Source organism: Phlebotomus papatasi, chromosome 3, assembly GCF_024763615.1.
Source record: "Phlebotomus papatasi isolate M1 chromosome 3, Ppap_2.1, whole genome shotgun sequence".
Classification (NCBI taxonomy): domain Eukaryota; kingdom Metazoa; phylum Arthropoda; class Insecta; order Diptera; family Psychodidae; genus Phlebotomus; species Phlebotomus papatasi.
In genome coordinates, this window is record NC_077224.1 from 77021194 (window position 1) to 77232149 (window position 210956).

General features: G+C 33.2%; 13 protein-coding genes and 1 long non-coding RNA gene across 18 annotated transcripts; 5 read left to right on the forward strand and 9 right to left on the reverse strand.

Moving 5' to 3' along the window:
- The first annotated feature begins 54 nt into the window (after positions 1-54).
- On the forward strand, positions 55-45839 carry LOC129805846 (integrator complex subunit 3 homolog). The gene is made up of 9 exons (XM_055854063.1): positions 55-303; positions 526-1349; positions 12401-13226; positions 24621-25424; positions 35946-36103; positions 36305-36449; positions 36520-36651; positions 38707-38898; positions 44896-45839. Exons 1-9 carry the CDS (start codon positions 229-231, stop codon positions 44956-44958), a joined length of 3219 nt encoding a protein of 1072 aa, XP_055710038.1. The 5' UTR covers positions 55-228; the 3' UTR covers positions 44959-45839.
- Positions 45840-51896: 6057 nt separating this feature from the next.
- On the reverse strand, positions 51897-52351 carry LOC129805856 (small integral membrane protein 4). Its single transcript, XM_055854076.1, has 2 exons — positions 52106-52351; positions 51897-52040 (listed from the first exon to the last, which is right to left on the reverse strand). Exons 1-2 carry the CDS (start codon positions 52257-52259, stop codon positions 51967-51969), a joined length of 228 nt encoding a protein of 75 aa, XP_055710051.1. The 5' UTR covers positions 52260-52351; the 3' UTR covers positions 51897-51966.
- A 280-nt stretch (positions 52352-52631) lies between these two features.
- LOC129805853 (N-acetylneuraminate lyase-like) lies at positions 52632-58714 on the forward strand. Its single transcript, XM_055854072.1, has 4 exons — positions 52632-52818; positions 57710-58101; positions 58163-58471; positions 58536-58714. Exons 1-4 carry the CDS (start codon positions 52745-52747, stop codon positions 58616-58618), a joined length of 858 nt encoding a protein of 285 aa, XP_055710047.1. The 5' UTR covers positions 52632-52744; the 3' UTR covers positions 58619-58714.
- A 10-nt stretch (positions 58715-58724) lies between these two features.
- LOC129805849 (carnitine O-acetyltransferase) lies at positions 58725-66262 on the reverse strand. The gene is made up of 8 exons (XM_055854066.1): positions 65896-66262; positions 65176-65826; positions 64948-65122; positions 63597-63769; positions 59793-59893; positions 59483-59728; positions 59225-59420; positions 58725-59155 (listed from the first exon to the last, which is right to left on the reverse strand). Exons 1-8 carry the CDS (start codon positions 65938-65940, stop codon positions 58793-58795), a joined length of 1950 nt encoding a protein of 649 aa, XP_055710041.1. The 5' UTR covers positions 65941-66262; the 3' UTR covers positions 58725-58792.
- A 41-nt stretch (positions 66263-66303) lies between these two features.
- Positions 66304-77834, forward strand: LOC129805854 (peroxiredoxin-6). Of its 2 annotated transcripts, XM_055854074.1 has the most exons (6): positions 66304-66488; positions 66550-66612; positions 74250-74362; positions 74423-74618; positions 74682-74754; positions 77626-77834. In XM_055854074.1, exons 1-6 carry the CDS (start codon positions 66406-66408, stop codon positions 77761-77763), a joined length of 666 nt encoding a protein of 221 aa, XP_055710049.1. In that variant the 5' UTR covers positions 66304-66405; the 3' UTR covers positions 77764-77834. The 2 variants fall into 2 exon arrangements, with proteins under 2 accessions (XP_055710049.1, XP_055710048.1); XM_055854073.1 differs by having other exon boundaries at positions 66329-66488; positions 74250-74618.
- Positions 77756-99940, reverse strand: LOC129805847 (blastoderm-specific protein 25D). 2 transcript variants are annotated; one of them, XM_055854065.1, is made up of 9 exons: positions 99824-99940; positions 99339-99599; positions 99033-99247; positions 94448-94598; positions 89320-89696; positions 83223-84757; positions 79445-79610; positions 79236-79347; positions 77756-79157 (listed from the first exon to the last, which is right to left on the reverse strand). In XM_055854065.1, the coding sequence occupies exons 2-9, from the start codon at positions 99595-99597 to the stop codon at positions 78928-78930; spliced, it is 3045 nt and encodes a 1014-aa protein (XP_055710040.1). In that variant the 5' UTR covers positions 99598-99599; positions 99824-99940; the 3' UTR covers positions 77756-78927. The 2 variants fall into 2 exon arrangements, with proteins under 2 accessions (XP_055710040.1, XP_055710039.1); XM_055854064.1 differs by having other exon boundaries at positions 99339-99940.
- A 148-nt stretch (positions 99941-100088) lies between these two features.
- LOC129805857 (ubiquitin-like modifier-activating enzyme 5) lies at positions 100089-102625 on the reverse strand. The gene is made up of 2 exons (XM_055854078.1): positions 101229-102625; positions 100089-101173 (listed from the first exon to the last, which is right to left on the reverse strand). The coding sequence occupies exons 1-2, from the start codon at positions 101360-101362 to the stop codon at positions 100135-100137; spliced, it is 1173 nt and encodes a 390-aa protein (XP_055710053.1). The 5' UTR covers positions 101363-102625; the 3' UTR covers positions 100089-100134.
- Positions 102626-106876: 4251 nt separating this feature from the next.
- LOC129805858 (mannose-1-phosphate guanyltransferase alpha-A) lies at positions 106877-111714 on the reverse strand. Its single transcript, XM_055854079.1, has 2 exons — positions 111003-111714; positions 106877-107591 (listed from the first exon to the last, which is right to left on the reverse strand). Exons 1-2 carry the CDS (start codon positions 111623-111625, stop codon positions 106931-106933), a joined length of 1284 nt encoding a protein of 427 aa, XP_055710054.1. The 5' UTR covers positions 111626-111714; the 3' UTR covers positions 106877-106930.
- A 1080-nt stretch (positions 111715-112794) lies between these two features.
- Positions 112795-125290, reverse strand: LOC129805859 (uncharacterized). The gene is made up of 6 exons (XM_055854080.1): positions 124563-125290; positions 124305-124461; positions 116183-116845; positions 115190-116125; positions 114083-114376; positions 112795-113223 (listed from the first exon to the last, which is right to left on the reverse strand). Exons 1-6 carry the CDS (start codon positions 124694-124696, stop codon positions 112966-112968), a joined length of 2442 nt encoding a protein of 813 aa, XP_055710055.1. The 5' UTR covers positions 124697-125290; the 3' UTR covers positions 112795-112965.
- A 9079-nt stretch (positions 125291-134369) lies between these two features.
- On the forward strand, positions 134370-135394 carry LOC129805867 (uncharacterized). Its single transcript, XR_008752133.1, has 2 exons — positions 134370-134868; positions 134942-135394. It is a non-coding gene; the product is annotated as an uncharacterized LOC129805867 (long non-coding RNA).
- Positions 135395-135445: 51 nt separating this feature from the next.
- LOC129805866 (protein YIPF6) lies at positions 135446-136620 on the reverse strand. The gene is made up of 5 exons (XM_055854089.1): positions 136498-136620; positions 136286-136423; positions 135980-136224; positions 135685-135845; positions 135446-135609 (listed from the first exon to the last, which is right to left on the reverse strand). Exons 1-5 carry the CDS (start codon positions 136513-136515, stop codon positions 135491-135493), a joined length of 681 nt encoding a protein of 226 aa, XP_055710064.1. The 5' UTR covers positions 136516-136620; the 3' UTR covers positions 135446-135490.
- Positions 136621-140316: 3696 nt separating this feature from the next.
- Positions 140317-145940, reverse strand: LOC129805864 (uncharacterized). 2 transcript variants are annotated; one of them, XM_055854087.1, is made up of 4 exons: positions 145631-145939; positions 141552-141582; positions 141183-141490; positions 140317-141048 (listed from the first exon to the last, which is right to left on the reverse strand). In XM_055854087.1, the coding sequence occupies exons 2-4, from the start codon at positions 141568-141570 to the stop codon at positions 140491-140493; spliced, it is 885 nt and encodes a 294-aa protein (XP_055710062.1). In that variant the 5' UTR covers positions 141571-141582; positions 145631-145939; the 3' UTR covers positions 140317-140490. The 2 variants fall into 2 exon arrangements, with proteins under 2 accessions (XP_055710062.1, XP_055710061.1); XM_055854086.1 differs by lacking the exon at positions 141552-141582 and having other exon boundaries at positions 145186-145940.
- Positions 145941-149559: 3619 nt separating this feature from the next.
- Positions 149560-174828, forward strand: LOC129805861 (ras-related and estrogen-regulated growth inhibitor-like protein). Of its 2 annotated transcripts, XM_055854084.1 has the most exons (5): positions 149560-149677; positions 149796-150919; positions 168499-168635; positions 171839-172021; positions 173978-174828. In XM_055854084.1, exons 2-5 carry the CDS (start codon positions 150811-150813, stop codon positions 174584-174586), a joined length of 1038 nt encoding a protein of 345 aa, XP_055710059.1. In that variant the 5' UTR covers positions 149560-149677; positions 149796-150810; the 3' UTR covers positions 174587-174828. The 2 variants fall into 2 exon arrangements, with proteins under 2 accessions (XP_055710059.1, XP_055710058.1); XM_055854083.1 differs by having other exon boundaries at positions 149560-150919.
- Positions 174829-177537: 2709 nt separating this feature from the next.
- Positions 177538-185114, reverse strand: LOC129805860 (armadillo repeat-containing protein gudu). Its single transcript, XM_055854082.1, has 2 exons — positions 184132-185114; positions 177538-179127 (listed from the first exon to the last, which is right to left on the reverse strand). The coding sequence occupies exons 1-2, from the start codon at positions 184987-184989 to the stop codon at positions 177961-177963; spliced, it is 2025 nt and encodes a 674-aa protein (XP_055710057.1). The 5' UTR covers positions 184990-185114; the 3' UTR covers positions 177538-177960.
- Between the last annotated feature and the right edge of the window lie 25842 nt (positions 185115-210956).

Here is a 210956-nt window from a genome sequence, read left to right on the forward strand (position 1 = left end):
CAAGTGTGCCAAAGCCGTCGAAGCATTTTTTATTGGGTTTGTTCTGTGTAACGTTTTTCTGCAGAAACTGCTGAATCTGCAGACATGTAGTGGGGAAACGTGAGTGATTTATCGCTAAATTGGTGACCCCTCGACGCTGGTACCACTGATCGTGACGACTTTTTCGTCGATATGCTGTCTCTCCGTATGTGGACGCAGAAAATCGCCTCAAAACTCAAGTAAATCAAAATGGAAACGTGTAAAATACCATCATCAAAGCTGTTTGCATTGTCTGCGGTCGATTTGCGGGACGATTTTGAAGAGGTAGGCTGTGAAAAATGCATCTGAAATCTGTGGTGTGGCCCTAATCTGGCAGTAGCCATTTTTGTTTTTTTATGTTATTCTTTTTTTCACTGTGTGCGTTTGACAAACGCGCTGTGTTGTCAGATTCCGGCCTTTTAAAAATCTCTGCAGGGACTCCCGGACTTGGTTTATTTTTGCCTTTTTTTTAATTGGCTCTTTTTTGCTGGCTGTTTTTTTTTGCAGCGTTTCGAACGAGCTCATCAGAATTTTGTGCCCATGACCGCAGGATTGAACGACAAGGAGCTACATGATCTCCTGGCCACGACAATGGCCAAGGATAAGCAGCACGAGGATGTTTCACTGGGAATGATTTATACCATCCTGACGGATCCATCACAGGCTGCCAAGACTTATAGAGACCTCACATTGCTCACGAGGGATGGTCTGACCTTTGCCACGACCAATGTGTCCATGCTGGTGGCCGATAAATATCCCAAAATCACAGATAACGCCCGGAAGCAGCTTCTGTGGCTGGTGCGGGAATTTGTGAAGAATGCTGTGCTCAATGTGGACCAGATAATCTGGAATATGCTACGACAGGCTAGTGGTGGGGATGTTTCACAGAGAAATCTGCTTCTGGTCGAGGGACTCCTGGACATCTTCATTGACCATCGTCAGTGGCTCGAGAAGACACCCTTTCTCGTGGGCACAGTCGTTTATACCTACGTCCGTCTCATTGAGGACCACACGAGTCCCCTCCTGAACACATTGCGAGCTAAAGAAGTGAAATTTGTCGTGTCGCTCATTCGCGATAGATTCACAGACATCATCCCACTGGGCAGGGATTTCATCCGTCTCCTCCAGAATGTAGCAAGAATCCCAGAATTTGATCAGCTGTGGAAGGATATCTTCCTCAATCCAAAGTCCCTATGCACTTCCTTCACGGGTGTCTGGCAGATCCTTCAGACACGCACCAGCCGGCGTTTTCTGCAGTCACGGCTGACGCCGGAAATCGAGAGGAAGCTGCATTTTCTCACAAGCAGCGTCAAATTTGGAAATCACAAAAGGTGAGTGGAATTCCTAAATTGCAGCTAAACCGCTAAATATTTTTCCACGGTACTCTCTGCAACAATGCATTGCTGTGCTGAGTTTGTTTTGGCACTAGGCCAATAGCTCTATTTCAAAAATCACTTCCGTTGATTGATGGCAATAAAAAGAATAGAAAATGGGTTGGAGAGCATTTCTTTGACCTTCCAGGTGCAAAGAGAAATTTTTTTGGGTGATTAAAAGCGTCAGTAATCTTAATAAATTAATTCAAAAATATTCATTCTAAAATGCTATATCGATTAGCTGGGCTAATTCAATTAGTTCAATAAAGGTGGAAGTGGCGGAGATGAATCTTGTTCAGGGGAAGAGATTTCCTCTTGGAAGAGATTTACAAAACATTTAAAAAGCTTTAGGCATTGCAAAGTAATGAAGTTTTTGGCTGTTATGGCCAACACACAAGGCAAAATCTTTTTAGTCAGTAAAAAAAAATCAAATTGGTCAGTAAAACATAAAATATGGTCAGTAAAAAATTAAAAATGGTCAGTCAAAAACTTTAAAAAATCAGTAAAAAATTAAATTTTGTCGGTAAAAATTAAATTTGGTCAGTCGGGCATACCTTTTAGATCAAGAAAATTTCATGAAGTCGAATTTCGAATCCATTTCTTTCTCACATGTTTTGCATATGTCTATCTCATTCTCTCGTACTCTTCTTCTTCTCTTAAACATCAATCCAAATTCAATTTAGCTCAATCGAATTTGGTATGTGAAAGAATGAGATAGTCATATGCAAAATATGTGAGAAAGGAAGGGTTTCGAATTTCGACTTCATGAAATTTTCCTGATCTAAAAGGTGTGCCGGAGCCAAAAATCAAATACGGTCAATAAAAAACTAAATATGGTCAATAAAAAACTTTAAAAAAAATCGGAAAAAATTAAATTTGGTCAGTAATGCTTCCGCCACACCTTTTAGATCAGGAAAATTTCATAATGTCGAAATTCAGATCACCTTCTTTCTCACATGTTTTGCATATGTCTATCTCATTCTCTCGCACTCTTCTTCTCTTAAACATCACTCCAAATTCAATTTAGCTCAATCGAATTTGGTATGCGAAAGAATGAGATAGTCATATGCAAAACATGTGAGAAAGAAGGGGATCCGAATTTCGACTTTATGAAATTTTCCTAATATAAAAGGTGTGCCGGAGCCATTAAAGTCAAATTTGGTCAGTAAATGTTTTTTTTTTAATCAGTAAAATGTGAAATTTAATCAGTGGAAAATTAAATATGATCAGTGAATAATAATTTAGTCAACAAAAAACTAAAAGGAAATCAATAAAAGTTAAAACTTTGCATATCCAGATGAAAAGTATTGCACATTTCGTATTGCGGAAACTTCGTATTTTAGTACATTTCGTATTTTACCATTTCGTATTTCATATTTTGTCTTTCCTAATTTTTTTTACAAAAATTAAATAGGTGCTACTGATAACTTTCCAAAGCACAGAAAATTTCCCTTTGGCTCAACAGGCGGTACAAATTACTTCCCAAAACACGAAAAATTTCCCTTTGTCTCAACAGACGATACAGATAACTTCCCGAAGCACAGAAAATTTGATTTTTTACTTTATTTTTTACTGACCATTTTTTATATTTTACCGATCAAATTTCATTTTTTACTGATCAATTTTGATTTTTCACTGATCAAATTTGATTTTTTACTGACCAAATTTGATTTTTTACCGACCAAATTTGACTTTTCTCCGACCCAATTTGATTTTTTACTGACCAAATTTTATTTTTTACTGACCAAATTTAATTTTTTACTGATCATATTTCATTTTTTACTGACCAAAAAGTCGCAGCCAACACACAATAACTTTTGTTTTGGAAACATGTTTTTAACGTTTCAATGACAGTGAATGGAAACTAGATCTAAATAGTCATCTTTGTCTCTCTCATAAAAATTTTGAAAACATGTTTAGAAACAAAATTTATTGTTCGTTCGGCATAAATTTTGCAGGTTTCTTCCAATATTTTTTTTTATTTTGACGCATGAAATCCAGTTGCTATCCTTTTAATTTTTTTTTTAGAGAACATTACAGTAAAAGGGATCTCTTTGGCGTTCTGTAAACGTTTTATTTTTTATGACTTATTCTCAGATTCAAAGTTTTTTTTTTAAATTTTGGACTAAAAATATTTATTTGAGGGGTTATTTGAGAATTTTAGGATATAAAGGTTATGTATGTCATAACCTCAAAAAATGTCAGCTCTTAATAGAAAATTCCCAAGTTCAATTAAACATGTTATTTCTCCCGTACAAAAAAAAATCTCCAATATTTTTACTTTAGAATTTAACAAACAGCAAAGAAACGCTTTGGATTTTTAGGTTTTGTTGAATTTTTGAGGTTAGAATTTGAAATATTCAAAATTGAAAATAAAAACTTAGGGTAGGTGTGCCAAATTCCAACCAGCTTGCAATTTCGGCCACAGTTTTTGTTCATCGAATTTCCATAAATTTTTAGTTTTTGCGTACTCTAGAGGTTATATAATGCAAAAAATAACAAAAAATGTCGCTTCAACGAACAAGATGATCTGAAAAAGACATTGGAAGAATTCCGGAAGGGCAAGAAACTATGAGAATTAAGGTGGCCGGAATAGGCCACCAATGCTATCTCTACATTTTCATTCATTTTAAAATGGATTAAGGATGAATTTAGAGAAAATAAAGACGATAGACTGTCTACAAAGTTCCAAGCAACACTCCTTATAAAAAATAACAAAAAAAAATTCAATTTGTATTAAAAATATTATATTTCAAACTTCAGACTTTGGCGCTTGCATGCAACTATGCCGAAATTTGGCACATTTACCCTACATCAGTTCTTGTATTGTGGCAGGACAATTGAATAAAAAATTACACTATAGGTTACAAATTAAGAAATTCTGCCATATAAAATATGTCACACATTTTTGGGGTTAGGTGTAACACAACCTGAAATATTTTATATATAAAATATTGGGTATTTGATGGGCTTGATGGGATATGTTGTAGAAGTCAATTCTTCTAAGTTGTTCTAAGATTACAATGGTCATAACAGGAAAATTGTAAGTCACCTACCGTCTCTAGAACAATTTCGTAACAGGATGTTCGTGGGCTAGGGAGACTGAAATACTCTAGTTACTTAAGAGTCCAACCCGTCAATATTACATTGAGTTTCATTCCCTCATTTGATTAATAGGCTCTTAATAGGCTAATTCGAGATTTTTTTTTAGGTTATATTTAGTCTAACCTCAAAAAATCACGGCATAATGCTTTGCAACACATTTTTTTTTAATATCCAGCATAGTGGAATTTTTCATATACAGCCATGATACAGAAAGGAAACTGATCCAAAAAATCTTTAAATTTTTTAATTTCTAACCTAAAAATACAACAATTGACCATCTAAAATATTTTGGACTATTTGTTAAATTCCAAAACAAAATTGATTAGTATAGTAATAAATCATTGAGGAAATTTTACTTCACTTACGCAGAACTACTGAATTTCATATTATCAGATTACTTTCTAACGGTACGGTCTTTTTAGGTTATGTCGAGCATAACCTCAATTATAGAATAAATTTATTTGTACCAAAGAGAAGAGTAACTTCTATTATTCAACAAAAGTCACAATGTGATGTTAAATCTTACATATCTTGAATAAATCTTTAAAAGGTGACTAAACAAATCATTTACAGTAGACTCTCTCTCAATCGGGAATATAGGGCAAAATGTCATATGGTTTAGCGATAGAATTGAGCGTCAAAACCTTTGTAAATTCCACAAAAAGCGCTCAATTGTAAAGAATCACGAAAAAATAGGAAGAACTACAGCGAATTTGATCGAATTAGCTTCATACTTAAACGTGAAAATTGTCAACAAAATTTGTCGCCCGATTGAGAAAGAGCCGATTGAGCGAGAGTCTACTGTATTCGTTTTTTTAAGAAAATTATTTATTTAACTATAAGGACGATAAGGACCTAAAAATGAAATTTATCCTACGGCCGTCTAAAGTTGTGTTTTGTTCTAAAATGTAATGGCGTCTACACATTAGTATAGAAATTTTTTTTAAAAAAATGCCTTTTTTAAGAAAATTTCCCCTATCTTTGTAGGCAGAAACGTCAGAATTTTTTAAAAAAGGCAATTTTTGACGAATTATTTAAAAAATGATTTTTTATGACCACCAATTTTTGACCCTCTTGTCTTAAAGAGTTAAAAAATTAAGAATTAGGTGTCTTGGCCAAACTTGAGCTTTAATTAAAGCGAAGTTTAGTGTGCAAAAAAGGGGGAAGATTTTTCAAAAAAAAAGCTTTTCTAAATTGAAAAGCAGTTTTTCTAATTTTAATTCTAATTTAAATAAATCGCATTATTTCCTCAAAAATGAACTCTTCAAATATGAACAACTGCAAAATTTGAGGTTAGTGAAGAAAGTTTTCCGTGGAGTCTGAATTAGAACCATTTTTCTCAGGTTTATTTAATTTTCTTCGTCAAATTAAACTTACTTAACAACAAATTACAATGATAAAATATCTAAATTTATTTTTCTTGATATATATAGGGTTAGTGCATTTCATATGTATTCCGCCGTTACATTTTTGAAAATATTGTTCACATTTTAGGAGTGAGAAACGTGAGAAACTATACTGTATGTTATACTGTATAAATATTTGATTTTAATTCAGAACCTTTTAAATCTATGTTTAGGTTAAGCTCAATGTAACCTCGCATTCTAAAATAATTTACAATGGAAAATAAAAATGTGATGGTTCCATATTGTCATACTTTCCGTAGGTGTACTTTAAATTGATTTTACTGTCTTTAAAAAATAAAAAAATAATATAAATATTCCAATTTCAGTTAGGATTGAGGTTATGTTATTGAAAACGGTTTACCTTATACAATTCCGGTTTTATAATGTACAGGAAATCTATTGATTTTTTCTTATATTTCTTTTTTTCAATACATTTTTATTTATCTCTGCTAAGACTGCAAAATTGTTAAATTTGATCCAATTGAATAATGAAAATTTGGAGAAAAATGAGGTTACATTTTTTTTGTCATCGTCAAAACTATTCGCTATATTTTTTTTATCTACGTATTTTTCATTAAATTTGTAGGCAAATAGGAAATTATTGAGCTTGTCTATTATTCTAAGATATTGAGACTCATTCCTGTCTTTCAACGAATGATTAGAATTTTGAGGTTATGTTAAACATAACCTTGAAAGTATATAAAAAATTTTGTGTTACATTTTTTTAGAACCTGTACATGAATGGTACTTAGTACTTTATCCTTAAAAGAATAATTTCTAATTTGAATAGTTTCCAGGATAACGATTTGTTAAATATTTGTAGTTAGAATTACATTTTATTTTTTGTGGAATTTGTTATGCTTTTTATGGTTCTAAATTAATAAAACCAGAACCGATAGTCCTTTCTCAAATGTGCCAGAATAATTTAGTAAAATCGCATTTAGACTTTAAATCTTTGGGGTACGTTTTAATTTCACGAACTCCTAGAACGTCTGAGAAGTTTCTAATCGGCATAATTCTTATAGGAAATATACTCCTTTATCTAATTTTTTTTAAAGAAGATATTGTTCTATTTAAAAGGGAAATGCATAAGTATTTGAGGTATTTGAGGTAAATGTTGATTTCGTAGGACTTCTTAAAAATTAAATCATTTTTATTTTTTTTAGATAACTGGATAATTTCTTTAAAAAATCTTTTTTTTTTTAAAGAATAACCTAATTTAAATTAATTACTCATGACATAAACAATTTATTATTATTAAAAAATATATATTAAAATTCTTGATTTGGGACTATACTGGCTAGTAAGAAGACTTTATCGTTTTTGCTATAGGGGGATGTAGGGTTACATTGAGCTGGGACTGCATTGAAAACGCATTTTTTTCGAAAATTTCTAAAGGAAGTTGTACCTAGCCATAATTTAATTTAGAAACTTAGCGGGAAGTATTGCACATTTGAACGGCGGCACCTTTGAAATTGGGCGGTTTTCTCCTCTTTTTTTAAATAGAACTGAGCCTTACCGCGTTATAATTTAGCTTCTCAAACCATTTTTCATTTATCAACTTAATCTATCATCATTTTTTGTCTATCTAAATTTTATATTATGTGAAAGCCCTGCTTCCTTTAGAAATATCCGGAAAAATAATGTATTCAATATAGCCCTAGCTCAATATAGCCCCACTTCCCCCTAACGTTGACAAAGTATAAATTTAATTAGGGGGAATAATTTCATTATGACTAGATGAGGAATTATACGTTTCATCAACTTAATACAGAAACTAGAATTTTTATAGTCAAATCCATTTGCACGAAGATCTTATATAGAAGCATAATTACTCCATTAAATGCACATTCCAGAATTTTTTAATAGTTAAAGGGTTAATCGAGTTGATACTAAAAAAAATAAAATCACTTTACTCCTATAACTTCCTGCTCAAATAAACTAATCTTAATTATTCCATCATTGTTTCCTACCACAATTCACGTGTTCTAAAAAGTATTAGGTTCTCATTGACCTTATTATTTCCGTCACAGAAGATTAAAGAAGTGGGTTAGTTTGTAAAAACAAGTAATTTGCAATTTAGCTTCACACGCTTCATTACAGTAATTAAAAAATGTGATAGACAAGTATTTTTGCTGCAATTTAAAACTTTTTTCCAGTAAAAGTTTAGAAGTTTTGGTAAGTTTATAGAAGGTGGATTCCTTGACTTCTTTCCAAACTTTTGATTCACTCTAAATAGAGAAATATTGTTTTGGCATAATAGGAAAATGATGAAGCCATATTATGCCAACATATTAAACAAATTAGAAAATTAATAAGTTCAAGTTAAATAACCTTTAAAAATATGTATAATATATATATTCTATCTATAACCATTTTTAATAAATGCGTAGCAGTTTCCAAAAGGGCAACATCAAAGGTTGATTGATGAAGCCTAAATTTAATAAAAAAAACTGTGCAAGCGATATTGATAACCTTTTTTTCAAATGCTTCTGCCATGCCGGGCGCTAAATTTCTCTTAAATTCTATTTAGATTGTTGGGCAAAAAGTGATATTGGTTGGAATAAAGAGACCAAATAAAAATTACGTATGAATTAGTCTAAATTTATGACTGTAATGAAATTTGAACCACGTGAATTTAATACTTTACAATCAGTTGTTTGTCTTAATCGTAAAACGTAATTGAGAATCCATTGTACATTTATAGCATTTATATTCTCTTAAAAAAATGACCTAAAAGACTCTTTGATATACATTATACCATTTCTATCTTATCTCACATGCTAAAAACAGTAATCCTAATCAAAGCCTAATCCTTATAAGTTGGCTCTATTGTGGCAACAAATATTTATTACAATGCCTATCAGGAAATTATGCAAAATGTATGCGATAACACTTCTTACTTCTCTCAATAGTGATTTATAGACATTGTTTTAATTTGAAACACTCAATTAAGGGATTATGGAAATACAGAAAGTCCTATCTTTATTACAAGTTTATATAGAAATTGATTGAACAAGAGGAATTTCTTATAGGATTTATCTGAGATTTGTTGAAATTTTAGGGCATGTCGTTCAATTACCTTTTTGTAGGATTAGTTGGGCTTTTTTTTACAATCACAGCTATTGTGTTGGTGTTGTTTGGTCAACCAACCCTGATCGATCTCATACTTACAGGGTTTGTATTTTAGGTAACCCACAGATTGAGATAATGACTGGTCGACAAAATTGGCCTAATCTCTAATCGGCCGTGCCAGTCGTAGACCGCTAAGATTTCATTTCTTTTATTTAATTTTATTTAAAAAATGACATGTCCATAACATTTTTTCTTTGATTTATTCTAATCTTGGAGAAATATCCCAGAAGGGACACCTTAATAAAAAAAAGTTTTTTTTTGTGTTTTTAGTATAAAATGTCATTTGTTCTTTGGGTGGTGAGAAGTGTTCTCAAACTCCTATAAAAAATGGCACAGGAAAATTCAAAGAAATCTCATAGGGTAAATGTCCTAATTCAAAACCATTTCCAAACGCTTTAACTTTAACAGAAGATTCAACACATTAAGTTCAATTTTTTTTTCTGAAGAGAATTACATAAATTTGCTCCTTGACTCTTCTAGAATATTACTGTTTAGTGAAAATTCTTTAGATATAATTTGAAAACTTCTTAAATACAAGAAAAATCCGCAAGCGTAAAATGCTTCTATTGGAAACAATCTAAATGGAGACAAGGGAAGTTTCTAATTGGAGACAAACAGTGTAAGTGAAACCGCGACGACAGACTTCCAAAATCTTGTTGAGTTGCTCCTGAGTGCAGGATTTGTTTTTATTCCTGGTCTTTTCTCCTTTCCCATCTAAAACAATAAGAAAACCTCTCCAAAAATATCATATTTCCGGGGTTTCCTGTTGAAGGCTTCCAGACTTCCAGGCATTTGCAGACACTTCAGAAAAACCCTTTTTGTTCACGAAATAGATAATTATTTCATTTGAAAACTTCACGTACCGCTAGCAATAAATAATTGTTTTTCATTGGAAAACATGGCAAATCGATGAAAAATTCGATGGTGAAAATTTACACTTTTAATTTTCCTGAGAAATTAACAAATTAAAATTTGTGAATATGAATGGATTTTCGCTTTATTTGGAGCAAAATTAACTAAATAATGAAACTGTGGTATAGAAAATATATAAGAATAATAATTTAGTACTGTATTTATCATGAAAACAATGACGTTTCCATTTGGAATAGCGAAAAATTTCCATTTGGAGCAGGTTTTGAATTAGCTTAATTTACCCTAGAATTTTCCACGTCTCCTTATCGACAATTTCAGCTCTTAGTCGTAACGAATTTCCAAAAAGAGCAAGTAGGAAAAGGGAACTTCCGCGTCACGTTTATATTTCAGAGAAATTTACTGTCCTCTGACCGGAATTTTTTAATTGATATCCGCGGGGGTAAACATGGTTATACTTCCCAATGAAATCCCCGTGAAAGCCTATGTAGTTATCATTGTCTTAGAAAGGAAATTTGCTCAGGGTATTCAAGGGAAATTTAGGAGAAAATTCGGGAAAAAACTAGAGGATTTTATGGAAAATTTATGGAAATTTCATATATTTGACTTGAATTCGTTATAGTGATTCCCAGAGAAATCTCTTTAGAAAATATGATTTTTTCACTTTTTAATTTTTTTAATTGTCTTCTTTTTTTCTGTTTTCCTCCAAACTTGATTTCCAATCCCAATGCGATGAGATACTTTTATATGGCACGTGTGTCCGCTAGTATTTTAATATACCTGAAGAAATTAATTTCGACTGAAGTGTATCCTTAAGTGTAAAAGAAAAATCCTAGGAAATTCCTTGGGAAATACCATTAAATTTTTCCAGCCACGAGTGAGTAGAACTCGTACATGAACAAAAGATTATTTGAAAAGATTTAAATTTCAAATTCTGGAAGAATTTTATGCAAAAGAGTACAATTTTCGGCGTATATTGCACCACGTTTTGTCTTATAAAATAAGTCGTGATCAAGCATAAACGCCATCCCTTCATTCAAGTACTAAATGAGTCGATTGAAGTAAGAGTGGACTATTTTAAAAGGGAAATGCATATACGATAAGTCCCTTTTGTTCTGGGCATGCCAAATAGTCCTGTCTAGAAGGAGTGTACAAAATTTTAATTAAATGAGTGCATTTGTTTTTCAAAAATCATGACTATCGATTTCAAAAGGGGAACCCAAGAAGCAAAATAGCTGCCTTATAGAACCAAGTATTTGACAAGTCTTTTAGTGCACTTTTAAAAGACTTAAAGTGTGCACTTTTAAAAGACTTAAAGTAAGAATTTCTTGTTGAAATTCTTATAAAGCTCTTAAGATCCTCAAGAGTGCGTCACTTTATCTCAGTGATGGAACCAAGAGCGTTGTAAGCAAATTAAAAAGATTTTTGGATATATAATGCCTTACTTAGGGAATTCTACAAGACTATATTAAGAAAAAATTGCTTCTTGGATAAGAAAGCGTTCCATGCTTTGTGAAATGCTCGAATTCATGACTTAGATGTTATACCTCAACCAACAGTACTTTCGCATAATTGACCGTTTAACCGTTTAAGGATGATACACTGAGAAAAGAAAGAGGGTGCGATTAACTTTTTTTAACTCATAAACTAACACTTTTTAGGTGTAAAAATATATCAACATTTTTCAATGTTAATTTTACACCTTTTTAAGGGTAAATTTAATATGGAAAATGGTAACTTTAACCCATAATATACTCATAATGGGTGATATTTACACCGATTTCGGATTAATACTGCAGGGTGAGATTAACTTTTAAGGAATGTTATTTTGACTTTTTCGGATTTCTCTCAGTGAACGAGTAGAAAAGATTTTTTTTGCAGATTGAGATAATTATTTACATAAAATTGAATCTTTGATAACTTGGCCCGGGGTAATTTCTAAGGAGTGGTTATGTACGTCAAAAATAAAAAAGTTATTAGAGATGTTCTTCAGTACGAAATCACAGATTTGGCAGTTCATTCATAAAAGAAAATTAGTATTTTTTTCTATTCACTTACTCTATGATACGAGTGTCCAGTGTTTGAATTCTCCATAGATGTGGGAGTAATTTATTTCTAGTTCGAAATTCCAATAGAAGAATCACAATTCTCGTAAAATGAAATAGTCTTGTCATTAGCTTTTTTTCTTCAATTATCCATATCTTATTGGGAAATAAATCTGCTAATACATTCTGATAAGATTACAACTCGGCTATTGTTTGTTGTATTCAGTGATTAATCGTAAGATGCATTGCAAAGTTTTTTTCACTCGTTGATAAGGGGAGTTCTTCATTGACCAAAAAAAAACGGGAGAATAAGAGAAAGGGAGATATAAAAATTTATATGAATATTTTCCTAACACCGAAAAAAGTCGCATGATTTTTTTTGTGTGGGAGAAAGAGTGATAATGGGTTTATGTTTTTCTTTTTTTTCTTGTTGGTGTACTTTTCGCAGATACCAAGACTGGTTTCAAGATAAATACTTCACAACACCAGAATCTCACAGTTTGCGCTCAGACTTAATAAGATTCATCATAAATGCAATTCATCCGACAAATGATATGCTCTGTTCGGATATTATTCCACGATGGGCCATTATTGGTTGGCTTCTTACCTCATGCACAAATCCCACAGCTCTGGCTAATGCTAAATTGGCATTATTTTATGATTGGCTATTCTTTGATCCCATGAAGGATAACATAATGAATGTGGAGCCTGGTATATTAGTTATGTATCATTCCATACGGAATCATCCGTTGGTCAGCAGTACACTGTTGGACTTTCTGTGTCGTATCATGAAGAATTTTTATCCGAAAAATGAAGATAAAATTCGAATGGGTGTTTACAATTCACTGAGAAAAATCCTGGAGAAACAGGTGATTCCGAATCTCTATCCACTTTTTGAATCACCAAAATTGGATAGAGAATTGAAGCAGATGATCAGGGAGAATTTCCGTGAGTTCTGCAGTGGACCAAATCCAAATGATGCCAATAGTCAGATGGCCAGTGATGATCGTACAAATCTCTATATCATCGATGAACGCATTGGGGGTCCGGGGATACACAATAACTTCAACAGTGATGATAAAGTATTCAATCGGACAGTCAGTGATCAACTTCGGTCGCACAATCCACAGGGCGTGACAAATGCAACAACGTCAGGCAATGAGCAGGATGGGGAATCGGGGGAGAATGAGGTGGAGTTCAGTGATGATGAGGAGGAAACACCGGTGAAAACTGAAGATTTGACTGATGATGATGACGATTTACCACTTTCCAAGGTAAGTTTATTAACTTTTCTACTCTAAATCCATTTTTTTTTTTAACTTTTAATGGACCTTATATCCCTTTTCTTGTGAGGAAACATTCAATAGAAAAAAATTAAATGACTATTTTAAACATTTTTAACACATTCATTTTTTTAAACGTTCAGTATTTTTGAGGAAGTAATTACATTATGGTGCTATTCCAATGAAAAAAGGGGAAATTTTTTTAGTACAGTTTTAGTAGATTTTTTTAGTACCTTTTTTTAGTACATTCTTTTTAGTACATTTTTCTAGCGGTCCCAAACAGTACTGATAGGAACTAACACAAAGAAAAGTCGATTTCCAGCTATTACAGTTACCTAAAAAAAAACAGGGTTTTCAGTATATTTTTGCTGAGTCGCTCAGCAAAAATTTGCTAACCAGTCAGCAGTTCTCGAACAAAAAGTGCTAACCAAATATATGGAAAGGTAGTGCCTCGTGAATGTCGCTTTGAGATTAGCAGAATTCAGCTGCAAATACGTATGCTTTCAGTTGAATTGAAATCAATTACCATTTGGTGCTCGCTGGGTTATGCAGAAACATAGGGGAAAGTACTCTCCTTTCGAACGTTCATGCTTTCGAATAATGTGAATTTTATTTAAGTTTTCCTAAGAGACTTAAACATTTCTATTAAATATTTGTAATGAATTATTCAGGGGCCTCTCGACATTTCATTTTTCCATACGTTTTTGCATAGAAGCACTGAAGACTGTTGGCAAGTTTTTTCCTAAAGACAGTTGACTTATTAGTCTGATATATTTTGAAATCGTGCATTAAAAGCTATCCAAAAATACATATTTCATAATGTTCGCCGAAATAATACAATAACTACAAGTAAATTTGTTTAAGTCGCGGTGCAATATCTGCAAAATTTTTACAAGGAAAAGTGAAAAATAGCTTCACTTTTTATTAGGCTTGATATGGGCCCCTAGAATTATTGAATAAATTATGCTGAAAACGCTGCTTTTTTTCAACTAAATATTGTCGCTGGAAATCAACTTTTGTTTGTGTTACTTCCTATCACTACTGTTTGGGACCGCTAGAAAAATGTACTAAAAAAATGTACTAAAAAATGTAATTGTAATTTGTTTGTAATGAATTATTGATAATTATGTAAAAAATATGTGGAAATCTCTTATGAAAAGTAAAAGAAATTCATATTATTCGAAGGCATGAACTTTCGAAGGGAGAGTACTTTCCCCTATGAGAGCAGTCATGTACTAAAAAAAAGTTTCCTTTTTCATTTTTTATTGGATTAGCGCCTTTAATCATTAAAATTTTAAAACAATTCACGTTAAACGAGATAAAGTTATATTTCACTTTTGAAAAATATTGCTAGAAAATTGCAATTTTTCGTTAATATTTTGACACTTGTAAAATTTTTTCTTCTGTCAGTCTGAAACAAAAATGACAAATTATTATTTTTTCTTTTCATTTGGATAATTTTATGTTTGCAATTTTGATTCTTTCTTTAAAAAAAAAATATTTTCACATTAAAAAGTATTTCGTCATTTACATCGACGGTTGTCGTATTTGCACCTTTTACAATATTCGTGTTTTAGTTGTTTTTGAAATTTTATTAAAATATTCTCTACTTAGTCTGGTCTCAAAAATATAATTGAGAATGTGAATTATTTGAAAATCGTGAAAATTGCTGATGCGACAATTGTCGATGAAAACGACAATTTATATCGCACAAATGACAAACAATTTCATTTAAATAATATTTTGAGCATAATTTGCATAAAAAGAATAGTGGAGTATATGAAAACTTTCACTCTTCAGTCTGCAAAACTTTTTGTTTAGAAGAGATAAAAAGTTTTTGTTATTCGTAAAAATTCAGAAAACATTCCTTTTGCAAAAATTTTGAATATGAAAGTTTTACTGGTTAATAATAGTTTATTAGAAATTTATAGAACATTAAAAATAATCTAAAAAAGTTCACAATTTCTTTCTCATGAATAATATTGACTCAGAGAAAAAAAATATGGCTAATTTTCAAGAATTTTAAGAATTTTCATAATGGGGATTTGAATTATTGAATAAGAATTTTGAAGTTTTTTTTTCATTATTTCAGATGGGTAAAAGAAAAAGACCACGAAGAACAGTTCTCTTCGTAGTCTCCTTTTTGTCCCAGTCCATCTCAATCAATGAAAAAATTTCAAAATATAAAATTTGACTCTGATGTTCAAAACTTATTATATTGTATACCTACAATGGAAAGAAATTATCAAGATTTTGCAACAATTCTTAAATTATATACATAAATTGTGAAGCAGGACGAATGAGGTAAAACTTGCCACTTCGAAATTTCTAAATTAAATATTTCCCAAAATAAAATTAGGCGGCCTGGACTAGCTATATAAAACATATCCGAAAGTCATTGCAAAAGCTTTGGCCAATTTTGAGAAAAACCGAAAACAACATGGTTTTTAGGTAATGTTAATAGGGGATGTAAAATTATTCAAAAATCGTTACATAACGGGTTCATTACCGTAAATTTAACCAAATCAGTTGAAAAATGAGCCTTCCAAATTAGTTGACCTTTGACCTTAAATAATTCAAAGTGGCGAAATTTCCCGTCAGGTATGTTTGGGCGAAATGTTCGCCTGGACTACCTCTAAAACGTATCCGAAAAAACATTGAAGAAACAGAGGTTTCAAATTTTTACCATAAAAATAGCCTTCACGAACGTTCTCAATGGCCTCTACGTGCTAGAGAAATTTATGTCCATATGAAGAGATTTTCCTACACAAGCGTAGGGAAATTGCTTCAATATTGACATAAATTTCTCTTGTGTGTGGATGCCATAAGGAGGGAGCAAAATTTACAAAGCCAAAAAATTGATTTAATATTTATTGCTTTTATTTTTTTTATTATGAAACGCGTTTGTTTGCCCTACTTCTTGTCGGAAAGAATTGCAAAAAACTTATTGACCGATTGAAATGATAAAGGCTTATTCTCATAAGAATGAAATACTCTTCTAGTTTAAATTTTTTATTTTTTTCTAATTCTTACAGCATATTAAGGACAATATTTAATCCCAAAATATGCGTAAAAAAATACTAAAGAAATTCCGGTTTGATGATTATTCTCTGGTTTCTCTTGGTTGAACTATTAAATCCCGTTACCAAAATTGATTTTTATTAGATTATTTCTTTTCGAAAATAATTATTAAGCACTTTAAGGAGGAAGTCTGAATTAGTAGGTCAAAACTTAGCTGTTTTTCGCGATTTTCTTTGAAGGAGAAGGAAAAGATCAAGAATTTTTAAAATTAAATTTTAAAATATTTTTTTTTTCGAAAAAAAAAAAATAGAAAAAGGCGGACTAATGAAGTAGAGTTAACTAGAGCGTATTTGTAGCGCTCCATATATAAAATTTCGTAAATTCAGATTTTCGTCTATCTGAGATAGTAGGCCTTGGCAGATGATTTCACCGGAAAATTTTTGGAGAAATTTTCAAAATTGAATGGTTGAGAAACGGTATGATCACACCCTCATTTTTTCCGTTGTCACGTTTTCTTCTAGCAGCTTCATCTTAACCCTTTAATGGGTAAGACCGCCTCCAGGCGGTCTTCACAAAAATTAAATTTACAGCGACAATAAAAGTTTTATTTATTTAAAAGTGCTATAGTGTCGTCGGTAATAGTCTTAATAACATCTTTTAAAAGTTTAAACTCATTTTGACTCTTCGTTTTGTTGCTATTCCCAGTTTTATGTGACAGGTCAGAGAAAAAGCAACAAAAAATATTTGTGCAAAAAAACTAATTTCCAATTTCAAGAAAAATACCGATTTAAAGTTATCTGACTAAAATAAATTTATTTTTTACTGAAAGATATGTCATTCTACTTTGTATATTTTATTTAAAAAATTTGAAAAAAGTAAAAATGTGAATTTTAAAATCAAAGATAGATTTAAAAAAAAATTATATTTTCTCACCTGGCGCCTAAACTAAAAAAGATAATGAAGAATGGATGGTTTTTTCGACTTTATTGGATCATAATTATCCTGGAAAACATTGTTTTAGAACTCTTTTCGCATATTAAAGAAAACACTGTTAGAGGGTTAAAAAAATTCATATTGGGAAACGAAATATTGACTTTAACACGCTGTAAGAGATACTAAAAATTATTTTGTCAAATTTTGCGCCAATCTTCCTTAATGGTTATTTTTATTATTATTTGTAAATATTGTCTGAAAACTAATGCCCAACGCACAATAACTTTTGTTTTGTAAACATGTTTTTGACATTTCAATGAGAGTGAATGAAACTGAGATTTAGTCATCTCGCTCTCTCTGATATGAAATTTTGTAAACATGTTTGCAAACAAAATTTATTGTGCGTTGGGCATAATGCCCAGCGCACAATAACTTTTGTTTGTAAACATGTTCTTAAAATTTCTTATAAGAATGAGCGAGATGACTAGATCTAGATCTCACTCACTCTCATTGAAATGTCAAAAACATGTTTACAAAACAAAATTTATTGTGCGTTGAGCATAAAGCCCAGCGCTCAATAACTTTTGTTTGTAAATATGTTTTCAAAATTTTCTATAAGTGTGAGCGAGATAATTAGATCTAGAGCTCACTCACTCTTATTGAAATGTCAAAAACATATTTACAAAACAAAAGCTGAGCATAACGCACAATGACTTGAGCCTGAGCGAGATGACTAGATCTAGAAAACCACAGGAAACTCCGAAAACATGTTTACAAACAAATCTTATTGTACGCTGGGCATATGTTTGTGCACTTTGTATTTTTGCCGGTATTGAATTAAATTGAAAGGAATTAATTTTAGATATTCATACATGAATCTTTTGGAGATAGTTTTGCAGTAAAATCATTTCTTGAGAAGCTTGGGATCGTACGAAACAAGAACACTTTCCCTTAATCCATAACAAATATTTAATGCCATAAGATGTTATAATGTTTTCGTTTGGGTGATTGGCTAGAATCTTTTGAATACTGTCAAAGTTTCAGTCAATTAGAGAGTGCGAAGAACCTGGAAAAAAATAAAGGATTAAATATCTACTTTGGCGAAAGTGCCCATGCTTTGTACGACCCCAAGCTTCGTAACGATTAATATTTTTCCTATGTTTCTCAGTAAATGTGACTCGTTGTACCTATATTTTAAAAACTATAGGGGAAATTGTTTTTAGAAAAAAATATTGTGGAGTCATATTTATTCAGGAACACAGGAAAAATTTAATTATTATGAAGCTTGATATCGTGTGAAGCATAGGCACTTTCCCCTACATGTGGGTATGTTTTAGATTTAGAATGAAAGGATATTATTGAATGTTAATTTCTAAACATTCCAGTGACTTTAATGTTTACTAAAGTCATTTGCGTGATTTTTCCTTAAGAAGCCATAAAGTGTTAAGAACTTCTATCTTTCCCTACATCAAACATTCCTTGTCGTTCAACTTCACCCCTCCCTCTCTGTTTTTTCCCCCTGTCAATGTTTCCCAAGTAAGGAATTCCCATCAGGTTTTTCCTAATATTCTCATTCCTCAAACGCCGTAACATACTCGTAAATCGCAGAATAGTTTCTTGATTGTTTCACGAGAAAATTATTCTTCAACTAAATGGCATCATCCATTACCCAGCGACTCTTTTCAGATCAATAACAACCATTGTGTGCACATATTCTCTAAAGTAAAAAGGTTTATTTTTTAATGCTCTTTCTTACTCTAGAGACGAAGTATTTGGGACACAAACATAGGAGAAGAAAAAAAAGTATAAAGTCGTCAGTTTTCACGTAACATCTGATTATACAGCGGTATAATTTGTTATTATTAGCGAGTAATAGTGAAAAGTGGTATTTGCACAATGCTAGATGTCAGAGAATTTCAGTCTTTTTTTTTCATATGCACACGTTCGAGGTTTTTTGGAGGAAAAATTCTGTGGTTTTCCTTCTATGTTTTTTTTTTTGTTTTTTTGAAAAAAATGCATGACGATGAAACTATCATTGGATAGCATCTGGATGAAGAGACACGTTTCATGAAATAGCAGTAAAACAGGTTATAAAAGTCCCTAGAAAATTTATATTGATCCAAAGTGTTGAGCTCTTATCGGATTAAATAAGAATGCTGTAAAAAAAAACATTATAATGTCTTCATGTCGTTCAAACTTCTTGTTACTTTAAAGAAGTTGCTTTAAGGGTGCTACTGGGAGTTGCTAAAGATTTTTACTACGGCATTGCTTTATTCATTTATGTTCAAGTATTTTCTATCAAAAACTTGTTGTTTTAATTTCTTTTAACCACATTTCATGATTTAATTAAAGTTTACTTGCATAATCTAATATAAAGGAAAACAATTTAAATAATTACTTACCAGTTTATGAAGCTCGAATTCTACAAACTTTAAACTTTTTGCAGGAAAGTTTTGGAAGTCTGTGATATTTTTTTTAAATACAATATTTTACTATTGGACAGTTAAAAATAACTATTTATTTTAAAAAGTTTTTTGTGGTAGGAATATACTTATTTTCCTGAAATAAGACCTTTCAAACGCTCTAGCTAGATATTTTTATCGTCCAGATTTTTTTTGTAATAACCAGGAAATTCATATTTATTATATACAACTATGTCGCACTCCACCGATTTGAGTGGCTTTTTGAGAATTTGTCGAATTTTCGATTATTATAAAATGAGATATTACAGAATTATTTCAGAATCGGGTTTTATCTCTAAAAAAAATGTAGGGGCAAGTGCCCAGTTTTTAAAATATATTGCAAAATCACATTTATTCAGAAACATAGGAAAAATTTAGTCATTACGAAGTTTGGAATGGTACGAAGCATTAGAAGTTTCCCCTTACTGAAGATTTTCCGTAATTTCAGATTTTCCAAGTTCTGTATTGCTATATAAATAACCTTTCAAAATTTTCTTAAAAACAGCAGTTTTTTTTATTTTTAATTTAATTTTTGCATAGTATACGCTGCATACAACTGAGATAATGATATTAAGATGGTAAAGAGACACCAAATTTAATTTGTTCTAATAAAAATTTATTAAAAAGTGTTCAGGGTTTTTCACTATATTTTTAATAAGCAACTCTGATATGTGATTACATCCAAACAATGATAAAATGAGTTTGGTGAGTAATATAGTAAGGTTGGGTAACTGGATTATTTTCTGTAGAGTGCTACTTAAACGCTGAATTTTGGACTGATGAAATTTTTTTTATTTCTTCTAAATCCATAGAATTATTCACTGTTTCATTCAGAAACATAATATAAAAAAAATTATCAAAAATATTAAAGAAAATTTGTAAAATAATGATAATACTGAAATAAGTCAGCATGCACTAACTGGGTCGTCTTTTCGCTAATTCACTTTTAATCAAATCTTTGGATTTAAAATACTTCTTTTCACAAGAAAAAAACAATAAATGTTTCCAATCAACCAGCTGTCATTAGCGAAAATATTACTGCTAGAAAATTTTTAGTGTAGAACCCAGCTGGCCCAAGACTGAAGTGAGTCGATTACACTCACTTATTTAATGGATAAAAATAATATTTTTGCTTTTTCTCATACTTGAATAGTTATATTATGTTACTGTAGTGACTATATTACGGAAATAGAAGTAAAAATATTATTTTAAGTGAATTAGTCATAAACGATCCAGATAGCGAAGCGCCCGGATTAGCACACTTGACTGTATACAATGTAGTCTATTTCAGTTTTATAATTATATAGAATAAAATTTATATTTGATTGTGAAAACAACATGGGGCAGGGTAGTATAAATATATTTAGAAAATGGCATTTCTATATTTCAACGTGTGACTGAAATTAAGTGCAATAGTGAAACATTAGAAATAAAATAGTCATCATCATTTTCAACCGTTTATCCCTATTGGGGTCGCGGGCTCATGACATCCAAATTAGCAGCTCACGCTTGCCGATTCTCCGCCACTTCAGGAAGATGATCGGGTTCGATCCCAAGGCAAGATTCTGAATTTGATTCAGCCACCTTGTCCTAGGTCTGCCTCGAGGTCGACGCCTTCTCACAATGGCTTGCATAGCTTTTCTGGGGAATCTTTTTAGAAATAAAATAATAATAATAATTTAATATTTATGGGCATTTATCTCAAAATACTTAAATGCTAAAAGTGCCACTAAAATCATGGAAGTGCGATATTATATATGAATTTATTATGATTTAATTGAAGAATTTCTGTTGGCGTTGAACGTTTGAAAGTTACAGAAAATTTTATTTTATTTATTTTTTTTTAATTTTTGAAAATACATTATAAAAGTTTTCTGAAAATATAGAAATTAGTTTAAAAAAATAATTACATAGTGGATTATATAGTACAGTAGCTTTACAATGCAGGGTGTCCCGGATTCTAAATTATTTTCAGTTAAACATTTTTGGCATTAAATATTTTATAATCACTTAATTCCATATGTTTTTTTTGCATAAATGTTTTATTTATGTTATAAAGTTCTATTATTAAGTTTATATAGTCATTATATTAAAAGGAAGTATATTTCGCAGTAAAAGAAAATGGGTAATTCAACATAGCAGAATTGCTTTTATGAGATTTTCTTTTTGGCTTTTTTGTTTTATTTTGCATTAATGTTATAAATTAACTTGAATGAATCGTAGCAAACAACGATTCATGATGCGTCATTAGCAAAAAATGCTGATATAAATTAATTGCACTTAGGACAGTTTCATTTTGAGGAGACGATATGCTGTTATAAAAACATTACTTTTTTTTCGTTTGTTAGACCTCATTACCTGTCTTTTATGTTGGTTTCAATGAAGAAAACGCCCCTTAGTTCTTTATTCATGAGAGTGTTCCAATTTTTAATTTGGAGTTCTTGTATCCAGGCAATCCCTTGACCTAGGAAGGATTATGTTTATGTTCTGAAAAGGCCTTGACATCAGCTAAAACATACTAAATTTTCAGTTAAATCGATTGCGATTTTTGTTTTGACATTTATTCAAAATGGTGTACAGAAATGTCAAATCAAGATGGCGATCATGCCATCAACAACAGAGTGCAAAGTTACCGCAATGACGGTAGTCAAAAGACTGAATCTATGGCTAAAAATTTAGGCAGAATTAATGAAATTTGGGGCATCTCGCATATTGGTAATGATAATGTCAAAAACATGTTAAGCTTCTCCAGTAATCATTTATAACTAAGTACAAATCAAAAGTCCAAAATACATATAATCTGAAGATATTTTACTGCTCGAACTCAAAGAGAGAGCAGTTGTGGTAAATTAAGCTAATTCAAACCCTGCTTCAAATGGAAATTTTTCGCTATTCCAAATGGAAACGTAATTGTTTTCATGATAAATACAGTACTAAATTATTATATTTATATATTTTCTATACCACAGTTTCATTATTTAGTTAATTTTGCTTCAAATAAAGCGAAAATCCATTCATATTCACAAATTTTAAATTGTTAATTTCTCATAAAAATTAAAAGTGTACCTTTTCACGATTGAATTTTTCATAGATCGACCATGCTTTCCAATGAAAAACACAATGAGGTGACTGTTGTTTATTCGTTTTGTTTAACATTTCATGTCACATTTCTGGCTAATTTTAGTTAAATTAAGTGTTAATCTTTATTGTTAACGGTACGTGAAGTTTTCAAATGAAATAATTACCTATTTCGTGAACAAAAAGGGTTTTTCTGAAGTGTCTGCAAAGGCTTCAATAGGAAACCCCCGGAAATATGATTTCTTTTTGAAAGATTTTCTTATTGTTTTATATGGGAAAAGAGAAAAGACCAGGAATAAGAACAAATCCTGCACTCAGGAGCAACTCAACAAGATTTTGGGAGCATTTCGTCGCGGTTTCACTTACACTGTTTGTCTCCAATAAGAAACTTTCCCTTGTCTCCATTTGGATTAATTTGTTTCCAATAGAAGCATTTTACACTCGCGTATTTTTCTTGTACCGTCGTTTTGGGTGACTTTGCACTCGGGGGGTGACTTTGCACTCTGCTGTATTGCGTATTTTTCTTGTATTTAAGAAGTTTTCAAATTATATCTAAAGAATTTTCACTAAACAGTAACATTCTAGAAGAGTTAAGGAGCAAATTTATGTAATTCTCTTCAGAAAAAATATGAACTTAATGTGTTGAATCTTGTGTCAAAGTTAAAGCGTTTGGAAATGTTTTGAATTAGGACATTTACCCTATGTGGATAATCGACTTTTTTCAATTTCTCAGCGTCCTGGAGGTTAAATGGTAAAAGATAGCGACTTCCGATCTTCAGTGACCCCCAATAAAAAAAAACAATATCTCCAATTTTTTTTCTTCCTCCACCGCATCTTTTCCAAAATCATGTTTTCAAAAATACAAAAGGTTTTCAAATTAATGAAATTAGGGTAAGTGTGCCTAATTCCGGCCAGCTTGCAATTTCGGCCACCTTTTTTGTTCCTCGAATTTCCATGAACTTTTAGATTTTACGTACTCTAGAGATTATACAATGCAAAAGAATAACAAAAAATGTAGCTACGACAAACGAGATGACGTGAAAAAGATATTGGAAGAATTCCCGAAAGAACTATGAGAATGAAGGTGGCCGAAATAGGCTACCAAAGCTGTGTCTATATTTTTATTTATTTTAAAATGTATTAAGAATGATTTTAGAGTAAATAAAGACAGTAAACTCTTTACAAGGTTCTAAGCAACACTCTTTCAGAAGAAAGAATAAAAAAAATCAATTTGTATTTAAAATATTACATTTCAAACTTGAGACTTTGACGCTTGCATGCAACTATGCCGAAATTTGGCACACTTACCCTATATATTTCGCTTTTACATTTTCCTGGAATACGGCTGTTTCCGACTTATCATAACTGATTTCATTGGGAAAATGAAAGAAAACCCGATTTGTGTATGTTTTGTGAAGTTCTAAATTATTTTCCAATTTATTTATTTCTTATAAAATTTTCAGTCTACTTTGTAAAAATAACTAAGAAAAACTTGACGATTTAATATTCAGTTTAGTATGTTATAATGAAGAACTTGAAAATAAATATTTGCTTGATTTTCACTGAAGAAGACTGAGTCAAAATTATATTGCAAATTTACATATTATTATGAAGAACTTACTAAGTAGATTGTCAAGTTTAATCTTATTCATAGAAGACGCAATGTATGTTTACAAATGTTATGAAAGTTTTGAATTTGACAAAAAAACCTAACGTTGCTAGAAGGAAAATTTTCTTCACAGATTCTTGACTTAAAAAAATATATATATCCCTCATATAATTTACTCAAGAGCACATTAGTTTCACATTTCTCTACATTATATTCATTTGTCATGCTTCAAGCTGTTACTGCATCGATTTACACAATATATGTATAATTCTTATTTTACAGGTGCGCTTAAAAGAGAAACCAGCACCTGATAAAGTTGACCTTCCATCGTCAATAGCGAGTTCATTTGATGCATTTATGGCATCAAAATCAAGTGATGATTTTGAAAGTTTCCTCTTGGACTTTCGAACTTGCACATCATTAGATAGTGAACAAGAGACATATGTTGCAAATAATATTGTGACCATTCTCAAAAGTACACTATCAAAGCCAAATATCTTTCCTGATTCGAAGCACGATGAGAAATTGCAGGAGAGTATGGAACATCCAATATTCTCATTGTGGAAAATATTTTATCAGTATGAGGAAAAGTGTCGAAAGTGCATAACAAATTTATTGGCAACAGTGTACAATCGAATACCATGTGCGGGCTATTTAGTTCTCTATTTCCTCAAAGTGCATACAAAATTGCAATCGCGCAAGAATCCTAATGTTGTATTTAAAACAAATGTATATAGAATTTTGTGTGAATCTGTGGATCAAAGTGTTGAAAGTTGTTTGGCACGCGATTTGACAATGCTGGAAAAGGATAGTCCACAATTTTTCCTGTGGCTTCTACCAGATATTTATCGTGAATTCAAAAATAGCATGATTAATAATTGTGATGTACTGAGAACACTTGTGGGGTGTATTGATGCCAAGAACCTGAGAGATCTTATTTACTGTGTGACACAAGGGAAATTGGTGATATTCAAGAATGATGGTGTTCTCGACTGTGTACGAGATAGTCTCAATTATGAGACTTTTGAGCAATTTTGCCTATGGCAATTGTTGCAAGCACATGACGTTCCCATTGAATTTCTTCAGGTGAGTTTATTCTTTCACTATTAGTTTATTGACTCTTTACAGGTTATTGTTATCATTCATTAAAAAAAACATTGTTTGCACAGAGAAAAAAATTTATAATACATTTTTTATAATTAGTTTTTGTTGGATGTTTGTTATCTTTACAAAACATTACAAATATTTTTGTAAATTTAACCGATTTTAGAGTATTTGATATGGAATGATATCTGCAGCCTTTTTCGCAAAGGAAATCAAAAATTAATAAAAAAATAAAAATGGGGTCATTAAAACTACTATCCCAGTAGCAAAATCTAGTATTAGATACTTGGGTTTGCAGACTGGAAAAAACGGTTTGTAGACTATAATTTAGTCCCTTTCCAGAAAGTTTCAATATCCTAAATAACATGCAATTTATCCGGAGTGCTTACCTTTAATACTCAATCCTAAATCAAAATTTTCCGAGAAATCTTGACTGATATGAATTTGGGAAAGTTGAGCCGAATGGCTAAGCCCTAGGTCTGGAGTTCGTATAATGCCGGCTTCAGACTGGACGTTTAGCCTAGTTCCCGAAGGTCTAAAAACGCTAAATAACAATATTTATTTTTTAAAATCTAATGAGTCATTTGCCCTTATATGCCCAATGCATAATAACTTTTGTTTGTAAACATGTTTTCAAAATTTTCTATGAGAGAGAGTGAGATGACTAGATCTAGATCTCACTCACTCTCATTGAAATTTCAAAAGCATGTTTACAAAACAAAAGTTATTGTGAGTTGGGCATAATCCAATACTAAACAACAATATTCTAAAAAAATGTGCCTGATAAGGAATTAGAGGGCACTCAATGGGTCAAGTGCTAGAGCACTCGCTCTATGATGCAAGTGTCCTGGGTTCGAATCCCCTTTAGGTCACCAGAAATTATTCTGGCGTTAAAGGTCTTCGGATTGCATCCAGTGCGTTTCACTGCACTTGATACCACGGGCATGGGACTGACAACCTCATCCCGTATAAGAAAAAAAAATAATGCATGTCTAGAAATCCCCTTCCGGGAAGGCCTTGTTCCTTCATGGAATGTTGTGCCAGCATTATTATTATTATTAAGGAATTAGAGGAGTTAAGCCAGATGGCTAATGTCCTAGACACACTTACGACTAAAGTCCAGAAACGACTAAGCTAGTTTATAGCCAAGTCAGTTCCTGACACATTACAAATGAGGATTAGCGTTCACTGGTATCAACAAAACATAACTTTCATGGGTTTTTATGCAGATACTGAAATGCACTAATACTCCTCTGAAAATGATACTATGTAAATTCATGTCTCAGTACAAGTGCAATAATTATTGTTAATTACAATTATTTGTGAGATGGAAGCTAACTCGCGACTTAAGCCAATTTAGGCGATTCTAGTGAATAATTCTTGTTGTTATACGTGAATCGTAAAGTAAATTTACAAGTGGTTTAATTTTCAAAGGATTACTAGTGCATTTCAGTAGAAATATCTGCATAAAAACCCATGAAAGCTATGTTTTGTTGATACCAGTGAACGCTAATCCTCGTTTGTAATGTGTCAGGAACTGACTTGGCTATGAACTAGCTTAGTCGTCTCTGGACTTTAGTCGTAAGTGTGTCCAGGACATAAGTCTTAGATCTGAAGCCCGTATAACGTAAATTTTAGTAAGTCTTACATATTAGATAGATGGTCTCAAAATAAATCCAAAAATGAATCCAAGTGTCAGGTACATGTGCCCGTTTTTGGCCAAGCTGGCACTAACCCCTCAATATGTTTACTCCTGTTGTCCTTTCCTCACGCAACGACAGCCTTTTTAACTGACTAAAATTGTAATTCATAAAATTGTAAATCTGTATAATTCTTGGCATATACATATACGATCTCTGTGATTCAGGGTTTTAGCCGTTTACCTGATAAGATCGGTCGTGGTAAGTCGGCAACGGACGCAACCAAGCATTAATTGAGGAGAAATACATGAATGGAAATTGAATTTGAATACCTTGACTTAATTAGGGGAAGGCTTTCAGGCGTCGCACACACTCTGGCTTTGAACACTTGATATTTTTCCCATATTCCTTTAATAAATCTGACCTGAAGAAATATGTGACTTAATACTAGCTATTAAAATATATTGCCATAGATAAGTCGGATTCATTAAAAGTATATGGAAAAAATGAAATGTTTGAAACCACAGTGTGTTTGAAGCCTCAAAGCCACCCCCTATATGTTTGTTTTTTATATTATTTTAGTAACAAACCATTCTTAAAATGACTTGGACTTAGTAATGCCTGGTTTCCGGACTACAAGAAATGATAAAAAAAAATACTCCTACTCTTAAAATTGTAACGTAGATGCGGGAGACTTTGTCCTCCGTATGTGACTTTGACTCACTACTGTTCATAATAATTCTGTCAGAATCATTCTTACACGATAGAATTAAAGAAAAGTTTACAAACAAACAATAGGGGGTCAAAGTCACCCACATCTACGGTATATCCAAATTAGTCGAAAGTTGTATCATCATGCACGAAAAGAATTGCCTAGTTCAATCATCATGGTTTTTGGATTCGTTATGCAAAAAGAAAGGTCTTAAGATTTTTTTCATGCATCCTGCATTCCTTTAAGCTTATGAGTTTTTTTGCATATGGAATTCAGAAGCTTACCATGGTCAAAAAAAACTTCCTGAATCGGTAAATTCTTTTGGCGCATAATAGTACAATATTCGAGATTTAGACGGCATCAAGCATTCACCCCATAGGGTATCAGACTTCTGCTTATTAGGGTTTTGGTCATCCCTTTTTTTCACTTATAGGGCTGAGAAAAAGGCTCGCCTGATCAGGGAGTTCAACTCTTGTGTCCGTTGCTTTATGTCTTTGGGCTTCGCAAGTTTGATCACATTTCTCCTTGAGTTAATTCTTATTCTTGCACAAGTGAATTTGACACTAAGTCAGCACAGCACTCCGACTCGAAAGATTTAAACAAGCTTCCGAACCGCAATATTTTTTTTAAAAGAAATTATTTCTGTATTAATCCGGTATAAAAGTGCCTAATTTTCATACAATTCCTATTGGAATTTTCGTTTATTATATGATATGATCTGCTGGAGGAGACTTTTCCTCCTCCTAATTTTCATTACAATATTGTTTAGAATACATGCTATTTATAGTTTCCTCGTTGTGCAAAACCGTAAATCACCAAATATTATTCAAAAGGACTTGCAGAGTGAATTTGAATTTAATTGTAGTAAATTTTAATGGAAAAAAATCGAACACATTTTAGTGTTAAAAAAATATGACGGATGATCTACAAAGAATCCAAGCTCGATGTACTTGTAATTCAGAGCGAGCGCCCTACATCTTAACCAGGGTAGAACAGCCTGGTTAATGGTAACTGGTTAATATTATTTATTTTAGAATCATTAACGTTGGTTGTAGAAAATAATAATTAAAAAAAGAAGAATATTTCTAAAGTCTAATCTAAAAAAATATTAATTTAATTTATAATAAATATTTATATTCAAATAATACATCAAATTTTTTAATTTTATAAAATCGGATAATGACCAGCGCACAATAACTTTTGTTTGTAAAAATTTCCCATGAGAATGAGCGAGATGACTAGATCTGGATCTCACTCACTCTCATTGAAATGTCAAAAACATGTTTACTAAACAAAAGTTATTGTGCGCTGGGCATTAGGTTTGAAAACTGTATTATTTACAAACTGTAATACAAAACAAAAATTAAAAAAATAATATTTCTATTAATGTTGTAAAGTCAACATATTTTAATGTTTTTGGTTAAAAAATTTAGAATTTGTATTATATTTTTTTCTCTGTGCAACATATAAATATAACAATTTAAAACTGATATGTGATGCCTAAATAATTGAGATACACCTCATTTAGGGATTAAGTACGTACATATTTGCCATTACAAATTGTTCATAAACTTATTTTTCTCTGTCGTTGAAAACTTTTTGCGCTCTTGTTTATAAAAAAATCCCCTGAATCAAAGTTTATCCTCGTGTACTTCCTTCTAATTTTTTTTCAGCACTTGACTTATTCCTTTAAGCACATGTTAAATTATTTAACCTACCCTCACCCCATCTCTTCAATTTTCCCCAAAGGGATATGGTAGAAGCCACAATATTTTGGGTTAAGAGAGACATTTATGGAAAAAAAGACACAACCATGATTTTTTTTATATAAACAAACAAGTTAAAATTAATACAAAGGATGAATATCATATATCATACATCATAAATGAATTTAAAACATGAAACTCGTTTCCTCACCACAGAAGGACAAAATAAAAAAAAAGAATATATAAATTACAACATAAAATATGCCAGGCACATTTTTCCCACAAAATTTAATACATTTCTCCCTTTTTTTTTTTGTTTGCGAAAAAAGGTTCTATAAAGGGAAATTGTTTGCATACCCGGCCGGAACAAATGTTATACAATAATATATAAATATTATATACAAATAGGGAGAGTAGGGCTACTATAGTCGGGATAGTAGGCCGATTTTAGGCCTACCCTTCATATAAAACACTGTGTCGTTTTACTAGTGGAAGAGACTTTTTGGGAGAATTAGTATTAGTGTGACTGCCGTGTACGTGTGAATCACAAATATTAATTTTTTCACATTATGAGGCAAGTTTCTTACAGGAAACGCAATTCTTATGCTTCCTTGGCTACTTTTATACCTATTTTCATACAAATCTTTGCAAAATAGTAAAAAATTTGCGCTTTTAGTTTCGATGTTAATGTGACAGTGGAACACATCAAAGACACTGTAAAATGAGTGGAACTTATCTTGAACAATTACAGGATACGAATATCATATATTTATAAATGAAAAATACAATAAAAATCTGACTCAGATTTTTGTCAGACTAATATCATGGAAATATGTTATAGCTCCGATTTTGTTCCGGCCGGGTAGGGTGGTAAATATTTGCTTGTAAATCAATCGCTTATTGAAGGCAATTTAGCGCGGCATGATGATTAACAGAACATGCTTGTTGAATTATGCGCAGTGTTGTGGAAAATCATTGGGAATTTTCAGCAAAATTCTATTTTTAGAGATTATAATCATTAATCTTGGGTTTCTTTGTAAAAGTCGATTTTAATTGACTTTCATTCGAAATTATTATTTATCAACTTTAAAGTAGTTTCAGAAAATTGTTCACAAATCTTCGTGTTTGTTGATTATAAATTATTATAATAATTTTTAATTTTTGGGAAAATATTGTTTTCTTCATTTTTGCTACGCAAAAGACTGTTATGACCAGCGCACAATAACTTTTGTTTTGTAAACATATTTTTGACATTTCAATGAGAGTGAGTGAGATCTACATCTAGTCATCTCGCTCACTCTTATAGGAAATTTTGAAAACATGTTTATAAATAAAAGTTATTGTGCGCTGGGCATTATTCTTGAAAATTTATTGTTTGTATTTCAGAGTAGTTTATTGGATGTTACGTTGCTAGTTTGAGGAGTTTTAAAGAATGTTATCTTATTAAAAACGTTCATTCGTGATATAAAGTGACCAATACCTGAACAGAGTGAAATTTAATTTAGGTTACATTTACGTAAAGGTCGCCTTTTTTGTCGTTTTGCTACGATAAGACTGCTTACAGAAAAAAAATGTAAGAATCTCACCTAAAATGGTATTTGATAAATATGTAAAGAATTTAAATTATCTATTAAAAATACATCACCTAGGTATTTATTTCATTTATAATAATCCGTAAAAAAACTGTCACAAATTACCCCAACCCTGCCAATATTTACTTCAGAATTTCTGAGAGTTTCCACCAAATCATCTTTAAGAAATCGATTCAAAAAAAAAACACTTTCAATTTAAATTCAATTCAATTTGTTCATAAAACCAACAACTAAATAGAGTTTAACCTTCTTACAAGTGTGTAGCTACAAGAAAACTAAAAAAGGAAAAAGGGAAAGAAACATTTTCATTCGAGATGAACAAATGGTTTTTAGCAAAGTTATAGAACTATAAAATTCCTATAAGAATGCATTCATTGAAGCCATGTGAAAGCTCTGGAAAATAATATTATCTGTACTTCTTATTTATTTTTTTTATTGATTCTCATCAAATTAACATTTCACTACACTGAGAGAAGGTTGAGTGTTACCAGGACACGAAATGAGTGTTGTCACAACTAAAATCCTACACTCGAATCAACCAACCCTCATATGAGGCTTGGTATTACGCTTGAGGCTTCTTCCAACACTCATGAATGAGAAATTCAAGCCTCATCGAGTGTGAGAACTTTCCAGTGGCTTCCAATTAGTGTTGCTCTTTCACTCACTCAGAATTGTCAAATTTCATACAGAATATTAATTCACAGTGCAATTATTTTGCGAAGTGGTGATGGTTTTCGCGTGTTTTTCAATAATTTACAATAGTGGAAATTGGGAGGAAAAGCTCCTCCGGTAGAGAGTTGTGTTGTGGTTCGGAAAAAGACAGTGCCGACAGAATTAAGTTGAAAATTAAGTAGTATTTTTAATGAATTTACACAAATAATATTTTTGGAAAAATGAGTTTTGTGGTTCAGAGGACTTGCTTAAGTCTCTGGAGTGCTTTGTGATAAATATTTTGTCTCAAAAAGACCTCAATAGTGAAATTTTTGAAAGATTTGTTTGCGATATTGCATCCTAGTAAAAAAGTTTTTAACATGTCGGATGTTTCACTTAACAATAGTCGGACGGCTAAAATTCTTGCAAAAGTGTGTCTTGAATTCAATAAAAATCGACAAAATTTGGTAAGAAATTATATTATAATAGCAAATGAAAAGTATTTATTGTAAAAAATGTGTGTACGATGGTAGTTCCATTAAAATTATTAAGTGCAATTGACTTATTTATTGAGTGTTCGAGTACGTCGATTTTGTATCTATACGGCAGATGAGTGTTCAACCTCACGAGTGTTCATGGAACACTCGATATACACTTATTTTTAGCGTTGGCGTTAGTCTCATCATAGAAATATGAGGCTTGTACCAACACTCAAATGCCCGAGTGTGATGGAAGTTTACCCAAGCCTTAGTGCGGTTTGTTACGACACTCATTTAAAAAAATGACCATTGATTTAACACTCAATGTAGGGAATATGTGTATTATCAAATCTCATTTCGCGCGGAGTTTTCCCAACACTCATTTCAACACTTATTTATTTGAAGACCTTCTCTCAGTGTACAGTTCTTTTTTATACGTACGTAATATTTCATTTATCATCATATTAACAATTCTAAATAAACTCAGACTATCAAAGAATACGATAACGAAAGACATTAAAACAGCAAAATGTTACCAATTTAGTGAACAATATGATAGAAATGCCAATGAACGCTTAAAAATATCTCATAATTGAATGCACCACGCTTGACACTTACTTAGAAAAAGGTAATTTATAACTTTTTATTTGATATTAAAATTTTTATTACGCATAAAACGTAATAAACTCGTTTTTTATAGCAAAATTTCAGAAGAGTGCTTTAAAATGTAATTGGATCCTATATTCAGGATAATATTCTTTTTTATCAAGTGCAAAATATCACTAAAAGTGACATTTTACTCCAATTTTAAGTTTAGTTTAGAGCTTTATAGCACTTGTATTAAATTTTATGCTAAAGTGATAACACGAATTCATAGAGAATTTGATTAGCTTTCTTTTTGTGAAAAAATAGTAGTTGATAACTTTTCTGTAAATTGAAAAATAGGCCAAAAACAAAAAAAAATGGGCGTAGAATATAAAATTTGCGTAAAATGCAACCGTTTTTTATAAGGAGGTTAACACTGGATAATATAACCAAAAAAGTGTTATCATTTGGGACGAGTTTGATACCAATTCTCACTTAAACATTAAGTACCAATAATTGCAAAAATTTCGAGAAAATTTAGAAACCTTTATTAGTAATTTAATTTGAAGAGTCTTAGAACTGCTGTAGAAGTCTTGCGAAATGAAAAAAAAGTTTAGTATGTTGATGAGAATATCTCCACCTGACTCTGGCATATTATACCACTTAGGTATTCTACGTGATTTGTTGCCTCGAAATTTAAATTGTTTACGCATTAGGAACTATCACAATTTGGATAATTTATCTCTACGCAATTTAGGGTAACTGTGCCAAATTTCGACATAGTTGCATATAAGTACCCAAGTCCTAAGTTTGAAATACAATATTTTTAATTCATATTGATATTCCTTATTCCTTCCTTTTCAGGAGGGTTGTGTGGAACCTTGAAAACTAGTTTATCATCTTTGTTTTCTTTAAATCACTTCCTAAAATATTGAAAAATTAATAATAATAAGGACATTGCTTTGGGTAGTATTCCGGCCACTTTGAGTGAAATACCGGCCACCTTTTTTCTGATCACCTTTTGTGACGCAACGGATAGAAAATTTCAAAACGTCAAATGGAACGAGTTTAATATTTAGTTTAATACGTTTATATGACCCACAAGCCCTGAGATCTTCCGTGCAATTTGTCCTGAAGACTTGAAGAGTAGCATCTTAATTTAACGCGCAGATTTCCGTAGCAATTTGCCCTTCCTGAACTCTTCCAATGCCTTTTCCACATCATCTTTTTCATAGAAGCGATGGTGTTTTTCTGTGGACATTGTAGAACTCAGAAATTGAAAAAATAACATAAAATGAATAAGAAATTTAGGAAAGCGAAAGATGTTGCCGGAATAGGCAACACTACCTCACAGGAGAGACGCTCACAAAGTATATACTTTTTTACGCGAAATACAGGATTCAGCTGGGAAATTTCACCCGAAATTTAAAAAATTAATTCACTATAAACAGAAACAACTTTAATAAAAACTAATCAATTTTTATAAAAAACACCAAATGAAAACTTTCTGCACTTCACCACAAATCGTAAGACTGCTAGAAACACAATCGATCTGTCACATTTTTTGTAAGACTCTTTCCACACTGAGTTTTTACAACGCAATTTAAATTCAAATTATACCTGAAATTTAACGGTCTTTGTGTTAATACATCCTAAAATGAATTCATTCACTATTCGAAGATTACATACATAATTTTAATTAATTTATTTTCATGGCCGAAATTACACTCAAAGTGGCCGAAATTAGAAGCTGGCCGAAATTTGGCACACTTCCTCTATGTCCGAATTTCTTAAGAGAAAGTTGTTTTTTACTCAATGGCCTCTACACACTAGAGGAACTTATGTCCATATTGAAGAAAATTGCCTATGCTTCTGTATAGGAAAAATTTTAAATATGGACATAAAATTCTCTAATGTGGAAGGAGAGGCCATTAGTTAGTTTAGCGACAGAAGTAGAAATACATTTTATTGCCTCCTTTTTTCGCTTTGTGGGAAGTTATGAATAGTTTATGTATACAAAGTTATGCATGGAAAGTTTGACATCGCGTCGATTTTGATAATAATTTCCTATATTCTTTTTCCTGTTTTGAATTCTGGGTGATAAATTATTTTCTTAGTTAGTTACACTATATAAATAAATGGTGTTTGTAATGAAGTAATGTTAAAAAAATCAATTTCTTGAATGTTATTTCGCGTGTTTTTTTAAGTATATGACCAGCGCACAATAACTTTTATTTGTGAACATATTTTCATAATTTCCTATGAGAGTGAGCGAGATGGCTAGATCTAGATCTCACTCACTCTCATTGAAATATCAAAAACATGTTTACAAATAAAAGTTATTGTGTGCTAGGCATTATCCAGTTCTCATTTTATACACAAATTTACTTTTCATAATAATCATCTATTAATTTCAAATTATTTCGAAAATTTTACATTCTTTTCGCTGAACCCGACTTTGATAAGGAAATCGAACTTAGGGTCTTTGCATGATAAAACCATTGGCTTATCTACTTATACGAGCTTCAGACCAATAGCGAAGATTTTTGATTAAAAATTGACTTAGGATTGTATATTAAAAAAACAATTGGTCTATTGGATTTCGAAAAATATCTGCAATTAATTCTTGTTTAAAAAATCAAGATCATCGGGAACTAGACAAATCGCCTAGTCTGGAGACCACTTTAATTATAAGGTCATCCAATAAATACACAAATCTGAATGCTTTAAATCTTATTTATTGAAGCAGTCCTGAAAATTTATTATTTCATATTGAAATAAAAATCATAGATTACGAATTACTATTATTAATGTACAATCCAATAGGGCAATAATTGCGAGATTACGATCTTTAACAACCTTTTTTTGTGGTTTTAAAATTACATTCAGCCCCCATTTTGGCGAGAGTGTTCTGTTACGAAAACAAATGATAGAGCAAATAATGGTGGTTCTTGAAGTACTTGAGCATTAAAGTATGCTTGACAGAGGAGGTGTAAACAATTCAATGCAATTTGATATAACAAGGCAATTTAACCATTTAATGTTACCATACAAATGTCGAATGAATGAGTAAATAATTGGGTTTAAATCTAATTTTTGTATAAATTTTCAATTTGCAAAATGATATTTGATTTCTAGGATATTCTTCCTGAATTGGAATCATCGAATCATGCTGAAGCATTGACGTATATGCTGATGCTGCTGAAGAGTGAGAAACCAAATGCGGAACTTGTTCGATTGCTTTTGAGTCGAGAAACGAAAAATCGTGGTGATCCATTTGTCACGTCAGCTTTAAGGTATGCGCTGTTTTCTTTTGTCTTCTATTTAAAAAAAAAAAAAAGAAAAAAAGGGAAAAAAAATAATAAGGGAGTGCTGGAAAATTTTCATCTACTGCTCCAAATGGACTTAAAAAGCGAGAGATATTGGAGTCCTCTATTTGTATAGTGGTTTTCATGAATAACCGTGTGTGGTTTCCTTTTCATTGCTGAACAAACCAGGTACTGGTGTCAGGAGTTTGAGGAGAAACTGTCTGAGATAATCGCTGGTTTGTTGACATCAAAGTACCCCAACAGTTCACCAAATAAACGGAAACGTCCCCTTAAGAATAATTCAGTTCAAACAACATCACCGTCATCTGAGCAGGTACATGGCAAAAGGCTATTTTTAATTAGTTATAAAAGGGACTCATTTTAATTAATATTTGGCCTTTTAGCTACTCAATCACTTGGAACACTTTCGGAGAAGCTGTCGACATGGAAATGGCACAGGGACTGGACTGTATGTTCAGGACGCAATGCAACGTGCCCTCCAACAAGCTTTTTCACACAGTAGTGACAGCACAAAGGTAATTATTATTATTTTTAACGTCAATTATTTTTTAGTGAAATGAAAGTTACGGATTGAATAGTCCTTTATGCAACATATTAGAATTATGGGAAATATCCGTTAAATAGTGCACAACTATTTGACTAAATATTTGAGAAATGAAAATTAAGAACAGTTTACAGCGCCACTAGTGAGAGAAAACAGTGTCCTCTCGCGGAGGAAAAAATTTTCTCAAGAGTCAGTGAATTCTCGGAAATTTGTTTGTTTTAGTGATCAAAATATTTTTCCATGAAAATAAAGCCATTAATGTCTTTTCTCTTGTTCGAAATAATAAAAAATATTGAAAAAATTCTAGCGATAGAAAACAGTGCCCTCTCGTGGAGGAAAGGATTAACAGATTCAACAAATTCTCGGCAATTTGTTCCTTTTCTTTTAGCGTTCAAAATATTTTTCCTTGATAATGAAGCCATTGATCTCATTTCTCATGGTAGAAATAATCAAAAATATTTGAAAAAATGGTTACATCGAAGATGATGTATGAAGATTTCTCCGTTAACCTTCTCCGATTATTCACAGAATAAAATTAAGAAAAGGTCAAATGTCATCGAGATATTTGAATTTAATTTAAAAGTAAACTTTGTGTAAGCTTTTCAAAATTCAAAAAATGTGAATTTATTTTGTCTGTTCATGAAAAAAGACGTTTAGGGTAAACTGCACCAAATTTCGGCCAGCTTGCAATTTCGGCCACTTCTTCCATTCCTCAAATTTCTATGAAATTTTAGTTTTTGCATATTCTCGAGATTATACATTGCAAAAAAAAACAAACAAACAAAAATCACTTCGACGGCCGAGATGATGTTAAAAAAGCTTTGAAACAATTCCGGAACAGTAAGAAACTACAGTGCCCGCTTCGTAATCCGGATGATTGGGAGACAATATGACAGATGTCCGCTTCGTAATCCGGATGAATTTTTCGAATTTGTTCAACGTCTCGAAAATATAATACAAGTTTTTTTTGTTGAATTAGAATAAAACTTTTAAAGAAGATTAAAAAGACATAATTGGAGAAGTCTATTCTATTATACTTCATTTATTAAACAAAAACATCACAGGATAATTCATTTTCATTGCTGAATACTCGTGCATACATAACTTCAAAATGATTTTAAATGTAACCGTCGATAACTCGTCCGGATTACGGCGTCCAAAAATTTCCAATTGGAGCAAGTTTTGAATTAGCTTAATTTACCCTACAATACGTTTATTTTGCCTGACATTTTAACCATTACAGTATTACTCCTATTTTTATTAAAAAGTTTTGAAGGGCTTAGGTTTTGTTTAGGTAGATTTTTAGACCCCGCCCAAAAATATTGTTACCGGATATTGAAGATTAAAATTAAAGTAATATCGTGGAAATTGGCTTTCAAGCTTCATCTGATCCAAAGATAAGATATTACTAAATCAATAAAAAAAGCTTCATTGATAGGGATTACTTCTGGAAGGTTTTTCAGGTTTTTTTTTACCGATTTGTTCACATAATTGAAAACGATTTTCCTATTTAGACTTAAAACAAAACCTTTATCTTTCTCGTAATACTTAATAAATCTATGCAAACATTTTAAACTCTTATTGAGTTTGGGTTTTCATTCTATTTTTATATTGCTTGTTTCCAATGCAACTTCTTCATAATTTTTCGTGTAATTTGCATTTGCGCCCGTTGATCCATATTGAACCGTTTTTGATGTTTTTTGGTACATAGACTCCTCTCGCACCGATTCTTCAGAACTGATTTAATTTTTCATAAAAGAAGAGTTGTTCATCTTAAAATTACTAATAATTCTTTAGCACTTACGAAGTTTGCAAAATTCACACTAGAGGCGCTAAAGTCTCAAATTTGTCAAAAAACGCATTTATATCAGAAAAAATTCACTTTATTCAAATATTAAAGGAATATAACTCGAAAACTAAAATTTTTCCATTTGATAGAGATTATTATTAACGTATTATATAAACTAAAAATTAACTCACTGACACCAGTTTATTAAGTTTTTAATTGAAATTTCTTTGAAAACAGAAACAATACTGTGATTTATTCGCGTTGGCGGCTGAGGATGAGACGAGTGGTGTTGGACGAAGGGGTGCAAGTGGGCGAGGGAGAAAGCAGCCACCGAGCAAAAAGGAATCGAGTAGCACATCAAATGCATCCAACAAGAAGAATATCGAACCTCTTTCTAGTTTTATCTCAAGTGATGAAGAGTCGAGTGAGGTAAGTGAGCTCTTTTCTTCATTTTGAAACATTAATTTTCTGCTTTATTTGTTTACAACTTATACCTTTATTTACAATCATCTTAAGAAAAGCGAGAGAGAGAGAGAGAGAGAGAGAGAGAGAGAGAGAAAGAGATATATTGAATAATGACCATTTCTAATTGATCTTTTCAAATTTAAATTGGCACCGCATACGATAGGGCTTCGATTTTTATGGCTCTTTCGTCCCGAAGGGAAAATACATATTCATGTCAGATTTGATTTATTATTGCAATGTTCAACTCGTGAATATATCACATATACTATGTGCATAGAGATATTTTTAAGATGCATATTTTTCATCTTATATTTGTCTCATGTGAATAAACTGAAAAGTTTTTACATAAGAGAAATTCTCTGTAGTAGAAGATGCTTATAGAAATGGTAGGAAATTGCATTTGATCCACTGAAAGAGGTACTTACGGATGGAGGAGAAACTGAAACGATTTAATTGTTTTTTTCAGATTTATTGTAATATTTTGCAAAATAAATTTGAGAAAAAAACCAAGAATAACAGAAACATCTAATATTTTGCTAGATATAAATAAAAATCTTACACAAGGTGTGTTCAAAAAGTTAAGGGGACTTTCCACATTTCTCGCGCGACACGCATTCGATTCTTTATTTCTCTTTTTTGATATCTTGGTGGACATGTCCTCAATGTTGGCAAGATCATCCCTCTTCCACTTTTAGTTGGTCTTTTATGGATATAAATGTTACGGCGTTATCACACTTGCACATTAAAATTTTAATGTGATTCACATTAATTGTCGCTTGTGAACGTCCAAATATGTTATTTGTATCTTTGAGTCACTTAATATTTGGGGTTTTTCTATTTATTGATAAAGAAGTGGACTTGTCCTGCAAAAATAAGTTTAAATTTACCTAAAGCATAAATATTTTTCACATTAAAAAATTAAAGAGAAAATTGCATTAATTTTTCGCATTAATGCTATAAATCAATTTATATCAAATTTTGCGGGCCAAGTCTAAATACCTTTTTATCAACAAATAGATCAAATTTTGAATATAAAATGATTCAAACACACAGATTACACATTTGGACTCTCACCAGCGACAATTAATGTGAATCATATTAAAATTTTAATGTGCAAGTGTGATAACACAGTTAGATCTGGGGGGGAATTCTGTAACCCTGTGAAGTGATCACCTGTCAAAATTGGTGAACGCTTCACTAAAGTGATCGTAAAAGAGATTCTGTAACTTGCGATAGCTTCACGTGAAGGGATCACTTTTAGGTTATGTTTTTCACTTGTCAATTTTTCAGTGAAGATGATGTTATCACTCGGTGAAGCCACTGAAATTTTTTTTTCATAATCACCTTGAAAAACAGCACTACATCATTTCTAATACTCAATTCTAGTGTTTTCCATTGTTATTTAGTTCAAATATTGATGAAAATCTTAAATTTAATAAAATTTCAACACATTTCCCCTCTCTGCTTCACGCAAAGTTACAGAATAACTTTTCTAGCAGTCGTGAAGAGAAGCCCGTGAACCTTTCACTAGTGAATCTTTCACTAGTGAAGCGTTCATCGAGTTACAGAATTCCCTCCCTGGTAAGATGTGCTTGGCGATTTTTTGACATTGAAAAAAGAAAAAGAAAAATAAAACGTTTGAAGATATTGTTTTTTATTATTGGGGGTCACCGAAGATCGGAAGTTGTTATCTTTTACCGTTTAAGCTCTAGGACGGTGCCAAGTTGAAAAAAAAATCGATTAGGGTAAAGTGGTACAAGTTGGACAATAATGGTACAATTTGGACAGGGTTTTTTGTCTTGATAAATTTAGTACTTCATTTTTATTTGTATATTTTTAATGCTTTAGTTTTATAATTTGGTTTCTTGTGGTTAAAAACAAATTTTGTAATGTATTTATCAAGAAAAAAAATCCATATCCAACTTGTACCGGCGAATTGTCCAACTTATAACACTAATTCCAAATTATATCACTTTACCCTATAACTAATTTTTTTATGAAAAAATAAAATTAAACGTTGCGTTCCAACGTACTTGAATGTTAATTATAGTCTATATTAAATTAAAAAAAAATTATGTGGCACAGGCTCTTCACAAAAGGCCTACAACCAGTTAACCCTCTAACGGGTAAGACCGCCTCCAGGCGGTCTTCACAAAGTCGCATTTGCAGCGACAATAAAGGTTTTATTTATTTAAAAGTGCTATAGTACTACATCTCTTAAAAGTTTGAACTCATTTTGACTCTTCGTTTTGTTGCTATTCCCAGTTTTATGTGACAGGTCAGAGAAAAAGCAACAAAAAATATTTGTGCAAAAAAACTCATTTCCAATTTCCATAAAAATACCGATTTAAAGTTATCTGACTAAAATAAATTTATTTTAAAAAATTGAAAAAACTAAAAATGTGAATTTTAGAAGCAAAAAGAGTTTCAAAAAAAATTATATTTTCTCACCTAGCGCCTAAACTAAAAGAGATAATGAAGAATGGATGGTTTTTTCGACTTTATTGGATCATAATTATCCTAGAAAACATTGTTTTAGAACTTTTTTTCGCATATTAAAGAAAACACCGTTAGAGGGTTAATGATGATACTCGTTCTGGACATCAAAATCAGTGATAAGCTTATGGTAGCTAAGTACTAAATTATTTCAGTTATCGAAATAGCTCCTCCACAAATAAGGAGACATGTCATCTCCAATAAAGAAATGTTTAAGGGTTTTACGGAGCCAAGGTATTTTCTGTAAGGTGAATTTTTCTAGACGCTTCCGGGACATCACACCTCATGATACTCGCTTGCTCCTAGCCCGAGCACTGTTGCTTCCTTTTTTTTTAATTATGGGACAGAGCTCTTCTTTCTGTCGGATAGTAACACAATTCGCCGGCTTTCAGTTGCCTTTAAAATTGTGTGAGATACATTTGCAGGCTGCGGCCTCGTGATCACATCTCATTCCATAGAAATGTTTTTGTAGGATGTGATCTCCCATCGCTACTTCAAATGCGCTCCTTCATCTTTCTTAATAGGCTGATTGCGTAGGGATGTCCTGGGTACTTAACTTCTCTCTTGACTCCTGGCGGGTTAGCTAGAGTCGGTGGATTGATTCTCCCTAAATCACATCATGAGTCCTTCCAGCAGGGGTCTATCGACATTTCATTTTTCCCTTTTGCATAGAGGCATTGAAGACTAATGGCAAGTTTTTTTCTAAAGAGAATTAACTTATCAGTCTGATATATTTCGAAATCGTGCATTAAAAGCCATCTAAAAATACATTATTTCATAATGTTCGATGAAAATACAAGAATTACGAGCAAATTTCTTTAAGTCGCGGTGCAATATCTGAAACATTTTTACAAGTAAAAGTGAAAAATAGCTTCACTTTTTATTAGGTTTGATGGGCCCCTGCCTTCCATAATGGACCTAATTAATTTCTCTTTTCACCTTTTTTAAATCAAATTCTTGATTTCTTTTTATTAACTGTATTTTGCTTCATTTTCCTTTTCTTATTACATTTTATGCCACAAATTTGTAAGAGGGAATTACCCTATGTTTTGTGAGTCAATAAATGAATTGAATTGAATGAAAATGCGTAAATTAGGGAAAAACGGCGAGGCTTTGAGTGTGACGGTGAGCATTGGACTTTCAATGTGATTCTGCTCTAACTTTTAATACTTCGACTCGATTACTTAATAGAGCCTTTTGAAGTTTTGACCTTGAAAAACCATTATTAGGAATTATTTAATGAAATTTTCGTACATGGACGTAACGTCCGTCTGGATAATTCCTAAAACATATTCAAAAATGAAAAAAAAAATTGCACAACGAATTTTCGAGCAATCCCAAAAAACATGGCTTTGAATGGAAAGGAGAGAGCTGGAGGAAAATTGAGAGGTATGTTTGCAATTTATGGGCCGACTTCTGGGGGGATCCCCCGAAAGTCCTAAGTCTCTATCTCTAACCGTTTGGCTTCTAGAACTGACGATAGCCGGACGGACAAACGAGCAATCAGATTTCCACAATCAAGGGAGTCAAATATAGGGAGGCATTATATACTGCTCTCTCTGCGGGGTTCAAGCAGTAAAAGCAATTTTTGACGCAAATTGCTTCCAATGGCTCCGTTCAGTAATAACCTTTCGAAGAGATCAAGCCACTCCAAAACCAAGCCAAAACTATTCGAAAACCTACCGGAAGCCTAAAGTCCAAGTTCACATACTCGCCGCTTTAGCGCTGATTGTTCTGCCATTTCGAATTTCGGTATTGACACTTCAATCGTCAGCAATGTCAATAACAAATGCGTAAAAGTAGTTTTGTGGAAATTCAGGATAGCAGAACGTTTGAAATGCAATGTCATCAAAATAAATGTCCTTTTCATGAACTTGCTCACTTTTGTGTAACTCGTCGGTTTAAACTTTCGAACTTCCAACGGGGTTTTAGGTAATTTCTCTCTGATACCTTCGAATCGGTACAGAAAAAACCTCAACCGGAAAGAACTCTCAAATCGGGAAGAGTTGAATGAGAGGAATGTGTTATAAGTGTTATAATGATCATATTATTTATATTATATCGTGCAGCTAAATTTCAGATCTTGGGGTTCATTGGGGTTTAAGTTACCGTATTCATAAAAGAGAAAGAATTCATTATAAAATGAACAAATTTTTTATATAAATCATGAAAAGTTTAAGATTTTTAAAAATTATTTACATATTTGGAGAAATTATATATAATGTTTTTCGGATTTTTTGGAGTTGAACTTGATTCTGATCTGTATGCATGAATTTTTTTAATATTTAAATTTTAGTACTTGATGTACTTACTATTTATTTGCAAATTAAAATATCAAAATAAACCAAAATTTTATGTTATCGAATTAAAATAAATTAGTGATATAATTCTGCTATAAAATGTACCGAATGAATAAAATTAATAATAATAATTAAATATGTATTTCGAGAGTTTATAAGCGGTGTGTTATCATGCATAGAATACATAGAATTAATAAAAATTACATAGAATTTCCCGTACGGAGAAAAGACCTTTGAAAATCGATTTGGAATGCCAATGAAAAGTCATTATTACATTTTGTTTTATCCGCGTGGTGACTGAAGTATTTCCTGTTTAAATTTCGATTTTGCGACTGTCAATAAGTGTTTGCTTTTAATTTATTTGTGGAGAAATTAAATTATTATTGATTAAATCTCTTTATAACTTAGTGAAAGACTGAATTGACAGTTTCTTTCCGTACAGAAGTAGATCTTGAAAAATTCGAAAATCTATTTGAAGATCCAAAAACGAGACTTTCTTACTTCTTAATACTTTCGCAAGGTGGCGGAAGTTACATCCTGTTCGAATTTCGAAGTGCTTAAGTGTCAAAATGTGACGGTCTTCACATTGTTGTGAGGAAGAAACTGAACAACGACGTTTACTGTTCTTGTCCCAGTATTTAATCACTCCATAATCACTGAGTAACTCTTTTGCCAGCTTTTTAGTGTAATATTTGATAAATTTTCCCCACCTTGTTCGAAAATTTAGTATGAAAATTCGAAATTGAATTTGAATTCTTCGAACTTCAACGACTTTTTGTGCAAATAGAGTTCCATTTACCTTTCATCCAAGACACTATTGGAGAATCAAAATCTACTTGTGATCGGGCTCACTTGTTTTTCAGTAATTCCTAGTATTTCTAGAATGAAAATTCGAAATTTTATTTGATTTTTTCGAACATCAACGATATTTTGTGTAAATAAATTTTGTGTTGATTTCTGATTTAGCCGAGACACTTTTTGAGAATCAAAACTTCTGCCTTTGAGCACTCAGAATAGTAATTTAAATATCAAAATAATAAATAGATTATCCATATTAATTTACTTTCCATTACTTTTTAGTAAATTAAAAATTTTGCTTACTAATTGTCCTTTTGGACAAAATTTAATGTTAGTGTTTTTTTTTTCTTCTCTAATGAACTTTCAGGACGAATGGTCGAAGCCAAAAGCAGCAAAGAGGCGAAAAAAGGCTATAAGTGATTCAGATTGACGCATGTGAATGGATCAAGAAGCAACACTTATTTATTTCAATGAGACAATTCTCTAGAGAGTAAGAAACAAAACTACCAGCACGTAAAATATCAGCAAAAAAGGATGTGAGAGAAGCGCGAGATAAAGTGAAAAAGGAATGATGAGTTGTTGTCCCCAAAATGCATCCCCGTTGTACTTTTAAGTTTCCCTGCCCCCCCAATTGTAAATATAACTTGCGATAAATAAAATAATTGTAGTACAATTAAATTCTGTTGCTAGCAATTGTAATCTTCATTTTTTTCGATCGTTTTAGCAATTATTTTTATTAGTAATGAAATAACTAAATTCACAATGAAATCTTGTACATAAAACTACTTGTAGTTGTTTTTTTTAATTAGATGTATTCACACCTTTCTTTTCCTGTTTTAGTTTTTTTTTCTTTCCATTTGAGGAAATGCCAAGTAAGAAAAGTGGTGAATAACGTAATGAGGAGTTGAAGGATATTTTTTACTGGACACTCTTGATATTTTAAAATCACGCAATGCAGCATTAGAAAGGAATTGGGAAAAAGTGAAGAGATGACATTTGAAAAATTGTTTTCCAAGAGTCAAGGGAAATTGATTTAGTGTTCTTTCTCTTTTGAAAGCAAAAAATAAAAGAAAAACAAAATAATGGAAAAAAATATACCAATTGCCCAAAAAGCAATTCACATTTTTCTAATCCGAAAAATATTTTATCAATTGAACAACGTGATTTTTAAAATAATAGGCTGCCAGCATTTATATACAATTAAATTGAAGAGAAGAAGAAAAAAAGGAAGAAAAATATGAAAAAATTGAAACATTGTAACGTTTAGTGAACCTAAGAAAATGTTATTAAATAAAGAAGGATTAATTAACAGCAATGAGTTTGAACATTATTTTATAGGCGTCTTGAAAACAAAATGAAATAAAATAGTTTTTACATAAAATAACAAAAAAAAAGTAAATTCAAAAAAAGCAGTAAATTAATTGTATTATAATGAAAAAAATTGTGTAGGTAAAATTAGATACAGAATTGTATACGTAATGTGATATATAAAAAAAATCTTTTGTAATACATGTTTTCTAGTTAAATTTCTACACATTTTTTGCATTATTTGGTGTGTGCTGAATTTTTACATACAAAGATCAAAATACTATCTTTGATGGCGAGATAAGCTGCGATTTCTGCCTTGTAATAACTTTAGTTTTTTTTTTTTAACTTTATTTTGCTGTTGAATTTCTTTCAATTTGCAGTCTGTTCTGACATTTAGCAAAATAATAAGCGAAAAACGCCAATAGAATGCAACAAATGTCAGCCATATTGAAAATACTAATTTTCTATTGGTCAAAAAATTATTTTGCTAAATGTGAATGGGACTTTAAGTAGATTTGTTGTCTCCGTGGAAAAGAAACAATCTCACAAGACGATTGCAGATGAGCATTCTTTCCACTCTTTTTCAGAATTTAGATTTCTCGTAGTTTTCCTGTATTAGTTACTTTATTTAATTTTACACACAATCTCCTATGTGGTTCTGTATATAAGTAGTTGAATTATTTGTCTTCAAAATTTATGCATTTATGTCTAATTTATATAATTTTCAGTCTAAAAAATTCTCAAAATATTGACGTCTTTTATGGTATCTACACACTAGAAGCAATTTTTGTCAGAAATTGCTTTTCTAAAACTGTTTTTCACGGGAAATTTTCTTAAAAACAATTTTTTTTTTAAATTGCTCCTATAGTGTGAAGTGAAGAGGCCCTTTAAGGATTAGTGTCAAAAAAGTTGAACCTCTGCTCAGCATCTACAGAAATACCGAAGCAACTGGGTAAGGAACTACGAAAAAAAAGTGTCCAAAGGTAAAGTACAGCCAATCCCTGGCTATGGTTTCCGGATTTTTGTTTTTTTTTCATTTTGTTTTTTACACTTTTTTCCAGTTTGTCTTTGGAATCTTTACTTTCGGTAATATTTGTTTTTTTTTTTTGGAAACTTTGTCTTTGGAAATCTTGTCTTTCATATATTTTAAAAAGTATATTTTATTAAATAAAATAATGAAATTACAACGGTATTTTTTAAAGTTTTTAGTTTTACAGTGCTGTCTCGCTATATGCACAGTTTGGGTACTTTTTTTGACAGTTCTCTCTCTGAATATGCACAACTTTTTTTGAAATTCCCAACGGTTTTTTTCTTTCTTTTAAAACATTATTATTTTTTTATTGTTCTAGAATTCCCCGTGTTATTTTAACTATAATATGAGACAGAAAAAATAAAATTAAGATAATTAAAAACGAGAAAAATTAGTTACCAAGAAAATAATTTTCTTTATTACTTTGTCAAAATGTAAACAAATTGATTTTGAATGCAACCGACACAAAAGCTGTGCATATAGAGAGTGTGCATATAAAGAGACAGAACTGTATTCTTTAGGGCAAGGGGAAATTTTCTGTGTTTTTGGGAAGTTTTTAGTTTCGTCCTTTGGGGCAAAGGGAAATTTTTGGAAAGTTATAAAATATACTTCTACAAAATGTATGAGAGACAAAATTTTCGATAATTGTGCAACAAGTATGAAAAAACAAGATTTCCAAGGACAAAGTTTCTAAAAACAAAAATTACCGAAGACAAAGATTCAAAAGACAAAAAACTGGGAAAACACATTTAGAAAATTGGTTAAGAAGTATGCAGGTTAGAAGGTTATTGACATTAGTAACATGCCTACACACAAATAAAAAGGTAAAACAGACAAAAATGAATTAATTATGATTACTTAACCAAGTCATTACCGATGAAGACCTTTGCAACCTGTTTCAAAATTTCAAAACCTTTCCAAAAAATCCAACTTTAACCCTTTAAGGACGACTGGGTCACCCGTGACCCATAGAGAAAATAATTTTTCCTGACTACCTGAAGTTATTTCTTTGTAATGTTTTTACCAAATCACGAAGTAGAAAGATGTAGGAATCTAAGATATTTTTTGCAAATCTCTAGCTATTTGCTATATAAAAAATATTTGTGCTCAAAAATAACGAATTTTCGGAATTTTCAAATTTCTACGTTGGTACTTGAATTTTAATATTTTTAATATATTTCTAATTTTTTTTAAGCAAAAACCTCTTATGACAAGAAACTATAATAACTATACATAATATTTCTCAACAAAGTAAAAATTATAGTCTATTGGTATTTTCAGGAAAGCTTAATAATTTTCATGGGTCATATACGACCCAATCGTCCCTAAAGGTAAAAAACACCGAATTTATCTCTAGTGGATTTTCGAAGATTTGAAGTTAGTCTGTTTCATGTTTTTGTGTATGTGTGCGCAAAATAGTTAATTATTCGTGTAATATTGTGTGATATATCAATTAGCTGAGATTTCCCAGTGCAATACTGACTGAAGAAGGTAATATTTTGATAATTTATAACACTTCTGCGTATATGTTGTAAATTCATAACTTTTTACTCTTGTACATGACTTGAAAAATGGAGAAAAAAAATTTCATGATCAATGAATCCGAAATCATCCACATATTATGCCCGGAAGATAGCGATGATGCCGACAATCTTGTCCTGAACGTCCTGAACGAAAGCGGCATAATATATTTGGAACAAGACGTGGATGAAGTGGACTTTGAAATCTTCATCGAAAACGCATCAACTCCGGAAGAACTCCCAGATCCACAGCAATGTGCAACTGTACGTCTTAAATTCCCAGAGACAAACAACATTGCACCTACCCATTGCCATCAAACATGTTTCGAAGAAAACTGAGGTGCACATGGTGCTATCAGAAAAGAGGATTATAAGACCAATTGTATTTGTGAGGCATGCGACATTTATCTCTGTGTTACCTTACCAGTATGCGAAATTTGTTTCGATGAATATCATAAAAATTAAAAATGAAGTAAACAATAATACATTTTTTCATAAAAATTATTGTTTTTGTGTACAAGTCTTCAAGATTCTTTGAGACCAAAAATTGAATGAGATTTTTTAAAATTAATTTTTGATCGATTTAATTTTTACTCGTACTCTAAATATATTTTTTTATTATTACAAATATATTCAAGTTATTTATCCTTCAAAAATAACAGAGCAAACGAGTAAACTAGTCGTCTGGAAAATTTTGTGCTTTTTTACCTTTAAGGACGATTGGGTCATATATGACCCATAGTTTTCCAGGACTCCTAGGGATGGGAAAATTTCTTTTTAACCATAAATCTCTTATTTAGGCTAAAATATCGAGGGAAACTTGATTTCGTTGAATTTCGCTCAGCGGAAAGCTTCTCGTCCTTAAAGGGTTAAACAAATCGGTTGATAAATGAACCATCCAGAGTGAATGACCTTCAATAATTCAAAATCAAGATTTTTTCGATCATTGTTGGGACGAAATGTTCATCTGGACTACTTCTAAAACATACCCGATCATTAAAAATCACCAAATTTGGGAAAAACCGAAAGAACATGCAGGGTAGTGGGAGGAAAAGTAATAAAAAACGTCTGGGGTTCACTGAAGACCGCAAGTTGATATCTTTTACCGTTTAAGCTTCACGACAGTGACATGTTGAGAAACATCGGGTTATATACAGTGGCGACAAGATAAATAGCATAGTTTCGGACACTACATTGCAAAGATTTATTGACATAAATGTTTCAATATTGAAGAAAATTGTCCAGTGTGTAAGCAAATATTGAAATATTTGTTACAATGGGTCCCGGTCAAAATCCCGAACGCCAAAATCTCGAAAGCCAAAATCCCGAATGGGTCAAAATCCCGAAAGCCAAAATCCCGAATTCTTAAAAGTGTCATAGCTACTCCCACGATTGCACCCGCGCTTGCTGGAGGCAAAGGGAAATCTTCTGTGTCTTGGAAAATTATTCTAAACATTTTCCTCCATACAATTTCATCCCTTTCAGGATTTGAGAAATTCGGGATTTTGGCTTTCGGGATTTTGGCTTTCGGGATTCTGGCCTTTTCGGGATTTTGGCGTTCGGGATTTTGGCTTTCGGGATTTTGGCTTTCGGGATTATGGCTGCCACCGGTTACAATATGGAACATTTTATTCAATAATTTTATTTCATTATTTTGAATGGCTACAAACTAGGCCGAATTATGTCAATAAAAAATTTCAAAGTCACATTGAAATAAAATTTCAAAGAAATTCTAAATATCAAATTGATTTGATATTTCCTTCAATATTTTTAATGGTCAGGAATCTTCTTCCTTGAGAACATCACAGAACTGCCGGATTTTCCTTGTTCATGTATGAAAACACATCCAAGATCAAAATCCAAGTCAAGACACATCTCTCCCGCTTCCTCCAGAAAATCACAGATTCTTGGAATTTGGTTATATATTTTGTTCAATCTCCTCAAGAACCCAACTTGGTCAGCACTAATCACCTGCTTTCTCCAGAAAATCTCAGAACTTCTGGGATTTTCTTGAATATTACGCCCAAAACACTTCATATAAGTATAATTTTATGATACGAATTGGAATCCTATAGAGGGAACGAAGGCTTGTGGTTGTGGCCATCCAGTCCTTTTACTCGCGATGGTAAACTCTCCTACGGTATGATACGAAGCATGATCCTGAAAGTCTGTGAGAATTCAAGTTATTAATTCTATTTGGATTTTGTTTCCCATCTGAAGTGTTTTTGACATAATATACAAGAAAATCCCAGAAGACTGGGATTTCCTGGAGGAAGCTCCAGGAATCCTCTGACCACAGAAAGTATCTGAAGTCCTTTGGGCATAATGAACAAGAAAATCCCAGAAGATCTGGGATTTCTGGAGAAAGCTCGAGAAATCTTCTGACCAATTTGGTTACTTTTGGGTGTTCTTGACAAATTACGGAAGAAAATCCCAAAAGATCTGTGAATCCCTGACTAGACTGGTGTTTTTAATATTGAAGTTTTAATATTGAAGTCAATTTGTTCAGTGTGTGGGCAATTATTGAAATATTGGTTTCAATATTCGCTTCAATATTGAAGTTTCTTTTCAATGTCACTTTGAAATGATATTTCAATAATTTGTCTAAAGCTGTCTACACATTAGACAAATTTTGAAATGATAGCATTTCAAAGTGACTTTGAAATGTTGGTTTCAATATTGAAGCGAATATTGAAACCAACATTTCAATAATTGCCTCCACACTGAACAAATTGACTTCAATATTAAAATTTCAATATTAAAAACACCAGTTTAGTCAGGGATTCACAGATCTTCTGGGATTTTCTTCCGTATTTTGTCAAGAACACCCAAAAATAACCAAGTTGCTCAGAAGATTTCTCCAGCTTCCTCCAAGAAATCCCAGATCTTATGGGATTTTCTTGTTCATCATGCCCAAAGCACTTCAGACACATTTTCTGGTCAGAGGATTCCTGGAGCTTCCTCCTGGAAATCCCAGATATTCTGGGATTTTCTTGTATATTATGCCCAAAACCCTTCAGATACCTTCTGTGGTCAGAAGATTTCTGGAGCTTCCTCTTGGAAATCCCAGATCTTCTGGGATTTTCTTGTATATTATGCCCAAAACCCTTCAGATACCTTCTGTGGTCAGATGATTCCTGGAGCTTCCTCTTGGAAATCCCAGATCTTCTGGGATTTTCTTGTATATTATGCCCAAAACACTTCAGATACCTTCTGTGGTCAGAAGGTTTATTATAGCCAGCTTAATGTGTAGACACCAGCTTTACTCATCGAAATATTACAACGACAAATTTTCTATTACCTCAAACTCCCAAATTTTATTTGAAAATCCTAATTTATTAAATTAAGATTATATGAATCAGACATTAGATTTTTTTAAATTACTTTTAACTATGTTTTTCTTTTGAGGATTTTACATGTTCTAGCTCCTTTGAAATGTACATATCAAGATCCCTCATTGGTTTATAGTACATATGAACTGTTTGGGATCCAGCAGCCATGGAGAGCATAGCAGCAATAAAGAATCTTATGTACTGCCCCCAAGAAGTACCGGCTGGCATTTTCCCTGTCCCAATTCTCTTCAGTTTCCACTCTCAGTCAGGCGCAATTTTTCCTCTGCGATAATTTTAGCCTGTCGCTTTTTGTAGGTGTTATCTAGAATCAAACAGATCATCAGGAATCTTTTCCAGAACTGGGTTTACTTTTAAGGGAACACTCACAGAAATTTGTCTCCCCGACAGTCCAATTAATCATTGAGAACTCCAATGCAGCTCCCAAAAGGAAAAATGCTGGCAAAAATCTATAGATTCCGAATAGTTTCTTACCAGGCCAGTGGTCCAGCAATCGACGAAGTGTTTCACTTTGGTAGGACATCAAATCACAATTTTTTAGCCAAATTTTTCATCCCAAAAAATTGCGTAAAAATTTCAGTGATTGTTTTTGATAGGTTTTAGGGTTATGTTGACAATTTTCTGCATATGGGCAGGAAAATCTGCAGATTTTGTCTACAGATTTTAGAGACTATTTTTGAAAATTTGTCCGTTGCTTTATCAGTGTACGTAAATTTACTTAGTTTTTCCGCTTTCAGCAATTTTCGCACAATATGAAAAATAATTGATTATATTTTATCTCTGCAAAACATAATCGTTTGATTCTGCTATTTTCTTCTTTTATCTTGCTAACCACCAAAAAAAAAAAACATTTATTACATTTCTTAATCAACCACTCGAAGCGCACAGACTCTCTCTTCGGCTGTTTTAGTCACAGTGTCGTCTTCTTGTTGATAAGAAGTGTTCAGTGGATTTTCATACGATATTTTCCTTTTTATTTTTGGAATTATTTTCCATTTTCCAGTTAAAATGAGTTTGGCACGCACAGCATTTAAATTTCGTGGTCCTATGGCTCCAGTTTTCACAGCATTTAAGGATGATCCGTAAGTTTTTGATTGATATCTTACAGAGGTTTGCTGCCGAAAATTTTTACCAGAGAAAGTTGCTTTGGAGCTACTTATATTCTCGTTTAACACGAATGACAGTCCTCGTCTGTCCAATAAATTATTCTGAGATTGTTATCTCAAGAGGAGACGATGTGGTATGTCTTCAAATAATAAATATGATAACAGAAGTGGAAAGTGTTCAGGGATCTAACTGTTATTTTCTTTAAGTTGAGAACATTTCAAAGATGATTTGGAGAAATTAGAATTAAAGCTTTTGACCTTGAGCTTGAATATTTGAGTATTTTATTAAACCATTGCAAGCTACATTTTTTATTTATTTAATTATATAATCTGTTTGAAATGATTATACCATCCAATACAAAAAATGGTCATTTCTTTATTTTATTTGACTAATTTTTAATTCAGTATCCTGTGTATTAAGAGTTTCTTCCATTAATTTTGAAATAAAGAAATCTTTAAGATTTAGGAATTGGTCACACATCATATTCTGATTGGCTAATCTTCAAAATAATTCGAAGCAGTTAAACATTTCTAGCCAATCAGATAATGTGATAGGATTAAAATCTTTTATGGATTCAAATATTTAATTGCAAGATTAAGGACATTTTCGGGTATTAAATACTTATGCACCTAATACCGCTTAACCTTTTAACCCTCTAACGGTGTTTTCTTTAATATGCGGAATAAAGTTCTAAAACAATGTTTTCTAGGATAATTATGGTCCAATAAAGTCGAAAAAACCATACATTCTTCATTATCTCTTTTAGTTTAGGCGCTAGGTGAGAAGATATAAAATTTTTTTGAAACTTTTTGCTTCTAAAATTCACATTTTTAGTTTTTTCAATTTTTTTTAAATACAATATACCAAGTAGAATGACATATCTTTCAGTAAAAAATAAATTTATTTTTCTCAGATAACTTTAAATCGGTTTTTTTTTATGAAAATTGGAAATGAGTTTTTTTGCACAAATATTTTTTGTTGCTTTTTCTCTGACCTGTCACACAAAACTGGGAATAGCAACAAAACGAAGAGTCAAAATGAGTTCAAACTTTCAAGAGATGTTTATAAGACTATTACCGAGGACACTATATCACTTTTAAATAAATAAAACCTTTATTGTCGCTGTAAATGTGATTTTTGTGAAGACCGCCTGGAGGCGGTCTTACCTGTTAGGGGTTAAGGACGATTGGAACACCGGTGTCCCGTAAAGAAAATAATTTTTCCCAACTACCCAAAGTTATTTTTTCCTATGTCTGTACATAATTGTAAAGTAGAAGATTGAAGGAATCTAGAATAAATATTTAGAATTAAATATAATAATAATAATCTAGAAGTAAATATTTATGCTCAAAAATGGCGAATTTTTAAATTCTCATATTGAAAATCGATTTCAATTATTTTTTATACTTCCAGTTTTTTTTTTAACAAAACCCTTTTTGCAATAAAAACTACAATACTCATACGTAATATTTTTCATTAAAGCGAAAAATATTATTCATTGGTATTTTCAGAAAAATTACTTAAATTTTGGCCTATTTTTGTCCCTATCGTTCATAGAAGCACAAAAATACACCGAATCAGACTCTGTTGGACTTTCCAAGGTTATGTGTACGACTTATCATTGATTATGTTTCTCAGTTTAATTTTTATTGTTGATTTTCAGTCCATAAAAAGTGTCTCGTCCTTAAAGGGTTAAGTATTAAAATGCTTAATATACTCCCTTTGCCTTAAAAAATCGTACGTTTGTGGAAATTTTTAGGACATGAAATTTTATCATTGAGAATTATAGATCTTTTAAGAAAAATATTTAATGTTCTGCAAATGTCTCATGTTTAAAGACGTTCAATACCTTTAGCAAAACAAGAAGGATTCTTAAAAATTGTTTCTTATACCAAAAACGTTTCATAACCGTATACATCCTTGTATACAACTTTTTTGGGACTGATAGACTTACTACAAGTTACGACTGAAGAATCCTGAAGGGGTATTCTGTAACAGTATGACAATGTCATATGACAAAATTTTGTGGTAAAATTTGATATTTCTGGTAAAAGTCCAGTGATTTATCGAATAGCCATTGCATGGTGCTCTGTGAAGCTTTTAGTAACTGATATAAATCAGATTTACGATTAGTTTTTCCGAATTTACCGTATAAACAATTTTAAATTTGTCATATGACAATGTCATACTATTACAAAATTGCCATACTGGACGAATCAACTTTTAAAGACTGAATGCTTAAACATTACCTGTTCGGCTTTTTAAATGCTAAAAAAATTGCTGTAAGATTACAATGAAGCATCATTGGCTTCCAACTTCCAACCTTAAACAAGAATACACTTCATTTAAATTTTAAATATTAAATATTTTTCATTCCGTTTGTTGTCGACTTACTATTCAATATTAAATTTTAGTTAAATTTTCAGGCTTTTTAATTACAAATTTATAGTTAATTTATTTGAATTGCTGGGAGCATAAAATTCAAATATAAGCATAAAACAACAATATAGAATTCAGGCTTTAATGCTGATACGTATTCAGTATTACAGGTTACTCTTATACACAAAAAACGACGAGTATAAATTTCTTATTGGATTCCAGCTACATAGAAGAAATATTTCGTAAAATTTGTTCGTATATGTTTGTGAATTCGTAATGGGTACTTATACAAAATGCTCGTAAAGCGTATATAACCTACAAAAAAGTTCGTAAAAGTTTGTATACTTTTTCACAAACCTTGTTCGTAACATTATCGCTTGACGAGGAGTTTTGTTCTTTTTACACATTTGTTCGTACATTTTTGTTTATCTGGCAAAACATTACGAACAATTGACAAACTTTTACGAACTTTTTTGTGGGTTATACGATTTTCGAGCATTTCGTAAGTCCTCAATAGGAATTCACAAACATTTACGAACTATTATACGAAATAGTTTTTCTGTGTAGTTTTATATTTCGTATATTTCGAACTCGTTTGAAAATTTAACCTTCAGCAAAAAATTAATCAATGAAGAAATGAAGTGTAACATTTTTAAGTAACATTAGGTTGAAAAAAATGAACGAATGGAAAAACTGAATGTGTATTATAAATTTTTTAATGGTATTGAAAAATCCATCACATCTATTACTATGACCCAGAAGGTTGAACAATTAATTTTCAGTGATCCCACTAGTTCATTTCCGACTCAAATTGAGTTTTACAACGATTATCAATTAGGATTTTAGCCAATTTGAATTTACAACGATTTTCAAATGAAATTACAACTAAAGATTAATTTATATACAACAATTTTATGGATTGAAAGTTCAACTATTAAGTTAAGTTGAAATTGCAACGTTTATCGATTGAATTTTGAACTAAAGCTAAATTTTACAACGATCCTAAATTGAAATTTCAGCCCAAATTGAATGACCAACGATAATGATTATTAAATTAAATCTTAATTATAGGTTGTTTTAAAACGCTTATTGATTGAAACTTCTACAAAGGTTGAATTTGCAATTGTTAATTGGTTAAAACTTCAACGTAAAATTAAACTTACAATGGTTATCTATGTGTGTGTCGCTCTATGTGTTGTCCACAGACTAGGCACATTTTACAGATAATAATGTAGGTTGAAAAACAGCTTGAGACCCAGGACCATACCCAAGAAGCAATTTTTTCTTAATATAGTCTTGTGGAATTCTCTAAGTAAGGCATTATAGAACCAAAAATCTTTTTATTTGATTATAACGCTATTAGTTTCATCACTGAGATTTACTTATAGCATTTACTTATGGCGCACTATTAAGGATCTTAATAGCTTCTATAGGAATTTCAACAGAAAATTCTCACTTTAAGTCTTTTAAAAGTGCACTAAAATACTTCACATTGCCCTTTGCGACATTTATCAATTCAAATTTCAACTAAAATTTAATTTACAAAAATTATTCATTGAAATTTCGATAAATAAACGTTTTCAAAAATTATGCATGCTCGAAACAAACCCACCCTCTCTTAAATAAAATTGTATAATAAAATGTTAGATATTCTAAAAATGGGTCCCGGTCAAAATCCTGAAAGTTAAAATCCTGAAAGCCAAAATCCCGAATTCTTAATTGTCATAGGTTTCCATGATTGTACCCGCGCTTGCTAGAGGCAAAGGGAAATCTTGTGTGTCTTGGGAAATTATTCTAAACATTTTCCTCCATAATTTTATCCTTTTCAGGATTTTAAACATTCGGGATTTTGGCTTTCGGGATTTTGGGTTCCACCGCCTAAAAATATATCAGGAAAACGTGCAAAAGAATCTTTGAAAATAAATGTGCTATTCTTATCTATAGCTCAAATTTGTTAGAATTTCAAGGATTTTTCAAAAACAAAAAAGAAATATTATAAAATTGGTTTTAAATACACCTTAATGCTGTTTAACATTTCACCTGAAATATTCGAATAAGGAAGCATTTGAGGTAGGGAAACATGGAAATGTATGAATTAAACCGAAATTATTAATATTAAAAATTTGATAAAACTAAGAAGAAAATTAAAAAAGAAAACGAAAATATAATCACAAGTCCGCTCGCGTTCCTCTCCAAATGATAAACGGGCTTCGGACCCAAAGTTTTGCCGTGTGGCTTCACTTTTTTCAAGTTTTCTTTAGTCAAGATATTATGAAAAAAATTGATGGATTGTATTGAATGATCTATAGATTTTAAAAATCCAATAAAATTGGTTTCTATTTAGTACTTTGATAACTTTGGAAAGGAACTGCTTTACAATAGAAGACATGAGAATATTATTAAGAGAAGGAATATACTATTTTTTAATAAAAAAAGGAATTATTTTAAAATAAAAATCTGGTATTTCGTAATGTTTTTTTTTCTTAGAGCTCAAACCGTTAATTACGAAGTAATTGATTCCTACGCTAAGTGGCTCAAGGAAAGAGGAGTAGACGCTGTTTTGGTAAATGGAACAACCGGCGAGGGAATGTCTTTGAGCGTCGCTGAACGTAAAGCCACTGCTGAAGAATGGTTCAAGGCTTGCAAAAAATACCAAATGACTCAAATGGTTCAAGTAGGAGGAGCTCCTTTTGTTGATGTTGCAGAACTGGCTAGGCATGCTGAAAATTTGGGTGTTGATGCAATCCTTTGCCTCCCGGAGCTCTACTTCAAGCCCAAAACCGAGCAAGATCTCGTGAAGTACTTAGCCAATGTGGCTAAAAATTGTCCCAAAACTCCTCTGCTTTACTATCATATCCCCAAGAATACTCTTGTTGACCGTAAGGATTGGATCTTTGGAGTTTTTAGTGTGAAAGTGAAATAAGTTTTGTTTCTTTGCAGTGTCAATGCCGAAATTTATTGATTTGGCCGAGAAGGAAATTAGCAATTTCATCGGGATTAAATACACTTCCAATGATCTTGCTATGGGATGTTCTTGTCTCAAGGAAAACCGATTTATTTTCTTGGGCGGTGATGCCATTCTCTGCGGTGCTCTGGCTCAGGGATTCGACTCAACTATCTTGACCACTCTCAACATCTATCCTGAGTACACTTTTGAGATCTTCAAGTCAATGAAGAATGGAGATTTCGCTCAAGCAAGGAAGAAGCAGAAGGAGTTATTGGCCATTATTGATAGAATTTTGCAAGAAGGTATACAATTGAGAAGGGAAATATTTTTAGATTGGTAAGAAATAATTTGGAATTAAATTTTCAGGAGATTGGGTTCAGGCGATGAAGATGGAGTTCAATCGAGTTTTTCACACCAATATTGGGAAGACCAGGACACCTCTCTTTTGATTGAGTGAGAAAATTATGTAAAAAGGCAATTTTTTGCTTGAAAAAAAATATCTATTGATTTGTGCCATCACCTACAATAAAATCCTTATAAAATAATAGTCTTTCGTCACTGCTATAAAGCATATAATCTCAAAAAATATTTGGGTAAAAAATAGGGCAAGATCAGCAAATTTTCTAAAGCTTGCTCTTGATGCCTTTTCCCGTTGCTGCGAGGATTTTGTACATGTCCATCAGGGATTCCTTGAGCGTTACGCTGAATTTCTTAGCTGAGGTTTCTGGGCAAGAATTGAAGGCTGATATGCCAAAGAGCATGTCATCTTCTCGAGGATTGTAGCAGCATCCGTAGCCATTGTCCACAAGAGGCCCATAGCACATGTAAGCTTCATACTTGGACGCAACCTGACTCGTTGAGAGTCTCATGTGAGAACTCTTTACATACCCAACATCACTGAAGAGTTCTGGAACCTTCATATTATTCTCCTGGGCAGTTAATTTGAGACCCAAAAGATGCCTATCAACTCCTTTTCCTTGCATCGCCTTAAAATTCATCATACCAAAAAATGTTTCATAAATCCTTACAAGGCACAAAGTCTTTTATACTCTTACCAACATCGTGTAATCTTTGTGAGCCTTAATAGCAGCCAAAAGTTTCTCAACCCTATCCTCATTCGTTCCACTTTCCATCATAGACTTCGCAAATGCCACAGAATCATTGGAACACGACCTTATCGTTTCCGTTCTTCCATGTACAAACAACCTCGTATGGGCAGATTCATAGTGAGCTCCAGGAACCCCATGCAACCTAAATTCCAACGGAATCAATTCAATTTCCCCACAAAAATCATCACAAAAAGATTTTCAAACCTCAAAAAGGTGTACTGAAGAGCAATCTGGATAAAACTATCAGGACTGATTTTGTGTGTTTTAATAAAACCCTTTCCGAACTCCTTAAAATGGAGATAGTCCATGTCCAGATTTCCGGACAATGCATCGATATTTCTCGAAGCTTCGTCAATGCAATTTTTCACATCTTGGCTAAGATTGAAGGTCAGTAGTTTCGGTTTCTCAACATTTCCACTTCGACTTTGACTTTGAGGCTCTTTTGAATCTCTGAAAATTCAAAAAATACTTCCTAAAGCAGGATTTTGTGGGACCTGGCTTGGGTAAAGCTTACGCATATTTGAGGATTTGATCAGTGAGAACAGCTATTGGACCACCTTCAGCTGGTGTATGTTCGTAAGTTAAACCATTCAGTCCATCTTCTCCCACAATAAACTGAAAGATTAAGAAGTGATAACAACTAATCAGATGCGGCAATAAAGCGATAAGGAAAGTTAAAGCCTTTTAATAAGTATTACATTTTTCAATGCTTAAAATCTAATTAAATCATTAAAAAATAATATTAATTTATTTAAATTTAAAAAGATACACCAGCAAAACGCAGACAATAGGTAAGCAAATTATGTAAAACATTAAGCTAAATATTAAAAAAAAAGGTGGCAATGCATCTCAGGCTTTGCGCAGTACTCGAACTCGTTAAACCTCAAGAGGACTTTTGCATCATTTACCGTTTACCGGTTCTCAACCGATTTGAACGAATTTATAAATCACTCAAAAGATTTCTCAAAATAGTTTTAAAAGTAAATAGAATTGATTTTCGGATAAAATTTAATTATCGGTTATAAATCGGTTCATTGAAATCGGTGCCAAGACCTTTCCAACGAGCCCAAACATGATAGCATTCGGTTAAGAAATACGTTTTCTAGAGCCTTTTTAACTTTTGACCTTGAAAAACCATTATTAGGAATGATTCAATGCTACTTTCGTATATGGACGAAATAGGTGGCAGCCAAAATCCCGAAAGCCAAAATCCCGAACACCAAAATCCCGAAAAGGCCAAAATCCCGAAAGCCAAAATCCTGAAAGGGATGAAATTATATGGAGGAAAAAGTTTAGAATAATTTCCTAAGGCACAGAAGATTTCCCTTTGCCTCCAGAAAGCGCGGGTACAATCGTGGGAGTAGCTATGATACTTTTAAGAATTCGGGATTTTGGCCCTTTCTGGATTTTGGCGTTCGGGATTTTGGCTTTCGGGATTTTGGCGTTCGAGATTTTGACCGGGACCCGGACTAAATGTCCGCCTAGGTAATCTCTAACATAAGACATATCCAAAAATCCAAAACCAAAAACTTGGGAAAGAAATGAGCGGCATAGGGCTGACTTAGGGTTTACTGACTTATGGTTATGATCCGAAGGTCCCAAATCTCTATTTCTAACCATTTGGGCGGTCTGGGATCAAAGCGTAGTAACGGCCGGACAGATAGACGTACAGACGCACAGAAGGACAAACAGCGTGATATCATTTCTCTTAAATCGTTTGAAACGCGAAGATTTGTCGAAAAAACCTTCCGTCGCAGAAGGTGGAAATTTTGTTGGGGTGAAACCAGTAATAAACCCAATAAGCTTATGGTAGCTGAGATTCTTTACAGGCGACCTCGAAATGCGTGCAAACTCGGGGTACTTGCAATTCGGAATGCGTGAAAATTCGATTTTGAGTTGAATTTTGGGGATAAAGAATCGCATCGAGCAAACTGTTCTCGGCGGTCGAAACGCATAAAATTGGATGGACGCGATTCTTTACCTCTCTTTTAAAGAATCTTAGCTAACATAAGCTTATCTGGGCTTATCACTGGTCATTTTCTATTTTAAATAGTCTGAGTGGAGAAGGCCAACAAAAGAAAAAAAGGTTCATTGAAATCGATTTATAAAGATTAAGGATAGAGTCCGGTCCATTTGGATGTAGTAAGGGTCGTGGTACATTGGGTTGCAGTGGGAACACATGGGATTTACCATTGGAAAGGTCTCGATCTCTGACACAATACATTAAAATTTCATCGAAATCGCTTTAATAAACACCGAAAATTCAGTCTGGTCGACATTTTTGATTACAGCTCAGGTCAGGGAACATCGAGGGAGGAGTGCGACCCACCGTTGGAAAGGTCTTGACCTCAGCTACAACATACTATAATTTAAAGAAAAAGCATTGTTTAGTTTTTGAAATATTCGAAATCGAATTTTCGAAAATCGATTTCTCGATTAATCTGACCTTCAATTAAATCAGACGAAATTGGGGTGTCATAGGGTTGTAGTCTAGTCCCTAGCGAATGGCCTTCAAAGCTGAAGCCAATTTCTAACTTTCACGTACAAACCCGTATGGAACGGGTTTGTACGATATTATGTCAAAATTAAGGTGTTGGAGGTGTTCCTTCACTGAGAGAAATCCGAAAAAGCTGAAATAAAATTCCGGAAATGTTTATTTTACCCTGCATTATTGGTCCGAAATCGGTGTAAATATTATGCTTTTTTGGTGTATTATGGGTTAAAGTTACCCTTTTTCATGTTAATTTTACCCTTACAAAGTTGTAAAATTAACTCAGACTTAACTTAGACTTAGACTAAAATTAACTTGAGAAAAAAATGGGGGTGCGATTAACTTTTTTTCCACCTAACTTTGACACTTTTCAGGTGTAAAAATATATCAACATTTTTTAATGTTAATTTTACACATTTTAAGGGTAAAATTAACATGAAAGAAGGGTAAATTTACCGCATAATACACCTAAAAAGCATAATATTTACACCGATTTCAGATCAATACTGAAGGGTAAAATAAACATTTCCGGAATGTTATTTTAACTTTTCCGGATTTACTCGGAACTCAGTGTAAAACCTCTTGTCGATATCTCTCCGTTCTCTCTTCAGAAGTGGTTATAGGACGGACGGACGGGACGTCCACGAAAATCGATTGTAAATCTGTAAATCCAAAAAAATTGGGCCCGATATGACGAGGTCGGATTTCACCTAGGACCACAAAAGCTGAGATTGTAAAGAATCTCAGCTAAAAATGCAGATCATATAATTGCTCTGTCTTTGAGTACGAGTAATATTAGAGTTCTATGTTTAAACAAGTAAAATAATCCATTTGAAATATTTTACTTTAAAAAATTGAAGTGGTTCATTAGATTTCTCTCATGAGGGGCTCATCTATGAGACGATTGCCCCGAAAGGTTATGTACTTTTAATAAAAATCTTTTTAAAAATAACTTTCCAAGTCTTTCAAAGTCGTAGAAAAAATTCTATATGGAAAACTAAGTAAATCCGCTATTTATCAAAATTATTCTATAAATTAATCATCATCAATCCTTTCATTCTAATTTTTAATTTGTTATAGAAAAAGAATGATAAATTATCAGAAATCTGAGAAAACATTTCTATTTTGTAATATCATGGTTATTTTTAATCCTTTTGCATGTTTCTGCGTTTATGATTTTATCCTTTGTATACCACATTTTGTAATATTTATTTAATTATAGGATTTATAATAAACATTTTTTTTAATGGGAGAAGAAAGCTGTATTTCGAAGGTGCCCCTATTCAAATAAGATTATGTTGAGATGGAAAATACCTGTTTTCAATCATTTAGGGTAAGTAAGTATGCCAAATTTCGGCATAGTTGCGTGCAAGCGTCAAAGTCTTAAGTTTGTAATGTAATATTTTAAATTCAAATTGATTTTTTTATTCATTCTTCTGAAAGAGTGTTGCTTGGAACTTTGTAAAGAGTTTACCGTGTTTATTTACTCTAAAATCATTCTTAATACATTTTAAAATGAATAAAAATTTAGACATAGAATTGGTGCCCAATTTCGGCCACCTTCATTCTCATAGTTCCTTGCCCTTCGGGAATTCTTCCAATATCTTTTTCACGTCATCTCGTTTGTCGAAGCTACATTTTTTGTTATTCTTTTGCATTGTATAATCTCTAGAGTATGTTAAATCTAAAAGTTCATGGAAATTCGAGGAATAAAAAAGGTGGCCGAAATTGCAAGCTGGCCGGAATTTGGCACACTTACCCTAAGTGCTTTTAACTTTAATAATAATTGTTTAGTTATGGAAAATATAAGAAAATCTGGCTACTAACCTGTACTGTCTTGTCGTACCATCGATTGCCTGCATTTTGCTTCGATCCTCCTCCGTGGATAACCTGATGACTCGTCACTGTCTTGTAAGACGATGGCCTGGGAACAGCATCATCCAGACTTAAAACGAAGAGGGCCTTCTGAGTCTCAGCAAGGGATGCTCTGTTGACGGGATCTTTAAATAATTCAAATTACTGCATTTTTCTGTTGAAAATGCTCTTTTAGGGCCTAAATGGACTCAGGCTGATCCTTGAGAATATTTAGCCTGAAAAATTTGGCACTAAAGGATTAGGTAAAGGAAATTTATGAAGAGGACTTCTAATTGATGATCCTAAACCTTCAGTGCATGAAACTTTGGGATAAATCAATAGGTACTGCTAAATTTTGCAGGGTAAAACTTCTCGAGGGTAAACCTGAGTCTATTTGGGCCTTAAGGATTGTTATGCCCTACACTGAGAAAAAAAGAGGGTGCGATTAACATTTTTTCCTCAGAACTTGAACACTTTTTAGGTGTAAAAATATATCAACATTTTTTAATGTTAATTTTACACCTTTTTAAGGGTAAAACTAACATGAAAAAGGGTTATTTTAACCCCTAATACACCTAAAAAGGGTAATATTTACACCGATTTCGGATCAATATTGCAGGGTAAAATTAAATTTCCGGAATGTTATTTTAACTTTTTCGGATTTCTCTCAGTGTAGACACACTTACGACTTAAGCCTTTAACGACGAGACACTTTACGGACTGAAAATCAACAATAAAAATTAAACTGACAAACATAATCAATGATAAGTCTTACATCTAACCTTGGAAATTCCAACAGAATCTGATTCGGTGTATTTTGTGCCTCTATGAATGATAGGGACAAATATAGCCCAAAAATTTAAGTAATTTTTCTGACAATACCAATGAATAATATTTTTCGCTTTAATGAAAAATATTACGTATCTGTATTGTAGTTTTTATTGCCAAAAGGGTTTTGTTTATAAAAAATTGGAAGTATAAAAAATAAATAAAACAAATTATGAATTTGAGATTTTAAAAATTCGCCATTTTTGAGCTTAAATATTTACTATATAGCCAATAGCTAGAGACTGGCAAAAAATATCCTAGATTTGTTCAACCTTCTGCTTTGCAATTACGTACAAACATAAGGAAAAACTAATTTTAGGTAGTCAGGAAAAATTATTTTCTTTATGGGACACCGGTGTTCCAATCGTCCTTAAAGGGTTAAGCCGAGAGACGCCTTAGTAGAAAATGATGGAAATGTAGTTTAACCATTATTTCTATTATAATTACGCTAAGCCGTCTCTCGGCTAATCCTCAGGTCTGTCAAGAAGGCCCTTACCTGTCAGTAAAAGTTCATGGGCTTTTCCCCAGTTGTTGCGATTGTCTGAAGTGAGAATTCCTACTGGATAGGGATTTTTGGTACCTTTGACGCACTCCTGCAGCTGCTCAATCAATTCTTCTTCATTGAGCAGTTGGTCCTGCCCTGATCCTCCGTAAACGGGTACTTTGTAGATCTGGAGGGAAATTCTGATTATTTTATTAACTAATTTAATTTCCACCAACTTACATTTCCCCGATGAAGCACGACAATATGCTTGGATTTTGGATTGAATTCAATTGTGTCAATTTCTCTGCCTGGAATTCTGCAAGTTCCAAAGATTTTTCTGTACTGCTGCATATCCAGTTCATTTTTCCCGAATTTTTCAACGGGTATTCTGTCATTGTCAATCTCAGCCTTAAATTTCAAGGATGCTGTTATAATTTTGGCCGCAAAGGACAAACGATCTCTCTCGGAGGAGAAGGTTCTCTCGGGGAAGACAATTCCTGGACTAGACCAGACCACAACGGGATCTCTGTAGCCCAAATAGGCAGTTTTGAGCCACCATTCAGCTAGCCAATTGCTCTTTAGGCCAGCTCTGGCTTCCAGGAGTTTCTGAAGAGTCTCTCCATCATTACCTGGTTGACTGAACTTGTCCACAATGCTCCTGGTGCGTCGGAATTCCTCCTCATTGAGATGGGGCTGTACAGTGGTGAGGAATCTCGTGAGGGTTTCTTTGAGTGAAGGAACTGGGAGAGGAGGAAGATTCTGGGGATTCTCTAGGGATTTCCCGCCATGGCTGGAGGAATTCCTATGCTGAACAGCTGCCTGGAGCATGCCCTGGACAGGACGGTCAAAAGATGAGAGATTCCTCGAATTGGCAGCCAAATATCTCGAGCTCTGTGGGGAATTTGATTGCAGAGATAGTGGATGATTGCTCAGCAAATAAAACGATCAGACGCAACTCACTGGATTGGAGAGGACCGTAATGGACTTTTGGGCTATCCAATTCATTTTGATACTGATCTAATTAATTGAACAATCGGACTTTGAACTAAGACGAATTTTTTTGGCAGCACTTCCTCAAAATTTTCACAGAAAAACTGTCGTGGCAACTTAAGAACTCGTTTTTGCGCTCAAGAGAAAGTACACGACCTCTAGCTCACAGTCTTTACCGGATTTTGCTTCAATACGAAAATCCAGAATAAATAATTCAAAGGCCAAAATGCCAATTCGAACTGAAGCACCAAAGATAGAACCCGACTGAACTAACTCATGAATGAACGTACTCAAATAGTACAACCGTAGTAAAATCTGCAGACTTCTGCAGCCCTGCAAAAAATTCTTCAATGAAATCCGCAGACTTTCCTCTAAAAACAGCTGACTCGCCTCCAGAGCGGCTAATTCATTCAGTAACACTCAGAAAACACGCGTGAGTTTGTTTGGAAAGTTCTGTCTCTCTTTTTTATTTGCCTAAAAATGAACATTGGTGATACATTCCCGAATTTCTCAGCAAATACAACAATTGGGCAGATAGATTTCTACAATTGGCTGGAATCATCGTGAGTTTATTTGATGAGGAAGCATTTAATTGAACACAATTTAATCCGGCTTGTGTTTCAGTTGGGGAGTTTTATTCTCGCATCCGGCCGATTTTACACCTGTCTGCACCACAGAACTTTCCAGGTGAGCATTTTCATAAAATCTTAGAAGAAAAATTGCCATTTCATGCCTCATAATTTATGTAGTAATTTCTTTATTGAGGTGAAGGGAATTTTTGTAATTAATTGGTAATCGATGGTTGCATCAACAATTGTCGTAGGGAATATCACTTTTGATAGGAGTAAGTTGGCCACGTTTGAATTGGGCTAGCTTTAAAATTGTCTTTTTTCTTCAATTTTTAACCCTTTAACGACGAGACACTTTTTACGGACTGAAAATCAACAATAAAAATTAAACTGGAAAACATAATTAATGATAAGTCTTACATCTAACCTTGGAAAGTCCAACAGAGTCTGACTCGGTGTATTTTGTGCTTCTATGAACAATAGGGACAAAAATAGCCAAAAAAATTAAGTAATTTTTCTGACAATACAAATGAATAATATTTTTCGCTTTAATGAAAATATTACGTATGAGTATTGTAGTTTTTATTGCCAAAAGGGGTATGCTTAAAAAAAATGGAAGTATAAAAAATAAATAAAATTAATTATGAATTTAAGAATTTAAAAATTCGCAATTTCTGAGCATAAATATTTATTACATATCAAATAGCTGGAAACTTGCAAAAAATATTGTAGATTCCTTCAACCTTCTACTTTACAATTATGTACAAACATAAGAAAAAAAATAACTTTGGGTAGTCAGGAAAAATTATTTTCTTTATGGGACACCGGTGTTCCAATCGTCCTTAAAGGGTTAAATGAAACTGAACCTTTTTGTGATATAATTCACTTCAACAAACCAATTGGGAAGCTAAATTACATCATGTTAAGACTCAAATCCATTTAAAAAGGGACAGATAATCCTAACCGGCTTATGTAGGTGAGATTCTTAACGTTAGCTAACTCGGAGTGCATGCAAATTCGATTTAGAGCTGAAATTGTGAGTCGCCATTCAGTTACCTTGAATCAAATTTGTGAAATTATACAAATTTTGTATTTAAATCAAAATATCAAGGATTTGGATGAACTGGCACAAAAGTGATATATGGGTGAAATGTAGACCAGAATGTACTCTATAATTTTCCTATAGAACATGATCTCATCGATTACTCAGAAGCCAAGATAAGCGAGGTTTTTTGTTTCTTAACTTGTTTTTTCATCCAGAGTGCCCCAAGTGTTCATTTGTTGAACTTCAACTATATGAAAGAATTGTTGTATTTTGTGGGACTTTCCATTTAAAACCCTATTTTAAGTGTCTTGGTGGAGTAGAGGCAGTCAAATTGGCATCTGAGTGATTTCAAAGCGTTATTATGGGAAAAATCAATTTTTTCACACTTAAACGGCAAAATCGGAGTGATAGCGTAGTCTGAGTGGAAAATGATGTATGGACGAAATGTAGAGACAAATGTCCTCTACAATTATGTCGAAGTAATCATCAAAATCGGTTCAGCGACAGTCGAGATAATTGAGGTTATGTGATATTAAAATTGGTTTTTCGACTGTGGCGCCCCTGGTGTTGGTCCCACAAAGTTCAAATATTCTAGAAAGTTGTAGCATTTGGTGAGATCTTTCGTTTAAACCCTCATTCATCAAAATCGGTTACATAGAACCGAAGATATGATTTTTCGAATTTCGTGAACTTTGACCCCTCATATCTCCGGTTCTATTGAAACCACAGCTCACTTACGCACCATTTTGGAAACATCCTAGACTGGGCTACAACATACTAAAATTTCATTAGCTTGCACAAAGGAATTTTTGAGAAAAATGATTTTGAATTTCGATGAATTTTGACGCTATCGCAACGCCACTTATGGGGACTTTTTGAACTTCCATCTGAAAGTGCTCATCGATACGAAACCAAAAAGGTAAAATTTAGGTCGCTATGTTAATTAGAACTGGAGATAGAGGCCGGTCAATATTCGAACTTTGACCCCTTATAGCTCGGGTCAGGGGTTATGGATCGACTTAAGGTTTTTTTTGTTTGATAGGTATAATCAACGGCTACAACATACTAAAATTTCAGCCCGATTGCATAAGGAATTTTTGAGTTATTTAACTTTTAAGATTTAAAAATTTTCTTTTTAATAATAGCGTCCCTAGCGGTAGTTTTACGAACTTGCGATCTTAGAAGGGGAAGTGGAATTTCACGAGAGCTTTCCAAAAAGCCCCCATTTTTTAAATTCTGACAATTAGAACCGGAGTTATGGCCATTTTAGGAATTTTTTTTTGGACCCTTATAGCTCGGGTCAGGGGGGTCGGGGGACCTTAAGTTTGGTATTTATGGAAAGCCCTAAGGCCCAGCTATAACATTCTAAAATTTGAGCCCGATCGATGCCATAGGGGCGGAGCCATTAAGAAAACAAAAAAGGGGGGTCTTCGAAATGGCGGAAGGAGTGGTGGGGGGTGGGGGGTCAATGCACCAAGTTGCAATTTTCATACGATATATAACCTTTGCCGAAAACCGCAAGTCGATATCTCTTTTAGTTTAGGAGCTATTAAGCTCCAAACTAAAGGCCGGACGGACGGACGGACGGACGGACGGGAACGGTTTTTAGCCATCCATATATTCGTGATCAGGAAGTGTCAAAACACATTCTGGCAAAGTTTGGACGCGATCAGAGGACATGAGATTTTGTTAGGATTATAGTAGGTGAGATTGTTAAGAATCTCACCTAATATGAGAAAAAAGCCTAATCTTAAAGCTTCCCCTATTCAAAGGTGCCCCACTTCCCTCAATAACATCTTTTTTAGATAATACCTATTTACTCCAAATAGGGGAAGGCTTTCAGGCTTCGTACAGAGTATAGACTATGGCTTCGAACACTCCATATTTTTTCCATATTGTTTTAGTTAATCCGACCTATCTAGGGAATATTTTAATAGCTAGTCTTGAGTCGCACATTTCCCGAAAAAATAAGGTCACATTCTTTAAATGGGAAAATGAGAAGTGTTCGAAGCCTGAAAAACCTCCCATATAGCTTTTTAAAAACAACTTATTTTACTTTATTTTTTAAAAGGTAGGGGAAAGTGCCCTCCCTTCGAACGTACATGTCTTCGAATAATGTGAATTTCTTTTGTTTTTCGTAAAAGATTTATGCTAAATAATCACGGGATTATAAACAATTGATGATAAGCCAAATAATATTTAATAGAAATGTGTAAGTCTCTTAGGAAAAATAAAAGAAAAATCACATTATTCGAAGGCATGAACGTTCGAAGGGAGAGTACTTTCCCCTATATTATTGTAAGAAAATCGACATTTATTTAAAAAAAAACTATTCAATTATGATCATTATTTTTTTCATGATTTTTAGAGAAAAAAAAATCAAACGTTTTGTATCTACATCTCACTCTTTCGCACTCAAAATTAGACTGAACTAAATTAAATTTTGTTGTGATGTTCAAAAGCAGAAGAAGAAGAGTACAGAATGTGAATCTTGATTTTATGAAATTTTTCTAATCTAAAAGATGTGTCAGAAGCATAAATCCTTTTAAACCAAACCGAAATTACAAAATAAATTTGAGAAATTCATTATTTTTTAATTGTCTCTACGTTAAGAATATTTCACTATTTTTGGACATCTATAATTTATGATTTTCGTTATACAAGGTGACATAATTTTATTTTTTACTAAACATTTTACTAAAATACTTGTTATTATGCTGTTTTTTTAAGAGGTCAAAATGAATAATGTCCCGTTTTACAAAATATTTTTCAATTACATTTATTGTAAAAACTTTATGGAATTCGGACGATAAGTTGATGCAAATACAGAAAGCACAGAATTTCGACCTATGTTTCTTCTCCTTCTTTATTTAATTGGCCAGAGAATAAAGGAGGAGATGAACTAGGTCGAAATTTCGTGTTTTCTCTAATTGAATTTTTGTAAAAATACCAAGATAATAAATCTCAACTTTGGTTTTTCGGGGAATATTCCTTTGAATTTGAGCAATAATGCCCACAACAAATTCAATTTAGTTCAATTCAATTTGAGTACCAAATAATAAGAGGGATGGACATATAAAATGTTTCAGTAAAATACGATGGAAATTTCGATTAAACATTTTCTAAATGTATAAGGTGCGCCAGAGATATAAAATATGCAATCAGTAAGAAAACTTAAAAATTGCAACAATATAAATTTCAAAAACGGTAAAACTTTAGTTTCTAGCTCAAGACTAATTAATCATCTATTTTATAGAAAAAAACTTCGTATACTATTTGTTTATTTACTACTAAATCGTTTTTGACAAACTACTAGCAAACTATTTAACGCTGATCACTCAACAAAAATTCAATTCAAAATTGGTTTGGATAAAATTCTTCTCTTCACATAAGTTTTTTACAAATAATAAATAAGTTACAAAATGTAAAATAAAAATTGAATCGTGCAAAAATATTTGAAACAGAATTGAAGTCAGGATAAAAGATCTAAAATAAAAAATTGTATCTACAATTATATTTGAGAACAATTCATATTAGTGAATTTATTCTAATATGACTTCAAACACGCAAGTTTTGGCTTGTAAATCATGTAAAGCTTTAATATGAAAGAAAAGCCAAATTTGGTCCATAAAAATTGGTTTTAGTAGAATTAAATAGCATAAGATGTGGCAAAGCGTCCTAGGCTTTGCAAACTAAGGTAAGGTACTCTCTAGTCGGCCGTTTAACAAGTCGGCCACTATGTGTTCTTCAAGTCGGCCGGTGGAATTATTTATTCATATTATATAATTTTGCAATAATATTCCAGGAGTTTTATAACATCATAAGGTCAATAATTGTATAAATAACACAAATGACCGAGAATACAAATGAAATTAGACACAAAACATTTAAAAAAATTATTAAAAGTCAGAGGATTCAAATTTACCTTAAGCAATATTGGTCATTTTTCAGCATATTTTGATGTTCTTTATAATATTCACGACATTTTTTCACAAAGAGTTATTCGATTTATTACCTGTACAGATTACTTTAGCAGTCAAATTTTGAGTCAAACCGCAAGTTAAAAACTTTAACTAACTCACTCTGCAATAAATTTATTTTCATTATTGATAAAAATATTAATTTTCTGTCTTAAATGTGAAGGTGTGAAATTTTAAAGTCATGTTCCTCAATTCGGCCGGCTAAATAAAAGAATAAAAAGAATTTTTCCCTTACAATTTTTTGTTTTCTTAAAATTACTATTCTTTAAAGGTTTTCTTTCTTTCTTTCTCAATATCCTTTTCTAGTCCGTAAAAACGTTACGGGCTTTTAAAATTTGAAAAATAGGTGGCCGACTAGAGGAACCCCAGGTGGCCGAGTAGAGAAACGCTTATATTGAAGTGGCCGAATTGAGGAACACTCTACATTTTTAAAACATTTTAATTTTTTAATAATCTAAAATTATTTTATCTCCAAATAAAGTGTACAATCAGATGGACAAAGATCTATACTACAAATTAGGGTGAAAATTTGATCAAAACAGGCAAATTAAATGTCCTTTTACATAAGTTTTTCATAAAACCCATCCTTAAGTGGCCGACATACAGCCCCTTACCTTACTCGAACTCGTGACTAAGATGCTATACATTAAAAAAAGCATAACACTTTTGCATTATTTACCGTTTACCGGTTTTCAAATTTGAAGCGATTTATAAATCATTTAAAGATCCCCCAAAATAGTTTCAAAAGTAAAAGATTTAATTTTCTAAAAAAATTAGTTATCGGTTATAAATCGGTGCATTATCGATTCATAACCGATTGGAATCAGTTCAGTTTTATCAGAAACTTTTCCAACCAGCCCAAACATGATACCATTCGGTTGGGAAATATGCTCCTAGAGCCTTTTTAACCTTTTACCCTGAAAAAACCGTTTGGTCCTTAAAAAACTTAGGACTTAAGCCGAGAGACGGCTTAGTGGAAAATGATAGAAATATGGTTTAATCCAGGGGAGTGACATTAGGTCTATAAAATGCGACCTGTTTTAGTGTACATTTTTTCCTGTTTTCGTACACATTTCACAAGATATCTCCAAAACTACGTAGGTTGCAAATTTGGGGTTTTTGGTTGCCTATTCTATATTAAATTGACTTTTATTTTATATTTGTATTATTTTCTAAATCATTCTACAAGAACAGAAAACAGCCAATAAACTCAAAAGTTTTTTCGGCACGCTAGAAACACATGGGAAACATAGGAAATGTCATACCCTTGGTTTAATCATTATTTCGAATATAATTACGCTAAGCCGTCTATCGGCTAATCTTCAAGTCTGTCAAGGCCCTTATTAGGAATGATTTAATGGGATTTCCGTATTAGGACAAAATGTTCGCCTGGGTATTCTATAAAACATATTCAAAAATGAAAAAAAAAAACGCGTGACGAGTTTTCGAACATTCACAAAAACATGGTTTTGATGGGGAACAGGGGATGAGAGACGTGTTAATGGTTCCAAGGTCGACTTATGGGGATGGGTCTTCCGGAGATCCCAAGTCTCTATCTCTTACCGTTCCGCCTCTAGAGCTAGCGACAGCCAGACGTAGAGATGTGACCCGGGGGGTGCTGTCTCTGTCGAGTTAGAGAAGTAATATTATGGCTCCTCAAGAATTCATTCTCATTGTTTTGCTTGATTGCAATAAGAGATGGTAAAATTTCAGAAATTTCACAGCAGTCGCCACCTACTTTAGGCGGAAATTCATGAAATTTCTGGAAATTTAGCAACTCTAATTGCAATATAAAATAGTGATTTTGTCCCTGAGTTTTCATGTTTTTTTTTATACTTCTGAGATCTAATAAATTAGGAAAATTCTTATAAATTTGGTTTCATTTGTTATTACACCTGAGATTTAGGCAAACCCGTTTTTATCGTTTTTTGGAGCTTAGGAGATTATATATTTCCGATTTTATTGAATTGACTTCGTTCTTTATTAAGAGAAACTTGAAAATATTTAAGATCTTTAATTTTTTCTCTATGATTATCACTTGGAAGATTTTCTAGAAATAAAGAAACTCGGGAAATTAACATCAGAGGCGCCGTAACCTTATGCAAATCATTATTATAAAATATTCTATTTAATATTCTGTAATTATTATTATAGAAAATTTGTATTTTTTACCTGCTTTTACTAAAGATTTCTCGAAAACCAAACCCTTCTTTAAATCTGTTTTGTGGGTTTGATGGAGAATTTTATTAGCTACATTTCGATCATAAACAACTTTTTTGTCAAATTATTTCTTAACTCCGTAATTGTGGTAACTCACACAAAAAGAGAAAACACTTATCCACAGTGTGATATAGTTTAAGCAGATACTCCTTATCACTTCATAGCCTATCAGAAATTTTTCATCCTTGTACACATTCCCCAATTGCTCGCGGTTTTTTGCATCCGCTGTATTGTTCAAAAGCAAACCGCAATTATGGAAAATCAACTGTGTTACTTCTGAATACTTAATTATTGACTAAGGAAACCCTTAACGGATGTGCTTTTCCAGTTTCCTCAGTGGATAAGATTATTTTTCAATCCAAAGAATGATACTACTTTAAGCACCAATTTATTTAGGGTATAAATATTTCATGGAAATATTTATTGTAATACATCTTTTATTGCTTCACCTGGTACTTTTATTTACTTTTCTTAATCATTATTTACATTTCGTCAACTATTTCACTCCAGACTCGTGGAATTGATTCCTGAATTCGAGAAGCGTAATGTGAAGATAATTGCACTATCTTGCGATAGTGTTTCTTCCCATGAGAAATGGATCGACGATATCAAGCACTTTGGAGGTGATAACTACTTTAAGAAAAATTACCTGGATTTTTGTCTCAAGATCTTGCTAATTTTAGGCTATTCTGGACCATTCCCCTATCCAATAATCGATGATGAGAAGAGAGAATTGGCTGTGAAGCTCAATATGCTGGACAAGGATGAAATTGGAAAAGCAGGATTGCCTCTTACTTGCCGAGCTGTCTTTGTTATCGATAGTCAGAAGAAATTCAGGCTTTCGATTCTCTACCCAGCTACAACTGGCAGGAATTTCACGTGAGAGATTTTTTTGAGAGAACAATCAAGTTTTGAACGTAATTGTTGGTTCTTTTTTTCCAGTGAGATCTTAAGAGTCATCGATTCCATGCAACTTACAGACAAATACAAAGTTGCAACCCCTGCAGATTGGCGGGTAAGTATTATCTTAGAAAATCGCTAATTTTATGGAATGAGATAAGCAAGCATTTTGGTAGAAGTAGTCAGTAACTTTTCGGCAAATAAAAGAAAATAGGCAGTATAATAATATAATTGATCTTTACAAAAATGATTATATAGGGAAAATGCAACTTAAGGGCTAAAATGTTATAAGATATTTTATTGTTTTTAAAACAAAATTGTATTCTTGGCTCCGGCACACTTTTTAGATCAGGAAAATTTCATGAAGTTGAAATTCGAATCCCTTTCTTTCTCACATGCTTTACATATGTCTATCTCATTCTCTCGCACTCTTCTTCTTCTTCTTTTAAACATCACAATAAATTCAATTTAGCTCAATCGAATTTGGTATGCGATAGAATGAGATAGTCATACGCAAAACATGTGAGAAAGAAAGGAATCCAAAATTCGACTTCATGAAATTTTCCTGATCTAAAAGGTGTGCCGGCGGAGCCATTGCTGCCCTAATTCCATTTTTGTACCGACCTAAATTGATTTCTCTTTGTTCCGTTGGCACATCCTTTAAATTAAGAAAATTTCATGAAATAGAAATTCACATCTTTTTCCTCCTCAAATTGTTTGGATAAGTCTATTCTACTCTTTCGCACTGTTCTTATTTTGAACATCACGCCAAATTCAATTTAGTTCAATCTAATTTTTAGTGGGAAATTATGAGATAGACGTATACAAAATGTTTTATAGAGCAAAGGATATGAATTTTAATTTCACGAAATTTTCCTGTTCTAAAAGGTGTGCAGGAGCCATTAACTAACCAAATTCGATTTCTTATTAACAAATATCGATTTATTTACTGGTCAAATTTGAATCTTTTACTGTCTAACTATAAAATTCGTTTACTGTTACTGTCGCACACCTTTTGATCAGTAAAATTTCGTGAAATTAAAATTCACATCTCTTTTTTCTCAAACATTTTTTAACCATTTCGCACTCGAAATTGTATTAAACTAAATTAATTTATTGTGACATTGAAAAGAATAAAAGGAGAGAAAGAGTGAGATATAGACAAAACTGTTGAGGAAGAATGAGATGTGAATGTCGATTTCATGAAATTTTTCTCACCTAAATGGCGTGCCAGAGCTATTACACTAAAGTTTATTTCTCTTTACTATGCAAATTTATTTATTTTTAACTGGCAATATTCCATCTTAATACTGACCAAATTCTAATTCTTATTAAGCAATATTGATTAATTTTCTGTCTAGATTTATTTCTTGATAAAATTAGATTTTGATACTGAAGAAATTCAATTTCACTACTAATCAAAATTATTCATTTTTTAAATATTCAAATTCGATTTTTGTTACTGACTAAAAAGGATTTCTCTTTAATGAGCAACACTGATCCTTTTTGCTGACAAAATTTGATCTTTGTACTGACCAAATTGGTCTCTCTTAATTGATCATATTCGTTTTTAACTAAGAAAAATTGGTTTCTTTTTACTGACCAAATTCGATTTTTATACTGAACAAAGTTGGCTTCTTTATGCCTTTGGCACATGTTTTAGCTCGGTATAATTTCATGAAATCGAAAATCGCATCCTTTTCTGTCTCAAAGATTTGCATCAGTTCATCACTCTTTCGGTCTCGAAATTTGACTGAACTAAATTTAATTTGGTGTGATGTTCAAAAGAAGAAGAAGAGTGCGAGGAAGTAGGATGGACATATGCAAAGCTTTTAAGAAGGAAAGGGATGTGAATTTTTTCATTACTGACCATATTCATTTTTATTAGCAAGTAAAATTGTTTTCTATTTATTGACCGAGCTCGATTTTCGAATTTGATTTTAGCACTGTCCAAGTTCGATTTCACTATTTAAAAAACTGATTTCATTTTACTGATTAAATTCAATTTTCATACTGAATAATATTAATATTTTGATATCGCCGACATTCGATTTTCATACAGACCAAAATTGTATTTTTTTTAAATTATTAGGCCCAACGCACAATAAATTTTCTTTAGTAAACATGTTTTTGACATTTAAATGAGAGTGAGTGAGATCCAGATCTAGTTTTCTCTTTCATTCTCATAGGAAAATTTGAAAACATGTTTACAAACAAAAATTATTGTGCGCTGGGCATTAACTCTTTCGCGTCCATAGGGTAATGTCATGACTCGGGGAAAAGTTTTTTTTGGGTATTTACATTAATTGAAATCTATCTGTTCGTGCACGACATCATAATAGAAGGATGTAAGATTCTTGGCTCATTTTCTCAAGACTCCAGTTAGATTTCAATTAATGTAAATAGCCAAAAAGAAACTTTTTTCCCCGGGTCATATATGACCCTATGGACGCGAAAGAGTTAAACTCGATTTTTGTTAATATCCGATATCGATTAATTGAGTAAATTTGATTTGTTTACTGCCACAGTTTGATGCTATGGCTCTGGCACAATTTTTAGATCAGGAAAATTTTATGAAGTCGAAATTCGCATCCCTTTAATTTCTCAAACCTATTGCATTTGTCAATCTTACTTTTTCGCACTCTTCTTCTTTTTTTTTAACATCACAACAAATTCAATTCAGCTTAATCGAATTTGAAGTGCGAAAGAATGAAATAGACATTGCAAAGCTTTTGAATTTTGACTTTTTGAGATCTGAATTTTGACTTCATGAAATTTTCTTGATCTAAAAGGTGTGCCGTAGCGGCCGTAGCCATTAGTACTGACCAAATTAGATTTTTGTATTCATCAAAATCGTTTTATTTACTGGTCAAATTTCATTGTCAAAAATCTATCAAAATTCCAATTTTTACTGACCATTTCTATCAAAATACTGCCCATTCTAAAGAAAATTTTATTTGATTAATTTATTTAAATAAATTTTCAGCAAGGAGGCGATTGTATGGTTTTACCAACACTATCCGCAGACGAAGCAAACAATCTCTTTCCAGCAGGATTCTCAACTGTTTCTGTTCCGTCGGGAAAAGATTACATTCGCAAGACAAAATGCCCAAATGTTGATTAAAATATCAGTTAAATTGCATTTCAAATAAAAGATTACAGAAATAAATTATGAAATTAATATAAGTTACATTATTTCTCAAATATTTTTTTTGTGTTTAATACAGAAGAATTTTCACACGATATTATCAACTGTCTTTTGTCGTCCTATTCTTCAACATTTTCACTCATTATTATTATTTTTTTCTAAGTTCTGTAAGGTCTTAGTAAAAGTTAGATTAGGGAAATATTTCAAAGGGAAAAGAACAAAAAGAAAAAAAATGAGTTGAAAATTGATTAATTCTAAAAATAAATTTCTATAAAAAAGTTTATCTACAAACTATTACGCAATATCACTCAAAACTAATTTCATTTACTCTGTTACTAAAACGGAAGAAAAAAAAAGATAAACAACTGGTACAAGTAATTATGGTAAGTGTGCCAAATTTCGGCATAGTTGCATGCAAGTGGCAAAGTCTCAAGTTTGAAATGTAATATTATTAATACAAATTGATTTTTTTATTCCTTTTTCTTAAAGCGTGTTGCTTGAAACCTTGTAGACAATTAATCGTTTTTATTTACTCTAAAATCATTCTTAATACATTTTTAAATGAATAAAAATGTAGACATAGCTTTCGTGCCCTATTTCAGCCACCTTCATTCTCATAGTTCCTTGCCCTTCGGGAATTTTTCCAATGTTTTTTTCGCGTCATCTCGTTTGTCGAAGCTACATTTTTTGTTATTCTTTTGCATTGTATAATCTTTAGAGTAAGTAAAAACTTGAAATTCATGGAAATTAGAGGAACAAAAAAGGTGGCCGGAATTGCAAACTGGCCGGTATTGCAAACTGGCCGGAATTGCAAACTGGCCGGAATTTGGCACACTTACCCTAAATAAAGGAGATTTTCACTTGAAAAAAAAAAACTCGGAAAATTTGTAAAGAAAATCTCTAAAAGAGAAAATAGTTAGAAAATTGAGATGTGTTACTTTTTAAAGCTCTGTCTTTTACAAAAGTTTCTGTGCTCTTTCTAAACACTTTCTGCCTCAACGTTTTCACTCTTTTCATTTTTCATAAAACTTTTAAAAGCTACTTGTCTTTTCCTTTGTCTACGTCTCAAAAAGAAAAAAAAACACGAAGCAAACACGAATCAAGGCGGATTTTCAAAGAGGGAATTGCAATTGCTTTTTTTTACGGCAATTTAGAACCTGGAGCTGAGTACTGAAAGAGATATGCATTTCTACTATTTTGTTGCTCAAGACGCTGCATATTTGATGTTAGATGAGAATTTTCAATATAGAGATCCTTCACCAGAATATCTGCATTTGCCAATCTCTGAGCCTGTTCAGTTATTATAATGGACTGAGCCTCAAGACGATTTCTCAATTCACTAATTTCCGATCTCTGTTGCTGCCAAGTTTCTGCACGATAGACACCAAAAAACAAAGAATATTAAATATAAAAAAACTTACCAATCGGAAGAAAAAGCTTCAACTCACGATGCATTATTGTTTCAGCATAGTGTTGCTGTTGCTTCAGAACTGCCTGCAATTGGCGATTTTTCTGCTCTAAATGCTGAATACGTGTTGTTAAATTCACATTTGCCATTTTCTACAAATCCATAGAAAACGAAAAATAAAAAACAATCAAATTGAGAAAAATGCAAGTTGCAATCAGAGAAAAAGAAAAGAAAAGAAAATTAACTCACAGCAGCTTCCGTGCGTGTTGGTTTCACATAAGAAAGCTGTTGAACTTCCATCAGAAGACAATCTCTCTTGTATGTAATTTCTTTAATTTCATCCTCCAAGTGATTCTTAATTGTTGCTAATTCCTGTATTTCATTCTTAAATCCATCCGGACTCGCATTAGTGCGTCTGGAAATACCGAATTTATGCAAAATTATCAAAGAATTGTTTACAAAAAATAAAATCAATGCTTAAACCGGTATCAAAAACAAAAATCAAAACACTTTTATGCCCAACGCATAATTCCCAGCGCACAATAAGTTTTGTTTAGTAAACATGTTTTTGACATTTAAATGAGAGTGAGTGAGATCTAGATCTAGTTATCTCTCTCACTCTTATAGAAAATTATGAAAACACGTTTACAAACAAAAGTTATTGTGCGATAGGCATAATAACTTTTGTTTTGTAAACATGTTTTTGACATTTCAAAGAGAGTGAACGAAATGTAATATATAGTCATCTCGCTCACTCTCATAGGACATTTTGAAAACATGTTCACAAACAAAAGTTATTGTGCACTTGTCATTACTCTAATCTTCGTAAGGACTTGCCAATAAAAGTAATAAGCTAAATAATTATGATGCTGTAAATCTTCTTAGTATTTTCTTTTTTCTAAGTATTTTTTAATGGTTTTGTAAGCCAAATCATTCATTGAAAAACAGTTCGGCATTAAAATGTAAAGGTATTGATTTTTTTTGACTATAAAAAATTTTAGGTCACGTCTTTTGCCTTATCTGGCACATCCTGATGTAATGGTTCCCCTGATTAGGAATCCAAAAACGAGCTACACTAGATCCCGGCATTATGCACATTTTCGGTACCGAAAAAAAACGCGCGAAATGGCATTAAACATTTAGAAAATTTGCATACCCTCAGGGGCTTACTTTTGAATAAATCTGCCGTAGAACGAATTTTGCGCGGAGTAAAAGTAGCTCAAACAAAAAGATTCAACTGTTTAATAGAAATTCATTAACAAACAGTACTTTTTGGCCAGAGTTCTTCAATAAATGGTCAGAATATTTAAAAAATTTACCTTAATAAAAGAAATTAAAGTTTTATTTTGAAAAAGTAGCAAAATGTTTTTAAATTTCCCGCATCGCAAAATAGTATAAATTCAGGCGTATTTCAAAAATCATTTCATAAATTGTCTCCCATGGGTAGGCAAAGTTGCATAGTTGTATGTGCATAATTCCGTCAGGTGCATAATCCCGAACGACTTAATGCCGGGACTGAGTGTAAAAGCGATCAATCTTGAAATTTTTGACGTTTAGAGGAACTGTATGAAATTTCGGCCAGCTTGCAATTCCGGCCACTTCTTTTATTACTCAATTTTTTCAGCTTTTCCAAACTCTAGAGAGATTATACAATGCAAGAATAGCACAAACATATCTTCTACGAAAGGGATGATGTAAAAAAAAGACTGGAAGAATTCCAGAAGGGCAAGGAACTATGAGAATCAAGATAACCGAAATATTACCCAAAAGCTATGTCTATATTTTTATCAATCTTAGAATGCATTAAGAATGATTTTGGAGAAAACAAAGACGATGAACTATCTACAAGGTTCAAAGCAACACTTCTTAAAAAGAAGTAACAAAAAAATCAATTTGTATTAAAAAAAATTACATTTCAAACTTAAAACTTTGGCGCTTGCATGCAACTATGCTGTAATTTGGTACAGTTATTATATACACGTTTAAAGTGTTATAGTATTTTTTTTATAGAATATTATACACTGCAATTTTGTAAATGTTTTTTTTTTTAATAAAAAATACATTATTTATAAAACTAAAACAGAACTTTATTTTGAAGAGAATAAAGCTTTATTCTCTTCATTCGGTCCACAAGTTTTCTTTCATAATCTTTCCAGCCAATGCGAAGGAATTATCAAAATGAGAAGTGGAGAAAACGCTGTCCAAATTTTTGGATGTTCGCCCTAATGCCTGCGAATCTGCTCGGCGCTCCTTTGCTTTCGTCTGTGTATCTTCGGATATACTTAGGATTGGCTTTTGAAATTTTTACGGTATATTCTAATTCTAAGATAGTTCATCTATCGATTGAAACTATATTTAAAAAAAAATATAGACCTCTTTTAACCTTGTAATTTAGGCTTACCCATAATAAGCTACCGTACACAATAAAAACGAGTTCAAATTTCCTTAATAAAATTCTCAAAAATAAAAAGGTGATCGTAGTAATCTTTCACTGTATAACAAATAATAAATACGAATATATATGAAATACGAAATATGAATACGATTATTATAGTAAAATTACCATCGTTTTGGTTGAATATTAAAACGATTACACTGTGCAACAATTTTAAACTTTTTTTTTTGTCCCTGGGTTCTCATGCCATTTTTTCTATTACTAGGGTCAAATGATTTACGAAAATACTATTTATTAATGGAATTTAATAAATTCCAAGTAATAAAATAAAATCTAAGTAATTAAAAGAGCATACAAAAATCACCATTATTATCGATATTCAAGCATTAAATACTATAATAAGGGCTTGTGTTGTCTAATCGGTAGGAAAAAAATATTAACACCCGAAATTGTGAAGGGTTTCTCTATTTGGCTAAGTGCTCGATTTTCGTTTGAAACTCAACTTCGAGTTTAAAAAACAATCTGACTGAAAAGTTGCACATGGATGAAAATGTAGCTAATAAAATTCTCTATCAAACCCATAAAACAAGTTGTTAGGGACAGTCGTAGTTTTCGAGATATTTTTGATTAAAGTTGCTAAAACGTTCGATTTTTCCGTGTTTTCTGACATATATGAGATTACAGCGCCCCTGGTGTCAGTTTCACGAACTCCATCTGTCCAAAGGATTATCGGACATGCAAAGGAGAACAAATGTTCCCATATTAAGAAATAAATTGGTTCAGCAGAATCGGAGATATTGGCACCCAAGTATCAAAAAACGGCAAAAACGGGTTTGCCTAGATTCCAGGCGCAAAATCCAAATGAAATCAAAATGATAAGTATTTTCGTAAATCATTTGACCGTAGCAATAGAAAAAAATAGCATGAGAACCCAGGGACAAAATCACCGTTGCACAGTGAATCGAATAAAATTTAGTGTGCAATTTATACAAAAAAAATTTTTAGAGTAAGGGCAGAATCACATTGATAATAAAATGCTCGCCGTAGCCTTACCGTATTTCGTTAATTTACGCATTTTCATTAAAATTATTACGCAAATTTTCCATTACCGTATTACCTTATCTCATACTCTGTGGCACTAGGTAAAAATAATACAAGAAAATTGAAGAAATAAAACGAAAATGCGATAAACTGTGAGCAAAAAAAAACACTACGATTAATTTCTCTTACAGTTTTTTTTGCTCACTGTTTATCGAATTTTCGTTCTATTTCTTCCATTTTCTTATATATTTTCACCTAGTGCCACCGAGTATGACATAAGGTAATACGGTAATCGAGAATTTGCGTAAGAATTGCAATGGAAATACGTAAATTAACGAAATACGGTGAGCATTTTACTGTCAATGTACATAATTCTACCCTAATTCGACAAAATCGTAATTTGATGAAATAGTTTTCTTTATAATTCTTTCCGCTTTTTTTAGCTCCAGTTAAAAAAAATCTTGTTATCGTTTTTAAATATTATTTCGGGACTGTTAAAAGGATTTAAATATTAAGTTCGTCATTTGTTGGTGCAACCGTCCTTTGGAAAAACATTTTTTTTTCAAAAAAAAAAAATGAAATATTACTTACATGTTGTATGTTGAAGCTCCGCTGTGGGAGGACCCTCCTCCACTTTTGACCGAAACATTTGCTTCATCGGCAACATCTGGCTTCCGGGAAGCATCGTCGGAGTCCGTCTGTCTCTTAGGCTTCTGGATAGGCGAAATGGCAGGCACTCTCTCGGGCGAGAAGGCCCAAGTGGACGTTTCAGTTGTGGTCAAGCATTCAATACCCTGTGGCGGTGACTTTTTCCTCTCTGCCTCCTGCTGCCAATTGGGATTGTGATAGTCCCTGGCTGGTGCATGAATTGTACTCTGATTCCAGAGGTAATTCATGGGTGAACTGGCTGAACTTCCATCATCATGCCCATCAAATTGAGCTGATGAATTCCATGCAGATTGATTGTGACTGGCCTCCATTAAAGTCTTTATTTGATTCTTCAACTCTGTGATTTCTTCCGTTTTCTCCGCCAACAGGGACGAATTCTTATTTTTGAGCTCATTAATTTCCGTTTCTAATTCAGCATATTGCTGTTCTAGATTATCCTTCTCCTCAATTGGAGTCAAACGTCCTCCGGAGGATTTCTCTGTCTTGAATTGTTCCTCATATTCCATCATTTTTTGCAGCAATTCCGAAAGTTTTTCATCACATTGAGTCTGTTCCTCCTCAAACATTCGCCTCTCTGTGTTTAGCTTCGATTGCCAGTAGTCTTCACAGTCATCAAATTCCTTCCTCATCAGCTCCAGGCTGGCTTCCAATTCACCTACACGCTCCCTCAATTTCTCAATCTCTTCAGAATCTGAAGCTTTTTGTGCTCTATCTTCTGTTTGTATTTGAATTTCTGGGATATCTTTTGACATTGAAGGTTCTTCGGTTTTCTTCTCTGCCTGCTCCAATTCCATATTCAGTGCACCCCATTCAGCTGGATTATCCGACATCTCAGCCGAATCATCACTGTACTTCCGGAACTTTCCCAAACGAGGACTTTCCTCATTGATTCTCTTACTGGGTGAATCTCCTCGTCTCTTAATAGCCAAGGTATTAGCCACATTGAGTTCAACATCATCCCCATTGTCCCCAGATGCCCCCTCATCCCCATACTCTGAATTTGTCGGACTCTTTGATACCCCCTTAATTGCACGCATCTTCTTCAATTCCATGGAAACACTCTCAATTTCCGCACAAAGCTCATCATTTTTATCCCTCAAATCGACATTTTCCTTCTGCACCAGACTCACCTTCTGCATCAACATCTGAATCTCCTCACTCTCAACCTCACTCTGATCCTGTCGACTACCCAATTCGGCAATTTCAGCATTTAACTTGTGATTTGTCTCCGTCAATTCCGCTATAATTCCCTGAAATTTTGTCTGTTCACTCTCAAAGGCACTATTTTCACTCCTGAGCACCGCATTGTCATTCTTGAGGCGTGTCTGTTCTGATTCTAAGTACTTTATCCTCTCTTCAAGTTTCCCATTGAGTGCTGCCAATTGTTCTCGATCTTTAGTCATCTGTAGTGTGAGCTCACGAATTGTTTCCGCATGACGTTGCTCCAAGGCACGAATCTATTGCAAACAAATGAAAAAAAATGCATAGACAAATATTTACAGGAAGAATTTTTAATAAAAGTACGCACACGACAATTGCTAATTCAAGCAACTATTTTTACCTGTCACTTTCTTCACTAGATATTTGTAATTAATGTATTTTTGATGTATTTTATGTCCTATTGCAGATTTATATCAACAATATCCCCAGTATATACACGGTAAAAACTTTTGGACACTGACCAAAATATTGGAACAAGTTTTCCTTGGAACAAATTTTTTGGAATCAATTTGTACCTAGAGAAGATATTTATTTGTTCCAAAAAGTTTTCTTTACAGTTTTGTTACGAAATATAGTTAAAATTTTGTTACAGTTTTCTTTTGGAACCATTTTGATACGGTGGAATGTCTACAAATTTGAGTTGATTTAGTTTTATACAAATTTGTTCCTGAAAGTTGGAATAGAATTTGTTGCACTCGGCTGTTTTGTTCCCACTGTCAGGAACAAATTGATACACTTTTTTATAACAATATTATTTCTACATCTCTAACATATTTGTTCCAAAAATTTTCGATGTCCGTGTAATTTTTGGAACGAAATTGTTACTCATATGGGGAATCTTTTTGTTCCCATAGTCGGGAACAAATTCGTGTAAGTGATTTAGTCTTACAGTTAAGGCCTATACTTCAATCGAGATGGATTTCGGTGGCGAAAGTTCATAAGGAACATCAAATAAAAATCAACATAAGAGTGTTTTATACAGACGCGTGCATGACGAAATCATATGCGACTACTGGCAGCAGGAGAAACAGGGAATCTCGAATTAAAAAAGTGAAACCATGTAGTACGAAAATTGCCTTAAATTTGGCATCCTCCTCGCTTCGTTGGTGACTTAGTATGAGAAGAGGGATACGATTTTATACTAAACGAGCTATTTTTTGTAACAAATGCGTCACTAATATTGGGTATCTTTTTGTTTCTCCTAGAAGATACAAATTTATTCTAAAAATTTTCGGTGTCCGTGGACGTGCTACTTTTTGGAACAAATTCGTTACTCATATTGATTATCTTTTTAAATCTCGTAAAATGAACAAGATTGTGCCGAAAAATTATAGTGTCCGTGGACGAGCTAATTTTTGGAACAAATATGTGCCGAAATTTTTTACCGTGTATATTGATCTTCGGTGTTCCTAAAAGTCACATTCTCATTAAAAAAAACTTGGCCACGCCTCCTTAACTCTTTCACGTCATTAGGGTCATATATGACCCGGGGAAAAAACAATTTTTTTGACTATTTACAATAATTGAAATCTATCGGTTTGTGCACGACATCATAATGGAAGGATGTAAGATTCTTGGTTAATTTTCTCAAGACTCCAGATATTCAGGAAAAGAAAATATTTGAGATCAAAAATCACTCATTTCGAATTTTGTGAAATGACTTTTCTTTTTCAAAATTTTTTATATTAATTTATTTTTTTCAGCAAAAAAGTTCTTTAGAAACACAAAATAGAATATCCGAAGATTGTATATTGCATATTTTGATATAATAAACTACTCTCCATTATCCAGAAAAGCGTGTAGAATTTTCCGGGTCATATATGACCCTATTATCCCCAAGGGTAACAGTGTTTTCGTCCCAAACCTATAGCGAAATGTAGTTGGGACATTATTTTTCTTTGTGAAATGCAGGTGGGACATCTTGCTCCTGGACATTTCATCTTATATCTGATGAATTATAACATATTTTGCAATATTTTAGAGTATTCTGCAAGCGTCTCATATTGTGCAATTGCATGTGTGTGAATAAATATGTGGATAAGTATATTTTTGCCAAATACCACTCAAAATAGTGTGACAGTGACTGTTCAAGGGATTACCAGGAAGATTCCTTGAACTGGTGTTCATCAAGACAGTGTTCATCAAGACAATCCAGTTTGCCATGATTTTGGCCAAATTAATAACTTCAAGCAAAAAAAATTCTTAAAAAGCCCGTGATTATAGATTTTGAAAATGGTATGTACACTTCCCTTGAGGACAACAGGGTCATATATGACCCGGGGTTTTTCCGAGTTTTCACGCAATAGAAATTTTTTTTCCTCACTGAACTATTATATTTGATCAGAAAGCATTAGGAAAAGCTCAATTTTACATGAATTCATCTGCTGAATAAAAGTATGACGCGAAAGAGTTAAGGGGCAAGCCTAAATTAGAAGGCCAAAACTGTTTTTCGCGATTTTCCTTGAAGGAGAAGGAAATGACCTAGCTTCAAGAAATATTTTTATTAGAGAAGATAAAACATTTAGGGGAAACTGGGGCACCACCAAACACGGGGTAGCACCAAACATTACGATTTCTTAATCAGATATTCGACTTCAGAGGACAAGACTTATAGAAATTTATAGGCATTATAGGGATTCTTGTCCACTGAAGAAATGGTCGATATAGTCCAAATAGTTTTGAACTAAAAATTAGTGTTTGGTGGTACACCGTGTTTTGTGGTGCCCCAGTTTCCCCTAACTTGACACCTTGTTCCAAGCCTCCCCGTTTTGGGGTAGTGTGGGACGCATAAGGGGATGTTTGGGACGCATTTTTTCTCGCATAATTTGCATTATTTGAACATGTTAATTAATTTTAAATTAAAAATTAAAAATATTTTAACAGAAATCAAAATGTTTAGGGTAAGTGTGCCAAATTTCGGCCACTTTGAGTGTAATTTCAGCCAAGCAAATAAATTAATTAAAATTATGTATGTAATCTTTGAATAGTCAATGAATTCATTTTGCTTTTAAATATTTGAATTTAAATTGTGTTGTAAAACTCAGTGTGGAAACAGTCTTACAAAAAATGTGACAGATCGATTGTGTTTCTAGCAGTCTTACGATTTGTGGTGAAATGTAGAGGGTTTTCCTTCGGTGTTTTTCATGAAAATTGATAAGTCTTCATTAAAGATTGTTTCTGTTTATGTTAATAGTGAATCAATCTTTAAATTTCGGGTGAAATTTCCCAACTGGATCCTGTATTTCGCGTAAAAAAGTATATACTTTGTGAGCGTCTCTCCGGTGAGGTAGTGTTGCCTATTCCGGCAACATCTTTTGCTTTCCTAAATTTCTTATTCATTTTGTGTTTATTTTTCAATTTCTGAGTTCTACAATGTCCAGAGAAAAAAAAACCATCGCTTCTATGAAAAAGATGATGTGGAAAAGGCCTTGGAAGAGTTCAGGAAGGGCAAATTGCTACGGGAATCTGCGCGTTAATTTGAGATGCTACTCTTGAGGTCTTCAGGACAAATTACACGGAAGATCTCAGGGCTTGTGGGTCATATAAACGTATTAAACTAAATACCAAACTCGTTCCGTTTGACGTTTTGAAATTTTCTATCCGTTGCGTCACAAAAGGTGGTCAGAAAAAAGGTGGCCGGTATTTCACTCAGTGTCCGGAATACTACCCAAAGCAATATTCATATTATTATTAATTTTTCAATATTTTAGGAAGTGATTTAAAGAAAAAGATGATAAACTAGTTTTCAAGGTTCCAAACAACCCTCCCGAAAAGGAAGTAACAAGAAATATCAATATGAATTAAAAATATTGCATTTAAAACTTAGGACTTCAGTGCTTATTTGCAACTATGCCGAAATTTGGCACATTTACATACCCTAATATTTTTTATTTAAAAAAAAACTTGTGAAACAAAGAGGATGTGGACTAATTTTCTGGATAAAATAATTAATTACAAATATCGTCAGAAAAAAAAACTCTGTGGAGTTCAATTTGTACGTGTGGTATGAATATTAAAGGAGTTTAATCCTATTCACTCCTATTCAAAAAACATAATAAAATTTTAAAAAATCAAAATTTTAACCTAATAAAGTGCAAAATACAAACCGAGATAATAGACGTCTTTTATATTTTTAACTTATTTAAAAATAAAATCACCTGAGTAAAAAAACGCTTAATTATTAAAACAATAAACTCTCTGAATTATTACCTTTGAAATTGATTTTAATAGTTAAGAAATGGGAAAAATCAACTTTGAAAAGAAAAAAGTCAACAAAATAGGAGCTTTCATTATATTGCAAGAATGATATTTTATAGTAAGGGGTTACATGGGTCTCGTGGACTAAAAAGCAGATTATTTCCTTGAATTCTTTTTTCGAGATAATAAAAAAAATACTTAATGCGAGCTCTTAAGCACACATAGTAAAAGTATACATAATTTAAATTTAGATGAATATACTCTGAATGAGAAATTTTATCCAGCGTCAAGTAATTTTTCAAAAAAGGTCTTCGAAAATCAGGTCTCAACGGCTGCGTTTTTACAAAATGCAAAAAAAAATAAAAAAAAAATAATTTTAATATTGTAACTTTTAAATGCTTAAGGACTTAAATTATTTTTTTTATTATTTTGAAAAAAAAATAAAGATGTTTTTGTTTACTTTTCAAGAACCAGGTAACCCCTTAACTTCGAGGAATAAAAAAATCTCCACAACATTATTTGTAAGTGTTTACTAAGAAAAATAATTAATGTTTAAATTTTGTTTTTACCATAAACGAAAGAAAAAATGTTCCTTGCTTACCTCAGAACGAGTTGAATTTTCAATATTGGCGTGTCTCTCGTCAATTTCCTGTGCCAGCAGCACGGCACGTTGATTAGCACTCTGGTTATCCGAATGAAGCTTCTGATTCTCCGATGCCAGTTGACGCAGAGCCACTTGAAGTCCATTAACTTCCGCCTTGTGCAGCACCAGGGAAGCCCTCAGTAGAGGAATTGCTGCTGCATTTTCCCGCATCACTTGCAATTCGTGATCAATTGATGCTGACAACTCACTAATGTTGATCTGTCGCCCACTAAAGCCAAGATTCCCGAGAAGATTTGATGCCTGGAGAACACCAGCGTTCTCCAACATGTCCACAATCACATCGAATGGCACAACATCTGACTCGGGCGAAAAATCTATAAACATCAAGAGATAGAAAGAGTGACCAAAAACTCTTTAAAATGGCAAACATTTTCTGCCTGGAGGAGTTTTTCAATTGAATATTATTTTAAGACATTTTACGCATTTAATTCTTCCACCTCCAACAGAGTCAGTTATACTTCTGCATAATGTAACACCGGTGATCAGATGGTTTTGTAACAATGGTTTATTTATAGCGCTTTATAAATGTTATGCAAGGAGTCGCGCGATGATACTGTAATCGAATCGGAAATTGAATTGTTGTGATCCGTGATAGCTTTAATTGAGAAATACCCTGGAGGCTTTTATAATCACGAGGCATTACTTTGAATGTTTTAATGGCCGGATTCAAGTAAGGTATGGGATTTAAAATCTTGATTACCTGGAAACCATAATGCTTTTTTTCATAATGAATACCTATTTTTCTGAGATGATCTTTGTCAATTTGGGGTAAAGGCTCATAATTTGGTCCAGTCTGCTTATAAGCATCGATGTTCCAAGTTTGAAGTGCGATATTTTCGATACTAATTGACTTTTTTTTGTGTTACTCTCTTTTCAGAAGGGTTCTTTAGAAATTTGGCAAGGGTTTATTGTTCTAGTTTTTACTAAAATAAGTCTTAATACGTTTAAAAATGAATTGATATGTAGAGGAGAAGTTGACTCTTATTTTGGACAACTTGGTTGTATATTTGGACAGCTAATTCGCCTCAAAAGGATGCCCATTGTTCATCATTTCATGAACCAATCTTACCAAGTCCTCTTTCTGTTCATGTAAGGGAATCGTAGGATGCCACAAGAAGCCCGGAAACTTTCCATATCATTCATTAAAGTGAGTTGACTTCGGTAATCCAAATATTCGCGGATTCGCGCATTTGCTGGGCTTTCCGGGAGCCTTTCAAGGCATTTCTCGCTACATCTCTTTCGTAGAGATGATACTCCTTTGTTTCTCCAGGCATTTGTCCAACCTAGTCATCACAAAAACTAAAAGTTCACGAAATTTCGTGAGAAAAACACCTGTCCAAAATAAGGATTATCACCTCATTGGTGAATCTCTTAGAGAATTTCCCATTTTTCACACATTTTTTTTTTAGATAGAATTAGTTGTTCATCAAATATTGCAATAAAAATCCATAATTTTAATCAATTTATTTTTGGTATCCAATTTTATCCACAAAGTGTCCAAATTTAGAAACTGGACAAAATTATGAGCCTTTCCCCTAACTTTTATTAATAAGAAGATTTAACCCTCTAACGGTGTTTTCTTTAATATGAGAAAAAAGTTCTAAAACAATGTTTTCTAGGATAATTATGATCCAATGAAGTAGAAAAAAACCATCCATTCTTCATTATCTTTTTTAGTTTAGGCGCTAGGTGAGAAAATAAAAAAAAAATGAAACTCGTTTTGCTTCTAAGATTCACATTTTTACTTTTTTCAAATTTTTTAAATAAAATATACAAAGTAGAATGACATATCTTTCAGTAAAAAATAAATTTATTTTAGTCAGATAACTTTAAATCGGTATTTTTATGGAAATTGGAAATGAGTTTTTTTTGCACAAATATTTTTTGTTGCTTTTTCTCTGACCTGTCACATAAAACTGGGAATAGCAACAAAACGAAGAGTCAAAATGAGTTCAAACTTTCAAGAGATGTTTATAAGACTATTACCGAGGACACTATAGCACTTTTAAAGAAATAAAACCTTTATTGTCGCTGTAAATGTGATTTTTGTGAAGACCGCCTGGAGGCGGTCTTACCCGTTAGAGGGTTAAGTAAAACTTATTACAATATTGTTCCCTAAAACTCCTATTGTACCTATTTGCTAAAATATTTATGTTATAACTGGATGGAATTTATAACAATTCTAATTTGTTTTACACTGCATTTAAAAAAAATAATTGTATCACACATTTAAAGTTGAGTGAGAGAAATCCGAAAAAGTTAAAATAACATTCTGGAAATGTTAATTTTACCCTGCATTATTGATCCGAAATCGGTGTAAATATTATGCTTTTTAGGTGTATTATGGGTTAAAGTTACCCTTTTTCATGTTAATTTTATCCTTAAAAAGGTGTAAAATTAACATTAAAAAAATGTTGATATATTTTTACACCTAAAAGTGTTAAAATTATGAGGAAAAAAGTTAATCGCGCCCTCTTTTTTTCTCAGTGTGATAACAAACGACAATGAAGATCTTCAGATCTAAGGGTAAGATGCACGAGATCTACAAGATGACGTGGTCGCCATCTTGATTTGACGATTCTGTCCGCCATTTTGAATAATTGTCAAAATTTAAAGCTTGTCCTATTGGGCTGAAATTTTAGTATGTTGTAGCTGATGTCAAGACCTTCTCAGAATGTATCTATCTTCTAGTCTAAATCAAGCCCCTACATAGATACAGAGGCTCAAAGTTTAAAATGTTGTAATACTCATATTTTGGCGGTCTTTATTTTTTAATTCTTCAATATTTGAAACCTAACCGAAATACATCAGTTACCATTAAAAATGGTTAAAGCTTTTATTTTATATATTTATTTACTCTTACATAATTCAAAAAATAAACGAAAAGTGCATTAATTTATTTTTTTTAATTTTTTCATCTTTGCAAAAACAGTTTCTCTGATTCTCAAATAATATGCTGTTATAAACAAAAACATTACTTTTCTCTTTGTTTGTTTGTTAAATCTCATCGGCTAATGTTAGCGCTGTATTTTTTTCTGATGGTTTCGATAAAAAACTCGCCCCGTAGTTCTGTATTCATGAAAATGTCAAAATTTTAAACTTGGAGCTCCAGTATCCAGACAATCGCTTGACCTACGTCGTATTTTATATATGTTCTGGAAAGGCCTTGACATCAGCTAGAACATACTAAAATTTCAGCTCAATCGGATGAGATTTTTGTTTTGACAGTTATTCAAAATGGCGAACAGAAATGTCAAATTAAGATGGCGACCATACCATTTTGTAGATCTCGGTCATTTTATCTTAGGTTCCCAAGAAATTGGATAATTTTTAGCCAAATACTTCTGTAATAAAGCTTTAGAAAGACCATTATATGCAATTTTATAACACAAATCATGCGTTCTTAGGAAGATAATAGTGAAAAAAAGTATTTTAATAAAAATAATGAACACAATCGAAGTGGATTATTCTAGTTTGATTTGTGGCAGTTAGATTTGGGCAATTTACTACTCTGAAGTATCTATCCACTCTTTAGATGGAATCCATTCCTTTTTTATGACTTTAAAACATTTAAGTTAAATGTGTGATAAATCGATTGATCGGAACTTGTATTACCTTATTTTAATTAATATCCTAATTAATAAATACATTTAACGTTTGAATAAAGTAATTTTTATCTCTTTTCCTGATTTTAAGACAACATTCAATGAAAATTTCACTTTTTGAATACATATTGGCACAATATTTTATGCACTGATCTGTATTATATTAAATAATAAATGAACGAAACAGAAAATTTTCAGACGCTTCAGAAATTACAAAATTACTTCATTTAAGAATTATCGAGCTATACAGTAAATTACTCAGTAAACTTTTCTGACATTTTCTTTTCTTGAAACAATAAATCACAGAAATTAGTCATAAAACAATTATACTTATTATCAAAAAGTTCGTCACGATTTTACTGCATAGCCTAGTGATTTTTAATGAGGCACAAAATGCAATTGGAATGGAATGTTTCAGCTGAAGAATATTGTCTGTTAAATAGCTTCTTAAATGCACTTTCAAAAAACACCTCATATAATTCATTTTCCAATCATTTGGCTTTATATTTTTTCTATTTATTTTTTTTTAGGTGAAATAAATTGGATTGTTTAACACCTCTTATCACATCGCTTTTTTTAACTATCTCTATACACGAGAGAATAAATGTCATGTGATTTTAATTTGTATGAGAATAGAATACAAATAATTTTAGCCCAAAAAAAAACTGTAAACTTCTTTTGTAGAGTTCAAGGTAAAATGCAAATTAATTAGAAAAGCAATTTTTGGGATTTCTCTTTTGGAAAATCACACTTTTTTCAAGGTGATTTTTTTGTATTTGGCACTTGAGGCTTTTTTCCTTATACTTTGCATGGGAAAAATTTAATGAGATAGATAACTTCTTGAACGGTTAAATTGTTATGTATCTCCGACACGAATGGTTTTAAGAGTGGGAGGAAGAATTCACAAATTAAAATGCTAAAAGAAAACACTGAAGTTTTATTAAATTTCTTGCATGATTCTTACTCGTTTTTTCGATGGCAAATTCACTTAAAAATCACACTAAAACGGTTATTTCACTCGGAAATTTATTCTTTAATAGTAATTAAAATGCATTTTGTGAGGAAGTTTTTTTTTAAAGTTTCTTTTACACGAAAATTCACTGTCCACAAATTCTTTTTCAGGTCGAAAAACTAAGTTATTGTTGTGGTATTTTCTTACTTAGAGGTATCCAAGTGAACTGAGAGTGAAAACCTCGAGAGTTTTTCCCTCCTGAAATCGATACAATTATTGTATGTTTACACTGATATTCCTCGACTATATGACTCTCTTGAAAATACCACCAGCAACTATTGGTTTTCTTGACCAACTTTCTACAATGAAAGTCGATTAATCATTCGCACAGTAAATTTATGTGTATAATAATATTATTATTAATTCAATGACGAGCCGGCAATAAAGCGTGGAAATGCTGCAAAGTGAGGGCTGTTTTATTTTTTGAGACAGAGAGAGTGAGACTTACCAACAGATTGAACAACTTCCAGCTGCGTCTGGAGGGATTTGGTGTGCTCATGGCGATTCCGCTGGGCCGGCAGGGAGGCACAACGTTTCAACTTTGACCCAATCACCCTTTTGTACCCATGAACATCATTCTGAGAGGCGGATTTCTGTACCTGCACAAAATAGTTGAGTGGAATTTTACGATGGGATCAGTGAGAGTTTTACAAATTTATTTATTTGCAATAACACTGAGAAATAAATTTTTCTTTTCTACAAATTTTATTTTACAAACATTTGTGAAACATTGATAAAACATTTGTGAAACATTGATGAAATATTTTGGATAAAACATCGCACATTTAATATTAGAGCGGCGGGCGTATGTCGAATTTCAGTATTTATCAGGAGACGGTTTAACTCTTTCGTCTCTTTTGGGATTCTGAGTACCCAAAGCAGCATATGAATATTCAGTGAAAAACAGTGTTTTTTAATTATTCAGAACTAAGAAAAATTCAATTCTTTTGGATGATTACAAACTATAAGGATGTCCAAATGTAAGATATTTTTTGTAGGACCTCAATTAATTCCTGAGTTTAGATATTTTTGATTAAAAAATTGTGAAATTAGCTCGCAGCATATGCTGCGGTCCGGAAAGAGTTAAAAAACTAGAATTTATTGTTTTCTTTTTCTTTCGTTTATATCGACGGTTCTTTATATCCATGTTGTCAGAATGACAACATTTCAGGAAACCTGGAAGCCATTTAAAGTTGGCGATTTCCCCGATTTCCCAAAAGATATGATTTTGCCAGGAGTCAGTTCTCCACTTCGGATTACGGTACATCCACAGAATGGGCCCCTTATACAGGCTTCAAACCTAGGGCTAAGCTATCTGGCTTAACTCCTCTAATTCCCCATCAAACATGATTTTTTTAGGAAATTGTTGTTTAAGATTAAATATTAAGAGCAAATGATTCATTATATTTTAGCATTTTTATATTTCATTTGCCACGTAACCCCTTAACTATTTTGAGAATGCGTAAATGAGAAAAGGAAATATATTGAGTTTTTTACGTAAGAAATGTAAGAATTTTTATGCTCAGAACCATTGAAAAACATTATTCCATTTAATTAATCAATTAATCATCAAATAATTGTAATTTCAACTCATTAACCCTTTAAGGACGAGAAGGTCAAAAATTGGAGGGTCAGAAAAAATCACTTTTTCTGACTTTTTAGTGCAAAACATTAACATAATTTTAGAAGATCGTAGGAAAAGTTTCATTTTTGGGTCACCGGTGACCCAATCGTCCTTAAAGGGTTAATAACAATGCCAAATTGATGGATAAATATTCTATTTTATTTTTTTTTAAGATGTTTATGAAAATATTTAAATTTTTCACAGAATTATCGTTTGACGCGTTTGACTTTCCATACGATTTTAACCAATTGCATTAAGCACTTCAATCGATAACTCTATTAGATTAGATGTATCAGGCCATTTAATAGGAGATTAATTTCTTCTCAACCATATCATACTACGAACAGTTTACTTAGAACATTATCTTAGTTTCTGGTTTTTAAGGTAGGGCATTGCCCCTCAATGCCCTCAGCGCTACGGCCCTACTAGACTTACAAGTGATTCTATTAAAAATACTCCATTTTGACAGAAATTTCTCACAACTGTGGAATCCTTAGAGCAAAAAAAGGTACATGAAATGTAATAAATTGTACATAACATTGTGACAATTTAAATTGTCAAAATGATTTCAATTCGATGAAATACCAGCATTTAACACAACCTCTTAAAATTTTGAGATCAGCTTGTAAAACACGACGTCTCATTTATCTAAAAAACTTGAAGTTCTTGCTTTTGTGAGGTTTGAATTTAACTTGAGTTCTTAGTAATCTTCAATCTAATTAAAAAAAAATAAGTAAAGAAAAATCTTAAGTTGAAACTATACAATCTTAATGAAGAATGTGGTCAAGCGAGTGAAGCTGACAAGTAGAAAAAAATTAATCAAGACAGTCAAGGAAGTATTTAGGTTTCCATAAACTTTTCAAATAAACTTAAAAACATTTTTTTTAATTTAATTTAAAGTTTTTTTTTAATTAACAAAAGAGATGTCCTAAAATTTACGTAGATATCCTAGGTACTACTTTTAATTTAGCTTCGGATGCTCAAATTAGGTGTTTCGGAGTTTTAAGATTCTTAAGCCTCCGGCACACCATTTAGATCAGGAAATTTCATGAAACCGAAATTAACATCGCTTTCTCCCTCAAACTTTTTGTATACATATAAGTCTGTTCCCTACTCTTCTTCTTTTTCTTTTAAACATCACACAAAATTCAATGTAAATTCTAATATTCAGTATACGAAAGAGTATAATAGACAGACAAAACGTCAGAGAATGAATAGTGAATTTTGTGTTTATGACATCTTCTTGATCTAAAAAAATGTGTCAACTTCTTGAAGCTTATCCCTCTCAAAACTCCTTCAAATTCGTACACTAAGAAAAAACCTAAAAAACCTAAACTCTATGGCAGAGTTGTATTAACTCTACGAATGTCGATGTAATTGTTACTCTTTTTCATTGTAAATTGTAGTAAATAGAGTTGAAACAACTCTTCGTGCGAGTTGAATTAATTCGTCGGATATCAATGTAATTATTACTCTTTTTCGATGTAAAATTTCATCTCTTTTGAAGTATATGGATAAGTGTTTTCATGTTAAGAATATAATTCAGTCAAGAAGATTTTCGTGTGACAAAGTTCATAAAAAACATCAATTAGAAATATGCCTAACAGTGTTTCATAAAGACATGTATTTGCATCACACGTGATATTTCGCTCGGAAAATAGGGAACTTGAGGTCAAGAAAATATTAATAAAGAAAATGATAAAATAAAAAAAAAACATAAAATTGCAAAACATTTATTCTGGGATTGAAAAGAGTTATTTTAATTAAAAAAAAAAGATTTCGTTTTTAATTCTTGAAACGAGTTATTTTAACTCTTAAAACGAGTTATTTTCAGTCTTTTGTCATGTAAATTTTAGGAAAAAAAGTTAAAAGAACTCTTCCAAATATTACACCTAAATAGAAGTAAAATCAACTCTAAAATATAGTTATTCGAAAATCACAACGAAAAAGAGTTAATTCAATATCGATTCGAGTAATTTTTACTCGAATATTTTTCTGAGTGTAGCTTTGGATTTTTATTAGTTTGCATTAGAATTTTAAGCTCTCAAAAAAACATTTCTGAAACTCTTTTATTAAGCATTATCCTTGTAATAAAAATATTAAAATCAATAAAATGTTTTAGTGTCAAAGCTCAAAAACATCACTTAGGTTAGGTATTTAGCCAATTAGAAATATTTTTATCAGAAGTTTAAACAAATGTAAGAAATGAGTTTCCGAAATATAACTTTATGTTGCATTATCCTCAAGTTAATAATTATTATTAATTTTCTGATTGATAATTTTCTGACTAAAATATTTTAGATTACGATTATACTGATTAAAATTCGTAAACTCAACTAGGGTGGAATCACCACTTCTCGCCAGTGCCCCACTTCTCGCCACGTATATTGAAATCGCTATTTTTCACGATTTATGAAATAAATGAGCCGTTAAGTTACTTGTATTTTTATTACTGCTACGTATAGAGTCGAAAAACACTAATTTTATGTTTTGAATTTAAATGTTTGAGCATTTTTTAGAGGAATATTTTAAGCAAGTGCATCGAATCCAATATTTCTTACCAAATATAGTAAGTTACATGAAACTTTTATCGAACAAAATTTAATTTTTGAATAAGTAATTTGCCTATTGAACATTTAATTACATTCGGCGAATACATAAAATTTGTATTTAGTTAGTTAATATTTCATTTTATATAATTTTTATGTAAAAATGAGTCGTGGCGGAAAGTGGTAATATTCTAAAATTGATTCACCACCTGTCGCCATAGCTTTTCAACAGGCGACACTAACTTCACTTCATAGATTCTCAGTTGTCAAATCTACCTTGTTTACTTTCTGCAATAATCTAATAATTTGAATTCTCAAATAAAAGTGAAGAAAAATCATTTAATGAGTAGTAATAAGGTGATCATGAGGAAAAAGAAATGCTGAATGTATTCTTTGCATATTATTGCTCAAAATAATCGAGTTTAAACTTTTCCAAGTGGGTGGCGAGAAGTGTTTATAGAACTGGCGAAAAGTGGTAAAAAGTGGCGACGAAGTGGTTATTTTTGCATTGTTAATAAAAACCAGTGTTTTAGGTACTCCCGCGTTAAATTGTAGGACAATTGTTTTGACGAATCTAGAGTCAATATATCTAAGTAACTTTGTGTCAAATTTGAGTTATCTGATAATAAGGGGTCAAAAGTTATAATACAATTAATTTCACTTTTTCCTAAGAGTTCAATTAGTTTTTCAAATCTGCAAAAAACTTTTGTGTTTCAAGTGACAAAAAAACATTTGAAGGATTTCGTTAAAAATTTGTAAAAATTACTAAATATTTTTCGCAGTGTTTTTGAAATAATTTGATAATTTTTCAAAGGTAAATGGGTGGCATGAATGGGACTATCGTGTGAATTTTCACGTACCTCTTTGACCTTTGACCCAGAAGTCTTTTCAGTCTCGGGATTGGGCTCATTGTCTGACTCGGAGAGTGATGACGAAGACAGGTTGGCGCTCGTTGGTCGGGAGCGTCTGCCGTACTTTTTGGTTCCGACGATGCATTTGGGTGAGACTTCTCTGCCTGGTGATAAGGGAATACTGCTGCTGGAGGTTTCGACTTCATGTGAATCATTTGTTGTCTCTAGCATTGGCCAGAGAAAATGCCATAAAAGTAAAAAAAGAGTTTATCAAAAGGGGCCAAGATAGGGTGAAAGAGATGGGCAATATCTTACCAGATTCATAGGAATTTGCTGGTGGCATTTCGTTGCCCAGAAATTTCAGGAGGGCCTCTTTGAATTCCCCATATGATACCCTCTTGTCCCCCTTTGGGGTGCTGGCAAACAGATCGGCAATCAGTGAAGCACCAGCATCCCTGAGTTCTAGCGATATGCAGAGTTTTGTGAGCTCCTCCTTGTTCAGTGTATTCCTTTCTTCGCTATCGTAGCTACTGAACATCTGATAAAGCTTCTGCTCATATTTATCACTTTCCATTCCTGCCAATAAATCAAGCACCGGGTTAATTCCATTCACGACAATTTCTATGCATTTTCCCATTCCGCAGCACAATTAATTTATGCATATTTTCGAGATGGAAGTATCTTGACAAAATGATCCATTTTTTGCCCCCATCGAACTTGTCTCACTTTTTCACACCTTTTCAAGCACTTTCTCGTTGTATTTTTATGCTTTCTTCACTAAATTCAGTGCACTAACTCACCTCATAACAGAAATTGCAGAATACAACGAGAAATTACATCAATTTTCCGTGATTTTTCAACAAATTCCGTCTAAATAAAATTCTCCGTGTTTGACAAAATTTTCTGACATTCACTCAGGCAACACGGAAATTCCTCAAAGTGGTGTTGCCATGTGCGAGTCTTTTTGGCGCCAAAAATGTCATCCGGAAACGAAAGCACGAAGAGCACGCAGATCACAAGACTTCCTGTCCAATTACTTCAATGAAATAAATAAAACAATGACTCGCAGCATACTGTTTATATTTAATAATTTTTTTTAGTAATAAAAAGCTTAAATAGTCTTCATTTGAGCCATCAATTCCTCCAGACTGACGTCATCCTGGACAGTCTGGCTTTGAGGGCTCTGTGGAGTCCCCTCGGAATGCTTTTCTCCACTCTCATAAGCCAATCTGAGACCCTGACTGCTCTTCACGGGAGATTTCTCCTCTACAGACTCATTCACCACCTCAATGCCAAATTCATTGTCCTCATGGACAGGTTCATTGTTGACTTCCGCTTCAGCTGGAGCCTCGGGTTTGGGCTTCAGGTCAAACTCCTGCTGACGCTGGACACAGAACCGATCGTCGCAGCTTCTATTGGGCCGTAGAGTGATTTTAGGGAAGAAATCATTGAGAGCACTGTAGCCGAGGTAGTCAGACACCTCGCCAAATCCCAGAAGGTACTTCAGGGTGTTCTGCACTAGCATTCCCGCCACAATTCCCATTGTCGTCGGCAAACTAGCTGCACAGACCCCATCTCGCTTCAGTGTCTTCTCATCGATGTTCTCAGCCACAATTAGTGGAGGAGCACAGGCAAAGCAGGCTGTCTCACCTGGTTTGATGAATTGAATGTGTCCGGAAACAGCATTCTCAGACACTCCAGATTCATACCAGTTGAGATTGAGCTCATTGCAGGCTGTATTGATGGCCATTCGAGCTTCAAAATTATCCACACAACTCAGCACCAAGTCCACCGGGGACTTTCCGTCCATACCGCCCGTATTGATGGTCTCCATGAACCTATCGAAGGATTCCACGAGAGTTATGTTGTAGTTATTGGTCAAGATCTCAACGTCCGGATTAATGAAACTCAGTGTCCTAGCAGCTGCCTCAACCTTACTCAATCCCGCCTGATCGGGCGTGTAAAAGAGTCTATTCATATTGGCTAGCTCAACTTTGTCATAGTCAAAGAGGATCAACTTCCCAATCCCACATCTTGTCAGCATATCAGCTGTTACACTCCCAACTCCACCAACACCCACAATTGCCACACTTTTCAGCCGTATCCTCTCGTAATCCGTCACAATCCCCATCCTCTGCAGAGCCATCAGCCTGAAAAATACCCCATTTAACTACCTTCATCCACTTCCAGGTCAAGATTCCTTACCGACTGTATGGATTGGAATCCACAACTTCTGCAGACATTTTTTCAATCTTTTCCCTGGCTCCTGCATTTTGATAATGTTTGAGCTCACTCTCCAGGGATGCTACTTTCTTCTGCAACTCCTCAATACTGCTCATTGTGTGGGAAACTTTTAATTTTCACAAAAATCTAGGAGCGCAAAATACCTTCCCTTTCACTCTGTTGACGTGGTCTTTTGTTGTTTTCAGTGCATGCAGCTGAAATATCGTCGATTAATCGTAAATATCGTTGATGGAAACATTTGAATTTATCGGCAGTTGTTCCGCCATAAGTGGGACCAGTGGGACTAAATGTTTATTTATTTATTTATTTTGATGTACCGGGTTTTTTTGCCATTTTGTACATTTTTCGGTTTACAAATTTATTATTCAGATTACATTGTGTATGAGAAATATGTCCATTCAGACACTTCAGTCATTTGCACCGGGCGGGACTCGAACTCACAACTGTGACAGTCGAGCCGGGGGTCAACCGCCCAAGAGAGGGACTAAATGTAAAATTGAAGTTCTAAAAAGGCGGTAAGATCAGGGGGGCATAGTCATACACAGAGTACTCGGCACTTTGGGGAATTTGCTTAAATGTCACGGTGTTTTTTTCACATCACAGCTTTTTAATTGTATTTTACTTAGTACATGGGATGTGATTGAGTGTAAAAATTATTGTAATCCCAAGTTTTAGGGTCATTTTCTTCCTTTTCTCTTACGGGTCGTACCCTGACTTGTATTCTGACTTAGTCTTTGACTTTCTTTACAAATTCTTTTTACATATTGTTCAGTCTTGCAGAACTTTCTTGCAGCAGCTGCGTAAGTTTTACCTTGCACAAGAACGAAATCGGCAATGTTCTTCTGAGTACTCTCTTGTATGGGAGGTCCTCTTTTATGACGTTTTACTGGCGAAGATTCGATATTATAATCATAATCACTAGAAGATTGTCCTGGATCGGTACTTGATGATCGTCCTGGTTCCTCAGAAGATGTTTGAGAAGAAGGTTGAGATAGGACTTCTTCCTCTACATTTTCAGCTTCATTGACGTCACCAAAATCAAGCGTGGTATTCTCAGTAAGCTCTGCACGATTCCAAAACTTGCTGGTTATAAGATTGAATAGCAGTTCAGCAAACTTCTCGTTTTCAAGCCCAGGATCCGTAACATTAGAAAATTGAGACCAAACTTTCTTTCTCAAGATTTCAACAACTGCTATCGGATTGATTAACTCCATCTTAGGGCACAGCACTTTTTCGTATTCACAGAGCACACTAGTTCTTACACTTGTGAGGTATTCAAAAGAATGAACAAAACACAGAAAAAATTACCCTTTTATATCCTTGTACTATCGTAGGCACAACGATATAGCTGTCAGTTGTTCTGCTCTGCGGCATCATGGCTTATTGACATACACACACACACACACACAAACATCTTGGACTTTTCACGCTAGGTGGGCTTGGTACTTCTTGTAAATTGTTGTAAATTGTCGTAAGGTAGTGCGATAGTGGGTTGTGTTGTGGGCCGGAAAGAGTTAAATATACCTACCTATTTTAAAGCTTATCCTAGTGGAGAATTCACCTTTAATCTCAAAGATGTCCTATCTCTCCGCCTCGATGCTCTACTAGAGACTGAAAGTCTCACAAATCACGTACTTAATTACTGAACATCAAATCGCATTATTCTAGCTAACTATCCATCCATAATAATATGTGCCTAGCCACATTGTATTTAAAAAAAAAATCAGAAAATAAATATTTATAGAAAATAAAAATATTCTTTTTGCTTAGTATAACTAACTGAAAAATACTAGGTACTGACTCGGTACCAATACACAAAAAAATACTTAGTATAAGTAGTCGAAAAATACTCGAAAAATTTGTTGAAAATTAATGAGGAAAATCAAGTAAATTAAAGTAAATGTACTCAGTATAAATGTCGACTGACTCACACTACTGATGAGTATTTGGGACATTTCATACAAAATCTACTATGTATATTATATGGGCATACTAGTTTCATACTAAGTATTACTGTGTTATCACACTTGCACATTAAAATTTTAATATGATTCACATTTGTCGCTGGTGAGAGTCCAAATGTGTAATTTGTGTGTTTGAATCATTTTATATTCAAAATTTGATCTATTTGTTGATAAAAAGGTAGACTTGGCCCGCAAAATTTGATATAAATTGATATATAGCATTAATGCGAAAAATTAATGCGATTTTCTCTTTAATTTTTTAATGTGAAAAATATTTATGCTTTAGGTAAATTTAAACTTATTTTTGCAGGCCAAGTCCACTTCTTTATCAATAAATAGAAAAACCCCAAAAATTAAGTGGCTCAAAGACACAAATAACATATTTGGACGCTCACAAGCGACAATTAATGTGAATCACATTAAAATTTTAATGTGCAAGTGTGGTAACGCCGTTATGTCCTCTACACATTGGGAACAGTTTTCGTCAAAAATGCTTTTTTTGGGGATTTCAGGGTGAGCCATCTCCTCTATGCAGATGATTTGGTTCTTTTTGGATCTTCCGAAGAAGAGCTTCAACGCACACTTGACCGATTTGTAAATGTTTGTGCCGAAACAGGTATGAAGGTGAACGACAAAAAGTCGGAGGTAATGGTGATTTCCCGAGAATCTGTGGAATGCACTCTACATGTTAGTGGAGCCTCATTGACACAGGTGAAGAAGTTCAAGTATCTCGGGGTGTTATTCACGAGTGATGGTAGGATGGAGGCAGAACTCTCGTCGCGAATCGGTCAGGCTTCTGCAGTAATGAGGGAGCTTGGCAGAAGCGTGTTGAGGAAGGTCGAGCTTAGTCGATCGGCTAAATTATCGGTTTTCAAAGCTGTGTTCATTCCTATTCTCACCTATGGTCATGAGATTTGGGTAATGACCGAAAGGGTAAGATCGCAAGTACAAGCTGCCGAGATGAGGTACCTTCGAGCGGTAAAGGGAATCACTCGTAGAGATCGAGTGAGGAATGTGGCCGTTCGTGAGGAACTAAGAGTCGAGGAGCTGCTTCTTCGGGTTGAGAGATCACAACTTCGATGGTATGGACATGTTCAACGCATGAATGAAGAAAGATTCCCCAGAAAAGCTATGCAAGCCATTGTGAGGAGACCTCGGCCTCGAGGCAGACCTAGGACAAGGTGGCTGAATCAAATTCAGAATCTTGCCTTGGAACGCCTCGGGATCGAACTCGAACATCTTCCTGAAGTGGCGGAGGACCGACAGGCGTGGGCTGCTAGATTGGATGTCATGGGCCCGCGACCCCAATAGGGATAAGCGGTTGAAAATGAATGAATGAATGAATTCTTTTTTGAAAGAAATTGCCTGCAATGCTATGGGTCGAAATGTCAAAATTCTGTCAAAAATGCAATTTTTGACGAAAATTGCTCCCAATGTGTAGAGGCCTTTATACTCAGTACATACTGAGTTTGTACATAGTAGATAGCCGGCCGGGATTGCTCTAATAAGAACAAATCCTGCACTCAAGAGCAACTCAACAAAAGGAGAATGGTCAAAAGTATATGGGCGCTGGTCCCGGAATCGCCAGAAACGAGAGTAGGCGCATTTTGTAGGTACTGATATAAGATTAAAAAATTGCCGGAACCCAGGACGATAAACGCTGGGAGTCCTCGTATAAAAGCGTTTATCCTTCCGAAATATCGCTGTTTTGACAACGAATTACTCAAGAACGACTAAAGCGATCTTGATGAAATTCGGTATACGATCAATATAATACTTAAACTTTTTATTCGTGCATACCACCCCCTCCCCCCACCCTCTATTCTTATAGCCCCCATATACAAAATGAGGCCATTTTATCTTCCGACTTCTTTCTGAGAAGAGGTACAATGCTGAAATACGGCATGCGAACAAGGCTTAAAGAAAACTTTTTAACCATACATACCGAACCCTTCTTCCATCATTCCTTCTGGTAGCCCCCATACAAAATGAGAGCATTTTACCTTATAATTCCTTTCTGAAAGGAGGTAAAAAGCTGAAATTCGACATGGGAACAAAGCTTAGGGAAGACTCTTTAACTTTGCATACCATGCCAACACCCACCTGTCTGATAGTCCCAATATAGAAAGAATTCCCTCGCACAAATTGTTATTAATCCTCTGAATTGCATATTAGTACAACTTCTGTAGACAATAAATTGAGAAGCAACTTCAAAACCTTGATTACAATATCAAAAAAAATCACCTCTAATGCCAATTAGATTATATAACGAGGATGTTTCTTTCTTTCACGTACCAACAGATCTTAATGAGGCGAAATATGAAATATGAAAAATCTAGAAAATGATTGATAACGTTATTACTTATTCAATTTTTTCATTCATTCAAGCTCGATCAAAAAATTCTTCGTGTGGATTGTTGGAAATATCTCTTCTCAAAAAGGAGTTATAAAGTAAAATGCTCTCATTTTGTATGGGGGCTATCAGAATTGAGGGTGATGGGAGGGGGTGGTATGAATAAATAAAAGTCTAAGTAATACGCTGACCCTATACCAAATTTCATCAAGATCGTTTTAGCTGTTCTTGCGTAATTTGTTGTCAAAATAGTGATTTATCGGAAAGATAGAGGCTTTTTACAAGGACTCCCAGCGTTTATCGTTCCGGGTCCCGAGAATTTTTTTTAATCTTGTACCAGTATCTGGAAAATGCGCCTACTCTCATCTCTGGAAAAAGATGAATCGGTGCCCATATATACTTTTGACCATTCTTCCTCCTACCTAAGAAATAATTTTTGTGCTCTAGAACTGTTTCTCCATAGTTTAGAACATTGGTCCCAGATCAAAAGTTGTTACCTATGCCAATGTCTATCCAATGACATAGGTCCCGTTCGTGGCGATTCCGGGACCGGATTTGACCATTCTCCTTTTGGAAGCTTTTCGTCGCGGTTTCACTTACACTGTCTCCAATTAGAAACTTTCTCTTGTCTCCATTTGGATTAATTTGTTTCCAATAGAAGCATTTTACGCTCGCGTATTTTTCTTGTATTTAAGAAGTTTTCAAATTATATCTAAAGAATTTTCACTAAAGAGTAACATTCTAAAAGAGTCAAGGAGCAAATTTATGTAATTCTCTTCAAAAAAATATGAACTTAATGTGTTAAATCTTCTGTAAAAGTTAAAGCGTCTGGAAATGGTTTTGAATTAGGACAATTACTTTTGCAAAGGATGGATAAAATTAATATGTTCTATTATGATAAATGTGCATTCAGAGTTTCAAATTTGATCCATCCTTTGCAAGAGGATCAAATTTGGATCAACTTGATCCTTTTATTTTTACCACTGAATATGAACATACATTTCTCTAACGTGTAGAGACCATTAGATACTTTGGTATTTAATTTTTTTAAACGAGACGCTCTGAGCAAAACAGGCGTATCATTTATGCATTTCTCAATTAAATAGTCCACTTTTGCTCTGAGCGACGCAAAAATGATCTTCTCTTTATGTTAAAATACTGTAGCAATCCTAGAATCCCCAACTAGGGTTAGCATCGGTAATCTGTCTCAGATCCGGTAACGCAGGCCTCTTGAAGGATTTGATGACTCGATTCGACCTTTAAATTTTTTTAATGGTTAAACAATTAAAAAATTATAAGGAAAATAGCTGTTTTATTTGGCATAGTCACTTTTAAAAAGTCATCCATTACAAAATTATTTCATTCTTGAAGCTTCTGTTGAGTTCTTTGTGCGGCAAAACGATTGAATTCAGTAGGATCATCTCCGCAGGAACGGTCACACAGCATCCGAGAATCGTGATTGACGGATTCAAGCGACCGTCGTTGTTGAACAGCGGCAAATTGTCCATTTTTGCAAAGGGTTTATTGGGATCAGGGTCAGATGGAGTGCCCTCAACCCTTGCCCAAGCTCCCACCACAGATCCCCTACCAACGATACTGTGCAGAATGAGCGTATGATCATTTACCACAGCATTATCTAGAATGATGGATTCGCGAATTCGTACCCCAGCTCCAATTGTCACTCCAGCCCCGATAGAGACATTTGGGCCTAGAGTGGCATCAGGATGCACAGAGGCACTTGGGTGGATGTAGACATCGGGATAGATGGTGCAACAAATGCTTCCGTTGACCGACTTCAAGTCACTATTGGCCAAACGGTCGGGTCGCGTGTTTCTGTACAGTTCCAGGTAGTGTCGATTGGCGTAAATGGCTGATCCAGCAGTCTTAATTTGTGACCACCAGTTAGTCACTGGTAGCGCAAATAACTTTCCAGTCCCTGCAAGGGGTGTTAGGATTTCCTGTTCCCACTGAATATGACCCTGATCCTTGCTTGCTCCGTTATTCAATCTGAAAGTTAAGTAGGATTCTTCATCCTTGCGTTTTCTTACGAACAAGTGTATATAAGTGCCTCATTAGGCTTTTATCTAAATATCGAAATATTAGGAAATGGGATGTTTATGTATAAGAAAACTTTTGCGAAACCCAAAAAAAGTTTGCGGAACCTGAGAAAATTCGTGTAAAATTAAAAAAAAAACTAGGACATTTTTTGCAAAATCCAAGAGAAAAGTTGCACGGAATCTGAGAAAAATAATGTGAAACCTAATAAAACAAAGAGAATTCACACGAAACCCATGAACATTTTCGTGAGAGCTAAGAAAGGTTTCGTGGAACCTGAGAAAAGCTGTACGAAACTTAAGAAAATTAAAACAAATCACAGAATCCAAGAAAATGTCTCGGAACTTGTAGAAATTCATGTGAAACTTAAAAAAAAAGCGATAGCAAAGCATCCCAGGCTTTGTGAAATGCTCGAACTCGAGACTTAGAAACCTCAAAAGTATTTTCGCATCATCATTTTAAATCGATTCATAAATCACTCAATAGATTCCATAAAATAGTTTATAGACTAATAAAAATTATATTGGAACAAAAATTACTTATCGATAAATAACCGGTTCATTGCCGGTTCACAACCGATTTTAACTGATATATATTAAATCACTCAAAATATTTCCCAAAATACACCTCAGGAGTTATTTAATTGAATTTCGTATAAAAATTGTTTATCGGTTATGAACCGGTCCATTATCGATTGAAACAGGTTCAGTTTTATAGGAAATTCCAAGACCTTTCGAACGAGCCCAAATATGACCCCATTTGCTAGATAAATGCGCTCTCTAGTGTCTTTTTAACCTTTGACCTTGAAAAACCGTTATTAGGAATGGTTCAACGGGATTTTCTAAAAGGGGTAACTCACTTCGGGGAACTCGAGCCAATCTGAACAGGGAACCCACGGGGAACCCGGGGAACTCACGAGGAACTCGTGGAACTCACGGGGAACTCGGGGAACCCATACATTTTTCAGGGAACTCACGGGGAACTCATTATCTTTTTTTTGGGGAATCCGGGGAACTCATGTATTTCTTTAGAGAACCCGGAGAACTCATATATTTTTTCAGGGAATCCGGGGAACCCATGTATTTTTTCAGGGAACTCTCAGGGAACCCGGGGAACTCATACACTTTTTTTAGGGAACTCATGTATTTTTTCAGGGAACCCGGGGAACCCATACATTTTTTCAGGGAACCCGGGGAACCCATGTATTGTTTTTAGGGAACCCGGGGAACCCATGTATTTTTAGGGAACCCGGAGAACTCTTACATTTTTTTTAGGGAACTCACGGGGAACTCATGTATTTTTTCAGGGAACTCAGGGAATCCATACATTTTCTCAGGGAACCCGGGAACTCGAGCCACTCTATTTGCATATGAATAACCCTTTGAGATTTTCGTATATGAACGAAATGTCCGCCTGCGTAATCTCTAAAACATATCCAAAAATGAAAAAAAAATCGCACGACGCGTTTTCGAGCAATCCCCAAAAAAACATGGTTTTGTAGGGGAAGGGGAGGGGTGGGGGGAAATGAGGGGCATGTTAACGATCCTTGGGTCGACTTATGGGGGGTCCCCCGAAGGTCCCAAGTCTCTATCTCTAACCGTTTGGCCTCTAGAGCTGGCGACAGTCGGACGGACAGACGGACAAACAGCGTGACGACACTTCTCAAAAATCGTTTGAAACGTGAAGATTTGTTGACAAAAGTGGTCTCCGGGGGATGGAAAGTGAAAATTTTGGGGTGTGAAACAAATCGATACTGCTCTCTTTGTGGAGTTCGAGCAGTAAAATCTTAAAAGAAACTTATATGAGAACCGAAGAGCGTCGGGGGTGTAGGGTAGCTCACAGAAAAAACACAGATTTTTCCCAAAGCTTTCGGCTCGGACTCCGAACCTTCCTCAGTGGCTGGGCGGGAAAGAGTCTAATTTATTTTTGCTCTGTATAATATCGTTTTTCAAAATTACTCAAATCTTGAGATTTCCTAGCTTTTTCAGGAGGTCTGGGTGTTCACAGGGCATGGGATTTAGGGACTGTACTTTAAAATAATTTTACTTTTTCACGAATTTTTGTGAAAACTTAAAAAACTTTGGTGAAACCCAAGAATACTTAGAGTTTTTGCGAAACCTAGAACTTCTAAGAAATTTACGGGACAGGAGATAACAATTAGGCGTCTCGTCTATGAATAATGCACAAAATTGGGCGTGGTTTCTGGAGAAGTTGGGTTAACATCTTTTTGGGAGTGGCTAAAAATTTCTTTCTCTTATTGAATACGCATTTTCTGTTAACACAATATTTCTTCGATATAACGTTTCTATTTTGCTGAAAAATTTTGTTTTTAAATGTAGATACAGTGACCCCTCTCTTATTCCGATCGGAGTTATTCGAATGACATCTTGATGACCTCATTTAATGCATGAAAATGAATCAATCTGAAGGTTTTCTTTAATTTAATGCATTATAAAAACAAAGAATTCTCTAATGCATTTTTAATTAATTGTTTGATGCTTCCGGCATACCTGTTTGATCGGTCAAATTTCATGAAATCAAAATTCGCGTCCCTTTCTTGCTCAAAAGACTTGCGTCAATTTATTCCACTCTGTCTTACTCAAAATTGGACTGAACTAAATTTAATTTGGTGTGATGTTCAAAAGAAGAAGAAGAGTGCGAAGAAGTAGGATGGACATATGCAAAGCTTTTAAGAAAGAAAGGATTGTGAATTTTGACTTAATGGAATTTTCCTGATCTAAAAGGTGTGCCAGAGCCAAAAAAAATTTAAATTTAAAAGATTTGCATACGTCTATCCCACTATTTCGCACTCAAAATTGGACTGACGTAAATTTAATGTAGTGTGATGTTCAAAAGAAGAAGAAGAGTGCGAAAGAGTAAGATAGGCATATGAAGATCTTTAAAGAAGGAAAGAGACACGAATTCTGATTTCATGAAAATTTACTGATCTAAAAGGTGTAAAAGTAAAAAAAATCATCTGAATTCTGAATAAAGCGGCCAATATAATGGGAATTGTAAAAAAGGTTATGTCGACTTGGTCTATAAATAAATTTATACACAATTGCGGACAATACATAAACAAGTGCCGCAATGAATCTTTGAAAATATTATATTAACTTAAGTTTTACTGTAAATTATAAAATGGGCGTGGCCTAAGCATACTTGAAGGCAGAGCTAATTTAGAAATTTAAATATGATGTTGTTTTGAAACTATATTTTTGTAGTGGACTTTCGGTTCATGGAAGAACTTATAATTGCTGGGGAACGTGATCAGATTGAATTTCAAACTAATTAATTTTCTATAATGGGCATTAAAATGGAATACTACGCCACTGGCGTGGGGGTCTGCATTTAATGACTTACCCAGCATAATCTTGCTGCTTGGAGTGGAAGATTGTGGCCATAAGGGGAAAGACATCAGTTGTGCAGACATAGACGCCACAATTGATGAATGATGAGATAAATGAACTGGGTTTCTCCACATAATGATTAACTACGCCGGTCACTTTGTCCAGCACAAGACATCCATAGTGCAAACTCTGTTGCTTTGTGGCTTCTGTGCTCATGATGCTGATAACAGCATCGGCTCCTCGGCTCTTGTGGAAGTCATAGAGTTCCTGCAGAGGGAAATCAGCACAGACATCGCCGTTCAGGACGAAGAATGCTGATGGATTCCCAGCGCGAATTTGGTCGCGGAAATGATACATTCCACCGGCAGTTCCAAGAGCTGTAAACTCTTGGAGGTAGCGGATGTTGATGTCATAGAGATTCTGCATGTCACTAATGAAGTGAGACATCTGAGCGGTGGGATAGTATCCAATGATGAGGATCTCCTTGACGTCCTTCATGGAGAGACAAGCTTCAATGTGATGCTGAATTATTGGGCGACCAACGATGGGAAATAAAGGTTTCGGCACATCCAGTGAAAGAGGCCGGAACCTTGTTCCCTTCTGAGGACCACCAATTAATATTACAGCTTTTAACATAGTTTTTCACAGGATTTTCACAAGATTTTCACACAAATACAACGTCATCAACAATTGAATGTCAAAAACATATGATTTCCCTTTAACCAATCAGAAACCTTTAAAACCGATTAATCGAAAAAAAATCGGCTCCAAAGAAGCATTGTGAAGTTAGCAACTTATTCCTAAAATTCGTAAAATTTGAATTGGAAGAAGTGTTTTAACGGATATGAACACATGTTCCATTTTCGAATTTAATTAATTTTTATAAACTTTCTACAAGTTATTTTCTAATAAAAAATGTAAGGTTTCTTACATGTAAAGTTTCTTAAATGTAAAGTTTCGTAATTGTTCTCAAAGGTTTTACTGTGTTATCACATTTGCACATTAAAATTTTAATGTGATTCACATCTCACATCTATTGTCACTGGTGAGAATCCAAATGTGTAATTTGTGTGTTTGAATCATTTAATATTCAAAATTTGATCTATTTGTTGATAAAAAGGTAGACTTGGCCCGCAAAATTTGATATAAATTGATTTATAGCATTAATGCGAAAATTTAATGCGATTTTCTCTTTAATTTTTTAATGTGAAAAATATTTATGCTTTAGGTAAATTTAAACTTATTTTTGCAGGCCAAGTACACTTCTTTATCAATAAATAGAAAAACCCCAAATATTAAGTGACTCAAAGACACAAATAAGATATTTGGACGCTCACAAGCGACAATTAATGTGAATCACATTAAAATTTTAATGTGCAAGTGTGATAGCGCCGTTATGGTGTCTATACACTATAAGAAGCAATTTTCGTCAAAAATTGCCCTTAACTCTTTCGTCTCTTTTGGGACTCTGAGTACCCAAAGCAGCATATGAATGTTCTGTGAAAAACATTGTTTTTTTTTTATTATTCAGAACGGATAAAAATCCAATTTTTGTGGATGATTACAAACTATAAGGTTGTCGAAATGTAAGATTTTTTTTGTAGGACCTCAATTAATTCCTGAGCGTAGATATTTTTGATTAAAAAATTATGAAATTGGCTTGCAGCATATGCTGCGGTCCGGAAAGAGTTAAAAAAATCTGATGTTTCTGCCTACTAGGATATTGGATTTTTTTAAAGGCATTTTTTAAAGAAATTGCTCCTAGTGTGTAAAGGCCTTAAGGAAAAAAAATAGAAAACATAGAATTTCAGTAAAAATGGCATTTTAATACACAAATAAAGTGATTCTTTTGATATAAAATTATGATAACATGCGACTGAATTGTAGTAAATCCCAAAGATAGAGTTGATAATGCATTCTTTTGCGCTGAGCTCTCTTGGAAAGCCTCCTCCTAGGCAGCCCCTTGAGCCATCTGGCTACTCATGGGGCTCATCCGAGCTGCTGGTGTGAGTATTTGGCGATGATAGATCAAAGCACATTTGCATCTTGAGACCGTCTTTCCTGCGACTTTTGTACGTTAGCGAATTGGCACGTGGCTTGCGTCGCATGAAGTGACGCTCCACCCATTTAAGCATCGTGAGCACAGAGTCCGTGGAGGGAAGGCGTCTCTGGGCAGAAGTCTTCACGATGTGCGATGATGTCACGCGGAAAGTCATTGCTATTCCTTTGAGAGCCTGTAAAGTTACCCAAAGGATAATATAAAGAATAAAATGGAAGACTTTGGATCAGTGACTTATGAATTAGAAGAATTAGAAACTATAGAAAAAGGTTAGGTCTGTCGCAAAGTGAGGTTATTTTTTAAGATAACCTTAAAATAACGTAACCGTTGCAAAGAGTTTTACGCTTTATATATTTCTCATGTGCAAAAATAATCAAAATATAAACAAAGTCTTATAATAGAACGTGCCTATGGACTGTTTTTCTTATTTGGTCAATATTAATAGGTTCAGTCGAAAAGATTGTGGCTAAGCCTAACCTTAAAATTCAAATACATTATTTTGCCTCAAAGAACTCCTTAATTTGTTCTGTAGAAGAATTTTTAATGAATAAATCTACCATAGGGAAAAATAATTTATTAGTTATGATTTCTATTAATTACACTCTAACCTCAAAATATAAAAAAAAGTCCTGTGTATTAAAATGTTTCAGGAATGTTATGCTAAATTCTGAAAACAAAATTTTTATTTTCTTTTTCAATCTTGTCGCGGTTGGTAACCAAAAAAACGTAGATCGTGTTACCGAATAAGAAAACAGGGCCTTTATTGGCCGTTATTTAAAAAAATCGTTCTTTGAAATTACCGATTTAAATGTATTTTTAAAATTATGTAATTATGTAAATAAAATAATACACTCACAACATTTTGAATTTAAAAATGTGGTAATAATATAAGAATTTTATGAGACTTTTGGATTTCCTCTAAAATTTTTATGAAATTTTGAGGTTATCTACCTCTAAAGGATCCTATTTTGCGGCATAACCTTTTTCCTATTTAGGAAATTTAGGAAAAGATAGAAGTTTTCAAAATCTCCTACCTGCATAGCATCTTCATCGGTAGCATCGTCTCCGGCATAGATGATCTTCATGCGTTCAGTCCAGTCCACACCAAAAGCCGTCCTTAGGATGTAGATTGAGGCTCGGCCCTTGTTCCACTGTACTGGTGGTTTGGCCTCGAGGGCACAGTGGGCATCGTGCGCGAGAAAGCCAAACTTCTTGATTAACTGCCGCGCCTTCTCCACCATCGTTGACCTCAGATCCACAGGAGTCTCACGATAGTGGAATGTCAAGAGGGCACCTTTGTTCTCCACCCAAGCACCATCTCCGCAAACCTTCAAAACAAACAACAAAATCGTTGTCTCAATCTAATGTGGACTTTGAGGCAGAATCGTCATGCCTCAAAGATCTCTCTAGAGAAAATCTCTTTTAATTCAGATACACTCCCCTTAACATATTCCAATAGTTGTTTTGTCTAATCGTGCTGAATATATATATTTATTTCATTTTTCTTTTAAATTATATAAAGCGACATTCCTGAATATTCTGGATAGAACCTCGATTAACTTCTAGGACAACGACATTTTTGTGCGTCTCGCTTTCTACGTCAATGCTTATCAGAAATCTTTGTGACATTGGCATGAACTTATCAAAAAGGAATTTAATAAACATTTCGATCGCATATCCAACTCATAATTGGTTTTCCTTGTTGCAGTTTTGCAAAGTGCATCTTAAGTCACACTAATTAGACTGAACTTTGTTTGTAGTGTTGATGTATTAGCGTAAGACGAAAACAAACGCATTACTAATTGATTTCAAACAATGTTCCGGTTTAAAACACCATCAGGTGGCGCTCACAAAGGGAAAAGGATTCAGTTACAAAACGTCAGTGAAAGAGAAAGGATGTGAAGCCATGTGCATCTTTTAGACTTAAATCACATTTCTGGCAAAAATTTTAACAGGAGAGAAAATAATTCAATGAAAAGGTACATGTGAAACATCAGACGGAGAAGAGGACGTTGAACAAAAGGATAAGCATCAAATTATGTCAGCGATCGGCGATATTATAAATGTTTTCTTCCAAACGTATACTCCTCTCTTAAACTTTATACATAACTGTAATAAGAAAAGCAACGTAAAGTACTTACGGAATCCTGGAGTTCCTTCAGGAGAAGGCTGACTTTATCTTCGAATTCAATGGGCATTGGATGTACGAATTTGCTGCCATCGGGATGAATAATTTCCAGTCCATGGCTCCCTGCATATGTGATTCCATCAATTCCCACCATTTGCCTCACATTTTCCACATTGCGTCCAGACACAATGGCGATATGCACGTCTGAGTGATTGGACAGACGAAGTAGAACGTTTTTGGTTTCTGGAGGCAGAATAGCGAGATCGGGATGTGGAGCAATTGGGGCCAGAGTTCCATCGTAATCAAGCAGAAGAGCCAGTTTGTGGTTGTAGCCAATATAGTTGAGGAGGTATTCGTCGAAATCATCAATGGATACAGGCTGCATTGAAGTTGTCCCGATGTCGTCCTCCTCCAGGGATCCCATCGCCTTCAGGAAACACCTCATCCAGTGATTGACATCGTTTTCCATCTCACGTCGTCTCAGACGACTCATACGTAGCTTCCGTTCATCCTCGGGCATTGTAAGGGCCCTGTGGATAACTTCGGCAGCATCATCGACCTCATATGGATTGCAGAGCAGAGCTTCGTGCATCATCTCACCAGCACCGGCAAATGGTGACACAATGAGCACACCAGGCACGTCATTTATTTGACAAGCCACAAATTCTTTGGCTACGAGATTCATCCCATCACGGAGAGGAGTCACTAGAGCTACAGAGGCATCGCGATAGAAAGCTGCTAGTTCATCTTGACCCACGCATCCGTAGATGTATCGGATAGGGGACCAATTGGCGGTCGTAAAGCGTCCATTTATTCTTCCAACTAGCTGATCCATCTCCTCTTTGAGCTCTTGGTACTCCTTGACATCTGTGCGTGAAGGCACGGAGATTTGTAGCAAATTCACATTGCCCAGATGTTCTGGATGCTTCTCCAGCAGCAGTTCAAAAGCCTGCGGAGTATGACCGTATAAATCCCCTATAATAGCCAATATATAACGGCAACTTACCTTGAGACGGTTCACAAGACCCTTGGTGTAATCTAGGCGATCAACGCCCAGAATGATCTGCTGCTTAGTTTTGATGACACGTTTAGCACATGTAGATAGCTCTACGAATCTTTCAAAGGGTATCCCAATAGGGAGTGGACGAATTCTCACGGATCTTCCACCATGTTCAACAAGCAGATTCTTCCTGTCTACACGACATCCAAGACTCCGTTGGCAGCAGTCGACGAAATTAAGACAATAGTCACGAATGTGAAAACCGACCATGTCACAGCCCAGCATACCCTGCAGGATCTCATCCGACCACGGCAGTAGACGGAAGATATCCCACGGCGGGAAAGGGATGTGCAGGAAAAAGGCCAGCTGGAAGGCTAGGCCCTTCTCCTCAGCCGCTTCACGTACCCAGTTGGCCGCTAGCATTAGATGATAGTCGTGGATCCAGACAATCGGTGTTCCTGCATTCTCTCGTAGATTCTCGTGGCATCTCTCCAAGGCCTCAATGGTGCGTCGCGCAAACAGCTTGTTGGCCTGTACGTAGCTGCGCCAGTGGTCAGAGCTGAAAATGGCCCGGCCAGGCATAGAATGGAACAGGGGCCAGAAAGTGCCGTTGCAGCAGCCATTGTAGTATGAGTCAAAGATAAGCGGATCCATGTTGACACACACGACCTGTTTTAGAAATAATAGGAATCATGGGAAAAAGGTTTAATCGAGCAATAGGAAACGAATATTTGTTCAAGTAACGTAGTTTTAAGACAAGAAGTTCAAGCAAGTATGTTGGGGATCTCGTGGATAAGTGGATAGAGTAGTGGATCTATGGCGCAGAGATCTCTGGTTCAAGCGACAAACCGCGCTCATGCTTGAAAAAAAATTGTTCAGCTCGCAGTATACCTTTGGGCTGATCAAATAAATCAAGCACTGCCACTAGCCTCTTCTTCTAGTGAATCACATCACTGTATCTTTGGTAGACAAGTGCCCCTTGCACCACACATCATAGGAGCAACCTTCTCAACGGAACTCTCTACATTTGTACTCTTCTGTCCTGGAACATCCAGTAGAACATCACATACTATAAATAACTTGGTTGTAGCTCAAGGCAAAAATAGCCTAATTACAAAAGAGCCGAAATATATAAAAACAAAGTAAATTTTAAACAATTTACTTCAAATCGTAAAGTAATAAATTGCAAGACGAAACTATTACAAAAAAGGCACAAAAAAAACTGTCCTTTGCATACTTAAAAGGAATTTTCCACGCTCTGGATTGCATCAAATTTTGCAAACTCGTATAACGTGATGTAACTGTTGATCCCAAATTCGGGTCAAACTTACGTCGACGTCAACGGTACCTCAAAATCGGTGGCAGCCAAAATCCCGAAAGCCAAAATCCCGAAAGCCAAAATCCCGAACGCCAAAATCCCGAAAAGGCCAAAATCCCGAAAGTCAAAATCCCGAATTTTAAAAATCCCGAAATTGATGAAATTATATGGAGGAAAATGTTTAGAATAATTTCCTAAGACTCAGAAGATTTCCCTTTGCCTCCAGCAAGCGTGGGTACAATCGTGGGAGTAGCTGTGACACTTTTAAGAATTCGAGATTTTGGCTTTCGGGATTTTGGCCCATTCGGGATTTTGGCTTTCGGGATTTTGGCGTTCGGGATTTTGGCTTTCGGGATTTTGGCGTTCGGGATTTTGACCGGGACCCCCCAACTAATATTGGTCACTAATTCTATTTAGTTCTCACAACTAATGCGAATAAATGGGCCCTATATTTTCATAAAGTACTGACAACTTTTTCAATAGTAAAAAGTGGTTTTCTACTTATGTGTTGAAGCTTTTTCGAGTTTCAAGCAGCCACCGTGCTTCAGTGTTACGGAAGAATTGCATGTGAAAGGATGTCGCGTCTTTCAAGTCCCACTATCTTAAGGGGACTTTATGCTTTATATGCCAAATTTTTCTTGGGTAATCAGTGCGAATCTCAGTTGAATATTTTGTAAAATTCATAAATTAAATAAAAATTATAAATAAAAATATTATAAATTATATATAGTATCCACCGTAGAGTGATATTCTGCATCATTTTACCAGCAAACTTCTGTTGGATGCTTATGGTCTTATGCATAAATTTGTATAAGAAAATGGAAAAGGAATATGAATAGCATAAAATAATTTTAAAAATTCTAAAAAAAAACAATTATCACGAATTAATCTTCATAACTAATAAGATATAGGCATCACAATAAATGCAATATAGTAACCACAACTAATATGATATAGTTATTACAGCCAATAGCCCCGTTTATTTAGTTATTGGAACTAATATGTTATAGTACCCATTACTATTTTGATTTAGTTGTGATAACTAAATGAAAATGATACTTCAACTAATTGAGGTCAACTATTTCATTTAGTTAGCCAACCTAAATATGTAGTTGAGTCTATACTTACTATATTTTATAGTTCTAATAACTGCATATGAGCTTGTACGAACTATTTTTTTCTAAGAGACCATAAGCTATTTTAGGTTTATCAATAGTTTTTCTTTTGTCAAAAATTTTGTTTTTTGTTTTTTAGATTTTTTAAGAAAAAACTACACAGTCGAAGTTTTCTATAGGTAGGGTAAAGTGTTACAAGTTGGACAATGGTACAATTTGAATAGGGTTTTTTTTTCTTGATAAATTTAGTACTTCAGTTTTATTTGTATATTTTTAATGCTTTAGTTTTATAATTTGGTTCCTTGTGCTTAAAAACTAATTTTTTTACTGTATTTATCAAGAAAAAAGCCATGTCTAACTTGTACCGGAGAATTCTCCAACTTGTAACACTATGTCCAACTTGTATCACTTTACCCTATTGGATGACAATTTTAATTTTGTAAAATTGTCTTTTTTTCTATTAAAACGTTTTCGTAAAATTTAAATAATTCAATTTTATGTATTTAAAATTTATAATTAGACCTTTTCGGCAGCCAGAAGATTGACTCAAAATAGAATTTTTATCTGAACTCAGAAAAAAAACATCATTAAAAATTATCTCATTCGGAAGGTGAAGTGTATTGTTTAATTTTATAGAGTTACCCGATTTACCGTATCTTTTGTATCTATAATTAAATGATTATTTATTAACGCATTGTACAAGATAAGCCTACAACCGGACGAAAATGTGTGTCTAGTACGAGATAAGTCATTGTTGTAATTTTCGCAATTTACACTAAGTCCTATGTAATTATTCACAGTTTTTGTATCACTTTTAATATGTCATCGAACCTTGGATTCTAACGCGTGGCATTTTTTTTTGTGTAAAGTTCGCAAAAATTGGCACAAAGCAGTTCTTATCCACTCAATAATTAAAGCAAAAAAGTTATAACACTAAATATGATGATAGTAACTTCTTTCTTCAGCGCCAAAGAGCAAATACGTCATCCCTGGAACATTTTTTTTGTTAATACAGTCTTATTCTACGCTCTGGAGAAAATTCAATTGGGACCACGAGTACGAGATGCGTAAATTTTGTGTTGGAAAAAAAAATGAGAGTACAAGTCGTATGTGACGTATTAACCGAGATTTTGGGTTTGGGTTGTTAATGAAAATTATTTACGATGAATCATTTATGTTTTATATATAGAGAATTTGTCGCAATTTTCATTCATTTCTCTCTGTCTTTGGATTTTACAAAGTACACTCTAAAAGGTAAAACGCAGATTGCTAACAAGTATCTTTGTGAAACATACTAAATATTTGTTAGAGGTTTAAATTCTGTGTATAATACCATGTGGTGGAAGATAATCAATTAGGTATATAAAGTCGACACAAGTCTTAAATGCAAACGCAAATAACGTCGCATTTTCAATGTCACGGTTTCAATTACCTCGACAGTCCAAAATAATCGCCCGATTGGGAAAATCTCTATCAAATTAGCGTCAATTTTTGTTGCCATTACTTCACTGTAATCTTATGATTTGGTGTCGAGAAAAAAAAGTCACTGATATAAATATCAAATTATTAGGTGAGAGTGGAAAATTCTTCGGGTTTTCTCATTCAGCCCTCCAGACATCACGTTCTTTCACCGAAATTCGTCTTATATTCTCGTGATTTAGGAATTGTTTATTTTTTTTGTGTTATTCCATTGCCCATCTTTCTGATCCTTCTAATCTTCCCAATGAACTCCAAAATTGTTTTGGAAATAATTTGCAAAAAAAAAGATACTATTCAGACAAAAAATGTCGAAAATAAATGTGTTATCACATAGTCACTAATGTGCTATAAATTTTGAGAATATTTTCTTCGTGATAAGACATGATTACCCCCAAGAAAAAAGAAGCAGATCCAAAAAAAAAAATTAGAGAATTTTATCACCCATATCTTCTTCTTTTCTAAAATTACCATTTTATTGTTTCTGGAATATTCCACATTCACCTTTCTCCAGGGGGTTTATAACTGCAGAAAATTTTCGAAAAGGTTAATTGACTAACCAGAAAATCAAACAATAAGGCTCTCTTTCATCAATATTTTTTTAATAAGTAATTAGAAATTTTACTAGGGGGATATGGGGCTGTATTGGTCTGGGGTAATTAATTTTTTCGGGTATTTGTAAAGGAACACTGACTGGTAAAGATAAAAGGATCAAATTGGATCATATTTGATCCTTTTCAAAAGGATGGATCATGTTTGATTCTTTGAAAGGATCACTAACATCTCTTGAATTTTTGTATGCATATTTATCACGATAGATTATGTTTCATCGTACACTTATTATTCATATCATATTTCTATCATCTGGACGAACACCAAAGATGACTTATTCATTTTTTTTATTCGTTAAGTCCGGAGTTAAATAAGTGTCAAAATAGGGATACATTCAAAGGATCGCTGGTAATCTTTTCATTTTGACCAGTGAAGTAGGGCTTTAACATATAGTCATTCGAGGAGAGATGGACTTCCGTTTTTATATTCGATATTATGGATATGCTTTTAATGGGAAATAAAAACGAATATCACCGGTTTATCAATTGAAGACTCTAAATTCATGATATTAACATTAGGTAAGTCTAGTCTAGATCATAATAATTACCTCAAAAATTTGGTTTAAAGAAAGGTTGCATTTTGGAGTATTTATAAAAAAGTGAGGGAGAGATGGATCCCAAAGGAGAATGGTCAAATCCGGTCCCGGAATCGCCACGAACGGGACCTATGTCATTGGATAGACATTGGTATAGGTAACAACTTTTGTTCTGGGACCAATGTTCTAAACCATGTAGGAACAGTTCTAGAGCATAAAAACTATTTTTTAGAATGATGAAGTCTAAAATAAATCTTTGGATTTGTAAGACACTGAATGTGACAATAAATTGAATTGAATTGAAATTGAATGAAGATGATCAAAAGTATAGGGGCGCTGGTTCATCTTCATACAAAGATTAGAGTAGACGCATTTTGAAGCGGTGGCAGCCAAAATCCCGAAAGCCAAAATCCCGAAAGCCAAAATCCCGAACGCCAAAATCCCGAAAAGACCAAAATCCCGAAAGCCAAAATCCCGAATTTTAAAAATCCTGAAATTGATGAAATTATATGGAGGAAAATGTTTAGAATAATTTCCTGAGACTCAGAAGATTTCCCTTTGCCTCCAGCAAGCGTGGGTACAATCGTGGGAGTAGCTGTGACACTTTTAAGAATTCGAGATTTTGGCTTTCGGGATTTTGGCCCATTCGGGATTTTGGCTTTCGGGATTTTGGCGTTCGGGATTTTGGCTTTCGGGATTTTGGCGTTCGGGATTTTGACCGGGACCCATTTTGAAGATATTGATATGAGGTTGAGAAAAATACCGGGACCCAGAACGGTAAACGTTGGGAGTCTTTAAAAAAAGGCCTTTATCCTTCCGAAAAATCGTTGTTTTGACTACGAATTATACAAGAACTGCTAAAGTGATCTTGATGAAATTCGGTATAGGGTCAGTGTATGTTTTAAACTTTTTATTTATTCATACTACCCTCTCCCTCCACCCCCCCCATTCTGATAGCCCTCATACAAAATGGGGGCACTTTACCTTATAACTCCTTTTTGAGAGAAAGTAGAAAGCTGAAATTCAACAAGGGAACAAAACTTATGGAAGACTTTTCAACCATGCATGTTAACCCGCTCCTCCTTCACCCCTTCTGGTAACCGTATACAAAATGAGAGAATTTTGACCTCGCCTTTTCTGAGAAGAAGTAGTTGGTTTGTAAAAGAATAAAAAAACGAATAACTAATAACTGTCAACAATAATTTCCTAGATTTTAATTTCCTAGGCATTTTTTTTTAAAAAAAAAATGCCTTTTTAAAGAAAATTCCCCCTATCCTTGTAGGCAGAAACGTCAGAATTTTTTAAAAAAATTTCTACTAGTGTATAGATGGTAAAATAGTCTTATTTTGTATGGGGGCTACTAGAAGGGGTGATGGACGAAGGATTTGGTCTGTATGGTTAAAAAGTTTTCTTTAAGACTTGTTCCAATGCTGTATTTCAACTTTCTATCTTTTCTCAGAAAGGAGTTATATGGTGAAATGCTCTCATTTTGTATGGGGGCTACCAGAAGGGGGGACAGAGGGGGAGGTTAGTATGCATAGTTTAAAAGTCTTCCTTAAGCTTTGTTCCCATGCCCAATTTCAGCTTTCTACCTTTTCTCATAAAGGAGATATAGGGCAATGTGCTCTCATTTTACATGAGGGTTTACCAGAACGGAGGGTGGAAGGAGGGGGTGGTGTGAATAAATAAAAAGTTTGAGTCATACACTGACACTATACCGAATTTCATCAAGATCAGTTTAATAGCGCTTGCGTAATTCGTTCTCAAAACAGCTATCGGAAGGATAAAGGCCTTTTTACAAGGACTCCCAGCGTTTATCGTCCTGGGTTCCGGCAATTTTTCAGTCTTATATCAGTACCTACAAATGTATGCGCCTACTCTCGTTTGTGGCGATTCCGGGACCAGCGCCCATATACTTTTGACCATTCTCCTTTGGTAGTTTTTTTTTTAATATTGATATTCTAACAATATCTTAAGAGAGATGTATTTATCAAAGACATGCTCTAAAAAATATCATCTAGAGCCTCAGTTTATCTATTTTTTTTTACAAAAATATTGTTTGAAATAAAAATGATTTTGTAAAACAAAAATCTTCTGTCTTGAAAGATGAAAAAAATAATAAACTTTCAGTAAGAACTCAATTCAATAGAATTCAATTTATAGGATTTTAAAAGTTCTATTTAAATCTTTGACCAAAGATTTTTTTTTTAATTTTAAAATAATCCTTATTTTCGCAGGCCTTGTAAGATTGATAAAAAGAGTTGTTGGATTTTAAATAGAATTTAAAATACTAAAAAAAGGTTTTAATCTCTACTGTGATTCTGATAAGTCAGTACTAAAAGAACTTTTGATTTTTTTGGCTCAAGATCATTTTTGCAGTGGATAGAAAAAAGAATTTTCAAGATCTTATTATTAGGTTTTTAAGCAATCATTGAAATATTTTTTTATTTTGCGTTTGAAATAATTCTTTTAACTTTGTAGTGAAATTTTGGATATTTGGGATGAGTATTCCTGCTGCAAGTTTCACTTAATTTGCAAATTGTAAACCCCTCGAGCTTTCTTCTATTTTCGTTTATTTTGCCAGCGACATTTTTGTCACCCCGACCATGAACATGGACAAGTTTGTTCGAGAAAATAGAAAATTAGAAAATACCCGGTTTAACTGAGTAAAGTGTGGCATTAAGAAAAGAGTAAACTGAAAATATTGTTCAAACACTTTTCATTATCTCTAGATTAACCCTCAAGTTGAGGGTAAATATATTAAATTTTTCATGTCTGTCTCGAAAAAGTCTTATCACTGCATTGACTCTATAATAACTGATGCTCGGCAAACAAGAATTGTTATTGCCATACACAACAGGGCGCACTTTATCTCAGTTTTATATATGGAAGCAAAAACTACATTGCCGTTACGATGAGATCACAAGTAAAAAGTATTGGGAAAATACAGTTGGATTATCCCCAAAGCGATCACTCATTGGAGTCGTGAGAGGAAAGCTTGAGAAACTTGGACATGATCACAAGCTTCTACGCCAGGGTTAAGATTGAAAAACAAAATGCATTTTGACTAACCTGTGAGGATTTTAGGCCAGCAGTTGGTGTGTGATCATTCGGGTCAGATTCTGGGATCACCAGATCATCATCCTTCATGTGAAGTCCTGACCATCCTACCCACAATCCTTTGCCATTGATTACCACTGGGCAGACAGCAGTTACCAAACCTCCAGCACTGCAAGAAAGATCATGAACAGAAATCTCTCAGAATCTCAAACTTTGTCGAAAAAAGATGTAAAATCTCTGCAAAAACAAGAAGAATTAAAATTATCTCACCTTGGCTTCCGCTCCAGAGCTTTGGTTTCCGGATTGGTTTTTAGCACAAATGGTAATCGATTTGATACAACAATTAGACTATTCTTTGTGGACGCTGTGTCCGTCACAAACACCTCGGGACTCAATTCAGGCATTTTTTTGATCGGTACTCGATCACGCTTTTGTTACCACTCACGAACGCAGCCGGAAAAATAACTTTTAAGAAACACAAAAATAAAGAATAGTACGACACTTGGTCACCTTTCCTCCTGAACTTTCTAGAAGTTTAAAGTCAGTCTTTAATGGTGAAAAGAATATAGTTTTTCACGCACTTTTGCTCGATCTTGTGTGAGATGTTCCTCAAAAAATCGTCTCTCAAATGCAATTATTTTCGAATGTTTAGTGAAAAAGTGTTATTTGCATTACTAAATCCACATTAAAATCACCAACATATAAAAGAACGATCACACTGCGAAAGACAGAGATGTTAATTCGATGCCAGATGAGACACAACTGATTCACTTATTCAACTTAAGGACATTAAACGTTTTTCGAAAAATCATCACAAATAGCACCACGAATTACTGTATTATATACACAATATTATTTATTATATGAGTTATCTCCAACACTCTGAACGATTTTCTTTTCGTTTTTTTTCTGCTTGGCTTCTCCCTCATCTAGTTTCTGTGTTCTCTCCCTCAAATACTCTGAACTTGCTGTAATCGTCGCTTTTAATTACACTCAAATAAATTGTAGACGGGTTTGAAGGTGAGATTTTTGTGGTTATGAAGGGGCAGAAGAAGCCCTGAGGAAATTGTCTATCCCTACTTTTTTTCCGGTTAAAGTTATCCATCTACTCCAGTTTGTTTTCTCTTTTTAAATTAACAATAATGCAATACATTGAAAAGTTAAGTGACATTCAATATAAAATTTCAAACTATTTCCGCACTATAAAATATTTTAAATATATTTATATTTTTTAATAAATTAGAATTCGGTTCAGTAAAATATGTTAATTTGGTCAGTAAAATACTTCAAAATTTATACGTAATTACTTCAAAATGCGTTTGAAATGTACAAGATAGCGTATATTTAAATATATATATTAAATATTTCTTTTGTAAAATATTTTACTAGTTTTAGGAATAAAAATCACGGTGTCATTTAAATATATCTACTTACCAAAAACTATTTTTACAAACCAACTTCTCATTTCTGAGATATTGTTCAAGGGGGTTTTACATGCAAATTCATATTCTATGATTAAGATCTCTAATTTTTAAATGTCTTTAACTTTAAACTGTGAAGTAAGAAGGCTTAATCGCAATAAAATTTAAAATTACTAAGTTAAAAAAGAAATAATAAACTTTTTTATGATTGGCTTCAATTTCAAAACTGATCGAAAGCTGGGATTCTGGGTACCCAAGAAGAAAACTATACGTTAGAAATCTTTTTTTTCAACAATAATAACGCCTGTCCTACACTGAGAAAAAACGGGGGTGCGATTAACTTTTTTCCTCATAACTTTAACAATTTTTAGGTGTAAAAAATATATCAACATTTTTTTATGCTAATTTTACACCTTTTTAAAGGTAAAATTAACAAGAAAATGGGTAACTTTAACTTCTAATACACCTAAAAAGCATAATATTAACACCGATTTCGGATCAATACTGCAGGGTAAAATTAACATTTCCTGAAGGTTATTTTAACTTTTTCGGATTTCTCTCAGTGTAATAACTCTGAGAATAAGGCATATGAGAATTTTGTAATTCAAATTTTGATAATTTCTTACTGATAAATAAATTTCTCATAAATTCCTTACACATTTTAGATCAGGAAAATTTCATAAAATCAAAATTCACGTCCGTTTCTTTCTTAAAAGTCATGGGACTGACAACCTCATCCTGTAAAAGAAAAAATAATAATGCATGTCTAGAAATCCCCTTGCGGGAAGGCCTTGTTCCTTCATAGTATGTTGTGCCATTATTATTATTATTATTATTCTTCTTTCTTAAAAGTTTCGCCTATGTCTAGGGTGAAAGGAACGTCTATTGATACTTTAAGAACTCGTGTCAGCACCTATTGACACCCTACTCTGTACCATTTGGGATACGAAATTTGAACATCTCTGTTTATACATTATATTACTTATATTTTACTAGATACATTAAATAATTTTCAACATTTTGACAAAAGTGTCAATAAGGGTTCCCTGTCGAACAGACGTTCCTCCGACCCTATCCTACTCTTTTGCACTCTTCTTCTTCTTCTTTTGAACACACACCAAATTAAATTTAGTTCAGTCAAATTTGAAGTCGAAACAGTAGGATAGACTTATGCAAATCTTTTGAAAAAGAAAGGGATGCGAATTTTGATTTCATGAAATTTTACCGGACTAAAAGGTGTGCCAGAGCCATTAGGACCTAAAGGACCTAAATCTTAGAAAAAAAGTAAGGTCGAATGAGCTTGACTTTGGAAAAAGGTTTGGTTTGGTTTGGAAAGAGTTAAACTTGTGATATTGAATATTTTAAGATAATGAAGCGTCATTGGACCTTATTTTAGAATCGTTATTTTGATATGAAATATTTTGAAACAAAAAAATCTTTAAGTTTGCTCATCTGAAATTTGACAAGCAAAACTACTAAAATTTATCCCAATACTGATTACAATGTTACACACCTAAAAAAAATATGAATTAAATTAAAGTTAAATAAAAATCGAAACATTTTAATGTCCATGAGTAGAAGCTTAATTATTTTTGGTTAGTAAAGAAATTGTAGGTTTGTTCAGATGCTGTATAAAAAATATACAATATAGATGATAAAGAACAGGTGAAGAACATTTTTTCAAATAATAAGTCAAATTCATTACTTGTATACTGAAAGCATTAAAATTACACTTTGTTGTTTTTATTGACACCAAAAGGAGCGATATCAAAAAATTGGTAGGTTTATTTATTTTCATATTTTATAAAATACTTTTGAACTAATTAGGGGAAACTGGGGCATCACCAAACACGGGATAGCACCAAACACTAATTTTTATTTCTTAACTACTTGGACTATCTCAACCATTTCTTCAGTAGACAAGCATCCCAATAGTGCCTTTCTATAGATCTTGCCCTTAGAAGTTGAATATCTGATTAAAAAATCGCAGTGTTTGGTGCTACCCCGTGTTTGGTGGTGCCCCAGTTTCCCCTATTCGTAGAATAAATAGTCTTAAAAGAAAATTCAATTAAAGTAAAATAAGGAAAAATTTAAAGCCACTTTGTTTTAGTGTAATAACTTTTATATTTTAATTGAATTTCTGATTAAAAGGGTGGGAAAAACATGCGCTAAAAGTATATTGAGAAAGAAAGGGATGAGAAATTAAATTTAATGAAATGTTTCTGATTTCAAGATCAGATGAATCAAAGGGTAACTTATTCCTATTTTTACTGACGAATGTTTCTGGTTTTTCCAGTTTCGTTAAGATTTTGGATTTCCTGGGTTTTGCGAAAAGTTTTTCAGGACAAAGGGTTCCAAATACAGATCACCGTTTGGCCGAAAACCTAAAAAATAACTATATTTGATCTACAAGAAATCAAATTTACTGATCCGTATGCTCAGTTTAGGATTTTGAAACCCGTAAATTTTCATTAAAGTTTTATCAAAGGGCAAATAAATTGATTGTAATTTTAGCTGTCAATTTTAGATGTTTATTATATAAATTAAAACCTTTTTTAACAGATTCAAGTTTTTTACTGACCAAAATTTTATTTTTAACTGACCAAATTAATTTTTTTTACTTATCATTTGTTTTGTTTTTTGCCTTTAAGTAATATTTCTTTGATCTTATAAAACATTTTGGTTAAATTGTGTGCTTCTATTTACAAAATTTTTTAAAGCTTTCAAGTTATAGCCAATCAAAGAACGGAATTAAATAAAGAAAGTTTGAAATTGTAAGCTGATATTCTTTACAATCTCAGCTTTTGTGGTCACAGGTGAAATCCGAATTCGTCAGATCGGACCCAAATTTTGGATTTACAGGATTTACACGTTCTACACTCATGGAACACGAATATCATGTGTGCTAAAAATCGATTTTCGTGGACGTTCCATCCCGTTCCCGTGTCCCGTCCCATGTCCCGTTTCGTCCCAAATGCGTTTCAAGATCACCTGTAAAGAATCTCAGCTACCATAAGCTTATCTGAGCTTATCACTGGTTTTAAAATAAAGAACTTTATAAAATTGTTTTTTGTAACCTATAAGATTTTCTTATCTTAAAATTGATAACTATGAAATAAGTTTTGCAACAAGGGGGAAGTGGGGTTAGTTTGAGCCATGAGGCTACATTGATATAAGATTTTTCGCATATTTCTTTACGAAACTGAGCTTTGACGTAATTTAATTTAGCTCTACAAAACAATTATGGAACTAAATTGAATTACAATAAAGCCCAGTTACCTTTAGAACTATGCGAAATTCTTTTTATAATAATGTAGCCGTACCCCATGGCTCAAAGTGGCCCCACCTCTCCCTAGTTCGTTTCTGCAGTAAGGCTTCGATTTTCTAAATGTGACAATCGCTTATAAATAGGATTATTAAAAATGTTTCTTATTTTTTCTGAGTGTTGTAGCAAAATTTCATGAGATGATGAGGAAGTGTATTGAAAAAAATGATGAGTTATTGATTTAAATTAACTGTTGGATTGATAATGAAACGAATCAAAGTCCTTGCTTTAGCCTTATCAACCCTCTTCTTTATCCCATTGAATTCTTTATTAAATATTTGTTCAAGATTTCATTAAGTAACACTTGAATGTAAAATACTTAAGAAAAATAACGAAATTTGCGCTTTTCTTCAATCTCTCTACAAATACTAATATCTAAGGGATCACTTTGAGGTGATCATTTCCTTTGGCTGTGATCGAATGGCGCTTCAGAAATTCCTAGCCTCTATCTCACAAAAAAAAAAAACAACTCCCAAGAATATTGTCAAGTGCCACAAAATAATCGTGTGATATTCAAAATTATACACAGTAATTCAAAGTGTTGGGGAGAAAGAGAGCGGGAAAAGTCCATGAGGTTATCGGAAGTGTTTCACTCTTAATTTTTCTTCAATTTTTTTTTAATGTTCACTGAAGATATTGTTGAACAACAGAATTGTGTATGGAGAAAATGGGGGAAAAATGAAGTGATGGGGAAAGATTCCAATCTTTGGTGTTTCATTAAGAAATTTTCTAGAGTAGGCAAAAATAGAATCACAACAAGTATCACCAATTGTGGTGCATTTTGTGTATTTTATAATTCTCTCGGCGATTTTGAATGTTTGTAAACAATCAACCTAAAAAATTCTGTGCATCACCGTGATATATATCATCATTGTCTGTTCTATAAGCCCCTATTTTAGGGATCACGCCGAAAATAATATAAATGAATGATTGAAAATGCAAAAAGACCACAAGCTTTTCTCAATACAGTTGTACAATAATATAAATTGGACATTAAAAAAAAAGTCGCAAGATAAACTGACAAATTAAGTTGAAGAGTCTCCGGAATTTTCCGCCGTTTCTATCATTATCATCCCGCTTCGTGTTTACTCACGTCTCTAATCAGCGTGAAATTTTCAGAGACTGTATGCACAAGTCATTAAAATTATTATGATATTCATTACACTGATCAGACTTTTAAATTCTCAAAGCTATTTCTGTACTCAATTTTTCTTTGAGGCTGTAACTGAAGGAGCAGTTCTAACTTTTCGAAGAAACAGTATTCAACAATTTTTTTGAGGGAGGTCAAGTTTGCAACCATCTTGCTACTAATTAAACATATATTATCAGTTATGAAATAAACTTGTTATGTGCTCTATAATTAAGTTGATATTTACTATAAGGCGTCATTTATCCTGAAGTCTATGAAATGTTTGATTTTTAATTTTTCTCTAAGTTTCTTTGTACTGAAAATAATTTATTTGTCTTCTAAAAGAAAATTAAATATTATGACTATTTAATTAAGCTTTATCTGGAAATAAACTTAAACTACCCTTCTACATTTTCTTTATTATTTGTATATAAATTAAATTTTTCGCTTTTAACTTTTCAATATTGATTAATTAGAATTAGACACTATAGCACTCTTTGGACAAGCCTTTTTTATAAAAATCCAAAAAGAGGGTGGAACTCAAAGGGTCTTGTCAATCAAAAAATAAGCAACATCCTTATGGAGAATTATGTTGCAATTTAAATGTTAAAAAAGTGTGAGATTTATTTTCAAATTTGGTTACTTTTTTATTTTCTTAAAATTGGTAATAAAATCTCTTGAAATAGTGTAATTTCGAGAATTTTTACTGAAAAAAATTATTGTTTGCATTTTATAAAATGCAAATAGCATTGTAAATGTTATGTACAAAATTACATATTTTGAATGAAGAACTCCACAACGTGAACTACGATGTTGTTAGTGAGTTATGCGATTTACGGGTATTTCGTAAGTCTTTAGTAAGAATTCAGAAACATTTACGAATAAATTTACAAAATATTTTTTCTGTGTATATTAATGATATATTAATTATATTAATTCAACAGGTCACATAAAGAGTTACTCGAGTTACTAAACTGTTCCAAGTACAACTTTCAAATTTGTAGTACAAATTGGAAAAGTTTCTTACGTTAGTTGCTAAGAGTTACCAATGCTTAGTAAATGTTATCATTAGCTTCTTAAGGCATCTACCTACCACACTAGGAGCAATTAAAAAAATGCTTTTTTTTTAAAAGAAAATTTCCTATATCATTGCAGAAAGAAACGTCTTTTTTTTCGACAGGAAATTTTTGACGAAAATTGCTTTTAGGGTATAAATTGTTTTATTTGGATTTACACTTTTAAGTGCTGGACAGACCTACCGACTTTTGATGAGAGACGGCCTAACGTAATTATAATCAAAATAATGATTAAAATACATTTCCATCATTTCCCACTAAACCGTCTCTCGGCTTGAGACGTAACTCTGTTTACGGCATTAAGCTTTTACTGTAGTAGAGTCGTCCTATAGTAATTTAGTAGTCGAGATGTCTATTATCATCCATTATTCTAATAAATTAGTAGATATCGCTTATTTGAATTTACAGAGCAGTGCTTGATTTTATAAGATTTTGAATTACTAGGAATGAGTAGGGGAAAGTGCTCATGCTTTGCACGGTCCCAAGCTTTATAATAACTAAATAAAATAACTCTGAATAAATGTGAGTCCGCAATTATTTTAAAAACAGGACACTTTTCCCTAGTTATCTGATTTTTAAAGCATGAGTGCGATGAGTCACAATTATTGATATTATAGGAAAAAATTAGTCATTATGAAGCTTACGATCGTGCAAAGCATGGGTAGGGCACTTTCCTCTATTTAATAAATTTTTGACAAGATATGGATCTAAATCAATTTGTTTAAAATATTTTTCAAACGCCTAATTCCCTTTGTTTGTCTAACGCTTAATCCCTACCATCCCAAGGTGGGTGCTAAAGGTTCTTATTATGGTGCTCTTGTTGCTTATGACGATTAATTAACATCAGTACTTCAGTGAGTGAGGATCAGTCGCCGTGCACAGTTCACTCTTAGGAAGTTGAAATAAGGGTGGCAACATCAGTTCCCTGCTTTCCCTCTAAAAGTACCCGTCAAATCATTGCGCTACCTGCCGATTTTACTCGGAGGTTTTTTGAATTGTAACGGAATATTCTAGTACATTCAGAGAAAATCTGTAGATTTTCGGCAGAATTTCTACGTAGAAAATCTGCAGATTCGCGGCAGAATTTTTTGCATTGGAAATCTGCATACACAGAAAAAAATATTTTGTAAAAATTTTCGTAAATGTTTGTGAATTCCTATGGGGGAGTTACAAAATGCTCGTGAAACGTATAACCCACAAACATGTTCGTAAAAGTTTGTGCTTTTTTCACAAACATTGTTCGTAACATGATCATTTGACGAACATTTTTTTGTACTTTTACAAACATTTGTTCGTAAATGTTCGTAAACACACAAAAAATGTTCGTAAAATGTTGTCATTTGTTCGTAAATGTTCATAAAATATTCGACAGGAAAACAAACATTTACGAACAAATGACAAAATTTTACGAACATTTACGAACAAATGTTTGTAAAAGTACAAAAAATGCTCGTCAAGTGATCATGTTACTAACAATGTTCGTGAAAAAGTACAAACTTTTACGAACATGTTTGTGGGTTATACGATTCACGAGCATTTTGTAACTCCCCCATAGGAATTCACAAACATTTACGAACATTTTTACAAAATATTTTTTTTTCTGTGTAGTTTCCATTGTCTCAATAAGAATATTGTTGATTTATCAAGAAACTGTAGAAGTTACACAGAAAATGGTATGCTCTGAGCAAGCATTACCGATTAAACATTTTAGATAAATAAATAAATGCGAGCAAAAATACAAATTTCTTAAAAATCGCCAATCGAATGATACAAAAACACGAAATTTAGGTCGACACTGTGTTTAAAGTTATCACTTCACTATTCTCTACATATAACACGGCGTCGCAGAATTCTTTATTTTATATAAACACTGTGATATCACCAAGAATAACTCTATTGAATTTTGCAAACTTCAGTGAAAAATATTCCATCTTTTCAGACACAGCTGTCTGGAAAGTCTGGAATGTAGAAAAATCTACAGAAAATCGGAAAAATATCTACAGAAATTCGTCAGAAAATCTGCAAAAATTTCTGACGAATTTTGTCCCAAGTCCAAACAAAATTCGTAGGAATATCTACAGATTTCTCGGCAGGTTTTCGACAGAGGTGTAGATATTTTCTGCAGAAATCTTAAAGATATCTGACGAAATTATTTGACGGGTATTTAATTTTATTTAGATGACCCCGTCTGAGCTTACAAAAGGGACATAAAATTGACTTACATTTGATATTTTTGTGAAACAGGAACATACAATTCCTGCAAATAATTCTCTTATGATTCTTATTATAGAATAATAGGCTCCTTAATCAGAATTACAGGGGGCCAACTCTGCTCTCTAATGGCCTCTACACACTAAGAGAAATTTCTTTAAAAAAATGCCTTTTTAAAGAAAATTTCCCCTATCCTTGTAAGCAGAAACGTCAGAATTTTTTTTAAAAAAAGGCAATTTTTGACGAAAATTGCTTCTAGTGTGTAGATACCATAAAATAGAAAAAATTAAAAGCTAAAAATGTGAAGGTTTTTATATTTAAAGTAGTGCTCAAATAAAATATAAATAAGTAAACAGGTTTAAAAAAAAATTAGGGGGATAGGGGAGATCGGGGTAAAATTAGCCAGGGGCAGTATTATCCAGGGAGGTTTTCAAGTTTTGCTGAAAATGAACATTAAGCAAAAATTAAAGATATATTCGACCGGGGCACATTTATTCAATTCGTCTTACTTTTTTTTATTATCTTCTCTAGAAAAGGTCAGAGATTTTAGAATTTTGAACTATACAGCTTCTTACAGTCATTATCTTAACATAAAAGACATTAAACAAAGTTTTCTATATTTTCATAAATTATACGCGAAGAAAATGTTTAATTTTCCGGTTAAATATACCCCGATCTCCTCTATTATTATTTACTACAAATTATAAATAGAAAAATATTAAACTATTTCCCGTAGAAAGTCGAATGAGGGATGTAGTAATTAAGTAAACTAGCATTCAATTACTTTTAGTTAGTGGGTGAAACATTTTTGATTCAAAGCAATAAAATTGAACATGAAACAATTAATATAAAGAATACTGACCTAAATATTTTGTTGTTTCTTTCAATATTTCTGATGAATACCTACTAATTCTTTTCTCATTGCGAATATTTTCCGCGGGAATTTTTTTTACGAGCAGACAATGGAAGCTTCTTCCGGAGGATTTATTGGGAACAATATATAGGCACGCGACTGATGCCTAACCTTTCCCAATCCGTTAGTTGCTGTCCCCTTGACAATTGCATAACATCTTGCCGAAACCCGTCCAATGAAAATCTTCCTCAATGGCGTGAAAGAAATTTTTCAAAAAAAAATTTGACCTCTAAGAGGAAATTCAAGTGAAATGGTATCACATGTTTGAACTTGAAAAACACCTGAGTACTTTGCCTTTCCGGCTTAGACGGTCTGGTGTATTATGACCAGGTAGTGGGGGAAAACAAGAAGTTGAGATTATTGCGACAAGTTCAAAAGTAAATATTGCGAAAGTTGAGAGAATAGAGAATGAGACATAATAAAATGAACTTTTGGATTTGTTCTCGAATCATCTACAGAGCGCATGATACTTTGAGCCGACGGGCTATTTTTTGCTGTCTGGTAGAGTGCAATATTTTTGTTTTTTTTTTGGCTTTGACTCCGCAATCACAGAAAAATTCATTTCTAATCCTAGAGTGTTATCAGAGGTGGGAACAGTGACTTTTGATTGATATTGCAGGCCGTCTTGCAGAAATACGAAATGAGAATTTGTAATTTTTGTCGTGGCGAGGAGGAGGCATCTTTACGCAATGATTGAATTTCTTATTTGGATGCTCAAGGAATTTTCCATGCTATATCAACGAGCTGAGCCACTAAATTCAATTACAGCGTGAGAATTTGGCTTAGCGTCACGATGTCTACAGATGATCAAGACACATTATCACATTATTTTTGCCATTCGCACAATGTTGTATTAATTTGAAGTGAAACAAATCCTTTGTTATTTTCTTCTTGTTTTAAATTAATCCTGATTTTTTTTTGTCAAACAATCTTTCAGTTATTTAATCGTATTATAGTTAACTTAAATTATTCTCTTTATGTTACACATAATGTTGTTTACGATAGAAATAGAGTTTATATCTTGAGAGTGCGCAGTGTTTTCGATGATCCAGTGCGAAGTACATAATTTCAAATTGACTATCATTTCACTTGGAGAGTTTTATTTGATGAATACACTAATCACTTACATATTGGAATCGGATATCACAAGCCAGGATATTATGAAGTAGAAGAGGAATATTGGATATACCGCCAGTGGTTTTCGATTGGCCGGTTGACTGTCACCGAGAAATATGAATGATGCTGGACATAGGGGAAAGAGAGACACGTTAGTGCTGAAGGCGAAGACTATAGTGGCAAATTGCTTCAATAAATTACCATAAGTGGCCCACACGAAGCCACCAATTGTCGTCACTAGTCTGATAAAGAATAGCAATTTTGTTTGGACGGACGCGAGGAGAATCACTTGGCAAACGATAAGTGACACGGCGACAGGTGTAAGGCAGTAGCCCAAAACACAGACTGACTGGAAGAAGGAGCTGCAAGAGATACAAAAATTGAGTTTTTTGCGGTTTTGGCACATAAACCAAAACATATTCAAAGTTTAACTAAATGTTTGCCCATGTTGTCTAGTGGTTAGGATATCATTTTGGTGTATATCCTCCGTACTTACATATTTCCGCCCAGTAATTTGGAATTCAATGTGACGATCATTGCACCAATCCATACAATCACAAAAACCTGAGCGAACTCTGGTCCACCTTCGTACTGACTGTCTGCTGATCCGTGCAAGATTGTGGCCATAAATGTACAGAGAACTAGAGGTCCCCACAGATCCCAGTCTCTGAGAAGAGTGGACTTCTCTTTTGGATAGAGCACATGAAAGAATTTGACGCCGACTGCTCGGATATCTCGTAGCTGCAAAAGACAGAATACATAACAATTTCTCTCTTGCACTCCCCGCCAAGATCAATTTTACTATTGTGTCTTTAATTGGCTCATCTAGTGTGTCAAAGTCAGGAGGTCCAGCCTTTGAAGTACTCCCAGACGTTCTCTTGTTGGCTGGAATTGTCATCTCACCCTCAACATCTTCCACTCCTGGCACATCATCAAACATCTGCAATTTTCCATTGTTAATTTCAATTGATTTTGATGACAATCGAAAATAAAGGGTTCTTATTGGATACTTACCTCTAATTTTGTTTCCATTTTGTGCTATTTTCACCTATTTTCGGGGAAAATGCATCAACTTTTCACAGAAAAATGCCACAAAAACAAACGCAAACGTCACTTCGAGTCCCAAAAGAGATGTTGTCCCAATGCTCATGCATGGCAGCCATCTGGTAGTTGATGTGAGAAACTTTGTTTCAAATTTTACAGTTTGTAGAACTAAATTTGGGACATTTGAAAATACTTGCGCTAGAACCAAACCTATGTTTTTCTTCTTCCCTTACTAATTTATTTTAAATTAATAAAATCAACGGCGATTTATATCTCAGAATCATATTTTTTTGGGGCGGTATTTGAAGCGAGAAAAATTGTTTTCTGCCTGTAATTTTCACAAAAAAATGTTATCAGGATGTCTGAATTTACTAAATTTTCATGATTTGTAGAGGTCGGCAGGGAATAACTTATATTTCGAAGAAAAATTAGGGTAAATTAAGCTAATTCAAAACCTGCTCCAAATGGAAATTTTTCGATACTTCAAATGGAAACGTCTCTTTTTTCATGATAAATACAGTACTAATTATTATATATGGTAAAAAATGTATGGTTAGCAAAAATTCAAATTTGATTAGGAAAAAATAAGTTAGATCGACAAAATATAAATTTTGCTCACTATAAAACTAATTTCATCAGCTGATTATTAAAAAACTAGTATTAAAAAAAATTACAATCTTTTCAATTAATAGAACAAGTTTTTGTAAACATTTAAGTATCATACTGACCAAATTTGTGTTTACTCTCCGAATTTGATACTTTTACTAACCAAAATTAATTACATTACCTTCTGAAATTGATTTTATACTGACAAAAAGACGATTTTGTTATTAGTCAAAATATTGTTTACTGCTCAGAATAGATCATTTTAGCGATTAAAGTCGTTTTTTATTGACCGAAATCGAGGTTTTCAATCAAATTTGATATTTTGCTGATAGAAATAACAATTTTACTGACCAATCCTATTTTTTCACTTAGCAAAATTATATTTACTTCCCAAATGGTTTTATCCACCCATTTTCACAACAATAGTAAAAAGTGGTGAGATTCCTTCGCTTCAAAATAGGGTAAATGTCCTAATTCAAAACCATTTCCAGACGCTTTAACTTTGACAGAAGATTCAACACATTATTCATATTTTTTCTGAAGAGAATTACATAAATTTGTTCATTGACTCTTCTAGAATGTTACTGTTTAGTGAAAATTCTTTAAATATAATTTGAAAATTTCTTAAATACAAGAAAAATACCCGAGTGTAAAATGCTTCTATTGGAAACATATTAATCCAAATGGAGACAAGGGAAAGTTTCTAATTGGAGACAAAGAGTGTAAGTGAAACCGCAACGAAAGGCTTCCAAAACCTTGTTGAGTTGCTCTTGAGTGCAGGATTTGTTCTTATTCCTGGTCTTTTCTCCTTTCTCATCTAAAACAATAAGAAAATCTCTCCAAAAAAATCATAATTCCGGGGTTTCCTATTAAAGCATTTGTAGATACTTCAGAAAAATCCTTTTTGTTCACGAAATAGGTAATTATTTTATTCGAAAACTTCACTACCGTTAACAATAAAGATTAGCACTTAAATTTAACTAAAATTAGCCAGAAATAAGACATAAATGTTAAACAAAACGAATAAACAACAGTTACCTCATTGTGTTCATTGAAAAACATGGTCGATCGATGAAAAATTAGATGGTGAAAAGGTACAATTTTAATTTTTCTGAGAAATTAACAAATTAAAATTTATGAATATGAATGGATTTTCGCTTTATTTGAAGCAAAATTAACTAAGTAATGAAACTGTGGTATAGAAAATATATAAATAACACTATCTGTTGGTTGCAGTGAAGAATCTGGGCACACGTGCTGAGTACAAAAAAATTCAGATTCAAAAATGTTATCTAGATATATTTTTTTCGAAATTGGAGTTATATCAAATTGCCTCTTAATTAAAAAATTTTAGACTTTTTTTTGTGAAAAATTGTGAAAACTATTTGATTTCACTTAAATATTACTGCTTGAACTCTGCAGAGAGAGCAGTATTATAATCCCTCGATTTTTTACCTTCCAATATTTAACCCTTTTTACTCACCGGGAACACATTTCTCAATATATCGTTGCGTTTCTGATGATTTCTGAGAAATGATGTTACGCTGTTTGTCCGTCTGTCCAAACGGATGTTATCACGTCTAAGGGTCAAACACTTAGTTAGAGATAGAGACTTGGAACCTTTGAGGATCCTCCCCAAAAGTCGATCCTTTCTTCCCACCCCTCTTCTTCCCCCCCGAAACCGTGTTTTTTGGGGATTGCTCGAAAACTCGTTGTGCGACTTCTTTTCATTTTTGATATGTAAGTTTCATAGAATTCGAACAAGGATTTCAGAAAATAAAAAATATTGAAATTTTTAGCCCTATTTTTAAAACGTTTTCTTTACAGCAGATATTAATTTTGAACTGCTTATTTTCCAAAATTGATGCACTGGTAAATATTACCTAAATGATTTGGACTCTTTGAATACGAAACCACTATCTATTTTAGAATTTCACAAAAGTTCTTTTCTCCAGAAGTCCTTATATTAAAAATGGCCACTTGGGGTAAAAAGTAACAAAAGCTATGGAGCAAAAAGTAACAAAGACCAAAGCAATTTCTGATATTTCAGGGCGAGAAGAAACGTCATTTTCATGTTTCGCCGCTTTTTGTTTGCATTGGTCAAGCGATTTGCAGTCTTTTGTGTGTTTTTTTTGAAACAGATTGAAAAGCGCTTTTCTCGTTTTCTCACTTTTCTCGCAGAGAAATCGGTGTTTTACAAAGGTGTAGATGAATAAATTTTCTATGAAAATATGTCACCTAGCTATTTTTTTTAAATATACGAAAGCTCGTAATAAAGCAAATCAAAATATGATAATATCCCATACCTGGTACTTGCCCCAGCATTTTTGAGAATGGTCACAAAATTAACTTATAGAAAACGGCTCGATAAACGTATTTCCTTACACAATAGAGGAAAATGACTTTCACAAAGTTGTAGAGCAGTAAATTTCCCATAAAACTCCACGAATTAGAAATTTCTGGGGCGCTAGGGTAGCTTGTAAAAAATAAAATATCCATTTTGTGATTTTTTGCCCCAGTCTCCCCTACTATTAAAATCTAAGAAAATCGATCAAAAAATGCGACCTTCAAAGTGGTTGACTTTTGACTTTCGATAATTACAAATGAAGAATTTTCCGGTTATAGGTAAGCCTAGGCTATCTCTAAAATATCTGAAATTAAATGAAAATCGATAAAGCCGTTTTTTATATAATCCATAAACATGGTTTTTAGAGTGATGGAGGGTGTGAGGGGGAAAAGATTAAAATAAAACGTCTGGAGGTAATGTTTTTTTTAAATTGTGGGCCATCAAAGACCAGAAGATGATATCTTTTACCGTTTAAGCCCCAGCGGTGACAAGATGGAATATAACTTCTTTTTCTTTGAGTTCAAGTTATAAAAATGAATTCAGGGGTAACATGATAACTTCTTATCGATGGTATCGACTATCGATTCTGAAAAATTTTAACGATAGTTGAGCTTTATGCAGATATTGCAAATATTTATCAACAGTCAAATTATATTAAGAATGTCACAATAAATGGCCTAACAATGCGTATAAAGTCATCATTCACTTAATCTACGAGATACAGATTTATCAATATTATCGATTCGATAGTATCGAAAAGTTATCATTCCTCCTCAGATCTTTCGATATTACTTATCAAACCCAAAAACTCAAAAACAATTCAGAAACACACTTGGTTTACAAATTTATACAACATTTTTATTCACAACAATAAAGTATTTAATTAAATAAACATTTTACAAAATATTCTTAATAACATTGTTGACCCTTATACATATTTCTTTTTTTTTTTTAATTTTTAAAATGGTTTAGAACTTTTTGGTTTTAGATTAAAGATAAGAATGTACAATTTATCTATTGGCCAGCCATTTCAGAAGTTTTCCTACACCCAAAGGTGATTCTAGTCTGTAGTCTGCATAAGTTTCGATTTGGTCACTGTTTGCGATCCTAAAGCTAATCCCCTTATTCTTAAGGGCCTTCATGGCATCTTCGTCCGTTGTGTCATCTCCTGCGAAGAACACCTTGGCTTTATCACTCCAATCCTTCCCAAATTTGTTTTCTAGAATACACAGAGCTGCCATGCCTTTGTTCCATTCAACAGGAGGCTTAGCCTCAATAGCCATATGGGCTTGATTTGCTCGAAATCCGAAACCCTTGACAGTCTTCTTAACTTCTTCTTTTAGTTCATTTTGAAGTTCAGCAGGAACGTTGCGATAATGGAATGTGAGGGATGCTTTTTTATTCTCAACCCAGGCTCCATCGTGGGCAAAGTTCTCATTGAGAGTATTAACCATTTTGGTGTAGTTCGATTTAAGGTCATCGGAAATTGGGTAGTTGTACCTGGTACCATCTGGATAGAGAATTTCCAGGCCGTGATTTCCGGCGTAGGTTACGTTATCGATGTTGACCTGTAATGCACATGAAGGTTTTTTCGTTAGGGATTTACATAGTTTGTTTAAATGTTTTAAATGCATTTGAATTTTGACGTAGACAGATCGTTGTGATTCAATTGCAACGAAATAGACGATAAGAAGTTACTCACTTTGCTGCGTACGTCGTCTACACCTCGACCCGAGATAACTGCCACAAAGACATCATCTCGAGTTACGAGCTGTTTTAGTTGCACATCTGTTTCCTGTGGGATTCTGGTATCATTTGGATGCGCAGCAATAGGTGCCAAAGTCCCATCGTAGTCCAACAAAACAGCCAAAGTCTTTTTAGTTGAAGCATAATTCTCAAGAGTCCGACTGAAGTCAATATCGTTGCGAAGCGTTATAAGATTTCCCACAGGCATGGTTTTTGAATTGAATTCAGCTTTGGTTACACAGAAAAACAGAAGAAGGAAGAATTCTGTAAAAAAGAGGTCATGTTATTGTATAAGGATTACTGTTTTTATTTACAAGCTGCAAACTTTGCTGCTGAAGCTGCATTTCTTGCGAGAGCTGGAATGAATGGAATGATCAGTAAAGTCCCACTGACTTGATTAATTTTTCTAGGGTATAATACTGCATCAGGTTTCGGAGACATCATTATCAACTTCTATGACCTTTCACTGATAGTGTCAATGGAAAAGTTCAGTCCATGGACAGAAAGTTAATATTCTTTTTTTTTTTGTGTGATTACAATAATATAAAAGTTTGCCATATCTCTAATTGGTTCAATTAAAATTACCGCAAAATATAGCAGGAAATCCCAAAGTGGGAAAATTTGCCTTGTCCTCGGAAAATAATCTCTGGATGTTGCTATTTTCGCGGAATAAATCTGTCGTACTTTTGATGCCATTATGCAGATTGGCGCTCAAAATCCAGTTTGAGTTAATTCGAATGGAATGCTTGAGGACGTCGCGATGCTTTGTGACATACAAGGGGGTGACATAGGGGGTGGTTTTCAATCGCCCACGACGCATTTTAATAACGTCCTGTAGGTAGCGGCAATCACATCAAGTGTTATAAACATGGAACTTTCAAAAGGCAAGCAATTAATAAAACTTCTGTATAATGTCGTATTTGCATTTTTATTTCAATATTAGACTGATTGAGGTTATACAGTTCCTATAAAGGAAAATTTCTTGCAATCATCTATGAGTTAGGTCATTAGAATTAGATTTAAAATACTTAGAGTTTAGATTTAATTTGTTTTTCAATTAAGAAAAATTAAAAATGTGACTAAAATTGCTTAATAATTATTCTTGATTTGCAGCAGCCGCAGCAGCATTTGCAGTATTTTGGTAAAAATGGTCAGTAAAAATAATGAAGTTATGATTCAATTTAATTCTTTTTACTGACCACTTAAAATTGTCATTTACTGACCAATTAGGGTCGAAGGAACACCTCGAACACCTGTTCGGTGGAGAACACTTATTGGGAATTTCTTAAAAATATTTAAATTTATGTAATGTAGAGTAAGTGTACCAAATTTCGGCCAGCTTGCAATTACGGCCATTTCATTTATTTCTAAAAATTACATACTTTTTAGTTCTTATCATTCCCTAGAGCTTGTATAATGACAATAACAAAAAAAACGTATCGACTCTACGAACGAAATTATGTGAAAAAGATCTTTTACCCTTTAAGGACGTGTGGGACATCGGTGTCCCAAAAACAAAAACAGTTTTTTGACAATAGAAAATTATTTTGTTCTCTAAATAGTCCGAAAAATTAGTTTTCACTTTTGGGACACTGGTCTCCCATTTGTCTTTAAAGGGTTAAGGAGTTCCGGAAGGGTAATAATTTTACATAAAACAAAGACGATAAAATATCTTCAAGGCTTTAAACAACACTTTTAAAAAAGATGTAACAAAAATGTCAATTTGTATTAAAAATACAACATTTCAAACTTATGACTTTGGTGCTTGCATACAACTGTGCCAAAATTTGGCACACTTACCCTATCTAATAAAATGCAAGTCTTATCCATTATCTTTTTGCATTTCTTATCTAAAATAGTACAAAATAGGGTGCCAATAGGTCAGGAGAGGATACAATTTCTAGGTATTCCTTTAACTCTTTCGTCTCTTTTGGGACTCTGAGTACCCAAAGCAGCATATAAATGTTCTGTGTAAAACAATGTTTTTTTTTATTTATTCAGAACTGATAAAAATTCGATGCTTCTGGATGATTACAAACTATAAGGATATCCAAATGTAAAATATTTTTTGTAGGACCTCAATTAATTGCTGAGCTTAGATATTTTTTATTAAAAAATGGTGAAATTGACTTGCAGCTTATGCTCCGCTCCGGAAAGGGTTAACCCTATTCTAACTAACTAATCAAAAACGTTTTTCCTTCATACTTCTAATTATTTTTTTTATTAAAATTTTCGAATAATTTAAAAGAAAATTCTAAAAGAGTTTTTGCAATGAGAAAATGAAGAAGTTTTGCATCATCTTGAAATTTTCGATTAGGTTTAAACTTTAAAGGGATTTATGATAACTTTTTACTTTTTTTACTGAAACGAAATGTATTTTCTCTCGTCATTTTCAGCGATACTAAAAAATTTAAACTAACTTTTTACTAATTTACTGAGCAGAATTGTCTTTGTTGAATAAAATGACTCGAACAGGATAAAACTTTTTCAAATTGGATAAATTCTTATGAATAAATAAGATATATACTTTAGACAGTTAAAAAATAAAGATATAGCAAAATATATGAGTAACTGGGCTCTTAACTTGAGAAAATCATCCTCTGAATTTGAAAACTTTTCATGGTTAAAGCTTTTACAATTTTTAATTATTATTCATGACGGCGTTCATTCACTTTTAGGATACAAAATGTTAATTAACTTAAAAAGATAATGTATAAATTGGGAATAAAAAGGTTAAATTGCAAGAAATGCATACTTTTTTTTTTAAAAATGATAATGGTTATGAAAATTCATAAAAACGTATAAATTGTATAATTATTATATAAAATTCATCTACTGGGGATGGATTGAGTACAGTATGAGAATATTGTTATATGACAAATTTGAATGGTAATAGTCACAAAGGTGATTTATTTATAATATTACCAATCTTTGTAATGTAAAGGTCAAGAACACATTTTTGAGAATACAGTGACTTTCTTTGAAATTAAAGTTTCGTTTAACAAATGGGGTTTTCCAAGTCCCACATGACTTTCAAAATCATATTTTTAAAGTTTAGGAAATCTTAAGAAAAGCACATAAAGCATACAGAACTTGTCTTATTTTGAACTAATTTTTTTTTTCAAAAAATAGGGTTCAAAAGGTACTCTTGGAGCATTTTCTTCTGTATATTGTCTTGTAGAACTCTTTTTAGTCTTTAAAAATCCTTATGTTCTTAAGATCTGCATGTATCGTTCTTTGTTTAGTCTTACTTTCAGTCAATGATTTTTATAAGAAAAGCAAAGTGTTCGATCTTCAAATTTTTAATAGTGTTGGTGACTTCGAATAGTTCTTAATTTATTAAAGATTGTCATATTAAAGATATTAAAAGAGTAGAATTAAATATAGAAAATGATTTGAATAACAATTAGTTGGCATTAGTTTGTTTGAGCAGAATAAGTTCGGTTTGAGTTTACTTAAACTTTGAATTAATAAGATTTAGAGATACGTCTTTTAAAAAACACAATAAATAAATAAATATATGAGAAAACTAGAATTTTCTAGTTTTGCTTTACAATTTCAAATGTAAGGTATTTCGGTCTGATGGGGTGTGGTAGGAAATATAAAGAAACACTAGACCTCTATTGTCTTATCTTTCGGAATTTAATTTTTTACAAACTAATAAAAAAGAATATAAAGAAAATAAGAAAATTAAGAAAACAAAAAAGTTAAGTTAAGTTAAGATCGGTTTAGTCTAGTGTATCCGAATATTTTCTGAAAAAAATTTTTAAGTTGACTGATAATAAAAAATAATTAGCCAAAAAAGCTAAATTCTAAAGTACTTAACTACCCTTCAGTAGATCCAAAATAATTTGGCGTCAATACCTATTCCGGTTAAAATTTCCCACAACGAATGCCGTCACTATGTTGAAGTATCACAACAGAAAGATTTTAAAGCATATGTTGACTTGAAATCTTACTTGAAAATACACGAAAACACTGACGGGAAGTTTCTCGAATATTGTATTTCCATTGAGCGCAATTAATACACTTCATTAGAATGAGATTGGCACATTGGGGAAAATTTCCAAACCTTGAACTTGGCCCATTTTTTTTTTGATATTTATTCACTTATTCTCTGTATTTCTGTGGGAAGTTAACCTAATATGAAATATGTTCAACTTGTCACTGAGGCAAAAATTTTCTTGTACTTCAAGTGTAAATAATCTTATCAGATACGTTTGTGAAAGAAAAAGAAATAAAGTACAATTTTATCTGTGTAGACACTTGCAACTCAAGTGCAAAGTTTCACCAGATAGAGCGGAAAAGTGCATTTAGTGGGGTGGTTGGAGGGGGGGAGGGCTGATAGTGAAGGGGTGTGTCAAAGGTGTAGTTTTATAAGGGAGAAATTCAATTGGAAATCACCTTTTGCGCAATTAAAATACGTTATTTTGTAGATTCAAGAGCACGTTTTACTGCAGGGAAATAACAGCAAATAAAATACGGAAAAAGCGCGGGAAAAATTACACTCACTCGGCGTTCTTTTGCAAATAAAAATTAACACTTGAAGTCAAAGAAAAAGTATAGCACAGCACAATTTCTTTAGGAGCTGCTATCAGTCTCAAATGCAAGACGCGAATAGTTTTCTGAACTAAACGTACTAATCACTTATATACGATTGTGACAAGCTTTGTGTAATCCATTTCTCAATCTCCCTCGGTTTTCCCTCTCTTTTTCTCCACCAATCTTTCATCTCATTTTCAGTCAGACTACCGTACTAAATCTGCTAGAGTGTGCGTTTTCAAACAATTATTATTAAATCAAAAGGCAAATAAATATAGAACGTCATCATTAAGCATCCGCGTAAGCAATATCAGTCGACAAATTCTCTCAAACATCAAACAGAGATGGAGAAAGTTCAGTTGAAAATACAGACTTACACAATTTTCCAACTGGTAATCGAAAGTGTATTGTTTTAATTTTGCAACGCAGTTAAATTGAAGAATTATTGAAAAGGAAATTGCGGAAATGCCATGAAATCTGTTGACAGCACAAGAATGCAATAAGGCACATTCCGGCGAGGTGACTTTGAGGCGGAGAAACTTAAATTAACTACATTTTTCCACCCCCAACAAGACCTGTCGATCTATTGTTGTCTTGGCATGTCTTGAATATTCTGTTGTGGAGGGTGGTACCCTCATTGTATATAATTCTGCTGAGATGAATTTAGCAAACGTAGGGCAATTGCATTGCTATAGTTTTTCAAAAAAGTGATAGGGGGAGGTGGGGCTACTTTGAGCTGTGAGGCTACATTGTTATACGATTTTTTCGCCCATTTCTAAATGAAGCTGGTCATTACAAATATTTTATTTAGATCCAGAATTGTTTTGTCTATATGAATTAAATCAAGTTAAAACCCAGTTTTCTTTAGAAATATTCGAAAAAATCGTATAACAATGTAGCCCCATAGCTTAAAGTAGCTCCACTTCTCCCTAGGACCGGGAATTTATTTGCAAATTTTAGAGTCGGAGAAAGATTTTTACTAAAAATATTAGGCTATTCCATAATGAGTTGCCGATTTGTATATTTTATGAGCAATTTTTCTTTATGTACCATCATGGTCATACCATCGGAGCTGCGATATCTTGTGGAGTTGGGGATACAGTTATTTAATCCTAGATCCGGCTAAATTAGTAGTCGCTTGGAAATACTTGGGGGAATGTAGTGGATCTGGAGCAGAATTAATCAGTAAATGATATTTTTATTTACCTATAATTCGTGAACAACATGTTTCAAATGATTAAGAATTAATTAATTAATAATGCTGGGAAAATTCGATTGTAAGTTCAAATTTGGGGGAAAGAATCACGTCGAGTAAACTGTTCTTGTCAGTCGAAATGGATAAAATTGGCTCGACGTGATTCTTTACTCCCAAAATTCAACTCACAATCGAATTTTCAAGCATTTCGAGTTGCAAGAACTCCGAATTGCACGTATTTTGAGGTCGCCTGTAAATAATCTCAGCTACCATAAGCTTATTTGGGCTTATCACAAAAATTTCAAAGTTCATTGAAATCGGTTAATAAACATTAGAGATAGAGTCTGGTCCATTTGAATATAACAAGGGTCGGGGTACAGTGGGTTACTGTAGAGACGGATATGGGATCCATCTTTAGAAAGATTTCAATCTCAGATACAGTAGGGGAAACTGGGGCACCACCAAACACGGGGTACGACCAAACACTGCGATTTCTTAATTTGATATGTAACTTTAGAAGAAAAGGCTTATAGAAATTTATAGACATTATAGGGATGCTTGTCCACTGAAGAAATGGTTGAGATAGTCCAAGTAGTTTAGAAATAAAAATTCGTGTTTTGTGCTACCCTATGTTTGGTGGTGCCCCAGTTTTCCCTATATACTAAATTTCTTCAATATCGCTTCATAAACACCGAAAATGCAGTCCGGTCAAGACATTTTCGATTATAGCTTAGGTCAGGATACATCGAGGGAGGAGTGCGATCCATCGTTAGAAAGGTCTCGTCCTCAGCTACAACATACTAAAATTTAAAGTTTTCGAAATATTCGAGATCGATTAATCGAAAATCGATTTTTTGATTAATCTTACTTTTGGTTAAATCGGATGAAATTGGGGTGTCATGAGGGTTGTAGTACTCAACGAACACCAATTTTTTTTTCTAATTTCGATAATTAGAACTGGAGATATGACGATTTGAAAATTAAATTTTTGATCCCTTATAGCTCGGGTCCGGCCGGTCAGAGGATCTTAAGTTTGGTACTGATCGAAAACTCTTAGGCCCAGCTATAACATACTAAAATTTGAGATTGACCGAGGCCATAGGGGTTGAGTTATTGAGAAAACAAAATTTGGCGGTATTTCAAAATGGCGGAATGAGGGGGTTAGGGTAGATACGGCATCACCTATTTCTAGTCGCCCATCGAGATTTAACCTTTGCCGAAACCGCTTGTTGATATCTCTTTCCGTTCTCTCTCCAGAAGCGGTTGCATGACAGACGGAATGTCCAGGAAAATCTATTTTTTGCGCGTATGATATTCGTGATCCATGAGTGTTAAAACGTGTAAATCCAAAATTTGAGCCCGATCTGACGAGGTCGGATTTCATCTGTGACCACAAAAGCTGAGATTGTAAAGAATCTCAACTAAAAAGTTCGGCTGCGTGAACTGCCCCATCCTTCCCTATATAAAAAAATCACAATTTACAATCAACGTTAAATTAACAGTCGCTGAATTTAGATTTTTTACAATAAATTCTTTAAAAAACTATTTATTTATGTAATGTAGGGGAAAGTACTCTCCCTTCGAACGTTCATGCCTCCGAATAATGTGAATTTTCTTTCATTTTTCCTAAGAGACTTACACATTTCTATGAAATATAAGATAGTTTATTGTCAATAATTGATAATTATGTGACAAATATGTTCAAGCCTCTTAGGAAAAATGAAAGAAATGCACGTTATTCGAAGGCATGAACGTTCAAAGGGAGAGTACTTTCCCCTACCTATTTAAGAAAAGAACTTTTAATCTAGAATTTAGATTTGAACCTAGACCCTTGAATTTGAATTTGAAAATTTCATGAAAATTCGAGAGATGTCAAAATTTTCGCATCGAGAAAGAAAGCTTTTCTACCTCTCTGTCGATAATTGAAAAGAATTTTAACTAAAAGTCCTAAATAAATCCTAAATCCTAAAAGTCCTATATCCTAAAAGTCCTAATAAATTAAATAAATAAATTATAGATAAATCGGAAATAAATGATCCAAAATCGTCTAGTTTGTATATGATGTTGTAACGTTATAAATGCGAGTGGAGCAAGTTCTCTCGTTTTTGTTGTTGAGAATTGAGATTTAGTTAAATGTTAACTCAATGAGGATAATTAATTACTCGATGTCTTATTAAATATTATTTTTAATATTTAGATGCTTTAACACAAAATCGTATTCAGTACGGCTATTAATGTGTAAGGTTACTGTCTTTGTTATTTATTGTTTTTTCTCAGTATTTGGCAGATATTAATTTTTTAGATTCACGATTTTGGTATCTATTTTTATGGACGTTTTTAGTTTTTAAAGGATTTTTAACATAGGATACTGGTCAAAATAGGCCTAAGGGCCTAAGACTTTGGTTAGGAGGGGTAGATAAGGGGGGAAACAAAAAAAAAACAAAATCGTATTCTTTCTTATTATTTTTTCGTTCTTAAATATTTATTCCTAGATTGCAAAATAATTTTAATTTACTAAATAATAGACATATGTATATGACTCATTGCCACGTGTTACAAAATTATACAAGACTGGAGTATTAAGTTAGGTTTTCGAATTTTTTTTAATGAGATCAGTGTCCTCAATATATTTTGATCAATTGGAAGTCAATTTAGCATGATGTCTGAGTCTGATAAAATTAAATAAATTACTCTTCATTTCCTCTAGATAAAAGGTCTTTGTGAACACGTGTGTGGAGTATTGTGAGTATTCTCGGGGAGAACATTATGTAGTAAAAGTCCACAAGGTATTGAGATGCTTGAAAAGCGATTTCACATGATTTTCCCACACAGACTCTTCAATCTGCGCCACACGCCTCCACGCAAAAGAAATCTCCACCAAAACTGCTTTATATTCTGTGGCGCGTAGAATTTTCCCAACAGTTGGTCGTTGGAAACTGGGAAAATCACTTGAGGAAGAGAAAATTATTCATTGACAATACTAAGGTGTCCTCTAAAAACGAAAGTTTATTGTGATTTCTGTGGGGTGTTTTGCTTGTAAAATATATTTTCATGGCTGGAGGAAATTAATGTGAAGGAAACAACGAATTTACTCTCTAACAAAAGACATTTTTGGCGCGCTCTTATTCTTCATTTACACAAAAAAGAAACAAAAAGAAAAAAATCGGTTTCAATTTTGTGTCTTTCAGCAAGAGACTTAAAAAAAAAAGTATTTTGTAAAATATGTCACAGTGTTAAATTTTGTGTCTATTGCGTCAAAGTCTCTGTTTGGATGTGATTTTAATTATAAATAAAATCAGACTGAAGAATATTGTATAAATATATTGTTGAGTGTGTGAGAACATTTACTGTAATAATATACTTTTCAAAAGACGAAATGTTGAGTGATGTCATTAAAACAGAGTTATTAAATTGCAAGCAACAGGGAAAATGTAGAAATTTCTTATAAAATATCACAAAATAGTGCAACTTGGAGTGAAATGGTAGAATGGAAAACAGGTGGAAATTTATAAAGTCTTCAGGGATGAAAAATCCTTACAACATATTCACAATTTCAACCCTAAAGGGACTTTTTTAGAGCTTCACAATTAAGATTGGAAAAAGAGAAATTTCTTTTAACAAAATAAATTCAATATTTCCACCACTCACAATCATTCCATCGTTTCTTTCCGCGAAAATAGCACAAGAGTAACAATTCTGTGCCAGAAATATTTTCCTAAATTCACTCCCCAGACCCAGTGTTTTAATTATAAACGCATTGAAACATTTATTATTATTAAATATTTCTCCATTGAGTGACACAGTGGATCAGTGTCGAAGATTTTCCAAGGAGTTGTGTGTGTCAAAAATGATGACCACATCACCAAAGTCCTCACTTGCAAAGCTTGGACTGCATTCAAACAAGAGCAAGACATTCAAAGTGCTTATTATTGGCCACAGCGGTGTCGGAAAGACAGGTAAATTGCCATTACAATGGAACAACCTTCAGTGAAACTCATTCATTTGGGTTTAGTGAATTTTAAATTGATTGAAAGTTTCAGCTTCAGTGAAAATTTCGCATATTTTAGTACAGAAAGATTGTCGTATAAGGCAGGTTAGGGGAAATACTCTCCCTTCGAACGTTCATGCCTTCGAATAATGTGAATCTTTTGTCAGTTTTCCTAACAGACTTACACATAATTATCAATAATTGATAATAAGCTAAATGTAATAGAAATTTGTAAGTCTCTTAGGAAAATTGAAAGAAAATTCACATTATTCGAAGGCATGAACGTTCAAAGGGAGAGTACTTTCCCCTATAGGTAATCTAAATAAACTACTGTGAACTTTATGAAAAAAAACGTTTGAACACTAAAAAATCAGTTAAAGGCTTAACAGGACGTTTAGTACACGAATGTACTAAAATAAACTTAAGGGATTCCGGAAGTCGTTGGGAAACTAACAATCACTCAAAGAAACACTACCGGAATCCCTTAAAGTTATTGCATGTCACGTCGGTTTATTTTTACAATGAATGAGTACTAAAATCATTCCTCCTTTCCTATTTTTCCTTTAGCGCTAACTTACGTATATCGCATTATGAAAGAGAAATCTAATTTAGAATATTATCTAGGATATATAGGATCTATCTATCGATAGGAAAATTAAGTTTTTTTTTTTCAAATAAATCATGAGACGATTTTGTTAGAAAATATAAGGGGAACGGGGCATTATTTCTGGAAACTTACAATATGGGACACTTTGAGTCAAACATCGGACACTGTGCTTAAAATGAATAAAATTATGGAAATAGCTTTGAATATTTGATGGAAAATGTTTTTCTTGTACATTTTTATTATTTTAGAAGAATATATTAACACAAAATCCGTTCAATTTTAAATGATTTTTATCAAAATTGTTTTAATGGCAATTTAATGTGACAATTATTTTACGAAAAATGTAACATATTAGTTAATGATCATTTCAGTTTTCTTTGTCTGAGGGGAAGTCCAAATAATTTTTGTGGTTGTATTTCAATATAACTATTAAATAGTCATAAAAGATTGTCTTAATTTATGGTAAAATTTATGGATTGTTTTGATCCTGCAGTTCGCCATAAGTGGGCTTATGTTTCCTATTTCGGTCCTTTTTAGATTTTCAAACTGCATATTTTTTGGATAAAAAGATACGGATTTTGATCTAGATCATTCCCCCCCCCTTTATTACTGAAACTTTAGTAATATAATAAAATTATTAAATAAAATTTCATTAATAAAGGAGGAGAAGGAACTAGATCAAAATCCGTGTCTTTTTATCGGAATCATTGACCGAACATCAAAAACTAATCATACTTTTTTGTTTTTTTTTTATTCTCTACCTAAGTCTAAAAGATGCCTTGTAACATCTTCGGAAGAGCAAGATTCTTCGACAAACTTGGTGTCCAATATAGCTCACACAGTGGACTTCCTCTATGTCAAAGTATCCGATATAGTAGCCAAATTAATGTTAATGTTAATATTTTTATTCATTTTCAATTGAAAAGAAGTAGCCAAAAATTTAATTTTGTATTAAAAATTTCACTACAACTTAGGATACTTTAGGAATTATAAAAGTAAAGCTATATAGGGGAGGCTGACATGTTTGAGACGCTGTGGACTGTTCTTTGATGGTAACAAAAACGCTAATTGAATTATTTTAATAAAGTCTATACAAGTGAGTATACTAAGAGCTACATAAAATTTGAAGATAATTTTCTGGGTTTTGGAAATACAGTAGAGCCTCACTATAGGCCATATTTGGTTCCAGATTTGACACTTGGGTCGCACTATAGTCCATGTCATTTTTTAAAATTATCAACGACTTTTAATATTGAAATTGCTCGACGGCTTCCACTTTTTTTTGCGATTGTGGTACTTGTCCTCCCTCTCTTCATTATGGATCACCATTATCACGACTACTCAATTAAGTTTGCCAAAAATATTAAAATAATTATGACAATATTGCATGTCGCGTACTAAAAAACATAACCTAACTTAAAATCAGTATTTTGAAATCAACGGTCGATAAATTGTGGACTATAGAGCGATGGCCTATAGCGGGGTTCTACTGTAATGCATTAAGGTCAAAACAAAAAAATAGTGTCTCAAACATGGCGGCTCTCCGCTATATTATTGGCTCACTGTCATATCTCGTTTATTGTCGTAACTTTATACGAATTCAAAAAACAGTTCAAGAAAAAACTTCGAGCAATGAAAAATATATGTTCTTTTCATAAATTTCATGACAATTATATTTCCATTTTGTAACGTTTTCATTTTAATGTTATTGGATCGGGAGTGTCTTCATGCACTTAGTCTATTTGACTTCAACACTTTAGTGTCTCATAATCTTAATCGAAGCTGCATAACAGGGAAGAGGAAAACTTTTCCGATTTAAGTTTTGAATATTAACCACTACTTACCAGAAGAAAATTTCTTAAATTAAATGACCATTTTCTATTATAAGCATAATCACGATTCACGGATATACCTTGAGTCTAAATTCAAATATTGAAAAATGCATTTAATAAAAACAAATAGAACACTCGTGAAACTCAACACCTGCTGATTGAGGTGATACAGTTAAAAAAAAATGTTGTGGTTAGTTGCATGGATTTTCCTTGTTTAGAAATACAAAAAAAAATGCGCAGTTCAAATTTCATTCCGTGTCTCACCTCACAATTTAATTAGTATTTGAACAATTTTTTTTCACAACCTTTCACTTGGATTGTACATAATTGTAAATGATGTTGATTGTTGTAATTCGAAATTAAGGACAATGAGAGACAGAGCACAAAAATGTGATAAGATTCAATAACGTGGGAAATGTCACATTTGCTGGAGGTTTGTTCACGCAGAAGGGAAATGTTCACAAGAATCGCGATAAAATTTTCCCATCTCCCTCTGACCAGTCTCCTCAGAAATTTCCCAGAAATTCTGTAAACACGATAGATGATCCAAAGTCTGGCCTAGAGGATGTCCAATGCTGTAATCTTGATTGAAGACGGTCTGTCTGAAATTTTCTTACTAAACTTCTTGTAAGAATAACAAAATGGGAATCACGGTGATAGACACATAAATTGAGGAATAAGAAGCAACGTTTCTATGGATGTGCCTTTGCTCTTGACTGATTCTTTAGAAATATTTGCAGATCCTTGGAAAAGGCCCTTTTACTATATTTCTCTTATTTACTTTTCTGCCATGTAGGTATTTCTCATACATACTCGAAGTTGAAAGTACTTTTGATTAGGAAATCATGTTCTCATATGTAAGGTGAGATGGGGCTACGTTGAAGATGCTAGTTTTGGCATATTAAAATTATGTTAGACCAGTTAGATCTAACCATAATTCAATATAGATCTTGATATGTTTTGTTTATGTAAATAACATTATGTTAAAGCCCCAGAATCTTTTAGAAATACGCGAAAAATAGCGCTTTCGATGTAGCCCCTGCTCAACATAGTCCCACGTTCCCCTAGTTAAAAAAACGTATTTAGTTTTATTTTTAATTCTGTTTTTTAATCGTGTCGTTCAAAAATTTTATGTAAATTTAAATTTCTAAAAATCTTTCACTTGCTCTATCTTGACTTCTTGTTATACTGTGTTGTTAAACCTAATTTTACATTTCCATAATTTATGAATACAAAACTTTTTATTGCTCTTACAGTCCGGGGTTGATTGTTAACTCTTGAAATTTCCTTCCAAACCCACAACTGCGCCAATAACGTTTTCAATAAAGCTCCTAACCGTTTTCTCACTTAAACTGTAATCTCCCAGCCGAGTGTTTCAGCTGCGTATCTTGAGTACTTTGCAATATAATTTTTATTGTATTTTGACATGTAATAAAAATGGACTCATTCTTTCTTCGTATCTGTGGCAATAAATGTCACCAGCAGAGGATGTTATGTTATGAGATTTTTCCCATAAGACCACCGACGGCATCAGCCATACGTAAAACGTATCCAAACATGTCAATGAAAAATTCATTCAAAAATTGATGTTGTAGCAACAAAACACAGGAGGAAATTTCTAAATTTCCAAATTTCCATAAAACAATTATTATATCTTTCTGAGATTTCTCCAGAGAGGGATTAGCTGTTCTCCACATAAACTCAATGCCTTAAGGATCGAGCAGAATTTAATGATGCTTGAAGGGTTGATTTTCTCAGTCATGCTTTTTCCTGTCGCCCAATTCAGCTTCCTTAATGGGACTTAATCTGCCTCACACACTTCTGTTTCATTGCCTGACACAATTTGAGGTGTATTGCCTAAATCAACAGAAAAGCAATCCATCCGTCCGAAGAAAAACATATCCACCCACAAGAGGATGCCCCAGACTGAAAGAGAAATGATGCGAGGGTTTGAATACAAAGATGACACTTACCAAAGTTAGGTCTTAAGGACAAGTAAATTTTCAGTATATTTTTTTTCGGAAAAAAGATAGTATTTTGGAAACTATTTCTATCTTAGAGTATACTTAGTATTTGTTGTAAAGCTCTCACGAATATTAACACGAATTTTATAAGAACATCTCGATGTTTCGACGGATCAAAAAGCGCATGAATTTCATAATTTCTTTAAAATTTCTCTACACTTGAGAGAAATCCGAAAAAGTTAAAATAACATTCCGAAAATGTTAATTTTATCCTGCATTATTGATCCGAAATAGGTGTAAATATTACAATTTTTAGGCGTATTAGGGGTTAAATTAACCCTTTTTCATGTTAATTTTACCCTTAAAAAGGTGTAAAATTAACATTAAAAAATGTTGATGTATTTTTACACCTAAAAAGTGTTAAAGTTCTGAGGAAAAAAAGTTAATCACATCCTCTTTTTTTTAGTTACGTATTCTGCATTTGGTCTACCTGTTTGTGTAACTGAAAAATAAAATTGGTTCTAAACTATTTATATTATATGTATATGAATCTGTAAAACCTATAAACAATTTTGAAATATGAGATTTTTCAAGATTTTCTACATATTTTTTTACATTTTAAAACAGTAGCAATCTTTTTTTGGCAAAGAGGTCTTATTTATTCTTGCATTTTAAAAATACACTCCAACCCATTGGCTTTCCAACATATGTATGTGAACAATTTCTGTTCACTAAAACCGGATATATGACCGATAAAAAATGATGCAGCGAAACTAAGTTTAGATTTTAACCAAGACGGCACTCGATTTTACCAAACGTTCTACATAAGACGTCTGTGTCATAAAAAATTTATTAAAATAGAAAATTCATATAGTATAGTAGGTTCGGTTCACCAAACAATTATTCAATTTTTGAGATTTACCGATTTTACACTAATAAATAAAATTAAATTAAATTACAATATTTAATTAATTAAATAAATTCTGTAATTATGAAATAGGCTGATAATCATTTAAAGAAAGAGTTTATTTAATTAATTTTCTTAACAATCTGAATGTATTGCTAAACTTAGTTTTCCGACATTCAGAGTCATCCAACTTTACAGTGTTTACTTACATAGGGGAAAGTACTCTCCCTTCGAACGTTCATGCCTTCGAATAATGTGAATTTTCTTTCAGTTTTCCCAAAAGACTTACACATTTCCATTAAATATTATATTAGTTGGCTTTTTATCAATTATTGATAATTATGATATAATAATGTGCACTCTTAGGAAAGGTAAAAGAAATTCACTTTATTCGAAGGTACACCGAGAAAAATTTGGATGGTATTTTCTACAAATCGTGTCTTTAAATTCTACTGCCTCAAAAGATAGTAGAAAATACCATCCTCCATAGATACTTTCCTTTAGAATCTACCATCTTGACATTTTAAAATTTACTATCCTATGGATAGTAAATTCTAACAGCCGGATGGTAAAATCTACTATCCTCCTTTAGATTTTACATTGACCTCTCTTAGATTCTAATATCCGGGAAGTAAATTTTACTGGCCGCATATTTGATGTTAAAATTTAACTGGAAGACAGTAAATTTTAACGGAGGATAGTAATTTGGATTGAAATTACTATCCAAGCCAGTAAAATTTGCCATCCTGCTGTTAGAATGTCATTTTGGAATATCGTGGGTGCCGATGCAACGGTTCCCGATATGCTTTGAATACATTATAGCAATTCGTGGCGCAGCTGGAAGATGCTGGACTGTCATCACAAAGGTCGCGTGTTCAAATCTCGGCTGAGTTGTCAATGTTGGAAAAAGATTTTCACGCATCAAAATGGCTTGAAATACAGAGAATGTTATCCAGGAAGGGCCCCAAGCCCTCAAACAATGGCCAAAAATCAATGAAAATAAGGAAAAATAAATTTTTCCGACATTTTTCATTCTAATATCCGGCTAGTAAAATTTACTATCCTGCCAGTAAAATTTACCATCCGGATAGTAAAATCTAATATCCGGGGATATTAGAATTTACCATACGGCTATTAGAATTTACTATCCATGCAATAGATTCTACAATTTTTGACAGTCCAATTTAATATCGCGTTTGCTGGGTGACTTTTTTACTATCCGGCCATTAGAATTTTGTATGGAGGATGGTAAATTTTACCATCCACATTTTTCTCGGTGTATAAAAGTTCTAAGGGAAAGTATTTTCCCTTATTATTGATTAACTCTTTCGCGTCCCACTTTTATTCAGCAGATGAATTCATGCAAAATTGAGTTTTTCCTAATGCTTTATGATCAAATATAATAGTTCTGAGAGGAAAAAAATTTTCCATTGCGTGAAAACTCGGAAAAACCCCGGGTCATATATGACCCTGTTGTCCTCAAGGGAAGTGTATTTACCATTTTCAAAATCTATATCACGGGCTTTTTAAGAGTTTTTTTTGCTTGAAGTTATTAATTTGGCCAAAACCATGGCAAACTGGATTGTTGTGATGGACACTGTACTCCTGGTGTTCAAGGAATCTTCCTGGTAATCCCTTGAACAGTCACTGTCACAATATTTTGAGTGGTATTTGGCAAAAATAAACTTATCCACATATTTATTCACACACAATACAATTGCACAATATGAGACGCTTGCAGAATACTCTAAAATATTGCAAAATATGTTATAATTCATCAGATATAAGATGAAATGTCCAGGAGCAAGATGTCCCACCTGCATTTCACAAAGAAAAACAATGTCCCAACTACATTTCGCTGCAGGTTTGGGACGAAAACACTGTTACCCTTGGGGACTATAGGGCCATATATGACCCGGAAAATTCTACACGCTTTTCTGGAAAATTGAGAGTAATTTATTATATCAAAATATGCAATATACAATCTTTGGATATTCTATTTTGTATTTCTAAAGAACTTTTTGCTGAAAAAAATAAATGAATATAAAAAATTTTGAAAAAGAAAAGTCATTTCACAAAGTTCGAAATTCGTGATTTTTGATCTCAAATATTTTCTTTTCCTGAATATCTGGAGTCTTGAGAAAATTAGCCAAGAATCTTACATCCTTCTATTATGATGTCGTGCACAAACCGATAGATTTCAATTAATGTAAATAGTCAAAAGAAATTGTTTTTTCCCCGGGTCATATATGACCCTAATGACGCGAAAGAGTTAATGGGTAATCAGGCATTTCAGGCTTTCTAGTGTGCTTTATTTTACTTCTACAGTCTACTTGACAATCTTTAAACCATCTTCAGACTAGAGGTTTAGTGGGTTTAGCCTAGTTTTTGAAATTATCAAAATCTTAATTAACAAGCAATTTAATCCATTTTTCAGTATCTAATGGACCCATTGCCCTAATATCCTCCCTAGGGCAAAATCTGTTAAAAAACCATGACTGGTTAGAATTTACAGAAGTTAAGTCATTGTGACTAAGCCTTAGGTCTGAAATCTTTTTACACAATTGCTTTATAAATTGTTAATGAAAACAAACAATAATGATAATAATGGCTGGTTTAATAATTTTGCAGAAACGTTTATAAAATATATACAAATTTTCCCTTTATTTGCAAAGAGCTGTAGGGGAATTCTGTAACGATATGACAATTTCATATAACAAATCTTGGTGGTAAATTTCGGAACAGGACAACATTAAAGGCCAGTGGAGCTCTCAGCAATTCATATGAATGGCATTATCGAATAGTTTTCCCGAATTTACCACATAAAAATTCCAAATTTCATCATATGACAATGTCATATGGTTACAGAATCCCCCTACTTATTCTTCATTTCTATTCTTATTTATATCATGAGGTTTATGATTACTCGATTAATTTATAAAAAAATAACGATCCTACTTTTTTCGAATAAATAGAAAATTCGCACCGTTTGAAAGGTCTGAAGACTCACTACGTGCTACTACCAATGCCTACATTCCCCTAAACGATCTTGGCTCTGTCGGTTTTATTTAAATTGATATATCAGTAGGGGAATTCTGTAATTTTTCTGGCATTGTCACACGTGAGTATGACGAAGCCTGACAATATCAATCGAGTTTTTCTTTGTTATTATCACATGAGTTTGAAAATGCAATTCACTGATTTTTTAATGAAATCTCTTTGCTTAGTGATATGAAGGAAAGACATACAGTCCATTTTGCTCGATTCGTTTTATAAAATTCATTTCAAAATTCAGTTTCATTCATTCATTGCATTAGACTTACGATTGTCATTTGACTTCTGACTTTGTGATCAAAAAAACTTTTTTAAGTTTATTAGATGTTTTCTTTTATTGTAGGGTGTATTAGTAAAAAATATAAATATTAAATGAAAATCGAGATAATATTGAGTAGTCAACCAAAAATGCCAAATTACTAACCGGTGTAGTTTTGGAGATATCCCGTGAGAGATGTAAGAAAACAGTTAAAAGTTATAGTACTAAAACCTGTCGCATTTTCAGAGCTAATGTCACTCCCTTGGGATTAATGATCACATTTCAGCTTCCTAGTGATCAAAATGGATTTTTACTGCGGAAGCAGCCAAAATCCCGAACGTCAAAATCCCGAAAGCCAAAATCCCGAACGCCAAAATCCCGAAAAAGCCAAAATCCCGAAAGCCAAAATCCCGAAAGTTCAAAATCCTGAAGGGGATAAAATTATATGAAGGATAATGTGTAGAATAATTTCCCAAGACACAGAAAATTTGCCTTTACCTCCAGCAAGAGTGGGTGCAATCATGGGAATAGTACGAGCTTCAGACCGAAGGTTTAGCGAAATGATTTAACTGCCCTAATTTCTTATCAATCATGATTTTTTGAGAAAATTTAACTTAGGATTGGATTATTAAAAATAAACAACCTATTAGGCCCTCAAAACGCGATTAAGTTGCACGCTATTTAGGATTTTGAGACCTACGGGAACTAGGCTAAACCTCTAGTCTGAAGACTACTTAGCAATGCCACTTTTAAGAATTAAGGATTTTGGCTTTTGGGATATTGGTCAATTCGGGATTTTGGCTCCAGGATTTTGGCTTTCGGGATTTTGGGTTTTGGGATTTTGACTGGGACCCTTTTTACTGAGCATTTAGAACCTTTTTACTGAAAAAAAAATCTTTCTGGAGTAAAGACTTTGAACTAATGATCAATTTACTTAGCTACTAAATTTTGTTTTCAAGGTTTTGAAGGTTTTTTGGTGTTTAAATTTAGGAAGACATAAATCAGCCATATTGAATAGCATTGTTTTCTGTTCCAGTATTTCAGCAAAAAAAAACCGAATTTTGTTTTCAAAAATGAATCATTTTGAAATATTTCCTTGCGAGCTGAACTCGAGTTACCTTAATATTTCGTTTTTCGTGGCCAAAGTAACATGGCTTGAAATCACTCAAGCTTGATCCAACCACGCCATTCGCCTCCAAGGTTGGGGTATGGGGTTCGTCTGCCTTTATATTGAATTTGCGGAAATGATGCTGAATGCGAACGGTAAACAAAATGACAAATAGGGGTTACTTCTTGTCACGCCGAAGGGGATAGCTTGAGACGAATGGAAAGGGTGACCTGAGAAAGAGTGATTTCCTATAGAAGACACCTCTCCCTATCAAGCTTCCCGTGAATTTTCGATAAGGTCACAATTTATTGAAGCCTCTTACTCTAGGTCATTCACCCATTTTAGCTGGAAAAGTGCGACATACAGTGATGCAAAGGGAATTATAGAAGGTAAATATAGAGAAATACTGAGTGAAAGAGCAAATTTACCAGCAAGTCTATGTCAATGCGAAAATCACGCGACGCTTCATGTTTTTTGTTTACCTGCCCAAAAGTGATGGAACTGACATATTGTCGGGATGGAATGGGGAATTGTTGCTAAATAAACTCACCCACATCCTCAATTTTTTGGGTTACAATTGCGCTTCTGGATGGGAGGAAACTAATCTCAATGGGAGTTTATTGTGGCTGAGAAATGGCGTCGTAAAATCATAGGAAAATTAAACGGAAGACCATTTCTAATCGTTTAATTTAATTTTTACCCTTGACAATTTCAATTACGTGGAAAGAAGGGTTCCAAATAGAAATCTTTTTGACGCTGGAGAAAAAATTGCCTGAGAAAGAAAACCTTCCGCACAGTTGATTCAATTAGCAGCAGTCGTAAGGAAGGTAAATCAAATCGAGAAAGAATTCATTCATGTTGAAAAGTTATTCATTAAGTTAATTTTACGGTTTTAAATACAGACAATTTTACACTCTCTAGAATTTCTTTGCTTGTTTAAATTAACTTTCGACAATATTATAAGCAGGGTATTTTTTTAAAAAACTGTTTACGAAAAATGCTCAAGAGTTTAAATCTTCTTTGGATTATCATATACATATATATTTTAATTTGAAAAGTTGTGTGCATTACACTTGGTTTTCACATACTCTATACATGAAACGTATGAAACGAAGGACTGCAATTTGCTTTCGAAAAATCTAAATTCACCGATGGAATATGTTCAAGAAGCTAAAGGGCTGTCTTATAAAACCAAGACTTTACAAGTTTTTTATAAAGAGCCTTTAAAGGCTATAATCGCTATAATGAACATTTTATGTTTAAAGGCCTGTAGAAGCTGTAAGGCTCTTTAAGAGTGAGCCACTTTATTTCCAGTAGTCTCAGTGACGGAACCAAGAGCACTATAAACAGGCTATAAGAATTTTGATTCTATGGTGCCTTACCCAAAAAAAATATTGTTTCTTGGGTCGTCCAATAGAAGTTTAAGAAATGGGAATTTTCATATTTGGCTGTTTCCTCTTACTCCTTTGGGAGAGATGGGTTTAAACACGCCCCTGGTAAGTTGCCTGAAATTTGAAGCCACTTTCTCATACTTCGATTTAAATTTATATGCGATTTTTTTTTGCACTTGCGAACGTGACACTAAATAACAAAAAAGTGAGAAGTTTTTCCGTATTATAAGATACCTTTCCGCATGGAGGAATAAATATACTAAATTTTTGTTTAAATAAATGTTTTCTTCAGAGCACTGTGAGCTGAGTCCGAGATCAATTTAGGAATTGGCTTCAAATAGCTCCATATAAAAAAAATAATTTGCCACATGCTTGGGTTTAAACGTTTATGTTACTAAAACAGTGCTTAAGGGGATAGGGTAAGGGCTCATAATTTTGGACAGTCTGCTTATAAGCATCGAAGTTCCAAGTTTGAAGTGCGATATTTTCTATACTAATTGACATTTCTTGTTACTCTCTTTTCAGAAGGGTTGTTTAGAAACTTAGCAAGCTATTTATCGTATTATTTTTATTAAAATTAGTTTTAATACGTTTAAAAATGAATTGATATGTATAGGTGACTTTGGCTCTTATTTTGGACAACTTGTTTTATTAATTTGGCCAACTTGGCTGTAAATTTGGACAGCTAATCCGCCTCAATAGGATGCCCATTGTTCTTCATTTGATGAACCAATCTAACCAAGTCCTCTTCCTGTTCATGTAAGGGAAACGTAGAATGTCACAGAAGCCCGGAAACTTTCCATTTCATTCATTAAAGTGAGTTGACTTCGATACTCCAAGTACGTGCGGATTCGCTCATTCCCTGGCCTTTCCGGAAGCCTTTCAAGGCATTTCTCGCTACATCTCTTTCGTAGAGATGATGCTCCTTTGTTTCTCCAGGCATTTGTCCAACCTAGTCATCACAAAAGCTAAAACTTCACGAAATTTCGTAAGAAAAACACCTGTCCAAAATAAGGAGTATCACCCCACTGGTGAATGTCTTAGAAAATTTCCCATTTTTCACACGAAAAATCTAATTCACAAGGCAAATCTCACTTTAGGTGAAATGTACAGATCACCACTAACGTGAATCAACACAATATTCAATAATATCACTCAAGAAAAGCGAGGAAACATTGTTAGTACTTCACCACAGCTAATAAGACATAAGTAAACACGAAGTTCTGTCATATTTCTCGTAAGCAATTGCTCACACTGAATTTTCAACAAAACAATTTTAACTCAAATCATATTCAAAATTTAACGTATTTAGTGTCAAAATCTTCCAAAAAGAACAAATATTTAGATAGAATTCATTATTCATCAGATATTAGAATAAAAATCCATCATTTTAATCAATTTATTTTTAGTGTCCAATGTTATCCTTAAAGTGTCCAAAATAAGAAACTGGACAAAATTATGAGCCTTTCCCCTAAGCTATGATCAAATAAACATAAAATCTTGTCCACCGAGAAGTATGATTAAAATATAAAAAAATAGGTCTGAATGATTGAATTTTTAAAATTTTTAAATGAAATTTTTTGAAAATATAGTTTAAATGCTGTATTACTTTTATATGCTTAAGATCTCGAATTAAACAATTTTGTTGGAAAATAAATGTTTTAAATCTCTTGGAGTACATTACTTTACAGTAAAATTAGTAAGTTGTATTTCTTCCACTTGTACAGGAAAATATATTTTGTTAAATTGTTTGCAAATGTTTGTGAATTCCTATTAAGGACTTACGAAATGTTCGTAAATCTTATAACCTATATAAATATACTTAGAGAGAATATATATTGTATATTGTATATACATATATATATTGAATTTTTGGAATACTTTAACGTTAGATTAAAATAATAACAATTTTTTTTAGCAACTTTTATCCATTTTGGGTAAATTTCGTAAACATTCTTTTAGGATCCAAAATGCCTAAATCCAATATGTCTTTGAGTTGTTTACATGAGAATGAAAGCATCCGTTAATTGTTGCCTCAAGCAACAAAACCTCCATAACACGTATTTCCACTTTGGCTGAAGGTGTAATTTCTGCATGTAATTAGGAATTGATTTTGGAAAGAAGAAAACTCACGTCTGGTGCTTTAATGACTTGATAATTTTGATGTGGCAGATGAAAAGCTCTTTGGTGGTGAGAAAATCATGAATGGGGATGACTTTTTGTCGCAGCTCTTTGCTTTAGCAATTCATTCACCTCTTGCACGCATCAGCACAAAAAGGGAGAAAAAGGCTGCAGAAACAACAATAAATACGTCTTCTGGAAATTTATTCTCAGTCCGTGTTGGGAGATGGGGTACAAAAAAAGTCTTAAACCTTTATTCCACCCTCCCAAAAGAACCTCAAAGTTATGATTGACGAGATCTTTTTGCGTGTCTCGCATTCTCTACTGAGCTTTAATCTTCACATCAACAGGTAGTAAAAGCGCCCCTGCTGACGATGTCTCGACTCGATATTAGGGGAAAGATAATATAGCATATAAGAGTAGGATGTGAGGGTAAATCTGAAATGGGTGGATGTGGGAAGTAAATCTTGATTCAATATTTTTTGTCCCTTCTGTCTATATTTTTCTTCATTTCTTTCATGTTGCTTATAGATTTTCGAGAGATTCTTGATGATAGAGAACATCAATTTCACGGCACAAATACCTCTGATTGCGTCTCATTTGCCACTTTTCGATCAATGGTGATTTTTGAGACGCAATTAATTACTTCATTTTCCAGGTCAAACTCCCCTTTTGCAGCATGACCTAATGAAAACGTGAGAATTTCTATACAACATGGAATGACCTAGATGACATACAAAGTATTTATTTAATATCTTCGAAATGTTAGTCTGACATTTTACAAAGGCAATCATACGTTTAAATTGGGGTAATTCGAAATAAAACCCACGTGCTGTCCACCGGTAATTTTTTGAATATCATCCTTAGTGCCTACACTAAGAAAATAAAGAGGATGCGATTAACTTTTTTCCTCATAACTTTAACACTTTTTATGTGTAAAAATATATCAACATTTTTTAATGTTAATTTTACACCTTTCTAAGGGTAAAATTAACATGAAAAAGGGTAACTTTAACCCCTAATACACCTAAAAAGAGTAATATTTACACCGATTTTGGATCTATACAGCAGGGTAAAATTAACATTTCCGGAATGTTATTTTAACTTTTTCGGATTTTTCTCACTCAGTGTAGCGAATACCAAGTGCTAAAAATCAGCACTTTTTAGCTTAATTTTGTTAACTTTTAGCAATATTTTGCTGAGCTTTCAGCCGTGTTGTATTTCAGAACAGAAAATGGAACAATTTGTTAAGGTAAATGTTCTAATTCAAAACCATTTCCAGACGCTTTAACTTTGACAGAAGATTCAACACATAAAATTTATATTTTTTCTGATGAGAATTACATGAATTTGCTCCTTGACTCTTTTAGTATGTTACTCTTTAGTGAAAATTCTTTAGATATAATTTGAAAACTTCTTAAATACAAGAAAAATACGCGCGTGTAAAATGCTTCTATTGGAAACAAATTAATTCAAATGGAGACAAGGGAAAGTTTCTAATTGGAGACAAAGAGTGTAAGTGAAACCGCAACGACAGGCTTCCAAAACTTTGTTGACTTGCTCTTGAGTGCAGGATTTGTTCTTATTCCTGGTCTTTTCTGCTTTTTCATCTAAAATAATAAGAAAATCTTTCCAAAAAAATTATATTTCTGGGGTTTCCTATTAAAGCATTTGCAGACACTTCAGAAAAACCCTTTTTATTCACGAAATAGGTAATTATTTCATTTGAAAACTTCAAAGATAAAGATTAGCATTTAATTTAACCAGAATTATGCAGAAATATGACATAAATGTTAAACAAAACGAATAAACAACAGTATTGTGTTTTTCATTGGAAAATATGGTCGATCGATGAAAAATTCGATGGTGAAAAGGTACACTTTTAATTTTTCTGAGATATTAACAAAATAAAATTTGTGAATAGGGGAATGTTGGCATGGTTCACACAGAGTGAACCTTCAAACAACTCAAATTTACTCTTTGTTTGCAAAGAGCTAGTTCGTTATTTCTTAGCCATAAGATAGATCAGTATTAAGTTCACGAAACGAGATGAGAAATGGTAAGTCAACTTTTTGCGAACAAAGAGAAAATTCGCATCGTTTGAAGGTTCACTCTGTGCGAACCACGCCTACTTTCCCCTATGATTGGATTTTCGCTTTATTTGGATCAAAATTAACTAAATAATGAAACTGTGGTATAGAAAATGTATGAATATAATAATTTGGTACTGTATTAATCATGAAAACAATGACGTTTCCATTTGGAGTAGCGAAAAGTTTCCATTTGGAGCAGGTTTAGAATTAGCTTAATTTACCCTAATTGATTTAGTCTGATGTGAAGTGTGAGTAAAGAGGTATTTCGGCTTAAAACTTTACTAAAAACGAATTAGTTTAGGTTTTTAAAAAAGTTGGTAAAATTCTGCAAATGTCTATTGTAATTTTTTTGCCATTTCATACGTAAAGCATGATTTGAGGTTGTGGACCTAAATTTCCCTTCGTGTGTAGGGAAGGGTAGGGCAGTTAATGCAGCTGAACTTTTCCTCAGGACTCATGTTCTTCTATTTTCTCTTGAGTATTATTGACTGTAAAAAAATATAAAGGATAATTCCTAAGTTCTGAAAATCCTTGAACTTTGAATCTTGAATCTTTGAACACGTGAAACTCCTCTACCCTCTTCTATTAATTTATTAAAAATTAATACTTAAAAGTCCGAAGTGGCTTTTTGTGATTTTAAATATTAGAATTTCTAAATTTCGGCACGAAATAATCAAATTGAAATATTTCGGTAATACTTTTTCATATAAACTGAACAAACGTCTGGAATTATCCTCATTGTGTAATATATCTATATTCACGTTCAGTACGTGTGGTAAAGTTTTTGAGGGAAAATATCAATAGAGATGGATCCTTTTTACGTACCACATGCCCATAAATGATTCGAAAATCATTCAACTCATTCAGACACAATTGATGGTAACGTTTCCGCCCTTTGTGGCATATTTCGCGAAATTTAAAATGATATATTGTTCAAACGGAAACTGAAGTTGGGGGTGAAATGATAAAAAATGAGTTGATATCATCTTTTTCACTACGCACGTAACATCATCATTGTAGCAAGTGGAGAAAAATCTATCTAATAAAGTTTATGATGGGGACGTACTCAAGGCAAACTTTTTCAATAAAGGCAGCTTAAGAGGAACCCCACACAAACTAATAATTTTCACAACATTCCCAGATTCACAATTTTCTCATGCCCGAATTCATGGTTCAATGAATGGCGCACGAGGGCAGGAAAAAAACGTCTCGGAGGAGGTGTAAAAGAAGAGTAATGTTCCTTTGCACAAAAGAGGGAAGTGCTGGTGTTCCAAAAGAACAGGAAGATGGGGATGGTTCTCCTTCATTTTCACACCTCTCGCTTCATGGCACAAATCACGACAGACGTGAAGGATTCCCAGATTCACAGGGAGTTTTTTATTTGTTTAATTTACTCCCCCTTTTCGGATTTAAATGTACTCCTTTGGGGGTTGAGATGGTAAAAGGATAGACAACGAAGTGTAATAGGTAATTGAATGAGCATTTTAAATAGATTGAGTTGTCAAGTATAGCGGCAATAAAAATTTAATTATGCGTATTACTTGCTTTGCTGCAGGATTTATGCAGTTTTATTGCTGAAGTTAAATCAAAGACAAAGAGTCAATGCTTTATTTGCTAACTGGGACTTAATTTATTTGTTTATTTTGAGAAATAAACAGTAAAAATAGCGTTTTGTATTTTTTTTTAAAATAAATATCATGTTAGAAAATTTCATTTGATGAAAATGCATTTAAGATATTGTTTTACATTTCTTTAAGAGAATTTTAAAGTATTTCTTTGCTTTCTAGCTAAGAATTTATACTTTTTATCGAAAAACCAACGCTTTTTCCGGACGATATCACCACAGATTTTTCCCCTTAAAAAATGCTTGGACATCCTCGAGAAAAATCCTCCTTAAGAGAGTGTCAACCACTCGATAATACTTAGTTAAAAGGGATATGAACACACATATTAGACACATACGGTTACAAGAAATATACCACATATGGTGTATGTAAAAATTTATTACCCCCCAGTGGATGGGAAATCGACCCCGTTTCCATCCGTTTTTTCTTCAGACATACCCTTAAGAGTGTTCTTATCGTAAAAGGAGCATCCAATTTCGTGTCAAATTCATGATGATTCGTCACTTCCTAACTGAAATTCCTGTATACCACATAGTTTTCTTCTTTTTCTCTTCCTCTTCTTTTCTTTCCGCCTCTTCTGGATCAGCGATGGTAGTAAGGTTTATTACCAAGAGATTCATTGGCAGCTACGACAGCAGCGACGAGAAAATTTACTCTTACACAACTGTGATTGATAATGAAATTGTCGCCTTCGACATTGCAGATCGGCCAGGACACTTCAATGTAAGTCTTAACACTATTAGAACTTGGTGTTATTATTTAATATACGACATTGTATCATTTTGCTATTAAATTTATTACTCGGAAAAAAAAGTTGAAGAAGAAATATCTAGTAATAGAAAAGCCAATGTTAGCGATGGTACATCTTACTGGAGAATATTTTTTCTTGATACTAAATTTACTTTCAAAACCGTTTCATTAAAAATAGGAGAAAGCGCGCTACCTTCGAACGACTGAAGCTTCAGACAACTAATTTTTTATATGTTCTTAATGGATTTGATCCATGGTTCTTTTCATGAAATTTGAGACACTAGACTACCTATTAAATTATAATACCATAAAGGATCAAATTAATTAAAAACGTGTTGAAAAAGAATGAGTCGTCCGAAGGTTGCGTGGTTTCCCCTACTGTAGTCTACATCAAAATTTAAATATCTTTGAATATGTAGGCTGAAACTTTGTCAAAGCCTTTCTGGCAATACTGTTACCTTACGTTAAAGAATTACAATTTACTTTATTGTATTTTTATTAATGGTATTTTATTTTCTATGATACAAAAATATCTGTAGTCAGTATTTTGGTAAAAAAAACAGTAAATAATTCACTCGCAAATATTAATACTTTAAATAAAGCTAGGGGAAAGTGCCCATGCTTTGCACGGTCTCAAGCTTTACAATGACTAATTTTTTCTTATGTTTCTGAATAAATACGACTCCGCAATATATTTTATAAACATGACACTTTCCCCTAGTTTTTAAAATATAGAAAAGATGAATTATGCCCAACGCACAATAACTTTTGTTTGTAAACATGTTTTCGAAATTTTCTATGAGAGTGAGCGAGAAGACTAAATCTAGGTCTCACTCACTCTCATTAAAATGTCGAAAACGTGTTTACAAAACAAAGGTTATTGAGCGTTAAGCATTACATTTATTGAAAAACATACGAAAAATTTAGTCATTGTAAAGCTTGGGACCATGTAAAGCATGGGCACTTTCCCCTACGTGTGTTTCTCATATTTTAATTTTTTATTGCTTTTTCTTTTTTCCCTTTCCTTTTCTTCTTGATATGTAAATAAAAAAATAAATGCATAAAAGTTAAACTTGCTTAGTAAATTTATAAATTCGGCCAGTAACAATAATAAATCTTATCAGTAAAAATTCGGATTTGGTTAATAAAAAAATAGGTTTTGATAAATTAAAATTGCTTTAATTATTTCTATTAATCTATTTCAGTCAGTAAAAAGAATTATTTTTATAAGTAAAAAAATAAATAAAATACCAATTTTGGTCAATGAAGAAATCTATTTTGATGAAAATAATTAAAGAAAATAATTAAATTAAAAGTAAAAAACAAAACAGTATTAGTTTATTTTATGTAATTGTCAACAGAGATGGTAGTGAAAACAAAATAGTCTTTATCTCCTTTTTGCCGAAATTTCACTTCTTTATATCTTCTAAACTTATTAATCAATTTGAGAAATGGATTTTTCTACTGATCAAAAACGTTTTTTATTAAGTTTTTTTTTTAATCAAAATTGATTTTTTTACTGATCAAAAGAGGTTATTTTCTGATTAAATTTAGAGTTTTAATATTAATAAAATTTGTTTATTTTTTTTTACTTATTATGCCCAACGCACAATAACTTCTGTTTTGTAAACATGTTTTTGACATTTCAATGAGAGTGAATGAAATAGAGATCTAGTCATCTTGCTCTATCTCATATGAAATTTTGAATACATGTTTACAAACAAGACTTATTGTGCGTTGGGCACTATACTAAGCAAATTTGGTTATTTCACTGCTAAAAATGAATTTCTACTAATAGTTTTAAATTAAAAACTTACTAGTTTGCATTTTTTATACTTCATATTAAACAATTTCAAAACTATTGACGCTGGCATACCTTTTCAATTGAGTGAAATTCAATCGATTGAAATTTTACTTCTTACTCTTTCAAGCTAAATATTTGTCTCTTTCTGTCAAATGGAAATTGTAATTCAATTTCATTTTTAATTTCAATTTCAATTTTAATTTGACAGAAAGGAACAGCTACATCTGTTTTTCAAGGCTCTGGCACATTCTTTAGATCAGGGAAATTTCATGAAATCAAAATTCATATTTCTTACTTTTTCAAATGTTTTTCTTTTGATTAATCTATATTTTGTTTAATCCCCAAAGAAGGGATGTGAATTTTGATTTCATGCAATTTTCCTGATGTAAAAGGTGTGGCGGAGACACAAATATTTTCTTTTAATTTAAAATTTTGAAAGTCAATAGATTTATGTGTTAGACAAAACTACGGCTTAACTCTTTCGTCTCTTTTGGGACTCTGAGTACCCAAAGCAGCATATGAATGTTCTGTAAAAAACAATCTTTTTTAGTTATTTAGAACTGAGAAAAATTCAATTCTTTTGGATGATTACAAACTATAAGGATGTCCAAATGTAAGATATTTTTTGTAGGACCTCAATTAATTCCTGAGCTTAGATATTTTTGATTGAAAAATTGTGAAATTGGCTTGCAGCATATGCTTCGGTCCGGAAAGAGTTAACGCGCTTAATGTAATTTTGTTCAAAATAATAACTAGACTATGTATTCCCATCGGTTTCCTAGTAAGCCGTTTTACGGCTTAAGCCATAAGTCTGCCTAGGGCGTAACAAGCGATACTTTATTTTACTGGATTCTATTAGGGTAAGTGTGCCAAATTTGGGCATAGTTGCATGCAAGCGTCAAAGTCTCAAGTTTGAAATGTAATATTTTAAATTCAAATTAATTTTTTTTTATTCTTTCTTCTTAAAGAGTGTTTCTTGGAACCTTGTAAAGAGTTTACCGTCTTTATTTACTCTAAAATCATTCTTAATACATTTTAAAATGAATAAAAATATAGACATAGCTTTGGTGCCCTATTTCGGCCACCTTCATTCTCATAGTTCCTTGCCCTTCGGGAATTCTTCCAATATCTTTTTCACATCATCTCGTTTGTCGAAGGTACATTTTTTGTTATTCTTTTGCATTTTATATTCTCTAGAGTACGTAAAATCTAAAAGTTCATGGAAATTCTAGAAACAAAAAAGGTGGCCGAAATTGCAAGCTGGCCGGAATTTGGCACACTTACCCTAATTGCTAATTTTTCTAATTAGATGATGACTTTAAGATATTTTGGGCACAATAATCTCATTAAATTACATAATTTGTCCTTTCAGACTACAGACTTGGAAAAGTACAAGAATTCGGAGAGGAAGGCTCTCGATTTGGAGACACAGTGCAGATGGGCTGACGCCTTCATTCTTGTCTACTCCGTCACAGATAAGTGCAGCTTCGACGAGTGCAACCGCCTCAAGTTTCTCATAAATTACAACAAGAGGCGACGTAAACTAACAAACAAGGTAATAAGGGTTGGTGGTATGCCATACACCCTCTTGTCTTGTGATTGATTCCATTTTTTCCCTCTCGACGGTATGTCGATGATGATACACTGCTGGCAATAATCATAGCTCCACTTTTTCATACTGGAAAAACTTCGAAAAAAATTTTTTTTTAGAAAAAAATAAAAAGATCATTTGAAGATATTTTCATACCGATATGAAAAATTGCCATTTGAATTTCATACCGTTAGAACTGTGAGTACTGTGATAGAACCTTTATCAAAATGGCGATTTTCGGGTGGCAATAATTATAGCTCCACTCAATAAATTTGGCTCCAGGGTATTTATTTTCAATGAGTGAAGGTAAATATCTTTTAGTAACTTAATTAATAATTTTATTAAGCTAATTAGAATCATTTTTATAAAGTTTTTCATGAATTTTGCTGAAATTTTGTAAGGAAAATGTGTAACGAACAAAAATAAGGGATTAATTAGGGTCTTGAAAGGGATGGAAATTGACAACCAAAGAATTTCCATAAAAATGACAAGATCCAATCACCTTTCATCCGAATTTGTCCATATAGCCGACATATATGCATTTTAAACCACTCCCAGGGCTAAAAATCTTCTTTTGTTAGAGGCAAAAGTGTGCAATTTTCCGTGTTAGTGTCGAAAAAGACAAGTTTTCTTCCGTAAATTGATGTAAAACAATGCTGACTGCTTATTCTCATCATGTCCTGTTGATTCTGCCCCAAAACAGAATTCCAAGTGACTAAGGGGGTCTTCAGAATACTGAAATAAAAAATTATCAAAAAGAAGCTTTTTGCAGTTTGATGAACAGATGGTGTTTTACCTAATATAAATGGTACAACATTATTTTTTCGAATAAAAAAATTGATAGGTCTTGTCTTAACTTGTTTTCTGTCTGAAAAAATATTTTTAAACCACTTAAATGACGTAAAACACCTTCTATTCATCAAACTGCAATAAGCTTCTTTTTGATAATTTTCTATTTTCGTATTCTGAAGACGCCCTTAGTCACTTGAAATTCTGTTTTGGGACAGAATCAACAGGATATGATGAGAATAAGCAGTCAGCATTGTTTTACATCAATTTACGGAAGAAAACTTGTCTTTTTCGACTCTAACACGGAAAATTGCACACTTTTGCCTCTAACAAAAGAAGATTTTTAGCCCTGGGAGTGGTTTAAAATGCATATATGTCGGCTATATGGACAAATTCGGATGAAAGGTGATTGGATCTTGTCATTTTTATGGAAATTCTTTGGTTGTCAATTTCCATCCCTTTCAAGACCCTAATTAATCCCTTATTTTTGTTCGTTACACATTTTCCTTACAAAATTTCAGCAAAATTCATGAAAAACTTTATAAAAATAATTCTAATTAGCTTAATAAAGTTATTAATTAAATTACTTAAAGATATTTACCTTCACTTATTGAAAATAAATACCCTGGAGCCAAATTTATTGAGTGGAGCTATAATTATTGCCACCCGAAAATCGCCATTTTGCTAAAAGTTCTATCACAGTACTCACAGTTCTAACGGTATGAAATTCAAATGGCAATTTTTCATATCGGTATGAAAATATCTTCAAATGATCTTTTTATTTTTTTCTAAAAAAAATTTTTTTCGAAGTTTTTCCAGTATGAAAAAGTGGAGCTATGATTATTGCCAGCAGTGTATTACAACAATAAGGCACAATCCTTCATCATCATAGAGTATTTGCTCTGTGGTAAAATAATTGACGGTGACAGTGGAATTTGTTAGCTATACTTGGAAGAGTTTGGGGACTAGGGAGGACATCTCGGTCTCTCACCAAGTTAGATGGCAGGGACAAATTGCGCGCATTTTTCACCATTAAAAGAATGACAAAAATAAAATATGAAACCACTTTTGCTGAAAAGTTCTCTGTGTGTCATTCTTCTAACAGTCAATTCTTTTGTCTTTTTGCCCCAGGAAAGCCTAATGGATGTGCCTGTGATTTTGGTGGGGAACAAGAATGACCAATGGGGTGATCGGATGGTGTCCAACGAAGAGGGCTATCGACGCTCCAAGGAAATCAGCTGTGTCTGCTTTCATGAGATCTCAGCCAGAGAAAGTGCCGATCAGGTGATGGCGGTCTTCCGGGATGCCACACGTTATTGGCGTGTCCTCAGTAAATCCCCAAAGCTCAAACGTTCCACCAGTGAGACAGCCAGTGAACTAGTCATTAGTCCAGATACACTGACACCCTGTCTCCTGCCCAGCGACGGAACCACCACACCCACCGCCACAACTCCCACCGTGAAGAGTGAGAAACGGATGTCAATGCTCTTCTTCGGACGACTCTGGGCAGAGAGTAGTCCGGATGAGAATGAGGAACTGCAATCTCAGGAGTCTGATGCTAAGCAAAATGGTCCATTCCGCGAGCGTGCCTCCACCGATGGCACTCTCCTTTCGCGCCCACGACGATGGCGCTTTCCGCCACCCACAACGTCCGGAAGTGGTTCTTTGACCCCGCATCCACGCAGCGAGCGCCGCATGAGCATCTCCCTGCGTGGCAGCAACACCAATTCCAGCTATTAACCCCAACCGAGAGACGTGTTTGCCATCCACCAACCCCACAATTCTGGGACAGATGTTTGAGTTTGAACCTCTTAAAGGCTTAGGGATGGGAATTTCGGGATGGGCTGAGTTTAAAAGAGACTTTAATTGGGAATGATTTACTTTCTTTCCAAGAAGTGTCTTGTCCTCTTTAAATTTAATTGAAAGAGATTTTTTATAAGAGTTGTACAGAGAAAAAAATTATAGAATTTGCACTTATATGACTTTAATATTATATACACTGAGAGAAATCCGAAAAAGTTAAAATAACATTCCGGAAATGTTAATTTTACCCTGCAGTATTGATCCAAAATCGGTGTAAATGTTACTCTTTTTAGGTGTATTGGGGGTTAAAGTTACCCTTTTTCATGTTGATTTTATCCTCAAAAGATGTAAAATTAACATTAAAAAATGTTGATATATTTATACACCTAAAAAGTGTTGAAGTTATGAGGAAAAAGAGTTAATCGCACCCTCTTTTTTTCTCAGTGTAGAGAGGTAGATTCTCATGCAATTCCTTCACTGAGAAAAAAAGAGGCTGCGATTAACTCTTTTTCCTCATAACTTTAACACTTTTTAGGTGTAAAAATATATCAACATTTTTTAATGTTAATTTTACACCTTTTTGAGGGTGAATTTAACATGAAAAAGGGTAACTTTAACCCATAATACACCTAAAAAGGGTAATATTTACACTGATTTCGGATCAATACTGCAGGGTAAAATTAACTTTTCCGGAATGTTATTTTGACTTTTTCGGATCTCTCTTAGTGTTGTTATTGATGTTATTTTTGCTTCAAGATACGGATCATATTATTAATATTCTCTTTAGACCAACTAGAGAATATTTTGCATCTTTTCATAATACTTCAAAGATTTTTAACATAATAACTTCCTTTTCATTTTATTTGTTTAAGAAACTCAAATAAGATGACATTTAGCTAAATTTTGAGTTAGATTTTTGATATCAAAATTTACCACAATTTAGAATATGAGCTGTTCAATGTTCAGTGCTTATAAAATATTTTAAAATTAAACCTTCAGGGGCAAAAAGGGATAACAAAGGTTAATTACGGAACGGACTTTCCTTTCATTTACAATCAAAAATTGAAAAGAAAATCATAAGCAAACCGTAATAAGCAAACCATTTGAATTTTGCTCACTAATGGCTCCGCGGCATACCTTTTAGATTGGTAAAATTTCATGAAATCAATATTTGAGACCCTTCCTTTCTCGAAAGATTTGCATATGTTTATCTCATTCTTTCGCATTTTAAATTCGATTGAGCCAAATTGAATTTGTTGTGATGTTTAAAAAAAGAAGAAGAGTGCGAAAGAATGAGACAGGCATATGCAAAGCGTGTGAGAAAAAAGGGATTCGAAATTCGACTTCGTGAAATTTTCCTGATCTAAAAGGTGTGAGGGATCCATAAAAATTTAAAAATTATTATAAGTCTCTTTAAATGAATCAAAAAATCCCAAGATGGTTAACAATATTTTCATGAATTTTGATCTAAAAGGTCAGACTATGTTTTACTAGCTGCCATTACTGACCAAATTTTATTTTTGGCTGTTCAATTGTCATCACTTCAAATTAGAATTCCCTGCTTATGCTTTTGTAATTCCGAATCAGAAAAAAAGATTTTTGAAGAATATTTGAGAAAGATAAATCAATTACGGGTACTTTACCGATTAGCTACCGATTAAGTCCGATGCAGCCTGTTTGGAAATTTCAAAAGCTTTCAAAAAAGATTCCAAATTTAAGCAAATCGGTTGGAAAAAAGGCTGTCCAAAGTGGTTAAACTTTGATCTTTGAAAATTCGGTATCGAAATATTTTTCGAACATAGGTGTCTAAATACGAAATATTCACCTTGACTAGGGGAGATTGGGGCAAAACTTGTCAAAATGCATATTTAATTCTTTCACGAGCTCTGAAAAAACTTAAACGTTTTATAATGACTATATTCTTATAGGAAATTTACTGCTCTACAACATTGCAGAAGACTATTTTCCTCTATCTCGAAAGAAATGTGATTTTCGAATCATTTTCTAAAAGTCGATTTTGTGGAGATTCTCAAAATTGCTTCGACAAATTTTGTCAGTCTTCGGATAATTTGTGACGTTTTACTCTCGCAAACGTTAAAAATATCAAATAGACATATTTTTATGGGGAATTTATTCCTCTACAACTTTGCGGAAGATAATTTTTCTCTATCTTAACGAGAAATTTGCTTAAATTGAGCTAATCAGTATTGATATTTTCTGTAACACAAATATTCCAAAAATAGGGCTCAAAATTTCATTATTTTTTATTTTACATAATCTTTCTTCGAATCCCTTGAAACTTTGTAAGTTTAAGAAGGTTCATGAAGGCTATCTATAATAAAAATTTCAAGTCCCAGTATCTTTTATTTTAGAAAATTATGAATAGTGAAATTTTATTTTGACAAATTTTGCCCCAGTCTCCCCTACCTCCAAAACATATTTGAAAATGAAAAAAATCAATGAGCATTTTTCGAAATAAACCAAAAAAGATGATTCTGGAGGGAAAGGATGAGTGTGGGGGGAAAAAGAAAAAAAAAACTGTCCTAGATAACGTTGACTTATGGGTGGGGGGTCGTCGAATACCGGAAGTTGATATCTCTTACCGTTGGGTCTCTAGTCGTGTCACAAGTTGACAAAAAGTGGATTATATAACTGCTTTCTCTTTGAGTTCGAGCAGTAAAATGAGTTGTATACGTTCTTACCTTCGTATTTTTCTTTGTGAAAAATTTTCGCATTATTCCTTTTTATTACCAGTAAGATACGAATCGAATAGTAAAAATATTAACTTTTTAGATCATCGTTACGTGTTAATTCCCAATTTACAAAAGAAATAGCGTAATTTTATAACAAGCAGAAAATCACACAGATTCTATGAAACCGTCCCAGAATTGTGGATAATATCTTTATTAATTGATGTAATTTGAGTACAATTTTGAAGACGTTTAAGTGTGAAATTGTTGTTTGTGGCATTTCAATAGTGCGTAGAGTGCATGCTTTGAGCATTCGCTGTGAAGCATATGCTGTATGCCTTTTGGCAATATCCCAACGTTTCCACATCAGCGTTTCAATAAGTCAAACCAAAAAAAAGGGGAAAAGATAAGCTTATTATCACTATGGATACATAATAAATATTTCTATATACTGTAGTTCTCGTGTTCATGGAAATAAGAAAGATGTTGGGTGTATTTCGATGTAAGAAGAAGTATTAATAGAAAAATATATTACGTCTGTTGATACTGCAGGAAATTTTCTCTTGTGCTTCTTTCCTTAGTTGGGACATAAACCACTTGCAAATTTTCCCGCCTTTTTCTCTACAGTTCTACTCGAAGAAGATGTTCTTGTGCTCGCAGTGCTAGTTTTCTGATATTCTGGAGGCAGCCAGCTGAAGCTTCCTGAAGAACTCTATCCCTAGAACCAACAGTTTCAAGCAGAAAAGGTACTACACCACTTTGATGCATCGTAATGCAGTTCTGGGGATCTTCAGATAACTTTTCCAGTGCCATTGCTGTTGTCCGGTGGACTTTGGGATTGGAACTCACCATGTAGCCAACAATTGGTGTCACTGTCTTGAGTCGACCTAGTTCATGAGTATTATTGCCGTATGGAGCACAACTAGCAATGGCTGCTGCTAAGTTCTCCCTCAGAAGATCATCTGTTGTATGGACCAAATCTGCCAGCATGTAGATAACTTTGTGGTCAGAGAGAACAGCCAAGTTATCCTTGTCCCGGGCAATTGTTGCAATAGCTGCGCAAATAGCTGATAAAACCAGGTTGTCCTTGGACTTGAGAAGCCCCACAACTAACTCCAATGCTCCTACAAAGCTCCTGACTAATTCACCAGATTCATGAGCATTTTCAATACAGGGACACATTGCCCAGGCTGCATATGCTTGGACATGAGGATTAGGATTCTTGAGGAGTGACCAGAGCAATCGAATTGCATCCAATTCTTCCAGGATCTTCATACTCTCAGGTTCCTGAGCGCATTCCCTAAGAACTTTAGCCACATTCTCCAGCAGAGGCGGATGAGTGGCATTCAGCAACTCAACAAGTAAAGGTAATCCTCCGGAAAATCTCAGAGTTTCTCGATTATTGGGAAACTTAACACACTCTGCAATTCCGCCCACAGCATTCGTCAGGACATCATCATTTTCATCCGTCAGCAACTGGACTAGAATTGTAATAGTCTTTAGCTGATCTAGACGTTTCATATTAGCATCAGATCCTGCACACTTCCATATAGCTCCTGTGGCTGCAGCCAAAAGTGGCTTATTCTCCCTCACATTTTTATCCTTCAGAATGGACACCAGTGGATCTAATCCTCCAGCCTCTCGCACCATATCCCTAGCCACCTTGTCACTGGCACATTTGAAAATTGCCGAACTGCATTGCATCTTGAGTTCGAGATTCTGTGAATTAAGGTGATTCACAATGTCCGAAATCATTCCCTCGGATGTTATGGCAAGCTGATAGCTGGGCTAAAAGGAAAAGTTTGCTTTTTAATCGCAATTTATTTGAAGTAGAATCGCCTTTTTTTGTGGGACTTTCTTACTTGTGTGCAATAATAATTAATTACAATGACTTTTAAAAGTTAAGTGGTGCATTCTGGAAAATGCTTCCCAGGGAAAACCCCTGTAAACGTCCAATTTGGAAAGTTTTCTGTGGCTTTTGGACAATTTCTGTCCCAGCATAAATTTTTGGTCAGAGAAAGTGTCATGTTTAGCTATATAAAGAAGCACATAGGGCGGTGGTATAGATTATGACCAGCGAAAGCTTCACACAGAAAAATTTTGACTCTAAATTTAAGAATATATAAAATCCTGGGAACTTAAATTGGACGTAAATCTCCGAGGCGTTTAAGTTTAGAAGCTCTGAGCGAAAGAAATGGGCTAGAATCCCTAGATCTTTCAAGTTAAGAGATCAGGAACATAAATACAGCATTATTTGGAAAATGAAAAATGTCTACAGATTTGCAAATTGGAACTAAAACTAAATGATCAAGGATTTAGAATTAGGGCATTTGCATTCATTGGATGGGATTTGAAATTAAATTCCTGGGTGTTTCTGTTTAAGAATTTTACATTTTTCTGTGTGTTGTAATAAGCCTAAATCAGCTTATTGTAGGGGGAGACTTTTAACTTATAAGCAAACTCAAATTGAATGCAAATTAGATTTGGATTTTGGGAGGTACAATAATTTTGAGTTAAAATTTTGAAATAAATCCAACTTTTGTATTTAAACCACAAAAGTTTGAGTGAACTGACAGAAGGGTTAAGGATACATAAAATGTGGGCCAGAATCCCCTTTCCCAGAGAACTTATTTTCCGATAACGATTTTGAAACTCTCCAGAACGGTTGTTCTGGAGCTAAGATAATTTAATTTATTTGTTTTTAACTCACATTTTTACTAGAGCGCATCCTTGTGTCATAACGAACTTTATCTACACAGAAAACAATTTTGTGAATTTGTTTGTAAATGTTTGTGTAAATTCCTATTGGAAAGTAATAGAATGCTCGTAAATTGCATAATCTATTAAAACTACCCGTTAAAACTACTCATTAAAACTAACTATTAGAACTAACCATTAAATCCACTAAAACTTTACGCACAAATAACAAATTTGTACAAACATTTTTCTGTCTGTTTACAAACATTTATGAACAAATTTTTGTAAAAGAGCAAAAAATGCTCGTCAAGTGCACAAGTTACGATCAAAATTTGTGAAAAAATAAAAACTTTTACGAACTTTTTTGTAGGTTATACGATTCACGAACATTTCGTAACTCCCCAATGGGAATTCACAAACATTTATGAACAATTTTACGAAATATATTCTTTTGTGTTATTTGTTGAACCTTGTGAGATATTCTTTTAATCCATTCAGTCAATATACTAGAAAGGTCCTGGTCAAAACCCGAAAGCCAAAATCGCGAATGGGTCAAAATCCCAAATATGCCAAAAATCCGAAAGCTAAAATCCCGAATGTGCTAAAATACCGAATGCTAAAATTCCAAATGTGCCAAAATCCCGAATGCTAAAATCCTGAAGAGCCAAAATCTCGAAAACGCAAAATCCCGAAAACGAAAATTCCAAATTTTTAAAAGTGGGGCTATTGTACTCGCGTTAGGCAAAGGAAAATTTTCTGTGTTTTGGAAAATTATTCTTCTTGGTCACAATAAGTCGATAGGCTTCAGACCTATACCAAGGGTAAGGGGGGGATCAGAAAAAAATTATTCAACACATTATCCTTCGTATAATTTTGTATCTTTCAGGATTTTGACTTAGAGATTTTGGCTTTCGGAATTCTGACTTTTTCGGGATATTGGCTTTCGGGATTTTGGTTTCAGAATTTTGTCTCTTCGTAATTTTGGCTTTCGGGGTTTTGGCTTTGGAGATTTTGGCCGACACCGATATTATAAATATTTTGGACAGAATATTCATATTATGAAATTACTTTATTACAGATTAAAGATTTTTTTAAATAATTTTTTTTTATATGGGGGCGCGGGGAGCCGCTCTCAAAAAAAACGCGCCTTAATAATGGCCACTGAATCTAAATTCTTTCCACTAATTCATTTCAAACTCCATTGATTTAGATAGAGTAACTATACAAGAAAACAAATTGGAAACCACAAATGAAATCAGGAAAAGGACGTAGGCTAATTTTAATAAATTTGAGGGGTGTCAAATTTTCCGTCCGTCATTTTGAGGAAAATCCTTGCAAATGTATTTTCATCTATCGATCCATTTTCTCAAGTAATTGAACGGCTAAATTAATTAGAAATCCAGTCCCGACTATGCAATTCGGATAAAAATTGCGTATAATTAACTTATTCAAAATCAGTCAATTTACGTATGTTGTGCAATGCTGTATAGTAAGGAATGGGTTAAAAGTTATATTAAGTTAACGTGGTAAAAAGAATACTTATTTTACAGTAAAACATACGTAAGTAAGGTATATGGAAAAAATATGGATATAAACGTCCTCTACAATTATACCGGACTAATCATCAAAATCGGTTAAGCGGATGTAGAAATAATTGTGGTTATTTAGTTTACTGTTGGTTAGTGTCGATTTTTGAAAAATTATGCAATACTGAAAATAGCCAAAGGAGTAGGGGAGACTGGGGCAAAAAGTCACAAAACGGATATTTTATTTTTTTACAAGCTACCCGTGCACCTCCGAAATTTCTAATTAGCACAGTTTTATAGGAAATTTACCGCTCTACAACTCTGTGAAAGTCACTTTCTTCTATTTTGTAAAGAAATATATTTATCGAGCCGTTTTCCAAATGGTAATTTTGTGATAATTCTCAAAAATGTTGGGGCAAATAGTATCAGGCATAAGATACTATCACATTTTGATTCGATTTATTACGGGACTCCGTAAATTTAAGTGAAATACCGAGATTAAATATTTTCATAGGAAATTTATTCTTCTACACCTTTGTAAAACACCGTTTTTTCTATCTGAGCGAGAAAAGCGCATTTTAAGCTATTTTACAAAAAAAAACACACACACAAAAGACTGCAAATCGTTTGACCAATGCAAACAACAAGCGGCGATACATAGCATTGACGTTTCTTTCACCGTGGAACATAAGAAATTGTTTCGGTTTTTGTTACTTTTTGCTCCATAACTTTTGTTACTTTTTACCCCAAATGGTCGTTTTTAATAAAAGGATTTCTGGATAAAAGAATCTTTGTAAAATTCTAAAATAGATAGCGGTTTTGTATACAAAGAATATCCAGATAATTTGGGAAATATTCACCAGTGCATCAAATTTAAAATAAGTAGCTAATAATTGATATCTTCTGCACGGAAAATATTTCAAAAATAGGGCTAAAAATTTCGATATTTTTTATTTTCTAAATTCCTTGTTCAAATTTTAACAAACCTACGATATTGAAGAAGACCTATGGAGGCTATCTATGGAAAAATTTTAAGCCGCAATCTTATTTATCTTGAAAGATATTGAATTTTAAAATTTTCGATTTGTGACTTTTTGCCCCAGTTTCCCCTACTTTTTTTTAGGAGTTTTCCCACTAATAGTCGCCTCGCAATTTGACATTGCTATCAATATTAACATAATAAAGAGAATTATAGAATAATTTAAAAATTGTGTGAAATCTTTAACATGAAATCTTAGGAGAATAAGGAAGAAATTGGGTTTTGAACACGATTTTTTACTTGATTTATCAAAAAATGCAATTTTTGTTTTTATCATGATATAATAAGTTTTTATGGCGTCTATATACTAGAGATATTTATGTCCATATTGAAGAGTTTTTTCTACACAGGTGTAAGGAATTTTCTTCAAAATGGACATAAATTTTTCTAGTATGTAGAGGCCATTAGTCTTAAAACATTTTTTACCTATAACTGAAAATTATTCTCGAGATTAAAATGGAATTAAATTATGAATTAGGCATAGTCAGAAAATTATAAAAAATCCGGATTTGAAGATTCATTTAAAAATTCTAAATGATATTTTTCTTTCAAATAAAGAAACTTCGTACCTGTAATTTAGTCTCCGTGTGATGAGTACATAACGAATACTACTAAAAATCGCAACTTGTTGATATTATCTATAAAAATTTGTAGAATGAATACTAAGAAAGTAAAGTTCCAATCGCAAAAGTTTCAGTAATCCGTAAACTACAAATATTAAAGTCAATGTGGCTATTAACTGCGACTTCATCCTATAAAGACCATTGTGAACGATTTTTGTGTTAAAACGAAAGATAAATCCTTTGCAAACAATTTTAGGATTCTTTCAACTCTAATTAATAGGTTTTTAGCGGTAACAGACATTAGTAAATATATGATGTCATTAAAATTTGTACTTTAATTGCGGTAAAGCTTTGAATATTGCAGTGATTTTGTGCATAAATGATTAATAGAATAATTAATTACAATTAAATTAAATTTCGTATATAACTGAAAGTATATTTTATATGTTTTTTTTTATTATGAGATATTAATAAATATTTTGATTTAAGCATTTGCTTTTAATTAATTGACTTTTCCATAGGTAAAATTTAATAATTTTTTGCTGATGACATTTAAATTAATCTTTCATAGTCATTTAATTTCTTTTAATACTTGAAAGAGATAACATAATAATAATGCGCTCTTGCATTCCCCATATAGCTATTGGGAGTATGTTGCAAGAAAATATCCGAAACATCTGCAATATTTAGTTTGCTGTGGGATAATACTGGCGTGGAAGTATGTGGAAATTCTTATGCGTTTCCCTAATTGCCTTTGGGTTGAGATTCCTCGAACAAACTATACCAACGACTGGTGAATCTTAGCAAAAGTCTGCGATGTCTGATTGGATTGTAAATTCCATGTTGAGGCTTTAATATGTTAAGCTCTCGTCTTGCTATTTTCTCATTTTAGGGTTAAGGTATTGGTGGAATCATATGCTAGGATTGAGATTGTAATTCAATTAAAAATGTTCAATTGGATCCCTACCTGTGAGGCGCATTGCTGTACTGTTCCCATTATGGGCACCACAATATCAATATGAACGCTCTTGAGGAGCTTTCCCATGAGAGGAACAAGTCCAAAGCGCCTCATCAGCTCTTTATTGTGTCGAGACTCTGAGAGAGACCAAAGTGCTCTGGCTCCAGCTTTTGCCATTGTTAGAACAGCTTTTTCGTCCTCATTCAGATTGTCCCACACAGTCACCAGGCATCGCATTGGAACATCAAGGAGGTCTACCAAAGGAGGAATTCCATCACATTTCCTCACGAGTTTCCTGGCAAGGCGCACTTTAGCTACATTCGCCACTGTTTCAGCAGCCATTGTTTTGAGATCTCGCATGGGTTCATTTAAGATGTGGATGAGCAAAGGGATGCCCCCCAAGTCCACAATAGTCCTCCTGATGTCCGTGTTGAGAGAAATTTCCGATAAGACAGTGAGAGATCCAAGTCTGCATTTTATATCATTGCTCTCCAGTAAATTTACCAGAACTTCCAATCCACCAATATGCTGGATAGCCAATTGATTAATCTGTGTGGTCAGGTCATAATCCTTGAGACAACATAGGGCTACAATGGTGGCTGTTTGATTGCCCGCCTTAATATATTTCACCAACTTCTGGATATGCCAGTACTCAGAAGGTAAATCACTAGTTCGATTGGTATCCTTCCAGCGCTCTTCCTCATCCGATGAGGATTCCTTCTCTGTAGAGTCCGAATCCTCACTATCCACTCTGAATCTATGCAAATGACCCCTACCTCCACCACCACTCGTCACAGAAGTCGCTCGGGAAGTTTTCTTTGTAGCTCTTCGAGTTGATCTCGAGGAACGTGGAATATTTCGAGACATTTTTTTCCCTCAAACACAAAGGAATTTTTTCTTTCACGAAAAATACTTTGTTTAAGAAAATTGGAGTTAACTTGTGTACAAAGTCAGAATTTTCACGAGAACTCTGACGGAAATTTTTGTTAGGAATTTTCCATGGTGGTTGCTAAGACTACGACTAGATGGGCATGTGCACGTGAAAATGATGGAAATTGGGATGAAAGGGATTTCCTGTGGAGTTTTACCAAAAGCCAAAGAGACTTCAATTATCAAGCAAACGTACTACACTTCAAGTTACTTCTTGAAATATTTTAGTTTAGTTGAATTAAATTAATTTTGCTTCTTGAACCCAAAAAAAGGAAATATTTATAAACATTCGACCTTGTAGAGTGCGTAATCTTAGCTAAATACCTGAGCTTATAATTAGGGATTTAACAAATATGAATAGGGTATTGGCAACACTTAATGCCATGTCCTAAGTACTCGGCAAAAGTGACCCAGTGTTTTGCAATATACTGGCACCCGCGTTATATAAGTCCTATTTGTATTATCACTTTCGGTGTTTAATCACTTATAATCCTAATAAAGACAATTTTGAACAAAAAATCTTTACACAAAAAAAAATTAATAGAAAAAATGCGTATGGCCTTAGAAAATGGCCATCAAAGTCATCAAACATAATGTAGGTTATATGACGAATGACTAGACAACACATCCGTGCTCTATTCTACTATAAAATTAAGTAATTTAGAAATTGTTCCAAGCTCACTATTAAAAACAAGATGTATTTGGTCAAAAATTCACTTTCTGCGAACTCTACACAGTTGCCTAACCTATAAAATCTATTAAAACCGGTAGCCTAACTAAGCATCCGTTTCCGGAAAGATTGATAAGCCGTGAATTGTTCGACTTTAAAGCCTATATTGACGACAGCTGAAACCTTTATAAAATTTCATAGGCATATTGGGATATTCACTGAATCTTGGAATTTTAAGACCAAAAACGACCGCTACGGGCATGAAAAATTTAACTATTGTCCGATTATATAGAAATAATCATCTGGAAACGGAAAAAATGTAAGAAGGTGTTGAACAATTTGAAGAAAAGTCGATTTTTCTGACGCATTACAAGATTTAATTTACAAATACTTTGTTTTTAATGAAATTCTAATTCTTTCTAGCCTATATATGTTTTTAAGTCGAATAGTTTATCGATCTGTCCTGAAACGGATATTTAGTTAGGCTACTGGTTTTGATCGATTTTGTAAGCTAGGCAACCACCTAGACTTCGCTGAAAGTGATTTTTTTTTATGAAATTGACCTTCTTATTAGTAAACTTGGGATGATTTCCTAATTTGTTAATTTTAAAGCAGGATTGAGCATGGATGTATAGTCTAATTACTGCTAATATTGCCTATGCCATGTTTGGTAGCCATTTTGTAAAGCAAAATATTTTTTTTAATTAATTTTCTCTATATATGCACTAGGGCGTTTCAACTAGGAAAAAAATTTTTTGGCACTATTCTCACGGTGCTATATTTGATGAGACAAGAAAGTTTTTCTTCTACGACCATATGATCAGACGCTGTTTAGAGGTGGCTGAACGACCCACTCTGTAGTGTAAAATGCGGTAAAATCAGAAATTTGTTCTACAGAGTGGGTCGTTCAGCCACCTCTAAACGGCGTCTGATCATATGGTCGTAGAAGAAAAACTTTCTTGTCTCATCAAATACAGCACCGTGAGAATAGTGCCAAAAAATTTTTTTCCTAGTTGAAACGCTCTAATATGCACCTGTTTGGTTCAAAATTGTCTTTATTGGGGTTATAAGTGGAAAAACATAGAGAATATCATGCAAATGGAACTTAAATAACCCGGGAACCATTATACTGCATCCTATAGGATTTACTTAATTTGTTCGTAAATTAAAATTTAGGATCAAAAAGTGGCATTTAGACACTACCGGCAAAAGTGACCCAATGCATTCTCTTTGTAAAAGAATCTAATTTTTTTTATACTTCTTTCAAAAAATCCTTACAAGGTTTGTTTAATAGCTTTTCAAGGAAAAAAAATATGATATAGGGATTAGATCACGAAATATTAAATTTTTTATACAGAATTGCAAAACATTGGGTCACTTTTGCCACCTTGAATTATTTATATAATCAATGTTTCTTATTGAAATTAATTAGTATTAATACATAGGTAATATTTGTAATGTATAGGTAATATACCAATTTATTCAAATTAGAGTTAAATGGGATACTAGGGGAGACTGGGGCAAAAAGTCACAAAACGGATATTTTATTTTTTTACAAGCTACCCGAGCACCTCCAAAATTTCTAATTAGCACAGTTTTATAGGAAATTTACCGCTCTACAACTCTGTAAAAGTCATTTTCTTCTATTTTGTAAGAAAATATATTTATCGAGCTGTTTTCTAAAAGGTAATTTTGTGATCATTCTTAAAAATGCTGGGGCAAATAGTATCAGGCATGAGATACTATCATATTTTGATTCGCTTTATTACGGGATTCCGTAAATTTAAGTAAAATACTGTCCGTTACGGACGTCTGGAATTTTAAATTGCGCGGGATCTTCAATTACGCGCGCAGGGAAATTTTATTTGACACTCATGCGGTGTACTTTGGGCCACAGAGAGAAAAAAGTTCGCTTCCGTTTTGGACAGTTAGCAGATGTGCAAAGTGATTTGTGAAGAGAAAAAGACTCGAAAAGGTGGAATTTTTATTAAGTTTAATATTCAAACACTGTTAATTTGTTAAACGATTTTGTATTTGAGGTGGTGGGAAAATAAATTTGGTGAAAAGACAATTAAAAGAGAGTGAAAGGTAGTTATTCTTGTGGCGGAGCCCCTCGTGTCTTCCAGTACTTGGGATTTTCGGCTTCTCACTGCATTGGTGTCTTCTGGGGAATCTTGTGGAGGAATTGGGCAGTTCATCAGGAAGATTTTCACCTGGAAAACCCACTGAGAGCACCCTCGAAGCAATCCAGAAGGCGAAATAGATGCCAACTTGACCTGGGACAGCCCACGAGGAGAAAAATTTTTTACTCCTTCGGCCCCATCGGCTCGGGGAACGGTCATTTCATTCATCTCTTTCTATCTCATCAATAGGTAAAGCAGTATTGCATCTTATCATTTCATCTTGAGCATATTGGGATTATCAGGCATTTTATATCTCTTTGAAAGGTAATTGTCACAGCATAACCAGTACACCCAAATACCTAGATTATATATTTTTATAGGAAACTTATTCTTCTATACCTTTGTAAAGCACCGTTTTCTCTATCTGAGCGAGAAAAGCGCATTTTAAGTTATTTTACAAAAAACACACAAAAGACTGCAAATCGTTGGACCAAAGCAAACAACAAGCGGCGACACATAGCATTGACGTTTCTTTTCACCGTGGAACATCAGAAATTGTTTCGGTTTTGGTACTTTTTGCTCCATAGCTTTTGTTACTTTTTACCCCAAATGGTCGTTTTTAATAAAATGATTTCTGGAGAACAGAATCTTTGTAAAATTCTAAAATAGATAGCGATTTCGTATTCAAAGAATATCCAGATAATTTGGGAAATATTCACCAGTGCATCAAATTTAAAATAAGTAGCTAATAATTCATATCTTGTGCACGGAAATTATTTCAAAAATAGGGCTAAAAATTTCGATATTTTTTATTTCCTTAATTCCTTGTTTGAATTCTAAGAAACTTACGACATTGGAGGCTATCTATGGAAAAAATTTTAAGCCACTTTCTTATTTATGTTGGAAGATATTGAATTTTAAAATTTTCGATTTGTAACTTTTTGCCCCAGTCGCCATAAGTGGTGCCACTACTCTATGTGTCTGAGAAAATTAACAATCTTCTATCATCAATTAGTAACTGAGTTAAACTAGTTCAGTCTAATTAAAGCTTACGAATATCTTGGTCTTGGCTATAAGTTAGATTTTATCTTGCTAAATTTCTATAAATTAGGATGTACAATTGAAAGGTCTTGCAAAATACTACAACTCCTTATAATAGTTAAAGTCCGTGTAAATAATTCTAAAGGGATACTTAATAAAACCAGAAAAAAAAACGTTTGTAATGTCCTGGACACACTTACGATTAAAGTCCAGAGACGACTAAGCTCGTTCATAGCCAAGTCAGTTCCTGACAAACTACAAACGAGGCTTAACATTTTCTGGCACTCACAAAACATAACTTTCGTGGGTTTTATGCTGATATTTCTACTGAAATGCACTAGTAGTCCTTTGTAAATGAAACTACTTTTAAATTTACTTCACAATTCACGTATAACAATAAGAATTATTCACTAGAATCGCCAAAATTGGCTTAAGTCGCGAGTTAGCTTACACCTCACAAATAATTGTAATTAACAATAATTTTTTGAACGTGTACTGAGACATGATTTTACAAATAGTTTCATTTTCAGAAGAGTGTTAGTGCACTTCAGTGGAAATATCTGCATAAAAACCTAGGAAAGTTATATTTTGTGGATATCAGTGAATACTAAGCGTAATTTGTATACACACAAATTTGTGTGTCAGGAACTGACTTGGCTGTGAACTAGCTTAGTCATCTCTGGACTTTAGTCGTAAGTGTGTCGAGGGCATAAACCAAGAAAGTTTTACAGAAACTAAAAAATTTGTAAGTTCAATGATTTGTCGTGAAATCAACAAGAATATCGTATTCATATCGACGAGCATTTCTTGAAGTCTTTTCCAGTTACATCAGTTCTTTTCTAGATCCTTTTTTCCCTTTTTCAGCATTGCTGCAAGTTCCGTGATGGCAATAAAGCTTTCTTATTTGAGATTATGCTTGGAGTGTCATCCAATCTACTGGTAGTTGCGTATGCCTTTCACGGTCAGGAATCTTGACAAGCTTCCTCCTCATATCCATCCCATTTTTCTTGCTCATTTGCCATTTCAAGCTTCGAGAGTGCATTGCAGCACAAGTTTAATCCTCAATTAGTGATTCTATGAAGTGGGGTAGTCTCAAGAGAATACTCAAGACTCTAAAGAAACTATTAAAAAATTTAAAGTTTCTGCAGAGATTTTTCTCATCCACCCAAAGCTCAAGCACTTCCGCATCTCCCCACCATGAGCGATTTTTCTCTTGGGATTTGTGAGCTAGAGAATACGTCTATAGGGGGGTGTGGAGGATACTGAGAGATGTCATCACCACCCCCAAGTCCACTCTTAATCTCTCCACCCCCCACTTTACTCACACTTTCCGTTCTTTTCAACTCCAAAAAAGTTTATGTACATTCTTTCAATTGAATAAATTCCTAATTAATTTTATTCGCTTCTCCCCAGGAGTGGCTCCCATTCCAACTAACCTTCTTCGGTGCCTAGAAGGTATGGGTGAACTTTTCTAATTAAGATTGCAGTAAAAAAAACATTATCGAACAATAACAGAGTTCATTGGTGCAACTTTTCTCTCCTACATCTTCTGGGAAAAGTGTTTAAGTTTTCAATTTAGCACTTTGCAGCAGTATACTGGGTAGTCTTTACCTTTTTGGAGCGTGTATCTCACAGGCCTCACGCCATGAAAATTCCCAGCATTTAGCTGGTGTATGTCTCCTGAATAATGATATGGGGTTTCACTTGTTCATGGGGATGTGCAATATGTGAATCTATGTTGAGGGCAAACCCTCCAATGTGCCATGGGTACAAACCAATTGTCTCTAATCTCAATCCCAATCAGACCCACTTTCGGCACAACTCTCAATTTTCCATCCCACCCGGAGGGCTTTTTTTCGAACAGGGGTAGCATCCCCCTCATATAACATCTCCATTGCGCAGGAATCTTTCCCAATCCCTACTCCACATTTTGCACGCTGGCGCAGTTTCAGACCAAAGGCCTCCCAACATTCGCCTCTTGGGAAAGCAAAAGGATCCACTTATTCACTCGGAATACCATTTAGTTGTAAACAAGCCACAGTTCTATTCAGATATTAAGCTCCATCTCACCTTCGTTCTCCATAACACGTGTTTCCGCTTGAGCAGCTCCTGGAGTGGCGCATAAATGACATCACACCATCCTTGTTCAAGAACTTGATTTGATATTACAGGAAAAAAAGCGAACATTGCGCCAATTTACTTCTGAATTTTTTAAACACAACTTTTTTTTTGCCATATTTACACCAGGAAAGACCTGAGAGCTTTTTCACATGCTCCTCCTCAATAGCCTTTTTTTCTGACCCTCACAGACCTAAATGGAATTTTATGCAACATTTGGGAGCATACATTTGAAAAAGTCCCCTATGGAATATTGTATGAAAATATGCGATTAAATATTGCTAAAACCACAACAACACCCGCATCTTCACAAAAAAAAAACATAGAGACGATGTGCTTACAGCTATTTTCTGCAACATGCAGCTTTTTGCTATAAAGAATATTCTCCATCATAACTAATGAGATAATTTTTGCTGGAAGCTTTTTGGGAAAGTTGTGCAAAATATCCATTAATTATTGAATGTATCATGGAAGAGGTGGGTGTGAAAAGAATTTCAGTAGTCTAGTTTAGGTGAGTTTTGATCGATTCATTGAGTAATCAATTGATCATAAGACATCCTTATAGGGTCAAATTCTGGACAAGAAAGTGGACCTTGGAAAAAGTACAGGGTTTGCAAAGTATGAAGCAGCAAAGCATAATATACCCGGTGATTGAGTATTTGGAAAAAGCACGATTGCAAGATGAAAGCGAATTAATCCATCAAAGGTTGGGAAGGAAAAGGAAATTGATCCAATATATATGGTCTTTGATTCGTCAAGTAATTTCTAACTTTGCTGTAGTGAAATGCCTGACCTAATTCTCAAACCTAATCCCTCGTTGGATTAGGGCTCTTACCCTCTTCAAGCTTCGGACTGCGATAGTGTTTTCATTTGTCCCAAATTTGCTCATTTTCTCCAACTCTTTAAAATATACATGGTGTATACATCACAAAGTACAAAAATGCTAACCATTTTTCCAGGTATTTTAAGAAATAGAACAGTGTGGGTAAGTTAGAATATTTTACCTTTTCTTTTTGCATTTTTCTTTTAAAGAATTTAGACGATATTCAAGTTATTTTGTGTGATTCTCAAACGGATTTTTGTGATATTATCATACCAGAATATTAGTTTGAAATAAGAATACATTTTTGTGTGAGATACTACAGTCAAGTGTGCTAAACCGGGCGCTTCGCTATCTGGATCATTTATGACTAATCCACTTAAAATAATATTTTTATTTTTATTTCCGTAATATAGTCACTACAGTAACATAATATAGGGTGGAATCACCACTTCTCGCCAGTGCCCCACTTCTCGCCACTTATATTGAAATCGCTATTTTTCACGATTTATGAAATAAATGAGCCGTAAATCTACTTGTATTTTTATTGCTGCTACGTATAGAATCGAAAAACACTTATTTTTTGTTTTGAATTTAAATGTTTGAGCATTTTTTAGAGGAATATTTTAAGCAAGTGCATCGAATTCAATATTTCTTACCACATATTGTAAGTGTCATGAAACTTTTATCGAACAAAATTTCCGATTTTCAATCAATAATTTGTCTATTGAACATTTAATTGCATTCGACGAATACATAAAATTTGTATTTAGTTAGTTAATATTTCACTTTATATTTTTATGTAAAAATGAGCCATGGCGGAAAGTGGTAATATTCTAAAATTTATTCACCACCTGTCGCCATAGCTTTTCAATAGGCGACGCTAACTTCACTTCATAGATTCTTAGTTGTCAAATCTACTTTGTTTACTTTCTGCAATAGTCTAATAATTTGATTTCTCAAATAAAAGTGAAGAAAAATCATTTAATGTGAGTAATAATAAGGTGATCATGAGGAAAAAGAAATGCTGAATGTATTCTTTGCATAATATTGCTCAAAATAATCGAGTTTGAACTTTTCCAAGTGGGTGGCGAGAAGTGGTTACAGAACTGGCGAAAAGTGATAAAAAGTGGCGGCGAAGTGGTTATTTTTACATTGTTAATAAAAATCATTTTTTTATGTACTCCCGCGTTAAATTCTAGGACAATTGTTTTGAAGAATCTGCAGCCAAGACATCTAAGTAGCTTTGTGTCAAATTTGAGTTATCTGATAATAAGGGGTTAAAAGTTGTAATACAATTAATTTCACTTTTTTTTCTAAAAGTGGCGATAAGTGGTTACTCCACCCTAACTATTCAAGTTTGAGAAAAAGCAAAAATAATATTTTTATCCATTAAATAAGTGAGTGTAATCGACTCATTTCAATCTTGTGCCAGCTGGGTTCTTCACTAAAAAATTTCTAGCAGTGATATTTTCGCTAATGATAGCTCAGGGGTTATGACATTTCCTATATGTTTCCCATATGTTTCTAGCGAGCCGAAAAAACTTTTGATTTTATTAGCTATTTTCTGTCATTGTAGAATGAATTAACAAAAAATACTAATACAAAATAAAAGCCAATTTAATAAAGAAGAGGCAACCGTAAACCCTAAATAGGCAGCCTACATAGTTTTGGAGATATCTCGTGAAATGTGTACGAAAACAGGGGAAAAATTACACTAAAACTGGTCGCATTTTTCAGAGTTCACCCCCCTGTGATAGCTGGTTGATTGAAAACATTAATTGTTTTTTCCCTTGTGAAAAAAGTATTTTAAATCCAAAGGTTTAATTAAAAGTGAATTGGCGAAAAGGCGACCCAGTTAGTGCATGCTGACTTATTTCAGTATTATCATTATTTTATAAATTTTCTTTAATATTTTTAATAATTTTTTTAATATTATGTTTCTGAATGAAACAGTGAATAATTCTATGGATTTAGGAGAAGTAAAAAAGAATTTCATCAGTCCATAAACAAGCGTTTAAGTAGCACTCTACAGAAAATGATCCAGCTACCCCACCTTACTATATTACTCACCAAACACATTTTATCATTGTTTGGATGTAATCAGATATCAGAGTTGACTAACTTATTAAAAAAAAATAGTGAAAAAACCGCCTATTTTTTATTATTACAATGAATTATCCAAATGTAATTAAAAATGAAGTCTCATAAAATATTTTAGTAGCATCTCATTCTCTGATCAGTTAGAGTTTGAGCATTAAGCTAAAGCATTCAGAGAATACGAAGCTGTGGCCGATCAAAGAATGAAATGGAACTAAAATATTTTATGTTTTATGAGATAATAATTATTTAACTACATGTGGATTATACTTTATTGTGATTCTGGAGTTTATCCAATTATCTCTGATAACGATTCAAATGATGATAATTTACTAAAATATATTCAGGTGACCGGATTTTAATAAACCAACTCCGCTTTTAATATAAGTATAAATCATACCCTTGTATTAATCTTTCTTTAAGAATTTGTATTAATGATTCTTTAAGAATAAATGAAGCAAAAGCATAATACATTAGAGCTAAAAACGAATCATGAACCAAAAGAAGACGACAATTTCCAGCATTTTTCTAATATTTTATCACACTTCATTGGTCATTATTTACTCTTGCAGATTTTCACTTGAAGTTTGAATTGGACTTTCAAATGATCTTTTATTGCTTTCAATGTGTCCATCATAGAATAGTGGTGGAGTGTTTTCTTTTCCCCTTTTTTTATCCTCAATTTCGTAATATGCTACCAATGTCCAGTTGTGGCATTCACCAAGATCGTTAACAAGGGAAAAAGTAGAAAAAAAGAGCGCATTTTCAAGAGTTCTTTTGTAAATAAGCCAACCTCTCATTTCTGTGGCTTCCCATTGTTGGTGTCCGAGATGGAGGCGCCACAAATAAACCACTAAAGCAACTCATCCAATTGAAAATCAATTTCATTATAGAACTTGAGAACAAAAGGACTTGAGTTCATTCTCCTTACTCATCTCCACTTTCATTTCTAGTAGTGACTTGGGATTTGGAATTTATCGGAGTGATGGAATGATGCTATCTTGATGGTAAAAATTATGATGAAATTCTTGTGCATTTTATGGAACTGATTATTTTCTGCCATGTTCTCGAGATAAATTCCACAACGTACTGATTCCTTTTCCATTGTTCTGTTTGAATAATCTTTATTCCTCGGAAAAAATCACTGTTTTTCATCCCCTTTTGTGGATTCACCCACTGTGGCTGCACTAAGACAAATTTGTTTGCAAATAATGCACAAATCGGGATTAGTTCAAGCCTTATCAAATGTAAATTTCACTATGCGCTGGATTTTGTGTATATGAGGTTGCAAAGCGTCCCATCCGGCATTGCGGAATACTCGAACTCATAACATTGATGCTATATACTTCAAACGTACTTTGGCATCATTTACGGTTTACCGGTTTTCAAACGATTTGAACCGATACATAAATCACTCAAAAGGTCCCACAAAATCATTTTAGGAATAATAAAATTTATTTTCGGACAAAAATTACTTATCGGTTCATAACCAGTTCATTACCGAGTCACAAATGATTTATATCAATTTAGAAATCACACAAAACATTTCCCAAAATACCTTGTAAGTTATATAACTTAACTTCGGATGAAAATTAGTAATCGGTTAATAATCGGTTCATTACCGATTAAGAATCAATTGAACACGGTTCAGGTTTGTCAAGAAATCCAAGACCTTTCCAACGAGTCGAAACATGGTACCATTTGATTGAGAAATACGCTCTCTTTAGTCTTTTTTTAAACTTTGATCTTGAAAAACCATCATCAGGAATTGACAATATAATATGTAATATAATGCTTTCAGTGAATATTTCATGAATTTTAAGGTAAGTAAAGCATGTATAGATTATGAAGGTTTGATCGTCACACCGAAATAAAATTATTTTCTGAAAATTATTTATCGCTAATAATTGTTTTTGCAAAATGTGTAGCAGTAGTAACTGATGAAATACATGTTGCAAGAGATAGCTCATTAAAAGCGACGAATAATTAAAAAAAATCGTTTTATTTCGGGGTGACGATTTCAACTTCATGGTCGGTACGTGCTTCATTTACCTTATTTAGGTTTTTGTCTTATCATGGATAAACGTTAGATCTTAAGCCTGTATAATAGTGCTATTCCAATGAAAAATGAACATTTTGTCTTATAGCAGCTAACTGTTCTTAAATGTTTTGACATAATCGATTTTTCTTTGTATTGGTTTCTGTCACGACTATTTTATGGTTTTGGAACCCGACGAAGGCTGAGAAAAACAGTCGAGACAGGAACCAACTCAAAGAAAAGTTTGTAATGTACTTGAGAACAGTAAAGTGTTAAAGAAGAGTTCATTTTGTTCATTAACATTTTATCATTTCATCATCATAATTATGTAATTTGGTTTTAACTTTCGAACATCTTACATGAGGGCTCGGATGAATAACAAGGATTTTCAAGACTGAGCTTTTTCTGGTGAAATTATTTTTTTGATAACCTTTACCAGGGGCCTCTCGACATTTCATTTTTCCATACGTTTTTGCATAGAGACACTGAAGACTATTGGCAAGTTTTTTCCTAAAGGGAATTGACTTATCAGTGTGATATATTTCGAAATCGTGCATTAAAAGCTATCTAAAAATACATATTTCAAAATGTTCGCCGAAATAATGCAAGAACTACAAGCAAATTTGTTTAAGTAGCAGTGCAATATCTTGAAATTTTTTACAAGGAAAAGTGAAAAATAGCTTCACTTTTTATTAGGCTTGATGGGCCCTTGCCTTTACTAAAGAGTCAGACAGAATACAAAATCTTTAAGTCACTGTCGATGGATTGACATGATCACCGAAGGTTTTATAATTAACTGTCGAAAAATTAAAGCGTTAAGAATTTGCTGCTAAATCTAAGTGTGGTATTTAACATCGTTCGGCAAAGTTTTTAAATATTTTAAAAAGGAAATGTCATTGAAGCTTTTCAAATTAACGGGTAATATCTTTGAAACGTTAACAATCGCCAAATATTCAAAGCTTTAAAATGTGTTGAAATTATAGAATCAATTTTAGAATCAACTGGAAAAAACTTCGAAACGTTTATATTTGACTGGCAGTTTTTTGTAGCTTTTTCGAATTGGTTGTCAACATTTTCGAAGCATTTAGTATTGCCTACCAAAAATCCTAGAACTTTTTAGAAATTATCGTTTACTTTTAAAGCGTTTTTTTGACAATATTTATCAAAATCAATCGCGCTTAACATTACCTGTCAAATCCTTTTAGTTTGGAAATTATTTCAATATTATTTGCTAAAATTTTCGAAAATTCTAGATTTAGAATGACAAAATTCAAAATTTAGAAGTTAGATACTTCATTTGAGATACGGGTTTCTCATGTTACCCTCATTTTAAACCCCGCCTTCTAGATCCCTTTCATTCACAGTGTGGGATATTCGGATGCTTTATGCTGGCGGTGGAATGGTGAAAGTGCACGCAAACTTTTTACAACCGTTTTTTGGTCTTTCGCTCTTTTGAACGAAAAGCAAATGACAGTTGGTTTCTAATACAATAGTTTTTATGGTGCTTTTTTTGTGAGTTCTCCTTCAAGAGCGCCGCACATGGTGTAATTTTTTGTTACCCGTTCTCCCGCCCAAAATGAAACTATAAGTTAGATCCTTCAGCACATATATGACACATAAAATTCACCCCATTTTAGCCCTCTAGAGGGGGGGGGGGATTGCGAACCCAGGGTTGGGTTAGATGATGCTGGCGTACGCATCAAAGTGGCGACATTGTGACGCCATCAAAAACACACTCGTCTTGTTTATTTGCGAATTTATTGGACTTGTCTACTTTTGAAAATGTTGTTCCATTCACAACAATTTCGCACACACCCCCAAATTACACATCCCTTCAATTTCAATTTGCTCTCTCGTACTCAGAAGGAAACGTATGACGAAAGTTTGGTAAAGACGTGCAGATACTGGTGCGGCCCTAAAGTATGAGTGGGTGCTCTTTATTGTATCTTCACCCCATTTTGAATCAATAATCATCATTTAGCTCTGTGCCACATTAGGAGCACACTACGGCCCACATATTCTCTCCCCGGTATACATAATTTCCCGCGAAATTTCGCAAAATGGAAAATTTGGTAGGATGGGCCAGAATGGGTGGGAAAAACAACTTGTTTGTTCGACACAAAACGTCCAACAGTGGGAAAGTGCTGTCGTGTCGATTTCTGCCATGAAGGGAAACAACTTGAAAGCTTGACATCCACCCTCACCACCCATTCACATAAAATTCATTGATTCGGGAGGATGCATAACCCCACAAAACCCCCGCCGAAAATCCATCCAAATTCTGTGTCTCCAAGTCACTGAGAATTTGGACTGGAGTAGGGCAAAGAGTGAGAATAGAAATAAAAACTAATTTGAGCAATAATGAAAATTCTAATTATCCCAAATGGTTGTGGGAAAACGACATTCCTCGCACGATGTGATCCTAAACACTTCTCCCCACACTTTTGGCCCCTCCTTCTCTCTCACACTCCAAGGGGTTTATCAATGGTACTACAAAATGATACTTTTCGAGGATTCTTTTGATAAAAAAAACAACCTCCAAATTGATGCTAGTACTCGTGGATTGTTGAATATTTATTTTTGTATTTGTTGAAAATGGCAAACAGAGTGGCATTTCAGGTACTCATATTGACTCTTGATCTTCCGCGTATTAATTATTGGAGTCAGTTTGCTTTTGTTGCAATTATTCTACAACGTGAGAGCTATATTCGTTATTGTGTGCTACGCTGTGTTTACGGAAAATATCGAAACTCACCGCAAACACTTGAAAATTCCAGCGGATTTGCCAGTTCAAATTTACGAAATGCATTCACGAGAGGAAAATTTTAACAAAATGAGAGTAATGAGGGATTAAATAAATAGCAGATTAGAGTGAAACAACGGGTTAATGGTAAAATTTTATAGTTAATACGTAGTCTTATAAGAGGTTTTCGAATTCTGTTTTAACAAAATTCATTATATTTCTATCGAAGTGGTTTAAAGGCTTGGTATTTCAAAATTTACATGGGTTGGGTAGGTTGGATATAGGGTAAGTGTGCCAAATTCCGGCCAGCTTGCAATTTCGGCCACCTTTTTTGTTTCCCGAATTTCCATGAACTTTTAGATTTTACGTACTCTAGAGATTATACAATGTAAAAGAATAACAAAAAATGTAGCTTCGACAAACGAGATGATGTGAAAAAGATATTGGAAGAATTCCCGAAGGGCAAGGAACTATGAGAATGAAGGTGGCCGAAATAGGGCACCTAAGCTATGTCTACATTTTTATTCATTTTAAAATGTAGTAAGAACGATTTTAAAGTAAATAAAGACGATAAACTGTCTACAAGGTTCTAAGCAACACTCCTTAAGTAGAGGGAATAAAAAAAATCAATTTCTATTAAAGATATTACATTTCAAATTTGAGACTTTGACGCTTGCATGCAACTATGCCGAAATTTGGCACACTTACCCTATAAAACCCATACGTTATCTTTTCAATAAAAAAAATCAATAGCTATTATAGCCTCTATACACTAGACAAATGTTTGTCCATATTTGGCATTATTGAAAAAAAATTAATAGTTTTTTGCTAAACTGAATGGCCTTTATACACTAGATAAATTTATGTCCATATTGAAGTAAATTCCCTGCTCCATTGTAGGAAAACTCTCCAATATGGACATAATTTTCTCTAGTGTGTAGAGACCATAAGAAATTTGCTTTAATCTTCTCAGTGATAGATAGATGCATTTTATTCATAAAAAATGCTTATAAGGAACAGTACAAGAGAAGCAAAAGTGCATTGTAGATGTTAGCGGCCACCTCCGTCTTAGCGTTGATGACCAACCTCAGGAATAAAAACGATAGAAAACTCCACATAGATTGTTTATGCCAATAATCCATATGATGTATAAATTATTATAATCTTAAATACAAAGTTAAATCATATACATATCTAAAAAGAAAAAAAAATAGTTATATGTACAGTAGACTTTCGGTAATTTAGCTCTTTTAAGGTCGGACTACAGATATCTTGATAAAATTTTCGTATTTTTCTAAGTGTTACATGTTTGATAGATTTTTTCTCGAAAATTTCTATATTTGTTCTTGAAAAAAGTATTGAGAGAGTTGCAGTTTTTAATATATTTTAGTGTTATTTTACACAACAAATCTAAAAAATAGTATTTCGAGAAATTTTGTTACCAATGCAATTTTTTAAGCATAAACTGAATTACTAAAACCAACTTACGGTAGGATTATTAAGTGAAATTTTATTAAATTTGTACTTTTTTGAATCGTTTTCCATGTTGATGTAGCGAGAATAGTGAACTCTTGATTTGTTTTAATTTTAGTAAACATCTAAAATGAAAATGAAAAAAAAAATATAGATGACAAAGCGTGCCAACTTTCTAGAACGTTCGAACTTGGACTTAGATTATATACATAGGTTCTTCATAGGCTCAATTCATAGGTAAAGGGATCGTGTTCACGAGTTCAAAAAATTTGCAAAGTTGTATTTCTACTATTTAGGGGAGACCGGGGTAGATTTAGCCACGAAATTAAATTTTTCATTGCGTATAATTCGTACAAAAATGCTTGTGTGAGGCTGTTAAATATTTCAAAGGGAAGTATATATACAGTAGGTGTCAAAAGTTTGTTGCCTCATGTATGATCGCATATTTTGACCATTTTGAATAACTTTTTCAAATGAGTCAACAAACTTTTGACGAATCAAAAATTATCTAATTTTGAAAAACAATCATTCTTTTAAATGAAATAAAATTAATTATCTTTTTCGAAATATATTAAATAAGATCTACGGATTACAGGCAACTAATTTGCAAAAAGAAAAATTCTAAAAAGTAATTTTTTCTATCATTTTTTGCACCTGGTTTCCCGATTATACATGAGGCAACAAACTTTTGACACCTACTGTATACTTAGAATAGTGGTTTCCTCAATATTCCTCCGAAGAGGAATTATAAGATACCACTATCTAATACTATACTTGGCTAATTATACCGCGGTCTCCCCTACAATTTGAATTGATTTATAAATTACTGATAGGATCTCCCAAAATCGCTTAGAAAACAAGTAATTAAATTTCCCTGAAAAGTAGTTATTGATTCATGATCGTTTTAATTTCGGTTTTTGGCAGCAGAGTTGAAATTCAGTTGAGTAAAGCCTAAATATTTAAGGTTAAAATGGTTAAATAAACCTTCTTGTAAAAAGTGAAAATGTGGAAAATTTTTTTTCAGTAAACAATTAATTTTATTATTAATGTTATAACAAACAATTTCGTTTTGCTATAATAAATTTTGCCGCTAAATAAAATTGGTTGTTGATTTTAAAATTGAACCGTACATTTTTCGTAATTGTCATTTATTTCGTGCTATGATGATCTCATTTATTCATTCATTTTCAACCACATATCCCTATTGGGGTCGCGGACCCATGACATCCAAATTAGCAGCCCACGCTTTTCGATCCTCCGCCACTTCAGGAAGATGTTCGGGTTCGATCCCAAGGCGTTCGATCCCTAGGTCTGCCTCGAGGTCGACGTCTTCTCACAATGGCTTGCATAGCTTTTATTATGTTATCCGAATTCATTCTGAAGCGACTTGTCAAATTATGAATGGTACTTTAAGGCTTTTTACTTTTCGTTACCCAAGCTTTCCGCACACCATTTAGATGAAGAAAATTTCATGAAATCCAAATTCATATCTCTTACAAGCCTGTTTGATATGTTTGTCTCACTCTTTCGCACTCTTCGTCTTCTTTTAGACATCAAAACAAGTTTTATTTAGCTCAATCGAATTTGGAGTGCGAAAGAATGAGATAGTCATAGGCAAAACTTGTGAAAAAAGGGATATGAATTTTGATTTCATGATATTTTCCTGAACTAAAAGGTGTGTCAAAAAATTAGATTATTTATTGCATATTTAATTTTTATTAGTTAATTACATTTAGAGCTAAGAATTTGTTCAATTACTCTTTACTCTACCTTGATGGCGTTCTGTCAAATTCAACTTTAGCATTTGAGTTGATTAGCAAATGCCATACGGCAATCGTGGCACTCCATTTGACATACTAATTAAGTCCTTTGACCTAATTTGTACAACAACTTCGACTCTAAATTTTGGTTCTGATTTAGAGTGAGAGTGAAATTACCATTATGCGTATGCAGATGACAGAAAGGGAACCACAATTTTGATCTGACCAAGTAAAATTGATCTAAATGGTTTTTTTGTAGTTTTAGCAACTAAGTTGGTTGAAGGTAAAATGGAAAACTTCTAATTTTTTTTTCGTCAAAACTTACATGATAATTTCAATTCTTTAAAATTTCTTCATTGGGTACTGATTATTTTTATGTTTTTTATAATTTCTTAATTTATTTTTAACTCTTCAACACAAGTTCTTGTTTCGAATCTTAAAGGAAGGTACTTGACGCTAAAAGATTCTTTAGGAGTTCAGTAACTCATGTAAGGTTTTCCCTTGAGTTTTAGACTTAGGCGAAACCTAATGAAAGACCTCTATCTTTAGGCTAGTGAGTAACCTTCTAGTTCTCAAACCAATGTCGAAGAGTTGGAGCCCGTAAAACCAAATTACACATTCCATTCGCCAATGTTATTCTCCCATCGAGCTGGAGAATGAGCGAGAAAGAGCAAATGTTATGCGAATCCGTGTAGTACACTGGTAAAAATAAAAGGGTCAAATTGACCCTTTTCAAAAGGATGGATCGTATTTGACCCTTTGAAAGGTTCACTTTTGTATCACTTGAAATTTAGTATGCACATTTATCACGAATAATCATGTTTTATTGTAAACTTATTACTGATATCATATTTCTCTCATCTGAGCGAACACCAAAGATCACTTTTTCATTGTTTTTTTATTCGTTTATTCCGGAATTAAATAGATGTCAAAACCGTGACCCTTTCGAAGGGTTCCTGGTGACCCTTTCAAAGAGTCAAATATGATCCATCCTTTGGAAAAGGGTCAATTTGACCCTTTTATTTTTACCAGTGTAGGATGATTTTCTCCTGTGCACGTTCTCCTGGTGTTGTGCAGACGGCGTCTGTATGCGGGGGTTTTGCGGGGTGTATTATGGGGAAAATAGGGTTGAAAGGGATGGGTGTGAGAAAAGTGGTTTTTACACTGTATTAACTTTCCACAGATTCCCAAAGACTACCCCATAGAGTGAGGGCATTTAAGTGTGTATGGAGTATTTGTGTGGGTTTTCAATTGAGTGCCACTTTTATGATTTCCCGCCACAGAAGGGACTCTGATAACTGGCATTTGCAGATACAAACGAAAATTTTCACATTTTCCTACCAACCCCTCTGGGTATCCTTTGGTTCACTCTCACGCTACTCTTACCACACACCCACACACACATTCACATTTTGCCCCATACTTCCCCGGATGCAGGGGCTTTAGGACAAGTTTCCAAAAAAATATTTGCTCCATTTTTCTGCGTTTTCAATGACCTTCTTCTGCCATACTTTTACTTATATTTTTTTCTTCACCCACAGAGTGAAAGCTCATTTGAAGTATTATGCAAATTATATGAAGCTGTTTTAACCCTCAAGAATGATTTACAGCTGCTTTTTGCAAGTGAAAAATAACAAAAAAAAAGGCACCCACGCTACTCTAAGGAAGAACACTCCCCGCTGTGATATGGAAAATTGATGAAAGTGCATGAATATGTATATTAAAATGATTAAAATGATACTATGGTTCCAGTTTCAATATGGAGGTTAGGAAATTGTCTTATAATTCTCATCAGCTTGCCTGTGGTCTCCACTTACAGAGATAACCAAGGGAGAGTTTGAGGAACTTGTGTGAAACTTTCCAAAATATTTCTATTCTGAGCAGGATTCAAACTATATCTAAAGATTAGCTCAAATTCTATATTTACAGATAGGTGAACTCTGTTCAAATAGTGTCCCGCAAAATGCGTTCTTAAGACTTCACTTCAAAAACTAACTACTTAAGAAAATAAAATTTATTAAATTATAGCAAAGATATTTTAAGTGTTCTAAGCAGTAAAATAGTGCTACTTTTGGTGAAAATTGTAGCAATTTAGATGATATTTTAAGGTTTGGGTTAGTAGGGTAAGTGTGCCAAATTCCGGTCAGCTTGCAATTTCGACCACCTTTTTTGTTCCTCGAATTTCCATGAACTTTTAGATTTTACGTACTCTAGAGATTATACAATGAAAAAGAATAACAAAAAATGTAGCTTCGACAAACGAGATGATGTGAAAAAGATATTGGAAGAATTCCCGAAGGGCAAGGAACTATGAGAATGAAGGTGGCCGAAATAGGGCACCTAAGCTATGTCTACATTTTTATTCATTTTAAAATGTATTAAGAATGATTTTAGAGTAAATAAAGACGGTAAACTTTTTACAAGGTTCCAAGCAACACTCTTATAAAAGAAAGAATTAAAAAAATCAATTTGTATTCAAAATATAACATTTCAAAGTTGAGACTTTGATGCTTGCATGCAACTATGCCGAAATTTGGCACACTTACCCTACATAATTTTCAAAGACAATCGACAATTTAGAGAGCATAAATGAATTAAATAAGTTTTCATGAAAATCAATAAACTATAAATCATATCAGCATAATAATAATAATAATAATAAATAATAGCACAACATTAGGGGAAAGCGCTCTACCTTCGGGCAGCTCATTTTTTTACGTCTCTTATTTATTTAACTCATAGTTATTTCTAGAAATTTAAGGCATTGGATTAGTTATTAAAATATAATATTATAATGGATAAAATTCATTTAAAACCTTTAAAACACATTGAGAAAAGAATAAATTGTTCGAAGCTTCGGAAGCTTCAGTCGTCCGAAGGTAGTGCGCTTTCCCCTACGTATATGAATTAAACCTTCTCCAAAGCGGGTTTGGAGCATGCATTATTATTTTTTTATAATGACGAGATTGTGAGTCCTATTGATCTGTGTAATCGAGTAAAGTGAAGCTCATTGGATGCAATTCGAACATCTTTTAATTCCATAAAAAATCCTTGCGTCCAAGAGGATTCGAACCTGATCCATCACTTGACTTATTGAGTACTTTAGAGAATTTAAGGTAAAGTTTGAGAAAAATTATAGTCTCTAATGCCTCAGGCACAGTTTTTAGATCACTAATATGTCATGAAATAAAAATTCACATGTATTTCTTAGTGAAATGTTTTGTATAATGCCGGCTTCAGACTGCAGGTTTAGCCCAGTTCCCGAAGGTCTCAAAAATCTAAATAACAACAAATTTTATTGATTTCTCAAAATTTATTGGATCTTTTGCCCTCAATATTTAATCCTAAACAACAATTCCCTGAAAAATCATGCCTGATAAGGAATTAGAGGAGTTAATCCAGATGGCTAAGCCTTAGGTCTGAAGACTGTATAACTGTCCTGTGGTAGCCAAAATACTGAAAGCCAAAATTCCGAAAGAGCTAAAATCCCGTAATCCAAAATCCATAATGGTCAAGCTCCTGGAACAGACGAAGTTGTATGGGCGATAATGTATGGAATAATTTCTCAAAACACAGAAAATTTCCCTTTCTCTCTAACAAGCGCATTGTGGAATTCTGGGAGGGAGCTATGACACTTTTAAGAATTAGAGATTTAGGGTTTCGGGATTTTAGTTTTAGGGATTTAAGCTTTCGGAATTTTGACCGGAATCTATTCTATAGTTTTGCACTTTAAATTGGATTCAACTAATTTGAATTTGTTATGTAGTTCAAAAATAGAAGAAAAGTGCGAAAGAACATAATAGGATGGATATCATATTTCATTTAATATTTAAATTAAATTAAAAAATCTTTATACTTTCATTTCTCTCACTGTGAAGTTTGATGCGTTTCAAGTTCTAATTCTTTAAATAAAAGTAAGATCTTAAAAGTCAGTTTAAAAATTTACCACGAAATTGTAGGGGAAAGTGAGCTATCTTCGTACAAATTAAGCTTCGGACAATTCAATTTTTTCTCTATGCTCCTTATGAATTTCACTCATAGCTGTTTTCTGAAAATTTGAGGCATTGAAATACCTATTAATATACAATATTAAAATGGGCCAAATTTATTTATAACAAACTGAAAAAAAAATTATTTGTGAGAAGCATAAATAGTCTAAAGGTAGCGTGCTTCCCTATAGTCCTTATTGTTATATTATGTAAGACCGTCTTCAGACTAGAGGTTTAGTCCAGTTCCCGAGGGTCTCAAAACCTTAAACACCAACCGATTTTATTGATTTTTCAAAATCTAATTGGTAATTTGACTTTAATAATCCAATTCTGAATCAAATTTTTCTAAAAAATCTTGACTAATAAGATATTAGAGAAGTTAAGCCATATGGCTAAGCCTTAGGTCTGAAACCCGTATAACTGTGCTATCAATCAATAAATTATTTTTAATCTTTAAATTATTATTATCATTATTAAATTGAAATGTAAATTGAGGGGTTTTTTATAATTGCAACTCCGTTAATCCAATTAAAAGTTCCTGAATAATTTTATTAAACATAATACCAATTTACTTATTAAAATGCATAATGTCTTCAGTAAATGAAAAATTTTGTTAGTAACGGCTCCGGCACATCTTTTAGATCAGGAAAATTTGATTAATTCAAAATTTACATCCCTGTCATTCCTAAAAGCACTGCATATGTTTATCCTGCTCTTTCTCAGTCATCTTCTCCTTCTTTTGAACATCACACCGGGCTGAAATTATTCTGGGCTGAAATTTCCCATCCGACGATCACCGGATTATTGTTAATAAATCGTTACATCGGTTCCTTACCCTATGAACATCACACCATATTAAATTTAGTTCGTCCAATTTCGAGTACAAAAGAGTGGGAGAGACTTATGTAAATCCTTTGAGAAAGAAAGAGACAAAAATTTTGATTTCATAAAATTCTACCGATCTACCGATCTAAAAGATTTACCGAAGCCATAAAGAAACCAGCTTTGTTCAGTATAAAAATCGAATTTGGTCAGTTCTATAAAATCAAACTTTATCACTGGCAGTTGACGGAAAAACTTAGACCTTCCTTGATTTTTGCTGTTTACAAAACTGCCAAAAATTTCCAACACTTTGAAAACTTCCTCTGCCGAAATTCTCTCAAAAATCTAACATGGTCAGTAATGAAAATATGCACATCCCTTTCCTTCTTAAAAGTTCTGCATATGTCTATCCTACTCTTTCGCACTCTTTTTTTTCTTTTGAACATCACAGTAATTAAATTTAGTTCAGTTCGATTTCGAGACCGAAAAAGTGGAATGGACTTATATCTTTTGTGAAAGGAAGGACGTGAATTTTGATTTCATGAAATTATACCGAGCTAAAAGATGTGCCGAAGGCATAAATTACAGAAAAATTAATAAAATTTCTTGGTAAATGGTATAAATATAAAAAAGGAAGAATCTTTTTCATTTTTAAATTGAGTTGAGGTATTCAGAATAAAAGTAGTTTATCATAAATTCAATTTCCTATTAAAATAGCTCACTCTTGCTCTGAACTACACAGTTGTCGAACTGACTTATGCTGGTTCCACGAAGATCACAACACGCTGCCTCTTACTGTGTGTTCTCCAGGACAACCAACTGAGATGGATAAAAATAAATTTACTTATCGTGTACATAATGTATAATATGTACATATATAAAACGTTTTCTGCATATACTTTGAATGAATGGAATTGGCAAGTAGAACATTTGTTTAAGGAGGTAATAAAGCCACTTAAAATATTAAATTAAATCGAGTTTCTATAATTCACGTGTTTTACTTTTCATCCTTCAATGTGTACAAGACTTGATACAAGCAGTTTTTTTTAGCTTAACAGAACTCTTTCATCAAGAACTGGAGTGGATATTTTCTCTGAATTTTTGCAGAGAAAAATATTTTGAAATTTGATTTTTTTATTCTTTCAGTCATAGGGCGAACTAACACAGAAATAAATATAGTCTGTACAAAGACATTGTTGTACAATATTTGTAAAAAACTCAAATTATGTGAAAAATAAGAAATAGATTTTTTCATTTGAAGGCCCCTTCTGTAAAATTTCTTGTAAGGGCTATAGGGGAAGGGTTTCTCTTTATTTGCAAAAAACTAGTTCGTCATTTCTTAGCCATAAGATAGATAATTATTAAGCTTATGAAAGGAGATGAGAAATGGTAAGTCAGCTCTTTGTAAACAAAGAGAAAATTCCCATCGTTTGAAGGTTCACTGTGTGCGAACCATGCCTACATTCCCCTATGGCAATTATTTTTGATTAGCTAGTGTTAAATTATACATTTCCTGAAAAAAATAGGTCAGATTCATTGAAGTAATATGAGAAAATATAAAGTATTCTAAGTCAGAGTGTGTTCGATGCATGAAAGCCTTCCCCTACCAATTTTTATGTAAACTTGTGGCAGAAGACCCTTTTATCTGAGAAACATAATGTAGATCCCTGTACATAATGTTTTATTTAATCTTCAGGCATAAGTATCAGAATCATGCCGTAATTTGTCTTTCTTCTTAGAAAGTGTCTCTAATGTATCGTACCTTTTATTGTGTTTACCGGAAGTTTTAAGTACCAATACATTCAATATTGCTTCTAAATCTTCTCTTTTCCACCTTTTGTCGCTTTTCTTAGTGCCCCTTTGTGGCAAAACATTTGCAAGGGGAGTGCCTCTTCAACCTATGTAAGTATGTTTACATCCAGCTTTTTTTCTTGCATGGCTTGGCAAACAGAGTACCAAGAACAAAGAGAGTACATAGTAAAGAATCATGTCTGAAGAACGCGCTTTACAACTTGCATCTGAAAAATCCCAATCAAAATTCCACAGCAACAGCCTGAAGAAAAACATTTGGCGTGTTTTGTCTGACTTTGGCTATTTTCTCAGAATCTTCCTTAAAAAAAAAACTCAAACTCCAACTCTGAAGACAATGTCCGGTATAAAGGAATCAAAAATCTTGTACATTTGTTTTGTGCTAGTTGAAGGAAAATCAACATTTAGTCTGAAATTGGATAGTTATGTGAGGAATGAGAAACGAATAGAATTTAATGAAAATAGAGAGAGTCTTCGTTAGTTCATGATCCAACTCAAGGGATCTTCCGTTTATTTTACGTCTGTCTTTCTTCATCTTCTCACAAGAATCCCAAAATCGACCCCAATATCTCCCTGCGGATGAGTCTCATTCCGGCCATATCCTCTACCAATCTCACACCTCCATGTTCATGGTGTACACGTCGAGCGAAAGCGAGAACCGAGAACTTTTCATTGTGGCCAGCAAAATTACGTGCTGGACAAATTACTTAAGGTTATTTTGTCTTGGGCTGCTCCTTCTCTAGCATCTGTAGTGCGAGGGTCAGAGGATTTCCCACCATGTGTTTGTGGGCAATGTGTGTGTGGGAAATCTGGGAAAATGGGAGAGAAAGAGAGTGATTCTCAAGCCTCCAATTTTCCTTCTTGCCACCCACGCAATCATCTGCAGAATCTTACTCAACTGTGGCCAACAGAACATATGTTGTCTCCCTGTGTACCATAACCATATAACTACGGTACTGACACTCTGACCCGAGTTGAAACAAATTAGCCTCAGCCCTTTTAGTTTGAAGATGGAGCATCTGAATGGACTTATACATTTGAAGGCGTTTTATGTAATTCACGAATGTACTATAAGTAAACTTAAGAAAGGGACAAGGAAATTGAGCTAACCTTACCACAGAAAACATTTCAATTATATGTGAGAGATTCATATAAATTAAATAGATTTTAAACGATGCTTAAAGTTTTAGTGGGGTTGACAAACTCAGTAAAGCGGTCTTCAGACTAGAGGTTTAGCCCAGTTCCCGAATCTCAGAATCCTAAATGGAAACCAGTTTTATTGCTTTTTCAGAATATAATAGGTCATTCGCTTTTAATAATCCAATCCTAAGTTAAATTTTACAAAATATCTTGATTGATAAGGAATTATAACAGTTAAGCCACATGGCTAAGTCTTAGGTCGGAAACCTGTATAAAAAGTAGACCTTTCTTAGAAATCATAAATCCTTTAAAGCAAGTTATAAGCATACAATGAAAATATTTTTGTAATAAATAATATTGTTTAAATCTACCAAGTTCATTAACACTAAACGTACCGACCGTTTTTGGTTGTTTTTCGGTCAAATCACAAACCGCGGTAGAGTAGGATACTCAATAAATTTGTCTGGGAAAAGAGCAAAAAATTAAAATTTCTACACTGAAAAATATATTACATGCATATTTTAAGTAATTCATAAAGTTTAATAGTGATAATGTACCGTTTAATTATGTGTTAATTTTCAACCGGTCAATTTGACCGGGTTTTGGTAGGTTTTGTGTTAAAGAGTGCTTATAGGATTAAGATTCGTTAATTGTTTGATTAGGATGATTCTTCCGTACTCTCTTAACTACATCTTGCAAAACTCAAATATGTTCACTAATTTTAAGTCCACTTATTAAAGTGAAATGAAACTATATCTCATCTGAATTTCGCACTGTTTGTTTCATGAAAGAATGTTTTCTCATTGAAGCATGAATATTTAGTAAATCCTCTTTCACACTGAAATACTTTTGAATGCTTTAAATTTTGTTCATTGGTAGCAGGTTTGACGTGAGAATAGATAACCTATAACTCCTGCGTTACAGTGTTAATGCTCTCAATTTGTAAATCATATTTTTTATTTTTAAATTTAATATTTTTTTAAATCAGATATTAAGTTTTAGAAGACGGTATCTATAAATATATTAAGCCATAGATACTATATGGATCCTTGTCTGACGAAATGACAGACGTTACAACTACTCCATGTTTACTATTTCCCAGTTTCTCCTATCTTAAAATAATTTATTTTTAAAACCATTAAAATCTACCTTGTACCGATACGATAAAAGTAAATTTCGTTACATATCAGTAAGTGATTCCTATATGGTGTAGCGACGTAAAAAGAAAAGTTATACAAGTCATTGTGACGAGGCGCTT

Coding starts and splice junctions, on each gene's coding strand:
- LOC129805846 (XM_055854063.1), top strand. CDS start 229: ATGGAAACGTGTAAAATACCATCATCAAAGCTGTTTGCATTGTCTGCG. Junction 36,450..36,519: donor CATCACCGTCATCTGAGCAG/GTACATGGCAAA, acceptor TTGGCCTTTTAG/CTACTCAATCACTTGGAACA. Junction 36,652..38,706: donor ACAGTAGTGACAGCACAAAG/GTAATTATTATT, acceptor CTTTGAAAACAG/AAACAATACTGTGATTTATT.
- LOC129805856 (XM_055854076.1), bottom strand. CDS start 52,259: ATGTCCTACCAAAGTGAAACACTTCGTCGATTGCTGGACCACTGGCCT. Junction 52,041..52,105: donor TGTCGGGGAGACAAATTTCT/GTGAGTGTTCCC, acceptor GTTTGATTCTAG/ATAACACCTACAAAAAGCGA.
- LOC129805853 (XM_055854072.1), top strand. CDS start 52,745: ATGAGTTTGGCACGCACAGCATTTAAATTTCGTGGTCCTATGGCTCCA. Junction 52,819..57,709: donor ACAGCATTTAAGGATGATCC/GTAAGTTTTTGA, acceptor TTTTTTTCTTAG/AGCTCAAACCGTTAATTACG. Junction 58,102..58,162: donor CAAGAATACTCTTGTTGACC/GTAAGGATTGGA, acceptor GTTTCTTTGCAG/TGTCAATGCCGAAATTTATT.
- LOC129805849 (XM_055854066.1), bottom strand. CDS start 65,940: ATGAATTGGATAGCCCAAAAGTCCATTACGGTCCTCTCCAATCCA. Junction 59,894..63,596: donor GGTACGACAAGACAGTACAG/GTTAGTAGCCAG, acceptor TTAATCTTTCAG/TTTATTGTGGGAGAAGATGG. Junction 59,156..59,224: donor ACAAAGATTACACGATGTTG/GTAAGAGTATAA, acceptor ATGAATTTTAAG/GCGATGCAAGGAAAAGGAGT.
- LOC129805854 (XM_055854073.1), top strand. CDS start 66,406: ATGAACATTGGTGATACATTCCCGAATTTCTCAGCAAATACAACAATT. Junction 66,489..66,549: donor TACAATTGGCTGGAATCATC/GTGAGTTTATTT, acceptor CTTGTGTTTCAG/TTGGGGAGTTTTATTCTCGC. Junction 74,619..74,681: donor ACAACTGGCAGGAATTTCAC/GTGAGAGATTTT, acceptor CTTTTTTTCCAG/TGAGATCTTAAGAGTCATCG.
- LOC129805847 (XM_055854064.1), bottom strand. CDS start 99,660: ATGGGAAAATGCATAGAAATTGTCGTGAATGGAATTAACCCGGTGCTT. Junction 79,348..79,444: donor CAACACGCACGGAAGCTGCT/GTGAGTTAATTT, acceptor ATGGATTTGTAG/AAAATGGCAAATGTGAATTT. Junction 79,158..79,235: donor TGCTGAAACAATAATGCATC/GTGAGTTGAAGC, acceptor TCTATCGTGCAG/AAACTTGGCAGCAACAGAGA.
- LOC129805857 (XM_055854078.1), bottom strand. CDS start 101,362: ATGAGCAGTATTGAGGAGTTGCAGAAGAAAGTAGCATCCCTGGAGAGT. Junction 101,174..101,228: donor GATTCCAATCCATACAGTCG/GTAAGGAATCTT, acceptor GGTATTTTTCAG/GCTGATGGCTCTGCAGAGGA.
- LOC129805858 (XM_055854079.1), bottom strand. CDS start 111,625: ATGTTAAAAGCTGTAATATTAATTGGTGGTCCTCAGAAGGGAACAAGG. Junction 107,592..111,002: donor AAGCAGCAAGATTATGCTGG/GTAAGTCATTAA, acceptor CTTAACTTTCAG/ATTGAATAACGGAGCAAGCA.
- LOC129805859 (XM_055854080.1), bottom strand. CDS start 124,696: ATGCCTGAATTGAGTCCCGAGGTGTTTGTGACGGACACAGCGTCCACA. Junction 116,846..124,304: donor CTGGCCTAAAATCCTCACAG/GTTAGTCAAAAT, acceptor TTTCTAAAACAG/GTCGTGTGTGTCAACATGGA. Junction 113,224..114,082: donor CCGATGAAGATGCTATGCAG/GTAGGAGATTTT, acceptor GTAACTTTACAG/GCTCTCAAAGGAATAGCAAT.
- LOC129805866 (XM_055854089.1), bottom strand. Junction 135,846..135,979: donor AAATTACTGGGCGGAAATAT/GTAAGTACGGAG, acceptor TATCTCTTGCAG/CTCCTTCTTCCAGTCAGTCT. Junction 135,610..135,684: donor CTTCGTGTGGGCCACTTATG/GTAATTTATTGA, acceptor CCCTATGTCCAG/CATCATTCATATTTCTCGGT.
- LOC129805864 (XM_055854086.1), bottom strand. CDS start 145,261: ATGAAGTGTATTAATTGCGCTCAATGGAAATACAATATTCGAGAAACT. Junction 141,491..145,185: donor GTGTTTTCGTGTATTTTCAA/GTAAGATTTCAA, acceptor TCTTTTTTACAG/AATTCTTCCTTCTTCTGTTT. Junction 141,049..141,182: donor TAGACGACGTACGCAGCAAA/GTGAGTAACTTC, acceptor TGTGCATTACAG/GTCAACATCGATAACGTAAC.
- LOC129805861 (XM_055854083.1), top strand. CDS start 150,811: ATGATGACCACATCACCAAAGTCCTCACTTGCAAAGCTTGGACTGCAT. Junction 150,920..168,498: donor CAGCGGTGTCGGAAAGACAG/GTAAATTGCCAT, acceptor CTTCTGGATCAG/CGATGGTAGTAAGGTTTATT. Junction 168,636..171,838: donor ATCGGCCAGGACACTTCAAT/GTAAGTCTTAAC, acceptor TTGTCCTTTCAG/ACTACAGACTTGGAAAAGTA.
- LOC129805860 (XM_055854082.1), bottom strand. CDS start 184,989: ATGTCTCGAAATATTCCACGTTCCTCGAGATCAACTCGAAGAGCTACA. Junction 179,128..184,131: donor TACAGCAATGCGCCTCACAG/GTAGGGATCCAA, acceptor TTTTCCTTTTAG/CCCAGCTATCAGCTTGCCAT.